This window comes from Oryzias latipes, chromosome 5, assembly GCF_053564925.1.
Source record: "Oryzias latipes strain Hd-rR chromosome 5, Olatipes_Hd-rR_3.1".
NCBI classification, from domain to species: domain Eukaryota; kingdom Metazoa; phylum Chordata; class Actinopteri; order Beloniformes; family Adrianichthyidae; genus Oryzias; species Oryzias latipes.
The window spans coordinates 29,049,701-29,326,981 of NC_136241.1; the positions used below are offsets into that span (position 1 = coordinate 29,049,701).

The window sequence follows — 277,281 nt, forward strand, 5'->3', positions numbered from 1 at the left end:
CGCAAAAAGGCATGACAAAGAGAAGCGCATTAAACATTTTAAAAGACACATTATGCTGCCATTTAGATGAATTCAAGAGCAGACATGGAGCACAGTCATTGATCTGCATCAGTTTGAAAGGGTTAAAAAGACATAATTAGGACCAGAGTAAAAGCAATTTTTTACAAATGGAGAAAACTTCAGACGGACCGAATCTTACAAATGTAAAAAAAAAACCTTGTTTCAAGATAAACCGTCTTATTTTCTGTCTTGCAACAAAAAATAATATTATCATAAACTTTTCTAAATTCAAAAATAAACTCGTTTAAGAAAATATGTTTTAGTTACAATAATTTTTTTCTGAAAATAAGAATTTTTTGTCAGACAATTTTTCCTTCCCCCACTGGCGGATTTATTTTTTGGGGGTTATTTGAAGAAATTTCTCATATTTAAAAAATTTTGACCTATTTTTAGTTCTTTGCAGTGCAATGACTCAAAGAACACAATGGACATTCATGTTTCAACTTTGACTTTTAATGACTTAGTTTTATTTTTGAGGTACGATGTTTTGGAATAAATATAGTCAAAAAGATGAAAGGCAGCAAACAAATGTTTAGTTATTTCCACAGATTTGTTGGGATCCAGTGATTCTGAAGTAGATGAAATTTTGTCAACTGCTTGTCATCAGAGGTCTAAAATTGTTTTGAATATTTTCTTTGAGTCATTTATTTTTGGCAGCTGATAAAGAGGTCTGTCTCTGAGCCGGGGATGCCTCTGCAGCTTTTGGAGCTGACTGTTCACATAGGAAGGTTGCATAAGAAAGTAAACATTGCAAACTACCGGTACACAGGAAATCTTATTGTTAATTTGCGTCTTTGGGCAGAAACTTTATTTGTCATCTTCTGAACCTGTCTAGTCCTGTTCCAGGTCATGGGGAGGCCGGAGCCTAACCAGCTTCTAGCCCGGCAACGACCGGGTACACCTTGGACAGCACAGGACCCGCAGAGACAGACAACCACACACTCACATTCGGGTTTTGAATCAACCTATGCAGCATGTTTTTTGGACTGTTAGAGGAAATTGGAGTTCCCTGAAAAAATCCATGCATGCACAAGGAGAACATGCAAACTCCACACAGAAAGAACCCAGCTGGGATTTGAACCATGGCCTTCTTGCTGTATGGCTTACCACGACACCACCCTAGACAAAAACATTTTCCACAAAAATCTGTCAGAAAGACTGTTGTTGTCTAGCGTAACAACCTCTGTAGTGGCTGGTTTTCCTTCTGCTGCAAACCAGTGTTTTTATTTTCTATTCAAAGTAAATGGAAAGGAAATGATCAGCCTCTTCTGGCATGGCTAACTGTTGCTGATAAGAAAAGTTAAAAACGTTGAATTGATAGAAATGAATCTCACACGTTTGTATTTCTGTTGCCTCACTGAAAGTTCTTTCCGAGTTATGAAAGCTTTTTTTTTGTAAAAGTACTTTACAGAATTAGATTGAAAGTTGTCCTTTTGAACCGAAACAAGCCAAAGACAAAAAAGGATTCTGAGGCTGAAAGATTAGAAATTCTGAACTTGTGATTCGTTCCAGAACTACTTTTGAAAACTGAGTTACTTCCATGATTTTAAATGGCAAAAAGCAGCTGGGAAGTTACTCAAAAATACTTGTATTTCTTTCAGGTTTCATGAAAGGTGACTTAAGAAAAGTAATATTTCTAATTCTGTTTAACTGCATGTATCAGATTTGAGAAAAAAATATATATTTAAAATACATTGCTAAATTCTGTGATTGTTGTTTTTGTAGTTCTTTCATCACATCTTTAACATTTTACTTGTAACCTTTTGTTTAATTTTTTTTTCTCAGTTAATTCCGCCATAAAGTAACCCAGAACAAAGTGCTTCCTTCATCTTTGGCCACAAAAAGAACAAACAAGCACGAGGGTTCACTATTGGACAAAGGCCTGCTTCTCCTTAAATAGATCCTTTATAAGCACGATGTTGGCCAACCACAAACTTCTCTTGCTGACAGTCTCGAAGCAAACGCTTGGCTGGTCCCCGGTTATTTAGTACAGGCTTAGTGCTTAACATGACTGAGACAGCCAAAGAATGACAGAATGGGTGTGTGAACCGGCAACCAGCTGCTCTAGTGTACAGTGGCCATTAAATCAGCTGGAAGGATAAGGAGCTTGGGTTTATATTGAGCAGAGGGCTTCTGAGAAACTTCAGGCAGGAATTATGACACAAGGGAGATGTTAACATGACACATTAGTGGGAGAATGACACACCCAATTCCAAGCAGGCGAGCTAGACTTCACCAAACACATGACACTGCTGCCAGTTCTTTGAGATTTAAACCTCCAGAGAAGCATAAGAAGAGCAGTAATGGCTGTTTTCATGTTGATTTCTTTAATCTCATTTCCCCATTTTATGAGTTCTTCAATGAATAGAATCTCTTCTCTCTGGGTTAAACCCTTAGGTTTCAAACCAGTGAAACCTTCTTTTTTTTTTTTTTTTTTTTTTTTTAATTTGCAGCGCTTTTCCCAAAAATCATAATGTCCTTTCAACCTCCACTCAGGCACATCTCTTCCCGGATGAAAGCGTGTTGCAGACAAAATATTTTCCCCGTGGACTAGACCCGCTTTCCAGGCTGGGCCAGAACACAGCGCTGGTGTCAGAGCAGGAGTTGACCCTTAATCAGCAAAACTTTGTCAACAGCGTTGCGCCACCATTGTCTTTCCTATAGATAGGTAGGCTGTGCTCTGAGGTCTGGGGGTTGTGGAAAGGGAAGAGGCTGTCAGAAGGGGGACAGAGAGTCTGCCTTAACCTCTGGCACTTGTGGGGGCACTACTGTGCACTAATGGACCCCTGTCATCATTACGGACAGAAACAGGAGGGCGCCTGCCAGCTGCATGACCCCCATAAAACAGAGCAGGAAATCCTTGCGGGGAATGAAAGGGAAAGACCTCCTCTCGTCTCCTCTCTTTTCTTCAGCTTCTTATTTATGCTGGCAAATTGCAGCGTCACACTTATGAAACCAGAGAAAATGGTGAGCATCCTCCAAAGGAAGACAAGCTGAGGTGTTGACGGAGCTGGAATGTATGGAAAGTGATTAGTCGTTTCAACAGCAGCGGTACAGGTCATTTACCCGTGTTAGGAAATCCAGTAAACTTGTTTTTTTTCACCTCTTGTTAACAAGCTCTGTCAGTTTTATGACTTTGTCGCACTAAGAGAAACCTGTATAATTATTACATGTATAGGATCACCCTTTGCTCTGTGACCAAAGTCCAGGGCCTGTAATGTGGTGGGACTTTGTCATGCTTCTGTCCCTGGAGTCTACTGAAACGTGACAAGCTCTTTATCACAGAAGCCTTCCTATCAGAACCCGGGAGTTCGAGCATAAACACGACGTCCCCAGGAAGTCGGGTTCCTTATTACTGTATGGTGAGAAGATAGCAAGCTTTATTGTAGATGTGGAGCTACACATTAATCCACTCTGCTGGAGTCTATCATGTGATTATATTAGTCACTACCAGTAGTATGGTCATAATTACCGTTGAGTGTGTCAGGATGTGGCAACATAAAAAAAGATTTAATAAAAATAAAAAAAACATTCAAACGTACGTTTCAATGTACAGATGTGTATAACCATGCATGAACAAACAAGCACGCATGAATGTCTGCACACGCCTGTGTGTCCATGGAGGCATCTGTGTGCGTGTTTGATGGCTGCATGATTCACAGTGTCACAACTTTGAGCAGAAACGACTGGACATCCTGAGCGGAAACCACAGCCATCGAAGCTGCATTTTCCTCCGACATCCACTCTCACAAAGAGTCACTTGACTGGACCCTCAGATAGGAAGTGAAAGAGGAAGCTCCTCGTCCATCCTGTCCTCCATCCCAATCTCTGCTCTGTGCTTCACGTGAAGCGGAGCTTCTAGACCGTCGCCCAGCATGACGCTGTGCGGTTGCAAAACAGCGGTGAAAGAACTGGCTGAGGCTGGAACTGGTTTACTGCTGAGGGTCAAATGTCTGGACAGTTGACACGCAGCCACACAGGATTAGTGAACCCCATTGATGTCAGTGCAGAATGCAGTGATTGATCAACTGTGTTTCTGCATAGCTGATAAAAAAAAATATCAAACATATCTTATCTGTGACAAAGCTGTGCAACCAGACAGCCAGGACGTATGAACAGCTGGGCCAGGAGATGGGCATGACATCCAAGAGACAAGTGCTCGTTTGGCCTGGCCTCCCCCCGTGGCTGCAGGCCTCTGGCTGTGTTCATTGGTGCCTGCAGCCTGGCAGCCTGCATTCCTCTGCTTCTCCCCACACAATGGCGAGCCTCTGCAGCATTCCTCTGTCTGTGTCGGCTGTCTGAGATGAAGCCAGGTCTGGGCGAACCCGGCACTCAGCTGCAAAGCTGGCACCATGCTTGCAGATGGCGGTTTTTACTGCAGAGACTAAAAGAGGGATAAATTGATTACACTTGACAAAGTTTAGAGTAAATGTGGGAAGCCATTACCACGTTTTCTACCTCATTTCATGTGCAAATTACTCCTGTTATGTGATTTTTTTTAAAGGCCTCAGCACGTCCACGTAAACAATTTTCACTGCTCTGAGTTCATCTCTTTCTGTTTTTTTTTTGTCTCACTTGTTCTGATGCCACAGCCATGCAGACACCTTTCCCTCCTGCTGACTCAGTACCCAGCCTCAGGCGCTATGGGCTCAGGGTGTTGGATAGCAGGGGGAAGGGAGGGAGGGGGGGCTGTGAGGCTCCCACATCAGGCGCTTTGGCCAATCACATGCAAGCGAAAAGAGCTGGCTAATCGTTTCTACGATGGCACACTGTCACACAGCACCACAAACCGCTCCGCTCGCCAACACTTCCACTGTATTATTCCACTGCTGCTTGGAAATCCACATGTGATGTAAGCAAGTGCGCAAATGCATGCAAAAAAAACAGAAGCTTCCAAAAAATGGCTTTTGTGCAGAATAGCTAGAAATGAAAGTGCACTTTACAATATGCAAATCGAGAGCATTTGCATTGATTTTGTCTCTTCAAAAATGCCACAATTTCATTATAAAGCTCTATTGATTTTTCTAAAACATCAAAGGATCTATACATTCAATGCATGTATTACAAACAGAGCTAACTCAAATAAAAACTAAATGAACTAAAGTGTGTAAAGCATGTTTTCTCTCATTTTGGGATGTTCTTTGCCAAACCGCTCCTGCTGCATCTATGATTTCGACCGTGGTCAAGGTATGGCGCACTCCCAGTGCACCAGGCGGGCCGTCATCAGGGGTTGGGCCTGCTGTCAGAAGGAAAGCGCTTTAGCACCTGTACTGCAACCTAAGATTTCCCTCAACAGACGGCGTAGGTCAGAGCTGTCGGGGGGGTCACACATGAAAAGAAGGGGCTGGTTTCCAGGCTGGATTGTGGGGCCACGAACACAAGCACCTGTCTGCTGAACACTCCCACAAAAGTGTCCCACCACATGTGGAAAAATGCTCTCTAAGATTTTTTCAGCGCCGCTGCAGAAGGCAATAAACTCAATTTACAATGTGACCACTTATCATGCATTATCATTCTGGCCTTGGAGCCATTACCGTCATCCAAATATTATTGTAGTCTTGAACTGGGAACGATCTGGGGTTTTGGAATTCTACTTGCTCCTATCAAGTGAGAAAAAATCCTGCAAAGCCAAGAAGCGTGGCGCTCTGAGCTGCTGCGGTGGTTGTTTTTCCCTTCCTCTGTTAATGAATGCAGAGGTGATCTGTTTGTCCGAGGAAGAGAGCAGAGGGGAAGCATGATTTCCACTGCATTTTATCTGCGCCCCACAGCCCCTGTCAGCGAGCTTTCTGTGCTTTCACATGCTGGGGTCCCACAGGAAACAACACTCCATGAAGGGCAAAGGTCAGGGAAAGACCATTCACCACTAAACTAATACACAGCTCCAGAACTGCTCCGAGCATCAAAAAAAGCAGAAAGTTGATGTCATTTTTGTATTTTTGTGAAATGAATTCATAGCGTTGCACCAATTTTGCATGATATGCAATGTATTTCATGCATTTTTCTTATTTGTTTTACGTGTTTTAAACCTATTGACTGCAACAATTGATTTAAAAAGATGGAAACAACAAGTTTAAAGTTCTTCTGCAGGGACAACAGCATGAGACATACTTTTAAAAAGTCACATTATGGTTTATTGAATCATCAATGAAAAACAAATTCGATTTTTAAAAGAATATCTGCCTTATTTGTATGATTGTAAAAGAGAAGCAAACAGTTAACATGTCTGTCCAGCAGAATCAGCTTCATACAAATGAAAGAAGTGAGATTTAAAAAAGTTTTGGCATAAAAAATGAATTTTTGTGTTTTTTAAAAAAAGGCAAAAATCATGAAAATGAAAATCAAGCATTGAACTGAAGCAGAGATTAAATGTATGTTAAGAAAAGCAAATATATTCTGATTTCAAGTATTTCTGTCAGCCAAAATACAGATATGCTATGACGGTATAAAATAAAAACATCTCATTCATACATGTCCTGCATGCATGTTTTGGGTTGCAATGATCCACTGAAAACTTGCTTTAACTATCATTTGAGTCTTTTCTCTGGATGATTTTTAAAAGAGGATGAAATCAACATGAATGGATCTTTGTGGAAAACAGCAAGCAGCTCATATTAAATACTCAGGAGAAGACGGGTTGTCACTGGTGGAGCCGGTTTCGTGGTAGCAGTTCGCCCCGGACAGTTTCTCACATTTGAGTTTGTATGCGTCCCTCTCTCGGACCAGCCTGCTGAGTTCGTGTTTCAGCTGCTCGACCTGTGACACCAGGCTGGTCTTTTCGTGCTCCAGGATGTGTTTCTGCTGCACCCGCTTGTAGCGGCAGGACTGTGCGTAACCTCTGTTTTTCAAGGTCCGCCGCTTCTGCTTCAGACGCATCACCTCGTCCTTGCTCAGGCCCCTCAGCAGCCGATTCAGCTCTCTGACGGACATGGACACCAGCTGGTCGTCTGAGAAGTGCATCTCGCTGGTGGATCGCCGGTGCGGTTGCTGGAGAGGGTGGTGCGCACCCACGACCTGCTGGGCCTCCGGCGACTGCGGGGACTCGCACCCGATTTCATCCTTGAGATATGTGTCCTGGCAGTGGCTGCTCGGGACGCCCTGCATGTCGGGGTGACCGGGGAGGCCCGCGTAGTGGTGGACAGGCTCGTTCAGGTGAGCGTAGCCCTCGTAGTCACCCTGGAAGGGCTGAGGGTGGTGGATGTGGGGCGCAGTGGGGTGCCCCTGCTGCGTCGCGTCAATGAGGGCCTCCATTGCGTCCTCGGGGGTCAGACCAAAAGCTTGGGGGTACATCTGATGAGGGTATCCGCCGTTGTTGTGCATCCAGAAGTGGTCGCCCCCGGGGGTGTTTCTCTGCTCGTGCGGGTTGATGTTTGGAGAGGAGGGCACCGAGTTGCACGGAGTGGTGCCAGGGGTGGAGGAGACGGAGTCTGGCCTTTGGAGCTGACTGCACGGCCCGACGAATGCGCGTTCCAGACTCTGCATCGTCTCCTTCTTCACGCCGAATTTCATCAAGTCAAAGTCGCCCACGAAATCCATGGGGATTTTTAGATGTGAAAGCGCCTCAGAGCTCATGAAACTGCAGCTGGCCTCGGCAGGGAGATCAGACAATTAATGCAATCACTCAGTTGCAAAAAAGAAAAAAAAAGTACTTTCCAACTTCGATTTGAGCTCAGATAAAAAAAAAAACCCTGAAGGTCTTCAGCCTCCCACCTCTTCAGACTGCGCAGTGGGATTCCTGGCTGCGCTGCTTACTCAGCTCCAGGAGCCACAAACTCAGACAGCCACGCTGGTAAACACAGGACGCACCTCTGCCCGCTCAGGAGAAACGGACTTTCTTCATAAAGCTTCTCCGGCGTGATGTCACGCCTGCCAGACTACACCTCCACGCTGCTCTCCAATGAAAACGCGCTGAAGAGGGCCATTTGCATAAAAGCTGCTCTTTCAAATTCAGAGTAGATTTCCATCTACAATACTTGCTCTTTAGTATTAAAACTCACATCAGAAAAACGGGATTTATAACTTTAAACTGCAGCACATAATTTAACCGTTGGTTGCTTTTTTTATGCTTCAATGTTTTTTTCTAGTAAAAAACTTTTAAAACTTTATGTTCAATAATGTTAGACGTATTCCTAACTACATAGGCCTAGTATATCTGATATATCTTTGTAATAATTTTGGAGTTATCATTCATTCATTAATTGTGACATTCGGCCTTAAATCAACGGAAGGGGCTGTAAATCAGTCATTCATTCAAACTGGGTTTTCGGCTCCGTGTCGCTGCTGAAACTGGTGAATACTGACATCAAGTGGACATAAGTGGAACTGCTGCTTTGCCAACGTTGGAGCCAGGAAACCAGCAGAGCTGCTACAGACAAACAAACAAATAAACAAAAAAGAGTATTGCAATTCTTTTAAGGTGCAGTCTACATTGTGGACCTGCAAAAGCCTTTGCATGGGGCACAGAATAATAAAAAAAATCACCTTGTAAAAATTATGAGAGAACATTAAACATTTCTTTCTAGTTGTGTTGCATTTATATCACGTTTTTGTCAGTATTTATCACAAAAAAGCTTTATCTGTGACTTGAGGGTATCTACCTTTCGATGCTAAATATAAATAATAATGTAAATGATAAAAAAATATTAATGTAAATCCAAGTGTAAAATGTAAATGTTACACGAAAAGTTATTTGTGAATAAACCTTGCATTTCTAAATCCTAAATAGAAATTTAAATGTTAAATATAAACGTTATAACTAAATGCAATCCTAAATATTAAATCTAAAAAATGAATATTTATCTAAATGTTAAGTTATACCTAAATGTAAATGCTATACATCTTATTTATTTAGAAATAATTTGTCAAATTAGTAATTGTATTTTTTATACTGAATTCCCTATCTATAACTAATCAGCAGTGGAGGTTTTAGGTATGGGCAGTTGCCCAGGGCACCAATTCAAAGGCGGCGCCGGCTCACTTGGAGCATAAAATTCTGTGCCACTATGGATTTCTATTATCTCTTTTCTTTCATGGAAACTATGAAACCAGCAAATCGGCGCCTCCTGCAGCTGCGCGCGCTGCCGGTCAGCCGACAGGAACGCATCACGCGGAGCTGCACGCGTTCCTTCAATTTTAGTCGTTTTGGGTGTCAAAACATGGAAATTTGTTCTCAATCAACCAGTTAAAAAGCAAATGCAACTTTAGAAAAAAAGCTGAAATAACCATCTCCTTTGACTACTTTTTTTTCAACAAAAGGAAATGATAACCATGTACCCTCTTGCAAAGGTTAAGCTGCAGTCAAATGTTTCTAATTATTAACCCTCATTGAACTGATCATCCACTAGATCCACATGTGTGTTGAAAAAAAAGACCTTTTAACAGTTTGCTGCATGTGACCTTTCAGGTCTTCCAAGAAAATCTCAATATGGAACAACATCAGCAATCTTCTAAGAGACGCATCTCTTGAAGTACACCAAATATTAATTCTATAATAACTTGAAGTTGGTTATACATCTCAGGGAAAGGTCAGGGCAAAATATTAAAGAAAGAGATCCTTTTTCATAAATGAGTGTGTTCTAGCAGATTAAACTGTGCAAATTCCTAAAGAAACAAAAAAAAAAGTTATCATGAAATTTAATCCAAGCATCCAAACGCACTCAAATGAAAATCGTGATTTTGGTGTTTTGAACATGTTCTTTTAGTATTTTTTCTCATGGTGTTGGACATATGTCAAAAAATTAAGAATAAAATCGCTTTACTGAGTATTCCTTTATTCAAATTGTTGTGAATCATGAGCTGCCGAAAAAATGCTGTTGTAGCAGTGACAAAAGCCACAAGCTCCCTGTTCCGCTTACTCAGACGCATCCACCTGCAGACAAATAGATCCACGTACGTTTTTGTTTTCCTTGTCTGAGCTGAAATCTGGCTCAAAACCGTTCGGCTGGGTATTTCTGATATTGCTCGCCCTTTTTGTTGCTCCTCTAATGTTAGGTTTGGGTTGTGAGGGGCTGTAAACTAACGAGAGAAGTCAGCGCAGGCTTACTCTGCACCAGTGGTCCACAACTCAGAGGTGAATCCCTGATGAACTCCTGCCTCGCTGCAGAAACTATGTCCTGGTAAACCACACAGGTTTTTTAATTTTTCCCAAAAAAAAAGAAAGAATCGTGAATAAAAGACCACTAGGAACACTTGTAACCCTTGTGCTATCCTAGGCACTTTAACATTGGGAGTTGGGTCATCTAGACCAACTAGACAGTGCTCTGAACCTTTTTTCTTCAATGATATGTGAACCTCACTGGTGTCCATGGATTACATGAAATCTTTCCACCTTTATCCACCTTTGTCATGGTAGGGAGAACACGTCAATGTAAGGGTGGGGTCATCTAAGATAGCACAAGGGTTAAAATAGATCAAACGATAATTGGAGTGGGACTTCAATGACTTCTGAATGAAGAACAAGTAGTTTGTTTGGAAGGGTTTCCAGATTAAAGCCTTTTTAGTCTAAAAATTATCTTTTAAAATATGAAAAGATGGCAAAATCTTAAAAGAATTATGCTCAAATGAACATCCCCATTTTCAATGAATTGTGGAAACGTTGTAAACAAGCCTGAACTGTTATGGTCATCCACGAAAGAATGAGTGCAGAATGCTGTGTCAACAACTAAAACAATAAGTTACTGGAAAGTCTGACTAATATTCACACAAATAATGGTCTCAAGGTGATCAAGAACAGTTCTGTTGAACTTTTGTTACATGTCAAAAGATTATTCCTAAACTGCCCCAAGCCGACTCTCAGCTGACACTTACTTTAGGTGAAAACTGACACCAAAACAAGACTAGAACAAATAGAAAATGCGGCACAAGAAACATTGTTAAAGTCAGGATTCATGTTGGAACACGGCTTTACATCGTCGGGCCTGTGCATGGCCAATCCAGATTAAATCAAGATTATATAAACACGGAGCCAGCGATGATGAACTGCACCTGCCCGTCGACTAACACAAAGCAGTGCACAGGTGGTTGCATCTGCACAGGTACATGGTGTGTGCTGTTAATTACAACATAACAGAAATCTAATACTGGCAGTGGCACGTTTTTCAGGTTTTCTGTTTTCAGTAACCACATCTTGACCTTTAAGATGTTACCTTTTCTAAACTCACAGAATGCCGATGCAGTGACCCATGACAGCACATTTTGTAAGCTTCAAAACCCAGATGATCCACTTTCTTCAGTCATGATACAGACAGTAAATAGGATGCAACTGATTCCAGAGGAGATAATATTTAAAGCTGATGTCAATAAACACAGCCTTCAAATTTTGAACTTGTTATCCACACAACCAAGAGGCAAACCTCCGTGCATCTCAGCTCCCACAGTGAAAACCCTCAGACTTTAGCGCTTTGGACATGCTGTCTTCACCTGATGTCGCATGTTACCCACCTGATGTTTTAGCTTTTCTTTCTGAGAGTATACACAACATCTCCTCACAGAAATGAGGTGCTCTGGTTCGTCTGTTTTGTAAACACAAAAGTACATAAGTACATAAGGAAAGAGAAACTTCACCTGCTCTTCAGTCGAGAGACAATCATGGAGCGCACATGCAGCATGAGGAGGAAGACCATGGCCAGACAGCACAAGGCTGAAGTCATGATTGCAGGAGAACAGCTCAGGTACGAGGAAACAGTCTGTGATTGAGAGGAAATCAGAGAGGCATTACTAACATGAACATCACCTTCAGGTTGAGACTCCATGATGGAAAACTGATAAAGGACCGCAGGTATCACCTTCGCACGTATCCTAATTGCTTTGTGGCTCAGGAGCTCATAGACTGGCTTGTCAGTCATAAGGAAGCCATGGATCGAGTCACAGCTGTCAGTCTGATGCAACATCTCATGGACAACGACATTATTCATCATGGTGAGGATGTAGCATCATCAAGGCAAGCCTTGAAAAGACACATTTCAGGACTTTGTTTTAAAAAAAAAATCCACCTTTTCTTAGTCTGTGATAAGAGGCCGGTGTTCAAGGATGCCAAACTCCTCTACCGTTTCCGAAAGGATGATGGGACATTTCCTTTCAATACAGAGGTGAAAATCTTCATGCGTGGACAGCAGCTGTATGAACAGTAAGAAATGCAACTTTTATCAGCTCAATCATAAAGTACAACCCTTTAACCCTTGTGCTATCTTAGATGACCCCACCCTCACATTTATGTGTTCTCCCAACCATTTAAAGGTGAATAAAGGTGGAAAGATTTCATGTAATCCATGGACACCAGTGAAGATCACAAATCATTGAAGAAAACAGGTTCCGCGCACTGTCTGGTGGGTCTAGATGACCCAACTCCCAATGTTAAAGTGCCAATGATAGCACAAGGGTTACAAACATTGAATGCATCCATACCAAATAACTTTAAGATACATAAGTTGAAGATAGATGGCAGTAGGTCAAGACCAACCACATCTTCTGTATTGTTGTCATTTTAAATTTTGTTCTTTGTCTCTAAAATGACAGAAATGTTTTTAAATGTCAAACCAAAGCAACAACACAAAGGCAGTTGGTGGCTGTTTGTAGTTGAATGAAATGATAAAGAAGTTTTATTTATTTATTTGTATATATTAATACTTAGTTTTTGCTTGAATAAACGTTTTTCTGTAAAACTTGTAAGACCAGGTGCTTTGAATTAAAGATTAAATTAGAGACCCACTCCAATGAAAATTGTGGGGCTTTTTTGAGTTTTTTTATACATGTCCTTGTGGCATTTTTCTGATGATGGAGGAAATTAAGATTAAAATTGGATTTCTGAGTCTTTATGTAATCTTTATTGAAATCGTGGAAAATCAGGAGCAGACAAAAAAACCCTGTTTTTTTTTTCTTTGTTCATTTAATAACAACAAGCTCCCTGCTCTGCTCCATTCTGATGCATTCACTTGCAGACAAATAGATCCATAAGCGTCTTTGCATTCCTGTATTCCTGGCTTCTGGATCAAAACTGTCCAGCTGGATAGCTCCAGTCTTGCTCGCCATTTTTGTTGCACCGCTAATGTTAGGTTGGGGTTGTGAGGGGGTGTAAGCTAGCCGAAGAGTGTGTAATAAAGGGATGAAGTCATAAATTGTAAGTGAGCACAGCATTATTCTGCGCCAGTGGTCCTGCCCACAACTCAGAGGTGAATTTCTGATGAACTCCTGCTGCTCTGCAGAAACTATGTCCTCGAAAAACAACAGGTTTTTGATTTTACCTAAAAAAGTATAATAGAATAAAAGCAAAATAATCATACTGAAAGAGCACTGGAATCGCTTTTAAAATTGAGAATTTAACAACTTGAGTCTCTAATATTTTTAACTATTTCAACAATTTCTGTGATATTGCGTATGGAAAAAGTCTAATAATCAGGGCTTTAAAGATAAAACGTTTAAAATAAGTTAATATTGATGTTAGTGTAAGGAAGTTTTTTTTAATCTAAAATACTAAAATCAAAAAGTCACTCGCAAAACGGAAAATTAAATGAAAGCAGCAGATAACAGCATCTCACCTGTCATTAGATACTTGAAGTGACTCTGCTCTTTTTTTGCAGCATTGTGTGCGACTGATGACATTTCCTTTCAGTCTTATAGCAGACAAAAACTCCATCATGATGCTGAGAGAGGAACATGGGGTTTCATTTCAACGCTGCTTTCCAGGCTACCTGTTCATTGACTGGCTACTTCAAAACGGGGAGGTGGAAAGTCGGTGTCAGGGTCTGGAATTGTGCCGTGCTCTGTTGGAGCATGGCATCATTCAGCATGGTGAACATGACAGACCTTTGTACTCAAACACAACCAATAGAAATGAGCTAACAGCCCCCTCTCAAGGTGTCCTCCTTTTGTCTTTTTGTTTCAAGTGACAAAGAAGCACGACTTCTTTGACAGTGGGCTACTCTATCAGTTCTGCATTAATTTTCGTCGACGCCGTCGCCTTTCTGAGTTGCTAAATGAAGGTAAACAAGATGAGGAGGGTACATCGACGTCTTCTCAGGAGGACAGTCCATTTATTCTGAAGAGAGGTCTACCGTCGGAGCACACAGCTTTTCAGTCAGGTATATTTCAATTCTGAGAGGTCTGTAAATATTTCCTTTGCTTCTGATTCTGATTTCTGCTCAATTTCTATCTCTAAACAAACTTCAGTATTGAAAAGAAAAGAGCTGAAACAGGTCACCGGCCCACGTCGAAGCAGCTTGAATGCCCTTCAGCTTCACAGTGCTGGTTTTCCTCCTTTTGAACAGCTGTCTACTGCTTCCTTAAGATGTAACCCTAAATCAGGCAGGCCAAGTGTTGCATTTTTAGGAATCATTTGTATACTTGTTTTTGGAAAAATGTTTACATTTTATTTTATTTTTTTTTCAGTCCTCAAAAGGCAAGTCACATGTGAAGAGTTATTGACTCCTGCTGCACCTTTTATCAAGAAAGTGTTAACAGTGAGTTTGGGTTTAACATCATCCATCCATCTATCCATCCATCCATCCATCCATCCATCCATCCATCCATCCATCCATCCATCCATCCATCCATCCATCCATCCATCCATCCATCTTCTTAACCCGCTGTATCCCTTTCGGGGTCACGAGATTGCTGGAGCTTGTCCCAGCTACTGCTGGGCAAAGGCAGGGTGCAGCCTGGACAGGTTGCGAGTCTCTCACATGGCACATGCACACCTAAAGATAATTTAGAGTGGTCAATCAACCTATGAAGCATGTTTTTGGACCATGGGAGGAAGCTGGAATGCCCAGAGAAAACCCACGCATGCACTGGAAGCACATGCAAAGTCCACACAGAAAGGTCCCAGCCGGGATTCAAACAAGGGCCTTCTTGCTCCGAGGCAAGAGCTCTAACAACATCCTCTTTATTAAATCAAAAGTAAACGCCCTAAGGTTGCAAAAAATAAAAGAAAAATGTCCTGGATTTATTGTAATGGCAAAAATAACACACAATTGAACTTAAATCCAACCTTTTCATCATTCATTGGGTTTATTAAGACATTGGCTCACCTTTTGCATCTTTGGGGGCGTTTTCACACCTGCCTCATCCGGTTCAGTTAGAACAGACAGAACAGACTGAATTTTTCATGTTAGTTCGGACTATGTGTGCCACTGAGAAAACATTCGTGTTAATTCTGGTCTGGACTAAACAAACAGATTTAGACCTGCTTGAAAAGTTAGTGTACCGTAGTTTGACACACTTTGGGGTGGAGCATCTCAGATTGATACCTCTGCTCCACAACTGCTATTAGCAACTCTATTAGCAAAAAGGGGAGATCCCAGATTCCAAAAACATCCAAGAGGAGGGGACCTGGAGGAACAGAACAAAAAAAAAGTCCAGAAAACAGTTTGGGTTCCGGCAGCCAGAAGTGAGGGGTGACATGGCATGGAATGGCAAAAACTCTCCTCCTGGGTCCAAGATGGTCAGGTCTTTTTGTCAGGAATTTGTGGTGGAGGACCCAAAATCCAGGAGACCAGGCATGGTGACAGAAAATAAAACATGAAGAAAACATCCTAAAAATCTAAGCACAGAATTCTCACAGGTCTCAACAGTATATCCCATGAACAGCTGCACAATGTCCTCCCCTACTGTCCTGAACCCAAATGGTTGGAGAAGTAGTCTGCCTGTCAGGTGCATGATTTTTGTACACATGGAAGTGAATGGAACATCTGATTTTACTATGTAAAAGGGTCGGGAAATACTTTGCATATATAAATATGTTGTTATTGGGTGTATGTACTGAAAATATGATCATTTTTCATCTCCCTGTGATTCCAGGTGATCGGGGACCCTCTTGGCTGGGGTTTTGTTGTCAGAGGTGCTGCGCCATGCTATGTGCAGGCTGTTGATCCTGGAAGCCCCGCAGCAGCAGCTGGAGTTAAGGTTAAAAAAATTAAAACTTTGTTCAAAATCACTCAATTTTCTTCTAAGTCTGTCAGACTTGAGAAATGAAAAAGCAGTCGTGATGCAGGCTCTGACATTGATTTTTCAGGTACGGCAGTTTGTGTGTCGGGTGAATGAAAAAACAGTTCTTTACCTGGATTATAAAACAGTTACCAGACTGGTGATGACTGGACCTCGAGTTGTTGTTCTGGAAGTTATGGAACCACTGGACTAAAAGCAACTCAATCTGAATAAATCCTGAATGTTGTTTTTTTGCAAATACGATAAAGATTAGAATATGTTGAAGTTAATCCTGATATAGAGTTCTTTTAGAAACAAAATTGCATGTACAACAGCAGCTAAAGCCAATGTCAAAGAAAAATAGGATTTCCTGTTTTTGAAAATGTTTACATTATTTTCCCAAGGTCTTTCTGAAGTATCGAGACATGTTTTGATCCAAATTACAAAAGGACGCAGTGAAAAATAGTACTTCATGTGAGCTACACAAGGTTAGATGTGTGGACTGGAAGGGGGTAAATAAAAATACAACAATACACAATGTTGTTATTTTCCCTTGTTACTTTTTGGACGTTTGGACACGAGCTGGAGCCTCTGCAAGTAAATAAAGTACCTGAGGTGTCTACTCTGCATTTAGTCAATTATTACTTTTTAGAATATCCTTTTTTAACACTGTATGCCCCAAGATGTGTGTTAATTAATTTAACTAAGCTATACAGAGGTGCACTGTGTACAGAGAATATTTGCAATGTTTTCCAATAAACTGGTCTTACACTACTTTGCATTTTCAACCATTGACCGGATCATCCTACTTCCTTGTCAGCATAGAGATTTGTCTTTGCATCTTTTTTTGTTTGTTTGTTTTTACATGTTTTTTAGTTCTTACAATGGCTAATTGCTGTTGCTGAGATATTTCCTAGAAGCTGTAATGACAGACGCCTGGACACTGGAAATATTTCCTGACTGCTTTTATTAAAAGGTGTGATGAGCCAAAGTTTACCAAAAGAATGTTTTCAACAGGTATGTATTTTTATAAATATGCAATTGCATCGATGTAAAAAAGAAATGTGAGAAGAATCAAAATCTAAAAGGATCTTAGTGAGATGGGTGGGATTTGTCAAAAAGGACATCTGATACCTCAGACTGTTAGTCAAAACTTTGCAAGTTGGCTACACAAATGTAAACTTCTAAACTGCTCAATATCTCACTGAAACGTGTTACATTTGGTAAAAAAAACACAGATGCAATGAAATATTACTTGTGTGAAAAGTTCTCACGACAATCCGTTGTTAGAGATATCAAATGGTAAACAGTGTCCAACTATCCACATAGGGAAAACAAAGAGTAATAAATGTAAACAACAAGGAAAATATGCAGTGGAAACTATACACAAGATAAAGAATAACGCATGTTATTTGGACTATTAGAAAGCTGGAGTGCCAGGAGAAACCCACACATGAACGGGGAGAACACACAAACTCCACACATAAATCTCAGCCAGGATTTCCAACCAAGGTTGTCTCTGCTGTGAGGCGAGAGCGCTAACCACCGATGCCAGCTTTACAGTCCATAGGCCAGTAGGCCAGGCCAATTTGGGTAATAATAACAGTGTGTATCCTCCCAAACATTACTTCATGTAAAATCAAATATTTATATAACATTTGATCTGTTGATTCCACTTCATAAAAGGAACAGCTATTTTAAACTTAAAGTTTGACAGGAAATTGTTTTTATCCTAAGGAAAATAAACATCGAAAAAATATATTCTAACTTGTTTGAAATGGAATTAAAGTCTGAATGAACTCTGTTTTAGTGAGTTAAGAAATAAGAATTTTTTAAACTTAATATTGTTCAACTTGGTTGTGGTTATGTAAATTTAGGATTTTTTTGAAAGATCATGTTGAAGACTTATTGTTACAGCTTTACTACTATTTCTGTTTATATTTGAAACAATCTAGAAAATCACCTTTGGCAAAAATGTGGAAATAGTCTATAAGATTTCCCATTTAATTTAATAAATGCACAATAAACCATGAATCTTTTCTTGATAAGTAATTTGATTTTCTGTGTAATTTAACAGCAATTACAAGGTTGTATGCAAACCAAAGCTTTGTTTGTACGTATATTATGTTACCAGTACAGTTGTACTTTCCAAGAAAAAAATAATTCTTGTAAAAGGGGGAAATCTGTTTTTTATTAAAATCAGATCAAGAAACCAAAGCATTTTTCTTCATGTGGAAGAAACCTAATTTTTAAAAAATATACACATATATTTGTTGTTTGAATCCCAGCAGTGATTTACAATGATAAAATCACTTCCGCCTCACATCAACCACTTCCGTCTTTGTGTACTCGCCATTTTGAATTGCGTGCTGTTCGCTACACTGGTCAGCTAACATGTTGGCCTGACCGCCAATAATAGAACTTCGAAATACGACCCAAGCAAGGGCAGCCTGCATTGGGATATTTTCAGGGGTTTTGGGTGTTTGTGAAACCGGCAACTCTCCTCCATAATCCGTTCCTCCAGGTGCTAACTTGTAAAAGAAAAAAAACAACAACCAGGAGGATGCCACAGAAACGAGCTTAGCTAGTTAGCCGAGCATCAGCACCGGCGGCAGTCAGAAGAGCAGCGGTTCATCATCACGTTTAGACTGGAAAAAAGTCATCTGTCCTCAATTGATGTTATGCCAGAGACTGTATCAAGCTAATCTGTTGACAAACTTTGAGGTGAGTGAAAAAGGTTTGATAACATAAACAAAGAAACAACAAAAACCTCCAGCTAATAAACCTAGCTTGCGGTATTGTGATGCAGATGTGAGCGGGTAAAGATGCTAATGCTACAACCATAACGCAGATAATTGTAAATAGTTGCATTCTTTTCTTTGATATCTGGTAATATAATAAATATGTCCCAGTGTTAAAGATATTACTCAATTATAGCATGAAAAGTAAAAACTTTAAATAATTAAAGTTTATTTTCACGTGTAAGTTATTGCAGAAGACTCTTCATCCAAACTAAGTATGGACTCACAATGAGGCGCAAAAGAAATTGCAAAGTTAAAGTACAGAGGAACACATTTCTAAATCAAGCGATGTAGGACAAAATTATAAATCACAATAATTGTCCATAAGCAGATGGGGATTTTTAAAATGAATAGGGAGCTGCTGAACTGTGCAGTTGGTTGCATTTTTTCTCTGGACTTGAGGTTGAGAAGCTCATTCCACCTCTGTGGGATCACTTAGCTTAAAAAGGTAGCTTGTGATCATTTGTGGCATGGTGCAGGACCACCTACTGGTGGCATAATTATAGTGGGCTGAAAATGATGCAGGCCAAAATAATGTTCTGGAAGGAAGATGCTGCTCAGTGAATCATAATGCAGGTAAGGTCTTTGAATCTGGGCTGCAGCATAAAGCTGATGCAGAGATCTTATGAGTGGTTTTTCCCCCCTGCTGGTTTAAAATATGACCTCCTGCCTTTTTAAAAAAAATCATTCTTTCAATTATTTGATTAAGTTGACAGTCTAGGTCCTTTTTGATTTTTCTACTCTACAATTTGCTTTATTAATCTCTCTCTCTATATATATTTATTTTCTTTTTGTGGTATCCATCTTTAGTGTAAAACCCCCAGCTTCTTCTTCTTTTTTCACAATAACCTGAAACTGTCCAAAAAAGCTCCATTCAGTGTATGGGTGTGACGATAACCTCATCACCGCACCACAGCACGTTTTTGTAATTTTTTTTAACATTCTGCATATGGTGCGTGATTGGAACTATAATAAGCACATTAAACACATTCATCTTTGATAATTTACTTTTTCTGCTAGTCCTGTGTTCAGACTTCGAGCCTCTCTTCACTTGCGCTGCGCACAGCTCTCACTCCCTCTACTTACACACACACGCACACACAAGTGCGGATTTTCATATGCACATACACATCCTCATTCTACAACAGAAGTTTCTGTCTCGCGAGGAAATACGACAAATTTACTATGTTCTAATTAATAATTTCCATAGTATTCATTTCCACTACAAGCTCCATGCGTTCTTGAGTGAGCGACGCGCACTGTCAGATTTCGATGAATATCCTTACATGTTTTGTTTCGGAACTATTTTGTGCAGCGCAAAGTTACGTGTCTATATAAACAAAGGCGGAGCCTCCTGCCCCGTGTTCTTCATGGGTGTCATGGCTTCATGGCTACCGGAAAGGTGACAAAGTGTCTGCTGTCTCGTTTATTACTGGGCAATATATAATATTCTGAGGAGATGTCTGTACCAGAGAGCACAGGTGAAGGCTCGCTTGCAGCTCAAGGGCGGTCCGCTGCAGAAGAATCAACACGCACCCCCAACACACTTGTGCGCGCTCTTACCTGCTACACGCACAGCGCTGACAGACATAGTCATTCTACAACACCTATATAGTTAGTTCATTAGTTAGATAGGTAGTACTTAGTTGTTGCTGTTATTTGTTAATAAAGAATACTGCGTTGTAAGTGTATTTAGTTCCGATGCGGGGGGGGGGGGCTGGTTCATCACCGTGGTGATCAAAAATCCCACACCGTCACAGCTCTAATTCAGTGTGACATTTTGTCAGTCTTTTTATTTCCAAAATCACAAAATTTGAGATCAAACTGTTTTTATATTTTATAACAAAAGAGCAAAGATGCAGAGGAAAAAAATAAGATGTTTAAATCCACAAAAAAAGTGAAGACGATGTCTATAGACAATGTGAAACATCTCTAAATAAAAAAAAATGACAAAGCTCCAATGAGCTATTACAAAGTTCTTGTAATCTTTGTTCTAAATGACTATTTCAAAGCTAAAAACCTTTTGAACTATTGATGTTAAATTTTGAACAAAAACAATGCTTTTGAATGAAAACATTTATTGCTGTGCCCTTGTAAACAACTGAGCTGATTGGCAAACTCATTGGTGGATTCAGGTACCACTGAGGGAGAAGTGGCCTTGTGGCAGAGTGTCCGCCCTAAGGCTGGAAGGTCGTGAGTTCAAACCCCAAAGACTCTAAAAATGGGACCAAGTGCCTCCCTGCTTGATTGGATTGGGGGGTTATACCACCAAATATTTCCCAAGTGTGTCTGTGTCTGCAGCTTACCGCTCCCCTAGAGGATGGGTCGAATGCAGAAAACAAATTTCACACACCTAAGTAAGTGTGTGACAGGTAATGGAACTTTAACTTAAGTAGGATGCTCATGATTAAATGCGCTTCGATATTCAATCATTTGTCATATTTCTATTGTAAAAGTAATTTTTTGGGAAGAAAGGTATAACTTTTCCCATAATTAGACATTTTTACTGAACAGTGAAACATTCATCAATTAACTATAAAATCTTAATAGTTTCGTCAAAGTTTGGTTTAGTCTAATTACTGTAATACATATAAATAGCAAACATGATTTAACATAGCATAACAGAGCACATATCTTCTTCTCTTACTCTAAAATAAAAGATTAGAGGTTGCCTGTTAAAACTAAAGAAATACATAAATTTAGACTGCAACAACTAATGGGATATGGGTTTTGCTAGAAGTTTCCTAAATCTAGCATAAAAACTCACTATATCTATAATACACATTTTATCACTAAAATTTACTATATCTGTTTCATTTCATTGCTTTATTATTGTATTTTGAAAATTGTAATGGATTTTTTAGCTTTTATTTTTATTTTTACATTATTTTTTTCCCAGAAAAAAGTTTCTGTTTATTTCTAGAATCTTGTTTTATTTTTATCTTTATTCTGAGAGTCATTATTTAAAAAAAAAATTTGATAGCAAGTTTGAGTCTGTGGTTCCCTTTTCTTTCAGGAGAAATGTACCAACTTCCAGTGAATAATCTCTCAAGAATCAGGAAAGCCAGGAAAAAGGTGAAAAAAACACTTGAGGACATTGGACTGCAGTTCTGCAAGGAGGCTGCAGAAGTAAGTTTGTTTTTCCTTTTTTTTTGTTTCAATCAGGGAGAAGAAAGTAGATATACATTGCTTTAACAGATGTAACATTAAATTATTTCCAATAACATTTAAAACATACCTGGAAGTAGAAAAAGTGGTCAGGCTTGGTTTACAAAAATCATAGACAATGTAACTTTAAAACAAATGTACAGTGTTCCCTCATTTATTCTGCCAATACATTCTGAGGATAACCTGTGATGAGGGTAAACTAGGATTACAGATGTTTAAAGGCTGTACAAACCCCTCACTACACTCTTTATACACTTTTCTCACACAGACATGAACATTTTCACACTTTTCTCTCTTGCTTAAACTCTGAGATCAAACCTTTGCAGATAAAATAAGTATTATTTAGTAGTATTTATAATAGGAAAACAAAAACCCACTCATGATTGAAGATTTATGTAAAAGTGGCGAAGTGAACACATTCCTTTACTGGAGACGTGGCTTGGATCAGACAGTTTGACAATGATATACAGCCAATCAGCAGTCAGTACACAGTGTGCTGTGAAAAAAAATAAATTGATCTAAAAAACTACGGAACAATAATCTGCAAGACCGCAAAAGGTGAACTGTGATGTAGCAATTGATCAAACCATTGCAAAATTTATTACATATTGTCAGTATCTGATGTATTTTTGCACCACTTTTTAGGAGTTTAAAGATTTTTGCCCAGATGAAGAAACTGTGAACAATGCCCTCTCTCTTGACATCTTCTCTTGGGATCCATCAAACTCTAAAACACAAGTAAGTTGTCCCTTTTTAATTTATTTAGTTTTTAAAAGTTTAACAACTTTAATGTTATTGTTTCTGAGTTAGTTCATTTTCTAAAACTTATTTTGTCCTCAATACTTTTCAGAAATACAGGTCAAAGACATTTTGCTGCTCGGAGTGCTCTTTTTCTTCAAAATTTTACTCGGGCTACAAGAACCACTTTCGCCATGTACACAGGAAACTCCTTGACAATGGCATCCTGCTTAGCTGTCCATACTGCGCATTCATTGCCAACAGAGGAACCCTGGAAACCCATGTTAAAATATTCCACGTACCCATTGCTGCCTCTCTGTCATATGGAAATCCACAACAAATATTGCCGGAAAGAAAAACAAATCCCGAAAGCAACTCAGTGGGACATGGAATGAAGAAAGTTATTTTCTACTGCAAGAAATGTTCATTACGGGATCCTCTCTATGATGCTGTCAGAAGGCACATCTACAGGGAACATTTCCAGCATGTTGTCTCCCCATACGTTAGCATGTCCCCAAAATCAAAAGTAAAAAATGGAGCCAGTTCTGCCAACAACATCCTCTTTTGTAAACGGTGTCAGTTCTGTGCACGTACCTATGAGGCATTAGTGCAGCATGTTTTAGATTACCATGAACACATTGGCTCACAAGTGACAACCATGATCGGACATGCCAGTGTTGTAGCCCCCGTCCTTTATCCTGCATCTGTAAACCACAAAACGTCTTCAGTCGTTGACAACAGTCAAACACTTCGATCTCAGCTAACAGTCCAACCCGCGGTTAGCTATCTTCAGCCTGCACAGTCTATAGTTAAAAACAAGACAACCCTGCCCATGATCGAGATGCGTGTGCCGACTACTGGCCATGGCACAGCTACAGAAAATGGTGCTGCTGGAGTGAACACTGCTCGAACGCAGAAGTGGAAAATATGTACCGTCTGCAATGAGCTGTTCCCGGAAAACCTGTACAGTGCTCACTTTGAGAGTGCACACAAGGCCAAGAAAGTGTGGGCTCTAGCCAAGTACATCATGAAAATCCACAACTTCACCAGCAAGTGTTTGCTTTGTAACCGGTATCTTCCCAGTGACACCCTGCTTAACCACATGCTTGTTCATGGGTTAACTTGTCCTCAGTGTCACACTGCCTTCAACAGTGTTGAGAAAATAATTGAGCACACCGCTCTGGCACACCCCGAAGAGTATGTCGGGCCCCCTGGTGCATCACCGCTAACTTTTGATCTCACCTTTAAACAGGGAAAATCTGGAAATATTCAACTCGCTGTCTTAACTTTTAACATGAAAGAGTCAACCAATGGTCAATATCAGGCTGCACCAATCCAGAAAAACATTTCAGTTCCCGTCAAACTACCCTCCACCAACATGATTGACAAGCCGAAAACGTTTGTTACGCTAATGCACAACAGCGATGTTGGAAAAACAGTTTGTCCACTGTGTTTCACAATCCTCAAAGGCCCAATCTCTGACGCCTTGGCCATGCATCTGAGGGAGAGGCACCAAGTTATCCAGACACTGCATCCTGTGGAACAAAAGATGACATACAAGTGCATTCATTGCTTAGGAGTTTATACTAGCAATATGGTAGCATCCACAATTACACTACATCTTGTGCAATGCAGAGCTGTTGGGAGGAACCAGGCAAACCAAGGTGTCAACTCTGCACTGACTGTTGGCTCATCAGTAGCTGGCACTCTTAAGAGACAGCAACCCATACAGGCCTCCACCAACTCCAAGAGGATGAAAGTGACCAATGTTCACACGTCAGACACGTGTCAAATGTCAGGCAATGCATCTCCTAAATCTGACGGCCTTGCTTTGGACCCTACAGGGTATAGGCACAAGACATCTAAGGTCAGAAGAGATTTCCTGACCACTTACTTCAACCGGAAACCTTATCCTTCTTCACAGGAAATGGATAAGCTGTCTACGAGCCTGTGGGTATGGAAGGCTGACATTGCCAATCACTTTGCTACCATGCAAAGGTTGTGCACAAGAAAGTGCAGGACCAGAAGGGTTTATGTCAGACTTGGCTTTGATATGAACATTGTAAAGAGATATAAACACAACCTCATTTTTGATAAAGGAAAGCTTGTTGGAATTTCAACCAGGTCACCCGGCTTCAGGCTAAGGACCTCCAACAATCAAAAATACAGGAGTTTTAAACCGGTCCCTGCCTTAAAGTCCTCTACATGCACAGAAACCATTTCCATTGACTCAGATACTGATCCAGAGACGGAAGATGCGCCTGGTGAGACTAAGAAAGCTGACACAGATGATGAAGATGTAGTGCTAGTGGACGAGCTGATGATGAAGGAGAAGACTACTTCTGTGGAGATGAACGTTCCCTCAAATGACATGGTAATCTCTCCACAAGATGAGAAAGAAAAGGAAAGTTATCTGCCAACTGAGATGGAAATCCCAAGCCCCTTGCAAGATGAAAAAGAAGTTCAAAGTCCTCCACAGGATGAGAAGGAAACTCCAAGTCCTCCGCAGGATGAGAAGGAAACTCCAAGTCCTCAGCAGGATGAGAAAGAAACTCCAAGTCCTCCGCAGGATGAGAAGGAATCTCCAAGTCCTCCGCAGGATGAGAAGGAATCTCCAAGTCCTCCGCAGGATGAGAGGGAAATTCCAAGTCCTCTACAGGATGAGAAAAAATTTCCATGTCCTCCGCAGGGTGAGAAGGAAATTTCAAGTCCTCCACAGGATGAAAAGGAAATTCCCAGTCCTCAGGATGAAAAGGAAATTCCAAGTCCTCCTCAGGATGAAAAGGAAATTCCAAGTCCTACTCAGGATGAAAAGGTAATTCCAAGTCCTCCTCAGGATGAGAAGGAAATTCCAAGTCCTCAGCAGGATGAGAAGGAAATTCCAAGTCCTCAGCAGGATGAGAAGGAAATTCCAAGTCCTCCACAAGATGAGAAGGAAATTCCAAGTCCTCAGCAGGATGAGAAGGAAATTCCAAGTCCTCAGCAGGATGAGAAGGAAATTCCAAGTCCTCAGCAGGATGAGAAAGACAGTGGAAATTCAAAGCCAAATGAGAGAGAAAGCCAAAGCCCTCTGCAAGACGAGGAAGAAATTGAGGAAAGCTCTCTCCAAGATGTCACAGAAAACGCTGGAGAAAAGGAGAGCGCTCTGCAAAATGGGGAAGAAAATGAAAGTTCACTGCAAGATGAGAAACCAAATTGGATCTCAATTCAAGGTGAGAAAAAAATTGCGAGACATGACGATGACAATGAAAGTTCTTTGCAAGGAAATAAAGAAAATGCTGGTGTGAGCCGCTTGTGTTCAACATAAAGCTGTTAGTTTTAGTGGAGTTTACATTTAAAACAAGAACTCCAATGACACCATAAAAACAAAATTGAAACTCTTACCTTTCTGAACGCATTCATTTAAGGGACTATGCTACATAATACCGTATTTCATGAAACATCATGTTAGTCGTTTTGTATATACTTATGTCATTGTTAGTTTCTTTGCATTTTGTATTTACTGGGTTTTGTCACATCTTTGTAATATTTTACTTGTTTACTTTTTTCCACTCAGCTAAGATGAATTTTGGTTATTCACTTTTAGAAAATGTAAAATATGTTAAAAGTGTATGTAAATGATTATATGATGTGTTATTAAAAGTTTTTTTGTTGTACCCTGTCTCTACCAAAGTATAATTTCCTAATTTAAGTTTTTAATTAAGAATCTTTATTCAGGAAAATCTAGTTTAAACAAAATTTGACTAGCTTTTATCAAGTAGGTAAGGACAATTCTTAACACTTAAGCTCAGCTTAATGATTGTGTTGGGTAATAAGGCAGTAGTGATCAGTTTTTACATTTTTCTTATAATCTTGGAATTTTATGGTATGCGTTCCTACAAGGATGAATTGGCTCCATGAACTGAACTTCGGCGTTAAGCTATGCTTACGTAGTTTTATGTTGGATAAATTTAAAAATCCCACTCCGATCATCTTTAGTGATATTTCCAAAGCATTCCCAGTAATTATGATAATGTTTTTTTTTTAATACACTAAAATAAAATTGAAAAAAATCTGCTTTTTGGGACAGTTTCTGCACGGTGGCAGTAGTTCATTAAAATTTTGCCTCAGGAAGTCGGCAGGAGCATTTGCAAGTTACAACCCCACCTTCCCTCCCAGGGAAAATAGTTTTTGGGCTGCCCAGCGTATTTTCTACGTCACAAGAAAAGTTCTTTTCACCTGACTCACAGCGATTTGCATAAAGATATTGCCGGGAATGTAATTTTATACTTAAATGTCTTCATATATGCTCTCCATAATCAGAAAAACGCTACAAGAACACGTTAAAAATAAGATTTTGCTCACATGTTTGTTCCCGTTTACAACTGTCACTCGACACTGAATGAAGAAAATAGGAGCAACCAGGTCGGAAATCCAGATTTGATGATTGGTGGAAAGCAGAAGAGGGCGGGACTTGTGTCTAATTCAGTTATTCGATTGGCTCTCTTCCAGTGTACGTCACTTTAGTGTCAAAGTAAGAGACTGTTACAAAAAATATATGTATTTCTGGGCTCTTGTTTAAATATTACCTGATCAGAATGCTCAGTCAACACAAAATAAATCCTAAAACTGCTGTAAGTATGATTTATTAAAGCAAAAACAACAACAAACAAACACTATAGCTGTGCTTTCGACGCGCTTACGCCGTTGTTGTGTTTCCTTAGCAGGTAGTTTAGCACGCGAGGCTAACAGGCTTGTATATAAAAATAAGGGTTAAAAAGTTGACACGTAGAGACATTTGTTTGATACTATACGCGTCGTAAGATTAATCTATTTAGCTAAGGTTGAAATGTGAATTGTTAGGTAAAGCGGGTGACTTCTTGCTATCATAGTTTTCGTTTCATTTTTGCTCTAACGTTTTGCAGACTAGCTAACCCTGGCTGTTAAGTTTGTTCCGATTGTTTAAACATTTATTTAGTAGTGCGAAAGTGAAAGCATATAATTAAGTTTAGCCATCAAAGTCAAATATGTTTTAGATTAGATAAAACTTTATTTAGCTTAATCATCTCACAATGGGGAAATTCTCTAAAGACCTGATGATTTTAACTGATGATTCATCAGTTTAAACTGATGATTCTCTAAAAACCTGTTCTAAACCTGATGCATAAGCTGCATAGAAGGATAAAGTCACTTTGCCTGCTGTGTGCTTGCAGGTTGCATAAAGAATCTCTGACGTGACAGATGACTAAGTGGAAGAAATCATGGCATCTGAGTAGGTTGGCTTCACACTGGAGGTTCAAGCTCACACAATGTCCCACTGTAACAGAGAGCTGGTCCGGTTCTATTTAGCCTATAAGATGTCATGCAGGGACTATCCTGTGTCCCTGCTGAAGCCCACAGACGATGGGGGAGAAACTGAAGAGGACCACTCCGATGCCCGGAATCGCAGGCTGGTCAGCAGTGAGGACGGCCGGCTGAGGAGGTCCTGTCCCTGTTGTGCTAGCATGGACGCCATCAAATCAACTCTCAAAGATTCGGCCGATGAGTTTGAACGTCGTTTCCATCAAGGTTTTAGTGATCTCTCCGTGCAGCTTCATATCACTCCAGACACGGCCTACCAAAACTTCAAAAGGGTGTTGGATGAGCTGTTCAAGGATGGGATCAACTGGGGGCGCGTTGTGGGTTTGTTTGTCTTTGGTGGTGCGCTGTGTGTCGAGTGTGTCGAGAGGAATATGGGTGAGCTGGTCTCCCGCATTGCTGAATGGATGACCCAGTACCTGGATGAGCAAATAAGTCCATGGATCCACAGTCATGGAGGATGGGTGAGTCTCTTCCTGACATAGTCATGATTTTTTAATGTTGGTCCAGGATCAAGTGGACGGTGTCTGTAAGTTTATGTTTTCATTGTTGAGTCCATATCTTCAGTTTTCTTGACATTCAAAGTTCTGTTTTATCCTGTTTGTTTTTTTGACAGAGTTAGTTAATTGCTGCATCTCTATAGTCATCTTTCATTCTGATCCTTTATATAACTTTAAAACTTTTAAAAAAAAGCAACATTTACTTATTGGAACTGTGGAGCTGTAAAAGAATTTCCTAAGTCCTGATTCTCCAGAAGCCACTTTAAGTCAAAAGTTAAGCATTTTGGCAGAAACCCAGTTTTCTGTTTTTTTATAGTTTCAAATCTGATTTACGTTCAGCAGAAAACATTCTTCCATCTATTTTTTTTGAAGAGGAAAAACCAACATCTTAGACATTTACATGGAGATTGTTTTTTTTTTTTTTTTTTAAAGTGAAGTGGATGGTGTTTGAAAACTCCCTGTCAAGTCTGTTTAAAGGGCCTATATTACGCTTTGTCGAAGCATTTTAGAGTAAACTATTTTCATATATAGGATCATATATTACCTTTGGCACACAAAATAAGAATTTCTTATTATTTTCAAGTTATTTTCTACCTGGAAGTGAGACGACTCATTTTTTGTGTGAGAAATTAACATTACAGTAACTTAAAAGCTCAAAAAGTTGAATTTGCTTGATATGAGCCCATTAAAGATTTACTAAGCATTTATAACATTTATGATAAAAACAAAGCTTAGACATCCTTTGGAAATAGCAGTGGAATTACAGTGATATAGTGATGGGATGATGATGCCTAAAGGAGTGTTAATTTCTCAACACTGTATTGACAAAGTGTTGATTCCTCTATAGTGACCCCTGCAGTAATTCTGAAACTGTTAAAGCCCCACTTGAATTAAAATGGGATCATGTCAACATGTTTTTGTAACATTTTTCTCATGATGGAGGATATATATATATATATATATTTTTTTAAACTGCAATTTTTGAGTATTTCTTTATTCAAAATGTTGTGAATCAGGAGAAGACAAAAAAAGCCTGTAGTTGTGACAGAAACTACAATCAGTAGGTCACAAGCTCCCTGCTCTGCTCCATTCTGATGCATCCGCTCGCCGTTTTTTTTAATCTTTTACTTTACACACAGAATAACAGTCTAAAAATGGATTCATTCATACATTTTAATAAGAAACAAAAGTTTTTGTAGTCTTTGTTTCAAAATGATTTCTCTTGGTAGGACTTCGTATGAAAGTGCAATAACCCTTGAATCCCTCATCTTCAACAGCAATGAGTGGTTGACAGTCTTTCGTGATCATCTTCACCGTGGCCTCATCCGTTGCTTGTTAGGAACTGCAAGTTAAAAAAAAATCTTTAGTTTAAAGCTTAATTTTTATTAATAATATTGCAAACACACACAAAGACTATTTTTGAACATGTCAAAGACTCCCATGAGGATTTTCATATTCTGTGCTGCCACATTGAGCTCTATAATGCCTCAGCATTGATGGATTGCTCTAGTTCAGTGTTTTTCAACCTTTTTTGAGCCACGGCACACTTTAACCTTGACAAAAATCCCGCGGCACACCAGCATCCCAAAAAAAAAAAAGAAGCAGAAACTCATAGTCTGTTTTGATTTACAGCCCCCCCCCCCCCCCCCCCCCCCCCCGGCAATCTGACGTGCATTTTTGTGATAATTGTGGCAGAAAAAGCAGGAAGTTGCAGATGTTTTTCTAAAAGATGTAATAAAAGTTAAGTTACATACAAGCTGTATGTTCGTTGTGTTTTCAAGACGCTGTCCCTTTAAGCCAATGCATCATGGGAGATGTAGTGTAAAAACTGCGAGAAAACGGCAGAAAGACTCGCGTCTCTGAGCTTCATGGTTTTGTTCACTTGTTACACGGTCTGATACCGGATTCTGTGGAAAGCTACACCGCTAAAGACGAGCTTTAGCTGGTGTTTTTGTCGGAACTGACTGAGTTATGAGCTAATTTGGAACAAGGAAGTGGAGACTTTAACCACTTCTGATTGGTCAGACTGATGACATGTGATTAAGCCTTCAAGAATGATTGGTGGAGTCGTGGAGACAGTAAAAGCTGCGGGACTTTTCCTTACACAGTTATAGCTGCAGCTATTTCGCGTCATTCTTATCAAAATGTCTTTAATAGAATCAAATAAACACAAAGAAAAAAGTATTTTATGATCGTTTATATTCCTAACTACTCAGTGTTTTATCAGGACCTGTTTGGATGAACAAAGAGCTGATTTCCTGGAGATGGGAAATGCTTTTAGATCAGTTAATGAGGGCAATTTTCCACGGCACACTTGACCATCTCCCACGGCACACTAGTGTGCCGCGGCACACTGGTTGAAAAACACTGCTCTAGTTGATGCTCTGTGGAGTTGACACTTCACTTAGGCCTACAATGAAATGACGTTCATTCATCTGAAAACAATTCAAACTTCTTACAGAAAAGAACAGACACGTGTTTCATTCAAAAAGTAAAAGTAAACAATGCCTTTCTAAAAGCGATACACACATCGATGCAGGGTTTCACTTTTGTGGGGTCGACACAATGCTGAAGCAGTGGTGGTGCCCGTCCCATCACTACAGTGATATATATTTGTTCCGCTAAAGCCACTGAAACTTTCTCCTCTCTTTGGGATTGCAGGATTGCTTTGCACGGCTGTATGGCCAGAACGGCGCTGCAGAAGCGAGGAGATTTCAAGAGACGCTGAAGAAGTGGATGCTGGTCACAGTGGCCCTTTTAACTGGACTGCTGCTGGGTGTGCTCATCACCAAGAAACGGTGACGGTGCTTCGTTGTGCTCGTCACTTCACGCCCGAGTTAAGCTAAAAGGCGAATGTTTACATTTTCAAACCTCTGCTGCTGCACTGACAGGCTTTTGGAAGGCTGCGTCACATCTAATTATGTTACAGCAAATAGTTTTATCTTTTTAATGCACAGCAGAGTGCATCATTTAGCAGAGTGTATTGTTTGGACTGGAAGCTCTTTAAATGAACCCGATAAGCTAAGAAACATTGACACATATCTTTTATTTCTTCATTAACAGACAACTATGTGTGGTCACACAGCTGACTCTTATTTTCATTTTGTATTGCAATGCTCCTAGTGTTACCTGTGCTGGAGATTAAGGCATGCTTCAAAAATAAATATATTTATGCTTTTTTGTTTTTTTTTTCTTATGTTTTGAAAGGAATCATATGGTCAAATGTATGTTATATTCCACGACTCCTCTTCCTTGAACTTCATAGTTTTTTTGTTTGAATTGCTCTGAGACTCTGGTGACTCTTACCTGGATAATTAATGCCCAGAAATTGTAAATACATTTTTATGGATTATGTCCATCTCTTTATGCACACTAATGCTTACCCAGTCAACATTATCAGCATGTTGCTTTTATAAAATGACCTAACATTAAACCTTATATAAATGAGAAAATATGTTTAAAAAATGTTTTTAAAAATGCCTACTTCATTTACAAATCTTTCTCTTTACTAAGTTTAATATTTGTGACTAAAACACAAAGCAAGTTCTAAATCTGTCACTATATTATGGAGCATAAGAATGTGCAGAACTCAATGAACAAATTACTGAGCAACCTAATCAAATGTCCTAAAAGTACAATCAAACTATAGGATAAGTAGAATCAAGATGGAATTGGACGTTATTGTTTTAAAAACATGCCCATTAGTCTACAAGTGTGAAGTATCTTAACCCTTGTGCTATCCTAGGCACTCTACCATTGGGAGTGGGGTCATCTAGACCCACTAGACAGTGCGCTGAACCTTTTTTCTTCAATGATTTGTGATCTTCACTGGTGTCCATGGATTACATGAAATCTTTCCACCTTTATCCACCTTTGTCATGGTAGGGAGAACACGTCAATGTAAGGGTGGGGTCATTTAAGATAACGCAAGGGTTAATTGTAAAAAAAAACAAGAATCAACACCTTTTAACCTTTTCATATTTTAAAAGATAATTTTTAGACTAAAAAGGCTTTAATCTGGAAACCCTTCCAAACAAACTACTTGTTCTTCATTCAGAAGTCATTGAAGTCCCACTCCAATTATCGTTTGATCTATTTTAACCCTTGTACTATCTTAGATGACCCCACCCTTACATTGACGTGTTCTCCCTACCATGACAAAGGTGAATAAAGGTGGAAAGATTTCATGTAATCCATGGACACCAGTGAAGATCACAAATCATTGAAGAAAAAAGGTTCAGCGCACTGTCTAGTGGGTCTAGATGACCCCACTCCCAACATTAAAGTGCCTAGGATAGCACAACAAATCAAAATTCTAAAACCAAAGCAAAATAACATGGTGGATTATATCCATATAACTTTGGAAACATTCAAATTTTCTTAAATGTTTGACAATGTGATGCATTTATCTCAACTTCAGCTCTTTATGGTTGTTTTTTTACAGTTTATAGTTTCCCAAAATGAATAAATTTAGGTTTTGTGTCTCATTTCCCTTGCTTGAAGTTCATATTCAATCCTTTTTTATGATAAAGTTTTAATTTGAATTAATATTTTTTAATACATTCTGTATAGATCTAACAAAAGAATCTTAATTATTCAATAAGAAACCAAAAAGTGAAATGTAGTAAAAAATAATCAGTTTCTGGGCTCAAGTATTCAATAAATATAACATTTATATATCTTTGTGGAAACACAAAAAGCTTTGTCATAAGAACTTTTTTATCCAAAAACTACTTTTGTCATCAAGTTCATCTGACATTAAATGACCAAAGAATGAAACAGAGAGAAGGATTTAAAGATCTTCCATGATATGGTGGGCATAGAAGCAAATGAAATGAAGTGACGCGACGTGACGTGATGAAAAACATGAAACGATAAGTTTTTCAGATGTGAATCAAAGAACAAAAATTCACATTTTTAAAATTCTACATCAACATTATTTCTAATTAAAAGAAAAAAAGTTTTCGTTCATCTTCTAAACCCGTTTTGTCCTTTTCGGGGTCACGGGGCTGCTAGAGCCTATTCCAGCCACTCAGAAAAAGAAGTTTTATTTAGATAAAAACCATTTCTATATAATTTTCCTTTAAACCATTGCCTCAAGATGAATCTCATGAATGCAAAAATAAAATATGTGGGAGGCTTCTAAGAAAATCTCTGAGTTTTTTAAGGTGATTCTGCAATCGACCAGGAGAGATTCGCACAATCCTTTTCAGATTTTAATGTCTATTTGACCTTGTTGGTTGTGCCGATACTAATTTCAATATTGGTCATTTTTTCCTTGTGGGATTAATAAATTATTTTTTTTTCCTAGTCAAATCCATTTTACCTGGTATTCTGGCTCAACTGCCCCATTCTTTGTCTTTAGCTGTTTTTAACTCCCATCAAATTTAACATTTCAGTGCAAACATCGCTGTGTGTTGTTTATTTCTTCACATTTCCAGTGCACCACATTATGAAGATCATGTTTTCATAGAATTTATACAGAAGATGCACATAAAGGTACACATAAAAGCAGTCTTGTGATGCTTGTTGAACGTGCCGTGAGCTGCCCTTTCAAATAAAGCTCTACTGTAAATGTGCATCAGCTGTGTGTTATCTCCTGACTGCAGTGTTTGGGGTTAAACATCCTGTGCACAGTGTTCGTTGGTACAGCAGTGTTGTGTTTTTACCGTGTGGGGGTGCTTATGTACCACAGAAGCGTTCCTTGAATCAACACCCATTTGAAACAAATTGTGTTGCTCTTTTTATACTTTGGCAGTTCAAACTTTTTTGATTCTCTGCTGTTCTATGATTTTCTGTTTGTCATTGTTGCAAGTCTTTCAGTTTAGTTTGTGTTTATTTACATTTTCAAAACAGCAAATTTCCATCTGAGTTAGTTTCCTGCACAAATATTAAAATCTATGACGGATCTGTCAGTCTGAGTGGAGGCAGTGAGACAGCATGAGAAAGCGAGCCCGCTAACGGATGGCCCTGTGAGTGAGCGGGAGCACGCCTGTGGTTGCTAATCTATCCCTGTCATTTGCTCCCATTTCCCCAGAGTAAAGCCGGCAGCTGCTGAAGATAAACAACAGATAGAGACAGTTGAGGAAAGAGTATAAATTATGGATGTCCATGTCAAGTGTTGCATTTGGCTCTGCACACGCCTTTGAGCTCATGATGAATGTTTCTCATCTTTCGTTGGTTTCAGGAGACGCCTGTTCTACATGGAATCAAGTGGAACTCTCTCTTGAGCTTCAAAGGAATCGGTTGGTTACCAGTGTTACAAATCAAAGTTTTGCGGACCAATTTTTGGTTCTCTGCAATGTGTGGGTGGTAGATGTTCACAAGAGCAGTGGTCTTTAAGATGCAGTCCCATGCAGTGAGGCGTGGACAGATCAGGAACAAAAACCACCCACGGCTGATGTAGGCGATCATTTATAGATTGAGCTTCAGTGAAGCGTTTTGCTGTGTATCCACAGACTGTGAAAAGTGACGGGCTCCTCTCAACAACAGCAGTTTAAGAACTGTCATTTACAAAACCTTCAGATGACCCCAGTGATAGGTGGGTTTGACATCTGAAGCACACGCTGTGGTCCTCTCCAGCTAACTGACAGGGAGTGTGAGAGTGGCGGTGCCTGCAGCAGGTGGATGCTTCAGGGCCTGTGGCCTCCTTGATAGCTTATCAGTCATCTGGCAGTCTTGAGTGAACGACCCCAGCCCTGCTACCCCACATTGAAACTGCACTGCACATTGACGCTTGCCTCTGTGCTGCGTTCTCAAACAAACTGTCCTTGATTACTCACGTCTTGTTTGGGTGCGTGTGTTTGTGTGTGTAACTTCAATGCTTCCTCTCTTTCCTCATAAATCTGTTGGAAATTTCATCACCACAGACTAATCTCCTGAGAAATGACTGCTAGTGGTGGCACAAGAAAACCCCACAGCAGTTATTTTAGAAGGACTTCTTCTACATATTTGATCACAGTGGCTCTACATGTCATTTTGCATCAGACAGATGATCTTTTTAGTACACTCGCTGTAATAGACGCACCTGCCCAGCTGCTCATTAACACAAAGTCATAATCAGTCAATCACATGGCAGCAACTCAATGCATTTCGGCATGTATCAATGGTCAAGACGGTCTGCTGCAGTTCAAACTGAGCATCAGAATGAGGAAGAAAGCTGATTGAAGAGACTGAACGTGGTATGGTTGTCGGTACCAGACGTGCTGGTCTGAGTATTTCAGAGACTGCTGATCTACGGGGATTTTCACCCACAACCATCTCTAGGGTTTACATAGAATGATCCGAAAAGAAAATATCCAGTGAGCGGCAGTTCTGTGGGCAGAAATGCTTTGTTGATGCCAGAGGTCAGAGGAGAATGGCCAGACTGGTTCCAGTTGATAGAAAGGCAATGGGAACTCAAATAACCTGTGGTTACAACTGATGTCTGCAGAAGAGCATCTCTGAACGCACAACACATCAAACCTAGAGGCAAATGGGCTACAAAAGCAGAAGACCACATCAGGTGGAACTCCTGTCAGCTAAGAACAGCAAACTGAAGCTACAATTCCCACTGACTCACCAAAACAGGACAATAGAAGATTGCCTGATCTGATGAGTCTCGATTTCTGCTGCCACATTAAAGATGGTAGGATCAGAATTTGGCATCAACAACATAAAAGCATAGATTCATCCTGCCTTGGATCAACAGTTCAGGCCACCACAGTCACCACATCTCAACCCAAGAGAGCAGCTTTGGGATGGTGGAACAGGAAATTGGCATCATGAATGTGCAGCCGACAAATCTTCAACAACTGCGGGATGCTGTCATGTCAATATGGACCAAACTCTCTGAGAAATGTTTCCAGTACCTTGTTGACTCTATGCTACCAAGGATTAACCCTTGTGCTATCTTAGATGACCCCACCCTTACATTGACGTGTTCTCCATAACACGACAAAGGCGGATAAAGGTGGAAAGATTTCATGTAATCCATGGACACCAGTGAAGATCACAAATCATTGAAGAAAAAAGGTTCAGCACACTGTCTGGTGGGTCTAGATGACCCAACTCCCAACGTTAAAGTGCCTAGGATAGCACAAGGGTTAAAGCAGTTCTGAAGGGAAAAGGGGGTCGAACCCAGTACTAGCAAGGTGGACCCAGTAAAGTGGTTTTTTTCATTCATTTTCCTAACCGTTTTTCCCTTTCGGGGTCACGGGGCTGCCGGAGCCTATCCCGGCCACTTGTGGGCGAAGGCAGGGGACAACCTGGACAGGTCGCTAGTCAGTCACAGAAAAGTGGTTTTATTTTTACTAAAAAGAAACAAACGGTTTTATTTGTCCCCAATACCATATATTCTTAAATACATTATGACGGAAGACTTGTGTGTTAATATTAAAGTGTTTTTTGCAAGTTTGTTGAGTATGAGATCTGCATGACCCCAGATAGAAAACAAATGGATGCAAACTTCCCTCCTTTTCATTTTTACAAATGAGTAAAAACCGCTGTGCCCTTAGATGGTCGGTCAGCAACCGGCAGAGCTGGTCTGCGTCTGAACCAGGTGGGAGGGAAACACTTTAGTTAAGTGTTTGTGACTTATTGTGTATTGGAGAATTTGCATGTCTGCTTTGCACAATTGCACCCTCAAAGTGAGGCACAAAGGCATCACTGTGCCTGAGCAGAGGACAACAGACGCGCCACACCGTGCTGCCATCAGGCCTCAGAGGATTCAAATCATTTAAAGCAAACACCTCCAACAGAAAATGTCAAACGTTTTATTATACTCTCTGGTTTCAGTGTGGCAGAATCAATTATGCAAATACATAACAGAGACCTGTCAAGCGTACAGACTAATTCATAGAAGAGGAATTCTTATAAAGACGAAGCCTTCAGATCACGTTAGAGTTTGCTTTTACAGCTAAAAGAATTCCATCACACGTTTGTCAAACCTGCCATCTTGGGTGGAAGAATTTTAAAACTTCACACAGAAATAAAAAGAAAAACTTGTGTTTTCTGATAAAATACAGTTATTTAAACAATTCACATGGTATTATTATGTACAAAAACACACTAATAAACAAGAAAGCATTTCCAAAAAACAGCAGAAGAGCAGATTTTTTTCTCGTCACACCAGCGTGGGCACCATGCCCGTGTTGAGGTGGTGCGGGTAGGGTAAGCTGCCGGAGGGGTGCAGCGGGGAGGGCGTTGGGATCAGGTGTGGTGCGTGGCCGTATGTGAGGAGAGTCCCGGGACCGAGGGAAAAGCTGCCCTCGTCCATAGAAGCTGCCTGACCCGCCTCGGAGTATGGGTCCAGAAGAGCGGCCTTCTTGCTCTTCTTATTTTTGTTGGAGACTTTTCTGTTGCGTGTTTGAATGCCTTCTTTCTTCATGGTAAGAGGCCTGTTCACCTAAATAAAGAGGGGATTGACAACTTAGAACATTTGACTTACCATAAAATCAAATCCAGGGCAACTATGGAGCCAACACTCACATTGTGCAGTTTGAAATAGAGTCCGCAGGCGTTGCAGACCGGCTCTCCGTTTGCATTTCGTCTCCACAGCGTTGTAGTACTAGTGTGGCAGTTGGCACACTGGGTTCCTGCACGCTTGCTGACAATCTGAAAATCATAAACGTTTTTAAACGCACTTCGCAGATCTAACATTACACAGAGGAGCCAGGAAGCTGTCGTTTCGTACCAGCCTCTTCTTGGGTCGAATCAAAGGCCTGTTCTGGCCGTTCATCTTGTGGTACAGTCCACAGGCATTGCACAGGTAGTGGCCTGTTCCGTCGCGCCGCCACAGGGGTGTAGCTGTGGCTCCACAGTTCACACACTCTCTGGCCTCTGATAAATGTCAGATGGACAATTGATTATTGATCTTTACAGGACTGATCACAGGCTGTAACATTTAAATCTGCACCAGACATACTTTTTTTTTTTTCAAAGAACTTTAAGAATGTTATGGAAATATGCCACAACAGAAAAATTACCACGTCTCCTGAGAAAGATATCTATAAAAAACAAACTGTTATGTGAAGAGAATTAATTATTCAGTTGGAATTAAGAGGTTTAATGATGGTTTACAGCCTCACCTGGAGTGGTTGCCCTCATCTTGTTGCGGAGTTTGGGAGAGTAGGAGGGGTTGATCCATGCTCCAGCGCCAGAGTAGAGAGCCGCAGAGCTGTAATCCTGTGGCCCACTCATGTAGGAGCTGTAGGGGCTCAGCATGTGTGGGTGTGATGATGGGGTGTACAGGCCTCCAGCGGCAGGCGTCAGGTTCAAGAAGCTGCTACTGCTGGCCCCCAACCCACCAAGCGGGCTCAAACGCTCCACCTTGAGGGCCTCCTGAAGCCGGGGACTCTCCCTCCCCTCCCTGCTCGGGGACGAGGTGGTGTAGGAAGGGGTGACCCCGGGGGTGTAGAGTGAAGTGGGGGTGTGTGAGTGCAGTTGGGTTTTGGAGAGGGGGCTGCTGCTCCAGGTGGACACGGTGGGGTTGTAGGGCGAGCTCAGGGAGTGGCTGGGCGGCCCGTCCAACAGCTGGAGATTGCTGAGGAGACCGGGAGAGAACACCTGTCGGACTTCGGAGGGAAGAACAACGGAGAAATGACTGATTTGAAGGGACTGCAGGTAGAATACAGTGAAAGCAGGTGATGACAGTCACCTGAGCTGTGTCTGTATGAGGACTGGGCTCGACTGTGGCTTTGGTTAGGAGAGAAGAAGGAGGGCAGGCCGGTGAAGTCAGAGTCCTGACTGGAGAAGAAGGCCTCCCCCTCTTCTGAAGGCAGCAGACCTGGATCGGAGGAGAAACTCGCCAGAGGATCAGAGCTGAGCAGAGAGGGGGACACCCAGTGGGACTGCTCCGAAGAGTCTTCCATGCCGGCAGCCTGAAGCACATGAAGGAAAATCCACATTACAGCGAGTTTCCCGCTTTCATGCACCCTGCACGCCGCTCATTTCTGTTAAGTCATGTCCAAATGTAAGGCTTTCACTTTCATTCAAGCACATCCTTTATTAACCAAGCACCCCACTTCACCTGTAAAACTTAAAACGATCAGGCCCAAGATCTCTTGACAGCAGGCTTTGTCAAACTTCCTTTTCTAGGATCCTCATTTGACTGTGGCTGAAAGTAAAAACTAAAAATAATGGCTCTATAAAAGTAGAGAAACAGCCAGTGACCAAACAGTCACTAAGTCACTTTATAGCCATGCCGTTTAGAGGAAAACTAAACTAAAAATGTGTCCCGGGGGACGCTGTGCACGGTAGTCAAGCTCCTGCAAACTGAGCCATGTGAACTGACGGATTCTAGCAAACTTCTCTGCAAGAGCTCACCATAATTGCTTCCACTTTTTTTTTCTTTCAAGAGCTTCTCAGAGATATGGTTTGAATGAATGACTCTTTAAAGAGCGTTTATATGAATTATAATGAAGGTGAAGGCCACTCTCAAAGTATCTTTGCAGAAAAGAGAAGAGGAAAGAAAGAAGGCTGATAACAACTGATAAAGTCTGAGAAAATCTGATAGACGGCATAATAACAATGCTAAATATATGTCCACCTCCTCTGATAGAACTCAAACCTAATCTCATCTGATTAATAGAAATCTGCAGAATGATAAATCCAATCTAGTTTATTTATAAAATTCATAAAGTGCATGTGTATAGCTGTCTCATAGCAGAACACAATCTAGAAACACAAAAAACATTATGAGTTTATAATCCCAAAATATTTTAGATTACTATCTGACAATTTAGACAAAATCTTTCCAAAGGGTCCAAATTTTCTCTACTGCATTCCAAAAAAACCCTGAACAAGTGAGAACAAATTACATCAAAGTGTTTTGGGTGTGAAATAAAAGGTGTGAAAACACAGCGGGGCGAGGACGGCGTGTCATGGATGGCTGGAGACTGCTCAGGCAATGCAAAAAACAACAATCTGCTTTTCTGACTCAAATCTGTGCAAAACATTTGGAACCAAACAAATTCTGTCTCAGCTATTTAACTGTGGGACAAAACAATGTATTATCAATTTTTTTTTAAAACGGAAATTTTGCTTAAGAAATTAACACAACTGGTGATGAGGGTGAGGAAGAAGGGCTGCAAGAAGAATCTCTTTCTAAGTCTTCATAAAGTTCTCCACGTAAAAAAAAAAAAGCCATCAGAATACTCACCAGTGAAAGATTTAAGTAACCACAATTAGCATAAATTACAATCCAAATGTGAAATAGAGTCCTGCAGAGTATAAGAGCAACCTGAGACCCAGAGGAGTTGGAGAGGTCACCTACCTGAGCAGAGGTCACAGAGCGGTGGGCTTCAGCAGTCAGATGCACGCGCAGCCGTGCGTAAGGTGACTCAGATCGACTGACTCCACCTCAGCCGAAGCTGATGGCTTTGAGAACAACTTCTCCAAGTACCAGCAAAGTTTATGGCTACGAAACAGCCCGTGGGAGGGGTTGGAGACTACTTTTTGAAAAGACACACCTCTCCGGCCCACTTAGAAAGAGCTTACGCTATGGCAGATGTCTTCACATCTACAAACACGAATAAAAAAGCAAATCACATTTTATCGTCTGAGTGCGAGTGACGGCTGTCTTATCAAATGTCTGTGAAGGCGTGCACAGGTCATCGTAAAATCTTAGTTCCTCTGGTCTTCCTTTATAGCTGCATGTGGAGAATGATAACATTTATGTCTCCCCGATGATTTAAAATCCCCTCAAAAGCAGATCAGAACCAAACCGCGGCTGTTATCAAACCTTTACAGGTCATTTAAAAATTCGTGATGCATTTCTTAATGGTTTCATGCATTAATTAGGACATCACACAGACGTCCCAGGTGACCAAGTTGGCACGTATGATGGAAGGGAATATTTTTGTCTGTTGATGAAATGTGCATATGCTTCCTGATAAGAACAAGCCCACATGGAAAAGAGTTTGACAGACATTTGAACAAAGCAAATATAAAATGCAAAGGCCCCATTTCTTTGTGGTCCACCAAAGCTTACAGTGGAACACAGTAATGCAAATCGCGAGAGGAGTTGCAATCATATGGGCAAGATATGGTCTGGACATGGCCCAGCAGTGCACAAGCCCGACTCTGTCCCCAATCATTTGATAGTCAAAGCAGCTCTCCAAATTTCCTCACTCTTTGTTCATGTACAGTTTTCAGGGAAATCAGGTGGGGGAAAGCAGTTAGGAGAAATTTGAGCCTGTTTTTTTTTAAAGCAACAATGTTCACTTTAAAAAACCCACAACAGTTAAAAGAAAACTTTCAGGTGACAGCAAATTGCAGATAACCTGCATCAGTTAGGTCAGATGCAAATCAAGGGGACAAACCACGGAAACTTGGCAGATGTGTGCAATTAAACCCACTTTTCCTATAAAGTAACACTTGTTTTTGCATTACATTTTTAGGAGCGGTTGAAGATCATCAGTGTCACCTCCACTAAACTTTATCACAAAGCAGTGAGTTGGAGTGAAATTTTCTCTTTCTAGTGAATCCTGAGATCTTTTTTTTTCTCTTATGTGGGGAAACTATTAAGTATTTTTACTCCTATTTTAGAGGTTTCATGTTTGTTTTGTGGATGTAAGCTGGTGATGACACGTGATGTTTTTTTAAGAAGATGAGAAGGAAGTCATGAAGACAATTTCTTTAATTAGCCGCTGACCCGCTCATCCATCCCATGTGTCTTGGATCATAGGAGTAAGCGGTTACGGTTAGGGTTGGTAGTAATCCTAAACCTTGTAAGTGAGGTGAGGAGATCATTTTCAACACTTTGGAAAATGCTCTGCCCTCTCTTTTGTCGTCTTTCAGAAAAAGTTTTGTCCAAATAGCAATCCGATCATCCGGGGAGGCTGAGTGCAGCCTGTGAGGGGATTGAGAGGAGTCAGAGTGGCACTTTGGACAGCTGGGCAGGGACGTGGCTCCTGAAGCTGTGTGAGTGCCTGCAATGCTCTGATAAGTGTTTATCAAGATGAAAGGCGGAGGCCAGGAATTGCAGGCCCGCCACTCTGTGCTACAGAAAAATGGACAGCGTGAGGGTCTTTGGGCCCCATAGCACCAGCCAAAGCGTACAAGCAAGACATACGCAAAAGGCTTATGTTAGGATCCTCTGAGCTGACCCGACTGGCTTTGAGAGACAGTCTGGAGGCTCCCTGATGAGTCCTGATGATGGACGGCTCTGCGTGTCACAGAGGACTCTGAAGACAGCCTTCAGTTCCCAAGAAACAGGCTTCTGCAAAGGCGGAGGCCTTATCTCTTCAACGCAGGGCTCCAGCAACAGCGTTATACCCAGGAGGGCTCTCACCCTCCCAACACATACACACATTAGACACACAAACAGTACTGAATGGTTTTACAGTTTTTTTCTATTTAAAAAAAAAATCTTACTGTATTTTTAATCCAAATCCTAATTTACCTATTCATGTGTTCTCACATAATAAGTAGCATTGATCTCTGTTTTTTTAGAACCATCAACTGTACGCCGATGACCCAGACAAGCAAGAACAATATGCACCCACTGGTGCAACATGACATCAAATACCTGCTCTATAATCCCTTTTATTCTCCATTATTCTTGTTAGTTGTTTTCTAATGTGCCTTTGCCTAAGTTTGATTTGTTGCAACTAAATAATTGTTTCATTTTCATGTGTTTCATTAAAATGATCAAAAGACATTTTTTGAAAAAAGAAAAAAAGATCAGCAGCTTTCTGACCTCTTTCCAAATGAAAAACATTTCTCCAACAATATCAATAAGTTAAGTATTAAACTTAAGTTCCTTAAACTTAAGTTCCTTCCTTAAGTTCCTTCTCATGTGGAGAAAATTTTCTTTTGGGACCTTTTGGAAAAAAAAAATTTGACTTAAAAAAGATGTATAGTTTAACAAATATTCTTTTGAACCTTTGAGGATATTTAAACATAGGATGTTTCTCAAAATTTGCAAACATTCATCATAACCTATCTTGCAAATGAGTGATGCTGCACAATCTTACAGAAACTACAGATTTTTCACTTCTTACAAAATATAATTTGAATAAAGTTTATGTTAGAAGTTAACATTTGTCGGATTTGGATTATATCAAATAAGAAGATAATCTGTTACAGATAAGTGCCAAAGTTTAGCATTGCTCAAGATTTTTCCCTTTAGTTTAGCATTTCTAAACATAAAAGATTAAAACCAGAGTTGACGGTGCGGCGTTGCAGCTAAAAATTGAAAACTTGAATAAAAAATAAAAAAAATAAAATAAAAAAAATACACAGAAAAAAGGTTTTTCTGTTCCCTAGAGGGAGATTTAGAAAACAAAAACAAACAAAAAAATGTCTTCATAATTTCTGATGTTTGTAGAACATAATATCAGTTCCACACATTGTGTTTAGGAAAAATGAAACAAAGTGTTGTTTGGTTGTTTATACTCTTAGAAAGTCTAAATTCATGTCTTTATTTTTTTTATTTATTGATTTATTTCAAGCATTGTAGTCAAAGCAATAAAGAATTTACACATGTTTATCAAACTCATTACAGAAATGATGAAATGCATAGATTAAAAGACAGAAAACAAAACAAGAATGTCACTTAAATCACATTTGCTTAATTAAATACTGTGATCATTTTTTCACTGTCTAATTGACTTAAGAGTTTCTCTCTGTGTTTGTTTCAATATTTTGTTGTGATAAAAATATATTGCATGACAACAATGAATCAGAGGACTCGCCCCTGAGTTGTCGCCACCTAGTGGATGTGATGATAACAACATGTCAGTTTTCTTAATGCCAAAATTAATCGGTTGTCAACGGGGGGGGGGGGGGGGGGGGGCTTAATTGTGTCGTAAAAAAAACATTTTTTTTAACCTAGTAAGCTGGTCAAATATAAAACAAGTAAACGATTTCATTTCTTAATTATTTAAGGTTTCTTTTTCGCTGTGTCCACACTGTTTGAACGCACGCGGAGCCAAAATCTACTTTAAAAAGTAACCGATCTAAATGGCCGGATTGTTGTGGTGTTTTTTTCAGAGGAGGTCCCTTCCCTGAGAACAAATCCCGCCTGTCAATCTGTTCCAGTGAAACATTGGCAGACCAAAGGAAAGCGGATTATTCTCAGCGGTACCTGAAGGCATCTTAAACTCTGGAAAGCCAGGTGAAGTTTGTTGGTGTCGACATGTCGGAGAAAACGGTTCCTCTGACGCTGAAAATTATCCTCATAGGAAACTCTGGGTAACTTTTAAACTCCACTTTCCTGTTTTTTCGGGGCTTTGACTGCAGCAGGTCGATGAACAGCTGTTTTGATTCCACAATGACCAAAATAGCTTCTGATGTTGAGGAGGACCTGGTCATGTTGTGTAGTTAACGTGTTGTCATTTGTCTGCTGCTCAGAGTGGGAAAGTCTTCCTTCATGAACAGATACGTCAATCACCGCTTCACTAACGCGTACCGGGCCACGGTGGGAACGGACTTCTTCAGTAAAAAAACCGTCCTGGATGGAGAGCCGGTCATCCTGCAGGTAACCCACGTGACCTCCTGCAGGTGTCAGAGCTGCTGAGGGGCCTGACAGCTTCCCCTTACTCCCTGTATGTGTGCGTGTCCGCGCGTGCATGTGTCAGATCTGGGACACAGCAGGCACAGAGAGGTTCCAGTCTTTGGGTACACCCCTGTACAGAGGGAGCCACTGCTGCTTGCTGGTGTTCGATGTCACTTCCTCTGCCAGCTTTGGGGCCCTGGATGCGTGGAGGAAGGAGTTTCTGGTCCAGGGGGAGCCCCTGGATCCATCTGATTTCCCTTTTATTGTCCTGGGCAACAAAACCGACCTGAGCGACCGAGAGGTCAGTCCGCCACAGACACACACAGCAGCTGTTTCAAAGGAAAAACTGAGCACCGTGAACGGCCTCTGTCTGTGCAGAAGAAGAGCCCTTCAACTTTCTGTTTTAATTATGATTGTCAACAGAACAGAAAACCAACACCAGCATGATGATCAGTAGTTAAACATAAACCGTCATGATGCCATGCACTGAGCGGCTGCAACATGCAGAGCAGGACTCTTGAACCATCCAACTTCCTTCTCTAACCCACAACCCAACTTTGCATGTTGTTGCATTTAATGTTCCTTGGAAATGAGCAACGAACTGACCTGCAGCTGCTATAAACACGTATTTCAGGATCCAGCTAGAAAATGTGCTTTTCCACCGTTGGATGCTTTTATTGTGTTCATGGTGCCTCCCTAAATAGCAGCAACTTTTGACATTTGTTGGCATTAATCCACTTTTTGTGAGGCACCGTTTATATAGTTGGATTTATTGTTTTTTATTACCCCTTTACCCCCTTATGCAATAAGGTTATAGGTGATTTGGAAATAAATTGCGTATACCTATATAGCTCTTTGCAGTCACAGTCCCATTCACTCATGCATCCACTATCTTATGGCGTCTCCGTTGGTTCATGCTGGCGCCAACCTGTAACCACAAGGAGCAATGTGGGGTTCAGTGCCTTCCCCGTGGGTGGGAATTGAACCCTGCATTCTTCCAATCAGAGCCGGTCTACCTCTTCACCACAGACACAACACAACTGAATTCCCTCACAACTCTCTGATCCCTAAAAGAGGATACAGTACGAGACTATCTAGTGTCCTGGATTATAATGCAATTTGGACAAAGACGCACTAATTTTTTATTTTTTTTAAACACCAACCATGACATCATCCATTTGCCGAAGTTAAAACCTAATGCATATAAACATAAAAAAAAGTGTTCTGAACTTGGATGAGTTATGAAAAACTAACTTAAATACTTTTTTTTTTTCAAATGACAGATGATTCAAACACAATGCATTGTGGTCTATATTTGCCAGCCTACTGAGTATTGATCATTGTAAAGGGTAATTAGACTGAGTGGCTCCTCCCCCCACTCATTCTCAACAGGAAGTACCTGCAGGCTCATTTCTGATTGGTGAGAGGGGTTGCCATAGCCCTTGTGCTATCTTAGATGACCCCACCCTTACATTGGCGTGTTCTCCCTACCATGACAAAGGTGGATAAAGGTGGAAAGATTTCATGTAATCCATGGACACCAGTGAAGATCACAAATCATTGAAGAAAAAAGGTTCAGAGCACTGTCTAGTGGGTCTAGATGACCCAACTCCCAATGAAAAAGTGCCACAAGGGTTACAAACTAAAACAGATTCGGACCAATCAGCACTTACTGCCGTTGTCTGGCTCCAACATGGCGGCGGCCGTATCATGAAAAAATGGCAACTTCATTTGGTTGGAGCCATTTTCTCACTCGTTTCAGTTCTCATATAGTCGATGCACTCCTCGTTTTTCACAAAGGCTTCTGGGAAACTTTTCGGGCAGGGAACGTGATGAGTAAATGATGGTGCTGATGCGTGCAGCGTCTTGTTGTCCACAGGTGTCGAGCAGGAAGGCCCAGCAGTGGTGTGAGGAGGTCGGAGCTGAGTACTTTGAAGGAAGCGCCAAAGCAGACGTGGACGTGGAGCCGCCTTTCAATAGAGCGGCTAAGCTCGCCCTCCAGCAGGTAAGTTAGTTGAAAGGACACAGAGTCTATGTTTAACATGTTTATTTTTTTTTGTTTGTTTTGTTTTGATGATAAAAGATACATTACTCCCTACAGTACAAAAAACACACATTGGAAAATACAGGACATTTCCAGATAACCTGCGAACAGCCGAGAAAAACTCGCGACACCTGCATGTGCTGAGGGGAGCACTCTTCCCAGTGATGGGGAGGGGTGGGGGGGGGGGGGGGGGTCAGAGACCTCGGCACCGCTGCTGATGCTCAATCAAACAAGGGGTGCCAAAATATTGTCCAAGTTAAGGTACTGTGGAAGGAAAGGACACAACTGTATACCACATGGAGAGAGAAATAAACTCAATTTTTTTTGAGAACCTTCAGCTTATGGTCTAACTTAAGGCATCACTACTAAAGTACACTGCTTTTGCATGCATGTCTAGTTTTGTTTAACAGACACACCGACACGCACAAACTTATGAATGCGTATGAAGAGAAAGTCTGTCTCCAGAAAGAAATCACAAACTGAACCTGAACCAGAAGAGGCCACTGCGTGCAAACCTCCGGCCTTGCTCTTCCAGGCTGTTACCATAACAACCGAGTCCACCTTTACAAAATCGATGTACACTCTAGAAACATCCTCCCTGTACAAATTTGGATTGCAAGTAACCTAGCAGTGATTTGAACTCCAACAAGTGAATCAGCTTGACAGAAGCAAAATTAAAACAATCAGGGAGACCATATATATATATTTATATATAATTCTTTTATAAGTAGACACAAAAGGCAATTAAAAGATGACCAACATGTAAAAACTGTTTGTTACAGGTGATTATATAAAAGGCAAAGATTTTTTTGTTGGTTTTTTGTTTTGTTTTGTTTTATTTATGCTATGAAGGAACTAATTTACAAGTGGGTACACTCCGGCTGTAAGCTTTCTTCCCAAGACATCCCCATTCAAAGACAAACGTGTTTACATGTCACAGTTAACTTGCACACCGTCTGAAATACAGAGCCTTGGAAGAAAAAAAAGTTAAAATTAAAATTTATTCAATGGATTCACATACATCAATAGGACAGGGAAGTAGGTCTACTAATGTTTGCCAAAAAAAAAAAGAAGAAAAAATTCGAAGTGACACCACATTCATGAGCATAAAAAGCGCAGGACAAGTGAACAGATGAGAAAGAGGAAAGGTGAAACGATCTGATGTCAACTTTCCTAGTAACCCTGGGAAATTCCTTGTTTGGCAAACGAGGCAACACAAGCTTGGAGTAGTAAACAAAGTCAAAACTTTTCTCTCCCCTAGGTCTACTTCAAAGTTCCCTTCAGTCCTATAACGTCTGCCAAGTCTACTAGAAACAAATACAAGTCAGTCTCTCTTTCTCCACCAACAAGAACATACGACCAACTGAATCAAGACTTTTAAAAATATAGTGGCAACCTTAAACACAGCCACCCAACTTTCCCACAAACACAAACTATGGGGATGAACAAGTTAAAAAAAAAAGGGGGGGGATGTTTCTTTTTAAAAATGCAAAGTACACATACACACAGGAAGAAAACAAAAAAAGAAAAAGCTTAAAAAAAATACAAAAATAAACTACACAAAAGATCTTCTGCATCCTTGCTTGCTATTGTTTTGGGAAAGTTTTTTTCTCTCTCTCTCCTACATGTGTGTGCTGCAAGTCTCTGTCCTAACAAAGTCACCTTTTCTCTGCAAGTTTCTTCCTCGGTTCTTTTGTCCGCTTTGTCGAGTCGGCAACCAGTCCATGTCTTGGGGTAAAAAGCGCACAGTGATGAGATTACCAGGAGACTAGAGTTCAGTACGATGGCTGTACAGACTTGGTTATTCATGAAGCAAATTTGTTTGGAGAAAAAAAAGAAGAAAAAAAAGATAAGGTAGGGCAAAATGGGATGTCCTTCTTTGTGGAGGACAAGTGCTTTGTTTGTTTCCATACCGATTTTTCCGCTTGTCTACAGCCATGCCCCCACAGGCGTTTTTTTTTTTCCGACACTGTACAACATTTGATGTAGTCTCTCTCTACATTCCCTCAGAATTCACAAAACACAGAAAGGAGAAAGTAACATATCGCTCAGGCTGGTTCCCAGTTTGTGAAAGATGTAAATGCTTCTCTATACTGCTGAACTACTTGAAACAAGCCAAAAATAGACATTAAAAGGATGAAAGGGGGGCGTGACTGAAATGGATAATGTGCTTCTAGGTTTGTGTTGCTCTAAAAATAGTACGACCAACAGAAGAAGGACACAAGGGTTTTATCTACAGAAGCATCTCAGATCGACTTTATCTCGTCTTCAAATGGTTGTCCCGCCTCCATTGCCGCTTTGATCTGAGACGTGGGGGGGGAGTGGAGCAGATGATGGGATTGGGGTAATGAAGGGGGTACGGGTCAGTTTTTTTCCTCATAAAAAAGACTTGGGTGGAAGGAGAAAAAACAAGAAGAAAAAAAAAAAACAAGACTGGGAGAGATCTCAGGGAAACCTCACTGGTCTGTCCTTGCTTTCTTTGGACCAGCAGTCTTGCTGCAGAAGGACATAAAACCACAATGAGTTTCGCAGGACTTGTTCAAAAATAAGAGGATTCATTTATGTAAATAAAAACACCTACGTATCAGGAGAGGTGCCTGGTCTTTTGGGGGCAGGTTTTGCTGAGGCAGCATCTTTCCCAGATTCTGGAAGACACAAAAATGGTCATTAAGGGCTCAGAGTGTTGTGTGTATTACTTTAAAAGTACGTGAAACTCCACGCTCACCCTGCAGCCATCGGACTTGAGTGGCAGGACCGTAGCCCTTCTCATTGCGAGCGGCGATGCGGAAGATGATGGCAGGCTTGGTGGTGTAGTCGATGTGAGCATTGGACAGGCTGGACGACTGCACCAAGCAAGAGGGGTTGGGTCCACAATACACGCGCATGAAGGCTAGCTGGGCTGGAGAGGAGGCCTTGGCCTCTGCCGTCTGGTTGCTCTGAATGGCCAGATACACTGAATACTCTATGATCTTTCCTGACGTGACTGAGGGGGGCTCCCAGGTCAGGTGGGCTCCATCTGGGCTCTGAGGAAAAGACCAACAGGCAACAATTGATATTTTCTCACACTCTGAGCAGCACCTATCAAATTCCTCATGTTTGTGTGTGTGTTTTTTTTAACCTTGCTGATTTTGATGGCGCAAGGTGCTCCTGGAAATCCTGGTAGACATGTCTTGAAAGCGGAAATCTCAGAGAACGATCCACGACCACACGCGTTGATTCCTGCCACACGGAACTTGTACGCCGTGCCGGGCTGCAGCTCCATTTTCTTCATTTGGCTGTAGTCTGGCACAATGCCGGAATCATCCTTTAAAGAAAGAAAAAAATGGGTCCAGAGTTTGATACATCTATGTATAGACTTTGTTTTCATTGTTTGAAATAAATTAATTCCAAATCCAAGATTGAACAGATCTGGTCTTGTCAGACACTCACATCTCCTTGAGAATCATCTGCTGGCACATAGAAGTGAGTGACGACCATATTTGTCACTTTTACAATCCCCACATCGAACCACTGGTTCTCCTTTTTCACGACAGGCTTTGCTGGAGTTGGCTGGGGGGCTTGCTTCTGTATGGATTCGATAAGATATACGTTTATCTTTAGCCTTCCTCACTGTGAACTCAACAGATGCTGGCAGAAAATGACTGACCTCTCCCTCAATTCCATTGGCGACCTCTGCCAGAGCGGCTGCTGCCTGAAGCTTGGCTGGACTTGCAACTGATGCTGACGGCGCAAATGTGCTTGATGGAGCGAGAGCTGTGCATGGGGGGAGAGATCACAAGTCGCTCGAATTTGTAAAACACCAACAACAAAATTAGATGAACTACTTTCTTTAAAAAAAAATTACAAATGATGGAAATCACAAACTATTTGATTTTAACATCTCCTTTGGAAATTGGCTTAAAAACAAAGTTCAACGAAATACAAGCTGTAAAAATGTTTTACTAAAATTTCAAACAAATTCGAATTAATTGATTAATCGCCCAGCCTTTGATGTGGGCAGTCTTACTCTCAGCAGTAGTACGTGGAAGCAGAGAGGCCACTGCACTGGTAACTGATGCTGCCATCTCATTGTGTCCGTTGCTCTCCACAGAGGGGTCATTGAGGCTGTCAGCTGGGGCGAGGCCTTCGGTAGGCAGGCTCGCGTCCACAGAGGCCTGCTGAGCTGCAGCCTGAGCCTCCTGCAGCTGCTGCTGCTGCTGGACTAGTGCTGCGAGCTCTTGTTGGGTAAGCATGATGGGGATGCTGGTTGGTTGCTGGTTATCTGCAGAAGAATCACTCTCGTCTGTAAACAAAACAAGAAAAAGGATGAACAATAATCAGCAAGATTTCGGTGGTTATTTAGACCAAACGACTTAGCTTTCAGGAAGTAAGAGCACATTCATGTATGGAAGACTCACTCATGACAGCTTGCTGAGCTGCTTGTAGAACAGCCTGAATGGCCAGGGCCTGGGCTTCTTCGGTGGCTGCAGCCTGAGCGGCGGCCTCTGCTGCAGCAGTCACAGCCAGTTCTTCATCCGACAGCCCCGTCACCATGAGCGTGGCTCCCTGGCCCTCAGACATCAGCTCTGAAGGCAGGTTCAAGCTGGTTGTTGCTGCAGTTTCGCCCTGGGAAAACACATTAAAAGTTAAGTGCCCAAAGGCAAAAAGCAAATGTTGTGACAACTTTGCAGGGCTTATTTACTTCTGCTTGTGTCTCCATGGCTACAGCTGCTTCCTCAGATGGGGCAGCTTCTGCTGATGCAGCTTCTTCTGTCTGCATGGGTTCCTCAGTGGAGCTGGTAGCGGTACTCACCCCCTCTGTGATTGAAGAAATTGACTGGACAAGACAAGGAATAGGGGAAATATACATTAAACTGGTATAAATAAACCATATGAGGCAGCAGACAGAGCGAGCTAATCATCTTTATTTAAACACTGCAGATTTGATTTCTTACAGGGACTGAAGGACCAGGAGCCGGGGTGGACTGGGTGACAGTAGTAATGGCTCTGCCCTGGGTGGTAGTGGCTGTGCCAGCTGCTGCCGTGGTAGAAGCTGCCTCTGTGCTGCTGGTGCCTTCTTCTCCCTCCACTGTCTGCTGGGCTTCTGATCAAACCCAATCATTTCATTCGTAGTTCACAAAACTGATTCCATTTAATTAGATAAACTGCTTGAAAATAGCACTAGAATGCCATTTAATAACACTAGAACTAGCTTTAAAAAAAAAAAAAAAAAAAAAGTCTAAAAGTAAACACTCCTCCTTTCAAGCATCACCCATATCAAAACAATCCTGAATACTAGGTTTTATTCAGTCTTTGTATCAGTGCTGAACCTAATGATCATCATCTACTTAAATAGAACCAGCCACATTTAAGTCCAGGAAGCTTAATTAAGTGCAAAATATTAAAACGGATTACCTGTGCCCTCGCCTGTCTCCATGCCGCAGGTGGCAGTGGTAGCAGTGTTGGTGGTTCCGGTGTCGTGTGTTTCACAGGGGGGATTGGAGCAGACCCTCTGGACCAGTCCTGCAGAGGTGTTGGTCTGGTCTTCTCCCATGCTGGATGTGGCTGTGGATGGAGTATTGGTCGTCCCCGTCTCGTGGGTCTCGCATGGCGGGTTGGAGCATGTGCTCTGAGTGTCGCTCTGTACGGTGCTGGTCTCCCCTGCGTTCATGTTGGAGGAAGCTTGGGTGGCTGTATCGGTGGTGCCCGTCACGTGGGTCTCACATGGCGGGTTGGAGCATGTGATCTTTGTGTCGCTCTGCACGGTGCTGGTCTCCCCTGCGTTCATGTTGGAGGAAGCTTGGGTGGCTGTATCGGTGGTGCCCGTCACGTGGGTCTCACATGGCGGGTTGGAGCATGTGATCTTTGTGTCGCTCTGTACGGTGCTGGTCTCCCCTGCGTTCATGTTGGAGGAAGCTTGGGTGGCTGTATCGGTGGTGCCCGTCGGGTGGGTCTCGTATGGTCGGTTGGAGTATGTGTTCAGGGAGTTGCTCTGCATGGTACTGGTCTCCCCGGCGTTTATGGTGGAAGAAGCTTGGGTAGCTGTATCTGTGGTGCCCGTCACTTGGTTCTCACATGGCGGGTTGGAGCACTTGCTCTTTGTGTCGCTTTGCACGGTGCTGGTCTCCCCTGCGTTCATGCTGGACGAAGCTTGGGTGGCTGTATCTGTGGTGCCCGTCGGGTGGGTCTCGTATGGTCGGTTGGAGCACACCTGCTGGACCCCTTCTATGTTTGATGTTGCTGTGGTGGCTGTATTAGTCGTGCCCGTCTCGTGGGTCTCACAGGGTGGGTTGGAACACGTGTTCTGGGACTTGCTCTGTACGGTGCTGGTCTCCCCGGCGTTCATGGTAGACGAAGCTTGGGTGGCTGTATCGGTGGTGCCCGTCACGTGGGTCTCACATGGCGGGTTGGAGCATGTTGTCTGTGTGTCGCTCTGCACTGTGCTGGTCTCGCCAGCATTCATGGTGGCGGAAGCTTGGGTGGCTGTATCAGTGGTGCCCGTCACGTGGGTCTCGCATGGTGGGTTGGAGCACACACGCAGCGAAGACATGTTTGAGGATGCGGTTGTAGCAGTGTTGGTGGTTCCGGTCTCGTGGGTCTCACAGGGAGGATTGGAACACACCTGTCCTCCAATAACAGCAGAAGACGTGGTGGCTGTGTTGGTCGTCCCAGTTTCGTGGGTTTCACATGGGGGGTTAGAGCAGACCAGGGTTACAGTCCCAGAACCCTCTCCAGCCGCAACCTCAGTGGAAGAGGGCTGCTCAGAGGTGGGTGAAGCCAGGATGGATACGGGTAGATCTTGAACTGGTTGGGCTTCCACCCCACTAGGAGTTGTTATCAGAGTCACTTGTGTTGGCTGGTTCTAAAAATTGTTGACCATAATGTTTAATCAACAAAGACCTCGTTGCAATAGTGCAATGTGCAAACCGTGATCAACACGGGTCTCTTACCTGCACTGTGATAGCAGAGGAGGGCAGGGTAGAAGTCAGACTCGTCTGTGCAGCCGAAACAGTTATGGCCGAGGGGCTGATAACCTGACTGGACAGAGTAGCGATGGTTCCCAGTGTGGTGATGGGGGTCCCCAAGGAAGCATTGGAACTGTCAACTGTGCCTCCAGCTAAGCTCGAGGACACAGTGCCGGTCACTGTCCCAAGAGTGGTGACTCCTAAAAGAAGAATTAGAAGATATGTACAAAATCTCTGAAAGAGATACCACAGTAAACAAAAGATGACTTAAAAACACATCAAAGTGACAGCTGTTCTTACCAGTAGTTCCTTTAACAACCAAAGTTGTGACAGTGGGCTTTACTGCAGACACAGTCACTGGAGTAACGAGCCGAACCCCACCTACTGTACTCATGGGCACGGTACGCAAAATAGTGCCAGGTTGTCCAGGAGCTCCCTTCAACACCACCTGAATACAACCATTTTGGATTTAGTCTTTTCAGATATGACAAACAGTTATACTGTTAAGAAATACGTGCAATAAAACAAACTATATTTACTTGAGTTAGTCCTTGCTGGCCGGCTGCAGTGGCGAGTTTGGGCACTGCAGTGATGATCTTACCAGGAGTTCCAGTGGTCATTACCTTTGTAGTAAGGATTGTTATTGGCGTTTTCATGCCTGCACTGCTTGTCACACCTGCAAAGATAAAAAGCAAGTGTCTTGATCTAATAACGGTTCAATTCTTTTTTTCTTTTTTTTTATAGCCCAAAATCACAACAACAGTCGTCTCGACTGTCGTTGTTACATGAACACAAAAGGATCATGAATACAAAGAGTTCAATAGGAAAATACTCAAATGAACTAACAAATTGACTAAGCTATACTGGCATCCCTGCCCTTAGACCCCCTTCGCGGTAAGGAAAAACTCCTAAAAAAACGGATTCCGGAAAAAACGAAGAAACCTCAGGGGCGCCCACATGAAGTAATTTCACAGACGCCCTGAAACTTCATTCTAACTATTGATAAACAGGCATAGTGCTCATATAAGTGTTTCACGGCAGCACAGAATTTTAAAACACCAACATTAGTATCAAGCACAGATGATAAAACATAAGTTCAGACCTGTGGCTCCAGGTTGGGTCATTATGGCAGACATGGGGATGGTCTTAATGATAGTGGTGCCCTGCTTTGTGGTGGTAGGAGAAACGCCACTGATGTTGAGGATTGTGGGCTTGTTTCCTGTGCCTCCTGCCTGTGAGGTTGTGATGATTGTTGTCGGCTTGCCATCTGCAGAGGTCACCAGCTTCAGAATGGTGCCAGCTGGGAGGGGGCCCTTTGTCTGCAAATATAGGCAGATGTGATGCAAACGCTTTCCTGTTGTTTTCTTTCTGAACCCCAGCAGCCAACTGACCTGTATGATCTGTGTGAGGGGGTTAGTGGAAGCCTGGCCTGTGACTGCGGACGTCTGCACCGGCTTGGTCTGTACCACAGACATCATCTTGCCGAGGTTGGAGATCTGCCAGCATAGAAAACAGACTTAAATTCATGAGACAACAAATAGCATTAGACAGCACAGGGAAGACAGTGGAACACTAAATTACTGGCATTATAAATCACTGTTGCCTATGTCTGATGTCACCGGGCGGTGGCAACAGAACAATATAAACATACAAAGCTGAGAACAGCCATAAAAGGAACCACGAGTCCAGTAAAAGCAACAAAGTCATTTTGATATCACATTATACCAAAACAATTCCCTTTTTCTCACCAAAGTGCCACTGCTGCCCATAGTGAGAGGGCTTTTAACCAGAGTGATAGTTTTGGTGACTCCTCCCACTACGGTGGTTACCACCTGGGCCTGCTGAGCCACCGTGACAGCGCCAGACTTGTGCACAGTGATGATGGGTCTGGTGGTGGTGGGAGAAGATGCAGCTGCTGTCCCCACTTGGGCTGCGGCAGTCTTCAACATCCGAGTGGCTGGGTTGCTCACCTACGTTCACAGCATTATTTTAAAAGCAGCGTGCACATAAAACTTTAAATAAGAACGTGTCAAAAAATGATGTTGTACCATCATTGGAGAAGCAACTTTCACCGTGGTGGTGCCAGGAGAAACAGCAACAGTTTTCAGAATGGTGGCACCTGCAGGAACATTGAGGACGGTTCCTGCAGAGGAGGGTGGGATCTTCTGTGTGGCAGCAGCAGCTGCAGCTAAAGCTGCCATGCCACTCATTTGAGGGCTGCTTCCAATGGGCTTGAAAACAAAAACACAACAGTTGAGATGTGTTAAAAATATAACTGAATCCAAGTCTTAAGTATGACTGATTGCGTAAAACAGTTCCTACCGATCCTTGCGTGGTTTGGGCAGGAACTACCATTCGAACACCTGCAGGAAGTGATGTCACAGTGACGGGGGATTTCCCTGGCTGGCTGGGGCGAACTGTGACAACTGATGCACCAGCTGCAGCCTGTTGAGCTGCAACTTTTAAAACAGCTGAGCAAAGAAGAAAAAAAAACAACAAATTTAGGTCTTTGAGCTGTGCTGCAGTTGCGGAGCTTCTTGATGTAAGAATGTAGTGGCAGTCAAAGGGATACCTGTCTGTGGTAAGCTTTGAGCAGAGGGCGCTGCAGCAGCTGGTGCAGGGCTCTTTGGAGAGTTAACCGGCTGCGTTGGAGTTGTGCTCATGGCTGGTGTGGCTGCTGCTGGAGTTGCAGGGATATCGTACTTCTGCAGCTGCAGCAAGTATGTGTCTGCTGTGGAGACTGCACCCCAGCTAACTTCCAGAGAGTTTGTGTTGGCACGAACTAACTGTACTCTGGCAGGGGCATGCGGCCGCTCTGGGATATGCAAGACACAAACTGTGAGTTTCGATTCACGCGACCTGATCAATCGCTTCGGGAACATCAGACCCACCTGTTTCCAGATACCACAGGTCTTTACAGCAGACTTGGTTGTTCCACGCTTTGCGGTAACCGTCACGTCCACTCCACACGTAAAGTCTGGAATTAATGGCCACAGCACAGTGACCAGCACGGGCCCTCGGGATGTTGTCTTCAAGGGTGTCCATCAAAACAGTTTCCCAACACATGGAGTCTGCAGAAACATTTATAAAAGGTTAAAGGATCCTCTTTTCTTTACACTCATCCTTGATGTGAATAGCATCTGAAATGTCGACAAACCGAGGTTTAGGCAGGCAAGAGTGTTGGTGCATTTCCACTCTTTCTCATGTGTGGCCACTTTGACATCATCCATTACCAAAGGAACCCACCCTCCAAAAACATACATCCTGCAGAGTAAAAACACAAATTAGCAGTAGGTTGGGTTTTTCTTAAGAGAATTTGAAGCAACTAAAAAGTTTATTTATGAGAGGTTTTGGATGTGTCCTGGTCATCTCACTTGTTTGTGATTGTGGTGGCAGAGTGAAGACTCCGTGGAAGAGGGGCCGTGCCACCTACTGCTGGCTTGTTCCATGTCAGGGTTTCTAGAAACATAGCATTAATACAGCATTGTATTACGTTAAAATTGTTTAAGCTTTTTCCTTCTTTTTTTGTTACCTGTGTAGAATTAAAGAAAAATGATTGATTCCTTAGTTTTGCAGAGGTTACTCCATTTTCACAGCAGCGTCTTACCAATATCAAGTGTCCACAGATCTCCAAGACGACAGCCACTCATCCCTCCATAGATTATCAAGCGAGATTTCCTACTAGTCTTTTCTGTGTATACCACTGCGGTGTGGCTCTCACGAGGAGGGGGCAAAACTCCATATGTGATTGGAATATCCCATCCAACAACACTGGATCCTGGACGAAGCTCAAGCGTGTACAAATCATTCAGGTATCTGAGAAAGAAAAGAAAAGAGTCTCAAAGAGCCACACCAAAAAGATTTGCCAGCAGATCCTGGTGAACTTTTTGAAATGTACTTTTTACCTGGGAATGTTATTTTTTGGATCTTCACTATCATTGGCCAGTCCACCAAATAGATAGCATTTGTTTCCAACCAGTGAAAAGCTATGACCAAGGCGAGGACAGGGGGGAGGGCCGTTCTTTGGATTTTTGGCTTTCAACTTTTTCCATTCCCATCTGCTGGCCTATGACAGAAACAGACCATAAAACATGTCAAAAGCATTCAATCGCACAACAAACAGTTTGTCAGACCTAAATCACATAAACTTTCCATGACGGTTACCTTTATTGTAGGGTTAGATGGACAACAATTGACAAGTCAACATATTTATAAAGATTAATGAAAGAGTTTCAGAAATATCATCTTTCAGGATCTTTTTTCCAAATTTATCAACTCAAAAAAAAAGACAACTCTCAGATGTAATTAGTTTAGCAGTGATATGAAACTCTTATGATCCAGTAGATTTCATGAATTTTACTTTACTACTAGGATTAAAATAAATCTGAATTAATGACCTTTGGTGCAGATTTAATTACAACTTAACCACAAACTACAAATCGTGCATCTATTTTAAAATTTTTAGTAGACAATCTTCATTGTATTCTTACAACAGCTATTAGGCAAGAACATATGCACTACTACAAGCAAAAATTACTTTGTGTTTAAAGTTTATTTAAATTTGTTCAAAGAAAAAAATGTTCACCCTAATGTAAATAGTACAATGCAATTAATTGTAATTATCATAAAAGCATTACCTGTAACTCGTAAAGGTCATTGCTGTACTTTCCATACTCCACCATCCCACCAAAAACCAGCAACCGTGTGCCATCACATACAAAACCATATGCAGCACAACCAGGGGGAATATCACCACGAACCGCTGGGATAAACCACTGGTTTGTTGCTAAAAATAAAAAGAAAGAAAATAATATAGTTCTTAATAATTGAGATTTTATTTTTACTGAAATTATATATAGATAAAAAAACAAAGTTTGAAATTACACAACTTGCATGTCTATTGGCAAATGTAAACAGACACAAAACATCCATTGAGTTAGTCGATCATTGGTTTACCGGTGGAAAACTGGGGCAGTCTATTTATCTAAAACCAACCAGCATCATCCATTTTTGTTAGCCCGCCTTTTTCATGCGTGAAGTAACACACTTTCTCCAGCAGAGGGAGCTTCTTTTTGAAGGAAAAACTACAGTGGATTCCTTGGCCTACCGAGGCCTACACAACAATCAATCGAATTCTTAATTATAATAGACCGAATAACTATAAATACATACTTGGGTTTCCGTTAAAATTAGTAAATACGACCAGAGGATTATCTATTTTGATGCATTATCGGTCATGTTGAAGTTACGAGCAGCTGCAGACTCACCGGTGTTGTATACATGTAGCTCATCCACAATTCCTTCGTTTCCACCGCCAAAAACAACCATAAGCTCTTTTATAGCAACAGCTCTGTGTCCGTGTCGGGGCCGGGGGACGGGACCAGACCATCCAAGGACCCGTTTCCATCGCGGTTGCAGGACCGACGCCGTGGTCCCAGACGCCGCTGAACCAGGGACAGACATAACTTCTACCGGGGGAAAAAAATATTTTAATTTCTTCGAGCCAAAAAAGCCTAACCAAAAACTAAAATTATGAAACCCCACTACATGTCGAAAATGAAAATCATTGTGCTCGCAGAGTAAAACTGCAGTGTTTTGCAGCTGGACAAAACAATTAGCAGTTTGGCTAACGTTGAAAAAATAAAATAAAAATGTATTTTCAAAAGTCTCTTTAAGTAAACTTTCATATTTTTTTCGAACAACTGTATTTAAACATCAATCTGATCTTCCGGTTTGATTTTAGGAAAAGTTGTTTGCAACCATTCAATTCGATCTATGGAAGCAGCCATCTTGCAGCCAAACAAACCGCCGCTAACACTGCTGCCCGTCCGAAAAATGGCGGAAGCGTATCAAAACTGGCGAAAATATACGACAACGAAGCCGGCGAACACTAAGAAAACTTCACCACACGAATATAAAATTTAACGGACAATAAATCGGCCCGGCAAGAAAAAAAGTACAAACCCGTAAAGAAGGTTTATTCTGATGTAAAAACCGTTAGCAAGCGTCGGCTGTTTTCATGCCTCTCTGGGAGTCGCCATATTGTAGCCAAAAGATTTAGCATTCTTTGCGAACGATTTAGCGCATTAATAGGCTTAAGAAAATGTAGGAAAAATAAGTAAACCGTTTGGTCTTTAAAAAAACCAACACAAATCAGTTTCAATCGAATTACTGACCTGAACAGCCCCAAGCACGGGTCAGAATGGTACATCCGAACGAGAGAATAACACTAGCCGTGCTCCGTTAACACTAGCGGCTAATGGTTCAACCTAATTTGCACTATGCTAACAACCGATAGCACAGCGGCCGGCATGCATTAAATACCTGCTGCAAAAAATGTTTTAAAACAATTCTTAAAACGAAATTAAGTTTTCCGTAACTATATCAACAAAGCGTTATTGTGTTTCATGCTTTCTGTGGAAGCAGCCATCTTTTCGACAATCGGCCTACTTCAACAGCTCCCACAAGAAAAATGGCCGGGGCGGTTTGCAACAAAACATAACAAACCAATGGAAAATTTGCGCGTATTTGAGCAGCTTACTTACTTCACCCAATGCAGCAAATGCAAAAACACAAGTATGTGCTGTTATCTTGCGACGTTAATCCAAATTCATTCGATTTGTGAAGAAGTATTTCCTCTCATGCCTGCCTGGACGCTGCCATCTTCTTGACAACCAGAGGCGGAGGAAAATGGAAGAGGTTCAGCGTCACCCAAAGTAAACATGGCGCTGTTAGCGCGCTTAATGTTGACGATTTAAGACAAATGTATGGACCATTCTGATATTATTCCTCCTTACGTCGAATCGTTTGTCTTCAGGGTAAGGAACATGCTTAAAAAAACGAAGAAAATATAAGTAATTAAAACTTATTGTGAGTTTTATCAAAATTTTTACAACTTGCGTTATAAAAGTAGGGTTATTGTCCCTTACTAAAGATGGCGACATCCGTGCAGAAACCTCTTTGAATTAATTTTAAGCAGTTTTCGTTTTTAACGCCTTACGGAAACAACCTAAAGATACTCATTCGTACACACAATTGGTGTAAGTGCATCGTTAATTTAGGTTGTAGTTTACATTTTTATATTTTAGTAGTGACACGCCCACCTAAACTCCTTAGTGCGCCTTCCACTGTATCTCATGGTGGAGCATAGGCGACAGTACATCATGTTTCAGACGCCGTCTCTCAGCTTGGCTCCGAGTCTAAACACAACAAACCGTTCATAACCTATAATGGGAATTAAATAATAAAGATGTCTCACAATAATACACGACTTTCATGTCAGTTCGTGAAGTAAAAACACAAATTTCATTCAAAAAGCTTTTATAATTTTTCTTAAAAGAAATACTTCTTAAAATAATGCTACTTTCCTCTTCTATTAAATATATATTTAGTTATTTTCTTTGGTAAAAGAACAACATCAATATTAAAATGCTAGTTATTATTTCAGAGCAAGAAGTTCATAAACAAATTGGCTCGACATGATTTACATGTGTGTCCTAATTCCAAAAACATTTTGGATTTAATTTTTAGATATTAGTTTATATAACTCAATAGATTTTAGTTTAATATTTTAAACATTTACTGCAAATCTGTACAACAATAATCAGTTTTTAATGTAAACAAAGTTCGAGAAATTAAAGTAAGTTGATTTTTCATATTATTTAACTTAATAATTTACCTTATTTTGACAACAACAACAATAATAATTATAATTTTTTAATTATGATTTAAAAAAAGAAGTTTCGCTAATATTTTTCTCGACATCATAAAATGCAAAAACTTATTTGACCGCTAGATGGCAGAATATAACACTTTTTGATGTTGAAGTTTTGAGTAAAAAGTCAGACAACAGCATTTTTTACCCAACGGATTTGGCTTTGGCAGTAGTAAAGGTTTTTTTTGTGCAACTGTAAAATATACGTATATAAAGTCCAATCTAAGTCTTCACCTTTAATCTAATAAATTTTCCATGTGCTTTTTTTGTGGCTGTCTGTCATCACAGTTGGGTGAGGGGCATCATTAAAGGTAGGCTTCTTTCCCCTTTTAATACCAGAGTAGCCCACAGACCTGAGTTCTGCATCTCTAATGCTATGACAAAACATATGTAAAAACATCAAGATAGAATCAATGTAACTTTTATTAAATAAAGTAACTGCAATTTCCTTTTTGTTTTGTGGTTTTGCTCACTTTTCAAGACAGAAGTAAAGGAGAAAGGGAAGAAATATCAAACATGTAATATTTTATGCTTCCTCCATGTCTCGATCAATTCTGGTCTCCAATAGTTTAAAACCAAATAATGAATCTTTCAGACAGCTTAAATGCTTAACAAAATCATTTTCAACTAGTAAATACAACAAAAATAGAATTGTTAAATTTTCCCTTACTACTCTTCCTACGCACGATAGAAGAAACGGATTAGTTGTCACATAAAAACAGATTTGGGACTCATTAGAGACGTCATTACAATAATGAATGGATAAATGGATAAGAAATTCTAAGAATAGGGCAAATTAGGGCAAACAACTTAAGTGGAGGTTGCCTTTGAAAAAGGAAGATACAAAGTCCTGGTTGTCTTTAGTTTAAATAATATCTTTATCTTAAATATTTCTTTGGGGTGGTCACAACAGCAAAAAATGCTAACTTTTACTCTTAGTAATGACACATTTAAAATAAATTTTTTTGTTTTATATCACACAAAATAAAATTCACTCATGTGCTTATTTACCAATAGAGTTGGGATAAAAGTAGTCACAAAACCCAATAAATACAGTATACACTCTTCTAATGCTTGTTACATAGACAGTAAGACGTTTACCTGGGTTTTTTGTTTAAAGTCAATCTAGTGCACATATTCCTGCAAATGTGTCTTAAATGAACTATGACCTTATTCCAGGAAAGCTAAAGAGAAAATCATGTTTACATGACGTCACGTTTCAATTTGAAATCAGGCATAAATATCAATATTATTAAATTATAGTTTGTTTCTTAAGACCTTAGAAAACAAAGGTCCTCAGTGTTTCAATTTTTAGGTCTTGCTTGTTAAGAAATCAGAAATACAAAAAAAATAAGGCAGAAAGAGCATGAATAAAATCGAAATAATTTAGAAGTAGCCAGTTTCTGTTAACCCCATGTTGTGATTAAATAATCGGCTTCTATTAAGGCTTTTATGAAAATAAATTTGATAAATATACCATATTTGGGAGCAATGTCTTGGTTTTCAGCAAGTTTTGGTCTCAGAATCGGCCTTAGGGAAAGAACTGTTGCTAACGCAGGAAAGAAAAACAAGGTAATTCTTTCTAAATTAACAAACTAATAGATTCATTTTAACACCTGTCAGGAGGAAATATCCCAGCAAAGGTGCTTGAGATCAGAATGTTAAAATAATAAAGTGCAACTTTGTTAAATTTACATCACATGTCAACAGATTTATCACCAAATATTAAACTTTTTTGAAAGGGTGTCAGTCAAAAGTTTCTTCTTATAAAACATTTATTGGGAGTACAGGCTAGAGTTGCATATGAACAGAATGACTACACATCTGGAGCAAAAAGCTGTCAAGCATGTCAAAAGGGGTGGAATTACATGAGCTTTCTTTTTGTCTTTAAATTGATCCTAAATTGTCTCGTTGTTCAGAAGAATTACCAGATGTGGTGTAAAAAAAGCAGAGAAGGATCTAACAATTTTAAACCGAAACAACCAGTTTGCAGAAGATAATCATGTGCTTCATAGTTGGGGAAGTATTCACCTACAAACCTGCACTGAAAGCTTGCAAAATGTGAGCTCCCCTCAACCATCACAGCAAATGGATCACGTTGGGATCGTGACAAAGTTGCACATGTGTGCCAGTGAGCGCAGTGGGGTGTTTGAATGGCCAGTGACGCTCAGACAAATAGCCTTATCTTCTCTGCTGCTCCGTGGACTCAGTAATTGTTAACACCCTGCTAAGAGTCTGAGGAACTGCTGGGAGAGCTGAGCTTTGTGAGCTTAAAGAGATCTTGATGTAAAACCACACAAGTGATACGGTTTAAGGATTAGGGCGACAGGATGTCTTGTGAGCAGGGATTTTCCCCCCTCCAGCTCCCAGTAAAGCGTCGGCCTGCTTGTGAGCACATGACCCTTCAGTGGGCTTTTGACCTTTCAAGCTGTTAAGCTTCAGGAAAAAAAATATTAGTAACTTCCTATTTGTGACTTTTTTTCCACAAGTTTAAATACAAGAACATGATAAAATGTAATTTTTCTGTTTTTGCCAAAACAGAAACACAAATTTTCCCATTTTTATTACATCTCTTTCAACTTTTCATTCTAATTTGAGCAAAAAAAATGTTGAATTTATAGTGAATGTGCAGAACTCTTACAAAAATAATGAAACCTATTTCTTTCCAGGAACCCTGCAGTCTTTTAACAAGATTATCAGACTTTCTCAGCCCCCTAATTTCAATGCTCTAAGGAGATTCAGATGACGTAAAAGAACTATTTCATTTGGCGTAATGGTTTTTGTGGCTGGGTTGCTAATGTGCATTTTTTGTCTAGTTCATAGAAAACAAATTTACCAGACCAAAAAAAAAAGATGTCTCATTCAATAAGTAGATTTCAATGCTGCAGAAATTGACCTGTTATGTGTGGTTGTCTACACATCCCCCAATGTAATCTCTCCATAATTCAGAAACTGACAAAATAGAGATAATCCACCTATCAACCAGCATGTTAATTCAGGGCAGACTGAGAGTGATTGGATTGTAATAGATTTGGATTAGTTTCAGAATAGTTTTTACTGGTTTAAAGGCGACCACCTTGACCTGTGGAGTTAAACCAACACGCATGTTCCACACTTGTATTCATTTTCTGTCTTGTGGTACAAAAAACCTTTTCACAACACAGAACAATCCCCAGCAGTTCCCCTGAGTGTTTGACTGAAAGAACAGACAAAATCATACAATAAGCACATCAAAAGCTTTACTGATGAAAGCGGACTGCTGGTTACAAAACTGAGAGGTGCGAGGAAATATTCTAAATTTGCCAAATGTTTGGACAGTCTAGAACAGGGGTCTATGACCTGTGATGCTTGAAGAGCCATTTGGTCTTGCTTCTTGCTGACTGTAACCCAGGAAGAGTCACAAGTCCCATTTCACTCTTTAGAAAAATACACTCTATGTTTTTGTGGCTAGAAGGCTTTTTATTCATAAATTGTATCTTCAAAATACTGACATCATTAAATTATAGTGGTATCATCCTATTCCATGTGTAACAGTTTAAACTTTTGACAGATGAACATTCATGTTCCTTTCAAAATAAAATACTCCCTGTGTCAAAAAAGGCAGGAGATTTACTTGAATTAAAAATTCAAGAAAGTCAAGTCAGACATGGTATTTTCTATCAAAATGAATTTGGCGCACCTCTTCTCTTTTTACCTATGAATATTATGAATATTGCCATGACAACAAAAGAGTAGAATAATACATTTTTAAATCTATACATTTACATGCAATTACATACATTATGAACATTGCATCTGAACAGCAATTAAACACTGCTGTGCAGCAGAAGATAAGGAAATGTGCTTTAAGATTATTCCAAATTATAAATCACTCTGACTATAGCTTAAATTGTTACCATAGTTTTGATATATCTGACATGTTAAAAATCTAAACAAAAATGATCAAACTTAAATAACTATAAACAAATTGACCAAAACTACAAACTCATTCAAATGATTAGCATCTCTCTTCAGAGCCAAAGAGTCAGACTGGAGGAATAAAAGAGCCACGTGTAGCTTCAGAGCCTTTTAGGCTCCACACCTCTAACCTATAGGTTAAGTATCACACCATCATCTCACGGCACACAAACCACTAAAATAACATCAGATAAACAAAACGATGCACTGCCAGACACAGAAAACAACATGGCAAACATATGTGACTGGGAATTTTGTAATAGTATCATAATCATTGTTATCATTTAATATAAAACAGGTTTAAATCAGGAAGCGACGCTGACACAGTAAAATGTGAAACCGCAACATCATCAAAATGTTACACCTTATTGGCAAGTCCAAAAAACCTGCTTTGTTGTATTTGATGTATTTCTGACATCTAAAAACCTGAACAGGTGTTCATCTAGCTGACTGGTGATGACGTAAATGAGAAACTAGAGGAGATGGGTTCTGCACATTGAAATGCATGTTAGGGAAGCAGCAATCATGTGAAAGTTGACGCGCTGCACAACTCTCCAGGTTTTTTGGACCTAGACGTTCTTCGATGACAGTGACAGAGCTCTGTGTGACAAAGGCTGAAGACTAAAGTGTTAGCAAAACGGATGAACCAGCAGAACAGATTAACCTGTACTCCAAGTGAGATTATCGAAGATACAGGAAACTAGATTAGGAAGCATTAAGTTACTGAGCTCTTCCCTTGGAAAATGAGATTACCTTGTTTATCACTAACATATAATATACAGTTTTCACAAAACTATCTGTTTTATTTGATAAAGACTATGGATTTTTCTTCAAGTCTGTTGTTTGATTCCACTATAGATTAGCTTTTACAAAAGTCTAGTGCAACACATTTGCAAACAAAAATTTTGATAAAATACTCTCAGGTGCTTGTTTTACATCTCAAATTTTCTTCTGATTGTTGCAGCTCTTAGAAAATTGATTAGCTTTGCGTTTGTATGTATGAAAGTGGTCCTTTTAAGAACTTCACACGCCTGAGAAATCGCATATTAAATAAAATAAAAAAAGTCCCCCCGAGGTTTTGCTTAGTCTTTTTTTTTAAACTGTGTTGTCAGAATTCCTTTAAGCCACTTTTTAAAGCAGTTTGATTGGACGCCACCAAAGCAGCATCCCAGCATTCAACACTGGACAGGTAACACTAAATGACTCAGATCAGTTAATAAGAAAAACCCAATTAATTAGCCAATTATCAAATCACTTTATCATAGGTTACAGGGAAGCTTTGGGACTCTTTATAAATGATGAGAGCTGGAGAAAGAGGGACAACTTGATCTTAGTAGAATTTATATATATTTCCAAAAAATCTTATTATTTGTTACAGTCAAGCAAAAAAGAAGAAAAAAACAAAATAAAATGAGGCTCATCAGTGGTGGGGAGCTGCCAGATGACTTCTGGATACCAATTCCTTTGGACACTAATAACTTATCATCACTTAGCCCTTTCCTTGTTCCTCAGGACCACTTGGGAAGTTCAGGGACTTTTTACGCAATGGCAGCCTTCATGTTCTTTCTGTTCGTGTTTGGCACTTCAATTAACAGCCTCACCATTGCATGCACCTTTCAAAACAAGAAGCTTCGATCCCACCTGAACTACATCCTGGTGAACCTATCTGTGGCTAATCTTCTTGTGTCTGGGGTGGGCTCCTCCACTGCCTTTTGCTCCTTCGCTTGCAGATATTTTGTTTTTGGATCGCTGGCATGTAAGATTGAAGGTTTCGCTGCAACACTTGGAGGTAAAGTTTCGACCAGATGACAACCAGCTTCATCAACCTACTCTTAGTGAAAGTTACTGTCCTGATGGGGTTGACTTGTCTTTGTGGTGTTTCAGGAATGGTGGGCCTGTGGTCTCTTGCTGTGATAGCCTTTGAAAGATGGCTGGTCATCTGCAAGCCACTTGGTAACTTTACTTTCAAGCCAGAACACGCGCTGGCTTGCTGCTTTGTTACCTGGGTGTGTGCTCTGGCAGCTGCAGCCCCTCCTCTGGCCGGATGGAGCAGGTAAACAGAATCAAAGAAGAACAGCAATAAAACAAAAGTTAATATATTTGTGGTGCTTCAGCTTCTCCGATGTTTGTGCAGGTACATCCCTGAAGGCCTGCAGTGCTCCTGTGGACCAGACTGGTACACAACAAACAACAAATACAACAATGAGTCCTATGTGATGTTTCTCTTCTGTTTCTGCTTCGCGGTTCCCTTCGCCACCATCGTCTTTTGCTACTCTCAGCTGCTAGTCACCCTGAAAATGGTAAAACTAATAATAAATAAATGAATGAAATAAATTTACCAAGAATTTCTCTTGGCAAACTAAAGTTGAAATACAGTAGTTCAAAGCTGTCACACAAACATATTCCGTTCCAACAGGCAGCCAAGGCCCAAGCAGAGTCTGCGTCCACCCAGAAAGCAGAGCGAGAGGTGACCAGGATGGTGGTTGTCATGGTGCTGGGCTTTCTGGTATGCTGGATGCCGTATGCCTCCTTTGCTCTTTGGGTTGTCAACAATCGCGGCCACTCCTTTGACCTGAGGCTGGCGACCATTCCATCCTGCCTTTCAAAGGCCTCCACTGTGTACAATCCAGTTATTTATGTCCTCCTAAACAAGCAGGTGAGCTTTCCTGAACTCAGAGTAAAGTTTGAAGATGTAGATCCTTTATATTTGTATGTGAGTATCTTCATCATCTGCTCTGACTATGGCAGCATCATCACCACATCCTTGTCTTTTAGGTTGACTTTGCTGAACTATTAGAACCTTTTGGATCCAACATTCTTTTAAAGACCCACTTTGAGGAATAATGGTATTTAATGTGTTTTTGACATGCTCCTCCTCTGCGTTCTGCATCCAGAATTCGGGGGGTAGTTGTTTGCTGACTGCATGCCGTGACATGAAGGTTGTGGGTGTAAGAGGTTGTAAGCTAGCGAGAGAGATGGATGTAAACGGATGGGTGATGGGACAATAATCTCAGACGTGAATTTCCAGTGATTTCTGATCTCTACAGAAACTATGTCCTAGGAAACGACACGGGTTTTTTGAGTTTGACTAAAAATGGCATAATCACAATTAAAAGACCACTGGGTACTCTTTTAGAATAGATCAAAGATGATCGGAGTGGGTCTATGAAGCTGCTTGCTCTCACACACAATTGTTTCAAAATTACATTAATATACACATCACGCAGAAATGGAACTGTCTGTTCTTCATTGTCATGTACATCTTCCTCTTTCAGTTCCGTTCCTGCATGTTGACGATGCTGGGAATGGGTGGAGGAGAAGAGGAGGACTCAACATCAGTGACTGAAGTCTCTAAAGTCGGACCAGCTTAGACCCTTAGTGATAACTCCTCTGCGGTAATTTACTGTAAATACATATAATTCTTAGCTCATGTTTTGATGTGTAAAAGATTAATGTGTTGTAATATAAACAATGCATCAAAATAAACCTGTGCAAAACAGTTTTGAATCTTTTCAGTATTCAGAGGAAACTTATTCGTTCAGTCGTTACTTTATTTTATGTCACATTCCAGTTTAAGTGGTGATATTAGGATGCCATGTTCCTAAAGTCTAATTAATTTGAATCCTTTAAGAGAAACCATTCTTCTTTTCCATATTTGTTTCAAACTTGGAATTTAAAGTTATTTTTTGGACAAAATTTTACCAGCAGTGTCTGATTTTCAAAACCAGTAATTCGCTTAACGTATTTTGCTTACTTGTACTTTTGCCAGTTTCATTTCCACAACTGTTTAAGCTATTCCATATTCTCACAAATGAAAGTGAATGGGGGTTAAAAGGAGGTAGAAATGGTTTTCTTGTGGCAATTCTTTAAGTGCTCAAACCTTTTTTTAGTAAAACTGGCCCCAATGAAGCCGCAGGATTAATCATATGTGGCGTTGTGTTCTTGCAAAATTAAGCAACAAAACCTGAAAAATCACATGTAACTGCAATCTTTATTTCCTTATACAGGGATAGTTTATAATCATAAATTGATCCTCAAACAATGTCATAGCACAACTGCTAATTTCCACCTGGAATCTCTGTTCAATGAACTTAATCAAACTTCTGTGCATCTAAAAAGCAAGACGATATAAAAGAAATCGTCCTTGTTAATAAAAACTAATTCTATGTATTTGCAATTCAACAGCATTAAATAAACTCAATGTAAAACTAAGTACTTGCGCATACATACATAAAGGTCTGGCACAAAGTGGTGACATGCAGCAAATCTGTAAAATCCACTTTGCTCACCTTGATGACACTAGCTTACAGTCTCCAAAGCTGTAAGGTTTTTTTTAAGTGGGAAGAAACTGACTAAGTCTGAAACCTAGAGACTAATCTCTGCATTAGCTAAGAGGTGGCATAAGTCATCATGGAGAAACATGTAATCCTCTCCGTCATCCAATTAAGTTGATCTGGAGTAATTGTTGAAGTTCCTATAAAAGCAGGTGCACATCAATACTAAGAGAGGCAAACCTCTGCAGTGAGGAGCATCAAATATTGTCCTAGTGTTCGTCATACGTGAAAACAAATTTTTGTTTTTTTTCACATAACATTTTTTTAAAGTCTCTTTTATTTGAGACAAAAGATGAGGGGAAATCGTCTTGTGGAGTTTCCAGATGACTTTTGGATCCCCATCCCTCTGGATACCAATAATGTCACTGCCCTAAGCCCGTTTCTGGTCCCCCAGGATCACTTGGGAAGCCCCACCATCTTTTATTCTATGTCAGCATTGATGTTTGTCTTGTTTGTGGCTGGCACGGCCATCAACCTCCTCACTATTGCGTGCACACTTCAGTACAAGAAGCTCCGGTCTCATCTAAACTACATCCTGGTCAACATGGCGGTGGCAAACCTCATTGTTGCTTCTACGGGTTCCTCCACCTGTTTCGTCTGCTTTGCCTTCAAATACATGGTTCTGGGTCCACTGGGCTGCAAGATTGAAGGCTTTACTGCAGCCCTTGGAGGCAAGTATGACTGTTCCTTTCTAGAGCCAAAAAAACAAATTCACCTACATTACTTAGAGTCATTAAATCATATATGTGCATGTGTGATTGATTTTTTTCAGGCATGGTGAGCCTCTGGTCTCTTGCTGTAATTGCATTTGAACGGTGGCTGGTTATCTGCAAGCCGCTTGGAAACTTTGTCTTCAAGTCTGAGCATGCTTTGCTGTGCTGTGCGTTGACTTGGGTTTGTGGATTGTGTGCTTCAGTTCCACCTCTGGTGGGATGGAGTAGGTGAGTAAACGAAACTCTCTTCTTTTAGCTGGGAAGTTGTGATTCCTTTGCTGCAATTTCCAGACGTTCCAGATGTTAAAAAGTGCAAGTCACATCAACAAACCACTCGCTGGTAAAAACAGTTTAAGGATCACAACAATCAAAAAAGCAAAACAAAATCTGAAAAAAAAATTACAGTTTAGAAATCAAAACCTAAAAACAATAAAAAATCAGAAAGAAATACAATTAAAAATAAATACAAAAGTATATCAAAACAATAAACGATAAGAAACCGGAAAAAGTAGGAATTATAGGATATCACTGATTGGATGATGACGTTTTTTTAATGCATCTTCAACATCCTTAAACTAATAAAGGCTTTATGATTAGTATGGAGCATTTCCAGTATCGCTTCATACTAAATAACTGCCAGTTGAAATGATGGACAAACATCATCATCCAGTCAACGATACCCCACATTACTTACCTGTTCTGGTTTTGTCTTCTGTTTCATTTTTTTTATATTTCACTTTGATTCCAGGAAATTACTTTTATTTTCCAAATATTTCATTTTTCTGTTGTTACATTAGAACTGTGATTTGGTTCAGGGCACAGGCTTGACCAGCACACTGGTGTGAATAATAAACTGTCTTTCTCTGCAGGTACATCCCAGAGGGCATGCAGTGTTCGTGTGGACCAGACTGGTACACAACCGGCAACAAGTTTAACAACGAGTCTTTTGTGATGTTCCTCTTTTGCTTCTGCTTTGCCGTCCCTTTCTCCATCATTGTCTTCTGTTATTCTCAGCTGCTTTTCACTCTGAAAATGGTAAGATGCATCTGAGCTGTAAACTGTATCGCAGCCAGCTTATGTGTCACAGTGGGGCTAATTCTGACTGGTTTCATTTAACAGGCAGCAAAGGCCCAGGCTGACTCCGCCTCCACTCAGAAGGCAGAGAAGGAGGTTACCAGGATGGTGGTCGTCATGGTTGTTGCTTTCCTGGTCTGCTATGTGCCCTACGCTTCCTTTGCCCTCTGGGTTATCAACAATCGCGGGCAGACATTTGACCTGAGACTTGCGACCATACCCTCCTGTGTGTCGAAGGCCTCCACAGTCTACAACCCCGTCATTTATGTCCTTCTCAACAAGCAGGTATAGGATTTTGGAAGATTTGTAGAGAACTTGCTGAGGAAGAAATAAACAGCATCTTTATGATGTGAGGCTGCAGCTTTCCTGGCTTTAAAGGAGCTTTTTTTTTTATCACCGATATTCCCTAAAGGTGATTCAACAAATGATTTATTCTCAGAGAGGAAACGATTGGCATGACTTTTTTTTTGTATTCTCTCTTTGAATTAGTCAAAATAATCAATTAGATCAATGTTCTTTAATATGAAAGACATAAGAAACCTTGTTAGGTTACGAATTAAAGATGTGAACGTGTGGCTAGCAGATCAGTGTGGGGTAAATGCCCCAGCAGGATGCACCCTGACCTCATTAACCACACGGTGGTGCCACTGAGTCCGACTCTTGACCCCATAGGCTCCAGCAGAGCTGCCAAGCATCCCCAGGTTGAATCTGTTGTTCTTCCTGTGAATGTGAAAACGGAATAAAGACAAGAGTATGGAAGGCGACAATATCAACTGATTTCTCTGTTTGCAATGTGGTTTTTTAATTGGATAAGCAAACACATTGTTCATGTTTTCTTTCAGTTCATCACCTGCTGTCATATTCCAAACTCAATCCCATCTTTTCTCTCTGAAAATACAACCTTTGCCTCACTACTACACCGAATGAAATACCCTTAAACATCTCATCTTTGTCTTCCAGTTCCGCTTGTGCATGAAGAAGATGCTGGGGATGAGTGCAGACGAAGATGAAGAGTCCTCAACCAGTCAATCAACCACTGAAGTCTCAAAAGTCGGCCCTTCCTAAATTCTTGTTTATTTCTGACTCATGCAAACAAAAATGTAAAAACGAAACATAGAAAAATAAATGTTTTTGTCATTATGACTAATGTGTTAATATTATTCATACAATTATAGATTGAAATAATAAATTAAACAAGTGGGTTGAAGGAAGTATTTATGTAACAAACGAAACTGCGAAGAAAATATAAAATTCATACCTTTCACTTCAAAGCTAAAACTATCAAATGACAGGTTGAACGTTGATTGAGGTTTCTTTAGGAGCGACTCTTGATTAGTTGCATCAAACTTCCCAAACTGGCATAAGAATGAAATCTACTGCAGGCAGAGGAAGACAATCACAGTCAATTTCCCATCAATAAGCTGAGCATGCAAGTCTTCGAGAGCTGTTACTGGTGTTAAGTGAACCCACAACCATAATGCAATTAGAAAAGGTGGCTGTGGTTCCCTTCACACCAGTGTAGCTTTCTACGGACAGTGTATGAGACAAGAATTCCACATGCAGATAAGGACAGAGATTGAACACACCAGACCTTTAGCCCCTGATCACTGTGGTCAGTCCCGTCGGCAGTCGGGAGCAAATCCGAGTTCTGCTAGTAGTGAACTTTTTCCAAGCATGAATAGTTCAGAACTAGCGGAATTCCAGACCTACTCTCGAAATATTTCAGCTTCACTCAGAAGAAGGGGTTAGGAAAAGCAAAACAGCAAAGGTACTTTAAGATTCGGACAGCTCTTTCATGTTGACAAAGTTAAAAGCTTCAATGAAAATGAGATAGAAGAAATATTTACAGATATCTTCAGATCCGTCCTGATCTTGATGTGAAGTCCTCATACCACATGGTGTTGCCATCATATCTGCAAACCGGCTCCCTGTGCAAGACACCGACCTGACAAAAAAGAAAAAAAAAAGAGTCAAAGGATTAAAATAAACCACTATAGCAGCTTCGATTAGGCCCAGCTTTCTCCTCAAGCGACCCTTCAGTCCGGAGAGATTAAAGTCTTACCGAGTGAGCATGCCAGAAGTAATTACTCCGTGTTAATGAGTTTTGCAGAGAAACCTGAGTTGTCCGCATAATCTACTTTGGTCTGGAAGAACGGGAGATTTTTTTCACTTGTGTTTCACTAGGTTAAACCAAAAGGTAAGAGGTTCAAAACTGTGCAAGGAATCTCTTATACAACTCACCTGCTGCACCCCAAGACTTCCCCAAGATACTCCAGGTCATTTTGTGTTTGCAAGTCCAGCTTTGCTTCACCCATAACCATGTCAAACCCTGAGAATCTAAACTGGGTTAGGGTTTGGAACAAACATTAAAATACACAAAGAAGTAAACACAGATTCAATTACAAATTCTACTACAAAAACATTTTTTTGGGTTATTTTCAGAAAAGGGAACAGTTTGATTTTATTGTATTAATTTTTAAGGCATTTTAGTTGTATATCTTACTGCTTTGTTCAATTTTATTATGTTCTTTTACTTCGTACAGAGATTAATTTTTTTAGTCGTGAAGAGCTAAAAAAATAAATTTACAGGTTTTAAAAAGAGCAATTAAAATGTGTTGGAGTTTGAAAAACTAGGAAAATTAGACCAAACAACATTGTACACAATGTGAAGTCTTGGAAAACATGAGAGGGAAACAAGTCTCCAAGGTGGCCATTCAGACTTAGCAAATGAAAAACAATAGTCTGACTAAAAACCTTCCAACAATTCCAACATCAGCTCAATGAAGGTATTCATACCACACAATTTTAAGAACTAAGAGAGGAATGCTGTGTGTCTCATGCAACTTCTTGGCAGAAAGGTTTGATCGCTCTGATGCTAAAACAAGTCATGCAATTCTGTAATTAAGAAAAAGATTAGCACTCGTTTTGTTGCTTTGCTGTGTTGTTAACTACATCTGATTTAAACATTAAACTTTAAAAAGGAACAAAGTGTGTTACATATTGTTTCCTTAGCTGCAGCAATCCTAATATTTTACTCTGATCATAAAGAAAGCAATGATTACTTCTAACGCTTTCCTGACTTTGGTCTACACCAGGGGTGTCAAACTCATTCAACCCGTGATCCAAAGTGGGCCGGATCAGTAACATAAAAACAAAAATCAGCTTTGTTATTTTGTTTTTTTTACTCAGTTTTCTTTTTCTTTTCTTTTTTTTGGGAAAAAATGCCTCAACCAACATGGTAGCCTAATCACTTATTATTACACATTCATTCACAGAGGCCAATGGATCTCAAATAAAATGTATTTCACTTAAAAAAAAATTGGTTTATTCAATTTTATACAGAGTGAATATTTTACATCTGACAATGAAGCAATCCTGATAATAAGCCCAAGAGGGGCAACAGAAAAAAATGAAACACCCTGCCTAAAATGTGAATGTGCAAATCAATGAAAGGTTAAATTAAATTAAACTTGCAACATTTGAGAACATCAGAATGTGGAGTTAACCTCCTTTCTCTCCTGAAACTTCACCTATCCATCAATATCAGGATTCAAATCTTGTGCAGAAACATTATTACATTATTGTCATTCAAGTGTGCAAAACACAATGAAATGTCCAAGAATCTTTTTCTGGTTTGCTGCCTGAATTTTGTGGCAACACCTGCCTTCTTCCTGACCTTTGATGGGACGCCACTAGTGACCAGACTGACGTCACGTGACCAGTTCACTTCAACATAGTCTGGCACAGTAACAAGAGAGCTGACTATGTCATCAAGAAACTCTGCTGTGACGGTCTCTTTAACACCTCTAATAAATATGCACAGCTGTATATATCTGTGATGTCGGTGCGTTCTTCAACAGCGACCAAAAATACAATAAATGACTGGATTCCTGGATCAAACACAGCTGTCCTTTTTTCAGTTGATTACTCTGGTGTATTTAAGGGTCTGGTTTTCAGGTCTTCAATGTCAGTGTCAACGTCTGCTTTGTCACCCTTTTCTATCTCCATGGGTTTTTCCATGTTTAAGTTTATTTATTAAATGTTTAAGTTTCTGCTTCCAAGTCAGGTCTTCTAAATTTTGGGTCCTTTAGCAGTATTTTGGTAGGTAAAAAAAAGTTAAGATATTTTAGAGTTGCAGCTCCTTGTTCTTTCAAGTTCATATGCAAGTTTTAACTTCGTTTTTACATTTACATGAAAAAGAACTTCTTGAAAGGTAAAGTTGCAAATACAAGAAGATTCACGATTGAAAATTTAGCATGAATTTGATAAACACCTTCTTATAGGTTTAACAAATGTGCAAACACCGTGTCCATAGAATTGTCCAGAAGTGTTTCAGGAACTGAAACTGTTCCTGATTTTATGCTTTCCAAGGAGACTGTATGAAGAACAGTACACAAATTCAAAAGTGCAGAAAGCACTTAAATATCATATTACAACTGTATCACATTTGGGGATCAAATCATTAGTCCAAATTTCACTGAACGCTAAAAATGCAGCAGTGGTTTGGAAAATGTTTTTTTTCCTCCATGTTGTATCTGCAGGCTTGTGCAGCCTGTATGTCCACAATGTCCTGTATGCCTGTAAACTATTAAAATGAAATTAATTTTGACTGTTGAAAGTTAACTGACAGCAAGGTTAAGGAGGTTAGAAGATTCAAGGTCAGAATTAAAAACAACAGAATTAGACACATATTCCAAAGCCGGAATGACCTAGTTTCTAAAGCAGGTCACAGGCTCAACCATTCCGTCCATCCATCCAATTGCTGTATCTGTTTCATCCTGTAGAGAGCTGCAGAAAAAGTCCATAAATGTCCACACAAGCAGCAGTTCAGATGTCCTTATGAGGTAAACTTGTGCTTTTCTGCATTTGAGCTGTGAAGGTTCATCTCAAGGTTGTGAGGTGGTTTCCACTTCAGCGGTGTCTCCATAGAGTTCAGGTGTTGGAAAACTATTAATAAATGAATTAAAATACCATCTAAAATAATTATCACCTGACCAAATATGCAAATGGAATGGCAAGGGAGAAAAAGCAAACATTGTTTTTAATATGAAAAAAAGTTAAGGACATGTAGCATTAGCAAAATGTATTATATGGATGTGATAATGCAATTATAATGGTGACGTGAGCTGCGGCTTTTAAGGAGGGTCAAAAAATCCCATGTTCTTGAGTAAATCTACTTTCCGGAGGGATTTAAATTGTCTTACTTGCCACTCATGTCAACAAGCACAAATGTCACGGTCACAGTGCTGCGGATCTCCTCTTGACCTCTAAATCTGCCGTAATACTCACCTTGTTCTCATGCTATCTCTGCTACACACACACTCATCAACACCTACCACCCAACACTGTTGTACGGACAGCTGATAACATTTAAAAATGTTTTGCAAAAATTGAACCACAACTGCTAGAACAGGCATGTTTTGGATAAAATGACAATCTACTGCAGGAAATAGATTTATTATTTAAAAAGATTTATTTCATGCATGAATATGTCATGTCAAACAAAGCTTGCCTCATATTACCCGTCTCTGTGGAAATCCACTCAATGTCTTAACCTCATTAGCTGATAGTTTTAATTACTGTTCAAAACGGATTTTTAGCCTGGAGTTTCACAGCCAAGTGGCATACCAGGGCTGTAATATGATTGTTAGTTAATCCTATCAGAGGTCACTGAAGCATAGGTATAAAAGCTAAAGTCAGGTGCAACACATTGGTCAGCCCAGGAGGTACACATCACATCTAACCCCAGGAGGTTACAGGTGACAAGAAACCCCGACAGCGGAGAGCCTCCTTGTGCGATCACAATGGCAGAGGAGTGGGGAAAACAGGTTTTTGCTGCGAGGCGACACAATGAAGACACAACAAGAGGCTCTGCTTTTACTTACACAAACAGCAATCACACCCGAGGTAAGGTATTGTCACTTTATTTTAGCAATATTTCAAATATTGATGTGTGACAACACGAATAAGAGACTGGCAGAAAAGTTGGTGAGATTCTAAGGGTTTAAACGTTCCTTTTATTTCCCAGATCCCTTTGAGGGTCCTAACTACCACATTGCTCCTCGATGGGTCTACAACGTTGCCACAGTTTGGATGTTTTTTGTGGTGGTTCTGTCCGTCTTCACCAACGGCCTGGTCTTGGTGGCCACAGCAAAGTTCAAGAAACTGCGCCACCCACTAAACTGGATTTTGGTCAATCTTGCCATAGCTGACCTGGGAGAGACGGTGTTTGCCAGCACCATTAGTGTGTGTAACCAGTTCTTTGGTTACTTCATTCTGGGACACCCCATGTGCGTGTTTGAGGGCTATGTGGTCTCCACTTGTGGTAAGCAGAAGCATGCTCTGTTGAGAGGATGGTTGGGGTTGTTTTGGTAACTGAAGGACACTTCACTGATCATCTTTCTTCACACAGGTATTGCTGCTCTTTGGTCTCTGACCATAATCTCCTGGGAAAGATGGGTAGTCGTGTGCAAACCTTTTGGAAATGTCAAGTTTGATGCCAAGTGGGCCATTGGTGGAATCGTCTTCTCCTGGGTCTGGTCTGCAGTTTGGTGTGCTCCTCCCGTCTTTGGATGGAGCAGGTAATCTGCTTTGCCATTTCTTTGATTTCTTCCCTATTATAAATGAGTCTTGAATCACTAGAATTGTTGGGTGAACTTTGACAAGCATCTCCTTTCATCAGGTACTGGCCTCATGGACTAAAAACCTCCTGTGGACCTGATGTGTTCAGTGGAAGCGATGACCCTGGAGTGCAGTCCTACATGATTGTTCTGATGATCACATGCTGCATCATTCCCCTGGCCATCATCATCCTGTGTTACCTTGCTGTCTGGCTGGCAATCCGAGCTGTAAGTTTGTAGGAGTGTTTACATTCAGATGAGATCGATGAAAACCCAACAGAATCTGACCTTTTGGATGTTTGGACTACAGGTTGCAATGCAGCAGAAGGAATCAGAGTCAACCCAGAAGGCTGAAAGAGAAGTGTCCAGGATGGTGGTGGTCATGATCGTTGCTTACTGTGTGTGCTGGGGACCCTACACCTTTTTCGCCTGCTTTGCTGCAGCCAACCCCGGATATGCCTTCCATCCTCTGGCTGCTGCCATGCCTGCCTATTTTGCAAAGAGCGCCACAATCTACAACCCCGTCATCTATGTCTTCATGAACAGACAGGTATGCACTGTGTGACTGCTGCAGAGGTAAATCAAACATACGAAGCACATGCTGTTGAATTAAAACCCTTTTTGTTTCTCTTTCAGTTCCGCACATGCATCATGCAGCTCTTTGGCAAACAGGTGGATGATGGTTCTGAAGTTTCTACATCAAAGACAGAGGTCTCCTCTGTGGCTCCTGCATAAACCTCTTTGTCCTCATTTTGGAAACAAACACTTTGACCTGTACAGTAAAAATGTTTTATTTTCTTTTTTTTCGTACAAATAGTTTTATGGCAAATGAAAAAGAAAAAAAAATCAACTTCAGAGAGGGAATGTATCATAATGCACGTGTTGATGAAAGATTGTTTTTTGAATTTATAGGAAAATAAAAAGCATTCTATACATTTTGCTTTGTTATGTCTTGTTTCTTTTTCTTTAAGAACACACCAAAAGATGGCAGCAATAAAAATCATGTCTTCAGACTGACCCTGTTTTAATAATTAATAGTTAATTAAACAAGAACACCATAACGCTGTATTCATTCAGGACAATCCAGGATTCGACTTAGTCTGGATTAATAAATCCACAAAGTAGTTGACCTCTAATTAGAGGATCTCACCTTACCTACCCATGTGCTGAAGTGTCATTGGGCAAGACCTCAAACTCTAAATTGGTTGATGTTGCCACCATATAAGGAACCTCCTTCAGTGTGTGAATGTGTGTGTGAATGTGTGAACAGGACATTGACTATAAAGTGCTTTGGGCCGTCAAGCATGGTAGAAAAGTTTTAACTAAATCTACGCCATTTACCATAATGCATCCATCTTCTTCCGCTCATCCGGGACAACCAAGGCAGCAGTCTAAGCAAAGATGCCAAGACTTCCCTCTTCCCAGCTACTTCCTCTAGCTCTTCTGAGGGGACCCCGAGACGTTCCCAGGCCAGCCGAGAGATGTAGTGTCCCTCCAGCGTGTCCTGGGTCTTCCCCGGGGCCTCCGCCCAGTGGGACATGCCTGAAACCCTTTCCCAAAGAGGTGTCCAGGAGGCATCCAGATCAGATGTCCAAGCCACCTCAACCGGTTCCTCTTGATGGAACCATGATACACATCTGATCCCAGTGACGTGATAAAAAATTGACAGAATAAAGAGCATACCATTTCTAAAGAGCTTTATTTATTTAGCAGGGGTTTGCTAAATTTACCTGAAAAGATCTGCAGAAGTGCCTTAATAACATGTAATAGTTACATCTGGACACTGCATTTCATTATTGCATTTAAAAAGCAAATAATAATTAATTAAAGTTGAAAACAACTAAGTGCATTTAAAAAAAAAGACTTCTATATGTATTTTACAGGTGAGACGTTTATTCCAAATCATTTATCTAATAATGAAACCTTTTAAAAACATTCTTTTTATTTCTACAAGTAATTCCAATTGATTTGCCAACAGTTTGAATGATCTTTAACAAAGTTTGTTGGAATTAAAAATCAAAGATTTCAAAGAATCTGAAGATATTTCTCCAAATTCAGAGTTCTGATATTTTTTAAAGAACATGAAGAAGAAGGAAACCAATTACACAAAATAAACGAACAAAAAAAGAAAGAAGGAAATGTTTTGAAATCAGAACAGTAGTGGTAGCTGGGATTGAAAAGTTTATCGAAAAGATGTAGGGAAACATCAGACGCTAAAAAGTGTGAATTTCCTCTCAGCAATAACAACATTTGTTGTTTTATGAGTTGGTAGCTTACAACCAAAGTCATCATAAATGTTTTTAAAAAGACGTTAAACATTTTCTATGATTTTAATAAATTTAAGGCCAAATTTTGTATAATTAGATACTTCAATAATAGTCTATACTGTGTTTTCCAAAACAGCCTTTAGTGTCAGCCCTGCCTGCTGACCACACGTGATGCTGAAGAGAAAAGTGTCTAATAACACGAATTGAACTGAATAAGGGAGACTGATTGAAAGCTGAGGTGCAAAAAAGAAGTTCTTGCTCCAACTGGAGTTCCTCATGATCCAGCAGCTTTTTTATTTTATTTTGCATTTTTTCATTTGATCAAAAACAGAAAATCCATCCGGTTTCAACATCTGTGGTGTGAAGTAAACTCAGGGTGTCCCATTTAATTATGAATAACAACAAAGCCAGAATCTGGATTTCTTTTGCAAAACAGCACACACTTTTTTCTTTTTAATAAATTATCAGCAATTACCCAAAGGAAATGTATTTTTATGTGTCTCCTTTGGACTCAATCACATCTAACCAGGAGAGGTAATACTTTATAACCACCAAGTTATGTTTGTGGTTCCTTTTTTTCCTCCTCAAGGGATCTAATTTACTTCAATCTTGGGGCAATATGCATTATAATTAGAGATTTGTGCTGATCAAATAGACAGAAACACTAGAAGAGCCAAAAAATAAAACAGCTTGGGACCAACTTTAGCTGATTTCAGCAGTTTCCTGTAATTTAACTGAGCATTTTGTGATAGTTTTTCGTGTACAGAGAACTTGCAAAGTAAAGTCTAATTCCAGTAGCCTTATAAGACCTGTGAGGATCAGTGTGTTAAATATTAAAAATGTCCTTTATACTTGAAATTTTTTTTTAAATGGAAATATAGAAACTTTTTAAACTTTTTGTAATAAACTTGAATGTATCTAATTTATTTCATTTACAGAATTGAACTTAGCAAGTAAGAAATATCCTGTCTGGCTTTGTTTCCGTCCTTGTAGCACCTGAACCCTTGAACTGGAAGAGTTGGATAAAACTTCTTGACCCAATTGGATCTAAACCAAAACACATGAACGGAAATAGCAAAGTGTTTTGAGTTTAGGACGGGAAAGGATGTAATGAAATCAAAGTCCTTTTACTGCATTTTGTTGAATGTATGCTGGAACTGTTGAACCAAAGATGAGAAATATATATATAACATATATATATTTAACGAGAAAATAGTTTCCTTTCCCTTCATTGTTTTATTGTTGTAAAATGCTGTCAGGTATCTGCGTGGGGTTTCAACTTTTTAGATTTTTTTTTTACTGTGCAGTTATACATCAGTTTGTTGTCTTGAGCCTCATCTGAGTGAAGTTCTTCTTTCCATCTGTCGACTACACGCTGTAACATTCAAAGGAAAAGGGACTTGTTAGACTGAAACTCAGACGAACCTGAAGTTACCTTGCTAAGCCGTTAATCTCTGAAAATGCAGGTTAGACGTGAAAAACTACATTAAAACAGGAACACAAATGTTTACAAGACACAGAAAAATCATGGAAAGGTTACAACTGAACAAACTCACAAACACAACATTTTTCAAGACCTTCATGAAATATAGCTGAGCTTTCAGATGTGTCTATAAGAAATGTAAACTGTTACGCTGTTGCTGTATGGGTTCACTTTGGAGAATATTACCAGCATGACTATGCTGAAAAAAGAAAGAGACAATGTCTGATTTCCAGCATTAAGGTTTTTTTTTATGAGCACCAATTACTTGTTGATTGCTATGCTTGGTGTGCTTCAATAAATCGACAAATCAACCCTGTACTGAGAACAAAAATTCAAAACTTCCTTGAGTTTGACATCACTAACAGATTCATGGGGAATGTTTATGTGTTCTTGCCAGCAATGATTCTGTTGGCATGAGAAACATTTTTTGTGCTTTTTAATAACCCAACAAAGCCTTGTGTCAGCCTCCACGGTAACAGCACTACTTAAGCTTGGTGAGCTTTTTGTGTTCAACCTCCAGAGGGAACTGTTCAGAAAGCAAGGAGGCGAAAACAGCACAACACTACTTTCTGTTGGTCGCTTTCTTTTAGCCCCTACTGTTAGCCAAGGTGAAGCTATTTGGACGTCAGAGTGACCTGGGAAAGGCTGCAGCTGTCGGAGCTGGTGACCCAAAATGCAGGAGACCAGGCTTGGTGACAGAAAATACAAGGTTTAATAAACAAACTGCAACATGACAAAACCATGGGCGCAACATAAAGGTGGCAAAGCAGGACAGAGCAGATGACCTGACAAGAAAAAAAACCTCAAAACCAGGCACTTAAATAGACTAAGGGCAATTAACTGAAATGAAGACAGTTGTGGATCATGATTAACTTGAAGCTGTAGTGACTGACAAAGGGCAACTAGGAGCATGGCCAAACTAAACCACAGGACCCTTACATCAACACTTTTTTTTCAAAATCCCAACTTGACTTTGATAACACAGTGCCTGGATGGCTTAGCTAGTTGACTGTAGCATGGGAAAACAGGGTTTGCTTTCCAGGGGTCGCGATTGGCTTCATCCAGTGTGGGTCCTTGGGCAAGACCCTTCATGTTATTGTCTAACTATGTAGCCACAAAAGAGGGCCTGGGTCTGGGTCCCCCCTGCGCCAGAGTGCCAAGGGAAAACCCGCACATGCACAGAAACAACATGCAAACTGCACACATAAAGGTCCCAACAAGGTTTGAACCAGAGCCTTGACTGCACCGCCACGCCGAAAACATTCAATTATTTTTACAAAGCCAGCCACCATCTGTCCTTTGGTGTTTGAATACCAAACTTACTCATCACTTCCCCATTTTACCTCACAAACATGTCTGTTAAAGCTCCTACACAACCATCTTCCTCCAGGAATTCTCTTATTCTTCTGCCTCACATGTAACCTATGAAGTATAACTACTGAAAGCATTTACCACCACACCTCCAGCTTCCAGTTTCACCCATATCACCCTATCTGACACTCTTTCTATGCCCAGAACATTTCCAGCAATCAAACTACTCTTCCAACATTTCTCCTTCCAGCCAAAAAGTAAAAACCCAACCATGGTACTTGGAGTGAACACAAAACTTTCTTTAATTAATTTTCATTGATAAAAGATATTGTTTTTTTGTTTTTTTTGCGTTTTCTCTCATTCGCTTTAGATGACAGTAAGCCTCCTCCATATTTTTTGTTACACTAGGGAATTAATTGGATTTGTGTAAACTGCCCTTCAAACTGGAACAGAAACTCCCATTCTCTAAAACCAGAATGTGTTCTCTCATCATGACACCCTAACCATATGCACAGTGACGTTAGCTGCAGGCTCAGAGGTGGGTCAAAAAGCCTGTGTTCTCGGGTGAATCTTCTTTCCGGACGGATTAGAGGTGTCTCACTTTTTCACTTGCCAACAAGTGTAATCGCAACAGCAACTGTGCTGCAGATCTTCTCTTGTCCTCTAAATCTGCCCTAATACCTGTCTCAGCAACATCAAATGTGTGAATTCACAGCATTGTTCACTTTTTCACAGTTTTCAAAACAGAACAGCAGATGATGGAAAGACTGAAAACGTCATCCACTTTGACACCATAATTTGGTTTTAAAGACTATTATAGTTTAAAAAGCATAAACCTGACACAGAAACAGGTTTAGTCAGAGGCCTTAAAGCTCACCTGCATAATAACTAAGCACACGGAAATCCACTCAGTGTCTTAACCTCATTAGCTGATAGTTTTAATTACTGTTCAAAATAAGTTTTTTGCTTCACCTTGAGGCTTCACAGCCAAGTTTCCCTATAAGAGATCACTGAAGCAAAGGTATAAAAGCTAAAGTCAGGTGCAACGCATTGGTCAGCCCAGGAGGTTACAGGTGACAAGAAACCCAGCCAGCGGAGAGCCTCCTTGTGCGATCACAATGGCAGAGCAGTGGGGAAAACAGGTTTTTGCTGCGAGGCGACAAAATGAAGACACAACAAGAGGCTCTGCTTTTACTTACACAAACAGCAATCACACTCGAGGTATGTTATCATCACTCCATCTTATTAATAATTCCATAAACAGGTTAAAGAAAAAGACTGGCAAAAAAGGATATATTTAATTATGCAGTTGTTAGTCAAAGCTCTGCAATTTTAATTCACTTTAAATTACAGTCTTTGAAAAAAAAGGAAGTACCTTTGATATAAGCAGCTGGAGGTTAGATTTAAACTTTCTTTTTGTTTCCCAGATCCCTTTGAGGGTCCTAACTACCACATTGCTCCGCGTTGGGTCTACAACCTTGCCACACTTTGGATGTTTTTTGTGGTGGTTCTGTCCGTCTTCACCAACGGCCTGGTCTTGGTGGCCACAGCAAAGTTCAAGAAACTGCGCCACCCACTAAACTGGATTTTGGTCAATCTTGCCATAGCTGACCTGGGAGAAACAGTGTTTGCCAGCACCATTAGTGTGTGCAACCAGTTCTTTGGTTACTTCATTCTGGGACACCCCATGTGCGTGTTTGAGGGCTATGTGGTCTCCACTTGTGGTAAGCAGAAGCATGCTCTGTTGAGAGGATGTTTGGTGTGTATGGTAACTGAAGGACACTTCACTGATCATCTTTCTTCACACAGGTATTGCTGCTCTTTGGTCTCTGACCATAATCTCCTGGGAAAGATGGGTAGTCGTGTGCAAACCTTTTGGAAATGTCAAGTTTGATGCCAAGTGGGCCATTGGTGGAATCGTCTTCTCCTGGGTCTGGTCTGCAGTTTGGTGTGCACCTCCCGTCTTTGGATGGAGCAGGTAATCTGCTTTTCATTTCTTTGATTTCTTCCCTATTATAAATGAGTCTTGAATCACTAGAATTGTTGGGTGAACTTTGACAAGCATCTCCTTTCATCAGGTACTGGCCTCATGGACTAAAAACCTCCTGTGGACCTGATGTGTTCAGTGGAAGCGATGACCCTGGAGTGCAGTCCTACATGATTGTTCTGATGATCACATGCTGCATCATTCCCCTGGCCATCATCATCCTGTGTTATCTTGCTGTCTGGCTGGCAATCCGTGCTGTAAGTTTGTAGGAGTGTTTACATTCAGATGAGATCGATGAAAAACCAACAGAATCTAACCTTTTGGATGTTTGGACTACAGGTTGCCATGCAGCAGAAGGAATCAGAGTCAACCCAGAAGGCTGAAAGAGAAGTGTCCAGGATGGTGGTGGTCATGATCGTTGCTTACTGTGTGTGCTGGGGACCCTACACCTTTTTCGCCTGCTTTGCTGCAGCCAACCCCGGATATGCCTTCCATCCTCTGGCTGCTGCCATGCCTGCCTATTTTGCAAAGAGCGCCACAATCTACAACCCCGTCATCTATGTCTTCATGAACAGACAGGTATGCACTGTGTGACTGCTGCAGAGGTAAATCAAACATACGAAGCACATGCTGTTGAATTAAAACCCTTTTTGTTTCTCTTTCAGTTCCGCACATGCATCATGCAGCTCTTTGGCAAACAGGTGGATGATGGTTCTGAAGTTTCTACATCAAAGACAGAGGTCTCCTCTGTGGCTCCTGCATAAACCTCTTTGTCCTCATTTTGGAAAAAGGCACTTTGACCTGTACAGTGAATATGCATTGGTTTATTATACTTTTTTTTGTAAAAATAGCTTTCTGTCAAATGTAAAAATGTGAAAAAATATTACACATAAAAAGAATGCATCAAAATGACTTACGATATCGTCTTTTTTTCTCTAATAATTTTTTATATGATGTAATAGTCTTGTAAAAGAAAAATAAGAAATGGGGAGAGTTTAAACTGCATCAGGTTAAGCTTCAGATCTTTCTATGACATGATGCACCATTTTTTAAAATCAGACATTTTTCTTCTCACATTTACAGAAATTATTTTTAAATGATTTGTGGCTAAACATTCAGTAAAACATGTTTTTAGTTTAGTTTACACTGCATAAGACTAAACATATATTTGTCACAAGACTGGAACAGAAGTAAGTCTGGCAATGTGATGTTTACTCAGCATTTTGAAATATTTGAGAAGTTTAAATGTTCAAAAATAATTCACAAAATATGTTAGTGGGCCTTCATGACAGTTATATTAACCATTGATGTTATAAATGTATTACTTTACACTAATTTCCTCTTGTTTTCACACAAATCGCTCCTGATAAGGAGCGATTTGGATATAACACTCAGACTGTCAAATAATTTCTATGGGGTTGAGTCATCTACTGAAATTAGGCCGCTGGAAACCAAAGTCTAATTGGCCCCAAAGTACGGATTAATTGTTTGCTGGTGCCTTTCTAATGCCTGGTCCGCCTGCAAAGGCGCCACGGCACAGTTCTCTGGAGTTTTTAAACATGGTGTCGTGCTGTGAGTGCATAATGGGATAGAGGCCGTTAAAGCCATGGGCACAGTTCTTTTGGTCTTGTAAAAACATAAACAAAGCTAAGAATATGGGAACATTTGTATTGAGACATTTTACATCCATAGGTAATAACTAAAGGCTCTATCCTATAGCCAAAGTTGAGTACCTGATGGAAATTTGGACCAATTCAGCAGCTGTTGGATAAAACATGCATATATGTTTCAAAAAATCATGGTGATATAAATTTTCATGGATTTAATCTGATGACTGATCAATATTGTCGGAAGATTTAACCTGCATGTTAGTGATTGGCATGTGGTGATGCAACTCGTGCTTGACAGAAGCAGTAACAAGTGACACCTGTGACGAGTCTGTATGAGCTGTGATTGAGCAATGGTGGTAAAAAAACTTTTTCAAAAGTGCTGGAATGCAGAACAACCAATTTCCCTCTCACCTTTTCAGCACTGTACGGAACTGTGGGTGTTCTGTGAACAAGAACATCAGCTTTTTCCCCATGAGCCCTACTCTGTCCAGCACGGTTTTGCTCTACAGTGAATAATGGCATTTCCATCCGTCCGTCCGTCTGTCCGTCCATCCATCCATTTTCTAACCCACTACATCCCTTTTGGGGTCAGTCACAGGGTTACTGGAGCATGTCCCAGCCACTGTTTGGCAAAGGCGTGGTTCACCCTGGACAGGTCACTAGCCTGTCGCAGGGCCACACACCCAGTCACACCTAGAGGCAATTTTGAGTCACCAATCGACCCATGGAGGCTGTTTTTGGACTGTAGAAGGAAGCTAGAGGGCCCGGAGAAAACCCACACATGCTCGGTGAGAACATGCAAACTCTACACAGAAAGATCCCAGACTGCATTTGAGTTAAAGCTGTGATTTGACATTTTCATATCAAACAGGTGAAATTTTAACACAGCTGTACCTTTTGCAACTATTTTAATAACCTTGTAATTTCTTAAACTGGCCATTTCAACTACTCATTATAGTGTTTCTAATTGGTAAATGATACAAAGACCATTATGTATGGATAAGAGGTCATTGAGGAACTTCGATTAGTTAGATGATTAAATAAGATGTTTAATTTTTTTACCTCTGACAGATGTGTAAAGAAAAGGATTTGTGGTGATAGATGTCAGGAAGAGAACATTTTGGGACTCAACTATCTAGTGTAGAAATCTTGCCTTCATGACCTATCATAAGCTGAGTAAACCATAACGTTTTTTAAGCCTGTTTGATCAAAAAATGTTAATATTAGTTTGTTTAAGAGGATCACTCTCTGAACTGTTTCCAAACAGAATAAAATGGTAGCAAATATAATAAATTCCAGGATGTGTCGACTATTTTACATAAAGAACCCTTGTTCTTCGAGGTAGTTTCCTGCGGAGCAGCCGGACTTGAAAGAAGCACCAGTGTGCTAGATTAAGCTAATGCACTTTGCTTAAGCTCTCCTGTGTCGCGTAAACTGCCAGTTCAGAGGGCTTACGGATTACGGAACAAATGTGCCAGACACAGATAGGTTAATTAATTTCATGGAATAACCTGAGAAGTTCCTTTAATCTCATTGGTTTTCATGAGGTGGGATGAGGGTGATCTTTAAGAGCTCTGGAGGCATATGCAATAATATTAAGTATGCTAACATTACAAATTTAGAGGAACCCTTTTTATTTAGTTAAAATCTAACTCAAGTGGTAAAAATTTTGAACATTTTGCAACATGCAGGTAAGAACAGAATTCACTGATCTGCAAATGTCAATAACCTGATTTAGAAGGCTCTAACTTTGAAGACTCAGAAAAGATTTGTTTTTCTAAGACTAAAACTTTAATTTAACAGTAAGATGTCTTAAGAAAATCAAACACACAAAAAGACAAAGAAAAAGCTAAAGGTTTCCATGACAAAAGCATTAGACACAACATCTGATGTTTAACATAATTTAGCTTAAAAGAACTGGCAAACAACTCTTTGCCTTGAAAAAAGGAGGCCAATGATCTTTCTTAGACTCTCAAGATCTTCCAACCCTGAGAAATTTGCCTTAAAAACTACCACATTCATCCTGCATTGACTCAAAACCCATTAAAATTCCCTTTAGAATCAGCATCAGAACCAGCTTTATTTGCCATGTATAGTGTATTAAACAAGGAAGTTAGCTTGGGTGACTTGTGCTCTGTGTGCAAACAAGGCAAGGTATGAATAGGTGCAGAAGGTAAAACAAAACAAAAAATACAAAATATGATGGAACACATAAAAGTAACCGTTATTCAGGTGTGGTGGTCAAGAGTTCATCAGAGTGACAGCTTGGGGCAAGCAGCGGACTTTGTGGTGGGGGATTTAAGTTCTGAAACGCCGCCCTGACGGGAGGAGGCTGAAAAGATTCTGTCCAGGATGTGAGGGATCTGTCGAGATTCTACCAGCCTGCTTCCTGATCCTGGGCCACTACAGGTCCTGAATGGAGGGACGGCTGGAACCAATAATCATCTCAGCAGATCTCTACAGTCTGTTCCTGTTGTGTCCGGCAAACAGACCATGATGGACCGGATATTGAAGTGTAGAAGAAGATAGTCAGCATCTCCTGAAGCACGTGGAACTACTTAAGTTGTCCCAGGAAGTACAACCTCTGCTGAGCCTTTTTAGTCCATTTATATCAGCTCTTTAACTTGTGTTTGCCCTGAATCTGTGAAATTCTTCAAGGTGTTCAAGGTGGGAAGCTGATCCTTGGTGGCACCAAAGATCAGCTTCCCCTTCTTGTTTGCTGTGGTGATAATCACAGATGAAGTCAGACAGGAATCCCTGTGAACCATAAAGTTTGCAGATCTGTAGTTAGAGTAAGGAGTCGAGGAGAAAGAGAGTGTAAGAAAGAGAAGAAGAAGCGTGTGCAAGCAGGTTGGAATGGATGGAGGAAGGTTGCAGGTGTGATGAATGACAAAAGAGTCAAAGCTCCCATGTAGTTGACTTGGAGACTCAAAAGAATGTATCCATTAGAGGAACAATAAATGGAGAGAAGCAGATTGAGATGGTTTGGACACATTGGGAGGAGTAACAGTGACCATGTTGGTAAGTAAGTTTGGAATTACCATAAAAGAAGGCTTGAGTAGAGAAAAAAGGAAGTTTAGGTGATGCAGTGAAGGGGGACATGAGGGTGGTTGCTTTGAGCAAGAAAAGACAAAAACAAAATGTCTAGGATCTTAACCTTTTTGGTTATTACCCAAAGTACCATGAATTGACAATTAAATTAAAAGGCTTTGGCTTTTGGCTCAACTCCTTTCTCACTACTATAAATTTAATAGGGTTAGTGACCGCATTCCTGCAGGTACTGCACCAGTCCCCCTCTGACTCTCTTAATCCACCATTTTCTCACTTGTGAAGTAGACTCCAAGCTAACTAAAGTTCTCCACTTTGGGCCAGGAAATTTACACCTACCGGGAGAGGGCAAATCATTTTTTTTTCTGTCGAGAACCTTGGCCTCCAACTCTGAGGTTCTAATACTTATTTCATTCACTTCACGCTCATGAAGACAAAAACATATAAGACAAAAACCTCATAAGAAAACTGTTCCAGACCTAGAGGGAAGGGATGTTACCCACTGGGGGCTGTGAGCAAATGAGCCATCTCTCACCATAGACAACTGCAAAGTGGAAGAGTCTAACCCTTCTTAAGGACTTGGGCTTTAGAGCCCGAATTGGACGTGGAGGTGAGGCCAACTTTCTCCAGCCGGTACCACGCAGCTCATGACCGCCACCCAAGTCTTGCCCTGTAAGTCTTGGGTGGCGGATATGAGCTAAAACTGTGTGATTCTTCATGTAGGAGGTGGCCCTGGATGGTGATCAACCCTAATCCACCAAAATCAACAAAATCATAAAAATTATTGCTTTCTTTTTCAATGCTGTTTAACAATTATTTTGTTTGTTTGAGGATTTTTTTGTACTAATTTTCTGACATGGTCAAGTTGTCGAACAATTTCTGCAACGTCTTTCTAGATTTGCACTCAAGATTGATTTTTTGCTAGGTAAAGAAGGTAATGGGCCATAGAAACAATAATATTTTTTGTTTGCCTTAAAATGATGAACATGAATCTCAGTTTTTTTTTTTTGATGATATAGAAAACCTAACTTTGGGACTTCCTTAGTGTTAGCAGCTGCACCAGCAATGATCTCTGAAGAAAAGGATTTAAACTCTTAGAAGGCTTCTTAGTAACAAAACAAAACAAAAAAAGATTCACAGCTTTTTTCCAGCACAATGGCTCAAAACAACTTCAAACTGGTACTCTCACTAAACCTTAACTTAATACTTGACTGACTTCCAAACAAACAATACTTTACAGTTGTCAATTATCCACAGAGCATTTATTAAAATCAATTTTAGTGTATAATACAAAGTTTCTCAACACCCCCACTTGTCCTATGGTTAAAATAACCCCAGCAAAAGAATATCACTTTAAATTACAAAGTTTGAAAGGAATCATTAATAGATTTGGCCCAAAGTTGCTATGAATGATTAAACAAAAATAAGTTTGGCAAAAACAATATAGTCTTTGCATATTTTGTGTGCCCAGGCCAAAAGTATATAAATTCAGAGGACACCTTTGTTCTATGATGACACATTTTTTGGAGGGAAAAAATGTTAATCTCAATATGCTGCAGTTTAATTTTAGCTTGTGTGTTATATGATGAGTGGACATACATTTGAAATGTTTTCTCTTTTACTGGTGGGATTTCTGAAGGCTTTTATTTTGACATTCAGGCGGATGTTGTAATTCACACTAACGCATGCGCGTTATGACCTTGTTCTCAAAACACGTGAGCTAGAATCATGTCTAAAGCAAGTATGTAGTTGTCTATTAGCTTAATATTTGTGGTTTATATGTGCTGTGGACGTGTGTAACTGGATTATATTTTTCTGTTTTGATTTTTCAGAACAAAAACGTGCCAAACGTCTAGGTTTCCTCGGAAATAAGGTTAGTTAAAAAACAAAGCTACTATTAGTAGCTCCAATGGTCGCTATTTAAAAACAAGTTTTTAAAAAGCGTTTTATTAAGTTGTTTTTGTCAAAAACTTACAAACTTACACTTTATCTCGAACAAAATTTGAAAATCATTATATTGACGAAGTATTCGCCATGTTTAAACAGCATCGTGTCATTTTACAAAATATTTTTTCTGTCTTATGTTCTAAAACATCTTGCATTATTATTAAGGTACAATCACTGCTCAAGTAAAGATGTCATACGACGTTTAGATGAGTATGAAAAACCAGGGTATGTAAAATGTTTCTGATATATTGTTTGTTATTGTCAGACGAAAGATGCACAGAAGGGCCATGGTCTAGGGGGGACAAGGACCTCAGCTGTTCAGCAAACAAAAGACTCCAGAAAGCCAGAGGAAGTCAGGAAACAAAGAGTGAGTATTTGTGTACAAGTTCATCAAGGATGCTGCGTGTCTAAGGCGTCATATATGTGGTACAAGTCTTTTTTTCCCCCCTATCTGGCCAAAACTTTAAGAAAGAATATGTTCTTTGTGTTCTGACTGGTAAAAGAAAGGCTGAAATTAATAAATGGAAGTTTTCCAACTGCAATTAGAATTATATTCAAATTCAACTTTATGTACAGAGCACTTTTCCTCTTACAGAACACTTCAAAGTGCTTTACATTAAATAAATAAATATTAGTAAAAAAACAGTAATTGCAATAAAAGCACCCCTGACACACATGCATATAATGCAAAAGCAGATAGAAAAAAACAGTCCATAAAATCAGATTAAAACATACTTAAAAGCCAAGGTTTGAATGGTGAACTACAGATACCATTTGATGACATTTGTCAGTCAGAAGCTATAAGAACAGTGATATTTGGGTAAATACTGAGCATCATTTCTTGAGAACTGAAGCTTTATACCCATTTGTCTCTAACCCTGCTCCTTGAGAGCTACTACCCTGCTTGTTATGTCACCTGGATCATGTGTGTGCTTTCCATCAGAAACTGGATTTACCTCATTCAGCTTGTCAGCAGTGACCAGAAGAGTTAGCTGGAAGGCTGATGTTATTTTCACCTATTTACATGTGACCAAGCATAAAAACTGATGGAAATTCATGTTGACCACACGTAATATGTGCAGTCAAAATGCACATTGCTGCATTGCCTGCACATATTTTAACCTTAAACCTAACCCTGTCTTAATTACGTGTAAATAGTCACTTTCTAGCTGGAAATCAAACATGGCCATTTTTCCTGATGAGCACAGTTGGGGACCTCAGGCTTAAAGAAAATCCCGGTCTTGAGCTCAAACGTACACAATACTCTCAGACTATGAGATAAAAACTGTACATCATTTAGTTGTTCAGATTGACAAGTTGAAAGGGTAAAGCCCAGTCCGATTCTGCAAGGCCAGTGTAAAGAGTTTTTGATTGCAAAAAACAAGGAACACTTCATTATTATCAAGAACATGAACTCTATCTCTGCAACACCTTAAGTTTCCGCCCCTTTCTGACAACTACTTGGCAAAACGCGATCCCATCTGCGCTGTTTTGTGAGCGGCTGGAACCTGTTCTTTTCACGTCTATTTACAGCAGAGATGCTTCCGATTGATGAGTGAGCCCTGAAGGTAACAGGTAAAAAAAAAAGTGGAGGCAGCTTCCTGATCTCTTAAAAGGAATTCAGGCCACTAACATGACACAGTCACCTGGAGAGCAGCAACTCAAGACACACAAACACAGAGCTGGGCTGGACAGTTACGAACACAGCAGTCTGTGGCCGGGTTACCACAACATTCATGTGCAGGCTTGCAGCAATAACTGCCATTCATACATAGGAATAAAAGGCAACTTCCTGTAACAGTAACATGGTCTTGGTTGACACAAGAAATCCAAAGAGAACAAAACTATTAAAGTTGTCAATAAGTTTCAATTGACTATATAAAACAGGAGTTGTTTTTTTCCTTTTCCATTTTTTTGTCAATGATACTCGTGTTCCTATATAACAACAATCCATTAGGAATAAACAAATGAACAAACTATCCATGGAGCAAAACCAGACCATCCATGTCCATCCAGACCTTTACTTCATTAAAAAAACGACTGCACCTCCTAAGAAAAGTAACCTATCCTCTTTTGTTATAGCTGAGGCTAGAAAGTTTGCTTTTCTTTGATTAAACCTGTTCACTTGCAAAAGAAAACCCAAAAAAAGAAAAACGTAAAATCTGAAAGTGACTGGTTTCTTATGTCATGTTTTCTCTCACCAGCTTCAGAATCTGCAGGAAAAGCAGAAGCTGTCAAGAGAACGTGAGATGATGAAGAGAAGAAACTTACAGAGCTTTCAGGAGGACATCCTGCTGAGGCAAAGAGAGTTTGAACAGAAGGTACAAGTCTGCTGGTAGCTGCTGATGATGTAACTGCGTACTGCAGTCTGTATGTAATAATAGTGTCTCTGCTCGCATTCACAGGAGACGGAGATGAGGAGTTTGGAGAAGCATGTAAATTTTGAAAATGAAAATTCAAGAAAAGCATATTACAGAGAGTTTAAAAAGGTACGTTTAGTCTGAACCTTACGTCAGTCTGTAAATGTTAAATTGCTGAATGGTCCTTCAGTCACTTATAACTCATTTTCATTTTTTTAAGGTTGTGGAAGCATCTGATGTGATTTTGGAGGTGCTGGATGCTCGTGACCCTCTGGGCTGCAGATGTCCTCAGGTGGAACAGGCAGTCATCCAGAGTGGAACCAACAAGAAGATAGTATTGGTGCTTAATAAAATAGGTAAGAAGGGAAGAAAAAAAGTAGCACAAAGTTCTGCTAATTTTGTTGAATCTTTCACCGTTTACTTTGATTATAGATTTGGTGTCAAAGGAAATTGTGGAGAAATGGATTAAGTATCTTCGGAATGAGTTTCCTACTGTGGCTTTTAAAGCGTCCACGCAGCAACAAGCAAAGAACCTGGTAAATTCTGAAAAAAATTATATTCTGGGTACTTTTTAAAATATAAAGCAGGGTTATTTGTGATGAACAAATAAGCATTTGGCATGGTCTTTGTGCAGAAACGCAGTAATGTGTCGGTGACCCAGGCCACCGCAGAGCTTCTCAGCACCAGTGCCTGTATTGGAGCGGACTGCCTGATGAGGTTACTTGGTAATTATTGTCGCAACCAGGACATCAAGACAGCCATCACTGTTGGTGTTGTGGGTAAGAACCTTGTTTTTTTTTTTTTTTTGTGAAAGTAGCCACAGAAGCTGCTGTTCATTGCAGAAACCAGTAGAGTTCCTACAGTCATGTGACTGCAGATAACACACAGAACATTCAAAATAATGTATACTGTAGAAAAAAGATGAGGAAACTTGCAAAAACACTTTTCTTGTTATTTTTTCAAAAAGGCAAAAGTACCAGATGTTTGACAAAATTAAAGACCCACAACAATAAAATGTTTTTAACATGTTCTAGTTCTTAGTATAACATTGCATTTCATTTCTAAGTATTTCTTTCATCAAATCATTGAGAATCAAGAGGAGACGAATAAATGCAATTTGAAAAAGAGTTTATCTGTGACATAGAAGCTACAATCGGCAGGTCACAAGCTCCCCGCTCTGCTTTATTCTGATGCATCAACGTGCACACGATTAGATAGATCCATGACCGTCATCGTTTTCCTCATCTGAGCTGGCATGTGGCTCAGAACTGTACGGCTGGATTGCTCCACTATTGCTCGACGTTTTTGTTGCACCCGTATTGTTATTTCGGCATTGTGAGGGGCTGTTAGCTAGCGGGAGAGAGTAAACAAAGGGATGATGGGAAATGGGGGGGGGGGGGGGGGGGGGGGGGCTTACTCCCGCCCACAACTCTGAGGCGAATTTCTAACGAACTACTGCCGCTCTGCAGAAACTATGTCCTAGAAAACAACATGTTTTTGGATTTGTAAAAACAGCATAATCCTAATTAAAAGAACTCTGGAAACACTTTAAAAATAGCTCAAAACATGATCGGAGTGGGACTTTAGTCTGACATCCGTAATTACTTTGTGAATACTTCTTAGTGTGGATTTCCCATTCTGCCTCACAGTTAACCTAATACCTTTCAGCTTTATTAACTTATCGAAGCATTCCCGGGGCTAGTTCTCATAATATAAGGAACCTACATCTTCCAACTAACCGGAAATGTTTTGTTCATCAATAGCAGTAATCTATTTAAATTTTGTATTCAATATGAGAAAACCTTTGTACAGATACACCAGTTACTTTTATTTACCCTAGCAGAGAACTATTAAGATGACAAACTGTCCATTTCTTTTCAGGTGAGCAAACCTACAAAATCGGCAAGGGATCAAGCACTTACTTCCTCCACTGTATCTGAGACACCCCATTATGTTGGTGCAGGAGCTTTAAAGAAATGTCTTCTCCTGTGCTCCCCAGGTTTTCCAAATGTGGGAAAGAGCAGTTTAATCAACAGCCTGAAACGAGCACGAGCATGTCACGTCGGCGCCACCCCGGGTGTAACAAAGTAAGTCTGCAAAACTGATCTTTACTAGCCCAGACTTCTGAATAAGGGACATTTTCAAAGTCGAAGCACACATTTCAATGATGATAGTCGTCTGCAGGTTTGTTTTAGGCTGATTTCAAACCACTTTAAAGAAGGAGGACATTTGTTGGCTCACACCTAATTAGACTGAAGCTAAGGATTCATTTGCCACCTGTCAATGAAAAGACCACACTCCTATTTCTGCTTAGTTTCTATCTAAAGACACCATTAAAACAAAGTTTCAGTCATGTTTTTAGCTAAAATCCAAAAGCCTGTGTCCATTTAAAGGCCTTTTCAGAGCAGCAGGAGCTCATTAGAAATTCATTTTTGGGTTGGGTTGTATGAGGGACTGTTGGCACAGAGGTTACACTAGCTAGTTTCCCAGCATGCCTTTGTTAACACTCTTCTGCTTGCGACAAGCGCCTCACAAGCCCAAGCTAACATTAGCGTAGCAAAAAAAACCAGAGAGTAATATCTGAGGTATCCAGCCGCGTACTTTAGAGCCAGATGGCAGCTCAGATGAGGAAAATGAAGACATGATTGCATCTATTTGTCTGCAAGTGGGTGATTTAGGATTGGAGTGGAGAAAGCTAAATCTTTGCCCGCACATGGGAGTACCTGCGTCATAAGTCCGAGCTTTTTAACACGTCCGGTTTGTTTTCCTGATCCAATGCGATTTGAACAAGGAAATACTCAGAAACGCAGTTTTTACCTTGAATTCCTTTATACATGTCCTCCATTATGATAAAAATGCTACAAGAACGTATTAAAAACCCCATTTTCGTTGGAGTGGCTCTTTAAAGGTCTGTTTCTTTTTGCCATCTATTGTTTTATTTCAGGTGCCTTCAAGAGGTACATTTGGACAAACACATTAAACTTCTCGACTGCCCCGGTATCGTCATGGCAACCTCAACAAGTGACGCGGTGATGATTCTCCGCAACTGTGTGAAGATTGAACAGCTGGTAGATCCTCTGCCGCCTGTTGAGGCCATCCTACGGCGATGCAACAAAGTCCAGGTAAAACGTGTCAACCGCCCAGCAGTCGGCACATTGCAGGTGAATCACAACCAGTAGGCTTGACGTCCCTCCTGTTGATCGCACAGATCATGGAGCATTACGGCGTTCCCGACTTTCAGACAGCTGCAGAGTTCTTGGCAATGCTCGCCAGGCGTCAAGGCAAATTAAGAAAAGGAGGTCTGCCAGACACAGACAAAGCAGCCAAGAGTGTGTTGATGGACTGGACAGGGTGGGTCAGAAGGATTAAAGTTTGAAAATGTATTTTTTTGACGACACTGGTTTTAGTGTTTTTATTTGCTTATGTTTTTGTAGGGGACGCATCACTTATTTCACACACCCTCCAGAGACACACACTCTCCCCACTCATGTCAGTGCTGAGATTGTAACAGAGATGGGAAAAGCTTTCAACTGGGATGAGCTGGAAAAGGGAAATCAGGAGGTTCTTGCAGGTAAATATCTGAAGTCGTGAAGTTGTACTTTTTCTTTTTACAGCACAGGTGTCTAACTCAGGCCATGAGGCCCAGTGTCCTACGTGTTCTCTAACCTGTCATTGATGCTCCTTATTGGTTAAATTCAGGTAATCAGTAGCAGATTGAGCAGGATTTCATAAAACCAGCAGGATGCCGGCACCAAAGGCTTGGGTCCTGACACCCTTGCTACATCATATTTGGGGTTGAAATGAGAAAAGTCAATTCTGAAACTCTAGATATATAAGCTGACTCTCAAAATTTGCAAGTTTTGTTTTGAGGCAAAAATGCTGAATCTATTTAATTTCCGAATGTGCGATTCCAATCAATTTATAATCCTGAACAATTTCATAAAATTCTGTTTTAAATTATTCTCCATTATTTTTATGTAAGCACTTTTTTTTCAGATTATGGTGTGTTGGGTGGGCAGAAACACTTTGTAATGGCGTATTATTTGTTTTGAGCCCACTTAAAACTATCTTTTTCAGCTTTGCAGTGGTCTCCATCTTGAGTCCTGATTGTGCTTGAAAATAATATCTCTTTTAACAAACAATCAGTGAATTATTCACAGTCGTCATGGATATTAAATCTAGAAATGGAGGTGAAAAAATGTTTCGGTACTAAATGGTAGGTTTTATTTTTTTAGTAAGGTTTCAAATATAACAAAACTAAAACACTTGAAGTAGTATTTATGTTATGTTTTTTCATGAAATAGAACTCCCTGCTTGAGATCACCTTGGTTTTTTCATATTTTTTAAGTCAGAACTTGGCCTTGTGGATGCTTTTTGTTCAAATTCAGAGTCGTCTTGCCCTGATGTCCAAATGGGCTTTTGTATGGAGTCCATTGGAATGACACAAGGTGATCACGAGGAGCCACACTTTGGTCTACAGATTGAAGGAGGCTCCGGGGCAGAGCCAACAGCAGAAGATAAAACTGAGTTTATGGAAGATGATCAAGATCCAGAAGTGAGAAATGGCATTTTCCTTTAACGTTTTATTACAAAAGCTGGTATGTTGTACTCGTTAAACGTTGCTTCTGCTTGTGTGATTATGTCATGCTTCCTATTAATAGTTTGGACCAATGACAGTGGAGTTCAAATCACAGAAGGTGAACCGTTTACCCGTGAGTGAAGCAGCTCCCCGGACTCCGAGTTTAGAGGACATTTTTGATATAGATCCTTTACAACAAGGCCACGCAATGCTGGCTGCCAACAAGAAGAGGAAAAAAAAGCAAAAAAGAGCCGGTTCGTATCTGTATGGTGCTAATATCCTGATACTGCACATCATTTCAATTATGGTTCGTTGAGACTATTTGGGATTTAGATTCTCTGTTGTTTAATTTTATTGAAAAGAAATACATTTCAATGCTTCGCACACATGTTCTGCCTTTTTATCAATCAGGAGTAAACTGAATATGTTAATGTGACTGAACTCCAAAAGCTTTTAAACATTTTAAACAGCAGTTCTTAAATTATGAAAACAAGTTTAAATGGAAAACATTTTAGACCGTTTTTGCTTTTGAAGGTTATAAAGAGATTTAAGAAATAATGAAAACCATAAATGTTTTGTTGGGATTTTTAAAGAGAAATATGTTCTTTAAGGAAGAAAAATAAACATTTTTCATTTGCACCGCTTCAATATTTTGCACCAAGACTCCTCCACCTGTAGGTGACAAAAATACGCTAGTAAACAGTAGAAAAAGAAGAATATATCAACCTCGGAGTAAAATGTCTGCATTTGATCTTGCACTTGTGTAGGTGTCTAATTCATATTTAAGCCTAAAAAATACATATATACATATTTCAATGTTATGGTTTTAAATAGATATTTGATATATAAATTGTTATTTTCCTCAATAATGTATAGTAAAAGCGAAAATAAAAGCTCAATAGACTAAGAAAGTTATTAAACTTTAGGTTAAGTTGTGTTCTGTGTGGAAAAACACTAACGCTGAAACTAAACGTGGATTTTTCCCTCCTTTTTTTACAGACAAAATTGCCACAAAGCTCTCCGATACTCTGACATCTGCCATGGATTTCTCATTTTCAGATCCCTGATTATTGTCTGAAAAAAACCTCAACAGGTTAAAGAGTTTATTAAAATAAACACCTATAAACCTTGTGTGTAATTCTGTCTTGCTTATTCTAAAGTTGCAGTCTAATTCAGAAAACCTTCTAATGTTTTTTTAAGTGTCTATGTCTTATAATGTTTGGCTCCGGGTCGTTACGGTCACCGCCATTGCTTTTGTTTTTAATTTTATTTTAAGATAAGCTAAAGATAGAATCTCTAAACAGTAAACAGATCTGGGCACACCAGTAACAAGTTGCGGGGGACGTACAGTTGATGACGTAATTGCGTAAGCTCTAACGTAAACATTACGGAGGCTAGCAGTTATCAAATCACTCGGCTATATTGAGAAATGGCAACGAAACTGGAGTTCTGTGGAGATTTATGGATCTGACGTTTAACAAGTTGATACGTATGGTGTGTATTTTACACAACTATGTCTATCAGGACCTTTTTGAATAATAAGCGCGGGCTTGATAGCCATGATTTAGCGGTGGTTGGTTCAACTTCCTTTTTTTGTTTTAAAATTATCTTGTACTTTTAGCGTGTTGCTCGAAAGCAGATCTCCCTTCAATATAAGCAATGCTGTCTTTTAGAACCGACTGTCTGCATTAGCTGTGACGATAATAGCATTTAATGTACTAAAATCTGCGTTTTACGCTGTCTTGTGTCGGCAAAGCGCGGGCCCGGCGTCGTTAGCACCACGGAGCTGTCAAAATGAACTGCTAGCAAAGTCATGACGCTAGCCCAAAAGCTCTCACGAAATGGAAATGACGAAAACAGCTGAAAAAGTTCCCGACGCCAGCCGTTACGTCTCTTAAGAGGGTCGATCCAAGAAAATTATAAAGTAAGGTAACTTGAGAAGCTAAACAACGACCATTCTGCGTTCAAGCTGGGGGTTTTCTTTACATAATCAGACAGGAATGCGTCTTCGCAGTTCGGAAAAAAAAAGCGCATAAACAACCGTGGTACCATCGTTTTGGACACTAGTCAGAAGGAATATGATGGTGATACTGTGATAAAGAAAATAATAGAGTCAAAAGCTGTTCTGTCGGGGGGTAAAGCTACCAAAACACGCAATATTGTGCAATCACGCTGTACGTTACGAACCAATACTGAACGCGGTAAAACGAAGTGAACCACATCAAAACACTATGATGTGTGGTAGATTCGGTTTTAGATTAGTCTTAAAAGATGGTTTACACAAGGACTAGGTCTATGATTTGGTGGCAAAAGATCCACGAGATGGTACTTTACTATTTTTTCTCTCTCAAAATGAATGTAAATATAGCCTTAGATTAATTTTTTAAAAATATGTTCTTAGATGATTTCTCTTAATCCAATTCAACTCAATTTTATGTATGTAACCCAATATTACAACAGAGTTGTCTCAACGGGTTTCATAGCAGTAATTGTGTAAAAACATTAAATCAGTCATAAAATACAATAGGTAATTCCTAAACTAAATTTAGATGTTGTTTTGTAGTGACAGTATCAAGAAACATGGAACACAAACTGGCACAACTGTATGGCAAGAATTTGTCAAAAGCAAGTTCCCGGAAGGCCAAACCTTTGATTCTGAAAACAGGAGTTTTGTTCTTCATAGCGGGGAATTTCCTCTCATTCTGGTTTAACAACAGAGAGAAACCACAAAGTGATAATCAAAGGGCCGAGGACAGCAAGTTATGATGGTGTTTATGTTTGTGTACATTTTTTTTTATTATTATTATTTTCTTAGAGAGAAACACAGCCAGCTCTGTAGACAAGCATCTACAACTACTTACCAGTAGAGGTGATCTGGACCAGACTAGATCAATATGACATATTGATAAAACAATCAGAAATACCTTTCTCTGTCAGCCAACGCTCAATCTCTAGATATACACACATATATAGTTAAAATCCTTTTTTATTATTATTATTTAAGTCATTTAGCAAAAAGAAAAGGAATGTTTCAAACCAAAGCATAATAGGGGTTTTAATCTAAAATCACAGATACTAAATTTCTACTCTGACATGCTATAAAAATAACTGGATGCCACTTTTCTAATTGTATTTCTGATCTATTTTATCTTCTATTTAAATGTAATTGCAGGCAACACATTTTGCCTTTTGAAACAGTTGATAGTTGCAGCACACCTAACATCTTTCTTTTCCCTCTCTCTTTCTTTTCCAGCTTCATCCCTAAGTCTCGATCGGCGTTCACCATGTCGTCTCGTGTTTTGCTGCGGCAGCAGCTCATGAGGGAGCAAGCTCAGGAGCAGGAGAGGCGCGAGGCCCAGCAGCAGGCCTCGGCCTCCCAGCTCCGCGCCTCAGAATCCACTCCAGCCATCTCTGTGTCCCTGCATCTAAATGCTGCTCGTCCCCCACCAGCACAAGTGCCTGTGGAGGTGCTTAAAGTAAGAGAGCTTTTAGCTGAATTCTCCTAGTAACAACAAATAGGAAACAGGGTAATAAATGCATTGAATATGCATCTTCACATTTATCTAAAATGTTTTGTCAAAAAGATCATTCCTAATGACAAGCACTGATTGCTCTTTTTTATTTGAAGAGTTAAGGTCATTCCTAAAAATGGATTCAGATGATAATTTTTGAGATTATTTAATCTGTTAAAATCAACATAGCAAGAGTAAAAGTTTCATGATTTTTATTCCACTACTAGCAATCACAGTTCACATCCAAGCAAAAGTGCAGTTTACTTTACTTACTTTAAGTATTTTGTTTACTGCAGGAGTTGCGAAGTGTTGAAAAAGTTAAGAAAACTACCTAAAACTATTTAAGAATTAGTGTGTTGGCCATAGTATTTGAAATTTGATGCTGACATCAAATACAATAGAAAATGAATCAATAATATATATTCAAAGCTAATACTTTGTACTGTGTTGTTTTGTTTTTCCCTCAGCTACTTCAAATGTGTATTTTTTGTTCATATGTTGTGGGTTTTTCTGTCTTTTTATGGACAGGTGCAAACCCACCTGGAGAACCCCACAAAGTACCACCTCAAGGAGGTACAGAGCCAGCAATTGAAGCAGTACCTCTCCACCACGTTGGGAAATAAGGCAATTACTCGGAGCCTTGGTGTGTCTCCTGTACCGCAGTCCAATTCTGCCCCTGAAGTTGCCCACGCAGCCAGCAGTGCCCCCAACAGTCCGATGGCACTGCTCAACATCGGATCCAACAAGGAGGAAGTACGGCTTACTCTCACTCTGTAAAAAGAAATGCTTCCACAGCAGATTACTAAACCGTTCATTTTTAAGAAGTTGAATGTCAAGTTCTCTACTCATTGTTTTGTGTGAATTACTTCATGTTGAAGCTGAAGCTCTCATTGTGATGATGCAGGTCTTCTGGTATCGCTCTTCTGTGGGTCTGTTGCCACAATAACATGTGAAATACTGCATCTGCAGTTGAACACTTGCTTTGCTTCTTTTGCTTTGATTTTTTCTCCTTTCCTACACTTTAAACCAGAATACCGACCAGTTTTCTATCTTTTGTGTTCCCCAGATTGACGATGTGATTGACGACATCATTAGCCTTGAATCCAGTTTTAATGACGACATCATTACATTTATTGACCCGGGCCTCCAGCTGCCCAGCACGGTATCTAGAACACTATTTATATTAACATAAATCCTTTTTTTCCCCCCTAGTGTTTGCTCTTTGAGTTCAGGGGGTAAATATTTTCTTTCTCTCTCGTAAAAGTCGCTCTCTTTTAATGTGTGGAATTCTGAAATGGTGTGGGTATTTGTGGCACCCGCACCTCACACTAGTGCAGCCTGGGCGGAGAAAAACTGTTGAACGGTACAAGATAAGAAGAAGCCAGCCGAAGTGGATAGTGCTCGTAAAAGGCGCAGCACAGTTCATAAGAAGGCTGACTTTCGCTGCAAGATAAACAATGGGGATCGTGGTGATGCTCTTGGAGGACAACAAAAAGGAACAAAATGGGGTTAATTTCATTATTTTTGCTGCAATTCCCTTTTTTTTCTCCTATGCTTTTGTTTGTCTAATGCCACAGAATGCTTCTGTTGTGCTGTTCGGTATCAGAGAAGGTGGATGGTTGGTGTTCATTACAAATATTGTGACATTTTGTTGCTGTTGCAGCTCCCCGGAAATCATCTGGAACTCTACCACAGCCCCGGTGTGGCAGCACCCACTCTCACCGTCAGCAATTCCTGTCCTGCCGATCTTCCAAAGATTAAAAGGGAAATGACAGGTACAGACCATTAATCAGGTGTCATTAAAGGGTCTATATCATGCTTTTCTTAAGCCTTTCAGAGTAAACTATCTCCATATTATAATATATTACCATTGGCACACTAAAGAATGAATTCTTCATGAAATACAAGTTATTTTCGCAGCTAATTTTCCTGCCCGGAAGTAAGTTGATGTAATCACTGAGGAACTGCCTTTCACTCCATGTGGGCGCCGCCCATTTCATGATGTCAACCTACATCGGGCCTCTGCAGTGCGTTTGCGTTTTGCCCACAAAAAAAAAAACCATCCGAACTTTTGCAAAGATGGATGTGCATTAGGGCTGTATGATATGAGGAAAACTCGTGATTTGCGATATCAGTGATAAATATTTTGATGACGACATGAACAAATAACAAAACAACCAAAAACATAATTTCTATTTTGCTGCAACAGTTTCATTTAAATAAGAGTCAACATAACTTAAATTATACTCCAAATGGCACTAGTCTACATAAAGAGGCGAACATCTAACATAAAAGGGGTCCATCTGATTGGTCAAATGCATTAAGGGATTTTGTTTGATTCAATAAAAAACTAAAGCTGCCATAAGAGTGTTTTAAGACATTTAAGGTAAACATTAATTGCAATTTTCTCATACAGCTTGTTATTGCGATAACGATAAATTTGCGATTTATTGTGCAGGACTAATGTGCATATTGTGCATATAAAATGAAAGCCCTCAGCTCAGATCACCGCTAGCTTCGCAGAGAAAGTAGGTGTGTGTGTTAGTCTGGGGGTGGAGCTGGCAGCGCAGACTTTTTCTGGAAGGGGCTGTTCCTCAGTATGTGACATCACAATTTAAGGACCCACTCGTGTTTGTGGAATTTGAGTGGCTGGTGTTCAGAGAGCAGGTTTTTAGAGGAATGCCCACAGTTAATGGATCAAAACACTGCTTCAGGGTTGTTTTTTGTGAGGAATTGACATTAAAATACACTTAAAATCTCAAAAGTTGATTTTGCAGCAAATAGGCCCTTTAAGTTTTTTATTTTTTTTTAAGAATTTGATATAATTTTGACATTTGTCCTGCAGATTCAGACACCAAAGCTATGTTGAAAGAAAGACAGAAGAAAGACAACCATAACCTCAGTAAGTTGGCATTCATAATCCTGTGATCTTTATTAAAGGCAGGTTTAAATATTTTGTTGTAGATGTGGTATAAGAAATATCCAGCTTCTGCGTATACAGTGTAGAATGAGGAGCAAATCCTCTTGAGGACATGTTTCTGGTCTGCAGTCAACTCCTTGTGTGTCCTTCTCTTCACATGTCGTCTGCGCTCGCTTCAGTTGAGAGGAGGCGAAGATTCAACATCAATGACCGCATCAAAGAGCTGGGTACTTTGATACCAAAGTCAAGTGACCCGTATGTTTTCACAGCATCAACATTTTTATTTCAATCATTTTTTTTTAAACTGACACTAATTTGAAAAAAAAAACCATTAATGATTGCTGTCATTCTTATGGTGATGCTCCAACAACGACAGAGAGATGCGCTGGAATAAAGGCACCATCCTGAAAGCCTCTGTGGACTACATCCGAAAGTTACAAAAGGAGCAGCAGAGAGCCAAGGATGTTGAAGTGCGACAGAAAAAGCTGGAGCAGGCCAACCACATCCTGATGTTGCGGATCCAGGTCAGTGGCTGTCCTGTCTGGATCTTATACACACAATCCATGTTTCTGTTAAAAAATGGAGATCTGAATTAATACATATAGGTGGGTCTGGTTCTGCTCAATCATTAACTTATAAATATATTTTCTATGCTTTGACTCAGAAATGGGATAGTTCAGATCAGTGTTTTTCAACCTTTTTTTGAGCTGAAGTGATTTTTTTTTGTGTGTGTTTTTTCTTGACAAAAATCCCATAGCAGCACACCAACAACTAAAAATGTAAAAAGAGAGAAACTCTGTACTGTGTATTGATGAACAGTTGTCCCAAATCTCACATGCATTTCATTGTAATAACTGAGGCACAAAAAGCTTGAAGTTCCGGCTGGTTCTCCTAAAAGTTGAACTAAATTAATTGTAAATGTACCCAGTTAGTTTATAACAATACAATTTCCTGTAACCTCAAAAAAAATAAATAGAAACAATAAAATATATTAATTTTATTTATTTGTTTATGCCAACAAATAAAGGACCTCAGATCACGTCTGTACATCGACTTAACATTGAAACTCGACGCCCAATGACGTGCGAATGGCGTCAGGTGTAAATTGCAGAAAGTACGTAAGCATAAAAGATGCTGACACTGTAACCCAATGCATCATGGGAGATGTAGTGCTAACAGTGCCACTGAAGTTGGACAGACTCATGTCTTTAAGTTTGATTATTTTATGCACTTTTTACACACAACAGATCCTGTGGGAAGTAACACCGCTAAACGCGATCTTGAGCTGCTATTTTTGTGAGAACTGAGAAACTTTGAGCCATTTTGGCACCAGGAAGAGAGGACATTAACCACGTCTGATGACGTGTTGCTCAAACCTCTAAGAATGATTGGTGAAGAGAGTTTTAAAAAAACAGCTTTCGGCTAAATCGCTGTACCAACATTCTCATCCAAATGTCTTTAATAGAATCAAATAAACACAAATACAGAAAATGTGTGATCTTTCATGTCCTAATAACTCAATCACAGCCCTTTTGGATGAACACAGAGTTGATCTCCTGGCAATGGTAAATGTTTTCAGATCAGTGAAAATGGAAAATTTCCCACGGAACCAGTGTGCCGTTGAAAAACACTGGTTCACATTATTAATGATTTGTCCAAACGAGATCTCCAACAAATTTGGACATCTGCTGGATTCTGTTGAAATGTTTTGACATCAGCCGGATATATAATGAACTAACAGACTGAAACAAACACAATCTACACGCTGTTAACTTTAATTCTACATCACGAATAACACAAAAGATGTTCAGATCAGCAGGAAGCCTCTTTTTTTCAGCCTGTTATTCATCATTAAGGTTTGTCAGATTCCCATAAACCTGTGATGATGCAGCTGGACAGAAGTATTGTGAAGCTTCTACACATAAATCTTAAAGTACTGAATATATCAGTGAACACACATACTGTAACGGATCACACCTGAAATCATTACAAGGAAAAGACACTGGAGAGAATGTTTGGGGATTTCTGCAGCAGGAATCCACTAAGAACTAGTAGGTGTGCTGTGTGTTGTTGGTAATCACTTCAGGCTGTTGACTTCTTAGTTTCTGTTTTCACATGTCTGGAAATGCATCATTTTTGTCAGCTTTGTGTGGGAGGCTCCACAAGAACTGCAGATGTCTGCGATCAGTCCAGCCTGAGCTGAATAAACACAAGCTGTGCGTGATCCAGAAAAGTAAACAAGACCACTCTGCGTCTGATGCTATGAGTCTTCTCATGTTTTGCAAAGTCATTGATAAATATCTGTCTGAGGGATTATAGAGACATTTGTTGGGGCTTGGGACTTCAGAGAAGCAAGGCAAGAATATTATCTCCAGTGGGATAAAAATGAGAATAAACTGTCACAGTCATGACAGAAAGGCTCATTTGGACTCAACCAGTTTATTAACTACAGCAAGTAAAGAACTCCAGATCGGACCTGACTTTGACGTTGATTCAACACTAAGAAAGAGATGCAGGAAAGAGTTTAAGATCTACTCTGATTAACGTTTTTGGTGTTTTTAACATGTTCTTGTGTCATTTTTCTGATGAAAGAGAACATTGTATAAAGAAAATAAGGCTCAAAACTGCATTTCTGAGCATTTATTTTATTCAAACAGATCTGAATACTATTTAAAAAAACAAAAAGGGCTGGACGGACCACAAGATCCCTGCTCTGCTCCGTGACGGGGAGGGAAGGGGTGGCTCCATGCCAGCAGTCCCACCCAAAAGTCAGAGGGGAAACTACTGCCGCTCTGTAGAAACTATACCAGAGAAAACAACACCGTTTCTTTCCCTTCTGGCTAAAAACAGAATAATCATAATTAAAAGATCAATAGGAACGCTTTGAAAATAAATCAAAAGATGATTGGAGCTTTATAGGAGAAGAGCACGACTGGCAGATATGGGACAAAAGAATCTTTTCTTATTTAAAAAAAACATCTGAGCTAACCCAAAGACTTTTGGACAAATATTCTATGGACTAGGTTACAAAAGAGAAACGTTGAGGGGTGGTGTCTCATTATATCTACAGTAAAGCTAAGGAAAAGCATTTTGGAGAAAAAAAACAACTTTTTGTTGCTGCTTTTTCAGCCTCAAAGTCTGGTGTGATGATCTGAGTTGTTTGGATGACAAGGATGCAGAAAAAAAAGCCCCAGAAGGGGCAACCATTTTCCCACTGAAGCACTATAATACGCACTGTCAGTCAGAGCCTTTCGAATCTTCTTCTCTTCTCAGGAGCTGGAGATGCAGGCCCGGCTCCATGGCCTCTCAACGCCCGCTGGCATTTCAGCAGATCTAAACTCTGACCCTTCCCTGCAGCCACAACCGGTTTCACAAAGCGGCCAGGCGCTGCCTCCAAACACAGGAGTCACAGCACATCAAAACCTCATGGGCCTCGCAGCCATTGGAGCCTCTATGCCAACCTCCTTCCTGTCCCCGCCCTCCTCCGACTCGCCTGCAGGAGTCACCATCAGCAGTCCTCTGGATCTCGGCAGCCTGACCTTTGCCGAGCTCGATGACACCTCAGCGACCGCGCTTTACCCCGACGTGGGTTTAGGAGACATTCTCATGGACGAGGGGTGCGCCCTGTCTCCTGACCGGGTGGACGAGTCACTGTTTTCCCCCTTGTCACCAGGTGCCTCTAAAACCAGCAGCCGCAGAAGCAGCCTTGACATGGACGAGGACTTATGATGCGCTCTGTGTGCTCAGAGAGTTGACAGCGACAGGAACATCAGGAAAGGCAGTCTGTCCTCCATAGCGTGAACCTCTGTACAGGACTGTAGCGCTGGACTTTCAAGTAGAAACTAAACTAATAAGATGAAATGAGTACTAACTTCCATTTTGGATCAAAACATAGTGAGTTCCTAATTTTCCTTTTGCCATACAGACCTAATTACTATTATTCCTACTTGGAACAGCTCAACTGATTATGTTTAAAGAAACAAACTTATTCAAATGGAATATTGTAAATTAAGTAGAAGCAGGATTAGACTTATACATTCTTAAAAAGTTTTAAGATCTATTAAAAAAAGAGGGATATATAAATGTTTGGCTTGAATTTATTAGATGCTTTTATTATTTGTATGGAAGAAAGCTGTGAGGTTACTTTTTAATAAGAATTAAGAATATTAGAATAACAAACTTATGCAGAGATGCCACGATGCGTCGTTTTTTTAATTTCTCAAGCCAACTGGAGTCAGGGGTTTTTTGCCGATTGCTTTCATCTGTGCTTCACCAGCAGCTATAGAAGGGATCGTAATAAAGTGAATTGGCATGTGAACACATTCACCACAAGTTGTAAATAAGAATTTTATATTTTCAGCAACTTCCTTGCACCTTACTTCGTGACAGTCTATGCATTTTATGAGAGCTTTTGTTTATTTTACTATAACGCAACAGAGCGCTGTGGTCCAGTTTTCATGTCATCAAGCTGACAAGTAGGGAAAATAAAAAAATTGCTGCTGCAGCTAGTGAGCCAAAGCAGAAATTCTTCAAGAGTAGCTACGAAAAAAAATAGCAAATCATTTCATTTTGAAATGCATTCTGTGGTGGAAAATGCAGAACAATGTTATACTTTTTTTTTTAAATATCTGATCATTTGATAATTGCTTTTTCATAACTAATATCTGTATTTGTCAGTGATCGTTTGTCTCATTTTATCTATCGCTGGATGATTTTTAACTGTCGTCATGTTTTATGATTGGTTTTTGATTTTTGATTAGATAGCTGACAATGCATAACTGTTGCATAAAGTATAAATTTGATATTGGACTCCTTGAAACCACTAGTCTCACCTCCCTTTTATAATATAATAATGACTATTTGAGTGGAAACTGCAATACAATCGTTCTATTAAATAAAGAGTTTAGTGTTTTGTTTTTTTGTCTGATGCTTTTAAAGGACCTTATGTACAGTAAATGGATGTGTTTTGCAAAAGCACATGCATAATTTTTATTGTTTTTTTTTAACACTGTACTTCTCTAAGAGGCAGATGATGATTATGTTGTTTTTACTCCCCCATTCAAAGCACCTATGGTCAGCTTTGTCTTGTTATATGCAAGGACTCTGTAAAGTGATAAGAGTGCTAACATCGACTGTTAATACATGTAGCACGCCTGTTCCCACTGACTGGCTTCCAGAAGACTCTATCAAATAAATGGTTTCTTGTCGCTTCATATTTGGTCGCGTTCTGTTAGTGGTACAGCATTTGAGAGATTTCCATCGCAAGGTCCAGGCACTCTGTGGCCTGAAGGCAGATGTTACATGGAGTGCACACCAAGCTGCGAATACCAGGACAGCCGCATAGGCTGAAGCTTTGGATGACGCCTTGGAGAGGCTGCAGGGCAGAGGGCTCACAGCCACACAGGAATGAAGAGAAGGACCAGATGCAGCCATTGCAGGCTCTGAATGTGGCCAGCAGACAGTCCAGTGGGCGGCAGAACAGGCAGGCCAGCAGGACCGCTGCACAAAGATCTTGCAAAGAAAACAAAGAAAGAAAGCGGAGTAATAAAACTAACATTTTAAGATGTAAAAGGAGGCAGCCTAAAAATAGGAAAAGAACACTAATCAAATGATCTGTCCATGCAGCAAGTCCTTTTTATTTAACACAAAATCTTATAATAAAATATAAAAATCTAGGAACAATGAGTTCCACACAGGATTTTAAAAGGGGAAGAATAAGCTTAAAATTTTAAGAATTACTTAAAACTGAATGGTTAACAGCCCAATGATGAGGATTTTTTGCTAGTTCTAATCAAATGTTTTGTATTTTTTTTTTTAATTTCAGCCTGATCATGGCTCATCTTAATTACAGTGACAATAAACTAGTCTAATAGGTAAAAAGGACTAATTTTAGAACAAAATATGAATGCAATAAGAATGCAATTTTTCTGCATTTTTTTATCTTAATAAATCTATATAATCTAAAACTAACACTTACATAAATCTACATTTTTGTTTCCAAAATAATGATAATAAATGGCATTCTAACTTTTCATCATTTATCGAACTTTAAAATACCACTTAAAATTGAACCTAAAATTACAGTGCAATTTGAGTGTTTATGAGTCTTAAGTCAAGTTTTTCTGTTGTCAAGAGTACCAAGCAAAAGTTTTTTGATTAATTTAATTGACAATTTCTTTAGATCATAGCTCTTAATGAGATGAAAACATCTCTATTGTGCTGATTTTGAGTAAAGCTTAGAAAAGCGTAGAGCACAAAGACGTTAAAACAACTTAAAACAAGATAAAAGCGCTTTGAAAAGTGCTTTACAAAAGAATACAGTTTGAAATATCAAATAGTGTGCAGTGTAGGAGAGGCAGTTTGCTCACCACTTCCATCTGCCTCTGTGCGAGTGGAGATGGTTCTCTGGCTGCCCTGATTCCTGATCACCGTGACTGACTGGCTGGCTTCAGGAATTGTGCAAATCTCTTCAGAGGACTGCAGCTGGACCTGCAGAGGCGTTGGCTCCTGTTCCACAAAACATGGGCTCCGGATGGATGCTGCTCCTCGCTTACTCTCATATGGCATGCCGTGGTCATCAGGGACTTTTCCTGCATCAAACATCAGAATCCATAAAGGTCGCAGCCATAAATCGGCCAAAAGACTGAGAATTGAGAGCAGCTTACTTCTTGTGTTCTGTGAAACAGAGGTGTCAGACAATTCAGTGTCCTCAGTAGAAAAGAGCTCTGACAAACTGTCCATTTCAGTCAAAGATCCTATAAAAAGTACAGGGATCAGCTGTTACTAAAAACAGAATGTCATCACCTTAAATTTTTAGACCTACCTGTCCGGCCTGTGAGGGAGTCTTCTCTGACAGTACACCTGGAGTCGTGTGACTCATGAAAATGTGGATTTGCCTCACTTAAACCATACTTTGTCTTATTTAAAACTGTGGAATTTTGTATTTTGTCCATCGTGGCATTTGGAGACGGCTTCTGCAAACATCTTTAAGAGAGTAAAAAATGATTCAAATGAAGTCAAATTAATTTGAAAGATAATCCACATTAAAATCAGTTAAAAAAAAGATTTTTGTGTAACTGAAATAGATGTAATGGACATGATGAAACCAAATACATCAAAGCAGGAACATCTATAGTTAAGGTCTCTCAGCTGTTTGTGGTGAGTGAGCATCTTTCAAATTGAAAGTTAATCAATTATTAATATGCATTTTAGACACATATATAATGTAGATAAAGGGCATGCACTGAGTTTCTGACAGTAACGTGAGCTTAATTATTTTGACATTTACAATTTGTGTCTTCAGGAAATGTATTTTCTAACTTTTTTTATTAGAGTCAAGATTTTTTTGAAGAATTGCTTTTGATCAGAATTTTGATAGTTTGCATTTCTAATCTTCAAAGCAAACACAAGCAACACACATTATCAAATTGTATTTAGTCTAAGCATTGTTGAGTAATAAGATTTACAGATTTTTGAATTTAGTTTGTAAAACAACTGCAACATTTTATTTAAGTTATATTTCTTAGAAATATTTTAAATGGAGAATTAACAAAATAACCCATCAGTCCAAAAAAACTATAGATTTTTAGTTTAAGAGAATAATTGTAAAAAAAAAATTGCACTTACTTTTTAAGTCATATTTTAGAAATAATCCGACATGCAGCCACAACAAAAAGAACATCATTTGATGAAGTCACCTGACAGACTGCATCACTCACTATGGTTCTATGCTTGACTATCTCACTCACTTTGTATGTGTTTATGCCAGGAGAGGGTGTGGAAAAACAGCAGTGGCTTCATTTAGTCAGGCTTTTTATTCAAGTTGGTGCAAGCACTTTTTCCTAAGAGAAATAGACAAACTAGATGAAAACCACTAACTCTGTAAATCAGACACAAAGGTTTGTTTGTATATTGTTTTATGCAGGTTCTGCAGAAACAGTAATACAGTACTATTAGGGATATTAGGGCTAGAGAGTTGAAGTGTGTTCAGGTCGCTGTTCCGGAGGTAAGTAGAAGGGCGGCAACTGCGCCTGTAAGGGGTCAAGGGCTTGGGTCAACTATATGATATGCATGTGCTTGATGGGCCATTAGACGTTTTCTTGAGGATAAAGGCTTAATAGGAGTACAAATACATATGCCTGAATTATTGCCACGGCAACCTCCAGGAGGGTTAATAAAAACAGTGAAACAGATGTTAGAGCGTCAACTGAGGGCATGATAGGAAAAAGAACAAAAGCTGCAGTTCCGATTAACTGAATCAGAAGATGACCTGCTGTTAAGTTTGCAGTAAGTCGAACTCCAAGAGCAAGGGCTCGAATAAAAAGGCTAATTGTCTCGATCACAATTAGGACGATAGGGTTTGAGAATGTTTTATTTCAAGTAGTTAGCTTAGTCAATACAAATATTTCCTCCTGAGAACCGAGGAAAAAACGTGTCTTACAATTTCTGTTTTTTGTGATTTCCTTTCTATTTGGGCCTAAATAAACACCTTACAATTTTAATTATTTAAAAATGTTTTTTATTTTAATTTCCCAACACGTCCACTGTAGAGGAAAACAGGACGATATTTCTGTGAAAATAGAAGTCAATATGTTAAATCAGTAAAAAGGAGCAGATTAAATCTTTAGAGTGATGTTCACCCAAAAAACATTAAATTTTGTTCTAAAACAAAAAAATTCAGCATCACTCTTTTGTTACTTATTGGACCATCTGCTACAGAGGAAGATCGACCGGTCAATTGAGAGCTTTGCTTATTGGCTCAGCTCTCTCCTCACCACAACGGACCGGAACAGCAACCACATAACTACGGACGCCGTTCCGTTCCACCTGTCAATCTCATGTTCCTGTCTTCCCATACTCATGGACAAGACTCAAAGATATTTAAACTTCTCCACCTGGGGCAGGGATACTCCACCCACCCAGAGATGGCAAACTACCTTTCTCTGGGTCGAGAACCATGGCCTCAGGTTTAGTGGTGCTGACCCTCACCCCAGCTGCTTCACACTCGGCCGCAAACCGCCCTAATGCACGCTGGAGGTCCCAGCTTGATGAAGCCAACAGGACAACATCATCTGCAAAGAGCAGAGATGAGTCCCTGTGATCCCCAAACCAGACCCCCTCCGGGCCCTGCCTGTGCCCTAGAAATTCTGTCCATAAAAACTATGAACAGAACCGGTGATAAAGGGCAGACCTGCCGAACTCCAACGTGCACCGGGAACAGGTTTGACTTACTGCCGGCTGTGCGAACCAAGCTCTTGCTCCGGTCATGCAGAGACCGGACAGCCCTAAGTAAGGCTCCCCGGACCCCATAATCCCATAGCACCCTCCACAGGATACGGGTGACGCGGTAGAACACCTTCTCCAAATCCACAAAACACATCTGGACTGAATGAGCGAACTCCCACAATCCCTCCAGCACCCTAGAGAAGGTGTAGAGCTATTATACTGTTCCACGACCAGGACGGAAACCAAACTGTTGTTCCTGGATCTGAGGTTTGACTATCGGATGGACTCTCTTCTCCAGTACTGTGGCCTAAAGACTTTCCCAGGGGAGGCTGAGGAGTGTAATTCCCCGGTAGTTGGTACACAACTAAATCAAAAACAGATCCTCAAAATCCTCAATGTACTGTGAAAAGTATGAGATTGGACTCCGGTATTCACAAACTTTGGCGTCATCTTGATAGGCAGGGCGCCCTGATGGACGTTTAAAAAAAACAAAAAAAATCAAGTTATATAAAAAATAACAGTTATTTTTTTCCAGAATCTCATCCTTTTTATCATCTGAAAGCTCCAAATCTGAATCTCTCTCAACTATCTGGTATAGAATCCTCTATGCTTCACTTTTTTCTCCTAAAATAATGTGCAGTCATTAAATACATTAAAATGGTCCCGGTGCCCTCTATAGTGGACATTCATTAAATGCCTGCTGTTTTAAAACTGAAAACATGAAACTTTTTTCAGATCTAAAAATATTGTTCCTAACATGTTTATGGACAAGAATATATACAATTATCATGGTAAAAAGAGGAATAGATACAGAATATTTGACTTGCCTTTCACCTTTCCATAAAATGAGGTAAATGGCATGGCAGTCATCTTTGTAGAGGTAAAACTTAAAGTTCCCAGCATGCAAACTCATCACATGACACATCAATGGAAAGCCCAGGATGTCCTCTACAGATTACAGCAGGATTTGGAAAGGTATCTCTTAATTCCTTAGAAATATACAGGTTAACAAAATGTCCATTATAGAGGACATGAATGACTGGGCTGGGTCTCAGGAGGATATGGGCAATCCACTTTGGGGGGAAAGGGGCTTGAAATTTTCAAATAATGACCAAAACGTCAAAAAACAAACAAACCGAAAGAACTATGCTGCCCATAAAAATACATTTATTTTCAGATCCCCGATAGGTGTCGTCGATTACAGTGGTGTCAGAGGAGTTGTTTATTTGCCACCACAGAAGAAGAACTGTGACCAATGAAATGTTGCGATTACTGAAGCGCACTTCCGATTTGTATCCTGCTCCGTTTAGCTGTAGCAAACAAGGCTTCGAACTATAGTTTCCAGCAGTACTTTATACTTTTCTACTGCCCTTTGGCAAAAGTTTTAACAATCCTGCAAGATGGTAAATATTTTACAAATTTTTTTTACTGTTTGAATTGTTGTTGTTTTTTTCAAAAATTGTGTTAAATGTATCTGGGCCCTGCTGTTGAAAATCGCCGTTACAAAAACATTCTCTGGCTGGTCTGGAGATCCCAGTTAAATTTAACATTTTCCCTAGGTGTGACATGCAGTTTCATAGGCATTCTGCCCCCCCCCCCCCCCCTTTTCTTTTTTATGTAGCTGTTTTGGTTTTAGAAAACTACTCAAAATATTTTTTCGAAACTACAGTTAGCTAGTTCCAGTAATGCTAGCTTTAACCGAGTAAGCTAACTATAACGTAGAGTGAAAAGTGAAAAATCGAACCGATTCTCTTGGTGAACATTTTGTGAAAGTCTTAGTTTAATTATTTCTTTATAAAGGAGGTTAAAAAAGATTTTTATTTCATTATAATACATATTATAATGGCAAAATATTAACATTAACAAACTTAAATATAACAAGAGATCTGCTTTAGTACACTTTTACAATGATTTTGTTTTCTATATTATAAGTGACTCAACTAACTTTACATAACGTGAGCATTCAATATATGTGCACGTTATGTTTTTTTTTAAGTGTTTATATTACCCTCTGGCTGTGCTCTTGTTCATATATTGTACATTGTTGTTGCGGTTTTAACAAAAACGTTATAGCTTAACTGAATCTTAATATTCATTGCACACATAAACATCTTCTTTCTCTTTCGGCTTTTCCCATCAGGGGTTGCCACAGCGAATAAACATAAACACACATAAACATAATGTCATATTAAATGTTTTTATTTGGATGAAAAGTATTTTTCTTAAACTTAGTAATATTTAAAATTTTGCGTAAATTTGTAGAATTTCTCATCCGATCAAGACATTTTTCATTTTGCAATCTGCAATAAAAAGAGAACAGTGTAGATTAAGGTTACATTTAGAAGGAAGCCCCCATTGCGCGGTATAAAAGGGTCTCTAACTCATTTCCATTACACTTGTCAATGATAATACAATGAATAACACAAGGACAGAAGTTATGTGCCATCATAAAAACACCCTGACATTCTAAGGACAGGGTTCTTAGACCTTTCATCATTGTTTTGATGAAAAGTACATCATTTCAAGATGGGACAATGTAGAGATTTGAGTGTTTTAAATGTACCTTTTTTTTGCTGTAACAGGACTTTTTTATCCTGTATTTCAGGACAGTGAAATGTCAGACTTTGAGCCTGCTCCTGGACCTGACTACAGTAGCATGGAAGGGGAGAATGCACCGCTTTACTGTATTTGTCGAAAACCCGATATTAACTGCTTCATGATGTGAGTTTATAACCACTCCAACTCTGTTGTCCACTTCTGTTAAAGAGTAAATGTAAATCAGTGCTCATGTTTTCCTTTTTGTGCTCACAGTGGTTGTGACAACTGCAATGAGTGGTTCCACGGACACTGCATCAGCATCACTGAGAAGATGGCTAAGGCAATCCAGGAGTGGTATTGCATGAGGTGCAGAGGTGAGGAAAATGATTCTTTTACAGGGAATTTTACCAGACAAACTTTATTTATACAGGGCTCGACATAGCCATTTGTCCGCTGGCCCGGTCCTGTTTTTCGAGCAGTGCGGACCACAAGACTTTACTTTTCACTTGTCCGCTCGGGCCACTAAAATATTTAACGGTTTTATATATTCTTCACCTTTTTCAATAAAGTAAATTTTGCGAAAACGTGTAGATTTACCTCGTCTTCATAATTTAGTTTTTCTGCTAGTCCTGTGTTCAGACTTCAAGGGTTTCTATGGGAAACCTTTGATCACTTCTCCTTCTCTCCCGCCTGCGCGCGCTCGGCTTTCACTGCCGAGCACCACGTGGCACGCGCTCACCTACTTTTTTTTTTCAAACTTTATTGAATGTAACAATTCAATACAAAACAATGTTAAACAGCAACAACGAAGACACAAGCCAGTGGGTTATTATTACATTTGATTATAAATCCGACACCGTCACTGAAGAGAGACTGAAGCATGTCAGAGATGTGGAAGACATGGCAGGAATAGATAGGAATATGTTGGATGGAGTAATGGGTATAATTAGTAGTATGGACAGCAAGATATTTAATGAATGCATTGAAGATGAAACTGTATCCACTAAGCTTTAAGCTGAATGTCAAAGAATCAAAGGCAACTCCAAATACCTGAATCTCAGACTCAAATGCAGTAGAATGTTAAACTGCTTAATTTAGTTTTTCTTTACAACACTGTAAGCAGTAAGTATTTCTAGTTAGCTGAATGATCTCAGTTAGACCTGCACAATATGAGGAAAACTCGCGATATGCGATATCAGAGATTAAAATTGCGATAACGATATAATTTGCGGTATATAAACAAACAGCAAAATAACCAAATAACCATTCCCAGTTTAAAAATTATACTCCAAATGACCCACGTTGACATAGGTTACAAACATCTAACATAACGGTGCTCCATCTGATTGGTCACTAATGTGAAGGCGTCCATCCGATTGGTCAAATGCATTAAGGGATTTATTTGATTCGTTAAATGGTTCAAGCTGCCATTAGATTGTTTTAACACATTTAAGGTTTATGATTTATTGCGATATTTGCCGTTAGAAGCAGCATGAAAACTTCTTAACTAGTGTTAACTACTACACTGCAGTGCTCTCTTCAAAACATCTGAAACAGACTAGAGCAGATTTAAGTTTGATATGGTCTATTTTCAGTCATTGAAAAGTGTAGAAATAAGTGATGTCACCAGAATGCACCAAATTGCACCATATTAAAAGTTTCCGGGGGGGCATGCCCCCAGACCCCCCTAAAGTTGCAAGCACCTGCGGAGCGGCGGGTCCCGCTATGCGCGGTGTCGGGCCAGTAACTTTCAGGCAGGGCCAGTAAGTTTCAAAAACTACTGGCCCTGTGGGCCAGTGCAAATTTCTGGGCTATGTCAACCCCTGTTATACATGTATTTTTCTCATATCCAGACAGAAACCCAACTTTGGAAGTAAAATATCGGTCAAAGAAGAATCGTGATAAGGATGCCGAGCTTGAAAGACAGTACAGTACCCCGAGCACTCCCGACTATAAAAGTGAAAAGCGGCGTGGATCTAAAGTAAGTACCAATTTTCTGAAGAATTATCAGTGTAAAAAAGTGAATAAACCCACAAAGTTTATAAAGACTCCTATGACTTATTGTGAACATCCAATTGTATTCAGTAGGATGTAAGCACTGGCCTTTACCTTATGTCACTCGGTTAAATTGTTTTACCAGGTGAAGCGTTCTGTGCGTATGTGCGGAGAATGTGAGCCCTGTAGAAGGACTGAAGACTGTGCTCAGTGCGACTTTTGCAAAGACATGAAGAAGTTTGGAGGCCCTAACAAAATAAGACAAAAGTGCAGGTTCCGGCAGTGCGAGGTTCGAGCAAGGGTACGTCACTTTACAACAGTTGTTTTTATTTTATTTTAATTTATTTTGATAAAAATAAAATAAAATAATTATGGAATTTTTCCCTGTGTTTAGAATATTCTTGATTGGACATATCAGTAGAATTTTGAATCTATACTGTAATTTTGCTGTTTTACTTTTCACAGAAAATGTTGCGAGTGAAGGATGAGGAGTTTTCTTTGCGTGAAAGAAGAGAGAATTCTCGCCACAGACGGAGACATTATTCAGATGACTATGACAGTGAAGTAGAGCTGTACCAGCAGTACAAGGCTGCTGGGATGGACGACAGCATGGTAAGTTGATACTCAAATCAACCTTTTTACTCTGGTAATCACAATACCAGGTTGCTCTTTGTGGTTGATTGAATACTCATCTTCTTGCAGGCATGGGCTACAGAGGATGACGATGAGCCGATTTTCAGTCCTGTTGTACGTAAGAAAGCTATAAAGGTGAAGCACGTCAAAAGAAGAGAAAAGAAGTTTGATAAAAAAGTAAGTTATTGCAACCTTCAATGTAGTTGAAGTTGTGCGTAATCGTCAAAATAAACACCTGTGGTTTCCTTTTAGAAAGAGTCCCGGCGTCACAAGCAGAAGCAAAAACACAAAGACAGAAACAGACACACTGACAGGGTGGATCTTCGGGACAGTGGAGGACTGCGTCAGTGTTTGGGTCCAAACTGTGTGAAAGGAGCGAGACAAAACTCAAAATACTGCTCTGAGGAATGTGGTATGAAGTTAGCAGCCAAGTAAGAACTCAGCCTTTCCACACTTTCGTAAAAACACAGTCACTAGAGCAATGTTGAAATGAAAACCTGGTTTACAGCATAAAATTGTCTCGAATTAGAAAAAAAGTCATATTCGGTCACAAAAGAAGCATTTTCAGTGTAATTTCAAATACTGGTAGATGGGATACAGTTCAAAACTCACCATAAAATCGCCGGGATTTTGTTTGAATTGAAGTATTTTAGTTTTAAATAAAATGAAAATGGTTATTGGATCAAACAATTTCACATAATTTTTGTGTTTGGTTCTTTTAAATATCAATTAGTTTGTTTAAAATTCTGGAAAATTATTACAAAACATCACTAAATTCTGTTTGTTGCAACAACAACAAAAGGGCAAGCACAATGATTTATAGTCTCATTTTTATTTTGAAAATCAGAACTACTTAATCTGGTGACTTTATATTAGTATTGAGTACAAACAAGTGAGTTAAACAAAAATGTATTCACAAGCAGGGGAGGGCTATATTTTCAAAAAGAAAACATGTGAAACCCAGAGCACTAAAATGTTTTCTGTTCATCTGTTTGTGGTGGTAAACCTCTTGCATCCTGAACTTTTGTTTTTTTAAATGGTTTTTGCTCACATAAGGGGACATTGGGTCATAGGAGGTCGAGCGGCTCAGAGTACGTGGTCATCGGGCGGATTAGAAGGAGCTTTACTTCACACTGGATTGGTTTATGTTTAGGGAAACTTGCTAGTTTTAAACTTCCTGTTATGTTTTATCAGGCTTAGTGCAACACCTCTATGCAATACTTTCTAAGTCAAAATATACAAATATTGTGTGTATGTTTGCTAACGTATATGTGGCAGAGTCTCTGCCCCGACAGTGGTGAGTTCAAATCCACGGTTGAGTCATATCAGGCTCTAAAAATGGGACCTAATGCCTCCCTGCTTGACCCTCAGCATTAGGCAGTGGGATTGGGGGGTAAAACCACCAAATGTGTTGTCAAGCGTACCCCCCAAAAAAAGGGGATGGGTCAAATGCAGAGAACAGATTTCACGCACCTTGGTATGTAAGAACCATTGGCCTTTTGACTGAAAGAAACGTAGTAAAAAATGTGTTTACAGACTTCTTTAAAATGCTTTGTTTTTCTTTTGTAACTTTAATGCAGAAATTGCAACTTACTTTTTATTTTGTTTGGCTCAAAAAAAGAGAAAAAAAAGCCCATGGAAAACTTTCTTGGTGTGAGTGAAATCTGTCCATTTGCAGCCGGATCTATGAGATCCTTCCTCAGCGCATCCAGCAGTGGCAGCAGAGTCCCTGCATCGCTGAAGAGCACGGAAAGAAGCAGCTGGAGCGCATCCGCAAGGAGCAGCAGAATGCCCGACTCCGCCTCACTGAGATGGAGCGCCGCTTCCACGAGCTGGAGGGCATCATCGCCAAGGCTAAGCAACAGGCTGTTCAGCAGGATGAGGAGGTGCTACAGTCAACCTTTGCAAATTCTGAGTTACCTGCTTATTAAAAGCTGCAGTAGAGTAGGAGCTGATGTTTGTTTTTTTTCCCTCCAAACTTCAGGTGAATGAAGGTGACGGCGAGGACACAGATCTGCAGATTTTCTGCGTCTCCTGCAGTCATCCTGTTAACCCAAAAGTGGCTCTAAGACACATGGAGAGATGTTACGCAAAGGTGATACTTCTTTTTATTCTTTTCTCTCTGTGAACCCTAATCGAGGAGTAAAACATAGATGAAAGCTATTTATAGTCTTTAAGCCGTTCCTTAACTGTCCCAACAGTACGAGAGTCAGACGTCGTTTGGTTCTATGTATCCCACAAGAATAGAGGGGTAAGAGCAACACATTACTTTAACCGTTCAATTATGGTCTTGGGTGTTCCACTGCTTTTTTTAGTCATGGTTTGATTTCCTTTTAGTGCAACCAGGCTCTTCTGTGATGTGTACAACCCCCAGAGTAAGACCTACTGCAAAAGGCTTCAGGTTTTGTGCCCAGAACATTCCAGAGATCCCAAGGTTAGTGACTCATTCTGCAAAAAAAAAAAAATAATAATATCATAAAAACTTCTTACATAATTTCTGCTGATCTGTGTGGCTTTTGTTTGATGTGTAGATACCAGTAGATGAAGTGTGTGGATGCCCGCTGGTGAAGAATGTCTTTGAGCTGACAGGAGACTATTGTAGAGTTTCCAAAAGGAAATGCAACAAACACTACAATTGGGAAAAACTGCGGAGAGCTGAGGTGGACCTGGAGCGAGTCAGGGTGGTAAGTCACTGACTGCGACATTTGCTTTGTAAGGGATAACGGCAGACAAAGTGCGTTCATTTCTGATGATGCACACTTTGAAGGTCATCATCCCGCTTATACCATGGTCACAACAGAAATAAATATTCAATCAGTTTTTAGTACTTTATTCTTGTTACTTTTTTTTGGTTTAGATCGTCCCCCCCCCCCCCCCCCCCCCACACACACACACAAAAAAGCGGACTATTTGTCACGTGGTCATGTTACCATGACAACGTTTCGAGCTGGCACCGACCTCGACTGCCACGGCAAAGGAAAGCGATGTGATTTTACAGTGATAAAGGACATTTAAGATATGTGACAGGAACTTCCTTTTTTAGGCTGCATCATCCCTGTGGATTATTAATTTTAATACACGCCCAGCAGCCAATCAGAATTGAGTATCCACCCAGACCATGGTATAATTATAAATAACTGGTTGCATTTCTTATGCAGTCTCGTTTAAACCAGGTGCATTTGCTGAATAATAACTGATCTTTTCATTTGCAGTGGTACAAACTGGATGAGCTTTTTGAACAGGAGAGAAACGTCAGGACTGCGATGACCAACAGAGCTGGCCTTTTGGCTCTGATGTTACACCAAACTATTCAACACGACCCTGTGACCACTGATCTCCGTAGCAACAAGGACAGATAATCAGCCTTCTACTTGAGTTCCATTTATTGCAGATTTTGTTAAATGTCAAAGCAATGATGCAAATGTATAGATTGACTACTCATACTTTGATATGTAATTTTCTAAGGATATATTAATGTGTTTGATAATTTATCTATTTTTTCCTCTTGGCTAATGCTCATCATAACACAGCTTTCTTTGTAATAAATAAGGAACCCCTTCAGTCTCATGGAGACTTCTGAGCTTGATGTGTAAGTTTCTAAAAATGGGAGCCGCATTGAGATGAAACTTTAGTACATTTTGTTAAACTAAGCTGCATTTTTTTTAAAAAACAATCTTCATACATACATGTTAGAAAAATAAATTCAGGATTTATCGAAGACTTTTTAAAATCTCTTAAAGAAGACCGATCCTCTTCTCGAACCTCTCAAGTGGATTCTCTAAAGAAGGATGTTTCTTTGATGACAATTTTGGAGACCCTTTAGCATCTTCTTCATGGCACAATAACTCTATAGTGTCAGTCAGCAGCATCTTCACATTCTTCCTACTACAGGTTAAACAACTCACGACTCAGACGAAAGTTAGAAGATATATTGGTATTAAGTTTAACTTTAGGAATAAAATATTTTTCTAGGCTTAATATGTCAATATGCACATTTTAAAATGAACCGCTTACAAGCTACAGTTAACAAAATAAATCTATTTTACTAGTTATAAGGCTGTTCTGGAAGTCTTTTTTTTTTTTTGAAAATGTATAATTTAAAACCCTCAAAGAGCAAATTCTATTTAGTTTATTTTAAAAAATTGGGTGAAATTGAATCAATTGTTGGTCATTTGGACAGTTTATAACCTAAATTAGAGATTTTTTTTTTAACACTGAATATTTTTTCATTAACTTAAACTCTTTAAGAATTCTGTCCCAAAGACCCGATGATGATGAACAGCGAGAGGATTATCAAAGATGTTTAAGCCATTAAAGATGCATCACTACTTTCTTTTCTCTTATTTGTTCATTAGCAAGATAGCTTCTCTTCAATTTAGTTGTTGATTAAAATAATTTCCGTCACCCTTTTTTCCAAATCTCTCAACTAAAACAACGTGAATAACCCAAACGTTAATAAAAACAGATTAACATTTGTTTCGGGGTATAACCCGAAAAAATATATTTGTCAACCGTTGGTACTGTGACGAATTCAGCAGGTTCGCGGAGGATTCGTCTTTATCGTTCGGCCATCTTTGATTCATTTAACTGTTTCCGGCGGAAATGCTAAATGCATGGTGGTGAACTAGCCTAGCCCGATCCAATGAATTGAAGGATAGCAGATAGTTACATATTGTGATGAGAGTGGCAAGCATCTGGGAGATATTTTTAAACAGGTGTGTGCTTACATCAAATTATCTTGTCACATATAAATGCAATGGCGCCAAAAATACAGCTGTCAGCCCATGAATATTTTCAGTATAAAAGCTCACCAAGGAGGGTTGCTAAAGCTAGCATCAAGATCTCGCTGTAGCCAGTGTTTTGCTTCGTATAAATGGCAGCTGCGGTTGTTTTTGTGCTGTTGAGCGTTTGCATTCTGAGTTAGTTGTAAGTGAGAATCCAAATTTGATCGGTTTTAGCACCATAGTAGTAGTTGTTGCTAATGTAATGCACGCTTGCTAACAATAGCTACATTTATATGCTAGCTAATAAATAAGCAGCGAATTTATGTTTTCTTCACGTTAGAATTATTGTGGCGCAGCTTTTAGATTTAATTTGTTAACTTCGGTTGAGAATTGTGTGTCACTCATTTACATACTCGTTTTTTCCTTTCGCTTTTCACCAGGAAGTACTACCTGACACCACCGTTTATCTGCCCTCTCAAACCCCAGAAACACAGATGTCAAGAAGAAGTGGTTGAGATGACATTCCTTTAGCCTCTGCAACTCCAGTGGGGAGGATCTTGGAATTGTCGGCAGGACATTACTCTGGACCCTATGCCCATACTGGAGCATCAATGAACGAGGAAAGGGCTCAGAACCAGGTCCCAGCCAGTGAGACTGTGGAGAAAGATGAGGGGGAAACCACCACAGAGAACATCAGCAAGCCTGAAGCAGAAAACCCTTCTGTGGAAGTCCCTGCTGTTACTGATGCCACTGAACAAAACCTCAGCTCAAGCCCCGTTTTTGTGGGAGAAACTGGAACAAGAGTCGAAGAGGAGACAAAAACGGTTGAGACTGAGCCACCAGTGGACTGGTTTGAGCCGCTCGAAGATGATGATGCCCATAGTTTTGGTGGCAATGATCCAGAGGAAGAGAGCTTGGCAGGAGAAAGTGAGAGGAGTGAGAGTGTTGCAGGCAGCGAGAAGATCAGGAAAAAGATGTTTCAGTAGGTTTAATATTACTACTGTTTTTGATTTCTAATTGTTTAAAATATTAATCATTGTCTTATTCCAAAGCTGAAAGAGAAGCGTGAAACTCCAATGTTTGTCATTGTAATGTAAACACAGCATAATGGGTTTCTATAGAATCCAGCAAAACTGCTCTTTCTCTGTCTTCTTTTTTTTGTTCCATTTGGTAAAAAAAAAAAAAAAAATGTATATTTTTAGGCTTCAAGCCCCTCGCCGTAGGCGAACGCATCCGGATGAGGGATGGGTGGAGTGGCCGGCACTCGGGGAGGGTTGGAAACGCAAAGAGGTTGTCCGACGCTCTGGCTCCAGCATTGGCCAGAAAGACGTTTACTACATGAGGTAGACACATTTTTTCCACTTGCACAAAGCTGTGTTTTAAAATGTTAGTTGTGAACTCGCTTCAAATCAGTCTTGTTAATCCCAGTATTTTTGAAGGCCCACATGTTTTGTTTTATTGTATATTTTGTAAATAGGAAGTCAGCAAAGTATAAACAAACTTTACAAAGAAACGTTGAAAAATGACTTGAGATGGAAAAACCTTTCTAGCCCCAGTCTGCTTTTAAATAATCTGTCCTCGTTTTCTTTTTTTTTTAAAAAGTTATTGGGGAAAAATATTAACAGGAAACTGGAATAATAATATAATAAAAAATTCAGCAAAATAAAACTAGAAAACTATCATATATGTTCTGATTTAAATGTATAGATACTCAACATTTGAGCTGCTGCAAAATTACCTCAAGACATTTTATAAAAGTATGGTGTCTGCAGATTTTTTTCTCTCTACAATTTGTCTAACCAGTTGATTTACCTTAAAATAAACATGTGAAGAAGAGCTGCCCTTATTGGAATGCTATACATTAGGAGACCTTTGTTTTATTTTTTGTTTTTATTCTTTAGTCCACGGGGAGATCGAGTAAGAAGCAGAGTAGAACTGGCCTCGGTGCTCCCAATTGACTTGACACATTTTGAATTCAAGACGGGCAAATTCTTCGAGGGAGAAGGGCAACCAATTAGAATCCGGAATAGAGTGAAAGTATTGTCCATGTTTCCTATTTGAACATTTTTTATGTTTTTGTGTTTTTTCAAGCTCTTAGTTTAACATTTTCTCTTGTCGCTTTAGAAGAAACCACGGGAGCGTTCCTCTTCAGAGTCGAGCTGGTTAGACAGGGAGGGGGCGGACACTCCTGACTCCTTTCACAGACTCACCCCGAGCACCATGCCTAAACAGCAGAACAGTTTTTTGCTCAACAGCTCCACAGGAATCTTAAAACAGAGTTCTCGCACTGACTTTGGGAGGACAGAGGATAAAATCCGACTCCCTTTCCCCACATCATCACGACCGCTTCCTTCAATAAAAGGAGAGTTTGGGTCTGAAGACAGCATTCTGTGAGTTTATCTTTTTTTTTTTTTGCAGTTGAACCTCGTTAGCATGTCTACTTAAAACATTTGGACTCAGAGCTGTTGGTTTTCCCTGCAGGGTCTGTGCCAAGTGTGGTATTTCCTTCACAGGTACATGGTATGACAAACAGAGGAAGAGGCCCTGCTGTCCCACCTGCTGGGGTGTGTTTTCTGTTCCAGTGTGCCTTTTTAAGAAAAAATATCTTCACATGAAATTGAACTGATATGTTTTGTTTTTTTTAAAATAACATGGTTTGTGACGGCACTTTGTTTTTGCTTGTTTTAAATCCCTGCAGCATCAAAGACAAAAGAGCATCCAATGATTCGTTTCAGGAAGGTAACTCATCACTGAACTTCTAAATTTACCATCATGGTCCAGTCATGGGACTGTCTTTAAAAGTAAACGCTTCATGGATTCTGGTTGCTCCTGTGTAGTGGATTCCCTGTGGTCAGTGTGTGGGCTGTCACAACACTATCAACTGTGGGCAGTGTGCTAACTGCAAGCATGGACTGCAGAGCCCCGAGTCCAGGAAGCGCATATGCAGGAAACGCAGATGCATTTGTCCTATTCGCAAGGTGAGCCTAGTATTCCACGTTACAGTTTAGATTTTTTTTTTTTGGATGTACCGGTAGTCAAATGTACGTTTTTTGTTTTTTTCTAGAGCCCAGCAAGGAGGAACGTCCAGCAGCCTTACATCACAGCTTCAGACATGTGTGACGACAGCTCCAGTTTCCAGGTAACCAAGCTGTCATCACTGAAGGCTTTACTTTGAAAAGCTGAATCTGATTTTTAATGCAAATCTTTCACTTTTGTAGAATGAAGTTGGAGATTCACAGGTAAATTTAAATTTTTTGTAATTTAGTGGTTTTCCATAACTTACTTATAGAAAAAAGTATGTTTTTTTTATTTTTTTTTCCATTCTCAGCACCCAAGTTTGAAAAGCAGCGACACAGAGAACCTCTCAATGAATGTGGACATTGATGACGATGACATGTCAACAGATGATGATGAAGATGTGAGTTTGTTTTTTTTCTTTTTTTTTCTAAATAAGCTGTCCTATTCACATACGTAAATAGTACAAGTCTAAAGTCTTAAAACTAATAAGTAAAATGATTATTATACTGTCACATATTGTCATTTTGTCCCCCAGCCTTTTGAGGGACAAAATAACAGTGGATATTTCTGCAAAAGGGTTGGAAAAAGAGCCATTTCTAAACTTGACATTGAACTTCTGAATAAAAGAAAAAAAGAATAATCAAATGAATATTGGTTACAAACTTCAAGCCTCGCATCTTTGACCTCTTGACTCCTATTGATGCAAATACGTCCAAACTTACCTTAACTTGGCATCTATTTGAAAGCAAAAACACAAGTGGCGTTGTTTTCCATGGCTGGAGATACATTTATGCATCAATGGGTAAAGGACAAGTCTCAAGTCGAAGCGAATGTGAGATTAAAGTGTGACTCAACTCCAAGTCTCAAGTCCAAGTCTCTATCTCTTGGCCATTCCCAACACTCAGTTTCCTTGGATTTTACAAAGATGTTGAAGAGCAAACACGCTTTCAATCGTTAACGGAGGATGACGTGTTTATTCAGACAGTTAAAGTGCACCAAAACCTGTCCACCTCTCTGCAGAAGAGTGCAGTAAAAGTAATCTGATTACTCACTTGTTCTGCCAGCAGCACATAAGGATTGGCTGTCAATCATTCTGTGCAGAGTTAAGAATATTAAAGTAGCCAGTATTATGCTCACTTTCATTTTTCAGAGTTTTCTAGTGTTCCTGAAGAACTTTGAATTGTTAAGTGGATTTATACAAAACTGACCCCAGAAACTCACTGCTTGCTCAGTATATTTATGTTCCTTTGCTCCTAAACTGTCAGTTCCGGTCATTAATGTTCAGATTTTATGGCATCATCCAATCACATCCCTTTAAAACAGCCAGTCTTAAGTTGACTTTATTTATTTATCCCACGATGGGGAAATTGTTCTCCGCATTTGACCCATTCCCTGGAGGAGCGTTGAGCTGCAAACGAGCCGCGCTTGGGAGACGACAGCTGGCTGGGGGGAGTGGGGATCGAACCGCCAACCCTTCGGTTGTTGGACGACCTGCTCTGAGCCACTTGCCGCCTCCTTAGAGGAGCTTTGAAATAAAATAAAACACGCCCTCAAGTGGAGAAGAAAGGAACAATGTTAAAGGAACAAAATTGCTCCTCTTAGGCAAAAAATACAAATTATACATATATTATTTGTAATACTTTATAAAAGTACTGTGCCAAACAAACTTCATTCAGATGTTTAAGTCATTTCCATTATAATAAGTGTATTAAATAATAAAATAAACATCCAGGCATGCAGACCTTTTCTTCCAGACATTTATGAAAGAATGGGTTTGCTTGCAGGTTTTTCTATAGTCTGCAGCTTTCTGCTCCAAACTTCATTTGGCCTTCAGATTAGCTCAGGAATAAAGAAGTTTCTGAAATGGGCTTTCATGACTGAGAAGCTGCATCCACAGTGGTCCCCAAGCATTGCAAAGGATTGATGCAGTGGTGTAAATCAGCCCAAACTAGCTCTCCAGCTAGCTGTCTGGTGGATGCTTCTGGGTTTTAGAAAAGCAACCGTTTCTGTAAATGTGTGAACTCTGTGTTGTTTGCAGTGGCACAGAAAGCGGAAGCGACGTTCCTGTGGCGAATGCAAGGCCTGCCTTTGCAGGAAAGACTGCGGCACATGCGATTTCTGCATCGACAAACCCAAGTTTGGAGGCAGCAACAAGAAGAGGCAAAAGTGCCGTCTACGGCAGTGTCAGCGGCAGGCGATGGTAAGAGTCCACCCATCTGGTTTCACTGACCACCCACGTTGAAGTTGCTGTTTGAAAATGTGCTGTCCTTATGCTTGACAGAGACATTTGTTGCCCTATCAGATGGGAATAGGTGAGTATGGATCAGACGGACCTTTGCTGGCGGGCCGCTCCAGACCTCACTACACGTACAGTCGGAAGTCCAACTTTAATTCATACAAGGGATCACAGAGTGGATTTGATTTGAGTGACAATGAGGACGAAGACAACAATTTACAACCTGTGAGTGTTCACCAACTTTCTTTGTTGATGTTGAGAACTTGAACTTCATGACATGATAGAATTCAATAATGATTTCTTTGCTTTGCTCTTGTTTAAATTCACAGAAGAGTTGGACCGTTGAGCCAGGCAAAGGGCCCAGACACTCGTTTGACATGAATATCAGAAACCCCCAGTTGTCTATGCAGGTCTGAAAGCAGCTTTTGGACTTTAACACTGTTTTCTATATCAGATTCTTAACTGGTTTTGCCTTTCTGCAGATAAACTTCTCAGATTTGGGATTGCAGAATGGACTTCCAGACAGAGTTCCTCATATCAGCAACCATAACTATGCTCAAACTGTAAGTTTCTCAGTGTTTCATCTTCATTAGGCACCAGTGAGTGTTAATAGAAACAAGTTCTGTTTCTATCATGTGTCGTAGTTCTCCAGGCTCATCAAAAGAATAAAGAAAAGGTGTGGATTTGTTTATTCTTTTACTGTAAAATTAAAATGGTGAACTATATACACATCATTTAGCTTCTCTTTTATGCTTAATTAGTGGTAAATGTCCACAGCTTTTTTTTTAATACGCTTTCTCTTATTTCAATTTACATTTTGAAAAATGAGTGACAATACTTCTCTTTTTAGAGAAATCTGCCCCCGTTCTTTTGTTTTTAAAATGAAATTCCCTTGCCGATGCTATTTGAAACACGTTTCTCACTAATTACAGTAAAATATGACGTCCGTCAACAACGCCGACTTTAACCTTTCACTGAAATGCCAGTAAACGCCTCATAGGTCTTCTGGGTGATTCTTTACCATGTCTTCTTGTGGTGTTCATCTTTTTTTTTCCAGGAGTCATTTTATGTTTAATAAAGTCAAATATTTATGATGCCTAAAATAGTTTTACCTTATCCTGTTTCAAAGCAGTTTAGTCCCCCCCCCCCCCCCCCCCCCCCCCTCAAAAAAATTAAATCAAGATATGAAAGATAAAAAAAAAAAGTTTTTACATAACAGATTTATTTTAATTTTTTTAGATTTACTTTTTAATTAATTATTCAATAATTTTTTTCAATAAATTTTACAATTTCGGGTCATCTCACACAACCTGAGCTGCAGTAATCATTCACATCTAGAGAAACGCCCCATTCTCATTAACGGTAATAATAAATCATAATGTTTAATGGTTATTTTTCATCACACAACATTTTAGGTAATAGCATATCACCTTTAAACCAGACAAACATGTGAACCACTGAGATTGCTATTATGGCAACTGACTGAAAATCCAAACCGACTATTATGAAGTTAGGATTAAACATTTATTGTATTGAACATTTCTTATGTTAGAAAGAAGGGAGCGGAGTGGCTGAAACTCAGCTCCTCATGGTGGTCTGATGGACAGACAAGTGAATAGATGAGGAGAATGTAAGTATGCGAGAGTGAGTAGAAAGGCAGAGGAGAGCTGAGAGATATGGAGAAGTGAGGTTGTAAATAGTCTTGAAAGTAAGCAGAAAAAATGCTGAAGTCAATTCATAACTTTACTGGGAGCTTTACAGTGGAGCTGCTGGAAACCTGAAGTTATGTGATGGATGGAGGAGATTTGGTTATGAATAAGCTTCCAAAAAGAGAGGAGTTTTAGTGGGGGGTAAGGAAAGCAGTGAATGTTGCATGGGTGAAAATATGCAGACCAGGGACTGTTACTCATCTGAAACTGAAAAGACAGACGTGTTCAAACGGCCACTTCCCATGAAATGTCCATGCAAATGCACATTTTGTGCTTCCATGTTCAAAACTCGTGTAGCTACGCAAGTTTTTACGAGGGCTCTGCGTGCAAAAAGCCTGACCACTGAATGCGCGTTAAAACTTGAGCCAGTTTGAACTTTGACCGGTCAGGTACTCGTATTTAGTGGTGCCTAGGACTGCATGATCTGAGGAAAACGCGTGATTTGCGATATTAGTGATCAATATTGGGATGATGATTATATAACTTGCAAAACATGAACAAATGGCAAAAACGACCAAACATAATGTCCATTTATCTGCAACAGTTTGATTTAAACAAGAGTCATTATACCTTAAATTAAAGCCGCAAGCGGCGTTGTATGGCCCGCAGACGCAACCCGCCTTCCACGCCCAACTCTACTCACAACGCCTACCTCACCGCCCTAACAGCCCACAAATTAAAAGCTAGTCAAGGCTGCATTTGCTAATTATGCTAACTATGCTAGCTATGCTAATGTGGCTTAAAGTGCTAGCATTGCGATCAGCATCATCAACTCTCTCAGAAAAACACATTGTTCAAAATGCTAATTATGCTAACTATGCTAGCTATGCTAATATGGATAAAAGTGCTAGCGTAGTAATCAGCATCATTAACTGACTCAGAAAAACACATTACCTAAAATGCTAATTATGCTAACTATGCTAGCTATGTTAATGTGGCTAAAAGTGCTAGCATAGCAAGCATCATCATCAACTGACTCAGAAAAACACATTCCTCCATTGGTGAGAGCTATACGTCATAAGTTAGTAAAAAAAACACTTTTTTAAAAATGGCGGCTTTTCTGTTGTTTTTATCTCCATAGCAACCATTTTATGTTTTGGTCCCCTCAGGAGGACGAACAGATTGACGTCAGTTTCGGACATATCGGTAAAAGTAAACTTTTTGTCGTCCTTAGCAACAGCGGTTTTATGCAAACCACGCCCACATTCCTTATATGTCCATATCCAGTTTTTTTCAATGTATGCAGTTTCAGGCATCATTGCATGCATTCAAATTTCACAGTAGTCCTTTGAAAAACATAGGAGTTATAACAGTGCGCCACTTTGCTAGCTCGCCACGCGCACGCCGTTTAAAATCTACAACTTCTAATTCCAACATTTTTTCCACAGTAGCTTGCCATTGATGCCCAACCTTGGTTATTGGTTTCGTTAGTCGATTCTCAAAAAAAAAGTTCCGAATTTTTTCGTTTTTGCAGAGTCGGCACATTTTTTTGCGACGGTTTTTTGCTTACCACGCCCACATTCCTTTATCGATCTTGTCGTGCGTAGCATCGTTTTGTTCAGCGCGGGCCAAGGAATCGCATATTTCCTCTTCACGACATTCCGATGAAAAATGTGAGAGCTAGCCAAGATGGCAACGGTTGCTAGCTCGCCACGCGCACGCCGTTCAAAATCTACAACTTCTAATTCCAACATTTTGTCCAGAGTAGCTGGCCGTTGGTGCCCGAAAAGTTACGAGACGATTGATGAAAATTCCAACGACGAGTTTTCGTTGGTATCTGGTGCTAAAGGTGCTTTTTTGAGAAAATTCCAGATGGCGGCCTTTTCCCAAGGTCAAAGGTCAACGACACTTCTGGGGTGTTTGTAGACTGGAGCTGGCAGCAAGTGTGTGCAATTGCGTGAAAATCGTTCAAACAAAAGTGTCTTTTCCCCATATTGTGGGAAAACACGAAAATCGCCAATTCTCAGAGTTCGCCACAAAATGGCCGCCAAGCCGTAGGTCGTGTGGCCGTCCCATAATGCTTTCAAAACATCTTTGGGATATCCACGACACGTGTGTCTTGGTTTGGCGGCCGTATTTTGAAGTACATTTGGTTCAGCCCCATACGCGATTTTCGGCCCATTCATTTTTTTGACGGGATCGCTGGCCGTGATGTCATCGTCTTCGGGGGGGTGACGTTGACTTTGTGGAAAATTCATTTGCAATTTATCCCAGGTGTGTGCACGTTTTGGTGACTTTTCGAGCATGCGGCGGGGGTCAAATTCTCGCTGAAAGGCGGCGAAGTCGTCGTTCCAACTGCGAAAACAATATGGTCCTTGCAGTCAGTGACTGCTGCTGCGGGCCATAATTATACTCCAAATGACCCTAGTCTACATGGGAGGCACACGCACTTTCTCCGCGGAGCTTTCTGTGATCGACAAACCGCTTTCCTTTTATGCACAATATGCACATCCATCTTTGCAAAAGTTTGAATGTTGTCCGGTTTGGGGGTGAAATTCAGACACGCTGCTGAGGCCGACTCTAGGTTGACGTAATGAAATGAGCGACACCCACAAGGAGCGAAAGGCGGAGCCTCAGAGATAGCACCATCTTAAATCTGGGTAGGAAATGAGCTCCGAAAATAACTCGTATTTCATTTTTAAAAAATAGTTTGTATCGATATAGGCCCTTTAACCTAAGTTGGAAAGAAAATCCCCTTTTTTTTATTTCATTTTTTTTTAGTCAACATTCATTTGGAACCAAAGAGGAGAACCTTAGTATGGAAGTTTTTCTGGAGCATAATTAAAAATAAAAGTCAATAGCAGAAATGCTTTATCTTTTTCAAAATGAAGCTGCATTTGTTGACTCAAAATTAAAAAGAAAAAGCAATCCGCCAAACTGCTTTTTCTTTTTCTTCTTCAACATCGCTTATTCTGTCACTTAATTAAAATGATAATGAAAATGGAAAACTGACATTTCATTTTCAAAAAGTTCTCCTGTAAATGTGTAGCAAAATTCAGTTAAATATCTAATTAATAAAATTAAAATGGATTTACAGAAATGCTTTTTCATTTTCACAATGTAAATGCACCAAATGACTCAAATAAAATTAAATGTCAGTCTTTTAAAATGCTTCTTCATTTTTCTTCTTTAACATCGCTCATTCTGTGACATAATTAAAGTGAAAATGCAAGGAGGGGATTGCATTTTTCGTTTTCAAATTCACCCCGCAAAAAGTGTAGCAAAACTCAATACCAGTCAGCATTTCAAGGGGGGGGTCAAATTAGACATTTCTGATTGAATTTTGCTACACATTTACTACTAATTATGCTCCAGAAAAGCTTCCAAACCTTAGTTCTATGACAGTAAAGTTTAAAAAAAAAACAATATTTATTTCTGCTGAGTAGTCCAGGGGAGAAAAAGGGGGAAGAGCTAGGTGTCATCCAAATAGCAGTGAAAATATTTGGTGCATGTACACAAAATATTGTTGAGGTAAACAAATTTTAAAGAAATGGGTCCCCAGAACTGCTCCCTGGGGAACACCTGAGGTAAAAGCAATAGGACTGGACTTGAAAAATGAAAATGTCGCCTGAGTGGCAGGATTTAAATGAGCCTGTTATGACAAGTGGTCTCAAAAACAGCTCTGATTAGGGAGGATGAGAATGGTAAGTAGTCCAGAACCAGCTGGCCTAGAGAGCAAAATGTTAGAATTTGAATCAAGGTGCTGATGAATCCATGAAATATTTGTCAAGAGACGTAAAATTACAAAATGCACTCCAGTAGATCAGGAGGTTGGGAGATTCTCTTGAACAGTGAAACAGTGACATGGAATTATTATTCTGATTTAGTTTGATCAATGCAGGCCTTGTATTGAAATATTGAGCACATTAACCTCCCATACCAGGCTATCCATCACATGATGGGCAGAGTATTGTGTGCTGCAATATCCTCACATTCCTTTTTTGCTACACCTTAGAATGAAATGGTCAGGAGTTTTACCAACATCTCTTGAAAAACAAAAGTGTCAGACATTTGATACCAAGCGCAAAGGTTGGCACCTCAGAATCTGCAGTGACTGGATGAAGCACCATGATGCTTCTTCTAAAGTCGATGCATGATGGCTGTAGCGCTTGGCATTCCTCCAAAATGTTATCTCTGGAATTTTTGTGTCAAAGTCTTTCCCAGCTGTTCATGGAGCCTCCCTTTGTTTCACTCTGGGTTCATGGCTGTCCAGATGTTCTGTGGCTCATCTAGACTTTTTGAACTAACGCTCATTCCTTTCTTCAAAGTCAGGATCAGACGGAGCCTTATAACGCTCCCCATCAGTGGTGTCGAAAGCAAGGCCTTTAGGGGTGCCGTTCTGCTTGATTTCTATATCACAATCCTACCTGCTGTTGATGACCTGGAGCAGGAGTGCACCTCTAATGAGAAGCTCTGTTGATGAGATTGTTTGTTTGGAGAAGAAGCAGGTCAGCGACCCCTAAGTCCTTGATTTGGATATCCCTGCTCTAGGGCATCATCAAAAGCTTTTCTCTCCTCTGAAATGAACTTTAAGGCCCTTTAAGAAGCAAATCTTCTGATAAGGAACCTCACTCATATTTATGAATAGGAGAGCAAGTTTTGTGGGAATGTGGGAGGAGGTTGTGTTAGTGTTTGGAGTTGGCAACAATGTTGATCCTTGTGTGGGAACTGCAGATTCAGAAACCCGTGTTCTGGTCCAGACTGGAGTTTGGCGCTCTGGATCTACATTTTCCTTACTTCTGTTTAGCTCCTGTCAATTTGATCCAAGCAACCTATACGTTTTTTCAAACTTTCTATTAAAAAATAATTAAATTAAAAAACATGTTTTATGATGTCTCATGTGTCTAACTACTCAGTCTGAAACCTGAGCTGAACTGAACTGAAATAAGAAGTGGTAAATGTTTTCACACCAATTAAGTGTACTGGTGTAAAAACACACTGCTTGAAAAACACTATATTATAAATATTTAGGGGATATACAAAAAGCTGTCTATCCTTTTTCCAAACCTGCTTAATCCCTCTTGGAGTCACAGGGTCGCTGAAGCCTAACCCAGCCACTATTGGGCGAAGGTGGGATACACCCTGGATAGTTCGTCTGTCCACCGCAGGGCAAAATGATCCCAGTTGGTTTGCAGATAACACCACCTCACTTAAAAGGAATAAATCGATTTATGTTTTTTTTTTTTCCCCCGATTTGAGCTCATGTTGCACATTGAACCGTTTTTTTACATAAGTAAAGGTGCCACATTTCTGAAATCTTGTAGAATTTAAGTTTCCGGCTAATGATGTCTGGGCACCTTCTTGTCTACAACCAGGTCCCCTCTCAAATGATGAGCCAAGTCCCCTTTCATTCAGTAAAGTGGGGTTGTAAAATATCCAGTTTATGCAGCTCCAAGTAAATGGTGTATACTTATATAGCGCTTTTCTACCTACAAGGCCCAAAGCGCTTTACAGTCACAGACCCATTCACCCAGTCACACACACATTCACACACACATTCACACACTGGTGGCGGCTCTGCTGCCAAACGCTGGCGCCATCCTCCCACTAGAGGCAAGGTGGGGTTCAGTGACTTGCCCAAGGACACATCGACTCATGGGCGATGGGTCCTTGGGCACGGGAATCGAACTTGCAATTTTACGATCGTGGGTCGACCGCCCTACCGCTGCACAGCAGCCGCCCCAAAAGTAGAGGCTCCAACCAACTCTAAGTAGAAAGTTCAGCCAAGAGGGACAGAAAACTGCTGTCAATGTGACACAGAACTGTTTTGACCTCCAAAAGTTTTCATCTCAATAATTAAAGATGCTGTAACCTACTAATGTAATAAAACTTTATTTTGAGGAAAAATGAACAAAAAAATCATAGGAAGGTGAAGAGACGTGCAAATGCAGAAAATCCTATAAATGTAAACACATTTCTTTCAATCAAGCAAATTTTGTTGCAACAAAGTCTGTTAGTTATTATTATTATTTTTAAAAAATGCCTTGAAAGTATAAGATAATTACACTTTTAAAGGAAAATATTGCATAAAAAATTGACTGCATTGCTTAATGCCATACTCTTTGATTTGTTTTTATGCTCTCTTCTTATTTTTCACCTGCTTCTCGTCTTCCTTTCATCTCGTTCTCGTCCAAGTTGCTCGATCAGATTAGAAACCTTCAAGACACAACAGCAAAGCTGTAACGCTGTTGTTTCTGTCTAGTCGCATGGCCAAAGCTTTCTAAACTTTGGTTTACAATTTTGTACATACAAAAATGTTCTAAGATGAATCACTTTTTCAGAAATAATATTTCTAATAAATTATTTAAATGTATTGAAAATTACCAAGACGTGAGAGCAAATTGTCACTTTCCAGGACTTCAAATGGTAAAAAGATTAAAAGCTGATTTAAAAAAAATATTTTTTTTTTGGAAAATGTTTGACATTTTTTAACAAATTTATCTGAAGCACATGCCGTCCAGATGTGGCCTCTGAGACAATAGATGAAGTTTGTAGCTGAAGGCAGCAGTGAAATGGTCTGTTTAGTTATGTGAGGTTTCAAATTGTAGCTTTAAAACTGTAAAAGTGAAACCGCCAGTGTGATGTGGTTCACATTTATGAGTCTCTGCTCATTACCTTGTTTAACCTCAGACATTCAAGATTTAAAGTCCTGTTTTTATGTTAAATAATCAACAGAAGGGTTGGATTTTCATTCCTTTCAGATCGTTATCAACCTTGAAGCCTTTCAAAAACACCTTTTGTTTCTCCATGAAAGAAAAAAAAAGGCAAAGAAACAATGTTGACATGTATTTTAATAGCAGATTGCCCAATTATCAAAAACGGCAGCACACTTTTTCAGACGTGAACCTTTTTTTTCACCACATCAACTCACAAAAGGCTGTTAGTGTAGGTATTTGCACATCTTGGCATGGTGTGTCCTTTAAACAAAAACAAAAGATATTGATCAAGTTCTAAAAGAAGCTCCCATCCTAAAAATGATTTGCTTTTTGGACATTTTACATGATTCAAAGCACGTTGCTCAAGAATTAAAAACAACAGGGATAAAAGTGAAAAATCCTTTTAAAGGGTCATAAAACGTCTCGACAGTGAAATGTAAAAGAACAAGGAGAAGCTCAAACTTTTTGCATGGTCCTGTAATTGTCTGCAGCTGATTTTCTTTATGAGGAGCATAATAAAAGGGAAGCGTGGAGCTAAATCAGTTTTGATCTTTAATTGCAAACTCGTGTTTGGGTGCAAAGCTCTTAGACGGTGTGTTGTTTTGCTTGTGCAGCTCTTATGCTCTAGTTGAATCTGGTATTTGAAAACACATTTGTCTCATATTTTTTTAAATCCTCTTGTTTTTTCAATTCAATTTTATTTATTTAGACAACAATGGGCTTCATACCGGTAATTGTATAGTAAACATGAAATCGTAAAGAACATGAAGTCATAGAATTTTACAGGTAAAACTAAACTACACAGACTAAGCTAAACTGGGCATCCCTGGCCTTAGACCCCCCTTCTCTATGGAAAAACTCCAAACAAAACCGGATTCCAGAAAAAGAAGAATTGAAGCGGGTTTACACAGACATTTCATTGTGTGGGTTGTGTGAATGTAGCTTCACCTTACTGAGGACTAGTTGGTGTTTTTACTGACATTTACAAGAAACCAACTTTTTCTTTTTCTTTTTTAATAAAAAAAAAAAAAATTAAAAAAACATTTGTTTTCAGAGTTATTCTACATGATGGAACAGTAGAATGGTGCGGCTGTCATCTCTTTGATCTTAGACTGCAACTTAGGAACTCTACGGTTTATTTCAATGACTGACATCTATATTTTTTTTACTTAATTTTTTTAGCTGATTTAGTTCAACTTATAAGTTCATGTTTTTTATGTAGCTCCCACAAACCCACTGGGATACAGAGATGTCACTCCCAAGAAAAGGTCAGCTTGAAGATGAGGATGATGAGGAGGAAGAAGAAGATGATGAGGAGGAGGAGGACGACGATGATGACGAGGAGGAAGAGTTGCCTATGGTAAGCGTCTGGCTAAAAGGTTTTGAAGACGACTCCGGAGCTCTCTTATTCATGTTTACGTTCCTTTCAGATCACACAGATTTTCAGTTTAGCTGAAAACTCCGGTGGGAGTGGAGCAGACTCGGAGAACCAGCTAGTCAAACTCCTGCACTCCCTGCGATCGTCTGTATTGCCAATATTATGGTACGCTATAATAGTAGAGGGCCCGCAGCTGCAGCTCATCCAGTGCTCGAGGCAGTCCAACATGGCCGACACCGTCGTGGTGATCGACCCCGGCTTCTGTTACCAGGTCACCGTCCAAAAGCAGCCTCTGCTCCCCACCCACCCGCTGTACGACAGCTTTCCGGCTCGCATGACCTCCGTGACTGAAGTGGTGAGCCTGCTGTTGGGTCTGGAGAAGTACACCGTGTGCCATGGAATCCCCTCTCGAGAAGCATTACCTCACAACGGCCCCGTCATTCTGGAGCGCGCATCAACCTGCGATTTCCTGGTAAAGAAGAATGAAGATGTGTGTGAGAACTGCAGATTTCTTTGTCGATTTTCAACTCAATGAGGTGTCACTACAGGTTTTTCCGGGGCAATCTTGTGCCATTTTTGTTTTTTCTAAGGAGCTTAAAGACATTTCACAGACTTACCTCACTGTTGATCTGAGGAACCACCAAAGGCATTCCAGGGGTTGTACGGATATACCCAGCCTTGTTTTGTTCCCGCCTTCCCCTTATTAATCTTCATGTAGGTAGTTTCTACGAGACAGCTTGATCTTTTTTCCAACCTGAAGATTGTCCCTTGTTCTCTGGTGACTCCCCAAACAAATTTTGTGGCTCTCAGTTTTTGTTTTGTAGCACTTAAATAAAGGTTAAGTCAACCCACTTGTGTTTTCACCAGCTGCATCGATCCAATCGGCTGTTTAAAACAAAGGGTAAAAACGATTAAGTTTAGACTTGTTGCTTATCAACGTCCTTTTCTTTTTTAATGCTGTTACTTGCCCAACTTTCTAAATTATTCAGCTGTTTTTTTTTTTTTTAAAGACAGTCAAATTTATAATATTAAAAATCCATAAATTAGCAGCTCTCAAAATTAAACATCTCATTGTAACCATTGCTGACAGTCCTATAAGAATAATGTGATATACTTGAAATACAAATGAATTGATAAAAGTGTAGCTGCTAGGTTAAAAGAAAAAAGATTCAATTGACTTGGTTTTTATATCCTTCTTTATTTAAACATCTATAAATAATTAATTCCCAGAGATGATAATCTGGGAGACACTAATCATTTTCTTGTGTTTCCTGCGACTGTCAGACTTCCCTAAATGTCAGAGTGGAGATGAGGGTTTTCCTGAATCTTCAAGTGAAAATGCTGTTCTAGTTAGAAGTATCACATCGATGCTACTTTTTGACTTCAATGTGTCACTATGACCCCCACCCACCTCCCTTTTTTGGGGAGGGGATGTCCATGGAGAAACTCAGTGATATTTCTTTTTATTGTGACATCTTGAGCAATATGCGTATAATCAGATTTTTTTAATTCTAATTTAAGTGTTTGTGTAAGGTTTAAGGGTAAAGCATTGTCATTTTTGGAATTAAAGCTTATTTGATGGTTTGGCTCAGTTTTCTATCGACCATTGTTGATTTAAAAACAAAACAAAACACGATCACAAAAACGTGATCAAATTCGGTGGCTGCAAACTCAGACTCTGAACCACTATTTATTAAAAGGCTCATATTCTTGTGTGATTGAAAATTCATTCACTTTGCTTCAAATAGTTTTTGGTTTTTAGTTATTCTTGGTTGCCCCCCCTCCTTTTTACGCAGCTGGATGATCAGTATAAAAAGCTGAATGTTGGACAGCGTTGACTCTGCAGACCACGCTTGGTGGGAGCTTTTGCTTTAACACAGACACCACCACCAAACAAATCAGCTACCAAAAAAATATTTGTCAGATTTAGATTCTGCGCAAATGTCCCAATTAAAAAGATGAGTGAATTTTGTAATGTTCATCTGTAAATGCAATTTGAGACCGAGTGGAAATTCAAAACTCCAGGAAATCCTACTGTATGATTTTTTTTCTTTTATTTTTTAGGAATTTGTACAATGGTGCAAAAAATAAGTATTTAGCTTCTACAAACAAGCAAGAATTTCTTTCTCTCACAGACCTGTTACTACTTCAAGAAGCTCTTCCATCCTCCACTTATTACCTGTAATCATGGCACCTCTTTATCTGCATGAGAGACACCTGTCCACACCCTTAAAGAGTTAGACCAAGACCTCTTCGCCATAACCAAGACCAAAGAGTTGGAACACCAGAGACAAGATTGTACACCACAACAAGACTGGGTGGACCAATGGACCAAAGCCAAGCAGCTTGGTGAGGAGAGATAAACTGTTTAAGCAATTACTAGAAAATGGAAGAAATATAAAATTACTGACCCTACACTTGGAGCTCCATACAAGATTTCACCTGGTGGGGTATGACTCGTCTTGAGACGGTGAAGAAACAGTTCAGAAATACATGAGGGAGCTGGTTAATGACCCAAAGAGAGCTGGGAGATCTGGAACACCATACCCACTGTGAACCACGGGGTGGAAACATCGTGGTTTTTGGCTGCTTTTCTGCGAAGGTGACAGGACACCTGATAAAGGAAAGTATGAACAGAGTTGGGGTCATGTATGGTGGCATTTCCATCCTTGAGAACATCGAGGATGAATCTTCCAGTGGGATATTTCAAGGTTCTCGAGTGACCAAGTCAGTTTCTGGACCTTCATCCAGTAGGAAACCTGTGGACAGAGTTGAAAGTCCACTTTGCTCCATGTGCAAAAACCATCACTGCTCTTAAGAAGATCTGCATGGAAGAATGGACCAAAACAGCAGCTACAGTGAATACAAACACACAACTGATCTCTGTCTTTGTCAGCCTGGATAGCAATACTTCTGTCTCTGACCAAATCTTTATTTTCTACACCATAATAAATTCTTTATAAATCATAAAATGTCATATCCCAGATTATTTTTTCACATTTTGTCTCTGTTTCTGCTAAGTGGCAGAACTTGCAGAATTTGATTTATTTTTTCCCACTGTTCTTCTGAATTTGGCTGTTGCTAACATAGATGAGAAAACAAAAATCCTTATTAACACAATTTGCTAACAGGGTAACTGAGTGGTTACAAGGAAAAACATGGTTACCAGAAAACTTTGTTTACTTGCAATACAATACTAACATTTTTTCCCCGTCATGTGGTCATGTGAATCTTCTCTCCTTTCATTCAGCTGCTAAGAAATGAGGCTGAATGACAGCAGCACTTCTTATGCAGATGTGCTCATTTAAAAGCTGATTTTCATGTTAAACCAGGTTTTTCCTAATCCTTTATCCTGGTTACTGAAAAGCAGGCTTCTTGTTTGCATGTTTTTTAAGGTGCTAAAGAAATGTGACTGACCTGGCTCTTTACCGAGGAAACAGACAGACAAAATGAGACTATTTTTTGCCACTTGTGATACAATTCTGCACTTCTGCTTCTAAACCTTGAAGTTTTTCTTTATTCTTGTGGTTTGAAAGCTCTATGGGGCAAAATGCATTTATTATAAACTACAAGTACACGTGTGTGGACAAATGCAGGCGTCTGGGGGTTGAACTGGAGAACAGACGAGACAAGAAGTGTTTTACTGTGTTTGGCATAGCAATAAAAGCTCAGAAGTTTTAAAAGATCATCTTTGTGATGACGTAACATTTCTGGTTAGTCTGTACAGCAGTTCAAACAATCTATGACTAAAGTTTACACTGGGATTTTACAGACGTTTTATTTGTTAAAGGAGGTCACAAAGAAAGCAGTGAAGCTCCAAGTTTGCAGAAGTCGTTGCGCTCTTGTCGTGGCACCACTTACTTCTTGGTAATTTACAACAACCTAAAATCAACACTGTAGATACTATAGATTGGATTTGTAGATGGAGAAAAGTACGGTCACATGACCTGTTGGTTTATATGGGGTGAGTTTAAAAAGACACCAAATACTCCCGTTAAACATATAACTGGCTCTCAATGGGTTAAAAAAAAGCTAGCCACAGTGATTACAACTGCAGCTGATCTGTTTTTGCTGGTGAACCGAAGCTCCACTCTTAACCCTCAATGTACCATTTTCATGTAATGTCCTCAACAGCTTTACATCATACACCCCTGCAACCTGTTTACTTTGAGAGACTGTGGGGCTAATCTTTATGTAAACTAGGCAGCTTAATGTTCTCCGAAGCCACATCATAAAGAAAAGGTTAATATGAACCTTGAAAGGGCAGAAAACTCATTGAGCAAAAGAAGTGTGTTGAGATAGACTTCTTTCTTTTGACTGATGGACTCTACTGGTTAATTTTGTTCTCTTGTTTATGATTTTGTTGATGTTTGACTCTTTTTGCTTGAGGTTTTTTGTCTGTAAAATATCTCATCTTAAATATTGAATATTTTTTATTCATAATCATAGTCTCTTAAGTGTATCCTGACATGCTAAGGATTTTTTTTGTGTGAATCTGAATTCCTGATAAAGCCCCTCCTATCTGCTTTTCCTTTTGTTCTTTTACTTGACCCTGTTAAAATGTCAAAGGTCAAAAACGTCAGGAGACAGAAACAATTTAAATGAAACAGAATTAGGAAATCTGTGCATCTCCAGAACTCAACACAACCTTTGTCACAGCTATACAAAATCCGAACCACTGTACCAATCACTGCACGTTTTGTACGTAGAGCCCAAAAACAGGCTTACAATCGTGCATACAGAAGCATGACTGTGAGATGTTTGAACGCGGAAGCCTGAAACGCGCATATGCAGAACGTGCGTTTGGATAGACCTTTTTATTAAAAGTGCTTGCTTGAACTCATGTTTTCGAGCACAGTGTGAGCGTAGCACAACATTTCACTTAGATGAAATTTAAAGAAAGATTACAATATATGAAGTTAATATGTATTTAAACTAGGCCTGTAACGATGAATCGATTTATTCAAACAGATCTGTCTGAAGCAAGTTGCTAATCGAATCAGCCTATAACTTTAAGAAACTGTTCCAAAAGAAAATGAATTGATTTGTAATCGATATTGGAAAATACCACTTCGATTGGGAAATGGTAGGTTTATTTTACTGTAATGTAAAAATGACAAAATGCATCACAGCAGACAACGCACACAAAAAAAAAAAAAAAATCAAGCCATCATTCCAGCCCAATGTGTAAAAACACTGAATTTTGCAAAAACCTGATCATACAGCGTGGTAGAATGTTCTAATAATGTTCCCTTTGGATTTTTTTTTATTTGAAAAACAACAGTAGACTGAACTTTATGAATCTAAAATGTGAAGGGATTTGAAATTAATTCTTGTTTACTTGTATGTTTGTAGACAAATTTAAATTGGACTTGATTATTTTACAAAAATAAAACTGTTCAGTATTCAGGTATTTCTCTCTGAATCACACTTAAGTTATGGATAAAGATTTCCTGAATCCATTTTAGGTCAGTAACTCGGATTGTTCAAAATGAACCAATATTGACTATCAAAATGCATCGTCAACCACTAATTATGATATGAATCAAATCATTGTTCAAATTAAGTGTTACACCACTAGTTTAAGTAAGGGTTAATGGCCTTCAAAGTGTGCATTGTCACTTTTTAACGCACGCCGTGGAAGCCTGAACCTTCCAACGCAAAAGCAGAGAACGGTTGCTTCCGCGAAGTGCGTTAAAAAGTGATAATGCATGCTTTGAAGGCCATTAACCCGCTTATACCATGGTCACTTACAAAATAAATAAATAATAACCAATTTTTAGTCCTTAATTCTTGTTTTTTTCCCAATTTGGATCGCTTTTCTCACAAAAAGCGGACTATAGTCCGCATCACGCCGCACCACCGCTGCAGTAAATATTTAGCGATATAAAGCGATATATATATGCTGATCTTTCCCGATGGGTTGAATAAAGCATCAATTCAGAGAGAAAGTTCACCTCTTACCGCTTGTTTTTGTCCAGATGATAAAGCAAAAGTTTTTTGTTAAAGAAGCCGGCACAGTGACACAAAACATTTAAGCTAGGTGACCAGAACTTCTTATTTCACCTTGCGGTCATCCTGTGGTATATCACTTTTTAATGTATACCCAGCAGCCAATCAGAATCGAGTATTCACCCAGACGATGGTATAAACTAAGATAAAAGAATACCCTACACAAGAAATATGGTCCATTTGATAAATAATAATTATTTTTTATTATAATTATTATAATATTTTTATTCTAAAAAAATATGTTACATATTTCTGTTAGGAATCATTAAAAGTCCATGTGTTTTTCTTTTATTTTTCTGTGGCACTCTTCTAATTCCATACAGGTGTCTTTTTTGACTTATCTCTCATGGTTACCATGCCGGTTTCAAAGTGATTGTCTGATCTAAAGGACCTTTTATCCTATGCGTGTGTGTGCGCGCGTTTTCTTCGTTAATGTCACTTATGCGCGTATTTCCGTGCAACCACTGGATGATCCTGGCGTGGATGGATTACGCGGCGCACATGCATGTCACATCTGGGAGGGGCGTCGCTGCCGTGACAGTGTTGAGTCAGCTGGCGGTGTAGATAGAGGCTCCTCGCTCGGTGAAAAAGGGGGACCTTTCTTCTGCTCAGATGCGCAGCGCCCCGACGCAGCGGAGGTCGTGAGGCTGCGTGTAAATTACAGTCGGGACGCGGAGCCGTTTTGTTCGTTCCTTTTCGTTTTGGAGTCCATCTGATCAACAAAACCTCTGTTTTCAAACGGATTTGCTGTCGTCGACTCGCGCAATGATTGTGTTTCTCAGCCTCGTCTTGTCGTAGAGGACCACGGAGACCTCGGAAGGCATCTGTCATGCTCGCCGGTAAGACGCTCAAAGATGTCCTTTGATCCAAACCGGGTGAATGTTCCTCCACCAACGCAGCGTTTCCAGCTGCCCGTCAACAGGCGTGTGTCTGTGGTGCCGACGAGGACACTATCCGGTCATGCATTTTGCTCACGTTTGTGACACACCTGCGAGTGCATCCGCTCATTAGCCCGGCGTGGACCGTCATGCTGTCCACGCTGGGACGCAGCACCGCCGTGAGCTCTCCAGAGGGGCTCGAACACGTTGGATGCTTGTCTGAAACAAGGCCGTGTGCCTGTGTCGCATGCGTAACAGAGGAGCGCATTGTTTGCGTGGCACCTTAATTAAAAAGGCTGAAAATGGCCGGACTGCAGATGCGTTTGGATTCAAACGGTGGTCCTCCAGGAGCAGGGAGACATGTGCGTCAAGCAGCCTCCCCGGGAGCACAACAACTTCTCCCTGTTGCTGCATTGTTATGGAGCCACAGCGGCGGAGATTCCGCGCCACTGCGCCGTGTCCCGTTGGTTCCACTGCTCCCACCCTCACACGTTCTTACGCAGCCTAGGAAATCCCAATTATTACCAGATTCCGGAACATGAGGGTCGTCAGGGGGCTGACGGAGCTAATTCCCAATGCTGGGCACTGTGAATGCCTTCAGGGTGATTCACTGCACCCCACATTTTAGTGTGTCTGGGAAACACCTTTCAGATTTTCCTTTAGACCCCAGCCTGTCTGTCTGAGATTAGTGACTTGCCTCTCTGATAAAACAAACCTTCAGTTTTAAAAAAAGATTCTATGCAGAAATTATAGGGAAACCTATAATTTGTTTTGTCACATTGTGACACAGCTGCTTATTTGAAACACACAATACAGACTTTCAAACATGCAATTAGACAAATGTCAGACTCATCAACCTCTAGGCCTATTCTAAAGCACTTGTCGGTACATTTGCACTGATCTAAAATGAAAATAAGCCCAGGGAATCAAGTCCCAGACCTTATCAAATGGCAGCCGCGCCAGACACAGGAAGCCAGAAGTCCTAGTCAGATCACAGAAGAGTCAGATCTGAGTATGTTGCTCATGTAACTACAGAGTTCAGTCTCTGGATAACAAAAACCTACAATTCTTTTCAAAAGCAACAAGAATATGACAAAACCCTTTCAACAGAAATCTTTCCAGGTGTTAAATGGCAAAGGGAAAGGATAATAATAATAATCCTTTCGGACACCACATTCCTTTCTTTATTACTTCCCCCTGCCTCAGCTTTGAGGATTCCAGGTGGATAGTGATCACCAGGTTTGCTTTGTTCCGCCCATGGTAGTTGTGTCAGATGTGTAAAGGTGAGTCTCAAGGCCAGGGAGGGGAAGAGGAGCCATACGATTGGTTCACCTGAGCTAAGCCACCTGGTAGTGTGCAGATAAGCACATTATAAAACCAGAGTTTCATGGATACCAAGTGCTCAAGAGAAGATTAAATTAACAGGAGGGGGTGGTATCTCCTGACCTTTCTCAAACGACCCTGGACAGTTATAGGGTTGTGGTTGACTCATCTGAATCCGCTCCATTGCTGAACACAAAGAATGAGGTCAGGAGGACAAACCGCAACCAAGGTGGGGAGTGTTTCTGTTTTACGCATCCGAGTCCACACTGGGAGCCACATGGCAGCGTTCGTCCAGGATGTGTCACAGCCAGCGTTATTTTTTTTTAACCTCCTGTGGAGCTGATGAGGAGCCCACTGGCAAGACAGGAGCCCTATAGCTGTAACCCTCGACTGGTTACCATGTGTTACCGTGTGTAGACTGTCAACAGCAGCAGCTGTGTCAACACCAACAGTCAATATGTGGGTGTCAGCCTCACCTGTGCAGTCAAGTGGAGGTGAGACTTTTGCTGCTTCTTTATGAGAAAACAAACAGCGCAGGAGATGTGAGCTTGGAGCAGCCAGAGCAACAGCTAAATAAATGCTGTTCACAGCAATGTCCTCTTTGTTGGACGTTCGTGTCCCATAAAAGCAGATAAACATGACTCTTGAGATCTCAGAGGAACTGTGTGTATAAAGTTATAAGCATACAGAGAATAAAAATGATGGTTTGGCCTGAGTGAATTATCTCCTCTGTAAATGTTTTGGTCTGACAACTTAAGGTTGAGGAAGAGGAGCATGCAGCTCCTTATTGTGAGGACGCAGGAATGAATCTACCATATAGTCTTTAGCCATTTGGACCTGAATATTAAGCTCTTCCTGATTTGCATTTGCACAGCAGCAGCTCCCTCTCAATGTACAGCTCATGTTTAATCAACACAGCCTCCTCACTGTTGTCTGCCTCCATCCTGAGCGGCACACACGCAGAGTTTGGGGTTTCCGGACCGCCGTGATCCTCTCTTTTGCTGAGGGTTTGGTGATGAAATGTTATCGTTTCATTGATGCTGGTCCAGATTTATCCGCTTTTCTCCTCTTCTTCCATCCTTCTTGGAAGCTATTTTCTGAAATTGGATACTTCTGGTGGGCACACAGGTGCACACCAGATGCTAAGCATGTCAGCGCCTGAATGCAACCTCTGATCCTGTCTGGTTTGTTCTTTGTTAGACACGGTTGAGATTGAGAGATGACCAGGAGTTGGTCCTCTGGTCAGTGTCTCTCCTAAACTGTGTCTTTATTACTAATAATGATTATGTAAAAAGCAACAGCACTTGGTTGCTTGAGATAAGATAAGTTGGTCAAGTAATCTCCTATAAAATGGCCTTTTAATGACAGATATTATTACATAATTCATGGTATGGATGTTTACAACAGCCCAAATATTGTTGTCCACTGCATTTGCTTGTAACCGTTATCTGCTTTTGAACACATTTCAAGGTTTTTTTTCCTTGGGTGGAAAAATAATAAATAATGTAATTAAGGGACCCAACCCTTAACTAAATTGGTGTAAAAATAGACTAAAAAAATATTGCATAGGTGTATGTAAGTGTTGTGGCTGCAGAAATTTAGGTATTTTATTAAATATTTAAAAGTCTGTTTGGCAAAAATCCTAAAAAGGATCATTTGTGGTGACATGGATACATTGACCTTTTAAATCACAAATCAAAGCAAGATTTCTTTGGAGGTACAGTAGTCACTACTGTGGCCTTGGCCACCCACCTTCTGGAAATGACCCTACCTCTGCACCCCCTCAGAAATCAGTGACTGATATTTCTATACAGATCTGCACTAATCAAAAGCTGTAAAAATGGTTATGGGGCACCAGATGGGAAACATTTAACCAACTCAACTGTCATGTAAATCAGCCAGGATGGTTGAATGAATCAATCTTAATACATAGTTAATGCAGTGTCTGTGCAAAATTAAAAAACATACAAACAGATTTATTCTCTTGAGTCAATATTAAACAAAAATGTGACAAAACAATTTTTTCATCCAGCAAATACAAGCTTGTCCTACAAGAGGACAACATGTGGCCTCCTCTGCAAATTCCATTGTGTTAAGGCTGTCTCACGCAGCTGCTATGTACTTTTTGCGCGTTATCGACGTATGAAATTTCAGTCTTTGGTGATACATGCGTGATATATGTATTTCATAAGTGTTCCTTGCATTTGTCATCCGTCGATGTGCGCAGATTTCCGTTGAGAGTTTCGACCGACTGGTCTGAACAAGAATTTGGTTTTGAGCTGTTCAAAACTTTTGGTCTGTTAGAATTAGACCGTTTATGCCCATTTTACGTAGTTTATGCAATTATTACACACATCTTATGCAATTGTGCGTGATTTTTAAATAATTACACAAATTTGTTGCTTTCCATGACTGTTCCCTGTATGTCTAACGGATTTTTCACGCATGTAGCACCGATGTAAAACTTTTTTAGCGCATTTAACATGTATCATGTTTAAAAACTGACACACAAATTATGGGTCAGATTTGGCTTTTTTGTTGATTTACGTGTTCTCTGCGTGGTTTATTCATACTACTTCTGTGGTTTCAATATGGTTCATTTGTGATACATCTGTGAAAATTTCATGTAAAAACCACAACTTTTCTCACTTTTTCCACATATAATCACGTATGACCAATTTACATCCGTGCAATATGCGCACAATGTACGTAGTGGCTTTGTGACATGGTATTCAGAAAACCATAAAAGCTCACTGAGCTAGCAGCTAAACAATCACAAGAAAGTTTAAATTCAGATTCATTGTTTCATCGAGGAACTTTAAATCCCAAGTTGAATTTGAGTTTTAGTTTTGAGACACAACTGAAGTTTGCTCCAAACTTCACATTCATTTGAGGTAGGGCTGCACGATATGAGGAAAACCTGCGATATGCGATATTAGTGATCAATGTTGCGATAACGATAAATTTGCGGTAAATAAACAAATAGAAAAATAAACAAAAACATCATTCCCATTTCATTGCAACAGTTTAAAAATTATACTCCAAATGACCCTCATCGACATGGGGGACAAACATCTAACATAATAGGCCTCCATCTGATTGGTCAACAATGGGAAGGAGTCCATCCGATTGGTCAACAATGGGAAGGAGTCCATCTGATTGGTCAAAGCATAAAGGGATTTATTTGATTCGTTAAATGCTTCAAGCTGCTAGAAGATTGTTTTAACACATTTTAGGTTTGCGATTTATTGGGATATTCGCCGTCTTTTGCGATATGCATATTGCAGAGCTGGATATTGCGATAACGATAAATTTGCGGTATATTGTGCAGGCCTAATTTGAGGTCTTTTAAGGGGAAAAAAAACATATTTTTGGCAGTTTTTCCTGGATTTCTATGGTTTTACACAAAACATCTTCAACAAATCCTGTTTAGAAACATTGATAGCAGTTTCCAACTGTATAAATGCAGCCTAATTGCTGTGGGGCGTATTCAGAAAGAACAAGTTTAATTACAGCAGCTGTTTATGAAGTTGTTTCTGGACAGTACTGTGAAATTTGTCTTTATATGTTGTTATTCCAAAGCTTTAAAGTCTGGGAAGAACTACAAAAGGCATCAAGGGTTGGAATTTTTGTCGTTAAAATGAACATTGTGTTTCTGTTAAATGAATCTTTTTGTCACCAGAGAGAGAAAACACCAAGCCCTCAAGCAAACGTTTACGGCTACAGAACAGAGCCATTCTTAAGAGGCACGGCAACCTTTTGGCTGCAGCTGCTCAGTGACGACTCTGACCAAATGACTCTGTCCATCCATTCCGAGGTTTTGCCAAAGTAAAAACATGCTCGACACCGGTCGGTTTGCTCCTCAGTGAAAACCCCTTTTGGATCATTAGATTACCTCAAAATCTGATCTTGGTAGACTGTTTGGTGTAACTGGATTTGTGTGGTGAGCTTTTGTCTGCGCAGCGCTTCTAAGTCTGCCACGTGTTTTTCTTGCAGAAGGCTCTTACATTTCTGTCAATGAAGGAGGTCAGGCATGCTGGGCTTTTTCACACATACTGACTCAGCTCCAGCACAAGAGCCAACCCAGCCGAAACATTTCAAAAATGTCTCTGCAGACAGTGTGCCTCGTTCTTCCCGGTGACTGTTGCGAACAGAGCTTGCGCACAGCTGCTTCAGTTGACTTGACGGATAAATGTCTCCTTCTGAAAGATGTGAAGCTGGCAGAAGCATCTCCTGGATTTGTGGGCTGAAAGGCACTTGATGATTAATCCATGTGGCAACGAGACAGGAGGATTCTTGTTTATGGCAGCAATTTGTGCACACCGATGAGTGGAGCCTTTTGGCAGAAAACACTGTCGCTATTTTAGGGTCTCTATTGAGAGTTTAGGAAAAGGCTGTTTATTTAACCTTTGCTTTGTGTTTTGGACTACTCCTTATATGGCAAACAGAAGAATTTTTCAAACTTCTTTTTTATTGAACTGTTTCAGATCTTTCTTCCAGTAAAGATGCCTCAATTATGCTAAGGTTCTTAAATGTACTGCCTCTCTGAACATGGAGGTTGTTCACAGCATCGTCCCACCATCCTGCCCCTGGCTCTGTTCCTCTACCTCTTTTTTTTCTTTGCTGTTGAGCTTTGAAACACGGACTACACACAGATTAAGTTCCCTCGTCTCTGTATCCGTGAATACATTATTAATACTACCTATGCAGCCTCATTTCTCTCCTCTTTGCAAATTAATTGGTTGCTAATTGGATTCAAGAGCTAATTTTAGGGCAAGACTTTCAGAACGCCTTATGTGCAATTAGTTATTTTATTTTTGTTCAGCTAATTTTCCCAGTGTTCTATAAAACAGATTAAAGGCTTTTTTTAATGGGAATCTATTCCTGGAGCGACAAAGCTGCCTTTCATGTATAATCTGACAGACTGAATGTCAGGAGTTATGAGAGTTTGTTCTGATATTTTATTTAAGGATTCATCTTTAGAGGAAGGAGGTTCAGTGGCTCCATCTGATGGTACAGCAGAACCGAGGAGTCAACTCAGCTTATCGAATAGAACCTTTAAGAAATGCCTCCATTTCTGCACATGACACAGAGCTACAAGGTCAAATAGGTTGAAATTTTTTTTCCCCGTACACTTTTGCGTAAGAATAGACATAATTTTATAGCAACAAAAACAATTTTAAAGCAAATAGCCACATTTATGGCTCAATATTTTAGAAAAAAAAAATGAACGTTAGTGTCATTGTAAATGTGGGTATTTCTAATTTTATTGATCACCATTTTTTTAGTTTTGTTGAAAAATTTCTTTCCCTTTTTGATAGTGTCAATTACTGTTGTTATACTTCAGTTCATTCCAAACATTCCAGATCACTGTGATCTTATTCAGTCAGGATAATTCATAAAGCAAGACTCTCTTAACTTTTAAGTGACCTCCACAAGTGACCAACATCAATATATATTTTTTAGATTAATCTCTGTATTGAGCAAGTAAAGGGGGGTTATGGAGAGGAAAACTCCTTTTTAATGGAAGATTAGGAAGAAACCTCAGACATAACCAAATTTACCTTGGTGGAACTCTGCCAGTAATTCCACATAACTGGATCATATGCAGCCCAAAGGTCTTCTGATTGCATCCATGGGTTTGAGGACTCCTGGTGGGTAGTTGCAGTATGGATGGTAAAACACAGTCTTGTCTGACACTCTCTCTATATCTCTCTAAACAAAAATGTAACAACAAAAAAGCAGCTGCTGTATCAAGGAACACTGCAGTTGTGATGATGCTCTGATTGTTTTGTCTTTTTTTAAAAAAATCTGGATTTGAGTGACTTGAAGTAAATCTCAGACCTTGTGACAATGACTTTTGTGCATCTCTTTTTCTAGATGTTCAAGGCTGCCAGGATGGCAAGCTGTCGGCTGACAGGATTGCAGCTCTGCAGGAGAGAAAACGGGCCCTGGAGGCTCTCCTCAGCTCCAGAGTTGGAGAGCTCAAACAAGTCTGTTTGCAGGAAGCAGTGAGTAGCTTTCGTTTTACATCTCAGAAATATGTAGGTCAGTGTGCATGCAAATCTCTTTTCCCAGTTGTATAAAAGACAGATATGGGTAATGATTCAAATGTATTGCAGTTTAATCCCTCTGTTTGCTCTAACTATATATTCCTGCTCTCTGTATGTGAGAAAGATGCAGATTTGAATCTTATAAAGGTTCTTTGACAAACTAAGTGATGCAAAAAGGCTTTCTGACAGCCTGTCAGTGCATGCTAATTAAGCCGCAACTGCCTGATGCATGTCTTTAACAGCAGTTTAGCATGTATCTGCATTTCTGCTGAATGCAGTGATTTACTCCATGCCTAATTTTTGATCCAGCAAATCTTTTGTTGTCAGTCTAACTTCTCTACTTAGTTATTACTCTGAATCATTCTACATCGTCACCCAGCTTCATTTCTTAAATTTTTATCGCAAAAGATAAAATTAGTTGGGAACGTTATAGCCATCCCAGTCCTGTGAATAAGGTTGTAATTGCAGAAGACTGATGAATGTCCCATACAGGAGCTAACTGGGAAGTTGCCACATGCTTTCCCTCTGGAGGCGGGAGAAACCCCCCCAGTGGTGCAGCGCCGAGCTGGACTTGTGCCCCGCACCAAGGTGGAGGTAGGTCAAAACCCTACAATCAACTGTGTTTACACAGCAGCTGTTCAGACGTGTGCAGTTATGGTCTGACGTGTGTCTCGGCTTCAGGACGACTTTGCCCAGAGAAGGCAGATGAAGGCCATCTTCACAGGTGCATTGTACAGCAGACACACAGAATCAGACAGAAACGGCCCCAACAGCAAAAGGACGGTGCATCGGGGGTGTCACACAGGTACACCGGGACTCAAAACATATGCTGCATCAATGAGGAAGAACAGCCACAGAGTGGTTTATGGATGTTTTCATGTGATTAACCAAAATGATGTCCCTGTGTTTGGTTTTAGAGGACACAGTGGTGTCAGAGAGTGCAAGCTCTATGTCGGATTCAACGTCCCATGACAACGGTAAGTCAACGTTATTGATAATATCTCCTAAAAATCCTCTCTGCTATTGTTAGACACTGTGTGTAGTCAAGTTCAAGGGTGAAAGGCTTTTTTTTTAAAGATGAAGTTAAAGTCTCATTAGTTGTCATACACTTGGGTGTGTGAAATTTGTTCTTCGCATTTGACCCCTCCCCTGGGTGAGTGGTGGTCTACAGACACAGCCCCGCCCAGGAACCATTTGGTGGTTTAACTCCCCAATCCAAGCCCATAATGCTGAGTGCTAAGCAGGGAGGCATTGGGTCCCACTTTTAGGCTGAATTCTTCCCCTACCCCTACGGCTTCTCCCTACCCCTACATTTAGCCCCCCAAACAGAGAGTTTTCGAAAAATATTGTTAAAACAAAAAGTCATTACTTTCATTTCCATGTAAACTTCTGTGCTTCAGAGCACACCCACGAGAAGAAATGTGTTTCTATTCCACAGCACAGTGCAATGCTTTCCCATTCAAATAACTAATTTCGACACCCCTATCCCTCCAAATGCCCCTACAATTGGAGGGATAGGGAGAAGCTGGAGGGGTAGGGGAAAAATTTGGATTCCAGTTTCAGGGCAGACACCCTACCACAAGACCACTGAGTTTTTTTAAATCAGGGTTTTTGTACAAAAACTGATAAAACCACATTGGCAACAGAAGAAATTCTGTTTTAGTTTCCAGATGATCTACGAGGGTAAGTTTCAGCCAAAATGCAGGTAAAAACCAACCAATAGCGACCAACAGGTGAGCAGGAAAAGTTCAAGTCTTCTGCAGAAGCTCACATAAGTGTTTGGTACCTGTAGGTTCATTCTTCTGTCCACTTCATACCGAAGTAGCTCAATGGTTTGGTATGATCAAACCCCAGCTCAAAGCTATGGGTTTGATAGCTGTGTTCGTTCAGAGTGCCAGACTTCTCCCTGTTAGAGCCCCCCCCCCCCCCCCCCCCCCCCCGCCCCATTCCTGAACGCCTTGTGGGGGTGCAAGACATTGTGCTCATCACCTATCAGTAGATCTTAAACCCTTCTGTGTGTCATAATAGTCTTGAGAAGATGGGAGGCTGGAACTGGGTCATGCAACAGAACAATGATTATGTGGATAAAAGAGAATAGAATCAAATCTTTATAGTGATCTGGTCAAAGATTGCACCTCAGCCTGGTGGAAATAGTACGATATGCCCTTAAAGGAGCTGCACATAAGTGGATAAATGCTTAATAAAAGAAAGTCGTGCAGAAAATGACAACTTCAAGTGATTACTGATGATCTTTTGAGTCCCTGGGCTCACATTTAGATGAAAAGTAAAGCGTATTTACTTGAACACAGGATCATTCATGCATAATTCTGTCATTCTGTCATAATACAGTTGCAATAAGCTTAATTAAAGTTTATTCCGTTATTACAAATGGGGATTATCTATTTAAATGGCACAGGTTGGAGTGAACAGGCTCAATAAAAAGTCTTGTTTGTGTTTCATCTTCTTTAAAGAGTCATCGCCCAGCGTGGCTGCTGACCAGCGCTCCCTGTCTCAACCACGACTCACTGCGGGCAGCCCCGACCACAGAATCAGCAGGAAACTGTCTCCAGTTGAGATTTACTACGAGATGAGGACTCGCCGCAACTCTGTGACAAGCTCTGTTAGGTACTCCAGTCAAAGCAACGGCAGCTCCAGCCTGCTTCTTTTCCAAGATCACATGTAGACATTTTGGCTGAAAAATTTTCTGGGTTGCCTTCTACAGCCCGACTCACTCGTTACCTAGAAGTGCTTCAAACGTTGAAGGTAGAAGTGTTCCAGCCACGCCTCTGTTGGCCCGGACGGCTCCTGTCAGTGTTCACGCCAGGTAATCCGTGATGCAGAACAGCTGTGTCTCCCTGGGATTTCTATAGCATGTGGTTTTAAATATATTGTCCATCACATTTTGAGTAGAAGCACAATCTCCAGAAAAATCTACGTTTGAGCCCTTTGTGTCAAGACCTAAGTTTTAATCAGGTATACTAATTTAGCTTTGCTTGTTTTAGCTGTTAAAAAGCAACATTTTCTCATGAACAGTTTCATGGTCTCCATGTTTATAGTTGTGGACAATAACATAACTGCTGTGAAACAATCAGAGATTAAGGATTTATTGCTCAGATCTAATCCTCATCCTGGCTGTAGCCCTTGGGTGGTAGAATCATTGTCTATTTCTGCAGCAGGGTCTAATTCTCTGAGCTCTCCTGTGTATCCAGTCCCATTCTCATTGTTGGATCATGAACCTTAACTAGCAGTTCTTTACAATGTTGTTCTGGTTTTTTTATTTTGGTGAAAAATACCAGTCACTGGGATTCTCTGGAGTTCCAAAGTGTGGTTTCCCATGCCTCTTCTTTTTAGATGGATGCATGTCAGTGACTTTGTCTCTCATGTATTCTTGAATTTCCTCTTTTAACTTATTTGTCGGAAAGCTTTTAGTTTAAGAGACTTCCTATTTCCTGACAATGATCAGGTCTGAATTTGGCAAATATAAATAAATATCTTACAGTTGATCACAGCTCAGTCAGGATTTACCAGGGGGCAGCCTTTTTTACCCAGGCACCTACCTTGATTTTAAAACAGGAAAAATGTAAACAATGTTCTACACTAAATAATCGTTTATTTTTATACTCATTATGTTTGGTATCATGAAATTATAATAAATATGTCAAACAGAAAAAAGTGATGCTTTTCACAGAAACCTTATTTTTTTTAAAGAACCACTCTGATGAAAATGGTGTTTTTAACATGTTCTTGTAGCATTTTTCTGAGGATGGAGGAAACATTGAGAAAATTAAGCTTGAAATTGCCTTTAAGCATTTCTTTATTTAAATCGTTAATCAGGCACCATAGGAAATGGCTTGTAGGTACAACTTAAAACCTACAACAGCAATCCTCAAACTTGCTGCTCCGCTCCATTCTGATGCATCCACTTGTAGACGACTAGATCTTTGTTTTTCTCTTGTCTGAGCTGGCATCTGGCTCTAAACTGTACGGCTGGATAGCTCCAGTGTTGCTCGCCATTTTTGTTTCACCGGTAATTGTTAGGTTGGGGTTGTGAGGGGCTAAAAGGTAGCAGCAGAAAGTGTAAACAAAGGGACGATGGGAAGTAGAGGTAGGCTTACTTCGCACCAACAATCCTGCCCACAACTCTGAGGTGAATTTCTAATAAACTACAGCTCTGAAGAAACTGTTCTGAAAAACGAAGTTTTTTTTAATTTTGGCAAAAAATAATAATAATTAAAAGACCTCTGGGAACGCTTTTACATCAAATCAAAGATGATCGGAGTGGGACTTTAAAAATTATTGCTTAGGTTAATTTCATTCGTTGTTCTTAAGGCAGGATCTTGCTTCATGTTTGTGCTTCATTTTGCCACAGGTCAGATGCATCAGGTGGTAACGGCTTAAAGCAGTGGTCCGGCAGCCTGGATGTCCCATACATGATTCCACTGGCTCAGGAAGGCTCGCCGTCTGATCGCCGCAGCTGCCCATATAGCTCCCGTGCAAGGCGCAGCAACAGCTCTGAGGCTCTGCTGGACAGGTCCAGCCTCCCAGATGACCCCCCACCCAGGAATGGAATGCCACACAGGGGGGGGCCATACAAGAGCTCGGAGACCCTGACCGATGGCAAACTTCGCCAGATTCACTTGGGCAGCCCAGAGAGACACGCCGACAGCTCAGCAGATAAGGTTACAATGCGGCTGTCGGTGGGTGGCAGAGGGGCCAGCGGGGGCTACAATGAGCTTCTCATGGATTACATCTGGGGGAAACAGCAGAGGATGCAGCATCACCTGTACCAATCCACAGGCAGAATCTGGCAGGACATGTCCTCCCCTCGCTCCTCCACTGCAGCGGTGCCTTCTCATGCTAACGGATTTTCCCATTCCCAGGTGCATCTTCCCAGTGCTGTGCCTCCATACAGTCCAATGGTTCTCAGGGGGTCAGAGGCGGAGCTACGCAGGGTCAAAGTCACTAGAACCAAATCTTGTGGACCTTTTATTCCTTTGCAACAACATGCCCAGGATGGCATCCTGTTATCAGCTTATGAGCCCTCCATTCCTGCCACCGGGACCACTATGTCCTCCGTCCCAAACCCCCACCCTTATCAGACTGAGCTGTCTGGGCCCTCCTTCAGTCGTAGACATACACAGTTTTCGCTTCAAACTCCAGAAGATTCAACAAGAAGTCTGCATAAAGCTCTGGCTCTGGAGGGACTCAGGGACTGGTACCTTAGGAATGCTCTCGGCTACCCCTCTGCTGCCTCCAAGGGACACGAAGCGGGCATCTCTCGGCTCTCCCACCCTCACCCTCTTGTGCACCAGGCGCATTCCCTTCAAGGCGAACCGGCTAACCTGCAAAAGGCTCAGATACCCCAGTCAGCCAGCTTCCATGGTCATCCACTGCATGGGCGGTAAGTGCTTTCACAAAACTAAATCATTATAAAAGTGAACACAATTCTCAGACTTGAGAAGAAGGCCTGAAAGAACAACTCCATAATTGCATCAAAGGCTTGGAATTGTTACAGTAAAGTTCTCCTGGTTTTGCACGAAAAGCATAAAAACGTAAAATTTTGAGGTATGAGGCATTGAAAGAGAAAATAAGCATTTGTAAAAACAAAAGAATTTCTCATAAATTCAAATGTCTCAGCATTACAATTTTCTTGGGGCCAAATTAGAGAAGCCTTTTAAGTACAGACACAGAAGATTGAACACGCCCTTCACATTCTCTGACTGCTTTTGGGAGCACTCATGACAAATGCCTGCAGCCTCTGATAAACACATTTTTTTATTTTAAAAATGCACCCATGACATACCATCAACATATTTTACATGTTAGGTTTTATTTGGAACTGTGTGGAGCGCTCAGCATGAGAACACTGTTCATGCACACCAATAGATATGAAAACACTGAGAATTTGTAGTAAAGACAATAGTGTGGTTGAAAGTGATCAAAATTTGTGTGCAACAACCAAATTCAACTAAAATTATTTTTGTACACACTACCAATGTGTGGATCAATATTTACAGCTATTCTAGGACAGATTAATTTTGTTTACTTCTAATAGGAGTTTAATGTATTAAAGCAGCAACAAGTAGATGTTCCTGTGTCTGCATATATGACTAAATATGCATCTCAAAACTACTTGTCATCTCTTCTTTTTTTTGAAGTTTTAGCAATTTTATTTTGAAAGACCCACTCCAATCATCTTTCGATCTACCGTGAAAGCGTTCCCATCAGTCTTTTAGTTATGATTTTGCAGTATTTAGATAAAATAAAAATCAAACTTTTCCATTTTCTAGTTTCTGCAGAGCGGCAGGAGTTCAACAGAAATCTGCCTCTGAGTTGCGAGCGGGACTGTTGGCACGGAGCAACCCCGCCCCCTTCCCCTCCCCATTGCAATGCGTAGCAGGGAGCTCATCGTCACAACATGAAAACAATTAAACAATTTAAAAAATGAAATGCAATTTTAAGCTTAATTTTCTTATCAGATGTCCTCCATAATCAGAGAAATTGTCACAAGAACATGTTAGAAAAACCAAAAACATGATTTTCATTGAAGTGGATCTCTAACATCTTATTGGGTTGTTGACGAAGGTGAAAATTGCTTGCTAATCTGGGATTTCCCATAAATATGACGAGATTGTGTTAGTAAAATGTACAAATGCTTTTCCATTGTAGGTTTTACATCAGTGTTCTACTGCAGGAGGATTCTGCTACGATTTCTAGCAAGTTAAAAGTAAAACATCTCTTGAACAGAATTCTGTTTTTCTTCATCTCACTTTTATGTGAATGGCTTTTAAATCTGTCCCCCAAATCCATGCGCTTGTATTCTTTAAAATGACTTATCCAAAGTTCTGACTTTAGTATCTGTCTACAAATTTCGAAGATCTAACAAATAAAAGTCATAAAAGTGTTTTTTTTCTTCTATTTTAAATACTACGTTTCTCTAAGCTTTTCCTGTTGACCTTTTCTGTCAGAGAATTGTTTTCTTGTAAAGTCCATGATGCCATCTTATGTTTCTCCCCAACAGGTCAGTGGAGTTTTCTCTCTTCCAGGAGACTCCAGATCCACAAATGCAAGCTGCGACCCCAAAGGAGCCGAGCGCTGACCCTGGGACGCTGGTCTGAAGCAGCAGAATCCAAACCCCAAACTGTGTTTTGAGCAAAAACCCTCTCGCCTCATGTAGACCTGCATTCTGGTACAAACACTCAAGCTGACACAATGTGACCTCAACTGCAAACAAACCTCAGCAGAAGCAAACCAGATTACACGGCGGACTGTTTCCTGTGTTGCAGATGAGCCTTTAAATTCACGTTTTCATGTGGAGGCTGAGCGACGGCTTCTTTTACCGGTGTGGTCATGCTGTACGTCATTTATAAATACCTGTATTCCAACAAAGAGCAAGGTCCCTCCTAATAATGCTGAAATATCTACTAAGATATAATTTTCTACTGAATATATACAAGAACTCTAAATGAATATTTTGTATAGACTGAAATAAGAAAAACAGTTATATCAAAGAGGTAATATATTGCTCATAAGCATATGGTATTACATCATTGAATGTGTTAAGTAACAAAAACCCAGTGCTCATCTCAACGTTTTATTTTCCTCACTGATCCAATCCAGCAGGCCAGTGACTGTAGCGCAGAGATGTTCGGACAGGAGTGCCTCATCGTTTTCATGTCGAGACCGAACATTTACTGTTAAGTGCTAGCATCGGGCTTTCGAGGGTTTTCATGAAAAACAGCTCCACGATGTCACTCAAATAGGGTAATGATGTCATACTGTTATTTATGTTGGTTTCCACATTCAGCAGAGGGCTGAAGGATCAGTGTAGCTTTCTCTGTGCAGACTTGGTGAGAATGAAGAGTTCCGGTGCGAGAAAACCTTCGGAATGTAGCGAGACACGACTGTACGACAACAAACGGGCTGAATTGAGTGGAATAGGTGTGTCACGCAGAGCACTTTATGAACATCCTAAGCCTTAATTCCCTATGACATTGTCCCCAAGTGAGACACCTGGCAAGAAAAGGGTTTTAGACAGGGTTTATAATGGGGCAAATTTGACGTTTTTTTTTTCAGCATCTGCTGAAGTGTTTGCTTGTAAATAGAATGGGTTGTTCTGGTGACTTTGAAACTTTTCTTTCAATGCTAACAAAGTTGTTATTCAAACTAACCACATATCTCTGTGTCAACCGTTTCACCCCAACCGAGCACCACAAGCTGTTTATGTGAAGAGAACAGAACCTCTGCAGTATTGAGTGACGGTGTGAGCAGGTCTCAGACCAGTACATCTTAATAAAAATTACAGATTCCCTTCAGTTTTAATGATTTATTTGTATTGTGTGTTTGTTTTTTTTTATGTTTCAGCATTTTATAATCCGTTTCAGTAGCATTATAAAAAGACGAGACAAAGAAGAAACGGAAAATACTTGTTTTTTGTAATACCATATTTTGTAGATCTTTTGTTGGCATTTTTATATTCAGACTGGTTTGAATGTAATAATTTATACATGTATTTTTTTTTAACATTACCTGTGTTCCTCTGCAGTTTGACGCGTTCATGTTTTTTCCCCCGTTTTTGGATCAGCAGAGCTCCTCTCATCTTGTAATTTGAAATCAAAGACCAAACTGCTGTGCACTTGGGGTTAGAAAGATATTTTTCATACTACGTACTCTGTAAGTTTAAAATAAAGGATATAAATTTAGCTCTAATGCAAATGTATTCAAACTATATTTATGAACTTATAACATTTTGTAGCCATCTACTGTAGCTCTTTACTGTCATCTGCAGATGTACGTTTAGATGTGTGATGTGTTCTTTGATTACCTTTTAAAAAAAATTCAAGTGCAGCTGTTTTATATTTTCTTTGTTTCGTTATATTCAGGCTGTTGACCTTCAACAGAGCTGCCATCTACTGTATGTATGCGATTGTGCATTAATTCTACTAAATAAACTTTCATGTTGGGGAAAAAGTGTATTCTGCACTTCAAATACCCTGATTTTATTAAATATTTATTTTGCTTTTTTAATGCTTAAAACTAAAAAATCAAACTGTTGAGTTCTGGGGCTTCACATACATTTTTTAACGTTTTAATTCAGATAAAAAAAGGTTTTCATAATTTCCATAGGAAAGATAAAAACATCAAAAAGATATAAATAATTCAAATAAAAGCATGTCTTTCAATTGTCTACTCAAATAGGACACATTTTTAAACTGCATTTTTAATTTGCTCTAAAAACGACATTTCAATTTACTCTTTTTAATTGCATTTTCTAATAATTTAAAATGTTTTAGATTTAATTTGTCATCGTGTCAGTATTCAAATGTTATTACAAAAAGTCTCCAAGCTAAACATTGTTTTAATTAATGTCATCAGTCTTTCTCCCTTAAAATGCAAACTGATATGCAACCTGTCAGTCGTTTCATCCTGGCAGTTCCTGCAGGCCTGCATGTGACCCCTTGAGGATCCGCGTTCAGGTCTTCTAAACGGAGGTGCAGTTACGGAAATCAGCCAGCAGGTGTCTCCCTTGTCTCTGTGTTCTTCCTCTCTCTGATTCAAACATTAAAATGTTCATCTCTTCTTCCAAATAATATCCGCAGTCTCAAAGGTAGTTTTAAGGCACTAAGCAACATATTTTTATAATCCATGTTTTCTTTTTTAAATATTGCATTTATAATTTCATGCAAATCAGCTTAATTTAAGATATTTTTGTAATTTCTCTTTGTTGAACTTTAATTGTTGGATCAATATTTGTTTTTGATATATTTTCCCAAATTTCACTACAATACTAGAGGTATGGTAGAATTAATGGGTCGAAAGTAAAGCACCTCTATGTTGACCCATTCTGCAGGCTGCAGCCAGGGCTTACTCCTTCACTGCGGTGAATCAGTAAATCAGAATTAGAGTTGAGCGCCTCTCAGTGGTCATTTGAGGAACGACAGTGTTTGGCTCTCTTGCCCTTAAAGTTTTCGGGTGGAGGTGTGGCGTCGTTCTGGTTTTAACTTCAGTTTTTTTCAACAGTTTGTGGTTTTTCTTGGTCTGTCGTGTTGGAGCGAAGCTGTGCGGAACACGCAGTCTGGTAAGCAACACTCCCTTTTGTACGTAAAAACCTTAATTGCTGAGCAGTTTTAAACCGCAGCTGCACATGTAGGATATAATGACACGTGCTGACGTCAGGTTATGGACTTCTAAGTGAACAGTTTTTATTCTTTGCAGAAAAAAAGAGAAAAATATCAAAATGACCATTTATATAATGTAGTTTAATAAGGGCTGTCATTGGATTTAATTAGATTTTTTTCTCTAATTAAAATACAAATTTATTTTTTTCTAGTACAACGGATCTGTAATTGTTTATTTTATCTTCTAAATAATTTATCAAGTTAATGCTGAAAATTGTGTTTGTTTTTTTCCTTCAATGCATTTATTAATCTTATTTACCAAAAAATTTAATGCAAGTCATAAAATAACAGTTACATAATTCTTTTAGAATAGACCCATGAATAAACTTTATATGAACTCTATCATTAAAAACATGATGTAGTCAAATAAATACTTTGGGGTAGGCATTTTAAACGACTTTTGACTGAAATAAAATAGATTTTTTACATTTAAAAAGGGGATTGTAACTTTTCATTGCATTTAATTTTCCGACATGAAAATAATTTGAATTCTCGTATTTATGTTAAATGTACTTTTCATGTGTTGATACTGTTTGTCCATTTAGTCTAAGATCAAAATATACAAACTAGAATTATAAAAATAGTTTTAATAAAAATGGGGGAAACTATTTCAGTAAAATTGAATTTAGCATAATTCAAGCCAATTATCTGCAAAATTAGAGTTCAATCAACAATTCTGCCATCACTTTAAAATAATTATCAGGTACCTTCTTTTGTGTAAATAGATTTTTTAAATAGTTACTTGATCATTTTTCAAACTTTTGGGAAAGTTGAGAAATACTATTTCAGATTCAGTGCAAGTTATGAGAACTTTTTGGATTTGAGACACCATAGTGACAAAAGAACTTCTGGTTCATCATGTTTGAAACAGCAGCTTGAACGGTTCACACAAACTGCCAACTGTGTCTGCAGCTTCTGTGAGCAGCTATTTCTGTTGACATGCCATTACCTTTTCCAAAAATAAGCACACGGGTCCCTGCTCCTTTTTAAAATGTCATTGCAAACAACTTGTGGCAACAACAGCAGTAGTCATTTCATTCAGTTTTAATAAGGGAAATGTACGGAGCCTGTGCGTGACCTGACATGGGTAAAAAAAAATTAATTAATCTGTTCCCACAAATTAATAATTTTATCCCACAAATTATTATTTCGTTCCCACGAAATAATAGTTCACGTGATAAGTCATTGATAAACATGAATTTGAGCAAAACTTGGATTTACAACAGACTGCATGTTCCTAAATGTTTACTTTCACATTTCTGTCTGTGTGTGTCTCATTACATTGCATGGAAGAAACTGAGGATGTTTAGAGATCGGATTTAATTATTTTAAAAAGCTCTACAAAAGCATCAGTACTCATGTCTCCATGTCTGGATTCATTCACAGCCCGGTACGCACTTCGTCCTGCCGCAAAAGCCGCTTTCCGCCGCTACATCCATGTCTCTGTGACCCACATTGATTCAAGAGGGGAAAAATAAAAACAAGAATCAAACTAGGGGATATATTTCCATTAACCTTAGCGAAGTGATTGCTACTCCAGGCGGCTGGCTGTCGCCCACTGGAGTTGGATAGCAGCGGAGCACGCTATGCCGGGCAGCGGATCTTGTTGGCTTGTCATGAAGACATCCGGGCATTATTTCGTGAAAACAAATTATTTTGTGGGAACTAATTATTATTTTTTATACGATGTCAGGTTGCGGGCTTCGTTGAATGCACTAACACGAAGGAAAATAAAGTTTGAAATGTGTTTCTTTTCAACGTTCTTTTGTAGCTCTCTCCCGGGGTATTGCAATTCATCCTTAACTGCTCTGCAGCGCAAACATGGCGTCGTCTTACGCCGCTGTTATCGCAGGACTTCTGACAACAAATTTATCAAACCCACCCATCAACCCTCACCCCCGATACGCAGAGAAATCCCAGATTTCTAAACCTAGCAAAAAGCTCAACTGCCCTCCAGCTTCCCACGATCGTCCTGATCCACCTCGGCCTGAGATTTGCTTTGAAGAGCAACAGGAGAATCCTGCAGACTATGGCGTTGGTAGGCAAAATGACATAAAACCTTTGAAATAAAATTAAAATACAATGACTAATATCTTCTCTTTGGTCTTTCTCAATAACATTACAGGCGGTTATTACCCTGTAGAGATTGGGGAAGTGTTTGCCAACCGATACCAAGTACAACAAAAGTTGGGATGGGGTCACTTTTCCACTGTATGGCTCTGCTGGGATGTGATGTGAGTACAACCTTCAAAGTTCTCAAGATAGCATAACTGAAAAGGAAACTTCTAAAAAGGATGGGAACTGAAAGCCATAATTGTCTGCATGCAGGACGAAGGGTTTTGTGGCTCTGAAGGTGGTGAAGAGTGCTCCAACGTTCACAGAGACCGCACTGGATGAGATCAAACTTCTGAAATGTGTCAGTGCGGACTTGGGGCCGGTTTTCTCTAAAATAATATATTGACAGATAGTTGTCTGAAGCAATTGCAAATATGTTTTTCCAATCTAAAGTGTGTGATAATTTGGGGGTTTTACACATTTACAGTCCCATGTCTATGGAGTTTAAATTTAATAAGTCATGATAAAAATTTTATTGAAAAAAAACTGTTGATTACTGTTTGAAAGTTTGCCCAAAGCAAATGCAGTCATTTTATTTTCAAGATGAGATTAATGGGGTCAAAGCAGCACGAGTTTTTTAGAGTGAATGAAAAACCAGATTGTGAATTAAAAGAAGAAAATCAAAAAAAACTCAAGGAAATGCAGAAAATAGGAATGACAAAACTGTATATTAAAAATAAATATTTCATCATTAAAAGAAATGATGAAAAATAAATAAATTTGAAACTCGAAGGAAAAGGAACTATAAATCTAAAACAGCTACCAAGAGAAAAATGTTAATTTGTAAAAGCTGATTTTTTGTAGTTTCAACTTTTTTTTTAACCATTTCTATCACTCTTCACTTTTAGTCTTTAAATAACAGTTTAATTCAGACTTTTCTTTTTTTTTTTGTGTGGGGCCTATTTTGATGTGGAGGTGGGGCTTTGAGCTCATTGGCTACCAGGACATGATTGACATCCCAAGGAGGGATGACAGTGAGGGTCCAATTAGCCAAAGAATACATCAGAAGACTCATCAGTAAATTTTTCTCAAAAAAAATAAAAAAAAATAAAAAAATAAGATAATTTAAAAACTGGGCGCTTAAGAAGATAACAAAAACAGAATTAAGTTAGACAACAAACTTAACCAACTGAATAGACCACTCATTACTGGAGTGGAAATGACGTCCCCATAACCTCTATCACCCAATGTCAATCATGTCCAGGTAGCCACAGTGGGCTAAAAGCCCCACCCCCACACAAAATAAGGCTAAACACTCATTCATCTTCTAAACCGTTTATTCCCTTTTGGGGTCACGGGGCTGCCGCAGCCTATCCAGGCCACTTGTGGGCGAAGGCGGGGGACACCCTGAACAGGTCAGCAGTCTGTGGCAGGGCTACAATCACACACCCATGAACTTTCACATTCACACCTAGGGCCAATTTAGAGTAACCAATTAACCCATTAAGCATGTTTTTGGATGGTGGGAGGAAGCCGGAGTTCCCTGAGTAAAACCACGCATGCACAGGGAGAACATGCAAACACTAACATGCAAAGGCTAAACCCTGAAAAATCTGAATTGAAACTGAGAACAGAAAGCGAAGGTAGAGAAATGAAGAAACAAAAGTCTGGAATACAAAAAAAGCATGTGCTGATAGCAAACATTTTTCATTTGGTAAGAGTTTTAAGTTTATAGTTATTTTTCCATTCAAGTTCAAAATGTCCTAATTTTTAGATTTCCATATTTCTATTAAAGTTTAGAATGTGTACTTTCGGGTTTAAAACTGTTTTTGAATTTTAAAGTTTTTTTTTTTTTTACAATCTGGTGTTCCATTTACTATAAAGTCCCACTCTGATCATATTTGGATCTGTTATATGATCATTCCCAGTGGGTTTCTGATCATGATTAGGCTGTTTTTAGCCAAAATCAAAAACCTGTGGTGTTTTCTAGGGCAGTTTCTGCAGAGCTGCAGGAGTTCATCAGAAATTGAGTTGTGGGTGGGACAGATGGCACGGAGTAAATCATTTCCCATCATCTCTTTGTTTACACTCTCTCCCACTGGCTCACAGCCCCCCACACTGCCAACATAACATCAGCGGTGCAACAAAAGGGGCAAGCAATATCAGAGCTACCCAGCCGTACAGTTTTGAGCCAGATTCCAGCTCACACGAGGAAAACAAAGACGCTAATGGACCTATTTGTCTGCAAGTGGATGCATCAGAGTGGAGCGAAGCGGCAAGCTTGTGTCCCACCAACTGTAGCATCTGCGTCATAGCGTCAGGCTTTTTCCAACAGCATTTTCTTTTGTCTGTTCCTGATTCAGAACTATTTAAATAAATACTCAGAAACACAGTTTGAATATTAATTTTCTTTATACAAGTCCTCTGTCATGTGAAAAATGTCTCAAGAACAATTTAAAAACACCAAGCATAGGATTTTCATTGGAGTGGATCTTCAAACTGATTCTGGTTTGACCCCATAAAGATCCATCAAATCATAGTTTTGCAGCAGAAACATAGTAGTTTGTCCTCGTGGTTATGGAGTTGCATGCTTTTCTTTATGTTGTGATGTTCTCTGTATGTGACCTCCAGGTGAGGGACAGTGACCCCAAAGATTCAAACCGTGACAGAGTCGTGCGCCTCGTGGATGATTTCAGGATCAATGGATCAACCGGAGAGCGTTTCCTTTACACACACAATCCACCTTAACTGCCGCATGACTTTGTAAAAGCTACTCAATCAATGAAAATGTGCCGGAAAACCCTCAACCCTGAAATGATTTCCTTAACTGCTCCCAGATGTTTGCATGGTTCTAGAGGTTCTGGGGGACCAGCTGCTGCGGTGGATCATCAAATCAAATTACACCGGCCTTCCTCTGGCCTGCGTTAAGAGCATCCTCAGACAGGTGTTGTGAAGCTGTGACTGTCTACAATAATGTAAATGTGGGACACACCCTCAGTGATGCAATGCAGTTTTCATTGCAGGTTTTGCAGGGTTTGGACTACTTGCATACGAAATGCAAGATTATCCACACAGACATCAAGCCAGAAAACATTCTTTTAAGAGCGGATGATGCTTTTATTGAGAAGCTTGCACCCAAAGCCCATTTGTGGAAGCCGCCAGTGTCTCCTTCTCACACCAACTCAGGTTAGTAATGAGAGAATTTCATTTTTAATTTTTTACAACTAGGAGCCTTTTAACTATTATTGTTTTCCTGTTTTGCCAGTGGATAGAGCTTCCAGAAAAAAGCAGGTGTGCAACTTCAAATCTGTTTGTCTTGTTGTATCAAGATGCTTGAGTTTTTCTTTAAATGAATGCTATTAAAAAACGAGATTTTCTGCTATTTTATCTAAGAGTTTTTTCAACTTAGTGGGGAAGCTGTCGGGGGTTTTCCACGTTTTTGGAGAGTGGGTAAGATGAATGTTGTTTTGCTTACATGCAGACCGCTTTAGTGCAGCTTTGCCACACCTGCAGATTAGAGCATGACACGCTGGATTAATCCAGGCTGCAAAATACCTGTGAGTGTTGTGTCACTTAACATACCAACAAAGACTACTGACAACACTTTTATAATAGACCAAAAGTTGATCAGAGTGGGAATGTTAGGAACTTTTCCAGGAACTTTTACTGTCATACCAGCTCACATTGATATTTTTGTGGTACAAAATTAAGACTAATCCTGGTTCAATAGCATAAAAAACAGCAACAGAATCGAATAAGTGTAAGATAAGATGCATACAAAAATAAAATAAAAATAAAGCTGTGCTTGACCTGTGTGCATGTTTGTGCATTCCTGGTTGCATTCAGTGTGTGGAAATAAAGTGAAGAGCAGATTCCCTTACATAGGAACATTTCTTTGTATCTGGTTTTTGTCAGCTGAAGTTGTTTAGGTTACCACAACTACATTCACTATGTTTGTTTCTTTGACACGCCATTCCATAATGACTAATAGCCAAACTGCAGGATGGGCCACAGAGCTGAAGTCTAAATAAGGTTATCTTTTGCAGTCAGCAGTCAGATTTATAAACACAACTCAGAGCTCCCTTCACTAGCATGATTTGCTGCACGTTGAAGATCGACACAAAGAGCATAATGTACTGCGGCACTTTTAGCTTTTTATGTTCAGTGTTTACAACTCATCCCTCCCTACAGCCCGGTAAGGTACTCAGGAATTCAGACAGGCAGTCGGCGGGTAAAACCAGAAAATGTCGAAGCCGGAAGACTCCGTCGAATCACACGTCTTCCTTTTCTGATGCCACCGCTCCATCAAGCGTGCACAGCCCCACCAGTCAGTCAAAGCTCACAGGGGACAACATGAAGACGAGGAGGCAAACGTTACTGTTTGAAGAAGGACCTGACAGTGAATCACAAAGGCACAGGGTCTGCTCGTCGATGAGCCATGTCACAGATGCTACAGTCTTTGAATCCAGATTACAGGAGTTAAATCCCACTCCTCTGCCTTCATCATACCCAGATAAAGGTCAGTCCTCCTTTGAGTGGAAAAGCTTTTTTTCTGTTCAACTAAAAAAGAAGGGTGCTTTTAAATTCAATCTAATAAATATTACAACAATGATCCTCTGGGGGCCCTGCCAGACTGGTGAACTCTTCAGGGTGTCCCCTGCCTTTGCCCACAAGTGGCCGGGATAGGCCCCGGCAGCCCCTTGACCCCGAAAGGGATAAAACTCCGGGGCATGTTCAAAGCTTTCCAAATATTTTTGTATCTATCCTCTGACTTTTACCTTTCAACAACAATTTTTCTGAGTTGCTTAAAGTGTTCTTCTATCCTCATGGTGAAATGGTAGCCAGGAATACCGCTCCACCAGTATCTGGAGCCTTCATAGACTTGGGACACAACCACACCTCTCAGATGATCATCATTTCACTAATTGTGAAACTTCTGGCACCAAATTTGATGGACTTCTATTGAATTAGACCGTTTAATTTAAAAGGGGGAGAATAACTATGCAAACAGTTTTATTTCATTTCATATTTTTGTTTCATTGACATTGCTTTGTAGAATGCTTTGACATTGAAGGTTTTTTTTCTAGTAAATTTCTGTGTGAGGAAAGACAAATTTTATTGACCATGAGTGATTTTAAAAGCAACAAAATGGACACATATCCAAGAGGTAAATCCTTTTCAAGGCACTGTACTATTGAAAGTATTTCTTTGATGATTGTATATCTAGTTTTTCATTTTACGGTCAAATTTTATAGGAACATCTTTGCTTTCTGATTCAATATGTGAACTATAATGACTACTGTGCATTTATGTGTTTCAGACGCGATTGACCCTGATGTAGATTTACTGAAAGCTAAGAGCGCAGAGAAAATTCTTATTAAGATTGCTGACCTGGGCAATGCCTGCTGGGTGGTGAGTCATTTTCAAGTATTGTTCAGTTTTTTTAAGAAGTTTTTTTTATAAAGCACCTGTTCGCAACTGAGGTCTCAAAGTGTTGTGAAAAAAGCATCAAATAAAGCTCCAATATTCATTTAAACAGGACTATCCTACACTTTGAAATGCTAATTTATTGTCATCGTTAAATCAGCCTCTGCATGAATCAGATGGCATCAATTGCAATAAATGGTTCCCTTAAGTGTTTACACCCGAATAATCTTATGGCAGCTTGAAGTATTTAATGAATCACATAGACCATTTGACCAATCTTCATGTTGTTGTTGACCAATCAAAATGAACCCTTTTATGTTAGATGTAGGCATACTATGCAGGCGAGGATCATTTGGAGTATATTTTAAGTTATGTTGACTTTTATTTGAAAAAGACTTGTAATGAAATGGAAATGTTTTACTTGTTTGCTATTATTTTCAAGTCAATTCACCATTGCACTATTGATCACTAATATTAAAAGTTTTTCTCATATGTTGCAGCTCTAATAGGAATTTATTGTGCCATAAAGTTATCCTGAGATTACCTTTCATAGGGGTTTTCAGTGTAACTCATGTAAGCAAACAAAGGGAAGGAAACAAAGGAGAAAAATTTCCTCTGATAAAAGATTAGGAAGAAACCATCAGCATAATCAGACTCGGGTCGATCATCTGCCCTGACCGTTTCTAGAAAATATTTGCATTGAAAACATCGCTGTAGCTCTAAGATCAAGATTCTCTTCTCTTGTGGTGTTTTTTTTTTTTTAGATTAAAATGTACAGCTCTAACTAGGACAAGCCAAATATAACAAACTTTATTAGTTTACTACAAATCAAGTAGATTTTGCACAGTCATACCACTACACATGTATTGTTTAACATCAAAGAAAATAACAATAAAACTCATTTTAAGAGATGTGGAACTGGTTTAAACATTTTTGACCTTTTTGTTTAATTTTGTCATTTTCAAGCTTCCATTTCATCTTGAGACTTTTTGTTCAACTCTGATTAGTAATAATAATAGTTTATTTAAAAGAGGACAATGCAATTTAAAAAAAAAACAAAAAAACATGTGATTTAGCCTGGTTAAAAAAGCCAAAATTAGCCAATGGCTAGTTTTCATCTGTGGTCCTCTGGTCATTATGTAAAAAAGCATAAATACAAACACAATAAAATACAAAATACATATACAAACACTTGCTATGCAAATGGATAAAATCACAACTTGTAAATAAAACAACATTTAGGAAATTAAAACTACACAGCCCCCAAAACAGACTTATCTCTTAGCTATGAGAGTTGGCAAGCCACAAATTCCACTTTTTGTGAAGACCTTTAATGTTGCTATCTATTATTAAGGCTTGCCGTGACATTTGCTCGGGCGACTTTTTTGAAATTTTTAAAGCCACATTTGTTAGTTTAGAGTAGCCTGAAAAGGTTTTAGTTTGTTTGGAGAATTCTACACTCAGCTCAAAATCTGTGTACTATATCACATTAAATATGAAAGACAAAAACTGCCAACACTCAAAGCTACAGTCAAATGTTTTGTCCAAACAGTTTTCTGCAAATAATGAGTTAAAAAACAGGAAAAAAACAATCAAAATGCTCTTAACGTGCAGTCATGTAAATTTTATTTTACACATTGACAGCACCTTACAGAGTTCAAGCATGAAGTCATGTTTGTCTCAGAATGTTTTTTTTTCCTCCTTGTTGCCATCTTACATTATGTCTTAAAGCCTCAGATAAATCCAGGAGGACTGTTTTCAAAACAGCCTTTTAAATTGGAGGTTTTTCTTGCTTACAGCACAAACACTTCACTGAAGACATCCAAACATGTCAGTACCGCTCTGTAGAAGTCCTGATTGGTGCAGGCTACGACACGCCAGCCGACATCTGGAGCACCGCCTGCATGGTGAGCAGAGCTCCTGCGTTTGACTCCATCATAATCAGCATGCTGTGATTTCTGCTTTTCTGTCGTGTTCAGGCTTTTGAACTGGCCACTGGAGACTTTTTGTTTGACCCTCAATCTGGAGTTCGATTCACCCGTGAGGAAGGTTTGTTTTCCCCTCATCATTGCTTTGCTCTGAACTGACAGAAATATAATAAAGCATATGACTCTGTTGTCTAAGATCACATTGCTCACATCATCGAGCTGCTGGGACCTCTCCCATCCCAGTTTGTGCAGTCCGGGAGACATTCGAAACAATATTTCAACCGTAAAGGTAAAGTTTAGATCCGATGACCAGGATCAATGCTATTTTTGCTTGACTTTTATTGCATTTTTCTGACCTCTAATCTGCATCTTCAACACAATTCGAACTCCTTCAGGACAACTACGGCACATCTCTAAGCTAAAACCGTGGAGCCTGCTGGAGATCCTGTTGGATAAATATGAGTGGAGACGAGAAGAAGGTGTTCAGTTCGCCTCCTTTCTGCTGCCCATGTTGGAGCTTCTGCCACAGAAAAGAGCCACAGCTTCACAGTGTCTGAAACACCCATGGCTGACCTCCTCATTCTGATTGATGCAAGCACGGTGGGGAAAAAAACTTTGATCAGGAAGGCCTGAATTTGGGGTATCATATCCCTCAGAACCCCCAAAATGCAGAAACTCATATCAGTTCATCCATCCAGATATCTATCTTCTCCTTTTATCTGTTTGATTTGTCTTATAAGTTCAACGTTGAAGGCTCTTCCTGACTCCAGCCTCTGCATTTACTTGGGACTGGCACAAGCAGGACAATGATTTGTGCCATATTGAGGCCTTATGTATCTTTTTTTTCCCCTCATTTTTAATGTCTGTTAGTCCATCTTCTCTCCCTCCATCCTTGTGTTTTTTTTGCCTAAAATTTTTTTTGTTTTATACTTCTTTTTGGTTAATTTTTATTTCTTTAGTTAATTGTGGATTTTTGTAGGCCATCACATTTGGGTGGACATTGCCCCCCCCCCCCCCCCCCCCCCATGACTATCCGGCCTTGTGATCAGGACTGCATCGTGACTATTGTTATTTCAGTGCATGTACATTACAAAACCTGTATAGAAAAATATCTGATAGTAAAGTAGGAGAGTAACAATTAATCGACTCAATGGATGAATTGATTTATATTCCTATGATCCAATCAGATCAATCTGTCTGAGGCAAGTTGTTAATCGAATCAATCTATAAAATCCTTTCAAAATGAAATAAATGGAATATATCAATAATGGAAAATGTCATTTGGATTGAAACATGGTAGGTTTATTTTCTATCATTTAAAAACGATCAAGTGCCATCGCAGCAGACAACACACGTATGATGGCAGCCAAAAATATTGATCAAAGCTTCATTACAGTCCAATGTGTGGAAACACTGAATTTTGCAGAGATGTGACCAGACAGTAATATTCTAATAATATTCTTTTTGTATTATTTTGATGTGGAAAAACAACAGTTGGCTGAACTTAATGGAACTAAAATGTGAATGGATTTTCCATTAATTCCTTTTTACCTGTTTAATTTACACTTAATTATCTTGCAAGATGTCCAAGGAATATCAGTATCCAGGTATTTATCTCTGAGTCTCACTGGTTGAAGTTTTGGCTAAAGATGTCCTAGATCAGTGAATGGCATTGTTCAAAACTGAACAAAAACAACTGAATCGTAACAGCAAACTATGATATGAATGGAATCATTAAAGTTTACAGTTACACCCCGATATTAAAGTTCTGTGTGTTCAGTAGACTGAATAGACAAGTGTGCAGAGCAGAACAGATGCATCCTGACAGCTCCAGTGACGGCATGAATGCTCTCTGTCTTCCCAAAGGGGAAGAAGGCAAAACAGATCAGGCGTCCATAGAAAAATGTATAACCTTTTGATTTTTCTGTTTTTTTTTCTGAAATGAAAGTGTTAAAGTAACCTGTTTAGATGGAAAATAATACATATTAAACACCCCCCCCCCCCCCCCCCCCCGCCTTTTCATCCCAGTAAAGCCGTAGTGAAAAGCTCCTCTGTTGCAGTGGGTGGGTGGGTGTCTGTGTCCCCCGTGCTGCAGCAGATTGTTGTGTTGCACATTCCGTGCATGCTCGCATTGACGGCTGCATTGAGTAGGGGGTTGGAAGAGAGAGGAGGGAGGAGTTAGGTTCACGTCAACGGTGGCTTGGCGCTCCGGTTTTCTTCCCGCTGCGACAAAAGGTGAGAGGAGAAAACGGGAACCCCACCCTCCTATTGCCTACAAGTAAGTCCTGTTATGTTTCAATAAGAAGCATTTATTTTTAGGGAGGAAAACGTCTTTTATTATCTATTGTATGTAAATATTCTGACATGTATTTCTCTTAATCTTGGAACTTTATAATGCACACGTGGGAGAAATTATTTCGTAAAGTTGCGCAATTGGCTTTTGGGGGTATTTTGCGGAAACTGGACTTCTTTTTAGTCTTTTTTTTATTTCTTTCTTTTCTATTAGTCGTTGACATTATGTAAAGCGGATTCGGGTGAATGGCCACATGTGAGCCCAAACTGTTAAAAAGACGGAACCGTGCGCGTTTTTGTTCCCAGCATTTCCCGTGCATGGCACTGTCTGTGCTGCGTTCAGGGAACGCCAAAGTAAAGGTCAAAGTCTCGGCGGCCAGCCTTTGGTGACACAGCTCCTAACCCCCAGCCAGTTGCCATGCAACTAAAACTCCAAATCAAAAGGGATTACTTCAACCACCACGGGTCTTTCACAGTTGCATTATTTTCTGCAGAGAGGGGTCTTTTCCAGGCAGCCCTGCTGCTTTCTCACAGTTGGAGCTTATTTAGGATTCAAGCTGTGCTCCTTGCTCTTTTTTATCTGGCCGGAGATAAAAAAAAAACAGTCTTTTCAAGAAGTTGGCTGGAGATAATAATAAAGGTGTCCACATGTTGACCTGCATGAACCTACAGTGAAAACGTGGCAGCAGCAGCTGGAAATAAAGACAGATACTGTAGAGGCTGCATGGTAAACACCCATCCAATGCAGTCATAAGGAGGCATTTACCTAATGAAGACGGTTGTGCGTGGAAGAGGATCCCACATATGGGCAGCCATGGTGCAGAGGTAGAGCAGTCGCAGATCGCAGGTTTGATTCTGCTCTGCACGCTGATGTGTTGAAGTTTCCTTGAGCAAGACATTGAACCTTACAGTGCTTTCAGTGGTTGTAGGTTGGCACCAGTGTTTGGCAGCAGGGTCACCATCAGTGTGTGAATGTATTGGTGAATGGGACTGTAAAGGCTTTTGGTCCTTTTAAGAAGTAAAGCACTATATAAATATACGCCATTTACCATTTAAAACCCCACCAGTCATGTGAACTAGTAAGTGAACCTTTATATAGGATCGATCTAGATTAGCAACCACCTGTGCTGTTGAACAACTGGGTTCTGTTGGAAACTAGGCTAAATGGTAAATGGATCAGGAATAAATCCATCAGAAGGATGACAGCTCATGTTAGAACGTTCGGATTATAAGGTGGTTTATGCATCTCAAGGGGTGTGACAGCGTTGGTAAAAAGATGCTGAGGTTGGAGGTACCAGGAACAAGGCCTGAGGATGCAGAGGAGAGGGCTAGATGGAGACGGGTGATTCACTGGCGACTCCTAAAGTGAGCTGCTGATGGATAATAGAGAAGACGGTGAATACCCATCTCATTAAAATGACACAACGGAGAGGCTGAATGAGGGGGGAGCTTTTGATCTATCATGCACCATTGTTGTGTACGGTTCTTTCATCTGAGTCCTTCGTGGATGTTGTGGTTGCAGGATGTTGCTGACTCTTCTATACAGTTGCACTGGTGGAGCAGCTGTCCTGTACGCTCTGTACAGATGGATCATCCCCTTCATTGTGCAGTATCACGCTGGACTGGCGCTCATCTGGCACGACAAGTTTGTGGAGGGAATGCTGGACATGCTGACCCGAAGCACTCGTCCTCAGGTCTGCCTTATATCTACAATCGTTGTCAAAGAATTATTTTACGTTCAATGCATGTGAGAAAAAAACAGTAGGTAAAAAAGATGGATAAAGAAATGTTCAAGCTGCACGCTCCAGCTGAACCGGGCCTCAGGAAATACCTGACCTGTCTGCTGCTGTGTTACCCTGCACAGCAGTTGGATTCTCACATGTCTCCCAAAACACTGTTTGTTTCCAAAGCAAATACAAAAGCTACATAGATTTTGGGTTTCCTAGAGTTTTTGACACAAAAGCCACCTTTAGATGATGACAACCCTGTGGTGAGACAGAAAAATGTTATCCTTTTAATGACTTTTCTAGGCTTCATTACAGACAATACTTTGCTTTTCTTGTGTGCGATACTTGTTCATAAACTGGCAATTTACAGTCAAGACTGTGAGGGTTTTTGGAGTTAAACTTTATCCACATTACATCTTTGCTATTTGCCATGTTTGAATGATCATTTTAAAAAACTTCAGTCATGGCTGTCAGTCATCAACCAGGATAGAGATATGAGACAGAACAGGTCTGGTCATTTCTTAAAGAGTGTCATTCAGAGTTTGCTGCTTAATAAAATGTATCGTAAAGAAATTAGATCTTAATTTTATCAGTGTAGTTTGACTAGAAAGCAACTTTTGAGAACAGACTTTACAGTAGTCATGGGGTTGTTAGGATTGTATCACCTTCTCATTTAGTTTTCAACTATACTTGTTGGATGTATTGATGGCAGCAAATAGCAGCACTTAGGTGTTTTTTTTTAACAGCTTTTATGGTTATGCAAGTGATTCTCATCTATTTTACCTTTTAAAACTAGTACCAGAGTTATTGATTCCTGTTCACTTTCAGGCGTTACTATAATACGTTTAAAATGTGAAAAACAGATTCTTTTTTTCACTTTAGCTCAGCGTCTGTCTGACCTGAGCCTGGGCTGCAGTCCTAACATCTTGTTTCTTGCATTAGAGAAGTATTATGAAATCACTACAGGAAGTTGCAGTTTAAAAATGATTTCAAGGCCCTGATCTGTGTGTCATAAAACTAAACAGAACATGATGCGTCTTTGTGTTAAACCAGGTCATGCCCCTTACCAGTCAAGGATGTGGTTGTTCACTTTCAGACTTTGCTCCAGCCTGTATCACAAAATTGCAAAACACCTTCTCTGACCATTTATATACTCAAAAACAAAAAATATTTTTAGATCCTTCCTATTGTCCATCTTTTGTGAATGGATACTGCATGTACTGCATGCACCTTTTCTTGTCAGCGCCTACCAGATGGGGAGCTGGGTGGTCCTTGCCTCTGCTCTGTCCTGGACCCTTACAGAGTTGGCCTCTGACCTGCCTGGAGTATTTAGCAAGGACCTTTTAACCCTTTTGGGGTTGGGGTCACAGGGGATGGATATCCCTCGATTTGCTCCTCCCTGGGGGTATTATTGTGGGACATTGTACATTTTTAATAAGCACTTACTTGAGCCCCCGCCCACCTTTACATCGGTACAGACATATGTAAATGTGCAGGTTTGATGTGTTTGACAGGTTTGTATTTGCACCTATATGTGCTTGCGAGTCATTCTCAGTATGTTTGGGTCTGTATAGATGTGTATTAAGGTTTCCGCCGTCAATAGTTATTTACTTTTTGAGCTCGTGTAGATGTTTGTGCACAAAAATAAAAACCCGTTGGAAAATACTTGTTAAGATTGACATTTATTTGGCCAAGACAAGAAAAAATACTTTAATGTTTTTTTATGGATCTGTCACTTAAGTAGGATCTGAAATTTTTGATCAAAGTTTTGCAGAATTTCTTGTAAGTTCTATGTCTAGTAGGAGCACACGGCCTATTAAAGACCTCATTGACTGTTTTACTGTATGGCAGTGCTGCTCTCGACGTGTCCGATCTGATCTCAGAAACCATGCAGGGCTGTGTCTGGTTAGTCCTTGGTTGATAGACAGCCTAGGACTACTAGGTGCTGTAAAGGTACTGCTGCAACCACACAGAGGAGCTCTCCAGTGTTTCTGTGTGGTGCCCCCAAGTCCAGGTAAAAGGAGAGGATTGGCTCAGGAACGTCACTTATGGGTGATTTACTGTGGCAACATCTGAAGGGAGTAGCCAGAAAAAAGATGGTTTTACTATTTTTTTTATGACACATTAAAGGTTACAAACCACCAATAGAATAGAATAGAACAGAAAATAGATTAGAATAGAACAGAAAATAGATTAGAATGCACGTCATTTCTTTTAAATAAATGATAAAATATGTTAACTGCAAAACATTCAATTTAGTAACGATTCCATGTCTCAGCATTTATATTTAACAATATTTCTTTCTTCTTAGGTTTTAAAGTTATACGCTGGAGAAAAAAAATGATTTAGTCAACCACCAATTGTGCAAGTTCTCCCACTTAAAAAAAGATGAGAGAAGCCTGTAATTTTCATCATAGGTACACCTCAAGTATGAGAGACAAAATGAGAGAAAAAAATCCAGAAAATCACTGTCTGATTTTTAAAGAGTTAATTTGTAAACTATGGTAAAGAAGTATTTGGTCACCTAAAAACAAGCAAGATTTCTGGCTCTCACAGACATGTAACTTCTTCTGTAAGAGGATCTTCTGCCTCCACTTGTTACCTGTATTTATGGCACCTCTTTGAACTCGTTATCAATATAAAAGACACCTGTCCACAACCTCAAACATTCACACTCCAAACACCACTATGACCAAGACCTAAGAGCTGTCTAAGGACACCAGAAACATAACTGTTGACCTGCACCAGGCTGGGAAGACTGAATCTGCAAAAGCTTAGTGTGAAGATATGAATGGTGGGAGCAATTATTACGAAATGGAAGACATACAAGGACAACCAATCTGTGTAAAGGAAAGAATAAATGGGGCCATGTATCATCATATTTTGAGTGAAAACCTACTTCCATTAGCAAGGGCCTTGAAGATTACATGTGGCTGGGTCTCTCAGCATGACAACGATCCCAAACACCTTGCCTGGGTAATGAAGGAGTGGCTTCGTAAGGAGCATTTCTAGGTCTTTGAGTGGCCTAGCCTGTCTCCAGATCTCCCCCCCTTAGAAAATCTCTGGAGACAGTTCAAAGTCTGTGTTGCCCAGTGACAGCCCCCCAAAAAAATCACTGCTCTAGAGGAGATCTGCATGGAGAAATGGGCCAAAATACCAGCAACTGTTTGGGAAAACCTTGTGAAGGCTAACGGAAAACGTTTACAGGCCTCTCATCTTTTTTAAGGGAGAGAACTGACATAATTGGTGGCTGACTTAATACTTTTTTGCCCCACTGTGATGAAATACTTTTGAGGTTATAAAACTGGCATGTTTTACTGATAAATAATAACAAACTATATTTAGTTTTTGACATTTTTAACTTAACATTGTTTCACTGAAGCAAACCATAAGGGATCCAACTTTCATTGCTTACTGTCAGTTGACCCTTCCAAAGGTTAACAACAACCAGCCTGTTGTCTGGGTTTCTAAATTGACTAAGACTGGACTTTAACATTTACATTCTTGATTGAATCTGCTATAGGGAATCTATATGTCTTTTTTGCCCCAACATTGAACATAAATATTTTATTTTTTTCCTGGTCGAAAAAAAAAAAGAGTCTTCAGCTTTGAATTAGTAGAAACAGAGTCAAACTGATTTCTTCTTTCTAACAAGCTTTTTTCAGTTATAACAGGTTCCCGTTCAATTAAAAGCTCAAAAGAGACCAGTCGTTATCTAAAGGAATGTTTTTACTCTCAGTTCTGGTCACGAGTGATTTTAAATTGATGATTTGCCTTTTTTCAAAGCAGTCAGTGATCCTGTCTTCCTGTCTTCAGCGGCTTCTGGCTGCAGTACAGAAAAACGCCACTAGAGGGGACCCTCGCAGCGTGGTTAGAGCTATTGATCAGTTCTGCAGGCATAAGGAATGGGCCATGAATGTGGGGGATGAAAAAGGTACTGACTCGTTGATAGCATTTTCTCTGCATGAACATGCTTTCACCTGATGAAGCTGTCTTTTTTTGCACCTGCAGGCTGCATTCTGGACTCTGTAGTGTCTGAGGCAAACCCCACTTATGTGTTGGAGTTGGGGACCTACTGTGGCTACTCCACAGTGCGCATTGCCAGCCTGCTGTCACCAAACAGCAAGCTTATAACTGTTGAGTTTAATCCAGAATATGCTAAAATAGCTCGGCAGGTTATTGCATGGGCAGGGCTGCAGGATAAGGTAAATATAGTCTTTAGGAAAGAAGTTATGAACGTGTTATGTAGGGATAAAAGGGCTGTAACTGTAATTGTCTCAATGTGCTCTTTTTTTATCAGATTCATTTAGTTGAAGGAGCTTCTGGAGACTTGATCCCCAAAATGCAAGAGATGTTTGGGGTGAAAACATTCGACTTGGTTTTCTTGGACCACTGGAAAGATCGCTATCTTCCTGACACAAAGCTGATGGAGGTGAGTTGGTTACAGATTGAACCCCTGTTTTTTTTTTTTAATGCTCACACAGCTTTCCTAAACTTTTCAGAAGTGTGGCCTCCTGAGGAAAGGCAGCATCTTGCTGGCAGACAACGTCATCTGCCCGGGAACTCCAGATTACCTCGAGTACATTCGAAACAGCCCTCAGTATGAAAGCCAGTACTTCAAATCTCACCTGGAGTACACTAAAGTAGAGGACGGCTTGGAGAAATCTGTCTTTTTGGGTTGAAGGTGATTTTTCTAATAGCTTCAAATAATAATAATAAAAAGACTTAGTTTAAGGCAAACCTGTTAACTGTTTTTATTCCAAAAAATGATGTGCTCAGATGATGACGGTGATCGTTCGTCATTCAAGCTTATAAATGAAGGATGAGCGGCAAGCCGATCTGAGAGCTGCGTTTAACGTCACGCAGGAAATCGGATACTTTTAGCTGGTGTGTTACAGAATTCTGTTTTGTTTGTTGATTTTCTCCGCCATTGTGTCCGTGTTGACGGGATTGTAAGAGTGAGTTTGGTGTGTTTATGGTGGAGGGAGGGAAGAATTAAATAGCTGCTTCTCTAATCTCTCAAAGTGACAGAGCGGAGTCGTTCAGCATTTGCTTCAGCTGTATTAAAAAAAAAAAAAAGAGGACGGGCTGGTCCACCTTTCTTCACAGACGCCTGCATGATAATCCCAATCTGAGGCCATTAGTGCGCTGAGAGAGCGAGCAAGGGTTCACCAGAGAGAGGCAGACCCGGGGAGGGAGGGGACAGATGAGAAGGAGCCACAGAGAGGGAGAGCTTTTAAGGGATTTGACAGTGATTTGTGGAATCTCACTGCTGTAATGTTTCTCTTCTCCCTGGATCTGCCACAAAACCCAGAGAGCCCAAAGCCCTTTCTTTGCATTTTGTCTTTAGACATCAGACTTTTCTTTATCTTTTGCACAAAACCATTGTTTGTACAGAGTTCAGCTTATTTCCGATACTGGACAGGAGACTCTCTGGGATGACTGAAGATTTACTTTCACTTGAAAAAAAAAAGAGCTTGACCTCAGATAAATGCAGACCTTCAGGACAATGATTGGGGACGCACTTACAGGAGCTCCTGAGACGAGGGGGTGAAAACCAGAGCCATCCATGAAGAATGGGCAGGTAAGACTTCAAACAGGTTGGCTTTAAAGGGATCACGTCTGCAACAGTTGTGCAGCTTTTGTTCTCTCTCATTTTCTGTCCTTAACAAAATAACAGCCTTTCAAAGATGAGGCATGAATTTTAACAAAGTGAAAATTGAACAGGAAATATTTTTGCCGTTTATTACATATTTTCCAACAGCTGGATGGAAACCTGGACTTATAAGTGGTTCTGTCTGCAGATAATATTAACCCGCTCCAGCTTTTGGAGCATGAAGTACTGCGACAGTTTACGTGATGTTTTTTGTTTTGCAAAATTAATAGTGTTTTCCATCCCCTGCTCTCAGCTCGGCATGGTAAAAGCTTCCAGCGTTCACCCTGTCTCATCCCTGCAAGATGTCTGAAAACTCCTTTTTTTGGGGGGGGGATTTGTCAGATATTTTTCCGGCAGCCTTGGCTTTATAAGTTAGCCAAAAACACATAAAAGCTGCAATTTTTTAAACTTTTTCAAATTTTATTGAAAACAATTGAAAAAAATTGTCTCAAAATGCTTCGCCAAAAAAGTAAAATCTTTTACATTTTTATAGCCAAATTTCTTGCAAAAATGTACAATTGTTATAATCTGAGTAAGCCCAAATAATTCCAATATTGTAATAATTGTATCTTAATGATATTTGTGAATAAACAAGTGATGAACAGATTTAATTTAGGAGTTTGGAGTGTAATTGCTGAGTAAAAAGATGATGACTGCAGAGAGGCAAACTTCTTCCAAAAAAATGCAAAGCAAGGCACCTCAAATGTGAGTATGGCTACCTGCCTGCAGTTATTGGTTGGAATCTGAGAGGAAAGACGACACACTGGAACATCTGCTACCAGAAAAAAAAAACAAAAAAAAAAAAAACGTGCAAGTTACTGCCTTAAAAAAATACATTTACAGTCATGGATGACAAAGAAATCTACATGTCTAAAGTAAGAACATGAAGACAAAGCTGTTTGAGATGTAAACCTATAGCAGCTCAATTAATGACAGAAAATGTTTTTAAAAAGTCCTTCTGGACTGTGATTAAGTTGAATATCCAATAGGCTTTCTCAATTAGGAATTAAACTGGGTGGAATTTATTTTTTGTAATTTGTATAATTAGAAAAACACAATGAATACATAAAAAACTGTTCTCTTAAAAGTTTATTTTAGAAATGAGAAAGCTTCTTGAATAGAGTGTTCAACTAATAACTGAGTCGAGGTGTACTTTAAAAAAGAAAATGTTTGTGCTTTGGAACCATTCTGATTGAATGAACGAGAGTCTTTACAGAAAACCGCCACTGATGGTTTGGCAGAGTCACAAGACTGACCTCCACAGTTTGTTTTTTCAAAAAGGAAGATTTTAAGTCCAGCATAAAAATGTGTTTAAATAGCTGAAGGCACTGGCTTCCCTTTTTAGTCATTGCTTTTTTCTCTCAAAGTTCTTAGTGCTGTAGGGTCACGGGGATGCAGGCCGGGGCCAACCACCTACTGTGGGGTGACAGTTCCTCAATCCACTGCAGGGCACTTTCCTCTTTAGTTTTAGACATTTTATGAATATATTTATAAAATTCCTCTCACTGGAAAATATGGAACTAGGAGTTCATTTATATAAGATGGAGCTCTTTCATGTCATGTTAATAAAAAAAGTTTGAAATGTATTACGCTTTAAACACAGAACCAATGAAGAGAAGATAAAATGTGTAAAATAGGATTGTTTTTTAACCAGTTTTCTTTAGAACTTTGTCAGCAGTATTGTAGTTGAACCTGATAGAATGTAAGTAATCTAATCTTGAGGTAACAGATGCACAAGCTATTATCTGCATTACCTGCAGAGAGAAGCATCCATCCATCCATCCATCCATCCATCCATCCATCCATCCATCCATCCATCCATCCATCCATCCATCCATTTTCTTGGTCCTGGCTACTGTTTGGCAAAGGCGGCGTACACCCTGGTCTGGCGCAGGGCGCACAATCACTCATGCATGCACACCTAGGTACACTTTAGAGTAATCTATGAAGCATGTCTGTGGACTTTGGGAGGAGGCTGGAGTGCCTGGAGTTCCAGTTCTCCGGCTCTGGAATAGCCTTATTCAGATTTGGTGAGAAATTGCTCAGATTTAAAAGTATAAAGGTCATCTAAACCTTTATATTTTTAAGACGTGCTTGGTGACATTCACCAAGTAATAGATGGTTGTAGCTCAGTATGAACAGAAGCAAAAAAACACAACAGCAAACATAACGACCTTTTTGAACACAACAAAATCCAACCTTACATCTCAAATAAAATGATGGTCATAACATTAATTTTTAAGGTGGGCGGAGTCAACTCTAATCCATATTGCTGCCACTTAAGTCTTTTTTTTGGCCACAGATTTCTTTTATCACAGAATGCTCACAAACTGCTGCTACCTAAGTCATGTTAAAATAACTTTTAGATTAAAAAACAAAACATGAAAGAGTCTAAATTCTGGTGTTTTCTGCTATCTTACTGCAGTAAAAAGGAGGGAGAATGCACCACAGCTCAGCTGGGATAAATTGTTCACACATACAAAATACTTTAAAAACCTATACATTTGAGCTATTTTTAACATAACTCCACGTTTATTCAGAATTATAAGAACACAAGCTATAGTGCAGAATTGACACACATCTAAACTCCTACTGTTTTTTGTATAACCATGAATGTGTTCTGCTGCCTCTAAATATTTAAAGAGACGACGTTTCAGGGATTTTGAGGACAAAAAAACAGTAACAAAGGAAAGGCAAAGCATTCCTCCGGCTTTTAAATGGGAACATTTGGAGTTTAACATCTGCAAATATTGTATAACTTAAGCACAGACACAGAAAACAACAAAAAGGAAGTTGTGTTAGCAGCCTGTCTCTGCTTTTTCAGGTGTCAAAGGTAGAGGCAGTGGCCTGGAGATGGCAGAATCTCTGCTGGACATCATCATGTCACCAGAGGCGCTTTCTTGCCCTTTATCCCTCAGGCTCGGTGTGCCATTGATATACCGGTCATGGCTTCAGCTCGTCTGGGTTCTTTTAGTTGGCATCAGTTCTGTCTCCGAAGCCCAACAGGGCATCCAGCCTCAGTCCATCAAAATTGAAGGAGACATCACCCTGGGCGGGCTCTTCCCCGTTCACTCTCGAGGGCCTGCTGGGGTTCCTTGTGGCGAGATCAAGAGAGAAAAGGGGATCCACAGACTGGAGGCCATGCTGTACGCCCTGGACCAGATCAACAGTGACCCCGACCTGCTGCCCAACATCACTCTTGGTGCCAGGATCCTAGACACCTGCTCCAGGGACACCTACGCCCTGGAGCAGTCACTCACCTTTGTCCAAGCCCTCATTCAGAAGGACAACTCAGACGTGCGCTGCTCAAACGGAGAGCCCCCCATCATCCCCAAGCCTGAGAGGGTAGTCGGAGTGATCGGGGCGTCAGGGAGCTCCGTATCCATTATGGTCGCCAATGTTCTCCGGCTCTTTGCGGTAAGACTTTTATCAGTGACCAGGCAAAAATATGTATGAACCCCCTGAAGAAAGCTGACAGAGAAACAAAAGAGAGGATCTGAGGATAAAGATATTGGCTATTCTGATGGCTTAGTGTTATGGAACATATGCCCTGAGATCAAGCTAAAGAATTTAAAATTAGAAAACAATGGTTTAAACATTTGAGATGATTGTTTTTAGTTAAGACTTTGCCTTGCTCGCCTGCCTTAATTATTAATATATCATACCTTTAAATGTTTGTCATAAAAACCCATTGAGGGACTTTATTCATCATCCTGCTGCTCATCTGCTGCTGAGGAACAATGACACGTGTGGATCTATTCTCATCAATGGCCTCCGCAGGCTAAGCCGCATCATGTGTTTGGTTTATTTTGTTCAATTCACTGCTCTCTGAGAAGGATTGGAAATTACACTCGTGTACACCACAGCAATGATTGCTAATTCCTTCCAACTTGTCCGACCAAATCTGGAAACTTGATAGTTCAAAATGAAACTTTTTCAAATGTGACTTGTTGCAATGCTCCTTTGGTGAGTTAAGAATCAAGAAGAGGCAGCTTGCAAACAAGGCAGATGTTAACTACAGAATTATGCATCACAGCCTCCACTAAGCTCCTCTCAGCAGTTTGGAGACCGGGGCTGAAAATAGAGCATCAGGACGGCAGGATGATGTCGCTTCTGGGATAAGAGAAACTTATGACCTGGGGAGGGTAGATTTAGCTAAATGACGTTCTTGCTCCCATCGTCCATATGTGCATTTCCCTTAACTGCAGATTGCCTCATGTGCGCTATACATTGAGAATTTTGCTCTCAGTTTGGTGACAGGTTTCAGCATTTCGGACATCGAACATTTGTCATCTTATTAGTGTATTTGCCGTCAAAACCTCCATCTAAATGGGAGTTTGGTGCAAATCGCAAATGAAACTACAACAGCTCAGTTCAGGCGAACTGTCAAGAACAGCACTGTTTTTGATACAGCTCCTTGATTTTTGCAGATTGCGGGATTAATTTAGAAGATTATGCATTGTTCTTTACAAGTTTGTGTGCAAACGTTTGCATCTCCAACAGTGGACTCCTTCCAGTTGCTAGCACCTGCCGTAAGAAATAAAGTTGATGACAGGGACGCAATTTTCAGCTACATGTGGCCACCAGAATGAAAAATATTGTATGGCTTACAGCTGAGAACTGCTAACCTTTTTCTAGTCTCTCGATCTCTGTCTCCTCTGTGCTTAACATAATTTGCTTAAAACCCCTATAATCCTTCCAGATAATCTGTGAAATGGTTCTCGCTCCTCTCTCCTTCTCCCTTTTCCACCCCTTGTGTTTACCTTAACCTCATCATCCCCTGGAGAGGGCTGATGTTAAGCCACACTGGGGCACTGGTATTGGCAGGTTCAGAATAGAGACATAACTGTGTCATTAAAAAAGTAGCACATTAGTAAATTAATATCCTCGTCCTTTTTTACTCCAAACAAAAGCTTTTACAGAGGAAGTTTGTTCTGTCTGTGTTTCTCTGTTCAGGAGGTGAAGGCGCTCTGTGAGTAAGTGGTGCATCATCTTTAGACATGCCTCACTGCCTCTGCTTGTCAGTCCTTTCACCTTCTGATTTACGTATTGGCCTAATAATCAGTGGCATTCTTGTTTTCGACCCCCTCCGTCACCGCTGACCCTTTCGCTTCCTCAGATCCCACAGATCAGCTACGCCTCGACTGCCCCGGAGCTCAGCGACAACAGCCGCTATGAGTTCTTCTCCAGAGTGGTTCCTCCCGACTCCTACCAGGCCCAGGCCATGGTGGACATCGTCAAAGCCATGGGCTGGAACTATGTCTCCACTCTGGCCTCAGAGGGAAACTACGGCGAGAGCGGCGTGGACGCCTTTCTGCAGATATCCAGAGAAGCAGGTTGGACTAATGTAAATTCACTGCAGCAACAATGAGGGATTACTCATCAAGCTGTACCGTTCCTGCTCATTAAAAGGCTGAAATGGGAATGAGCAATCCTTTAATACTCAAAGATCAAAGGGAAAATCATCATATAGGTTTAAAAGCTTCAGTGATGTGACTACAGTTCTGATTAAATGTCACTGAAACTAATACATCTGTGACTGCCAACACAGGTACATTTTGCAGACATGTGTGGTCTCCAGTCATGAAGCCTAATGAGGTGAACGGTCCCAAAACCACAGTTGGATTAAAGGAAAAGGCCCAGATTTAGTTTAACCTTTTAAGACCCGAGCTAATATTTGAGCATTCCAGCCGTACAGTTTTGGGCCAGATATCAGCTCAGACGAGGAAAACGAAGATGTACATGATGAATCTAATCTATCTAATCTGCAAGTGGATGCACCAGAATGGAGCAGAGCAAGAAGCTTTGGCTTGCCAACTGTAGCACTTCACTGCTACAGGCTTTTTCAAATGTAATTTTTTTATCTGCTCCTAATTTTCAATGATTTTAAGAAAAAATAAAAATGCAGAAATGCAATTTTACTAATTAATTATTAATTTTCATTAAATATGTCCTCTATCTTGAGAAAAATGCTATAAGAACATGATAAAACATCAACAACACAACTTTCATTGGAGTGGGTCTTTAAGATGTTGATTTGACTTTTTAGCATACTTGACAAAATTGAATGAATTTTTTTCACAAGACAAAGAGAAAAGTATTTTCCGAATTAAGTTATTACCTTTAACAGTCAAAACCTTATGCCTTAAGCCTTATGCAAAAAAACAATTACCTTCTTTCAGTTCTTGCTGTGCTGTTGTCAACCAAGTTTAATGCAAAACAATTTTAAATTTTACTTGCCACAACCACCCACATCTGATATCCATATACAATAAAACACAAAAGAAACAGCTTGACAAAGTAAACACCCAGAAAAATCTGAAACAAACAAAACACCCTGCTGCAAATTTAGGAAATTCAAAAACAGATGTCTCCTTTCTGGAGCTTTGAAACATTTTATGAATGGATCAAACAAACCAAAAACAAAGAAGTCTCCTAACATCACACTGACCAAGTATTTCACAGAAAGCCTTTTCATTCATCAATCGAGTTTTAGGATTTTTATCTAAAGTTTTTATGATGATTTTCACAGGTTTTTCATCCAAAACTCTTCTTTCCTGTCGAACCAAGCTGCTAAAATGTGTATGTTTTTGGATCTGAATGGGCTTGGTTTGAAACATTTTGGAAGAATGGAAAAATCTGGAGGAGTGAAAAGGTTACTCAACCAAATTGCCATTCTATCGGCAGAACGTGCAGAACCTCAGCAGTTGTTCCAAAGTTTTTAACAAAGTTACAGTTGTGCTCATGAGTTCAACTGCAAAACTGCCACCGCAGGTGTAGTGATTTCTGACAAAAACAAAACAAAACAAATCATGCAAGCCTGTGTTCAGTGCTGCGGCACAAACATTTGCATGCCAGTTTAAGACCTACAACAGTGCATCTGCTGAACAATGACATGTTAGCACGAGTCTCAGATCCCTTCATGGAACTCCACACTCTTAGTTTTAAATTTTTAATCATCACATTACACAGTCCAGGACCTTCCAATGTGCAGCAAAGCTTTTAGTCACGACACGCCACAGAATGTGTCTTTCGATTGCTGAGCAGAGATAATTAACTCTCTGTTTTAGATTACAATGACCTAACACCACCATGGATGATGCAAACTTATTTGCCATGTTTTGCCAAAGGGGGACTATGCATTGCCCAGTCTATTAGGATCCCCAGAGAACCCAGGCCAGGAGAGTTTGAGAAGGTCATCAAGAGACTCATGGAAACTTCCAACGCTCGTGGGGTCATCATCTTCGCCAACGAGGATGACATCAAGTGAGTGGACTTTCCTGTGACTGAAATTTGAAAATAGAAATCTGGAAATCCGTTTTGTTTGATCTCAGTTGATACTCAGTCAGCGTGGTGACCAGCTCATGTCATTACAGACGGGTGTTGCAAGCTGCAAAAAAGGCCAACCTGACTGGACACTTCCTGTTTGTGGGATCTGACAGCTGGGGGGCCAAAAGCTCCCCCATTGAAAACCAGGAAGAGGTTGCTGAGGGAGCTGTCACTATTCTGCCTAAAAGAGCCTCTATTGATGGTAGGAGTGTGAACTGAATTTAAGATTTGGCTACAATTCCTCAGAGATGCATGTTGGATGTAAGACAGGTAGATCTTGTGATGCTTTTGCCTTTGAAAGAATCTTTTTCTAAATTTTAGCTTTTGATGTTTTTATTTCTCCCACACACAAAAAAAAAAAACATAAAACAAATCACAAACGCTTCAGGATTCGACCAGTACTTCACTTCCAGATCACTGGAAAACAACAGGAGAAACATCTGGTTTGCTGAATTCTGGGAGGATGACTTCAAGTGCAAACTAACTCGCCCTGGCATAAAGTATGACCCTGGCAGGAGAAAGTGTACAGGTGAGAAAGCTGCATTCCTTAAAATGACCTGACTGTGGTCCCACCTTTTAATCGTGTCCGTGTGTGATGTTTTTGTGGCAGGCGAGGAAAGAATCAGTCGGGATTCTCAGTACGAACAGGAAGGAAAAGTGCAGTTTGTGATCGACGCGGTGTATGCCATGGCCCACGCCTTGCACAACATGCACCTGGATCTCTGTCCCAGCTCTACAGGCGTCTGCGAGAAGATGGACCCCGTAGAGGGACGCATGCTCCTCCAGTACATTCACTCTGTAAACTTTAACGGTGAGGTTCAACTGCCCTTTAGTCTTTATTCATCTTTAAGATGCATCATTTCTTCTTACAAAGGCAGCTTTGAAGAAAGAGGGAAAAAAAAGAGGCTGAGATTTTTGTCACTGCATATGTTTTGGTTGAAAAAAAGGAAGTGCAGGCAGTTTAAAGATGTAAGCTTTGAGATGTTTTTGCTAATGTACCAAGCGGTGGAAAACAGCACATTTTTTTGAAAGCACGACCCCTCCCTCAGGCTGCCCCCTTGCCTTTCTCCAAATACAACACTCCAGCTTTTCATCCCCATCTTGCAGAAAAAAGTCACCGTTCGGAAAAAGAAAAAGAAAGTGTTCCATGAAAGCATCCCCTTTACCGCTCTCCTCTTGCTGGACCTTGTATGGAAGACAGTTTTTTGATAGAGTGCCTGCAGGGTCCTGAGAGGAACATTCAATCATGTTAGTGCTATAGAGCAGAGTGCACTGAAAGACCTGAGCCTTCACTAAAGAGCATCCTGCACTCAGCTTTCACATGACTGCACAAGACTGAAGTAAGCAATACAGGCTGCATTCAACAGTGTGTGGGTGCTCTCTGAGAGCTCAGACGGCTTGAATTCCTCGTTTCTTCTGTCTCAATTTTCGTTTGTTAGCTGCTGGTTAAGAATTTCTCTCCACTAAACAGGCAGCGCAGGAACTGGAGTGATGTTCAACGAAAATGGAGACGCTCCTGGTCGCTATGACATCTTCCAGTACCAAATGTCCAACATCAGCAACCCTGGCTACAAAGTCATCGGCCAATGGACAAACCATCTTCGACTCAATGTAAATATTCACATCATGAGAAATCTTTTCTTCCCTGCTTAGTTAAAAAAAAACTGATTATAGGGGCAAAAATCTCTCAAAAGGAAATATTTCTTGGTTTCTTTTCTGCAGTTGAGGTTTTCAAAAACACAAGTCAAATGAGAAATCGGAAAAGAACACCAATTCTATCCATGCAGCAAATCATTTTTACTTAACAAGATTTTTTGTAATAAGATTTCAAAATCTGGATGCAAGGATTTCCACACAATCATTCAGAAAGGGAAAAATAAGCTAAAAAAGTTTTGTATAGAATTACTTAAAATTAAATGCAATACAGTCAAATAATAAGTATCTTTTTGCTAGTTCTAAGGAAATAGTTTGTATTTTTTATGTACATAGTTGTAATACATTTTGGTTTACAGTGACAAAACTTAGTGTAACTAATGGAAATGACTAATTTTAGAACAAAATATGAAGAAAATAAGACTATCATGTTATTATATGGGTCATCTTATTAAATCCTCATGACATCTAAAACCATTAAAACTATTATTCTTAGAACATAAACCGAAATGTGTCTTTCTACAACAATGACAAGGAATGACAGCCAAACTTGTCAACATTTTTGAACTTTAAAATGACATATTCAAAATTTAACCAACACTTTCAGTTCCTTTTTTAGTTTTTTAGTCCTAAATAAAGTTTTTTATTATTATTTATTATTATTGTTATTAACATTAATATATCTCCTCAGAGTATTAGAAAGGAGAAATATTACATAAAGTCCTATTTGATAATATTATTGTTCTGATTTTGTAATTCAACCCCTTTTAAACATCCTTTTTTATGATGTGTATCAAAGTGCAGTGCTGCTTTTTACATACATTCTCTTTCAGTAAATAATTATTCAGGTTGATAGGGAAGATGTGGTACACTTTGGTTGCCAGGTTGGGAGCTAAAAGATGTAAACCACAAACCTGTTGTTTGAATAGTTTTGAATAGTTTTTTGTTGGTCTTTCTAACTCATAAATACAAAAATGAGAACAGCGTCAGACAGATTCAAAACACTTAGGATGACTTTGCCATTTTGGGAGAACATCTGTTGTCCAGGTTTTTTACACCATTAAAAATCACTTGCGTAAGTACTTGTGATTCACACAAGAACACTGCTTCACACAGACCCTGCTTGTGGTTTGTCCTTGCAGCCCATCCATGTAGGAGCTTTAGGTCATTACAACACAGTCAGATGATGTTTGCATATTTGGACCATTTCCAGGTGGAAGAAATGCAGTGGTCAGGAGGGGAACGGAAGATCCCAGAGTCAGTGTGCAGCTTCCCGTGTGAGCCCGGGGAGAGGAAGAAGATGGTGAAGGGGGTTCCCTGCTGCTGGCACTGTGAGCTCTGTGATGGCTACCAGTACCAACTGGATGAATTCACCTGTGACATGTGCCCGTTTGACATGAGACCCCTAAAGAACCGCACAGGATGCAGGCCAACACCCATCATCAAACTGGAGTGGAGTTCTCCTTGGGCCATCATCCCCGTCTTCCTAGCCATCCTGGGCATCTTTGCCACAACAGGAGTCATCGGCACCTTTATCCGCTTCAACGACACCCCCATCGTTCGGGCCTCCGGAAGAGAGCTCAGCTATGTGTTGTTGACAGGCATCTTCCTCATCTACCTCATCACCTTCCTCATGATTGCAGAGCCCAGCGTAGCGGTGTGCGCCTTCCGCAGGCTGCTGTTAGGACTTGGCATGTGCATCAGCTACTCTGCCATGCTCACCAAGACAAACCGGATCTACCGGATCTTTGAACAGGGCAAGAAGTCAGTCACACCCCCCAAGTTCATCAGCCCCACCTCTCAGCTGATCATCACCTTCATACTCATCTCAGTTCAGGTATTTTTAGGGATTCCTGCATCACCTTCTTCAAACACTTCCAAATGTAGCCTAAAGCTGCTTCCTCTGCAGGTACTGGGAGTGTTCGTCTGGTTCGGTGTGGTGCCTCCTCACACTAACATCGACTATGAGGAGCTGAAACCTCCAAACCCAGAGTTTGCCCGCGGAATCCTCAAGTGCGACATGTCCGACCTGTCCCTCATATATTGTCTGAGCTACAGTATCCTGCTGATGGTCACATGCACTGTGTACGCTATAAAGAGCAGAGGAGTTCCCGAGACCTTCAATGAAGCTAAGCCCATCGGCTTCACCATGTACACCACCTGCATCATCTGGCTCGCCTTTGTGCCCATCTTCTTTGGCACTTCACAATCCACAGAGAAGGTAAGAAATCAATCCAGTATTTCTGCTGGCTGCTCTGCTATCTACTTCACTTTAAGGAGATAAGGGCGGAAATCCTAGAAACCTTTAAAGTCGGACTCTGATCCTCTTTGTAGCTATAGTAAAAGTATTCCCAGCTGTATTTTTATTACGATGATGCCTGTTTTAGCCAAAAGCCTGTATCCTTTTTTTTCTAGGACATAGTTCCCACAGAGTGGTAGCAGGATATTAGAAATTCACCTCTGAGTTGTGGGCAGAACTGTAGGTACAGAGTAAGAACACCCCCCCATTTCCCATCATCCATCGGTTTACATGCTCTCCCGCTCCTTTTAGCCCCTTACAACCTCAACATGACAATACCCGTGCAACAAAAATAGTGAGCAATACTGGAGCTTTCCAGCTGTATAGTTCTGAGCCACATGTCAGCGTGGATGAGGAAAGTGAAGCTGTATCTTTTTGTCTGCAATGGATGCATCAGAATGGAGCAGGGATCTTGTGGCCAGCAGACAGACTGCAGCACCGACGTCAAAAATACGCTCTATTTCAAATAGCATTTTATTATCTGCTACTGATTCACAGCTATTTGAATGAAGAAATACTAAGAAAATTAATTTTAAGGTTATTTTTCTTTGTATATGTCCCCATCATCAGAAAAATGCCACAAGAACATGTTAAAAACACCAAAAACACAAGTGTTATTGCAGTGGATCTTTTAAAAAAGGCCAATCCCTCAAGATTTGAGCCACGCATGCACAGTACTGTGGTTGAAGACCCATTTAGATAAAAATTGTGTTTTTAACATGTTTTTGTGGCATTTTTCTGTTGATGGAGGACATATTTAAGATGTATTTTACTACTTCATTCTAATTATTGTGAATCGGGAGCAGACGAAAAAAATGCTATTTGAAATAGAGCATATTTGTGACGTAGGTGCTACAGTCTGCAGGCCACAACCTCCCCACTCCAGGTGGGGGAAAGGGAGGGCGGGGTTGCTCTGCACCCACAGTCCCCGTCCACAACTCACAGGTAAATTTCTAACACACTTCTGAAGCTCTGCAGAAACTATGTCCTAGAAAACAGAACAGGGTTTTTTGTTTTGGCTAAAAACAGCATAATCATAGTTAAAAGACCATTGGGAACGCTTTACAACACATCAAAAGATAATCTTTGGGAACACAAATGACAGGACCACGATTGAGTCCACAGACATACCAATATGGGACTCTCTCTGCACGAGAAAAATAGGACTTGCTCAGATTATATTGATTATATTACTGTGGCAGAAATGTGAACAAGTGTTCTGAAAAAGTCTAGTTTACGAAGAGACAAAACTACATACAATATGTGCAGCTGATTTTTGACATGGAGGCAATAAAATACTTCATGATGGCAAAAGCCAACAATTACTAATACTTTTATTGCAAAGAAATGCTTTGCTGCTTTTATAACACAGGAGATTTATGTCAAACTGTTTCTCCACTTCTGTTAAATATTTTACCTTTTTAGATTTTAAACGTAAAAACGTTTTCATGTTTAAAAAAATCCCATTAATTTAATTTTTTTTTTCATTACAGTACAATATAACATTTAATTTTTTTTAGCATCAGGTTGACTTTTGTATTTAGGCTTCATCCCATCATTAAAGTAGGATGGAAAAAACTGGTTGGCATATAGGTGATTCTTTGATAAAGCCTTTTTTGTCCCACTTTCTATGTCTGAACAACAAACACCAACAAATACCAACAAAAATACCAACAACAAAAAGTTTAACTATCTGCAAACTAATACAAATATTATGAACCTGCCTTTTATTAAGAAAGCCTGTTTGTCGTTTTAACACCAGTTTTTAAGCTTTAAAAAAAAAAAAATTGAAGAAAGTGTCTGTTTTCATAGATGAATTTTATTTAGTAATAACAGTGTTTTTATGAGTTTGGTTAAATTGCAATGTTGAATTAAATGACAAACTCTACTGTGTTCTTTCCTCTTTACCATCTAGATCTTTTTTTATTCCAGAGTCCATTAAATAGTAAAATAAATCAAATTATGAAAGCCACACTAAGCTAGGCAAACACAGAGTGAGGAAAGAAATCCCACAGATGTGAAAAGTGGGTTTGCTGCCTGTCAAATCACATTTTGCTCCTGCGCTACTCTGAGCACATCCTGCCTCACTGTACTCAGAGTTTCTCTTGGCTTGTGGGCTGTTTCTTCTGTCACAAAGTAGGGGGCTGCAAGGGCAATATATGAAAAATACAGATAAGCTTTGACTAATACAGAGCTGCTTTATGATTCAGTCGGGCTGAAACAATTAAAGCCTGGGGTGCTTTTAAAGTCTTTTTTAACCTTCTGGAATGGAAATGGAGGAGGAGAGAAAGAAGGTCAGATGAGCTCACGGGCAAAAGGAAGCCCTCAAAGACCAATTATGGTTATCCCATTTCATTAATGATCACTTAGAGAAATAGCTCAATAGAAGCAGTGAATTTTGTGTGGCTTGTGAAAGTGCTGTTACGTCCCAGTGTTGTGCAGGAGGAGCTCTACCTGTGAGGTGCATCATTGGGTCACATGGCTGCACGCACTTCCAAATCGCCTGCTTTTGCAGACGTGAGGCTCATGACCCATCCTTCGTGATGCCAACATATTCCAGCCGCGTGTTCTGCTGCGTTCTGCAGCCGAGTGATGTTAGTAACTTATTTATAACATCAATGTCTTATTTATAGCACGTGCAGCCTCGTGTAGTTTCTGATAATTGTTGCACTAAGAGAAACGCCAGTGAAGAGGGGTGGTCGAGTTCCATAAATAGAGTCTCCTCTGACTGTCAGAGGATGAATCATTAATCAGGTCTGTGTGTTTGGACCGAGGGCTTCATAACCCGACTCTGTTCTGGTGCAGATGTTCATCCAGACCACCACCCTGACGGTGTCCATGAGCTTGAGCGCCACTGTGTCCCTGGGCATGCTTTACATCCCCAAGGTGTACGTGATCATCTTCCACCCAGAGCAGAACGTCCAGAAGAGGAAGCGCAGCTTCAAGGCGGTGGTTACGGCGGCCACCGTGTCCACGCGCCTCTCCCAGAAGTCCAACGACAAACAGAACGGAGAGTCCAAGATGGAGCCAGACAGGTCTCAGTGATCAGGAAACATGGCTCCAACTCTTTGTATTTACCTGATCAGTTTATTGACTTTTAAATGATGCACTAAAACATCAGCAATGTTGATGCTGATGGAGGTTTTTTTCCCCCCACTTTAACTCTTCTGGATGCACACATAAAGCTGACCGAAGAACCAAACAGGCTGGAAATGAACAGCCTCGGTGCTGAGGAAAAATTCTGTTCACCAGCATAAAAACCACTGCATGGATTCTATGTTTTATGTAACTATGAATGCGTTAAGTATTGTTTCTACTGGGTGTTGTGACTTCTCGTTGCACAGGAAAGTAGTTGCTCTTCAAACACAAGGTTCAACAGGAGGCACTTGCAATCCCCAGCCACTTGTCACTAATGTGGAAAACAATGTTTGGCATTTCCCCTTATTGTCAGAGGGTCAGTTTGTATGGCTAGTACATGCCAAACGTCGGGCTGCTTTTATCTTCATGCATGGGAGCTTTTTATTTTTGTGCCATTCTTGTTTTGGAAATATTAAAATGAGTCTGATAACCAAAAAGGAAGAAACAAATTCTATCAGCTTATTATCAGCTGTATGTTTTACTTGATTATTTTTACAAAACTCAGGTTTCACCAATTTGTTTGAGTTCACAGTCTATATAAAAAAAAAAATCTTTACTGCCCTCTAGAGGACAGATTAGCTTAGTGAGTTCTGTAAACTGGACACAAACCTTAATAAAAAAAACATTTTATTATTTGACTGGCTTATAACTGACAGAACAGTTAAAAGAAAAAGTACAAAGTCGTGTGGGTTAGTTAACATTAAGCAGGTAATGATTCATTGTTGATGACATAATTTAAAGAAAATATGCTAAAGAATTATGCAAGTAGGTTTTAACTAATAAAACACAAACTTTCACAAAACTATGAAACAAAGATCTAACCCAGACGCTTGTCGAGTCAGTTTCTGCAGCTAAACATACATAAAGACATAAAAAAAAAGGATGCTCGTCTGATTCGGCAATTTCACCTGAAAGGAAGCATTTATCGCATAGAGCGAAGGAGACTTTCTTATAAGTTAAAGGGGAAAGGTGGCACAACGGTTGCAAAACCAACTCTGTGAACCAAAGCGACAGTCATGCATCTTTGAAGGCTTCCAGCAACTGTGAGGATTTACTCCAGGAAGCTGTCCAGAGTCAGGCAGGGGGTCATCTTTGGAGTGGGGCGGCTCACCTTTTTCCTCTTGGCCTTATTTAGTGGTCGAATCTCCGATAGCACAGACTGGAAGGAAGGAACTGGTTAAGGAATTTTTTTGCTGATGCATTTTAAATGATCACATTATCAGACTTCCTGCCACTCATAACACCGTAAACCATTTTATAAAAAAATAAGAAAAGGCTGAACTTCATCAGTAAGTATGAAAATATTTGTATAATCAGTTTTTTTCCCATGCAAACCTTCAATCAATCATTAGTTCCCAGACTAAACACTTAATCCTTCATTTGTGAGTAATAACGATCATGTTTGGTTACATAACTGGCTCAACACTTCCAGTTATCCACATATGTTTAACTTGTAAAGAGAAAACTTCAAAGTGGTTTAATAAAACTAGAACCGTGTTTTGACTTTTTTTCTGCTTTCTTATGTTTATTTAAAAATCAGGATACCCATATTTAACAAAAAACTAATTGAATATAATGTGCAAAAGCGGGGATACATATCCTTTGTTTACAGGAAATGTATGTTATATTACCACAATTTCTCTTTTGGAGGCATTTCAATTTGCACAGAACTTCTGTTACATTTCAGCTTCATATTATGAGGAAAGGTACCGACACACTTCTGTCAAACCTTTGGTTCTTTAGACCTAAATTATCCCCAAGAGGGAAACTCAAAGGTTTTCAGTCAGAGTGGGCGTGGTCTCTGTTCATTTATATTTTGAAGTAGGGGACTTTAAAATAAACGATAAAATATTTCTCTGCACTCTGGTTTATAGTTTGCACTTTTTCTACAATGATGCTCTTTAAACCGGTTATAAATGTAGGACAACAAAAATGATGTATATTTTAATATAAATGTATTATAATCAAATTATAAATTCTTCCAAATGTTTTTTATCGCATTTAGCATGAATCGTTAAAAAATAAATGCCCATTTTATATTTAATTTTTACATTTTCAACATTTTTTTGTGTTATTTTTAAGTTTATAGATTGAAGAATCTCTGCTTGGTCTGCTTGTTAAAACAGATTTTGCTGAAACGTGAAGTTGAAATTATTTTATCCTTTTTTGAGCAGAGATGTTAAAAACAGCTTGTTTTAAGGTTTCTGAGTTTTAGAATGTGTAGAAAACAAACTAACATTTTGACAGCATGAGCACTTTAAAACCACTTGAAACCAAAACTCTGATAATTCAACAAGAAACAAACTGGAAACAGTGAGAAGTGCAGAAGCTCAAGTCGAATTCAGATTCATGCTTAACGAGTTAAGTGGAGGTTTAAGGGGAAAAAGTGTAAAACTTGAGAACTGCTTCACTAAAAAAGCTCAAACAAATCTCTGAACCTCCTACAGAGAATAAAACACTAACATAAAAATGTCCCTTTACTGTTCATAGACGCTGTAAATCAGAAGCCAACTTCAGTGTTGTGAACTTTTCAGTGCATCAATGTTGTTTTCACAAAGATGCAGGAATTGTGTTGTCAAGTTGATTGAGATTAGTGTGCTTTTGCCGTGCTTGAGGCATCAAATTGATGCTGTTTTTGAGTCGTCAGACTGACTGATGAGTTTTTTTATTGCTTCTGCAGATCATGTCAAATACAAATGCTGGACTTTTGTATTTTGCAGCCTCCTGAGCTCTCTCAGTCCAGAAGAACCATTTTTAGAGGTTAAAACTTGAAATATGCAGCAGCTTGAATGCAAACAAGTGGATCAGTTAAAATTCTCACACTTCAGAACCGAAACAAAAACAAGCCTGGATCATTCAAAGCACAAATACGAACACATATTTGAAGAGGAAAGGATACAGGCTGGAAGAATTTAGTTCTGCCACCGAGTCCATCATAACCCGTTCTGACCTGAAACAAACCAAAACATTTTTTCCCACCAACAATAACATAAGAAACCTGAATTTAGCAATATTTTGTACGTACTGCTCCTGGTTTCTGATGAGGGTCCAACATGCTACCAAAGGTCTTCTTTCGGAAAAGCAGGGAGTTCCTTAGGAACGGATCCATGGCTGGATCTTCATCACAAGTCTGAAGAAGACTCATATATATATCAGTGTAAAATTCACAATAAAGTAAAGAATGTTTAAATCTGTAACAGACTAGGATGGATCACCTTGCTCTTTGCTGCAGATTTATTGTAGGGTCTGGCAAAAGAAGTTCTGTGAAAAAAAGCATTTTCAAACCCTTTAGGTTCCTGAATCAGGAAAGGTGAAGCATTTTCCCTCAGAATAACTCACAAAGGTGGGTCAAGACTCATCCTCTTTGCTGTAACCTGCTTTGACCTCTTGACCATGTGCTCTGGGGTGCTGATGTCATAGGTAATGTTGAGATCCACGTCATCTCCATCGGGCGGCTGGTGGAAGCGAGGCTCCTTTAGATTCACTGGAGCTGGACTGAGGCGCAGGAACAATAAATGTTCATGCCAAGCAGCGATGTTTTTTTCAACAAAGCTGAAGAAGGACACACCTCTCAAAGACCAGCCTGCTGAGGGTTTCATTTGTCCTGGTGGGGGTGCTCAGGGTCTTCTGCAGAAAGTCCACTTTTTTCTTCAGACTCTGTGCAGAAGGAAAACTCAAATCAAAGCTGAAAGACTCTGATGTTTAGGAAAGCAGACGTCTTTGCTGATTTTTCCTTACAGAAATCTCTTTGTCGGCATTTGCCAGATCTGCCTGCAAAGATGTTACATCTTCCTTGGTCTGATGTAACTCCAGTGAAGTTTTCTGCAGCTAAAAATGACATAAAAACAAATAGACCAAAAGAAGCGCATATAATGTGACAGATTATATAAGAAATGTAATCTGCTGAACCTTGTTGTTAGAGGAGAGCACTTCTCTCTTCAGTTTCTCACACATGTCATTGGAAGACTTTAGGCTCCCTTTAAGGTTATCATACTCCCTGTAAAGGAAATCCAAAAGAATGTAATTATAAATATTTTACAGATATTAACTAGAGGAGATACTGAAACCCATTTCTCAACATTTCATGTCTCTTGTCAGATGAGTCTTTATGTAAATTCCTCAGGTAATAATATTTTACCACCATTAGAGACCAAAGGGGCTTTAATACCAACTTTAAAAACATATTTATTTTTTTACAATTTAAAAGCACAATGTAGCTATAAGGTTATTGACAAAAGAATTGAAATAAAATAAACAGTTGCAACGTCAAAACCAGTTTGGGCTTCAGCCAAATTAGCTCCCGACAACCAAAACCTTTCTTTATTTTTAAAAACAGGGAATGTGATACCGTTTTTTTTCTCATTAAGTTTTTTTAGCTTCATAAAAATTTTAAAGCTGATAAAAGAAGATGACATTTAGGGTTACTTTGTTGCTCCACAGTGAAAGTATTTTCTCTATGGAGGCCAGTGTAAATGTGTCGCATGCATTTCTGTTCAGCTTCATCTACTGTTAAACTGAGCTGATATCAAAGCAGCAAAACACGCAGCAGTTCTAACAAATGCTAATGTGATGGTTTTTTTAAAAAATGTTAAGGAAATTTAAGCAAGTACCAAGCAAAAGAAATCCCTCCAGCGCTTACTTTTTCAAAGAGATGCAATAAATGGAGAGCTGCTCCACTGCTGACTGGCTGACGCCCATGTCGGTGATCATGGACTCCACCTCTGCCCTCTGGCCCTGCAACAACACATCCAAGCTGGAAACACAGGAAATAAATCACTTTGCTGCACTTTTGCACAAAAATACATAAAAATAAAGTAAAATCTATGCTGAGGATTATGAAAATCACTTATCAGCCTAAATTATCTACCAACTTTTATTAAGATCAATGATCATTTTTGTAAACAGTGTTTATTAGGACTTTTCACACAAACTAAATTAGATGTTTCACAAGGTCAATCCCAGTGCCATCAAACCAAAAGTACCGATGTTCAGTTTTGCACATAAAAGATCTGCCTAGATTAAAAAAAAAAAAACAGGATCAAATCAATTATTAAGTGATAAAATTAATTAAAGCCACAGTAGTTGCAACGTGTTTCTGAAAATCTGACTGATGCTCCACTGAAATCTTTATTTGGCCTAAACTCACTTCTGTTTCCCACAAGAGAGGATACACACATTTTAGAATTAAAAATAAAACGTCATATGTTTTACATGTTTAAAACAAAAGCATCATTTTATTTAAATAGGAACTATCAAATAAAGAAAAATGTAAAAGATATACTGGTAATCAGGATTTAAATTACTACTTCAAAAAGCAAAAAAACACAACAAAGTCATAAATGATTCTTTGGTTTATTGTTTATGTCCATATCTTTGTTGCTGCTCTCCTATATTTAACAGTTTTTTGAGAATGTTTTGTGAGTACCATTGTTAATATTTTTTTTACTTATTTTTGCCATGTTATTAATCGCCTACATTTGTTTTTAAAAGTGGTCGAACTCATTGATCTACAGATACCTCTCAAAGGTTTTTAACTTGGTTCTCAGCCTCCGGGCCTCCTCCTTTGCAGCCTGAACTTCATTTTGCTGCATTTCCATATACGTCATCTGTTTCTGTTAGAGACCAAAACATCCCATCACAGTTACAGATCGAATCAGTGCGTGGCCATGAGATAAAACAGCTGAGATGAATACTTACTTTGAGAGCTGAACACAGCATATCCTTATCCCGGATCTCTTTCCGCATGTTGTCCAGGTCTCGTTTCTGCCTGTCCACGGTGTCTTTTAAGATGTCCATCGCTTTTTGTTTGTCCCGCCAGTCTTGCTCTACAAAAATGATCAAACAGATCACAAACCACCCCGTAGCCGTCCAGGCTTTTCTGGATCAGGGTCACCTGGTTTATTACCTTTGGAGCTTAGAAGGGCTCTCACTCGACCAAGTTCATTCTGCAAGGAGAAAAAAAAAGCATATTCCTTCAGATAGATTCCTTTTCATATGACTTGATGATATAGACGCAGCAGGAATCAGGTTTTTTTTTTTGGGGGGGGGGGCTACAGTTTGATACCTCAAGGCTCTCTGGGTCTAATGTGCTCTCTTCCTCTCCACCAATGTTAAAGAACAGCTTGCAGATGATGTGTCTGGTGCTGACCTAAACATATAAATCAAGACAATTGACATGCATTTTTTTCTGATTGGAAAGCAATCAGTGATGTACGGGGCTTTAAATGTACCTGTTTCCTGCACTGTGGACAGGTTTTCGTGGGCGCCGTCTGAAACCACTTAAGAACACTGCAGAGAGAGAAGGAGAGAAGCAGGGATATAGTTTCAAATCATTAACTTTATAACAGTTGCTGTTTATAAACAACCGGTTATGAAGTTACCATTCATAATGGAAAGTGTGTCCGCAGTGAATGGCGGCGACATCTCTGGAGTGATCGAAGAGATCCGAGCAAATTGTGCAAGATGCTCGTATAGGCATCCTGTCAACTAGGCACACGCTGACTTTAAGCTAACAATAAAGATCTGCATTCGGGTAAACAAATCCTTAAACAGAGCATTACACTCTTATTCACACTTCAACTACGTGTGATCATGAGGTTCCGTCTTTTGAGAACTGCAATTTGTGAAACTGGTCAGCAAAATAATAAGGCTAAAAGCTAAGCTAACAAACTAGCTGTTAGCCTTATCAAAAGGCTTAAAACTCACCGAACGGAGATTTTAAATTACTTTGTAACTCTGTTTGATTTCACCAAAAACTACCAATCCTATCCATCATACTTCATTTGGACTGCATCAACACGTAGGCGAGTTGGGATAACTAATACAAACAAATCTTCATTAATTGTCTTGTCTGTTTCCTCCATTGACTGTTTCCCCGCTGGAGATTCAAGCACAAGCCACGCCTCCACGTGGTGCGTTCAACTGCAATTGTATACTCAGAAATTCCTATTTCGACTTGGCACAATTAAAATAAGCCTGTCATTTGAATACATATTTTTATGTAATGTAAAAATTAAACATTCGTTTTAAAATTCATTTTCCGTAATCAAAAATTGAACTTAATTTCTACTCAGAACACATTACTTCCCAAGATAAGCAATGTAATCAAATAATAATCACTGCAAAGAGAAATAACGCTTATATGTTTAGTCAAAAATATTTTAACTGGCTGGGCTTGAACTAAAACCACAATGCACTGCGGTTATTCACCGTGGAAACGATATAAACCATCGCAATATGTTTTTGGGGTCTTAATATATATTTACTTCATTGACAACGTTTTACTTTCAGACATGCAAGTTCTAACAATCCAGACGCCAACTGCCGTCGCAAGTGCTTCGCTGTAAACTTCATTTCCCACAATTCCTACTTCCGCAATTTTGCTCGAAACGGTGCAAACCGGATGAAGTGGTCGCTTGGTCTAGTTAGCCTCAGCAAAAGTCACAAGGGAGCTTCGGGACAAACGTATCAGCAGTGGAAATGAAAGGTATGACGGTGGAAAAAGTTATCAGAAATTCTAAAGTAAATGAAACGATTAATTTAAACCACAGCCAGCAGGCTACCGCTGACTGTCTCTTGCTAAACTTAGCAAGAATCCGTGATTAAAACTTTGCTTTAGCTAATTTAGTATAGCTCTAAACTTTTATATTTACAAGGGATATATAATATTTTGAAGATATTTAAAATAACGTGAGTTAATTTCGTACATGTTGTTTAGAACATTAGTTTAAATTGAGCCCCCCCCGCAGTTTTACTGCAGAAATCAAAATAGGTGTGTGTCAGTGCGCACGCGCGTTTCTCATCAAAGCAATCTCACAAAACTGCTGACCTTTGGTCACACATCTCAGCGTGTTTTTCCTACCAGGAGCGTGGCTCTGCCCTAAGTAGCCGTGATGGATGGGGGCACCCAAGGAGCAGCAGCTGCTGCTTGGGAGAATGGAACACTGGCAGCTGTGGATCGCCTCCAGTCAGACAGGGCGGACAGTCCCACACCAGGACTGGTGGAAGGAACTGAACCAGGTAAGCAGGCACGTGATCTCCTCTGTACACAACTAATCCATGGGATAGTTGAACCAAAACATGCCTCAAAACCTTAACTTGTAAATTAAGCTCCAAATTGCAGTTCTTGAGTATTTGTTTATTTGAATTGTTGTAAATCAGTAGCAGATGAGAAAATGACATTTGAAAAAGATCATATTTGTTACGTAGAAAACACGCTGAAATCGCCACAAGCTCCATGCTTCTCTGCTCCATTCCAAGCATCCAAATTGTAGATGTCTAGATCCTTGTATGTCTTAGAGGCTGTAAGCTAGAGAGAGAATAAACAAAGGCATGATGGTAAATAAGTAGAGGATTACTCTGTGCCAACAGTCCTGCCTGCAACGAGTTTCTGATCAACTATTGCAGAAATTATGTCCGAGAAATAACAGTTTTTTTTTTTAAATTTTGCCTAAAAACAGCATAATTATAACTAAAAGACCACTGGGAACACTCTTAGAATAGATCAAAAGATGATTGGAGTGAGACTTTAACGTTATGGCGACCTCAGGAAAAGCACAACAATTATGTTTTTATGTATTATCAATTAAGTTATTTTCTTTATTACATCAGGTATTCAAGTATGAACAAAAAACAAACAACAACAGGAAAGTCCACAGGAATGCAATTAATAAAATTACTTTGAATAGTGAAAATCTATCTGGAACCCCTGTTTGAAAAGGAAGCTAAAAAAAAAGTTTAAGAACTCAAGTGCAAGCTCCAGAAACGAAAACTAAGAGGTGTATCGTTAGCAACGAGGAAGACCACAGGCTGAAAGTGAGAAGATCAGATAAATTGAACATTTTCTTCTATAGATTCTATTCAAAAGCAACCATAGCATCCTCAAGCCAAATAGACCTCCATTCCCCCCATAATTCATAGCATCGCTTCAGTTGTCTCATTTTCCACCTCGACCATGGATCTTTTTTAGTGTTAATCTTGATATGATCTATTTCTAACAACATCATAGGGTATTGGTGTCTCCTCCTTTATCTTGTTTATAAGTAGTAGTCTGAGGCAACTGGAGACACTGAACAAACAAGGCTGCATGTCAAGAGGGTGTTAATCCCAGAGCTCTGAAAGCCTTTGCTGGTAGGATTCTGCAGCGCCTCTTAGACTCAAGCCTGACCCAGATCATTTCAATGCTATGGAAGCCTATACTAATTGTTTAAGCAATTCAAACCATGTGACCCCAACGTCTAGAGTCTGTATAGGACTGTGAAACCAGTTTCCTGTGGTCTTTTAAGGAAGTGCAGCATTTGATGTGTCTTAGTTTGTGATGGGACTAAAAGGTAGGGGGTTGGTTTTCCTGTAACCTTTGTTGGTTTTAGTGTGAACACAAAAGAACAAAGTTTAAATCTACTTCATAATTGTTATATTTGATAATGAAAAATGCAAAATTAATCATTTTGCTTATGTACAAAATGTTAAGTACCAAAAATGAATTCATTTTAATTAAATGGCATAAAATACTTTTTGAGGTAGACCTAAATGATGGGTCAAAGGTTTAATGGTTAAGGATGAAGACTGATTGGTTATTTTGGTCTTCTAGGTGCTGGTCAGAGAAGTGCCATGTTCGTTCACGCGCAGTCCTTCGAGGATCTGAGCACCGAGGTTGAAGACAGGGAAGCTCAGCTGGGCAAATCGGAAGGGTGCGATGCCGAAGAATTCAATGTGCTGGTTGGGGAGAAACCTGCCCAAGAACCACGTAATAACTTCTCATCGGACAACAAGACAAAAGAGGAAGACATCTCCAGTGAGGCATGGCGCAGCCACAAAAAACACATTTTTGTGTTAAGTGAAGCTGGAAAGCCCATTTACACTCGCTATGGAACTGAGGAGGCTCTGTCTAGCACCATGGGGGTGATGATGGCTCTGGTGTCCTTTGTGGAGGCTGAGAAGAACATAATTCGCTCTATCCATGCAGGTCTGCGTGTATTTTCGTTGTGATTTGCCTGAAAACCTAAAAGTGTGTTTTATAAACGGTGTCCCTCATGTTTGTTGTAGATGGCTGTAAGGTGGTTTTTCTCACGAAGAGTCCTCTGGTCCTGGTGGGAGTCTCTAAGACCTGTCAGTCGGACAAAGAGCTGCTGCGGGAGCTGCATTATATTTATTACCAGATTGTCAGCCTGCTGACCCTCACCCAGCTCAACCACATTTTTCAGAACAAGCAGAACTATGACTTGCGCCGCCTGCTAGCCGGCTCCGAGTACCTCACAGACAACCTGCTGTTCCGTCTAGAGCGTGACCCAAGCTTGCTGCTCAGCGCCGTGACCTGTTTGCCTCTGGCCAGCTCCTTTAGGGATGTCGTTTCGTCAGGTCTGCAGGCAGCCAAAGCCAAAAACCTGGTGTTTTCCATCCTGCTGGCCGGTGACCGTCTGGTAACTCTAGTGAGGAAGAAGGACCAGTTCTTGCACCACATAGACTTGCACCTGGTCTTTAACCTGGTTGGGTCCTCCTCGTCGTTTCGAGAGGGCGAGGGCTGGACGCCGATTTGCCTTCCCAAATTCAACACTGCTGGCTTTTTTCACGCTCACATTTCTTACCTGCAGCCTGGATCTGAGCTCTGTCTCATCCTGGTTTCCACCGATAGGGAGGATTTTTTCAACATGTCTGAGTGCAAGCAGCGGTTCATGGAGAGGTTGAGCAAGCGCAGCGCATTCCAGGCCCTGAAGGAGGCGCTGAAGTGTCCCAGCTACTCCGTGGCTCAGGTTGGGATCCCAGAGCTCAGGCACTTCTTGTATAAATCAAAGAGCTCTGGGCTCTACACCAGGTAAGGGTCTCTGCATGAGTCATAGACTATGTCTGAATTCACTCACTACTCCTCAGTTAGTGCACTATATAGGGCTTGGAAGTCTTTGCAAAAAACAGTGTGCATTGATGCTCTCTATATTTGTCCGTATTGACCACAATGAATTGTGTTTAAATAATACGTTTTCATCATTAGAACACAGTAGATTCATTAACAGTCTTTGTGAAATGTTAATTTTATGTTTTTACTTTGGCAAATGGGTGAAGTTATATTTGGCATTTAAAAGAAAAGTATTGAGAATTTGTCCTACTTACATTAAAATCAAGGAGAATGGATCGTCCTGCAGTATATAGTCTTTTGGGGAATGATGGAGCAGTGAGGGAATTCAGACACAGCCATGAAGTCCCATTTTCTTCTAAACTTCAACATCGCTATTTATTTATTTTTACATCCATTTGTCATGGTACTTCTGTTCTCTTTGTATTTGATCTCAAATCAGATTTTCTGAAGGTGAAGTGATCAATTTAGTTTCATCAAGTTACTTTTGCTATGAGAAAACTTCTTTTCTGTGATTGTTTTTGCGGCACTTCAAATTTGGCCAAAAGTTGCAGCTGGTTGTGGTGGAATCCATTTATAGTGTGATGAGGCATCCTAGTGCTACGGCTGTCATAAACTACAAATGAGTGAATGACCTCTGTCATCATCTCAATGAAACCCATGCTTTTACTAAAATGTCTTTTTTTAACTTCAAGTTAAACACAAAATCAAGTAATGTTTAGATTATATTATTGTCTTCAACTCCTTAGACTATTTTAATACTAAATAGAGCAAATAAACTCTGGTGGTTAAACACAAAAGAATTCCTGCATGTTTAATTTCTCATGCAGTTTTATTACCCTGACTTTATAATACGTGGTTTAACATCAGCAGAGAGAAAGTTTATTATTTTTCAGGTGTGTAACTCACCCTTTTTTCTACTGCTAATCCTACAAATGTGTGTTTCTCAAAAATTCAGCAAAAAAGGAAAATGTTCAACTTTTTGTTTCAGGTTTTTGTTTTTTAGTTTTTACCAATCCAGGTGTAATTTTAATTTTTATCATGTAGGTTTTATTACGTTTGTATAATTAAACCAGGCGGCTCACATAAACAAAACTGATGTAAAAACAAACAAAAGCTTCTACTTTTCTTCTTTCAGTCCAGAATTCCCTACAGTGTACCAGACTGATGGAGAGCAGGAGAGACTGATGAGGTTGTACCAGGACCTTCACAGCGCTCTGCACCATCCAACCAGACCTCTTCGCACTTTCTACCGCTGTGGTGAAACCGAAAACATGCTGGCTCTGGTAAGACCTGGAAGCTTCTGGGATGAGATGCTTGAAAAAGTTGGCTTTAGTTTCAAAAGAACAATTTAAACAACTGTTATTTTAATGTAAAGAAAAGGCCTTTTGTCATGGATTCATAATGGGATCTTGTAATCCTTCCATTCATATTGGACTGATGTTTTGCGCTGTGCTGCAGTCATCAATAATGATATTTACAGGATGATCAGACTGTCTGTGTTTCTCCTCTTTCTGGGTTTGCAGGTGACCAGCGGCTTTGAGCTCTACCTCTGCTTCAGTCCGCTGGCCACCAAGGCCATGGCGGTCGCTGCAGTCAACAAGCTGCTGAAGTGGATCAGGAAAGAGGAAGATCGCCTCTTCATCCTGACTCCCCTTACATATTGAGACCAGAAGGTTCATGCAAAAATCCCAGAAGCCCCTGCTCTGGTATAAATGCAAGCTTACTGAGCTCCGCATCCCTTTATTCCTGCTAATTATCTCTGATCTCTGAGGGGAACTGAAGCAGCATTTTAGCTGGATATATTTTTATAACTTTTAATTTCTGTCATCCCAGGAGGAGCTCCTCAAAAACATTTGGCATTTCCATTCTGTTCAAGTTCTTAATAAAAAGGAGAATTTCTTTTATTTTAAATGCTATGAATTTAACTCTTAGATATTTAATGAAGGATCCATGAGAACAAGCACGCTGACGCTGCTGTGGATTGTAGTTTGTTGTTTTGATCTGCGGGGATCGGCCACGTTCCTGCCGTCTTATTGTGATTCGAAGAAACTTTGTCACTTTAACTCTATTTTCTCCTCTCCCCCAAAGGGCGCTCCATTAAGCAGACGTGAATATGTTTGTATTAGTTTTGTCATAGACTAATTCTAATGTAACTTCTTTATTTTCATGGTCAGTTGCATTTCTGAACATAAACCACAAAGTGACGCTTTTCTGTGTTTTCTCAAAATGTCACTGTGCTTCCTCTGGATTCTGCTTGTACTTTCAGGAATTCAGTGTTACTACATCTGCCTTCACATTTCATGCCTTAACTAACCGGTATCAAGCTGATATGAAGATTTATGGCAGCTATTCTGCAAAATAATTAAGTATAAATAAAAAAAGATCCAACTGATCTTGTGCAATGTCTGAGTGAAGTAATTCTTCAGGCTAAGAGGGCACATCAGGAAGAGCTGCACTCACAAACATGTGCTACCAAAACTTTTTTTTGGGGTATATTCTGTTTTCCTTGTGCAAATGAAACTTTTTTTGCAGACATTTTTAGCTTTTTGACTAGAAGAATATGGAAGACCAGAATTTTTTTTTATATATATACTTATATTATATATACACACACACAAAATGCAGGTTAATTCAATTCAGTTTTATTTATATAGCCTAATATTACAATTAATGCATCCTATTACAAATAAAAAAATACCCCCAAAAAGCTCACAAAGTAACAACTTTGATTAACATTTAAAATTAAATCTTAATGCAGAGATGTATAAATCCCTTCAGTTTCATCACAGAAACAGTTGGGAACAAAGGAAACGGTCATATTGGAAGTCCTTTACATATGTCATGTCTCTGCTCTCAATTTGAAGTGATTTGTGCTTTATTTATCTCTCTATTTTTTTTTACATTTTTTTATTTAACAAATCTGGTAAGAAAAACCCAAAATTTAGTTAAATTTTTGCCTGTTTTTTTTTTTTTTTTTTACCTTTCTACAATAGTTCAGTTTCGTCTCTTTATCAAATTTATCAACATTTTCAAAAAAATGTATTTGCCCATAAACTTATTTGAAATATTACAACATCTTTTGATTCTACGTCCAAACTGAAGCAGGAGTTTGTGCAAGAATCATGTATTGCTAACAATTAATTGACTCAAAGGACTCCTGGTAAAAATTGCTGCCAATTTCTAACTAGTTGTACGTTTTCTCGAGTCATTGACACACTAGCCTTTTGGCCTGAGTAAATCATTGCTCATCTGACAATTTTCTCCTGAAATCGCAATGCATCGCTGTGACCTTTTTAGAAAAAAAAGTTTTTAATTGAAATGTAAAAAATTGTGATCGACATATTGTCTATGTCAGTGTGATAGAGAAAAAAACCTACATACATTATAAAAAATCTTGCTTTAGAAAGTTAAAAAAATGAATTTCCTTTATATTTAATTTGTAGATTTTTATAGTTTTAATTTTATTTTGTGTAGATTTTTAAAGTTATTTTTCTCACATTTTATCATTTTTTTCCTTTCCATTATATTAAAAAACAGTTTTAAGGGCATTTTTGTTCCTCCATATAAAGTCAATGTGTCGGTTAGGGGAGGGGCTAAGAGCAGTGACTCAAGCCCACAGCACAGATTCGTCTCTGCAGAAACTCCCAGACTTCAACATGTAAACCAGAGATCATTTCATGAGAGGAAGAGAAGGAGCACGGCTGAAAGTTGTTGAAGATATCATCCAGGTAAGTTTGAACTGATTGATCTATGTATTTTCTTTCAGGAATATTGCAATGCAAGCCTTAAAATTATTTTTAAATCTGTAAACTTTTATTAAGTTGTTTACCTGATTAGACTACTGTCACTCAGCTGCTTGAGAGGTGTGACGTGTTTTATAATACACACAAATTAATATATAGAGGAAAATTATTTTCAAGTGTAATTTTTTTTAGGTTTCTTGAATTCGGACTATAATAGGATAGACTATTAAACTTCATCTGGACATTTAACAAAAGTTACGCTCCACCAGAATGATAAAATACAATGCTCAAGTGCTTTGATTATTTGAATTTATCACAAATTATTTTGATCATTGTGATACAAAAATACAGATCACTCAGAGTCCACTCTACATCCTGAATCTGATCAGTTTGTCTTCAGAGTCTCATCATTCTGTTATGTCTCTGTGAATCCCAGTGGAAATCGCTGCAATAATCAATAAAATGTGTTTCTTTGGAGCAACAAGCACCATGGGACCTATTGCTGTTAGTAATATTCTGTTATTACAGTCTTCTTAGAGCACAGTGTGCAGCTGCTAAGTGCATCCCGGCCATTAAGTGGAGCAATGACTGGAAACAAATGTTCAACCTTTATTAACCATAACCATGAATCAAGTCGATTACTCCTTTCAATATGTGCACCCATGTCCTGGGGTTTAGGTGATGTGGAACATGTTAAAATGTAACACAGTATATGAAGCATCCTATGAATTATTAATGTACGCATCCCTGATTCTAAACTTATCCCTTTTTATTTTGTTTTTTGAGCACAAACAACAATATTCTCAAAATAGCCTTGCCAAAAATAATTTGAATTGGGATGGAAGCTAAAATAAAAAAAGTCTGTCTCACCTGGAAAGTTTGAAAAGGTACACGATGTCTTATAACCATTAGTCCATGCACATCTTTCCCCTCTAAAAGGCACGTAGTGTCTGTGACAGGAATGCAAAGTAGAGAGGCCGGGTCTCTTGAATACAGCCTTACTGTAATGTGTCTGGTTAATGATCCATCCAGCAGTGCCTGCTGAGGAGAAGGCTTAAACAGGGCTGTGGTGCAGGTATTAGCCAAGATGGGCAATGAAAACATTAAGCTAAATTTGGTAGATTTAAGTTAAGCAACAGTCATTAACTTGTCCTCATTGGTTCTAATGAGTCATTCAAAATTTTGTAAAATTACACCAACATTAGCTCTGTATGGCTTCTGTTTGTTAGTGCAGCTCACACCCATATTATTAGGCTTATCAAATGCAAGTCACATTTTAAGTTTTTATTTGTTGGTGGGAAAACAAAACCTTCCTGAAGCTTTGAGGAAAAAACAACCACCCAATTGCTAAATCATGACTGGATTAGGATTAAACATTTATTGGCAGTTGAGCTCAGTTTCACTTTACCAAACCTGGTACCTGTCAGACCTGTTGATGCAAGAAATCACTGCAACAGAAGCTGTCTGACAAAGGGGAGCCTGACGTCGAATCTATGAAATAAATGAATCCTGTTGACTTTCAATAACATTTAAGAACAGAAAAAAAGAATATTGCTTTATATCTGTCAGAAAGGAAGGATTATTACAAAGATTGGGATTCCGGGAAATCCAGAGCAATTAAAAAATTGATTTGTTCCCCAATTTGACACAAACCCAGAAATATCACATTTTGTAGTTACTTGAAACACCACTGGAGGCCGATTGCAAAAGGAAGAAGTTGACTCCCCATGTTAAAAGCCAGATTTTGCACCAAAAATAAATAGATGTACCATCTGATTTCAAAGATCTTCTGTTTGTTGGTTTAATTTTTTAAAATACAGCAACTATAAGTTCAAATTTATTCAGGGGGGATATTTTGATGGGTGGACCCAACAAACTTTACTTGACTTGACTTTATCCAGCCCAATCTCTTATTTTGATACAATTTTGGGGTGTAGGGGGGGTAAAGAGTGATCAACATCACAGTTCCACTTCAGGCTTCATTTTTGTCATTCAAAATCCTATCAGGGAATTTAGAAATAGCTGTTAAGTACGCACGTCTATGGATTTGACAACATCTCTTAATTTTTTAAAATTATCCTTGAAAACAGGGGAGAGACCAGGTAACTTTTACTAATCTTAACAATGTACATTTTTAAAATCTTTTTGACAATAGTACATTTATTTATTTGTTTGATGTTTGTTTACTTTGTCTTGTTCGGCAGCTGAACAAACAGAAGAGTTGAGGGCTTCTTATGTAGGGCCGATAAAACTGTGGCAATAGGCATTATGTAACTTGGAACATACTGTGTATATTTGTATACACCCTTTTGTATTTTAGGCTAAACTATATCTAAGTGACATCTGTGTGTTTTTCTTGACAGTGGGCCATTAAATAAAAATTAAGACATCTAATTGTGGTCATACCAACCTGTAGCCTTTAACAATTTGGAACTATTTTAAATGTCAGATTAATGCATGTTTAAATGGAAAAGTTTTAAAAATTTCAACTGGACAATATTTCTGGTTTGAAGACATTTCGCTGAAACATCTCCACACCAGGAACCAGACATTTTGTCCAGTTGAAATTTTTAGAACTTTTCATTTCATCATGACCTGGATGTCTGAGAATCTACACCAACTGAATGCATGGTTGTTCTTTAGAAGTCTTTCTCTCGAAGCTGAACAGTTTGTATTAATATTTTTGTGCAAAACCAGATACTCAGTTTCCAATTTTTTTTTAAATTCTTCTTTTAAAGATATCCCAAAATATAGGATTGTGATAATAATTCTTGGACTTGTCATACTTTGTTTTTAGTTATTCCAGTATCAGTGGCAGTTGAAAAGGATGCGTCTGCTGCAGCACCACAACTGGAGGTAACCCAAGCCGTCTGTGCCGTCTTTCTCCTTCACAACCCAAAGTGGAGATGGTCCACTGGAAGGCACGATGGGAGTCATTCATCTGGCTCCAAACTTTGTTGACTTTTGCCCTTTCAAACTGTCCTTCACTGGCCCCCAGTCCTGTGAACTTCTCAGTTGTCTACACCATGCCCTTCTTTCAGGCAAAGGGTCCCATCCAGAACATTGTCAACAACTCGTTTTACCAGGAGGTCTATGTGGCTTCTCAGAATGTGATCGAAGCAATCAACGGGAGCTTGGAGAAAGTCTGGGAGCTCCAAACTGGGCCGGCTGGAAGCCCAGAGTGTCAAATATGTGAATTATGCGACATTGAAAAGGATTACAATTTTGTAGAGAACACTAACAACCAAGTGCTGCTGTTGGATACTTTCTTCATGTACTTATATTCTTGTGGAAGTTCTCAATTTGGTGTGTGCTATTTCCACCAGCTCAACTCTAACGGAGAGCCACCTTCTCGTACGAAGTGTTTGTATCGAAAGGACTCTAACTCTGCTGCTTACTGTCCTGATTGTGTGGCCAGCCCTTTTGGGACCAAGGTCTCCATGGTGGAAGAAGGTCACACTGTCTACTTCTTTGTTGCAGCTTCAGTCAATGACAGTGTGACCCAGCGTTATGGAAGAAAATCCATTTCTGTACGCAGGCCACTGGCCACAGAGGACGGTTTTTACCGTGATGTACGAGGACTAACTGTGCTTCCCAGCCTCCGTAGGGTCTACCACATCGAGTATGTCTACAGCTTCTTCACTCAGGAGTTTGTCTACTTCCTCTCAGTCCAGAGAGAGAGTCCGGATCAAGACTTTTCCCCTTTTCAAACCCGTTTGGGACGGCTCCCTCGGAGTGAATGGGAGATGAAGAGATACCGAGAATTGATCCTGGAGTGTCGCTTTGAGCCAAAGCGCAGGCGGAGGAACATACCTGGAGAACCCTATAAGGATATTGTCTACAATGTGGTCCAAGCGGCCTATTTTGGAAAAGCAGGGAGGGAGCTGGCTGAGGAGTTAGGAGCAGAAGAGGATGAAGACATCCTCTATGGCGTGTTTGCGGTCACAGACGACAGCGGGGTCACAGAGGATGACTCCGCTTTGTGCGCCTTTCCCATGGACAATGTCAATAAAGCAATTTCTGACGGGGTGGATGACTGCTGTGAGTCTGGGCCAGAGCAGCTCTCCAGAGGACTTTGCCATTTCCAGATTTGTGAGAGCTGTCCTCATGAGGTGAGTCTATGACTTCACAATCAGCAGATCTGTTTTAGACAAGTCCAGGCAGGTCAGGAAAGAACAGTAATGTGTTTTTCTGTATCAGATTTATGGAGGAATGGTAGAGAGGAAATGACATGTAAATAAAATTAAATATAACCAATCATCTCGCAACAGGTTTACAGTTCACTTAAAAAAATCAAAGGTTGTTCCTCACACTTTTGTGTTCTGAGGTGTTTTGATACCATTGGATTTGGGAGATCGCAGCCTTTTCTGATAAGTTGTGAAAAAATACAGAGAGGACAAACAAAGTCATGTTACTGAGTTTTAGTTGTGCTCGAATGAAACCACATTCAAAAGAATCATTGAGAGAAATTCACAATATTTGGTGGCAGCGCGGTCTCTGCATGTGATGAATGATGTTTTATGGAATATTACAGTTGTGAGAATTTGATGGCCTTTAGAAATGAAAGGTGAAAGTCTGTCTGATTTACCTTTTGACGTGACCTAGATACAGTGCATGTAACAAAACAAACCACACTCAGTCACACAAATATTTCTGAAGCATTTGTGATCAATTAAAGCCTTTAAACCTGTGTTTGAGGTAGCTTAATAAAACACAAGTTTGTTTTGAAACTCTGCATTCAATTAATAAAGAAAACCCTAAAAGATATCAAATTTACTGAATCACTAGCATGGGTTAGTTGAATAAAAAAAAGTGAAGTCTTTGTACAGGCACTGGTGAGCTTTATATATATATATATGTATATATATATATTAAAGTAAAAAGGAACAATAAATGGAAAAAGCAAGTACACCAGTGCAGTGGTCAGCACTGCTGATTCACCACTAGAAGACACGGCTTGGAATCCCATTTAGTCCTTTGTGAAGTTTGTGAGTTTTACCTATGCATGTTTTTCCCGAGGATCTTCTGGCTCTATTTTACAAACAGAAATCGTGTTTCATTAGTTGATTGGTGGCCCTTACATCCACGGTGTGCCCTCGCTTTGCCAGTGAAAGCATAAATAGTCTCTAGGGATCAATTTAATTGATCAGAAAAAATGAAACTGTAAATTGTGGATCGATATGTGAAAATAACTTTTATTTTACAAGTTGTTGTTAAAAGAGAGAAATACAGACATTTGTTTAGAGAAATTTTACACTTTTTTTGTTGTAAATGTCAGTCAAAACAGACTAAATGTTCTTTTAAGGTAAATTACCAGATCCCATAAATATTGTATATATTTTTCATGTTTTGTACTTCACACCAACTCCATCCAGTGAATGGAAAGAATACTAAATGGGTTGTGGTTAGCTCTATGCCAGTAAATGCAAAGAGTTTCCACTCTCACAAATGATGAAATGTCCGATAGTAACAACCACCTGGATCTTTCTGGTCTGTTGGCTTCTCTCTTTATGGATCACTGAAATAAACCATTTGCCTTCATCATACCCTTATACTTTCTCTGCATCTTCCTAATTCACACCAACCATTTTCATAATCTTCTTTCAATTCAATTCAATTCAATTTTATTTGTATAGCCCAAAATCACAACAACAGTCGTCTCGATGGGCTTCGAAGTAAAACATGAAATCAAAAGGATCACGAATACAAAGAGTTCAATAGAAAAATACTAAAATGAACTAACAAACTGACTAAGCTATACTGGCATCCCTGCCCTTAGACCCCCCTTCGCGGTAAGGAACAACCCCCAAAAAAACCGGATTCCGGAAAAAACGAAGAAACCTCAGGGGTGCCCACATGAAGGAGGGATCCTCCCCCAGGACGGACAGGCGATTTACCAGAACTCTTAGAGAAGAATTAACTTATCTAAATCTACAACTACATATATAAAAGTCCAGCAGACGAGCTTCATCATAAATCTCGTTTTTGGTCTTCTTCCTTCCTGGTAGCTCTAACCTCGGCATCCTTTTACCAACATCATCACTGTCCGTCTTCTAAACATGTCCAAACCACCTCAATCTGCTTCCCTGCAATTATCTACGCAACATTTAACAGGATCTGTTCCTTTAATGTATTCTGTCCTGATCCTATTTTAAACCTCTAAGGATTTAACATTTTCCAATAAAGCACAAGACAATTTATTAACAAAATTATGCATCCCTGGTTTAAGCTAAATATGGATTTTTGAAATACCAGGTGAAGATGAAAAAAAACCCCAGCCAATTCATCCATTGAAGGCAAATGAAAGTATAACATAAAAACACTCAATGTGACATCCTCCCAGCCTGAGAAATTTGAGACTGAACCCCAAAACTGGGCGTCAGGTTAACATTTTTTACCTCATCCATGTTTGAAGTTGTTGAAATGTTTTTCTAAATTTTGATTGCTGGATTTTTTGTTAGTCTTGTTTTTTTTTTTCCATCCTTAATTTATGCTGAGTCCATTTAGGGTCCTGGGAGATCCCTTTAGCCTATTCTAATCACTTCAGATCAAAGTGGTGTATATCCTCCTAGACAGTTTGCCAGTCCATCACAGGCCATACACACTCTCACACCAAAGGGGCAATTTAGAATCATAAATTAACCTACAGGCCATATTTTTGATTGTGTGAAGAAACCAGGGTTCCAGGGTGATCAAGGCACAAGGCATTACATTTGATGCTTTTATTAGAGGTTTAATGTAAAAAGTTTTTTGCAGTCAAGAAGACACATGAGGTTCACCTTGAGTTGTTTCTATCCTGCTCCATGTCTTGGCTATTCCACCAGTGGTGGTTCAGACCATCATCTGTCATGACCTCTTAATTCTACAATATCACATCATAGCAGATCTGGTGTGCCAGGACTCTGCAACACCTCCTGTCTGACAACCTCACAAGAAAACATCTGTGGCCTCTTTTATCTGTAAATTTGCTGGGGATTCACCTAGTCGAAAGTAACAGTTCCCTAGCTGAATGTGCTCAAAGGCTCAATGAAACAGTAACACACTTAAGTTCAGTGCCACGCATATTACCAGTCTCATTTGGCATTAACATAGTAACACTCTCAAATTACCATCACACTATTTAGGGATGATCAAGCTCAATGTTGCATTTTCTGAGTATTTCTTTATTTAAATTATCACAAGCTCCTTGCTCAGCTCCATTCTGATACATCCATTTGCAGACAAATAGATACATCTACATCATCTTTTTCCTCGTCTGAGCTTGCATCTCACTCAGAACTGTACAACTGGATAGCTCCAATATTGCTTGTCATTTTTGTTGCACCGGTACATCTCAGAGGCAAATTTCTTATGAACTCTTGCTGCTCTGCAGAACTTATGTCCTTGAAAACGTTGCAGTTTTTTTTTTTTTTTTTTTGGCCAAAAGCGACAATCACAATTAAAATTAGGGATTGGGCTGGAAAAAGTATAGTAAAGTTTGTTGGGTCAACCCACCTGCCTGCCAAAAGTCCCCCTGAACAATCCTAATTAAAAGACCACTAGGTCTAGAATGGTTTAAAAATAGCTTCTAAGATGATTGGAGTGGGTATTTAATTAAAGGTTCCAGAAATACAGCTCAACCAACGGGACACTGAAGTCACACTGTAACTGAAACCAAGTGATAGGTGCATAGCAACCATGGAGTTTTTTTATGTGCCTGGTTGAAGGACATGGGCAAACAATTCTGACTCCATCTAACTCCACACAGTAACATAGATCAAGACCCTAAAGGGGCATAGCAGGTGTGTGAAGGCTGCTTTGAAGCTTAAATCTTACACAAAAAAACCCCCAAATGAGTTAGGTGTTTAGATAATACATGTTAAATACATGCAGATTTTGTTAAAAACCAGTGAAAACGTTTATAATGGGACACATTTTCTTTCATTGTGAGGGTGTGGGTATTTTTTACGGCTCTTTTAATTTACATGACTCAATTCTATCTGTCTTTCTGAAGAGCATGGAGAACAATGCCACATGCAGAGACCATCCCACCATGGTCTCCAAACCCTACTACAGAGTGGACCTATTCAATAGAAAGATGACAAATGTCCTACTTACTTCCCTCCTGGTCACAACTATAGACAGCAAGACCGTTGCACACATTGGCACTTCAACTGGACGTCTTCTACAGGTATGCAGGTCCATCCATAAGAACTCTTCTGTTTCCTCAGTGAACTTTGTTGACACCACATCAGCCTTTCATTTTTTGATCTGTCTTGGCAGCTGGTACTGACGAGATCCAGCCCTGTCATTTTTGCCAATTATTCTTTGGTGGAGAGTCAGAAGGTTTCATCCATCGCTGCTGTGTACTCTTCAGAGTATCTACTTTTTGTGGTTGGAGACAAGGTCCAGTCCCGCTCTTTTTACAGTCTGGTTTCATTTAGAGCAGCTCTCTGTGTTTCTTTCATTTATGATTGGGTCAGATTAATAAGAAATGGTGTTTGCTGCTCAGATGATCCAAGTACCTCAGAGAGGGCCCGGGTGCCAACACTTCATGACCTGTGCTATGTGCCTGACGGCTCCAAAGTTCATGGGCTGTGGATGGTGCTCTGGGGTGTGTTCATGGAGAAGTGAGTGTCAAAGTCGATGGAGGAACGAATCCTGTCCACCAGTAATTACGGGGGTGAGATTAGTTCAATAAAACCCTTCTGTGCAACTCATAGAAATAATGAGCGTGAATCCAGACAGTACTTTGTTATTTTTATTGATGTAGTTCTCTCCACGCACTGCTGCCCCTGATGGTCAAACAGAGCTGACCGTATGTGGGAGGGAGTTCCAATCCCCCTTAAGACCTGCCATCACCTCCAGAACCCACCAGATCCGACTGGGGCAAACTGCCTGCACTGTGAACTCTTTGAAAAGCAACAGCACACAGTGAGTCCCACCGCAGGCTCTCTTCTATTCAAACTAACTGCTGACATAATACAGATTTGGAAAGTCCACTTAGTAAAAAAAATAAACTGAGTGGTATTTTTTTCTTCAGTTGAACGTTGGTTCACCAAAAGTTTTCATAACTAATCACATGTTTTTCAGCCTATTTTAATTTTTCTGATAATCTTTTGAGCTATTTTAAAGTGTTCCCATTGTTGTTTAAAAAAAAATAAATGATTAAGACATTTATAGCCAAAAAACCTGTGTTGTTTTCTAAAATTTCTGCATCAGAAATACAAATTAGTATGAGGAAAATGATGACGTTCATAGATCTACTTTTTTCCAATTTCTTTTTTTTCGTCTGCCCCTGATTCACAAAACTTTGAATGAAGAGATACTCAGAAATGTACGGAGCCCGTGTCCTGACATTAAGATATAAAAATATATCTTGTTCCCACAGATTAATATCTTGTTCCCACAGGTTATTATGTCGTTCGCACGAAATACTATTCCGTTCCCACAAGATACTATTCCGTTCCCACAAGATACTATTGCGTTCCCTCAAAATACTATTCCGTTCCCTCGAAATGATTAACTCGTGCGAACGCAATAATTATGTCGTTGCTTCTGTGCTTTTTAAAATAAATAAATCTGTTCTCTAAACATCCTCCGTGTCTTCAATGCAATGTAATGAGACACACACAGACAGAAATGTGAAGGTATCTGCTGTAAATCTATGATGTAAATTAATAACAAGAAATGATCGGCTAGTCAGTTAGCATGTAGCCTAATAGCCTTTGAATGTAAAGATACTGACTGCTAAAGTTAATAAAAGACAAGTCCTGAATATTATTATTCCTATTCGACCCTAAACTACAATATCAGCTGTCTGACAACAGACCAGCCAGTTGCCCAAATGCCGGCATACATGATCAGAGAGCTCTGCGGCGGAGCTAGTAGTAGCCTAGCAGGAGCTATCGTTTGACAAAGCAGCCTAGTTATCATAAATCTTTTGATATTTTTCTTATATTCATTGAGACGGTAATAAAGTGATCATTTTTGTTTTTCATGTTCCTTTTTTGAACGAATATGGGTCACAGAGACACGGAAGTTACCGCTGAAAGCGGCTTTTGCCGGCGTACAGAGAGCATATCCGCGTGAATGACTTATGACGTGAATAATTATTGCGTTCGAACGGATTAATTATTGCGTTCGAACGACATAATTATTGCATTTGCACGAGTTAATCATTTCGAGGGAACGGAATAGTATTTTGAGGGAACGCAATAGTATCTTGTGGGAACGGAATAGTATCTTGTGGGAACGGAATAGTATTTCGTGCGAACGACATAATAACCTGTGGGAACAAGATATTAATCTGTGGGAACAAGATATATTTTTATATCTTAATGTCTGGACACGGGCTCCGTAGAAATGTAATTTTGAGATTAAGTTTCGTAATATGTGTCTTCCATCATCAGGAAAATGATACAAAAACATGTTAAAAACACCAAAAACAGGATTTTCATCAGCGTGGGTCTTTATAACTTTTGTAAACATATAGCATAAATCAGATATATTAGGAGACAAATGAGTTGCCATTCACTTTATTAGACAATTTGTTTATTTAGCCACACAGAGTAACTCTTATGTTGATATCTTATTTAAAATTTAGAAAATTTATCTGCTTCAGCAAAAAAAGATTAAGTCTGTCAGCTTTATTCTTCATACGTTTCTGCAATATGTCTAAATATTCTAGTTTACTGTATAAATAAAAAATACGTCTAGGAGTGTTGGAAAAACTTTACAACCTATGGATATGATGATTTATGTTTAATATTTATTTTTATTTGGTGTTTTCTTCTGCTGCTTTTTAGCTTAGTGTGTAAAATCCGCTCTGGAACCACCAACTTATTCAAACCAGTCAACATCATGGTGGAAGTGCACGAGGACAGGATGGAGAGCCATTATTCCATTGATGGGAAGGCAGAAATACCAGGGTTTACATTTGTGGTAATGTTTTGAAAACCTGTCCTTGACAGCTCCACAACTTTTTCTAATGTTTCCTTTTTTAAGTCTTAAAACTGTTTCCCTGTAGATTCCAAACATCACAAAAATCAAGCCCAACTATGGGCCTCGCATTGGTGGAACCCTTATAACAGTGACTGGACCTCACTTGGATGCTGGAAAGACCAGAAGAGTCACACTCAACGATGTTCCGTGCCCTATACAAAGGTTGACTAATATGCTTCCTTGTGGTTTTATTTCACACACATTAAGACTTGTTCATACTTGTTTGAATTCCTATCCTGTCTTGGAGATAAAAAACTGACTCAGTTACTGGAAAATGCATACTGTGTGCTGCATAAAAATCCATAAAAATGAGAAGCCTCTGGATTTCATGAGTTTCCCTTTTATTTCTCTGCAGGGTGACAGAGTCTAAAGGGAATATTTCATCCATCATCTGTTTGTCTCAGGCTATGTCAGAGGTGCGGGACGTCCCTCTGAGTGTTTTCATTGACAAGTCCCGTGTTCACACAACCAAAGTGTTTTATTACAAAGAAAACCCAAACATTACAGCCGTGCTGCCTGATTGCAGCTTTCACAGGTAGGAGACCAGTTTCTTTGTCATATTATTCAAGCACAGGGTAACACAACGCTTGGTGCATTTATCTGGCAACAGCAACATTTACAGGGTTTTCCATGCATGCTTTGATAGCCTAATTTACATGCCGCAGACTCACAGGCGTGTGATCGCGGAAGAAGGTGCATGCACTTCATACCTCCACCCATCTCCAGTAAATCTGTTTGCCTCTTAGGGAAAAATATTTTCAAAAGGATTTTGAGTTAAACTGGTGCCTTGAGAAAATTATAACCCAAATGATGTCTGATTAAGCATTGTTTTTTAAGAAAAAAGGATCTATTTAACTCTTTCTATCTTCACCTTTTTTATGCCTGGCAGTGGTGCTGGACTGCAGGCACCAGATTGTATTTGCAATTCTTCTTTCATACCCATATGAATCTTGGGCATAGTTGACGACTGCCCCCCCAAAATTATGACAACACAGTGGGTGAAACTATTTAAGAAAATGCCAAAATCTTTAATGGGGCTCGAAAAAAAGTTTAAAATCCACTAACAAAACCAAAACACGCGTCAGAGATATTGAAAGGAAGTTTTAAGTTACTATGGGATGCTCACAGAACCTGTGGCTTGGCGGCCACATTTGAGCAAAGTGTTAAATTGGGTTATTTTTTATATATTTGCACAATATAAGGGGGAAAAATTGTTTGAGCAAAAAATAAAGAGGAAACCCAATGTGGAGGACTAGTTCAGATGAATCAATGTCTCTTTGGGGTGTCGATAAGAACCCGCTGAAGCCTGAAAAACGCACAGGTGAGCATAATCATTTGTTTTCAGAATATGTGTGCATGGTCTTAAAGTAAAGAAATAACACTACTTAGGATGAAGCTAGAATAAATAATAAAATAAAGTAAACTAATTTACATGCCTCCAAAAATAAATGAAAGCACAAATGAAGGGCAAAGCATAAAGTCATTTACGTAGATGGAAACTATAACAGTAAACTTCACTGCTGTTGCTTTACAGATTATGAACTCTATAACAACATTTTTCAACATTATGCACATGATATGCGAGCAAATCATGCTTCATAGGTTGAATGGTCACTCAAAGGTGCTAATGTGAGTGTGCATGGGTGTGCGATTTGTGTGGCTCTGCGACAGACTGGCGTCCTGTCCAGGATGTATTCCCTGCCTTTGCCCACGAGTGGCTGGGATACGCTCCGGTAACCCCGTGACCCTGAAAGGGATAAAACGGGTTTAGAAGATTAATGAATGAATGAATGAATGAATGAATGAATGAATGAATGAATGAATGAATGAATGAATGAATATGCAACCACTGCCCTTCTGCAGGTATGATATAAACATTAACATGTATAACCAAAACACTTATTATATCCAATTAACATTGCTCATCATTTATATTAGGTTTCAGTGGTTAAATAAACATGAAACACAAGTTACCACATTAACTATCTGAAAACCACCAGAAAGGGAATTTCACAGAAAACATAAACTTATGGTTCGTCATGGGGGGGGTATTCTTCCGCGCAGCTATATGGTCCCGTTTAGATTATTTGTCTTTACAACAAGCAATCTTCACAAAATTTCACACTCACAGCGTCAGGATAAGTCTACAATCACAGCTGAAATTTGGTTGACCTATGATCTTGGGAGAAGGCCGCCATCTTTAATTTTCCAAAAAAATCCTGTTTAGCACCTTTTTACAAATTTAAACACCTCCTAGAGTTGTGTGGTTTAATAGTTTGTAAATTCTGAACAGCGCTAGCATGGCGAGCTTGCAAAAAAGGTATTCCTTGTTGCTAACACATATTTTACTAGAATTTTGAGAAATTGTAATACATGAATCAAGTCGAACATAACAATATGAAAAATAATATGACCATAATAGGAATGTGGGCGTAGTTAATGAAATAATGCTGTTGCCCAAGAAATACAAAAACATACTTTTGCTGATTCTTCTAAACATTACTCAGACCTGTTCGTCACCCTCAGGAGACCAAAAAGAAAGGGTTGCTATTGATATAAAATCAACAGAAATCCGCCTTTTAAAAACAAAAGTGAATGAATGAATGGATAAATGTACTTTTCACATGCAGCTCTGACAAGGGTGGCAGGGGTGGAGGGAGAGAGAAAGAGAGAGGGCTGTGCAGCAGCCGCTCAGCTGTTAAATGCAAGTCAAAGGGGGCAGCGAGGGCGGAGGTGGGAAGTCATCCAACGCCGTTCATGGCTTTAATTTTGAATTAAAGCTTGTTTTTCCGGTGGCTTTGGAAGAAACAGTAAAAATGGAATGTCTGTGTTTGTATGAGCTGCAAACCTAAAATGCTAACAGAAGTTCATGAATAAAGCTTTTGTGAATGTGGGGATGAAGCAGCAAACGCTTTTATTGTGTTGTGTTTCTGTTTGTGACATTACAGAGGCTCAAAAATTGTCATTGAAGGGAAAAACTTGGATTCCGTTTATCGCACCGTCATTCGCTTTAAGCCCAGTGAAAGCCACTTGAAGCCGGTCACAGCGGTATAACACACTTTATAAATGTATCTGCTTGCACAAAGAATTTATTCTCCTTCAAGATAACATTTCAAACTTTATTTTCTGACAATGCAATGCTGTTTTGTTGTAGGAGTGCATAGGCAAGTCCCAGAGAAATAGAATGGAATGCATTACTCCTGTGTTCCAAAGGGACGAGACAGAAAAGGGGGAACTTTCTTTTGATATGGATGGAGCAGTGGGCCTTTGGAAGAAGGAGTTTTCCTATCACCCCTCTGGCGAGCCCATACCTTTTGAAACAGAAGAGCATGTTCTGAGTTTGTACCCAGGGTTTGATGAAGTGTCACTACATGTAAGTCATATGCTTTCATTTTTGTGGAGATGTAAGAAGATTTATTGACTGTGTCGGAGAGTAAAACAATAAACGTATTGGCGGTAAATATTTGTTTACAAAACAAATTACTAGTATCTGCATTCTGCTACAATTACATTTTAAAATTGGATTTAGAATGCTTTTACTTTGATAAAATCGAGATTTTACATACTAATACTGTTTTCTTTATATCTGAATCAATTTACAAAGTTTATCACAAAATTTACCATGCAGGGGAATGATGACTCACTATAACAAATGTGCAGCACTGTGTGTGTGTGTGTAAGGCCACAAAATTTTCATTAAGCACTAAACCAGGAGACAGGGCTATAGTTTTTCTCTCAGCAGCTCCAAGCAAACACATCCAAAATGATTTCCTAATATGGGACGTGTTTTGGGGATTACCGTATTTCATGAGGAAATAAGGGAATTTCCAGATTTAACATATTCAAACTAAACTGCTCCTGGATAGTTCTGCAGAATAAAAATGTATCTTCCGTGAAATTACACACAGTCTCCATCCTCTTTTAAAAAATGTTCTGTAAAGAATTGGTGCAGGTCTTTCATCAGCTGGAGCACAACAAATTGTGGAAGTCTCTGAGTGAAAGCATTTATTAGTGGGAATTAAATAAGATGTTCAATCTGAACTAAAACCCAATTAATGATGGTCTCATAAAGCGACCTCACACAAACTTAGGGCATCAAATTAAGACGCCTGAGCTGTACATATACTGTAGGTAACACATCTCTTTTAGCCTAACACGCAAATAGTTTGAAATTAAGTTTCAAAGTACACAACTTTTTTCTGATTTAGACCTTGTGTCACGGTGAGGGGGCTCGAGAGCAGGTAGGACCCAGATGCAAAGACGGGAGGCAAACGGTTCCAAGGTTAGAGGGTTTATTAAACAAACAAAAGGCGCTGCAGAGCAGGAATCAAAACAAAACTAAGCGTACTGTGGGGTGGCGAGGAACATGGAACATGGCATGAAGGGACGAAGACACATGAAGACGTTAATGGACCAGCACAAGAGGAAGGGAGAGACGAGACTTAAATACAGACAGGGCAGACAAGACACAGGTGAACACGATCAGGGCAGATGGGGACCAGGAAGTAAAACTCAGGAACATGACCAAACAGAACACCTTTCAAAATAAAACAGGAAACAGAACCAAACATAACAGAACAAGAAATAAAACAAAAACCAAGACAAAACAACCCCAAACCATGACACCTTGGACATGAAAGAAAACCTTTCTGCAAAATCATCTGTACAATTAATAAAAATAAAACTAGAAGCACCAATAGTCTGTTTTTTTCTCCAGCCAAAGGCTCAGCCACTGCTACAACTATGCATAAAAAAGTATCTAGCAGTATATTGGATTTTCAAAATAAAAGGGAAAATTTAATTTGTTTGCTTTTTTTACTAAAACCAAAAAGGAAAAAAAAAGTTTCTCGTTTTTCCAGGTTTTAATCTAGTGGTCCAATGTTGTATGGATGTTTTAAAATCTTATGACAGACATGTGCGCAGTGCTTTTTAAGGCTTTCTAAACTTTTCAAAACTTCCCAAACCCCTTTTTACTCAGCATAAAAAGCTGAACCTGGTGAGCTCCTGTATGACCATCATCATGACAGTAGCAGATGTGGATTGCAATGCTAAAGTCCTAGACAACGAGATCACCTGCAGGATCCCCAAAAACATGTCCATCCCCAGTGAGGGGCTGCCGGTGAAGGTGGGTAATAAATGATTGTTTGTTCAAAGGACTGTTGTATGACCAGTGGTCACCATGAACCATTCCTATGTCATTATGGTAAGCAGCTCCCCGTCAAGGGGCTGTCACAGAAAAATGATTGTGGATGATGTTCCCAAAATGATTCTGATGTCAAACAACCAACTTACTCCACAGCCCAGGAGGACTCACAAACCACATCTACACAAATCCAGTATTTAAGCCTTTACAGCAGATGTATCAGTTTCTGCTGCTGTTGGATTAAATAGTATTTCAGTTAAATTCAATATAGGAATAATTGGCAAGTCACAAATGTTTTCAAATTGGCAGCTCAACCCTATATAACCTTTTGTGAGTTTCTTTTTGTTAGTGTCTTTGAAAAATTCTCACTGTGCTGACCTCCAGATATCGATCAACGGTGAGGTTTATGATGTCGGCGTTGTGGTGAGGGTCAGCAACCACTACATAGTGGGAATAGTTCTGGGGATCCTGGTGGCTCTGGTGGCCGGAGCTGTGCTGGCTTTTGTTGTCATGAAACATTTGAGAAAGAAGAAGAAAGGTGAGCCCCCCACCACCTTCACTCTTTAGTGTGGACTTTGAATGTGTGTGTTTAACAACTCCTGCCCTGGAATTTTGGATGAAGTTTTTCAACTGAAACATCTCTGGTTGTGTATCGGAAATACATGTGCTCGTCCTTCTCTTTTGGGCTGATGATTAGTGAAAGTTGTGAAATGTTTTTCAGCCTCCATGGTGGAGGCACGTTTGGCCCTTGGTTCTATCCGCTCGGGTGCAAATGCTATGGATCTGTCACCAGTGGGAGACTACAGAAGAGGTGACTGCATAACTAAACACACATGTTCATGCTGCTTAAGGGTCATTTGCGGTATAAACCTGTGTTTTTGCTTTTAACCAGTAATCTCCCAAAGTCCTTCTACCCCTCTGGTGGGTTCAGTGGCGTTCCAAAGTCTGTCGTACTCTGCGAGTGGCATAGATCCGGTCCTCACTCCCCTCATGCCAACAGAGAAGATCTCCATCTCCAGCTTTAGGCCTGAGCTGCTGCAGGAGGTAAAAGATGTTCTCATCCCTGCTGAGACGCTTGTTGTGCAGCATCATCGGATAATAGGGAAGGGTAAGAAAAATCCAGCCGAAAAAAACCTAAACAAAAACCTTAACTGTGTTTTGATGAAACTTTTTGCGTCTGATTTGACCGCTTTCACCACAGGCCATTTTGGAACTGTCTATCATGGCTACCTCTCGGACTCCTCCAGCAGGGAAATCCACTGTGCTGTTAAGTCTTTGAATAGTTAAGTCTGCTTTTCGGGTGGGGGTTAATATGTTTTAAGCAAGCATTATCTTTGAAAAGCACAGACTCCATGTCTTCACTAATTTTCTCAGAACTTTAACTTTACTGTGTGACAACAGGAATAACAGACGTTGAAGAGGTGGAGCAGTTCTTAAAGGAGGGCATCATAATGAAGGGTTTCCACCACACCAATGTGCTTTCTTTGCTGGGCATCCTCTTGCCACAGGAAGGGCTGCCCCTGGTGGTCTTGCCATACATGAAACATGGGGATCTGCGCCACTTTATACGCTGCGAGAAGAGGGTGCGACAGCAGCATTAAAACACTACACTCTACTGATTTTAGAACATGTTATTAACTACCTGCTGATACTGATAAGTTTGTTGGGCTTTTTTAGAATCCCACTGTGAAGGATCTCATTGGCTTTGGACTCCAGGTTGCTAAGGGTATGGAGTACTTGGCGCAGAAAAAGTTTGTGCACAGAGATCTTGCAGCACGGAATTGCATGTGAGTCACCAAAAAGCATGAGATTCTGAATGTCTTTTACCTCTTTAGGATTTCATTTTCTGTCTGATTTAACCTGAACTGAACCCTTTTGCCCTGTAGCCAGAGAAGCATAACAGTTTGGAAGTCAGTTGTAATCACACCAAGTATGAAACTTGTATGGCACACTTTACAAGAGCAAAGTACTCAACTTTGTGCTTTTAAACTCAAATGTCAAATTTCTGTCAAAATGAAAAACACAATTTCCCCACCAAAAACATTACTGACAACTTAGCCAAAAGAAAAGAGCAAACACTAGTTTATTATTGTCAAATGTAAGGAGAAACAATCTTGTTCAGAGAATAGAAGAACATGGCAGAAAAAAGGAATAAATTAAATATTCTCAACATGCATGACATTGCAGCTATATTATAACACACAACAAAACTGTGCATTTTTCCTCACACTTTGACTGCCATCTAAACTTATTCATTTGCACTAACATCTAGAATGGTTAAGTCCAGGTCTGTTACTTAAATGCAGCTGGATAGCTCTATTGGTTAAGTCCAGGACTGCCACACTGGCAAAGAAATCTCTCCCAAACCAGCTACACGAATCAGTGAAAGCTGATGTGCTCTGGCGACACCTGAAGGAGTATACCATAAGTTGAACAACAATCACTTCAATGGTCACAGAAAAAGCAGTTTTTAAAGGAAACTTTTGTGGAATAATGTGAATTCTGTTGTCATCATCTCAGTTCTTCTGTCCTCAGGCTGGATGAATCCTACACTGTGAAAGTAGCAGATTTTGGGATGGCCAGAGATGTTTTTGATAAGGAATACTATAGTATTCAAGACCACAGAAAGGCTAAATTACCTGTTAAGTGGATGGCCATTGAGAGTCTGCAGACACAGAAGTTCACTTCTAAATCAGATGTGGTGAGCATGTCCAGTTCAGGTACTCAGAGCTACATGAATTTAATAATCTAAATGTGTACATTTGTGTTGTTGCAGTGGTCTTTTGGGGTGCTGATGTGGGAGATGCTAACTAGAGGAGCCAGCCCATACCCAGATGTGGATCCATATGATATAACACATTACCTAATGAAGGGCAGGAGGCTTCCTCAGCCGCAGTACTGCCCTGACCCATTGTAAGTAGAAAAGTCACAGCAGTGAAGGTCCAGGAATAATAAAGAAAATGACACAAAGTTTACATTTATGGTAACGTGCTGTTTGAATGGTCTCTCAGTAGAGCAAACTGTCCGCTTCTTGCTCCTCAAGCGTGGTTATGCAGTGTCTTGTCAGAGTTAATGTTTGTGCCTGCAGCAGTTACTCAGTGACTAAAACATGAGTAGGAAGTACATCAAACATTTGTTAAAAATGGCTTTGACCAGTGTAGAAGACTTGTTTTCTTTGTTGTGAAAAAGCTGTTCACAGTTTCCCATTGTTTGTTTTGTGGTGTGCAGTGGAAAGATGAACCAATGACATAAACTGTTTATAATGTTGTTTTTTTTGTAGATTGGAATTGTTTTAACCATTAGATAATACAGACCAAAAAAAATAAAATAAAAAAATCCAACATTTAATGATTAGGGTTTAATGATTAGGGCCTGAGGAGTAAAGTCTTTTGGTTGGTTTGCCGGAAACCAACGACCAAGTTGTGTAAGGTCTGGAATAAAGTTGTGCTCATACTTCACTGAGCTGGAACTGCTCCTAACTTTAGTTGGAGGCAGCAACTTTGGAAAAATAAAATGAGCAACAGATTTGAACCCAAAACACAAGGTGAGTAGGTATTGCACAGTTTTTGGACGAGTTCATGAGCAAAAATAAAACTTAGATTCACATAAAATCAAATCAATTTTTCTTTATAAGCACTTTTCATACTTCATAATACAAAATGCTGTACAAACAAATAAATAAAAACAAAACAAATAGAAAAATTTAAAAATAAAGCCCCCCTCCACTTTTCCCCCAGACCCACACACAACCTTTGCACACAGCCCTTTATTTATTTATTTATTTACGTTTTTTATTGTTTTACACTTGCCCTCTCTTCAGAGCATTGTCAAAACACCTGGAGACACAAAGGTGCAACATCCCCATATTTAAAAATACTCATAAGCAGTCCAGCCTCAGGACTACCTTCCCTGCATTTTTAGACTATATCTATCTGGGCTGTGAGTTAGTGAAAACCTGCAAATGGCATTTATTTGTAAGTGACTTTCCAACATGCGTTTACAGGCTTACACCGAGTTTCAGCTTTCTTGAATCTGCCCCACTGGCTCACTTTACTGCTTTTGTCCTTTTTATAATTCACTTTCTTTTTATAATACACTTTTTTCAGGTCCTGAAGCTACAAACAGCACAACCACATTACAGTTCCATCACTACAGTATACTCAACTGTTGCCATGAGGATTTCTTTTTAAAATGCAGCCTCGGTTTAAATCTAGGTGCAACAGGAGCCTCACTTTCCAACAAAAATGTGTTTTTGTCTTATTGGACCAAAGTAGATTTGCCTAAAAGTCTTTAGAAAAGTACTGTTGTGTTTGTCAAAAGGAGGACGAGTCTCACGTTCAGCAGTCTCAAATTCTCACATAAATCCCTTTGTGTCCAGCCTTGACAGTTAATGTGCATCATCACTGTAAAGGTCTCCAGAACTTTCCTACTATCCTTGTGGAATCTTACAAGGAAGTTGGTTATAAATCATCTTATTAAGGAATCAAGATCTTCTAAATAAAAAACAAAAAACAATTACTTCCTAATTTCTGAGATGGACAAAAAGCCATTGGATTCAATTGCACTTGTGGGAAATTTTAACCACAGAGCATAATAAAACCCTTTTCTTAGTTATTTGTTGTGAAATGATAGCACAGTCGATATTTCATCCTTAGAGTTGATCTCTTCTCTTTTGTAGGTATAAAATCATGCTCCAGTGCTGGGACCCTGATTCAGAGCTCAGACCGAGTTTCTCCACTCTGGTGGTGGCCGTCTCGACCATTCTTTCAGGCCTGGAGGGAGAACATTACATCAGCCTGAATGTCACCTATGTGAACTTGGACCAGCCACGTCCGTACCCTGCCCTCACCGAGTCTGCAGACGAGTACGACTCTTCAGACTCTGGAGGCTCAGTCTCTTCCTGATGCCCCTTCCTAGTCTCTTAACTTTAAACTTACTGTGGTACTTACATTTGAAGCATGTAAGAACTATTCCATGCTAGAAAAATATATCTTTCACCCCTTATGATATTGATTGGCATGACTGTTGAGTGCATGTTTGTCTGTGGCTGGGATTTAGCTGAGCCACAGTGGAAAGAATTCGAAAAATGTTATTTAAATGGCTACATAAAAATAAATGTTCTGACCTCTGAACCAAGAACTGCCTCTAAGAGACAAATGCCCCTGTAGGATTTAAAAAAAGCAAGAAATAAAACCCCTGCTTAAATAATTGTCAGCCAAAGTGCAGCAGAGGTCATCGGAGTCTTAAATGCCAACACTTCACCATGTTGGGAGAGTTTTTCTGATCTTTGCATATTAACAGCAGCACAGGGAACAAACCAGGTTATGTGTTCGAGGTTTATGTTAGACATAAACTTATGTTAAGTTGGCTACCTCAGAGCAAAGGCGGGGTAAATTCTGGACACTTTTCCAGTCCATCGCAGGACCACACATTCACATTTACTCCCAAGGGAAACGTTAGTCATCAATTAACCTGTGAAACATGCCTGCACTGTGGGAAGTGCTCAGAGTTCATACAAATTGTATGCAGAAAGGAACAAGCTTACATCAGGTTTTAGGTTCAGATTTGTGTGTTAGATTTTGTGTACACTGGCCACCAGCTTCTCTTTAAAATGTCAAGATTTCTGTTACAGAATGGTGTTGTCTGACTGTTACTTAGGTTTGTGGTTCTACATTGTAGTGAGAGTGAATAGAAGCTTATTTCTGTCTGAACAACGGTCTGGACCTGCAGTTTGAGCATCTAAGCCAATGTAAAGAGTTCATATTTTGACCTTCAGGAGAACCTCTGTTTAACAACTTGAGAAAAAATAAATTAGAAAAATGGAACATAAAAAGATCTCAGAAAATGTATGTATGAAGTAAAATGAGATGTTAAAGAAGTAACATCTAATCTTGTTGTATCCATTTATACCAGCATTAAATTTTGTGTTGGTTAAACAAGTCTTTTTTCTCATCAATCATGATCTATTTTTCCTTTTTTTTAATCATTTAATCATTGTAGGCCATTTATTGTGCCTCTAGGCCTTCAGTAATCTATTTTTTTGTACTGTCTACATAAACACACCTCACAACACAATAAACATGAAGAAGGAGAGAATCAGAGTTTAACATGATCCAAACAAACACCATCATAGAGCAAGAAACTAGTTTTTAGATTTAATGCAATCTAATACCGCTAAACCTGTGTTGGATGTCACTTCTGTATGCAAAGTCTGCACAGATGTCTAACACAAAAAATAAAGTACATGAGCATTCCTTTTGAGTTTTCTTTAGGAAACAGTCCTCCATTATAGATGCAGACGTGCTAAACTCTGATAGCTGCATTGCTGCTCCGAGGTAAAACTTCTGCTATCCTTCAGAGTGAAAAAGGACCTTCACCAGCTTTCCAATCACGGTAAAACAAGATTAAAGGCATAAAAATAGATACCAATTGTCTACGATACAAAAACCAAGGCAGATTGTTAAATGGTTAAAGATAATATAGATGTTTTGCAGATTTCCTCTCATGTTTCCATTGATTACCTTTTTGAGAACCTACAGTTTTTTTTCCTTTTGTACTGAGCTCATACTTGTTGTTCAACCAACTCCCCACAAGAGGTCAGTATGCTATTACAGGTTCAAATTAGCTTCCACTGCAGCAGGTTATCACTTTTGAGGTCTTTAAAATCACAGTAACCCATGACTCATCTTGGAAAAAATGAAATTTGAAAATTTGAAAGCAGTCTTTCTTTAATATAAATAAATGGTATGGACAGCAAACCCTCTTTCCTTGTGGACTCTTACAATTATAGCTACATTTACTTGACATCTTTTTTATTTTGGTCTGAAATCCATCAACTTTGATCTTAAAGGAGCATCAACAAAACTTATAACCCAGAAAGAAATGGTCACCATGAACAAGGTTTTGGGCCATATGCTGAAGTCCTTGACCAAAAATCATGTAGAGCATATAGGCGGACCTGAGCTTGTTTGTGCATTTGCACTCAATTTGCTGAAATCCCCTCGTTTACTCCTCCTCCTGCTTCTGTTGGAACTTGCTCCTTACTGTGGTTTCTGTTTTTCTGCTACAACAAAAATCTGAGAAAGCGAACATGTCTAAACCACGTGATCGCCTTAAGCCTGCTGTGTTTTCTTTTCCCCTATAAGTTCTTAATGAACTTTCTCATAGTGAAACCAGGACCACACTACATTTTCAAGAAAGTGTTTTAAAGTCCTGAGACTCTGATTAATTTATTATTTGATAGCACTTTTGCATTTGCAGTGAACAAAAAAATTAAATCATGTTTGTGAAAAGTATGTAAGTTTTTCTGTTCCATCCGATTCTGAATATTTTAAATCCTTACATTTTATTTTTTATCAAGGTTTAAAAAAATTCCGAAAGAAAATGCGAAGGTTTTAAAATTTCAGAAAGAAGATTCAAGGGTTGAAAAAATTTTGAATCTGATAGAACAGATAACTTCCACAGTAAAGCCTGCTTTTTGTAGAGCTGAGTTCGCATTTTTGTTAAATCCAGATATTATAAGTGTTGATTAAAAAAAAACAAAAAACTTCTGACTGAAAAAAAACAACAACAAAAAGATCTTAAAAAGAAACGCTGCATACCAGTAATTATTTCACCAAAAACATTGAAATGTGACTTGCTGGTCTTAGACTGCTTTTCTAATGCAACTAAGACCATCTAGTTTTTACAATGAACTGAAATGTTTGGAATAATTTGCATAATAATAATAGCTTTGTTTAATGTTTCTTTTAGTGTCAAGCCTTAAGGCAATATTGGATGTGATTTTTATGCTTTTAAACAAATTAAATATAAATGGAACAGTCAAACATAATGGTGTTTATGTGACTGTTTGCTACTAGAAACAAAGCAAAAAATCTCCAATAGCAATAGTTCAACAAGAGTGTTGTTGAATCATCATAGATTTATCTTTCCTTGTTTCACAATATCAACTAAAGAATCAATTCTATCTCAAATGGAGTTTTTGGGTTTTTTGGGGCACATTCTAAAAAAAAACAATTCTAACATTCATGGAGCAAAAAAAGTTAAATTACATCTTATTCTAATACGGAATTTTTCTATTCTCTCAAAAAACATCTTAGTGTGACCTAATATGGCAAAATAGGACTTTATTGATTCCGCAGGGGAACGTCCTGTCTTATACCAGCAGTAAAGCATAAATTATGTATAATGGATCTAGTCAAAATATTGAAAATAAATCAAAGTCAAGCTTTCACACGCACATGTTTATTATGATTGCTCAATGACACCAGCAGAGAAACCAACTAGATATTTCCTGGTGATTCATGAATAAATGTCTGTAATATTGAACAATATGAGCAACAAGTAAATCCCACCTCCATATTTGCAAAGAGCATTGAGCTGACACATATGGCTAGGACATTTACATCCCATCGAGGGACAGAGATGGAACTTAATTGAGGCCTTTTTCCATAATACCAAAGTGTAAAGATAGGGCATTCTGGGCAAGGAAGTACTGAATATTTTCTGTATATTTTATTTTCAAGATTGAAATCGTATTTTTTTAAATGTAAATGTAATAATATTTTTAATTTCTCAGATGTTAGTTGAAGTGCTGTGAGATGATTTAATCCATTGCAGCTCACCTATTTTAAGGAAGTAACCTTGAAGGCTTTTGGAACGGCCCTACTTGTTGTCCTGTCTCTATGGGGGTCGTAGGGACATTCGCCTTCTTCTCACCACTTTCACTGTTGCTGCAATATACATTGTGTCCGCTCTGAGGACACTGCCAGGTTGCCTATTGCCCATCTTTCCTCCTGGACTAATTTGGTTTGGTTTAGATTTTTGTTTCCACAATCTGTCTTCAGTGTTTGGATTCTAAACCCTCCATTTCTGACACCTACAGCAGTTATAGAAGCTTCCTTATTTCTCAACCCATCTTTTCTTTAAATTAGATCCAAATGGAAGAATTCTCCACAGTGCAAGCAAGTTAAATGTAAAGATGTATATTACAAAATGTGGTTTGGAAAATAAAGACACACAGTGGTCAAACTACTATGGCATGGGAAAAAATGCAGACTACTTAAATAGAGTTTTCTGCAGATTAATTACAACATTCAGCCTACTGCAGTAAGCTGAAGCATGCCTTCTACAAACAAAAGCTCCATCAATATTCCTCTCTAGACATTTTCGTTTCCTCTGAGAAAACCCAGCTGAGCTTCAAGCTGCACAACACTCTGAAAGATTCCAGGAGCTGCTCACACTTTGCTGTTCACTGCCTCCCCATTATCTCCCCAGCCTTCCCATGCTTCAGTATGGTTTGTTGTGTCATTAACATAACAATGTGTCTCACAGAGAACGGCCTTTACCGGGACAATAGTCAGGTAGGTGCGACAGGAGGCAGAGCGCTCTCATAATAAGCTTTTATGAAAGTATTGTATTCCTTCCAAACGAGTACCAAAGAGTTTTGTCTCGGATGCTAATTTGTGCATGCGGGCTGCACAGCGTGATAACATGGTTGGACAGTAGGCCTATGCCTACATATAAAGTTTTATATATTTGAACATTATTTACTGTGAGACTGTTTATTCAGGCAGACAACAGCTTCCTCTGTAAATGGTAATTTATCAGTGAAATCAGACGACAATTTCACTTTTATTTGTTTTAAACCCACTAGGGGTTGATGGGCTTGTTGACAGTCATCAATAGGCGGATTGCTTGGTTTAATGTAGAAGCCTTCACCTGTATATAAGTGTGGCCTCATTATTATTATGATAGCTGGGTGGACTTGGTGGGAATGGGTGGAGAATGATAACAAATAACAAACATGCTCCAGGTTTGGTTTGCTTTACTACATTCTCAGATGTGAGTCAAAGACTGAAGTAAACAAACTTTCCGAATATTTAGTTCCAAAAACCTCTCAATTGGGGCAATATTGCCCTGCCAAGAGAAGCAAAAGGCTAAAATAAAGCATAAAGTCTCTGGGCCTCCTCACTACACCACATTTACTTTGTGAATTTTGCTGGACATTTTTTCCTTGTAATGCATAGCATCTGTTACATTACTTCTGTTTCCTTAACTCACCCGGACGTAAAATAAGACCACAGCTCTCAGGGACCAGGGTTAGTTAGCAGGTTTGGTCCTCAGTTCAAGTGAGCTTTCACACTTGTCAAAAAAAGACAATCCCAATCTAATGAATTGTGGCAGGAAACAGAGCTGCTTGTGTGATTTAAGCCTCAATCCCACCAGGTATGTATGTCACAGTGGCACAAGGGTGACGCCCACAGTGTAGATCAGGGGTGGGCAATTCCAGGCCTCGAGGGCCGGTGTGTCTGCATGATTTCCAGATAGTCTTGCCCTACTCATGGCTGATTACCTGGTTCAGGTGTGTCCAGCCAATTAGAACATGCCAGAGCAGGGTATGCTGGAAAACATGCAGGAATGCGGCCCTCAGTGCCCACCTCTGGTGTAGATTATGTAAGCCTTTTGTGTTCGTGCAGAAAGAGGAAGCCTTTTTATCCAATTTTATCCCTAATTCTATCTCACACGCAAGCCTGACCTGCATTTGAGATGTTTTTTTTTTGCAAATGATTGTAAAAGAACAACTTTCAAATCACCTGAAAACAAATTTTATTTTCAGGTGATAGTTTAATTTCACAAACTGGATTTTTAAACAGATATATATTTGGTTTTAGTCATTGTTTGAAGCCCTGTAGCTAAAAGAAAAAGCTTAACATGACTTGTCTTTGTAACATTTTCATTGGATGAGTTGCTCTCAAAATAAAAATTGTTCAGAAAAGGAATTTCTGCATGGTTTCCTCGTCTGTCTTTCTGAATCTATCATTGTTTCCCACGCAATCCTCCTCTTTTCTAGAGCAGCAAGGGCAGCTTCCCATCAAAGTGGGTTGTAGTGCCTCATTTCCTCTTTTTAGATCTTGCAGGTGGACAGGCTAGCGAAAGAGATAGAGTATTGGGCGCTACCTAAGTAATAACGGGTGTAAAAACCAGGTCCAAGGTTGTGTGTGGATGAGGTGTTGCAAAAAACAAAGCATCAAAAGTGTACTACGCAGATTGATAGCAGTATTTATCATGTTGTAGAAATTTATCATAAAGCGTGAAATATCTGTTTGTATTCTGCAAACATTGGAAAATTCTAAAACAGAAATGGTACGCTCCATTAACACGTTTTGTGATGATTAACATGATCACTGATATATTTCATTAAATACACATAACATTAAAGTCCAGTATGTTATGGCAGTGGGTTGGGTCAGGAAAGGCATCTGTTGTAGAACTGAAGCCAAATCCCACGTGCTACTCGCTGTGGTGACCCCTGAAGGGAAACACTGAAAGGAAAAACAAACATTACAAATCCAGTTTCCGAGGTATTCTGTGATTTCTATCGAGGTGATGTCTGACAGCTGGACCTGGATCTATTTGATTTTGTGAAGTAAGCTTGACAGCTTGAGTTTCAATGTTATTTCTCGCATCCATTTGAACTACAGGGGCTGCTGCAAAAGTGAATTATTCAGAGCACTGGGATGAAGTTGTAGTCACAGGTGGAGCTGGATGATCACAAGTTTTTGCATCCAGTATTTGATGCACATGTTGTCGGCAGAGTAATCTAGCCACACCTCCTCGGGCTTCTTTTTCACCCTTTAGAGTCCTATGGGTGGCATTAGAGATTATTGGTCCAGTTAATCTATGTCCATGTGTGCTCTCCATTGCGGCATGTACAATTTTTCGTGTGTAAACAGGACATTGCCCATTTTCTGCTGCAGAGGTTTTTCTTTCATCCTCCTTGCTTTTGTCGCTTGTTTGGATGAGATTGGGCATTGTCCATTAGCAGGAGGATTATATATGGCTCCATATATGTGCCAAACTCGGTTGTTTAAAAAAAAAAAACTTTGGAATTTCTGTGCAGTAAATTGGATCCAAAACCATCTAAAAGCAGGCCACTTGAAATGAGCATCTATATACAGCAAGAGAATACATTTGGTCTGTGAAAAGTCCAGAAATGTCTGCTGTGTTGACATTGAGTAGCAGGCCGCTTTCAATGTGTGCTGCTTTGGGGTTCAGCTTTTTACACAGTTTTCAATGTTCTCATCCAATTTATTGGTGGTTAGGGATAAGTTTATAGACAAAACATTTTCAATCACCATACCAAATTTAGATCTTTTTAACTTCCGAATAGGAAGGTTGTTCTGTATCTCATCAATGCTCCATGTTTGTCCAATGCTTTGGGCGTAACTTCCACATACAGTTTGTTTATTACCCATGACGTCTAGCGACCATTACATTAAAGAAAAAAAGATTGACGTTGTTTGTAGTTGGATCAGTTTTGGATTGATTTATCTTCACACCATAAGGAAAGTGAGTCCATTTGGAAGCAAACCAAGACCACCTCTTTAAGTGGGGCTTAGTCCACTTGTTAGGCCCTGACCAGAGTTGAAACAAGTGTATTCATACTTGCACACTTGGTCTGGACTAACTTGGAAGCCTTCTACTGTTTATTGTAATCCAATCTAGTGAGGCAGGTGTGAATATGATCTTAAAATGTGGAAATTTGTCTTTAGTCTTTGTGCAAAATCCCTGACAGGACTGATACTGTGTCCACTCTAGTGGTGTCACATCATCCGTAGTCTGTTCCAAGATGTGCAATTCATGGCATGTCCCTTAATCTTGGAAGTAATTTTGGTCTGTTTCATTAACTTTGTAAATCTCTTAGCTTGCATGGAAATACCTCAGTGACCTCCCGGTGAAGATATTTGAATGAATTATGCATACATGGGGTCATCTGTTCCATAGGAGTTCTGCATATATTAATATCCTTGATAATGCATGCACCGCCTATCTGAGCTAGCTCTGCAATTTGCTCTCCTGTCAGGATATATATTGCAACAGCGATGGTGAGAGGACCAAACAAAAAACAGCGACAGTCTATACGGTTTCAAGTTAGAAAGTGAAGCTGTCTTCTCATCAATCTTAACACACAGCAACATTTCTTTAATGTAGTAAGACTGTTTTTGTGTCCTCTGGTGTTCAGTATTTAATTGCATTTCAATAAACATCTACAATCTAAGATTATTTTTTACAGCAAAGGTAACAAGTTGATAGTCAGCCAACTGTGCTCCCTCACCATAATCAATAACCGTCAGTGAGTGTTACTTCTAGAGACAGCAGCCTGACGGAATTTTATACAGGTGTGTTATGGCAACACCATGCTGACACTCTCACATCAGCATCCATTTTTCATCATGGTATGTAGACTTAGTCCTGCTTGTCAAGTGCCTCAGCCTCCCGTCAGAGTGTGGGTTTTGTGGGCAGGGATAAGAGCTCTCACTGCTGCTGTGTGGAAATAGATGTTCTGGCACAACTGCCTACCTATGTTGGACCATCTGTGGAGTGGCAGCACTGGTTGACTATTATGTAAGGGATTCACACCACGTGTCTCCTCTTTCCCAAATTATGCAAACAAGAATAAACATGTTTACTTTTCTATCTGGCACTGATTCTGTTTTGGCTTTTTGCACTATGCTCTAAAAGAGTTGCACATGGCTAGGGTTGGATGAATCTACTTTTTGATTCCTGTGGCAAAGATAAATATACAAGTTTAGGCTCATCATCTTATCTGGCTTTTTTTTTTTTTTTTACCTCCAGATCATTCTTAGCAAAGATGACGTACTCCATTCCATCCACACCATGATTAACATCACAACTTCAACTCACAATCTATAAACCTGGCATTCCCTGTTAAGACAAGGTCCAAAACTACAGTTTGTGTCACATCCAGGCATGTCATTCAAGCTTTATGCAGTCCTTCCCACTTCTATTATGATGAGGGCCCACATATTCAACTGGAGCGTTTGCAGCGACTCTTTGAGTTGCAGACCATTACTAAGCCAGATGTGCCCAAGACTGGTACTCAAGACTCTTGGAGTAAAATCGGGAGCAGTTGCTACAAAAAACACAAAGAATCCAAGTAAAAAAGCCGCAGGATGAAGCATGAGTGAGAAGTGGCTGACTGGAACCCAGGATGATACAGACAACAGATGACTGGGATGGATTATTCTGCAGCAGTGTTGGGGAGTATGTGTGTCATGAAAAATCAAACAGCTTTTTTCTCTGCTTAAACCAGGTGGTTTTTATCCCGGCATCCCGGTTTAATCTGAGTTTTTATCATTTCCAGGCTGGTTCCTTAGTATTGTTATTCCATTGTTCTTCTTGGAGTTTTTCAGAACCCCTATAAGGGGGTCGTCCGTTGTTTATTGATACCCCCCGGTTTATGATATAAACAAATACAATGTAGGCAGAGCAGCAAAAAACAAACAAACTCAGCCATAAATAACAAATAACAAAGGCTGTATGATTTTGTAGAATAATTTATTTGAAAAATTGTTTTGTTTGAAAAATTTCAATGGCATCTTATCAATTGCAAAATGCTGGGGATAAAAGCTAAAGACAAAAGAACGTTGGGCAGAAAATCAGTTTTAAAAAACATATATAATTTGATGAATGAATTTGATTCTATAAATCTTATAAAATGACGTTCAAATTTTGCACCCAGATGTATTTTGGTCTCCTTATTTATTCTATTAACAGAAATGCAGAGTTCTAACTTAGTATAATGTTGTTGGCCTAACAGCAGAATTTCGTAGTTTTTAATTTTTCCAACTTCCATCCAACTGAATCTCTTTCGAGGGTAACAGAGTTCCTGCAGCCAACGCAGCTACTGTCGGGCAAAGGTGGAGTACACCCTGAACAGGTCGCCACACTGCTCCTAGGGTGCAGTTTTTTGGGAAAAACTTGTTTATTTTACACATCCAAAAAACAAGCACAAGTTCCTTATTTGCTTGATATTGATTGTGATTGAATCTGACTTATTTAAACATAGCATCCACTGCGTCTTCGTTGTGTCGTGTTGTGAAGGTTGTATTTTGCAGAACCTTTCCAGTTTCTATTCTGCAAACTGATACATGGAGGGACTTCCGCACACTTCAATTTTACCTCTGCTGTACCCTTAATAAAGGACTCTGAAGTGTCTCCCAAGCATCAATTTTCCAGGATAATTTTCTCTGTTCATGAGAGGCTCTCAGATCAGCCCGTATAACAAAGAGGCTACTCAAAAACAACAAGGGATGAGTGCCATCTTTAGCCCACACAAAATATAAAAGAAGAGGATGATGGTGGTGGTGTAATCAAAATCGCTTTGATAAAGACGCTAATGGAGTAATACATTAGATACAGATATACCTGAACTTATTATGGACACAGTTGAAGCTGGTCAGAGCTTCAGGACCGGCAGGTCTGTGTTTGATCATGAATAGCTTCTGTGAATATGTTTTTAAAGGGTGTGGGGGTTGTTAAAGTGATGATGACGATGATGCTTCATGCATTGTTTGTCAAGAAAATTGGGATTAAAAAAAAAAGAAAAAAAAGAAAATTGGGATTATTATCAAAAACCTTTTTTCTCCTTTTTGTTCTAGTTCAACGCCGCGGTGGTGGACTGACTCTAAACACAAGTTAAGAATCGAGTTATGGTGTACAATAAAAAGATCAAATAAAACACAATTGGGGTGGGATTTTATAAATTCACTTTTCCCTTCACTCCCTTTCAGACAATTAATCAAAAAACACAAGCATAATGTTCGTTCTTTTTTGTTTTTGTTTTGAGTGCTTCAAATAAACCACTTTTTATTCACATTTCATTTAAGAAGGCAACTCTTTACCATTATTTGTTTATTGAATAGATGTAATGCAGGGGCCACTGTACTGCCCTTGCAGTTTCTTATAAGTGAAATGATAAATGGTGTATACTTGTATAACACTTTTCAACCTTGCTGTTAAGTTCAAAGTGCTTTACAGTCACAGCTGTGCTGCAGAGTCCCTATTATATGTGAATCTGTGTGTGCATGGGTGAATGGAACTGTTAATGTAAAGCGCTTTGGACCTTCACGGAAGGTAGAAAATCACCAGGTGCAAAGTGAGGTTCACAAAGTCTGTTTTGTTTTTCACCTTTAATTGGGTTAAAAACTCCAGCTTTAGTGTACCTGCAGTTTTCTTCTTCATCTGTTTCAACAGGTTGAACCTGAGAGGAACAGCTGCTGGTAAGTAGACATCCTGAACGAGAAATATCGTGTGTCAGTAATCAGAAGAGAAAGCAGAATGATGATCAGGGTCCAAAGCTGGAACAATTGTATGCAGGCAGCCTGAGGACATGGCAAGATAATGCCAAACTTGAATAAAAGACCTACCTGGCAAAGTCTCAGTCTGAAGCAGATCATTAAATACTGGGCAAACCAGGTGAAGGCAATGAAGCTTGGACCCAGGCCTGAGGTCGTAAAACAGATGTGCAAAATACATCTGAGGAGACACTTTCCCTTACTGTAGCTCAAGGAAAGGGGGTCGATACTTGTACATCATCTAGAATAGTAACAAATCAGTGGCTGATACTAAGCCTGCAACTGCCTTCAAAGCTTGCCTCAGACGATGATGTTCTTGGAACAAAGGTATTCAGCTGCTGGAAAAACTGTTAGACTGTGGTTGAAACTCCGACAAAAGATGGACAGTGTGCCCGAGCAGCTGGCAGAAGTCCACCAAAATGTGATTAAATAAGCATCAAAAACAACGTTCTGATGCTTTTCATGGAACCAGAGACACACTCGAGGAGTCTGTTAGCTGTCTCCCTGCCAGTAAGGAGTGTAATCAAAGGGATTAAAAGTTCTGTTCCAGAAAAATGATTAGCTATTGCAATTATCACTGATATACCCTCAAATACAAGCAAACAGATTAAAAAATGGACCCAAACGCATCTAGAAACAAGCTAAATTCTTAGTATTCTTAAAAAAATCTGTTGAATGCGTTGGCATGAGGTGCAGTCTAGGCCCTTAGGTAATCAGAGGAATTCTCCTAGCAGGTGGAGTCTACAAAAATAAAATCTTTACCGTTTAGTTTAGTTGACTCGTTAGCATGTTGTTTATGCTATGCTTGTTTTAATAATTGTTCATATGTTGCATAATACACTAGATACTACTAATTCAATTCCTCCGATGTTTAATGAAGCTAAATACAGTTATTTTAGTGAAGAGTGCAAATAATCAGTATATTACTATTTATACAGCTTTCCTTCCAAGATAAAATGTCCGTTATTTGTTCTTCATTTTTGTTAAATACATTGCTCCCAAAAGTGCGACTCATACATGTTTTTTTTTTCTTACTTAATATGCCTTTTGTTAAATGTTAAAATTAGATGTTAAAATTACATTTACTTCACAAGCAAGATCTTTAAGAAGGTCTGTGACAAAGTAGAAAAAAACAATAAATAAATAAAGCCATTCCATTATTTATTTTAAAATGAAAAAAAATAAACACTCTTTTTATGTGGTAGTATTTTTTTTATTCATTTGCATTAAATGAATAAAACTCATTCATTAAATATGTAAATAAATTACTACTTAACCATTGAATATATTTATTAAATTAAAATAATATATAAAATAATAATTTGATTACATTTAGTATAAATAATTAACATGACATGCATTTAATTTGTGGTTTTCTGGTTGCAGCTGGCGTCATGAAATAATTAAAACGGTCAAACAAGCATTTTTGTGTTAGTGGGCGGAGCTTACTCTGATCCAGAAATAAAGTTTTGTTCTTAATTTTAGAGCCTCACTACATGGGCCACAAACAGCAAACGCCCCTGCTTACTTTTCTTCCCTTTTTATAACAATAAAAAATATACCCATTCTCATAAACTGACGACAACAGTCTTCTGAGTACACTTTAGCATTTTTCTCTATTTTTCTTGGCTATTTCATCATCCAACAAGGTTTATGCAGCCTTTCCATTAGACATGCGATTTCCCTGCAGTTCACTATGTCAGTGCACCCCAAACACAGAGCACATGCTGATCCTTATCTATTATTTACAACATTTCTCCCTCTAAGCAAAGCAATCAAAAATAATTCTGACCCGCTTTAATAAAATTAAAAAAATTCAACAAACAGACTGCATGACTGTATCCGACCAGAACTGGAACTGTTTGTACTCTATTTCTAACCAGTTCTGCAGCAGGGTGCAAGTAAAAGCCCGAGTTATCTCTATTGAACCGAATTCTGGCATTCCTTCTGGCATCCTACATGTTCTCATTGTGATAGCTGTGGTTACCTTGGCAACAAGCTCACCACAATAAGAGCATCTTAGAAACAAACAAACCGTGCTGTGCAGTGGAGGCTGGGGCTGTGTGATACATTTATGTAATCAAGGACATATACTGTACTCAGCCTATGATCTTGAGCATCACCATGGCAACACCTTTACTTGTTCTACTGTCTAAACCCATTGCTCGTATCTTTAGCCATCTTGCTTAGAATCAGGTTACTCTTATGGTAAGATGTTACAATGCAAGCATGCAGCCCATACAAGCAAGACCTCAGGGCAGGTATGGGGCAAACGGCTACATTTCCATACAGAAGAGAGCAGATGTTCCACCACATGGCAGCTGTTGGCTTTAGTTGTTAACAAAATACTTGAGGGGAGATTTTGAAGCCATTATCACAACTGAAAAGTGACACTCATTTGAACATTCTGGTTTGCTTTCATATCCCATTTGCTTCTGCTTTCATTCTTGGTGGCATTTTTTAACACACTTTTGAGTGAAGCTGCCTTTGTATTTTTTCCTGTCAGCTGTGACAGGCCAGAAGGCTGTTCTACTTTATATATAAACGTCAGCTCCAGCAACCTAGACATGTGCTGCATGGCTGCTTCGTTAGGGCCCATCACACCGTGACAGCTGCACAGATGCTAGCATGTGTGCCCTGTTAACAAGAGAGGGAGCTAGCTCTGGACGAACTGCTTTTCACTGTGAACGCCGGGAACAGCAGTCCCTCCCCTGTAGTTCAACAGATTCCTGTTATCTTTTCAAATCATAAAGGACTAAAAATCGAAAACATTTTTTAATGGCAGATATTTTTGAACATATTTATGTGCGACCAAGCACAAAAACGGATAGAAATTCATGGAAATTCATGTTGGCCTCATGTAATATGTGCAAAAGTCACTAGAAGTCAATAAAAAGTCAATAAGTGACCAAAAGTCAATAAAAAGTCACTTTCATATTAAATAAAATATCAACAATTTTGAATTGACCACTCTAACTGAAACACTGTGATGTTGAAAACAAACATTTTTGGATCTTATTACACCATTGACACTAAAGTCACATTCCAAGTTGGTGAAACAGGCTAGGGAGCATTTGTATGCACAAAATTTATAAGAATAAAAGCTAGAAAGTGTTGAGAAAGTGTTGCAAAACAGTTTGCAGAGGTTACCATCGCATAACGCATGGTCAGCAGTCTAACCAATCAGAGAGCAGATCGCCTCATTGAAGCAGCTGATTTGTTTTTCCTTCTCTTTAAGCCTCCAAAGCATCTCACAAAAGCTAAATAAATGTAAACAATTTAGCAAATGCAAATGTAAATACACAAACCTGCTTTCACTCACATGAAATCACTTGACAAAATGCATGAATTTCAAGAATTTTAATGTCATTTTCTCCTTCAGTTTTTTGTTCTCTTTGTCAATGTCATGGCAGCTGCTCATTATGACAATTTCTGAATTTTGCTCATTAAGACTTTTTGCCAGATGGTTAATTTGAGCTTATTTTATCGGCTTCATACAGCAGAGATGCAAAACCATCACACTAAATGATCACTTGGCCATTTTATTTTACAATTTCAGAAAAAGTTATTGGATGGCATTTAATTAGACTTTTACTGAGTATGTTTTTGCAGCCCCTTTACAAAATCCAATAAATTTCTGGCACAGCCTACATGGAATATGTTTGGCTCTTCAGTTTTAACAAGCGGTGAGAATCCAAAGTCCATGTGAGCACATGTCCTTAAACTAAAAAGGAGGCAGAAATGACTACTAATAGTATTTATAGTAAGTACATCATAATTATAGTACGTTATAAATAAGGCTGTTTTACCAGACTAACAAAAGGCAACAGACGTCTTTTGGAAATAGAAATTGACTTGGACGGCATGTCTTTGACTTGGACGGATTTAGCTTTTATAAATAGTTTCATATATCTCCAACTGAGTGCAGGAAACATTGGAACCTGAACAGAAACACTAGCTCTCTGTGGTGAAAATCCAAAAACAGTTAACACTTTCTGAGGCAAAAGTAAAATGTTAACTCTCCAAATATGTGCTTTACCAAAATCTAGCAAAAATTAAAGGAACTTTTGAGCTTAAGAAGAAGGAAAAAGATACATATTAATTAGAAACGTCTATCAGCTTTGTGAGTATGTAAACTACTTTACATGGAACATGACATGATATTTAATGACCCACTCCAATCATCTTTTGATCCATTTTCAAAGTGTTCCCAGTGGTTGACAATTATGATTATGCAGATTTTAGCCAAAATCAGAAAAACCTGTTGTTTTTGTGGACATAGTTTCTTCAGAGCAAGTGGTTTGTTAGAAATTCACCTTTCAAATGTGGGTGGAACTTTTGGCGCAGGGCAATTCCGCCCCCCTCCCCCTCCTTTTTCCGAAGGCTCTCTGTTTACACACTCTCCTGCTAGCTTACAACCCCTCACATCCCAATCTAACGTCAAAAATGCAACATAAATGGCGAGCAATACTGGAGCTATCCTGCCGTACAGTTTTGAGCCAGATCGGAGAAGGAAAACCAACTTAAACAGGATCTATTTGTCTGCAAGTGGATGCGTCAGAATGGAGTGGAGCAGGGAGCTTGTGGCCATCCCAGCATATTTTCTACGTCACAAATAAGCTCTTTAAAATGCATTTTTTTTCTGTTCTTGATTGACATGGATTTGAATAAAGAAATACTCAGAAATGAAGTTTTAAACTTATATTTCTTTAAATGTCTCCTCCATGATGAGAAGAATGCCACAAGAACATGTTAAAAATACAAAAATTTTATTTGGAGTAGGTTTTTAAAAAGGACTAGACACAAAACAATGAAATCTCTGGGTTTTCTACATAATAGTCAATCTCAAAATTTAAGTTTTCCTCATGATACTCACAACAAAGAACTTTAAAGGATGGAGATCTGACTTACACCACAGTTTGATATAAAATATGTTCTCTTTTATCATTTATCTTTGCTTCATTCTGAAGCACATTTTAGTTTCCTCGTCCACTCTTGATGATTGACAGCAAGTTTATTGTGGGAGGAAAAAGGTGAGAGTCTTTGAATGAAGGTATCACCCGAGCTGGAACGTTGAGTCCAACAGATCTGGAGGAAGATGTACATGACACAAGAGCCAGAAGAGTACAGCTGGAGAGTCTGTCCATCCTGCTGTGCTGTTAAATAAGCGACATTCATCAGCAGATACTGTGAAAACATCTCAGGCAGCTTGAAGTAAATGTCACCTGAATAAGATTAGAGAGAAGGGATTTGAAATAGTCACGAGGAGCGCATTTGCTCCGAGCTGTTTTCTTTTATGTATTTAGTGTCAAAAGTGTGAAATCCTTTCATTTTATTTTGTCCTGTCCAGATTTGTTGTATTCTGAGGACATAATATTGAGTCCTAACATTCTTTCAGTTTTGCCAATTATTGGACTGAATTGGCTTTTTAAAATCATGGTTAAAGAAGACTTATCATGAAGTGAAAATTGGAGTATTAAAACTGAAGTTTCATTTCTTATATAAAGGCAAAAAACAAAACCAAGCAATTCCAAAATAGCAATAAAACAAGCAATAGTAAAAAGATCATGATGATATGTTTTTATTTTTAAGGAAAAGGACAGTTTTCAGCTGACAGAAGTGTGTTTTAGGATTAAATAAGCTAAGAACCCCTCAGAAGTGGTACGTTTTAAAGAGAATCACAACAGTGTAGCCAAGTGGCTACTATGATAAGACAACAAGGACTTATGTTGTCTACATGGTCAACTCCAAAACTGTACATACGATTTTTGTGGCTTTTATTAGAAAACAATATCAACAAAAACCAACTAAAGTCAAAATAAAAGCATTGTTATTACTGTTTTTAAAAAAAAAAAGTCTTAAATAAATGTTTAAAATGTTGATCTGTCTAAACGATTCTTCCTCCTCATGGATAATGCCCACACTCCTGAATGAAGCATCAGGGATTGAAGTTGCACCAAAACCAAAATTTGCCTTAAAGTCCCACTCCGATCATCTTTTGATCTGTTGTAAAAGCTTTCCCAGATGTACTTAAATTATGCTTAGGCCAAGATCTAAAAATGTGTGTTGTTTTTTAAGGTTTCTGCAGAGCGGCAGGAGTTTAGCCCACACTCATTTCCCATTGTTTACACGCTATTCCGCCAGCTTACAGCCCATCACAACCCCCACCCTAACGTTACTGCTGGAAAAAAGGTGTAGAGTAATATTGGAGCTTTCCAGCTATACAGTTTTAAGCAAAAATGCCAGCTCAGATGAGGAAAACTAAGGCATACATTGATGTCTTTGTCTGAAAGTGGATGGATTGGAATGAAGCAGAGCAGGGAGCTAGTGGCCCGCCCAGAATATTTTCTACATCACAAATCCTTTTTGAAACGACATGTTTTTGTCGGCTCCTGATTTACAACAATGTGAATGAAGAAATATGCAAAAATGCAATTACAAGCTAATTTTTCTGTCTTAATGTCCTCCATTATTTAAAAAATGCCACAAAAATCTGTTAAAAACACCAAAAACGTATTTTGATTCATAACATCCTTTTGTTCTCTTTGGTTTCCTGCTTTTGCTTTGTCATGCTTGAGCTTTGTTGCTTTCATTGTTCTTAAGTGAACATATTAATAAAGTTCCTGCCCTGAGCCTCTTTTGCATTTGGGTCTTTATATACCAACTTTTGCTGACAGTTGCTTTGAAGCAGCAGCAGATGTGTAGTAAAGGTATCTGAGCTCTGTCTACATTCCCAAGCAGTCCATTCATGCTCAATCCCAGGGGTGTACAATTCCCTTCCAATTTGAACGTAACACCATTACAGAACCAAAAGGGGTGCAACCCCTGCAGATCAAAACATTTGGTGTGCAAAGCGAGAGATGGAAGACCTGCTTATTTCATAAAGTTATTGATGATTGAACATAATGTTAGCGAGCAGCGAGCAGCAGTCAGAGTTCGTCCCAAGTACTGTATTTTTTTTTATATATATATGTCCTCCATCATAAAAAAAAATGCCACAAGAACATGTTAAAAACACCAAAAACATCATTTTCATCGGAGTCAAAGACATGAAAAATGCTGAGGACCTTCAGGGTCTTCTGAAAAACCCCTGCAAGAATGTAGACAAATCACAGAGGTCTGACTTTGTCAGGGGAAGCTCGGGCTATTTTCCCTGCACATCTTCAGTTGGCAGGGATTTGTTTTGCTGTCCTCCTCCACAGCTTGCTCCAAGTTGTAATTATTATACAAGTTTCCTACTCAGCGATTGATGAGCTTTACCTTTTCATTAGTTTTGCAGATGAGTACCAATTTTAAAGGCAGATTCGTAATCACAGAGGCCTCTCAGGGAAGGACCACTTTGCTTTTAAGATTAGTTGTTGCTGTTGCTTGGCTTCTTGAGGTCAGACGGCTTGGTAAAGTTAGAGTAACTCTAATTGTGGCTACCTTTTAAGTAAATTGTTGCTTAATTCTGCTTTGGGTGAAAATTGGGAACTCACACAAAAAGTGACTTTTTCTGGTCATCATCTTCATCCCTCATTTGACCATGCCTCTTTTCATCCATCAGGTGTAACTATGACTCCCACTGTCTTCTACAATAACTGTCAGTGCAGCTTGAAAAACACTCTTTATAGTTTCATATAAATCCAAACCGCTCTTCTGAGGGACATTTTAAAATATTGCCAGTGAGCTAGCTTCAAGCGAAGCTTTTCGAAAACATTTTTGATGTGTCTAATAGCTGCTGCTCTATGTGTTGATTAAACATCCCATTTTGTTTTTTAGCTTTGTTTCACTTTCATTGTAATTACACCCTGGTTCTTTTAAAGAGCAGAAAAATGAAACATTTTGTCTCACTGTTGCTGATTTTTTTGTTACTGTAACCAATTAAACTTGGATTTTTTTTAAGTTAACAGTTTGGCACACCTTTTTATTATAAAACTGTCAGGATTTACTGTGAGAAGTTGGAACCGTATCGGACCTGCAATCAGCAGTCAGTTGCTGGTTCAATGCCAGATCTGGCTCCAGTCCAGAAGTAAAACTTTGGCCAGATCAAGAGGATAATTACTTTGCTGTGTCAGAATGATGGAAGCCACACAAGAAGAAAATGAGGCAAAAAGAATGATCCTTATCCCATTAGATTGGTCAGATAGCACATGGTCACTGTATAGACTAAGGATACATGGCATTGAATAAAACGAGACAAGTATTTCTATTTTCTATTTCTATTGTAACATGAGAATCATGAGCAAGTACAAGTTTATAAAAACCCTGAATAAAACAAGATGGCTGATGGCTGAATTTTTTTTTCCAATAAACTTTATTGCACATTTTTCAATTTACAGAAATTCACATTCACTTGCAGGGTGATGGCTGAATAGTGCATGTTAGATAGTGATTGCTCTAAGTTCAATAAATGCATCATTCAAAGCCTAAAAAGCTTTTTTTGTTCTAATAATTTTTAAAAAATTCTTTTTGGAGGATCTTTTCTCACAGCCGTCTGGGGCTGCACGGTGGTGAAGTGGTTAGCAACATTGCCTACCAGGGAGAGTGCCTTGGCTCATTTGCATGTTCGCCTCATTCATGTTTGGGGTTTCTGTGGGCAATCCGGCATCCTCCTATAGTCCAAAAACATGCTTCAAAGGTGTCCCGGGGTGTGTGTATAGGAGTGCATGCGCTGGCCACAGACCAGGGACCTGTCCAGGGTGTACTCTGCCCCTGCCCAACCTCAGCCAGGACAGGCTCCAGCAATGCAGTGACCCCAAAAGGGATATAGTAGGTTAAGAAAATGGATGGATGGTTGGACTTTTTAAGTGCCTGACTATTAACAATTTTTCCTTCAGAGTTCTTTTTCTCTGCTTCTTCTCACAACTATGACAACTAATTGTGTTGTCATGACAGCCTGGGCTTGCTTGTAAGGAGGAAGGAAAGAAAAAAAAATCCCACTATTTTCTGCAAGCAGATGTTCTCGTGTGACTTTTGGCAGCATGAAGGCAGTCTGTTTTTCGAGTCAATGAAGAGCCTCTAGTCTTCTTGGAAAGAAAAAAAAACTTACAGACAATCTGCCTACAAGCAGACATCAACTACATCTCACCACCTACCAGCTCCTCGTAATGCAGACACTGTGTGGGGTGCTGCGAGCAGTGTTGGAGCTCGAGAGGCTTAATTCAAGTCTCATCTCCCTGCTGCATGGATTGTTCCAGCCTCTGTTCATCTGAGCATCCTGTTTCACCCACCACTTTCTTGTTGGACTTAATTTGTTTTCATCTGTGATGCTGGCTCACATCAACTTCCAGCTAAGGAACTGATGCTGAGTTAAAAACTGAGTTGCAGTTTTTAAGGTGTTTAAAGATATCAAACATTACTTTTTGAACATTAAGCAGAATTTAACAAAGGAGGGGTGGAAGATTTTGCCACAAAAGAAAGAAAAGTAGTATAAACTTACAATGCTGGCACTTTTTTTTACATTACATTTTTGGATATTTATGTAAATAAATCAAACCAACAAACAAAGATTAATATTACACAGAATAAATAATTAAATCTATATGTTGTTCATTATATTCCTTAAAACCCTTTTGCAAAATAGCTCTGGCATCTTAGATTAACTGCCGGTTGTGTCAACTTTGGGAGAACAACAGCATTCAAGGCTCTGCGTTAACCACTCATGTCTGTGTCAAGTGTGGAGGAATTTTGAGCCATTCCCTTTCGAAGATTTGTTTGAATCTCTGTGAGGATTTCACAGCACAGAGCAGCTGTAAAAGGCTGTCAAGCAGCATCTAAATCACATTTAAACTGATATTTTTGACTGACTTGAAATTCTAAAACTTTCACTTATTTTCTTGATTAAATAGTCTACAACTCATTTTATCAAACCAACACCCCGCCTCCACACACAAACATACTCACACACACATACATATTTTACTGGAGGGCTAAAATATTGTTAATTTTTATGTTTTCTGCATAAATGTTTAATATTTTGTGCACAATAGCTAAACCTCACTGATACACTGATAATATTTTATAAAAAAAACGTTTTTTTTGTACATCTAGATGTAATCTAATAAAGGTAATTACCCTTTAAAAGTGTGCACATTGCCTCAAAGTAGAAGTAGATGCAAGAAAGCATGAAACAATAATGGAACTTCCTGTTAGTCTGGAAATTTTGCTTCATGTAGGAGGGTTTTGCATCCAGAGTAGGAAGAATTTTGCTGCTGACGCACATTGGAGCTCTCCAAGGTCCTGGAAAGTATTGGGGAGTGGGGGTTCTGTCTGTCAAAAATAACTGCTGTCAGTGTTTATGCCCCAAGTCCAAAACATCCTTAGGTTTACCACAGGCACACATGAACATTTACACCTGAAGACAACACTGTATGTGGTTGACAGCCGTCAAGAATTTTGATCTTTGCATAATTCGACTGCATGATTAAAAACAATGAAATTAGAGGGGAAATTAATGCATAAACAAGGAGGCAGCAGTAAAAATAAGTTTTACTTCTGAAGGTCAAGGATGAATCCATGCAGTTTCTTGCAGACAGACAAAACCACGCTCTGTATCATTTAGAATGAAACAAGTTTAATTCAATCTGAGGGATAAATAATAATTGAAAATAATAAAGATATATTTTAGTTTGCAGAACCTTTCAAAACACCACAAGATACTGCACAAAATTACACTGTCAGGACAAATGTAAACACATAATCCCAAATGAATAACATCGAAACGGGATGGGCCGTCTTGAACACATGTATTTTGTGTTGTGTGGGAGATTGACTGAAACCTCTGCTCCATGAAAACCTGAGGCAGACAGAGGGCACAGAGAACTGAAAGGAGGACAAGGAGAATGGATGGAAATGGTAATTTGGAGGTCAGGAGAGGAAAGGAGAGAGGTGACGCATGACCATGAAAGCCTAGAGAAGGTGTGCGATTGTCCTAAAGAACGGTCAGAATGTGGTGAGAAGAGTGAGTTTTAATGCAAGCGCCAGAGTTCTGGACCTTTTGCAGCTTATGGAGGATGTTTTGGGAAAAACCATAGGGAGGAAAGTTGCTGTACAGCAGAAGTATGGGGAGCAAGAGAGGGACAAAGATGGTCAACAAGGATAAGAATGGAGAAGAATCACCATTCTATTGCTTTAAGACGATCGTTGGTAATTTTTCTCAGGGCGGTTTTAGTGCTGTGGTGAGGACAAAAGCCACACTATATTTTTTTGTAACACTTAGTTTTGGTCAGGTGGGAGAAGAATTGAGATACAAGAACTGTTTCAAGTATTTAAAAAAAAAAAACCAAGGTAAGTTAGAGAAGAACTGAGGTTATTGGAATCAGTGGGATTTGAACCAGAATTTCTTTAATTTTGGAACTGCTGTGTTGAAGAGGGTGGATATAAGTCCAGTGGGGAGTAAGGCATGAATGATGGATGATATTAAGAAGAGTAGCTGTAGGATGCAGGATTTGACCAAGACTGTGGGGAGAGGGGGTCAAGCTGTTATGCAGAAAGGTTTGATTTGCGGATACTTATAGAGTTTGGAAGCTGAAACTGTTGGGTGGTCAAAGAAGTTATGATGCTGAGAAGGGTATAGACACAGAGCCTTTTAATGGTTTTTTTCTCACTGAAAAAGCACTCAATTTTTACCCAAAAGAACAGAAGTGAGCTAGATGACACACATGTATTATTTAACACTGACTAAAAAAATGTGTTAATGTTGCCTTTTTAGGAATTAATGTGATCAGAGAAAAAAAACAGAATTCAGTTTGGACGATGGAATCCTTGTAAGAAGAGGGGCGTGCTGCTTTTTACATTTCTTTATAAATAATGAGACCAGTTTTTTCAAGCAGACGTTCAGGATAAAGTTTTCACACAGCAAAGTTCAGAGGTAAACCAAGGGGCAGAATGGGAAAACAAAATCTGAAATCAAGATTTCAGAGGAGAATCAGGAATCAAACTTTAACCAAGTTTGTAACCCTTGTGCTATCCTAGGCACTTTAACATTGGGAATTGGGTCATCTAGACAGTGCACTGAACCTTTTTTCTTCAATGATTTGTGAACCTCACTGGTGTCCATGGATTACTTGAAATCTTTCCACCTTTATCCACCTTTGTCATGGTAGGGAGAACACGTAAATGTAAGGGTGGGGTCATAGGATAGCACAAGGGATAAAGGGCAGATCATTAGGGGAGGATCAAGAGTCTGGGATAGAAATATTCGCAATCCGGGAGAAGAAGGTATGATTATTGATCTTCCTAATATCTTAAAATGAAACACAAGGGAGTTTAAAGATAGACTGGGTAAGAGAGAGTCTGCCTAGTTCTGCTTTCTTTCACCTACAGAGAGTGATTTGCAAGCTCAGATTCTGCAAATTCAAACTGTAACATCTCATCAGGCGTGACTGTTTGATCACAGGTCGGTCAATCAACTGCTACTGTAGTTTTATTACAGTCAATACCGCCACATCAGTGATTAATTTATTGATTTTTTTCAAGGTGGCTTAAAAATATTTCATGCTCTCTCCAACCCCTTCCTACAGTAGATCTAACAATGACCCGATAAAAGAAAAAAAACAGCCATCTCTATTGAATCAACTTCATTGCCATTGCAACATATTTTGTCTGCAACATTTCTAGTGGTCTTCCTGGGATGAGTATCATTTCTGTGTCTAGTGGCTTTTTCAGGCATCATTGGAGAATAAAGTGAACTTTGATGTAACTTGTTTAGCACATTTCTTTCATATTTCAACCTCTTCAGCCCAGTCAGATCTTTTTATGGTTTCATTTTATTCAGCAAAAATGTTTTCATTCCTTTAAAAAATCTTCTTTTTACATCTATGTGCTTTTTTTTCTTTAAAGAAACTGAAATAATTTCTTTATGTAATCTTTTAATTTGGTGTTCTTTACTTTAGCTAAGTCTTGTTTTACCATTTGTGCAGGAAGACAACAAACACTCAGATACCAAACATCTGTCCCAGGAAAGCAATTTCTCCTTCTTGGAAGGCATGTGCTGTTTGTTATGGTTTTAAACTTGAAAGCACTGATCTTTGTCTCATGATGAATTTTAATGTTTACCTCAAAACTGCTTTTTGCTTCATGTTTCTGAACGTTTGGCACATACTATAAATACAGATTTTTACAGTCTCTACTTTAGCTGAATCATTCCTTAATTGACTGTTGTTTTCTCGTCTTGTCTTTTTAGATGGTGTTACAGGTGGACATTAAGGTTCTTGTTGCCATGCTCCCACGTGTGTCTTTGGTTTGTTCTTTAATCCTGATTATCTGCTTGTGTGCATTTGTTAAACACTGACATATTTACCACAGTGCTGTCACAGTCTTTTTCTTAATGGTGTAATTGTTGAGTCAGTTGTATAAATTGTTTTTCAGAAAGTCTTTTATTCTCACCACCAAGACCAGTGGCGGAGGGGCTGAACTGTCTTAAGAATAAGAAGGTTTGATTTTTTTAACCAGAGGACACAAAACAAAACAACGTCATCAGGGTCATGATATGAACAAAGCAATCCTGTATACTTCATGGACCTTAATATAGACTCGGGCGTAGAGCCAGGAGTCAGAGAGCTGAGTGAGTTGATGTTTTATCATGCTGGTGCCTGTGTGGTTTGGGACAAAAATAGATGGAAAACAACAGAGAGCAACAGAAGGAGAAATGCACCGGATCCTGGATGTTTAGTCAAACCATTGCCAGAAAAGCGTTTTTCTTCAATAAAAAAGAAAATCAAGTATAGGATCCAGACTGAAGATTTCTTGTAATGGAATATTATGATAAAGACTGCTAATATTTGCATTGACTTCAATAACAGTCACAGTGTCTAAAGTTTGTGGCATTTCTATAAAGTAGCCAGTGCTTACGGAGCCCGTGTCCTGACATTAAGATATAAAAATATATCTTGTTCCCACAGATTAATATCTTGTTCCCACAGATTTTTATCTCGTTCGCACGAAATACTATTCCGTTCCCACAAGTTACTATTACGTTCTCACAAGATACTATTGCGTTCCCTCAAAATACTATTCCGTTCCCTCGAAATGATTAACTCGTGCGAACGCAATAATTATGTCGTTCGAACGCAATAATTATTCACGTCATAAGTCATTCACGCGGATATGCTCTCTGTACGCCGGCAAAAGCCGCTTTCAGCGGTAACTTCCGTGTCTCTGTGACCCATATTCGTTCAAAAAAGGAACATGAAAAACAAAAATGATCACTTTATTACCGTCTCAATGAATATAAGAAAAATATCAAAAGATTTATGATAACTAGGCTGCTTTGTCATACAATAGCTCCTGCTAGGCTACTTCTAGCTCCGCCGCAAGGAAATGTGCATGTGTTGGGGCCGCGCGCCCCATGTGTGTGTGTGTGCAAGCGATAGAGAATAGGGGGGGGGCAGTGTGTGCGCGCATTCATGTTGTGTGTTACGGAGGAAAGATGACGCTAATAAAAGAAGGTTTCCCCCAGAATAAATGCTATGGACTCTTTATTAACCCGTTCTGGAGAATCTAAGGGTCAGAACAGGGAGGAGGAGGAGGATCGCCTCGGGTCCCCTGCGCTTCTGAGCACGGTCGGAAGGGGAGAAAGAAAAAAAAGTCATCGCGGGAAAGGTTCTACACCACGCTCTGCCATTTATCTGGAAATTTTTTCAAAAACCGCCCAGTTGCGATAAGAGCCCTGGAGTTTGGCCTGAAAAGAGCGATCACCCCAAATATTAATCCAATCGGGGATCTCGCTTCCCTTCCACTGACTGATCTCAGCAGCATCGTCCACCATGGTTGATGTTTACATTCTCGTTCCCGCCTACTTCAACGCAAAATGATGACGTTTGTTGCGTGTCGATGACGTACAGTTCGGAATCAAGTCGCCTGGCCGGTCAGACGGCGGTCGCAATTGAAAAGAACGGCTACAATTCGGAATCAGGACGGCAAACCCACGGGGCCTGGGTCGCAATTGAAAAGATCGGATCTGTGTCATTCAGACTGTCATGAAAAGATCGGAATTGGGCCGCTTAGGGGCAAAAAATTCGGAATTGGGTCGTTTCAGCCTGCAGTGTGAACGTAGCCTTTGATGTATGCCGGCATTTGGGCAACTGGCTGGTCGGTTGTCAGACAGCTGATATTGTAGTTTAGGGTCGAATAGGAATAATAATATTCAGGACCTGTCTTTTCTTAACTTTAGCAGTCAGTTGCTTTACATTCGAAGGCTATTAGGCTACATGCTAACTGACTAGCCGATCATATCCTGTTATTAATTTACGTCATAGATTTACAGCAGATACCTTCACATTTCTGTCTGTGTGTGTCTCATTACATTGCATTGAAGACACGGAGGATGTTTAGAGAACAGATTTATTTATTTTAAAAAGCACAAAAGCATCCATCGTATTCACGTTCATTCACATGATGATGATCTGGTGCGCCCTCAGTCATCTTGCTGCAAAAGCCGCTTCCTGCCGCTACTTCCGTGTCTCTGTGAGCATTCAATAGGGGTAAAAATAAAAGCAAGAATGGTCGATCTGTTATTTTCTCGATGAAAATCTGAAAAATATCATATTAAGCTGGCTGCTTCGCCTAATGCACTTACCTTTAGCTCGTAGCATAACAACAATAGCGCTACGTCACGTTTCCCAGCGTGCTTTGCTGCCTATCATTGGTCTTGTTGTTACACCTTGGTCACAGGGACACGGTGATTGGCCAATGATTAATAATAAGTGCTTAATAAATAAGCTGAATTTTTTTCACCAGGAGTTTAGAATTTAAGAAGCAAAATTTCCTCTAAATTAAACCTTAAAGTCTTGTTGCTCTGAAGAACAGGAAACTTGCAACAGGAGGACCAAGAAGAATGAGAAAACAAACAATATGTAAAGCTGTTTACTTCTTATTTGTGTTTGTTTTTTCCTGGTAAGGGTCTCTTTTTGGCTATGTCATTGTTGTCGTGGCTGAACGTTGCAGAGGTGCTGACATGGCTGCAGACAACATGGTGCCCAGACAATCTTAGCCAGAAAATGAAATTCCACACATTTTTTAGAATTGTATCACTTTTTATTAAAACTTTTTAATGTGAATAAACAGTTTAGTGTGGAACATGAACTGAAATGAAATGGGAATTATTTTATTCCTTTAAGAAATCAATATTAACAAAGGTATTCCGATTTGTAAAACTTAACCCTTTTCCACCGGAGCTTTGGCTCCAGTGTTTACATTCCTTCGACTAGGGTAACTTTTCTAAAAGTGTCCGGGCGCCATCTTGTTGTCCCCAGCCAGGTCCTCCTGAAATTATCGCTTAAAACACCCCAAACACGTGAACAGAAATGCCAAAATGACATACTGTCACGTTGACTGGACGTAATGAAAAGTCGAAGACGGACGTTTCCAAATCTGAAGCTTTTAATTTCATCTTAAATGGTTGCTGTCTGCTGCAAACATGCCAGACACAGCACAATGTGGAAGACTTGCCCTGACGCCGTCTCTTCATTCGATTTCCGCTCGCACACACTCTCACGACACTTCTTTATATTCACTTGCTCCTCCGGCCCCACCCACACTCTTCCAATCACATTCATCTAACTGACTGACTAATCGCCTAACACTATGGATAGCAACACCGAACAGATTAACACAGCTTCATGTCAGTCGCTACAGTACTTTCAAGCTAGACATCACTGACAAGTACTTCTATCTGTTGTTCTGCAATGCAACCTTTGAGTTTTTTGCTTTTTTCCAATTATAATTTTGGTAAGAATAAGTAATAAATACTGAATATGTTTGACATACTTTGGTAAAAAAAAAAAAACTAAGAATGAAACCTTTTTTAAATGGCTCTTCTATGTTGCTTTTCAGATTTTTAAGATATGATTTATGACCACAAATAGACATCAGGAAAAATGTGAAGCAACCATCTGTTTAAGTAAACTAGCTAATTACCAGTTTACATGTCAAAACAACAGCGCAAGAGTTGCTAAAAGGACTGCTGTAGTCTTTCCTCACAGATCTGCTCCAGGAGATAATTACTTTCAATTATGCGGTTAGAAGGTAAAATGAGAGCATCAGTGCGTTATGGAAACTCTGAGAGGTAGTGAGTATGACACCCTGCAAAAAAAACAAACAAAAATAGATAAAGCCAAGAATTGTAAAATGTTGCCTGGTTCTGTTTGAAAAAAGAAAGTCCAAATACTATAATCAATATCAACGCAGTTGTCTGAAGGTTTACTGCATTGTTTTGCTGAACATTTCATCTTTTGCTCTTGGCAGACTTGCATGTTTCTTATTTTTCTAGCAGATTTCTCCATCTGCCAGATTCTGCCTTTAAGGCTTTCTGTGTTCAGCAGGAAGAAAGACCTGCAGTGTCTCACTGAGACCTTTGGCTGGAGGGAGTTTCAAGTCATACTGTACTGTTTCTGACAAGCATCATTCCATAGGATGGAAACATTGATTGATGCACAGCAGATGAGACAAAATCTCTCCCAAATTTCATGGATTTCAATCAGATTTCTAATAAGGTTGGATGTATGCTGACAGTCTATCCACAAAGCAATATAGGAAGGTTCTATCTGTGCATATGTGATGGTCACCTGCTGTGTCCCAAGAACATAAAATCCTTGCTGGATGGTTCTTTATGCCTCACCTCCATTCTTTGCTGTGAGGATTAAGAAGCTAATAAAAGTTTATTGACAGACTGGCTGCATTTCACCTCAGCATGTCTGAATCTTATTGGAAGACCAGCATTTACAGTTTATCAGAGGAATGCTGGCAAGATGAGTGATGTGCACTCCTCTAGAAATTCAATTTGAACTCTTCTAAGGAATACAATACCGGATTCGTGCCTCTTTCTTTCTCACGGCCTCGACTTGTCTTGAAGAAAGGATTGACAGTAAAGTTTTCTGAATCGACCTCGGAGGGATTTGTTTAGAAAACAGGATTAAGGCTTTTATTCGATGCTTTATCTTTGGTGCAATTTGTTCTTGCATTCGTTTAACTAAAGGCCATCTTGAAGTTGCTTGAGCATAAAAAATGCATTGCCTGACAGTGTCAGTGCTTCTCTTTGCATCCGACGAGCATAGCTTAAAATGTGTTTTAAGTGTTTGCTTGTTTCTGAACTTGCAACACATTTCTATAGTTTGGTACCATGGGATGCTATGGATAAGAAGCAGTGGTAGAGCAAGTGTAGAAAATCTTCCTCTGCGTGTAGAAATCATTTATGGAGGATGAATAAAATCACCACTTCCTCTCCACAAAAATGCAACAGATCAGTCATACCAGACATGTGATAGTTGCACACTGGGATAGTGTGGAGCGTGGGAGTTCCTACATCATCTCAATGTGACTGATCCAGTTCTCATCTGCGACATGACACATACTTCCTTCCTTTAGAATATTTATGATTTTTCCTGGAAGTTGAAAAAGGCAAAATTACCTAATTTCTCAGCATTGACAGCAAAAGTGAGAACAGGACAGACGCAGCACTCCAACGTCACTGTGAGCATCAAAGGTAAGCTGTGAAGCAGGATAAAAAGCTTAAGGGCTTTTCTCCATGCAGCCACTTCTGTTAATTGCAAAATTATTTTCCCCAAATTTCTGCCATTTCTTCTCAAACAAACATTTAGGAAAATTCCATCAAGAACACATTTTCCCCCAGTGTCTCCTGTAGGCTTTAAACTGGAAATCTATTCAAGAAGATTGGCCTCACATGAAACAATGTTCTGCAAAAATCTCAGTGATAAAGTTTCACTGGCTCACTAAGTGAACCTAAATCCTACTTTCTAGAGGCCATTAAATTACCAACAGACTATAATTTCGTTTCTACTTTACCTCTGAGTGTTTGGGAACTATCTGTTTTTCACAACCTCAGTATGCCTAGCGTCTGTCCTGTGCAAAGTCTGAGATAATGAGAGGAAAACAAAGGTGGATGTGAATTTAAAAAAAGGAACTATTAGAAGCATTTTCCTAAAAATACATCAACAAAAATGATAAATTGCTTTTAAAATACTTATCAAGGAAGATATTGTTTTTTGGTGTTTTTAACATGTTCTTGTGGCATTTTTTTTAATGATGGAGGACATATATAAAGAAAGTTAGGCTTAAAACTGCATTACTGAGGATTTCTATATGAACTGTTGTGAATCATGAGCAGACAAAAAATGTCCTTTTAAAAAGTGCATTTTTGTGTGATGTAGAAGATATGCTGGGTGGGCCACAAGCTCCCAGCTTCACTCCATTCTAATGCATCAGCTTATAGACAAATACATCCACGCATGTCTTCATTGTCCTCGTTTGAGCTGACAGCTGGCTCAAAACTGCTCGCCACTTTTATTGCATTTGTAATGTTTGGTTGGGGTATGAGGTGCGGTGTTGTTTCAAGCCTCCAGTTCGCCCACAACTCAGAACCAAACTTCTGACAAACTCCTTCCGTTCTGCAGAAACTATGTCCTAGAAAAACGACACAGGGTTTTGGATTTTGGCTAAAAACAGCATGTTGTTGTTCACCTTTCTGCATATCACTTTCTCTGATCTGCACAGGTGGTTTGGCCAAGATTTTTATTTAAAAGACCACTGCAAAAAAACTACTGGCTGTAGAACAGTGGATCTCTCATTTTGACATAAAAGCAACACGTAAAGGATCCTGTCTCATCTTTAGCAAGCTTGTGTATGAGTGTGTTGAACTGATAATTCAGCTGACATACCTGTCAAAAATGAATGTTTCTGCCGGTTTATCCGTTAAATTGAGTGGGTTTTACAAAGTACGCACATTGTTTAACAGATAATGCTGTGAAACTAAGTTTAAAATACAAAAATGACATTTTCCACAAAGGTGAAAATGTTGCCTTTTGGCTGCAGTGTTTTTTATTATGAGCTTTTGCAAAAAGTAGTCGATTTCAGTGTACTGCAGGTATATTTTGTCTAGGCTAAAAGTGAGGTAGTATATTTGAAGTTTAATATTGATACAGCCGATACGACTTAAAATTTAGTCTGAAAAGTTAGTACACTCCACAGTCATGGTCCATGGTATACTGGCTGTCCTTTTACTTATACTCAAGTATATTTAGTAAAATAACCTTCAAATGTTTGCTAAGGGAAGGGAAGAAGAAAAGACAGAGAACAGATAAATGTACAAAAACAGATAAATAACAAAAAAAAAAAGCTACAATTAAAGATCAGTTTTTACAAAGTGCGGTATGTAACTGTAAAGGGATTGCAAGTCTACAGTTTTGACGCTGCTGCAGGTTTAACTTTTGACTCACAACTAGTTAAGGATAAGGCCCGTGACCCTTCCATTCTGTCCGCCTGTCAGCTTTAGTGTTCCCGACTTCCCTTAACTCTCTCTAAAGAAATATGTTGCAATGTCGCGAATGTTTTTGAATCATGATGGTGCAGATGAAACACAAATCTCTCCTGCTGCCCTCATGGGCATGTTCAGATGATTTGTTGCTACTGCTATTGCAGCAGCTCGTCCTCAGTAGGGTCAAACTACCCTTACTGGTTCTGGTGACAGTTTTTTTCTGTTAGAATCATTTGCCTCCACTGTTACCCCATTAAGAAAAGACTCATATGAAAAAATACATTTGGATGCATCTTATTGGGTTTTTGACCTAAATGAAAAAAAAAAATAGATTGACTATAAAACGCTTCAAGATTTCTTGTTTGTTGTCAATTGATGCTGTATTGACTAAACAAGAAAAATGGCTGAAGGTTTCAAAGGAACAACATGGAACCAAACTATAATCAGATTGGGCGAAGAGGCAGCTGGATGTTTGCAGGAATCCACTGCATTTTCAATTGACATTTACAAGCTGTTTTCACCCACATTATCCTCCCACCTCCCCACCCACCCACTGCCACTGGCTGTTGCACACACACACACACACACACACACACACACACACACACACACACACACACACAACAACAGCACCCCCCCTGCCCCCTTTGCTGATAGCACTGTTCTGTCTTCTCTCTCTACTAAAATTCATTGTGTAAAAGGCAATGGCAGTTTAAAAAAGAGGTCATGAAGTTCAAACTGCTTCACTAAAAGAGAGCCAGATGATTCAGAGTTCCTGCAAACGTCATACTAATTTCTCTGCAGTGGCAAATTTAACTGTTGAACAGGAAATTTAGTATAGAGCAAAGAAAATGACTTTGTAAAATTCAACTTAGATAACTTCATCAATCTGATCAAGCCACTTGGATGAATGATGAAATGTTTCAAGAAGGAAGACTTTAAGTCCAAATGCCATGACTCAACTTCAAGACAATGTCAACTTGATGAATAACAACCTTCATCAACATCTGTACATTAATCAAAAATCAGAGTAGTTGCATTTTGGTAGCATTGAAGGTTTCCTTTTAACCAGTTTAACAGCTTTAAATTTATTAATGAGTATATTATAAAACCTTGGTAACCAGCTCCAGAATAGAAAGAAAAGATGAATGGATGGCATAGCTGTATAGATGCAGCATATATCAACTTGAAAACTCAAATTCTCATAATAACACTAATGATCTGATCTGATCTGATCCATCCACTCATCCAGGACTTGGTCCAAGGGGCAGCAGTCTAAGCAAAGTTGCCCTAACTCCCCTTTCCCTGGCCACTTCCTCCAGCTCCTCTGGGCCTCTGGCCTGTGGGACATGCCCGGAAGACCTGGACCCAGTGCAGAGCAGTGGCTCTACTCCGAGCTCTCTCCGGGTGACCAAGCTTATCATCCCATCTCTAAGGGAGCACCCAGCCACCCTAAGGAGGAAGCTAATTTCGGCCATCTGTATTCGGGACCTCGTTCTTTTTGTCATGACCCAGAACTCTTGACCATAGGTGAGCATTGGAAATTTGCTTTCTGGCTCAGCTCTCTCTTCACATCAACAGACTGGTACACTTAACAGCAGACACCACACCAATCCTCCTGTCAATCTCACAGTCTGACCTCAAACTCCTCCACCTGGGGCAAGAGCACTCCACCCACCTAGACAGGGTAAACTACCTCTCTGGGTCTCTTAAAGAATTACAGGGGCTCTCATAGTCCTTGTGTAAGTCACAGGGTCAAGCTTTCATATTTTCTGAGGTATAATGGTTGGAAAGTTCTGGAAGTAATCGTGGGTTGTTATTAGGCCTGCACAATAAATGGTAAAGATATTGTTATCCACAACATCAAGCTGTGCAATATGAATATGGTAAAAGTCTGCGAAAATTACGATATAGGGTAACCTTAAATGTGCTAAAACAATCTTATGGCAGCTTGAAGTATTTAACTAATCAAATAAATCCCTTTACGCATTTGACCAATCGAATGGAGCACTTTTATGTTAAATGCTCTCCTCCTATGTGGACGAGGGTTTTTTGGGGTTTAATTTAAAGTATATTGACTCTTTTACTATTGGTTCATGTATTGCAAGTTATATCTTCATTGCAACATTGATCACTAATATCGCAAATCGCATGTTTTCCTCATATTGTGCACCCCTAGTTGTAATAGTAAGTGCGTAGACCTGCAAGACTTGAATGGTGTTACTTTTATTTACCTGCAAGAGCCATTGTCTTCAACAATTGTCTGGTGGTGGTCATACTGAGGTGTCTCCTTCTTCTCTTGAGGGCCAGGACCAGGACTATCTGGGTAGCATTAATTTGAAGCAATACAGCAATATGAAGTGCAGTTGGTGCTCTCCATTGCAGCTAACAGGCAATATAAGAAAACACTCAGAACAAAATGTAAACTGCATTAAGTGTTCACAATGTTTACATATCTAAATTGTTGATGAAAAGCCTCAAATATCCTGGTCAACAATTTTACTAGATTTATTACTGCTAAGCAGCTTTTTTGTAAGGAATTCCTGACTTGTAGGACTCACCCAGGTATGTCTGTGGATAACACGCAAACGTTTGCATTTTACACCTTTTCAGTGTCTGATGCAGAATGCAAAAAAAAAAAAAGATTTGCTTCTGCTACCCTTTATAATATTGTTTATAATATTGAACTGGAATATGACTGTTTTCTTTTTCAACTAAGTAAGAAATTTAGCAAAATTATTATGAATTTCACAATGGTGAATAACTCAGACCTGTAATTTTTTGGTGCCGCTACATTAAAAGAGAAGCCAGTTAACGCATGTACTGTTCTCCTCTTTGAGCGAGCTCTATCTCTGTAAAACAGTGTTTTTGCAACTTAAAGTTGGAATACTGGGAGATTTGTTGACTGTAAAATGGAAAGAGACATTTTCCTGCAGGACTTTGCAATGAAAGAAATTTTGGTTGTGAAGTACACTCTCATGTTTTGAGCTTGTTAGTACACTCAAGTGCCTCATTTACCGGTTTTGCTGCAGTGAGAACCAGAATTAGAGCTGAAGCAGCAAAGCTGTGTGTCTCTTATGCTAAAGAGGAGCTGAAACTACACAAAGCTAAGATGTTCTGATGGTCACAGTCAAAACAAAGTCCATTAAAGCGGATTTCTTTGAAAACAATTTGTTGCAAAGAGCAGTTTGTTTCTCAACAGTTTTTAATCAATCTAGGCAGAAAGCTGATAAATGTTCATGCTGCTACAATGAATGTGTAGCATATTAGCAATTTGTATCTAAAATATCACCTATTTTTGATCTTATATTTGATCTGCCAATCCGAGATGGTGAAGAAGGTAGTCAACCATTAAACAATGGGCAATTTAACGGGTCTATACTCTATATCATGCTTTTCTTAAGCCTTTCAGAGTAACTATATCCACATGTATGATCATTACCTTTGGTACACAAAAGAACAATCTGTTAATTAAATATGAATTAGTTTTGTGAGCTCTTTTCATAGCCGAAAGTAAGACGACTTGATCTCAGAAGCACCGCCTTTCACTCCTGTGGGTGCCGCCCATTTCATGACGTCATCCTGGAGGTGACCTCAGCAGCGTGTCTGCGTTTCACCCACAAAAACAAAAAACATCCGAAAATGCATATTGTCCAAATAAAAGCAAACGGATCACCGCTTGTTCGGTGTGTTAGCCAGGGGGGTTGGTGCTGGCAGTGTAGACTCTTCCTGTAAGAGGCTATTTATCATTCAGTTCTCCATGTCTCTGTTTTGTTTTGTGCAGTGCGATTCATGTGTTGTCCCTCTTTCCCACTGCTCTCCAGGGGAGCGGGAGTGATTCCAGATTCCAGTCGGCCCATTTGTGCTCCTGTCGTCTGCAGTGGACCTCGCCTATGGCCCGTCTCGTGCCCCCAGCTGCCCCCCAGTTCAATTTGAATGAAGCCCATCTGCTACACTATTCAAACATGTAGTTGTAGAGCTAGATAAGCTGATTCTTCTTTAGCCCGTTGAGAAAACTGTGTTGTAATTTTGGGCTACATAAATAAAACCAAATTGAATTTAAAATTTAGGCTGAGTGAATTCTTCTACTAAATTATTTTAATCCAGGGGAAAGGTCAGACATAATTAATATGGCTTGGAAGGGACAGAGGGAAAACAGATGGAAATGAGGGTGTGAAAGAAGGGTTAACAGAAATCTGTCTGTCTTAAGGATGGGAAAAGAACGAGTATTGACCTTTCCGCAGAAGAGGGAATGGGAATTGGACTTTGGTTTCAGAGCATCTTTAGTTTCAGTGTGAGTGGTATGTGCATCATTTGGGTAGTGAACCTTATCTGGTGAGAGGTCAGGTTGCCTGTTACAAATGCAGCAGAGGACAATGTTTGTTACCATCTTTTTAAAAGTAACACTAAGGGTCAAGTTTATGGAAAAAAGTGAGAAATATTTTAATCTGATTAATAAAGATCACCCAGGGTTAGTTTGCTTAGTTGACGTTGCAGAACAGCAAAGACAGGAAAGTTCCATTTGATGTTTTCTATTGCGGGTCTCCAAGATGACAAACTGGTTCCAATGTTTCAAACGTCATGTTGGACAAAAGAGCAAACTAGTTACTGCAGCATTTTTGACTGAGTACCGCTACTTGGTTTTTGTCAGTTATGTTGAAGTAGTTGAAGTGCTCTTAAATGCCAGGCACTTCCGCTGCAGCACAATGAGCCTATAGAACCATGTCTAATGGCTTGGGGTCACTTAAGGGTGGAGGGCGAGATCATGTAGATTTCAATCTACAGAAGGCTCATGATTTGCGGTGGAGGAAATATTGGATAATTAAATTACATTCATTGGAGACTATTGTTGTAGGGAACAGGTCAGGTGGATAGGGTTGGGGTTAACATTAAACTAAAACAGAAAATGAGACCAAACAACACTTGATATTACATTGGAAAGAAAACAATTTCACAAATAAGATTAACATAAATGCTTGACAACCTAACAGAGCAAATAAACATTTAAATCAGTTTACTGTTTCTCGCCCATTAACTTGGTTTGGTGGTGTCTGCTCAAATGCTTGGCTGATGTGTATAGGGCCGTGCTTTCTGGGTTCCCTCTTCTGGTCTCCCAGCTGGTCTCTGTTTCTGCTGCAACAACTGTGCACCCTTTTTGTCAAAAGCTTTATAGGGTGAGTTTGGTTGCATGAATGGATGCACACAGGCACTGCAAAGACCCACAGGTTCACTTCTGTTTAATAAAACAAAGGAAAAAATTGAAATGCAAAAATGCATCTGCATCATCAAATGTTGAATATTGTGCTCATCAAATGTTGAATATTGTGCGTTTTAAAGCCATTTTCCTTTTTAAAGTTTTGAAGATGATGTACGTTCTTGTCAAACCTTTGTCATTTTCAGTAGTTTGTGAAAGAGAAAATGACACTTACAGTATTTCCCCGTTAATGCTAAATGCCATAAAGATTTTTCTAAAATTGCAGTTTCAAACTTGTCCATTAAAAACTTCTAATGCTACGTTCACACGGGCTTCAGCAATGAAGAGTCTATTCAAATGCGCACATATGTGAGTATTTGGATTCTGCGTTCAAAAATCTTATGTTCATACATCGCTAGCACATTTTTGGGTCCGTTTTCAGGCTCTGGGTACAGGGCCTGGGACGCACGTTGAAAGTTACATCAGTTAAACTTTGACCAGTCAGGGACTCAGATTTGGTAACCAACGTCCGTTTTACTTCACAGAAGTGCCAACCGTTGGAAAAGTGATAATGGAGGAGAAATTTAAGAATTGCTGTTTGTGCCTGGCAAAAATTATATGATGCCAAGTCTTTCATTTTATTGAAAAAGAGGTGCCCTTTGTGTGCCTGTAGTCACTGAGGCGAAAACCTGGCAGTAAATCCTCTCTGAAACAGAGGAATGATTCTGTATATGTTTATATAAAAAGTAAAATTCAATTTGTTTTTACACTTTATTATTTACTTCGTACACAACATGATATTTCTATTGTCTGTTAAAGACTTTTCCCCCTTTTATTTTTTGCACAGCTGCCAAGCAGAAAAAAACCCACCTAGATTGTATGCCACACAAACATTTTAGGTTGTATAAGCTAAATGTTGCTTACCAGTTTATTCTTTAACTTATAAGTAAATGGAAGAACCAAATAATAAATATATAGATTTTAAAAAAAAAACAGGCACATTTTTTTCAATTACTTATTTTCTTGCCCTGTCACTATGCTCCCTACCTTGAGCTTGAAATAAACTCATCAGAAAAAAACATTTGAGCATGGGTCATTTAAACAAAACATATAGCTAATAATTTTGCAGGCCCAAATTATAACCACACTGTTGCCAACACAGCCCCCCTCTCCCCTTCAGAGCAAAATTTCAGAGCACATCTTTTTTCTCTATCATGTATTTGCAATAAATAAATTCAGTATTCCTTTTATTCCAAACAGAACTGCTCTGCCTGAGCCGTGCACTGCAATTGCAGCCATTGCTCCGAACTGGCTTGGCTTTCCAAGAAAAGATGACGACAGAATTTTACCCTGATAATACTGGTTTATTGATCCCAGTGAACACTGCTTTTATGATCTGGCTGCCTGCAAAAAAATATGCCCAGTACTCCTCTTGGCCTTATGGGTATAGCACGTAACAGTGAGAGCATAATTGCATTGCAGCTCCCCTTTCATTTGTTAGAAAGGAGCTTCAAAGAATAAGATCTGTGAGTTCAATAATTTGAAGAACTAAAATTGATGTTTCCTCCTTATTTTCTGAATAGATTTAAAAAATTAAAAAATGTTTGCTAGGACAACAATGCACAACTTTCTTATCGCAGAGTTATAAAATGAAAATTATACCTGAATTAAAAAATTAAAAGTAAGTAAGTAAATAAGTAAGTAACCTTTTTATTTCAGACAAGTGAAAAACAAGTGTAGAATAACAACATAAGACAAGAACAAGACAAAAATTATATAAAAGAACAAAATTATATAAACAGCACAAGTCCAAAAGGGAGTGAGAAGAAGAATAATCTTATAAACTCTTACCCCCTTTACCTTAAGTCATTACTTTCCAAACTAAACCCAGCACACCCACCATCAAAGTCCAGTGCCCTGCTTCGGTTACAGCTGCACATGTAATTCTTATTTCCAAAACACACACGAATGAATAACAAAACGTATTTTCTAAGTATGCAGATTTACAAATGCTGATGTTCTGTATTGTTTTGTATTTGTACATATTTATCAATGATCATATTTCTGTATTTATACTTAAATTCTTTCATGTTTGGACATTGTTTCAAGCATTTACTGGTTCTGTTTCACAACTTCATTCCACAAATTGAAACACAAAATCGTATTTTATTTGTACGTGTACACTAAACAGAAACACGGAAACCTTTTTTTCTACTGCAGAATAATAAGTAAGGAATTGCTTTTGAGGTGTGTGACTTTGATGTAAAAATCGGAGCAGAGATTAACTTTTCAGATGAACTCTTCAGAAGTGGCACCGCAGTGCACTCCCTCCATGGTTTCTCACATGAGCTTCCTCTTGAGAAGGCTTGTTTTTCCGAATCTGTTCTGTAGTAAATTGCTGCCAAAAAGCCCATTCATTCATGGATGGCTACCAAAAGCATTGGGAAGTGGCGATTACATCAGTTTTCTGGCATGTTCCAGCTTTGCAGAGCAACAACATTTGTTACTCGACAGGCATTTAAAGAGCTTGTTGTGGCGCTAAATCTAGTCTATAAAATCATTTTTTTACTCCATCATGTCCTCAATGTGTTCAGAGACACAGAAAAATAACCTCTTCAATCGCTCGTTGCTATAGCAACTCCAGCTTCAGCTCAGTAATGCTACAAGGCCACAGAGCCTGTTATGTTATGAGACTTTTTCTCAGAACTAGTGCAGTTTGTTTGAGACCCAAAGTACTAGCTGTGTTTATAAAGAGAAGAAATAGAGACATGAGTAGGGATGGAAGAAAAAACATTTTAAGTTAAAAAGTCACCAGCATTCCAGCTTCGCTGAGGTGAAGCTCTATTATTCAATTAGTTTTCAACAAAACCAAAAAAAAGAGCTTTAAATTAAAAACACGTTTTTTTCTTGTTTTTTTTTAACACATTTTTGTGGCTTTTTCTCATGATGGAGGACATTTATTAAGAACATTTGGATTCAAATTGCATTTCGCAGTACTTCTTTATTCAAATTGAATCGCTTAGTTCAAAAGGAGCCAAAGTCCAATCGTTTGTTTTTCCAGGAAATAATTTTAATTGCATAGCTTAAAGTGAGGCTACACCAAATGATTAATACTTTACCCAGATTTAGCACCAGTTCATAGCTTACGAATGCTATAATCTGAAGCACCTCACTTTTATAATTTCAGAGGACTAGCAAACTAAAGTCTCTGGACTTGGGCCCTTCTTGAATTAAACAGGGGCGCTGCCATATTTGTTAGTGCTGCAATCTATGGGATAAAGCAAAACCCATGCAAGAGAGGCCCAAGTCCAGGAATTTTGCACTTAATGCATTTTAAATGTCAAGCATAGTCATTACATTACAACGGACTTGGGACCTTTTTTGCACATAATCAGATGGCTTTTCCATTGGAGAACATAGGACATATACTATTTCTATTTAGAAAAATTGGTGACTTGGGCCCCTTTTGAACTAACCAATTCAATTGTTGTGAGTCAGGAGCAAATGAAAAAAAGATGCGGTAGGTAAAATCCTGTTGCTGTGACAGAAGTGCTACATTAGATGGGCCACACAAGCTCCCTGCTCGCTCCATTTGGATGAACCACTTGCAGACAAATGGATCAGAGCACGTCTTTGTTTTCCACATTTATGTTGGTATCTGGATCAAAACTGTACGGCTGCAATTTTTGGTGCATTGCTAATTTTAGGTTTGGATTGGGATCTAAGCTGGCGGGAGATGATGAAAAAACAAAGGGATGATGGAAAATGAGGGCAGATTTACTCTGTGTTAACAGTCCCGCCCACAGCTTGGAGGCGAATGTCCAATGAACTCCTGCCGCTCTGCAGAAACTATGTCCGAAAAAAAACCCCATTTTTTAAATGTGGGTACCTTCAATTAAGCAACAAGGTTCATTGATTGTATTTTTGAAGCAATTCATGTCTAACTAGTTTTTTGACGGTGATTAGGTTTGCTCCATTGTTGTTTTAATTCCTTGAATTGAGAGATATTTTTGTTTTGTTTGTTTTTTCTGAATTTTGGCAATGGAAAAATCTCATATTCTACTAAACTATAATTACTTTATCTTTTTAAAATTTTCTTTATATATTATGTGGCAGATGGTTCTGATGTGCTTTTTGCATTGATTTTAAGATATTTTGGTCAACTAAATCTTTAAATGTTATCATTTTTAATTAACTGAAAATCGATTGGATGGATCACTTTAATTACTGCCAGAGACAAGTCTTATTGCCATTTTTTGTCGAATAAAAATCGAACTTAAGTAAGTAAAATCAGTTGAAAGTTAGAGAAGTTTAAGCACAGAGACTTTGAATTTTCAATAGACGCCGCCCGTTGATACGTTTTGATCTGATTTTGATCAAATACTTTGATTACAGAAACAAAATCTCTTTTAACAGTTGGGTTGGAATCAAATACAAGAGACAAGAGGATTATTCACAAGATGATAGTATTGATGCTACTTAGAGAGAACTAAGGCAGAATCCAAATTCTTTCCCTACTCCGGCAGCTTTGTCTTCAAATTGGTACGTTACTACCACTTGATGACGTCATCAATCATCGCCCACATTGGCGCGTAGCTGTCAGTGCTCAGAAAATAAATAATCACGTTTGTTTTATTACTTTAAAAAGTCATGCAAAAAGAAAAAGTCAGTACATACATTTAAATGTAAACTTCTGTGCTTTAGAGCACACCCATGTAAAGAGATGCGATTCTCCTCCGTGCCAAAGCGCAACACAGATAATCCTCTTGTTAGAGGGACACCTTACTATAAGTCCCTACAGCTTCTCCTTGAAAAAAAAGCGTTTGGACACCACAACAGCTTTAAATGCCCCTACAATTGGAGGGGAAGGGGAAGAATTCAGATCCGGCCTAGAAGAGGTGCAGAGATGTAGAAACTTCAGAGGAATAAAGCAGATGAGTCACACAAAAAGAGTTGTGAAAGCGACACTAAGGTCAGAAAACAACATTTGTGAGTAACAGTATTCCAAAAATATTTGCAATATTTGCTTTAAGGAAAACAAAGACAACAGACAAACAATCGTAGAAAGTATAAAGTGAGCAATTCATCAAAAGTCAAGCATTTTATATTATTTAGCCAGTCAGACTAGCAAATGAGCCAAAAATTGGACAGGACAAAAAAAGGAAGTGATACAACACGCTTTACCCTAAACACATTTTTATAAAACAAGTCCATGTTGCCATGTTTTTCTGAGTGAGGTTGCTTTGCTGAGTTTTTTATTTATTTTTGTCTGCAGCCATAGGGTTTGTTGTAGCTTTGATTTCATCATAACAAAAATGTAGGGCACTGTACAGTATCTGTCACATTGAGAGAAAACCATCTGCTCACCAAGTACACTCGATGTTTCTCCCTCTGTGAGCATTAGGCCTTGTTAGTCTCAGATTTTTTTGTACACCGTGTCTTTCTCGTCATGCTTGACTTGTAATATGTGTGGACAGAAACGCCCTTGAGGTTTTTTTTTTACAAGGATGCTTTAGAGTGCAATTTCCTACTTTACAGCCACATGCTTAAGCTGGATGTTTAAAGAGCTGTATTACACAATACAATCATGGAACCATTAAAAATGCATTTGCTTGCTATTTGACTGCAACACATTTCTGCATTTAAAGTAAAAAATACTTATTAGGTCAACATACTTCCAAAAAAAGGATCATCCTCACCCTGTTCTCTACCTATCTTATAATTCCAAGACCATAACATGTTACACAAGAGGACAGGGATTTTGCATGTGTATATAATGCAGTGGAAAAAAATTGTTAATTCTGATCTGATCTGAACTGATCTGCCCTCTGTTATATGCACAAATAAATATTGTGATTATGTTTTGGTTCTTTTTGATTAATCTCAAACAAGGAGTTGAGACTGATGGACAGTTTTGATCAAACTGCTCCATATGCTTGTATCACATTTAGCTCTTATATTGTTGTCTTTTTTTTTTGACAGAAATCAATTCATTTCAATTCAATTTTATTTTTATAGCCCGATATCTAACACAGTATCTCAACGGGCTTCACATCCGTAATTCTACAAAACATAAAAATCAGTTAGAAATACAAAAGCTGATTGCTAAACTAAACTAAAAACAAAGGTTTGCTGTAAGTAATTTTGATTTTTTTCAATTTTTATCTTTATTTTTCTCCCTATGCATTTAACTCACTCAAAACTTGTAAAATGATTAGAAATGTTTCATTGTGGTTTTTTTTTGCTTTTTGTTTCAATAATTGTTCCTGTTATTCTGGAGCTACAGCTATGCAAAAAAATATTATATTGGCAAGTCCACCCATATGTTACGTGTGATCTGCATAAAGACTTTTCAAGATTTCTGAGGAATTTATGGACATATTTTCAAAATCAGGTATTTTAAAATTATCTTGGCAGCCCTTTATTGAAGTAACATTAAAACACCTAAAGTTTGTGTTTCACTGGTCATAGCTGATGTTTTTTAAAGGCAGAACTTATCATTTGTCATTCATTCTGAGAGAAACTCAACTGAGAAGCGATGGGTGTAACCCTTGTGCTATCCTAGGCACTTTAACATTGGGAGTTGGGTCATCTAGACCCACTAGACCAGGGGTGGCCAACCCTGGTCCTCAAGAGCCTCAACCCTGCCTGTTTTCCAGCTCTCCCTGGACTGCTTGATGATGATAACCTAAATCAGGTGTGTTCAGTCAATTAGGATGTGAAATCACTTGAGTCAGCTAATCAACAGCAAGCTGGTGAGGGAGAGCTAGAAAACCGGCAGGGTTGAGGCTCTTGAGGACCAGGGTAAGCCACCCCTGCACTAGACAGTGCGCTGAACCTTTTTTCTTCAATGATTTGTGATCTTCACTGGTGTCCATGGATTACATGAAATCTTTCCACCTTTATCCACCTTTGTCATGGTAGGGGGGGTCATCTAAGATAGCACAAGGTTTTTAACATGTTCAAAACCTCCATGAAGTCACATTTTTTACTGAGACAAACAAACAGACAGAATATAACTTGAGTCACATTAACCTTTTTTTGATGTAAGGAAACAAAAAAATTTATATTTTACAAAAAGTCAAATCCATTGAGATAAGGGTTGTATCTGCGTTTTAGGTAATATGATTTTGGTGGAAGTTTAAGTAGAACTGTGCAAGACCTATCTATTTTCCTAACCTGCTGGATCCCTTTCATGCTCACAGGGCTGCCAGAGCCCAACCTGGCTACCGGTGGGCAAGGGTGGGGTACACCCTGGACTGGTCTGCAGCAGCGCCACACAGCCATATCAACAATGAAGCATGTCTTTGGACTGTGCCTGGAAAAAAACGCACACATGAGGAGAACATCCAAACTTCACACAGAAAGGGGTTCGAGCCATGGAGGGCCATTTCGCTGTGTGGTGGGAGCGCCAACCACTGCACTACTATGCAGCTTGCTGCTATGTGGAAGGAAATAAAAGAAAAATACTTATT

The 277,281-nt window shown here is 39.5% G+C and overlaps 23 protein-coding genes across 44 annotated transcripts; 18 read left to right on the plus strand and 5 right to left on the minus strand.

Annotated features, from left to right (window-relative positions):
* Positions 1–6,168: 6,168 nt before the first annotated feature.
* On the minus strand, positions 6,169–7,875 carry mafbb (v-maf avian musculoaponeurotic fibrosarcoma oncogene homolog Bb). Its single transcript, XM_004069090.4, has one exon. The coding sequence runs from the start codon at positions 7,627–7,629 to the stop codon at positions 6,667–6,669; it is 963 nt and encodes a 320-aa protein (XP_004069138.1). The 5' UTR covers positions 7,630–7,875; the 3' UTR covers positions 6,169–6,666.
* A 3,668-nt stretch (positions 7,876–11,543) lies between these two features.
* On the plus strand, positions 11,544–16,763 carry LOC101165050 (DEP domain-containing mTOR-interacting protein). The gene is made up of 8 exons (XM_078948114.1): positions 11,544–11,726; positions 11,795–11,973; positions 12,058–12,181; positions 13,664–13,842; positions 13,938–14,132; positions 14,221–14,510; positions 15,850–15,954; positions 16,064–16,763. The coding sequence occupies exons 1-8, from the start codon at positions 11,644–11,646 to the stop codon at positions 16,187–16,189; spliced, it is 1,281 nt and encodes a 426-aa protein (XP_078804240.1). The 5' UTR covers positions 11,544–11,643; the 3' UTR covers positions 16,190–16,763.
* A 1,509-nt stretch (positions 16,764–18,272) lies between these two features.
* Positions 18,273–26,338, plus strand: adnpa (activity-dependent neuroprotector homeobox a). 2 transcript variants are annotated; one of them, XM_023955158.2, is made up of 4 exons: positions 18,273–18,699; positions 21,793–21,905; positions 22,590–22,682; positions 22,795–26,338. In XM_023955158.2, the coding sequence occupies exons 2-4, from the start codon at positions 21,798–21,800 to the stop codon at positions 25,987–25,989; spliced, it is 3,396 nt and encodes a 1,131-aa protein (XP_023810926.1). In that variant the 5' UTR covers positions 18,273–18,699; positions 21,793–21,797; the 3' UTR covers positions 25,990–26,338. The 2 variants fall into 2 exon arrangements, with proteins under 2 accessions (XP_023810926.1, XP_078803712.1); XM_078947586.1 differs by having other exon boundaries at positions 18,307–18,699; positions 21,796–21,905.
* An 829-nt stretch (positions 26,339–27,167) lies between these two features.
* LOC101165300 (bcl-2-like protein 1) lies at positions 27,168–31,698 on the plus strand. Of its 2 annotated transcripts, XM_011475412.4 has the most exons (4): positions 27,168–27,295; positions 27,875–27,933; positions 28,011–28,483; positions 31,181–31,698. In XM_011475412.4, exons 2-4 carry the CDS (start codon positions 27,903–27,905, stop codon positions 31,319–31,321), a joined length of 645 nt encoding a protein of 214 aa, XP_011473714.1. In that variant the 5' UTR covers positions 27,168–27,295; positions 27,875–27,902; the 3' UTR covers positions 31,322–31,698. The 2 variants fall into 2 exon arrangements, with proteins under 2 accessions (XP_011473714.1, XP_011473713.1); XM_011475411.3 differs by having other exon boundaries at positions 27,204–27,295; positions 27,875–28,483.
* Positions 31,699–37,254: 5,556 nt separating this feature from the next.
* On the minus strand, positions 37,255–40,886 carry gata1a (GATA binding protein 1a). The gene is given in 6 exon segments (NM_001104885.2): positions 37,255–37,904; positions 37,988–38,113; positions 38,193–38,338; positions 38,587–39,072; positions 39,156–39,378; positions 40,773–40,886. Coding segments are annotated over 5 exon segments (1,254 nt in total). The 5' UTR covers positions 39,370–39,378; positions 40,773–40,886; the 3' UTR covers positions 37,255–37,622.
* A 3,597-nt stretch (positions 40,887–44,483) lies between these two features.
* On the plus strand, positions 44,484–49,006 carry LOC101165549 (ras-related protein rab7). Of its 2 annotated transcripts, none has more exons than XM_020703467.3 (5): positions 44,484–44,618; positions 44,855–44,981; positions 45,082–45,300; positions 46,879–47,004; positions 47,101–49,006. In XM_020703467.3, exons 2-5 carry the CDS (start codon positions 44,874–44,876, stop codon positions 47,185–47,187), a joined length of 540 nt encoding a protein of 179 aa, XP_020559126.1. In that variant the 5' UTR covers positions 44,484–44,618; positions 44,855–44,873; the 3' UTR covers positions 47,188–49,006. The 2 variants fall into 2 exon arrangements, with proteins under 2 accessions (XP_020559126.1, XP_020559125.1); XM_020703466.3 differs by having other exon boundaries at positions 44,499–44,695.
* On the minus strand, positions 47,032–60,675 carry hcfc1a (host cell factor C1a). 5 transcript variants are annotated; one of them, XM_078947589.1, is made up of 28 exons: positions 60,533–60,675; positions 59,255–59,455; positions 58,625–58,773; positions 57,893–58,053; positions 57,595–57,803; positions 57,362–57,446; positions 57,145–57,251; positions 56,879–57,058; positions 56,560–56,802; positions 56,310–56,458; positions 56,036–56,218; positions 55,736–55,957; positions 55,379–55,483; positions 55,090–55,306; positions 54,527–54,663; positions 54,288–54,435; positions 53,973–54,187; positions 52,438–53,884; positions 51,978–52,123; positions 51,725–51,859; positions 51,441–51,648; positions 51,050–51,325; positions 50,690–50,796; positions 50,473–50,607; positions 50,162–50,347; positions 49,769–50,066; positions 49,625–49,688; positions 47,032–49,539 (listed from the first exon to the last, which is right to left on the minus strand). In XM_078947589.1, exons 2-28 carry the CDS (start codon positions 59,448–59,450, stop codon positions 49,500–49,502), a joined length of 5,748 nt encoding a protein of 1,915 aa, XP_078803715.1. In that variant the 5' UTR covers positions 59,451–59,455; positions 60,533–60,675; the 3' UTR covers positions 47,032–49,499. The 5 variants fall into 5 exon arrangements, with proteins under 5 accessions (XP_078803715.1, XP_011473718.1, XP_078803716.1 ...); XM_011475416.3 differs by having other exon boundaries at positions 51,978–52,126; XM_078947590.1 differs by lacking the exon at positions 60,533–60,675 and adding an exon at positions 60,164–60,460.
* Positions 60,669–69,157, plus strand: opn1sw2 (opsin 1 (cone pigments), short-wave-sensitive 2). 3 transcript variants are annotated; one of them, XM_020703465.3, is made up of 7 exons: positions 60,669–60,805; positions 61,990–62,012; positions 67,171–67,447; positions 67,543–67,711; positions 67,793–67,958; positions 68,075–68,314; positions 68,934–69,157. In XM_020703465.3, exons 3-7 carry the CDS (start codon positions 67,204–67,206, stop codon positions 69,027–69,029), a joined length of 915 nt encoding a protein of 304 aa, XP_020559124.1. In that variant the 5' UTR covers positions 60,669–60,805; positions 61,990–62,012; positions 67,171–67,203; the 3' UTR covers positions 69,030–69,157. The 3 variants fall into 3 exon arrangements, with proteins under 3 accessions (XP_020559124.1, XP_004069275.1, XP_011473717.1); XM_011475415.4 differs by lacking the exons at positions 60,669–60,805; positions 61,990–62,012 and adding an exon at positions 68,434–68,504 and having other exon boundaries at positions 66,634–67,447; XM_004069227.5 differs by lacking the exons at positions 60,669–60,805; positions 61,990–62,012 and having other exon boundaries at positions 66,323–67,447.
* Positions 69,158–70,176: 1,019 nt separating this feature from the next.
* Positions 70,177–72,921, plus strand: kfh-b (KFH-B protein). The gene is given in 5 exon segments (NM_001104654.1): positions 70,177–70,663; positions 70,765–70,933; positions 71,575–71,740; positions 71,825–72,064; positions 72,740–72,921. Coding segments are annotated over 5 exon segments (1,059 nt in total). The 5' UTR covers positions 70,177–70,284; the 3' UTR covers positions 72,845–72,921.
* A 4,561-nt stretch (positions 72,922–77,482) lies between these two features.
* On the plus strand, positions 77,483–79,334 carry opn1lw1 (opsin 1 (cone pigments), long-wave-sensitive, 1). Its single transcript, XM_004069094.5, has 6 exons — positions 77,483–77,686; positions 77,808–78,104; positions 78,192–78,360; positions 78,462–78,627; positions 78,710–78,949; positions 79,036–79,334. The coding sequence occupies exons 1-6, from the start codon at positions 77,584–77,586 to the stop codon at positions 79,132–79,134; spliced, it is 1,074 nt and encodes a 357-aa protein (XP_004069142.1). The 5' UTR covers positions 77,483–77,583; the 3' UTR covers positions 79,135–79,334.
* A 5,188-nt stretch (positions 79,335–84,522) lies between these two features.
* kfh-r (KFH-R protein) lies at positions 84,523–86,358 on the plus strand. Its single transcript, NM_001104694.1, is given in 6 exon segments — positions 84,523–84,681; positions 84,888–85,184; positions 85,270–85,438; positions 85,539–85,704; positions 85,787–86,026; positions 86,113–86,358. Coding segments are annotated over 6 exon segments (1,074 nt in total). The 5' UTR covers positions 84,523–84,578; the 3' UTR covers positions 86,212–86,358.
* A 5,379-nt stretch (positions 86,359–91,737) lies between these two features.
* Positions 91,738–100,129, plus strand: gnl3l (G protein nucleolar 3 like). The gene is made up of 15 exons (XM_004069095.5): positions 91,738–91,846; positions 91,938–91,978; positions 92,318–92,419; positions 94,257–94,373; positions 94,458–94,541; positions 94,633–94,768; positions 94,845–94,948; positions 95,047–95,191; positions 96,412–96,499; positions 97,357–97,534; positions 97,621–97,763; positions 97,847–97,983; positions 98,801–98,967; positions 99,074–99,245; positions 99,991–100,129. Exons 1-15 carry the CDS (start codon positions 91,834–91,836, stop codon positions 100,056–100,058), a joined length of 1,695 nt encoding a protein of 564 aa, XP_004069143.1. The 5' UTR covers positions 91,738–91,833; the 3' UTR covers positions 100,059–100,129.
* Positions 100,130–100,304: 175 nt separating this feature from the next.
* tfe3b (transcription factor binding to IGHM enhancer 3b) lies at positions 100,305–110,636 on the plus strand. Of its 2 annotated transcripts, none has more exons than XM_004069096.5 (9): positions 100,305–100,485; positions 102,245–102,467; positions 103,032–103,256; positions 103,570–103,665; positions 104,167–104,278; positions 105,349–105,405; positions 105,603–105,678; positions 105,800–105,947; positions 108,697–110,636. In XM_004069096.5, exons 2-9 carry the CDS (start codon positions 102,276–102,278, stop codon positions 109,150–109,152), a joined length of 1,362 nt encoding a protein of 453 aa, XP_004069144.1. In that variant the 5' UTR covers positions 100,305–100,485; positions 102,245–102,275; the 3' UTR covers positions 109,153–110,636. The 2 variants fall into 2 exon arrangements, with proteins under 2 accessions (XP_004069144.1, XP_020559128.1); XM_020703469.3 differs by having other exon boundaries at positions 100,482–100,915.
* Positions 110,509–113,173, minus strand: LOC105354156 (uncharacterized). Its single transcript, XM_023955159.2, has 5 exons — positions 113,050–113,173; positions 112,247–112,407; positions 112,089–112,178; positions 111,792–112,013; positions 110,509–110,934 (listed from the first exon to the last, which is right to left on the minus strand). Exons 2-5 carry the CDS (start codon positions 112,374–112,376, stop codon positions 110,654–110,656), a joined length of 723 nt encoding a protein of 240 aa, XP_023810927.1. The 5' UTR covers positions 112,377–112,407; positions 113,050–113,173; the 3' UTR covers positions 110,509–110,653.
* Positions 113,174–115,896: 2,723 nt separating this feature from the next.
* Positions 115,897–123,385, plus strand: cxxc1b (CXXC finger protein 1b). Of its 2 annotated transcripts, none has more exons than XM_023955162.2 (14): positions 115,897–116,051; positions 117,254–117,369; positions 117,460–117,560; positions 119,040–119,167; positions 119,327–119,482; positions 119,647–119,793; positions 119,884–119,991; positions 120,067–120,245; positions 121,493–121,700; positions 121,799–121,909; positions 122,016–122,065; positions 122,152–122,248; positions 122,346–122,498; positions 123,027–123,385. In XM_023955162.2, the coding sequence occupies exons 1-14, from the start codon at positions 116,049–116,051 to the stop codon at positions 123,171–123,173; spliced, it is 1,704 nt and encodes a 567-aa protein (XP_023810930.1). In that variant the 5' UTR covers positions 115,897–116,048; the 3' UTR covers positions 123,174–123,385. The 2 variants fall into 2 exon arrangements, with proteins under 2 accessions (XP_023810930.1, XP_023810929.1); XM_023955161.2 differs by having other exon boundaries at positions 115,899–116,051; positions 119,318–119,482.
* Positions 123,386–124,348: 963 nt separating this feature from the next.
* On the plus strand, positions 124,349–141,126 carry mbd1b (methyl-CpG binding domain protein 1b). 7 transcript variants are annotated; one of them, XM_011475420.4, is made up of 18 exons: positions 124,349–124,529; positions 124,979–125,520; positions 125,741–125,881; positions 126,440–126,575; positions 126,663–126,928; positions 127,020–127,102; positions 127,237–127,277; positions 127,376–127,516; positions 127,603–127,677; positions 127,757–127,777; positions 127,867–127,956; positions 129,595–129,756; positions 129,838–130,017; positions 130,122–130,202; positions 130,275–130,355; positions 139,380–139,517; positions 139,588–139,700; positions 139,807–141,126. In XM_011475420.4, exons 2-18 carry the CDS (start codon positions 125,150–125,152, stop codon positions 139,871–139,873), a joined length of 2,187 nt encoding a protein of 728 aa, XP_011473722.1. In that variant the 5' UTR covers positions 124,349–124,529; positions 124,979–125,149; the 3' UTR covers positions 139,874–141,126. The 7 variants fall into 7 exon arrangements, with proteins under 7 accessions (XP_011473722.1, XP_004069277.1, XP_011473721.1 ...); XM_078947593.1 differs by lacking the exon at positions 124,349–124,529 and adding an exon at positions 124,584–124,740 and having other exon boundaries at positions 126,666–126,928; XM_004069229.5 differs by having other exon boundaries at positions 139,588–141,126.
* A 4,740-nt stretch (positions 141,127–145,866) lies between these two features.
* Positions 145,867–162,771, plus strand: ccdc120b (coiled-coil domain containing 120b). Its single transcript, XM_004069230.5, has 9 exons — positions 145,867–146,386; positions 153,629–153,759; positions 154,294–154,395; positions 154,483–154,606; positions 154,719–154,778; positions 156,273–156,426; positions 156,524–156,625; positions 158,171–159,202; positions 160,823–162,771. Exons 1-9 carry the CDS (start codon positions 146,377–146,379, stop codon positions 160,917–160,919), a joined length of 1,812 nt encoding a protein of 603 aa, XP_004069278.1. The 5' UTR covers positions 145,867–146,376; the 3' UTR covers positions 160,920–162,771.
* A 23-nt stretch (positions 162,772–162,794) lies between these two features.
* Positions 162,795–174,664, plus strand: LOC101159187 (SRSF protein kinase 3). 2 transcript variants are annotated; one of them, XM_020703471.3, is made up of 15 exons: positions 162,795–163,879; positions 165,751–166,017; positions 166,105–166,213; positions 166,308–166,395; positions 168,666–168,753; positions 168,872–168,978; positions 169,046–169,220; positions 169,300–169,325; positions 169,428–169,484; positions 170,226–170,553; positions 171,355–171,446; positions 173,261–173,368; positions 173,441–173,510; positions 173,586–173,678; positions 173,785–174,664. In XM_020703471.3, the coding sequence occupies exons 2-15, from the start codon at positions 165,801–165,803 to the stop codon at positions 173,973–173,975; spliced, it is 1,749 nt and encodes a 582-aa protein (XP_020559130.1). In that variant the 5' UTR covers positions 162,795–163,879; positions 165,751–165,800; the 3' UTR covers positions 173,976–174,664. The 2 variants fall into 2 exon arrangements, with proteins under 2 accessions (XP_020559130.1, XP_078803720.1); XM_078947594.1 differs by having other exon boundaries at positions 169,058–169,220.
* A 763-nt stretch (positions 174,665–175,427) lies between these two features.
* On the plus strand, positions 175,428–182,148 carry comtb (catechol-O-methyltransferase b). 3 transcript variants are annotated; one of them, XM_004069097.4, is made up of 6 exons: positions 175,428–175,667; positions 177,204–177,375; positions 181,225–181,342; positions 181,420–181,613; positions 181,709–181,840; positions 181,911–182,148. In XM_004069097.4, the coding sequence occupies exons 2-6, from the start codon at positions 177,205–177,207 to the stop codon at positions 182,088–182,090; spliced, it is 795 nt and encodes a 264-aa protein (XP_004069145.1). In that variant the 5' UTR covers positions 175,428–175,667; position 177,204; the 3' UTR covers positions 182,091–182,148. The 3 variants fall into 3 exon arrangements, with proteins under 3 accessions (XP_004069145.1, XP_078803723.1, XP_078803722.1); XM_078947597.1 differs by having other exon boundaries at positions 175,562–175,624; XM_078947596.1 differs by having other exon boundaries at positions 175,579–175,667; positions 177,198–177,375.
* A 480-nt stretch (positions 182,149–182,628) lies between these two features.
* On the plus strand, positions 182,629–198,979 carry grm6b (glutamate receptor, metabotropic 6b). Its single transcript, XM_011475423.4, has 11 exons — positions 182,629–182,992; positions 185,889–186,481; positions 188,184–188,400; positions 190,195–190,330; positions 190,441–190,595; positions 190,782–190,922; positions 191,004–191,204; positions 191,865–192,004; positions 193,260–193,883; positions 193,956–194,267; positions 197,151–198,979. The coding sequence occupies exons 2-11, from the start codon at positions 185,918–185,920 to the stop codon at positions 197,388–197,390; spliced, it is 2,730 nt and encodes a 909-aa protein (XP_011473725.1). The 5' UTR covers positions 182,629–182,992; positions 185,889–185,917; the 3' UTR covers positions 197,391–198,979.
* traip (TRAF-interacting protein) lies at positions 198,094–204,401 on the minus strand. The gene is made up of 15 exons (XM_004069098.5): positions 203,864–204,401; positions 203,714–203,771; positions 203,548–203,631; positions 203,389–203,428; positions 203,181–203,308; positions 203,001–203,095; positions 202,123–202,236; positions 201,393–201,480; positions 201,222–201,311; positions 201,052–201,140; positions 200,823–200,978; positions 200,699–200,744; positions 200,509–200,613; positions 200,383–200,433; positions 198,094–198,642 (listed from the first exon to the last, which is right to left on the minus strand). Exons 1-15 carry the CDS (start codon positions 203,959–203,961, stop codon positions 198,535–198,537), a joined length of 1,350 nt encoding a protein of 449 aa, XP_004069146.1. The 5' UTR covers positions 203,962–204,401; the 3' UTR covers positions 198,094–198,534.
* A 269-nt stretch (positions 204,402–204,670) lies between these two features.
* mon1a (MON1 secretory trafficking family member A) lies at positions 204,671–210,724 on the plus strand. 2 transcript variants are annotated; one of them, XM_004069100.5, is made up of 6 exons: positions 204,671–204,969; positions 205,348–205,502; positions 207,073–207,447; positions 207,528–208,293; positions 209,468–209,615; positions 209,856–210,724. In XM_004069100.5, the coding sequence occupies exons 2-6, from the start codon at positions 205,376–205,378 to the stop codon at positions 209,994–209,996; spliced, it is 1,557 nt and encodes a 518-aa protein (XP_004069148.1). In that variant the 5' UTR covers positions 204,671–204,969; positions 205,348–205,375; the 3' UTR covers positions 209,997–210,724. The 2 variants fall into 2 exon arrangements, with proteins under 2 accessions (XP_004069148.1, XP_078803721.1); XM_078947595.1 differs by having other exon boundaries at positions 204,736–204,969; positions 205,348–205,510.
* Positions 210,725–211,852: 1,128 nt separating this feature from the next.
* Positions 211,853–234,012, plus strand: mst1rb (macrophage stimulating 1 receptor b). The gene is made up of 21 exons (XM_004069233.4): positions 211,853–212,060; positions 214,873–216,187; positions 220,069–220,245; positions 220,338–220,460; positions 220,567–220,737; positions 220,828–220,988; positions 222,863–222,998; positions 223,084–223,220; positions 223,414–223,593; positions 226,007–226,106; positions 226,213–226,431; positions 228,037–228,183; positions 228,586–228,739; positions 228,923–229,012; positions 229,094–229,309; positions 229,403–229,483; positions 229,603–229,784; positions 229,879–229,988; positions 230,737–230,902; positions 230,978–231,114; positions 232,880–234,012. Exons 2-21 carry the CDS (start codon positions 214,982–214,984, stop codon positions 233,103–233,105), a joined length of 4,119 nt encoding a protein of 1,372 aa, XP_004069281.1. The 5' UTR covers positions 211,853–212,060; positions 214,873–214,981; the 3' UTR covers positions 233,106–234,012.
* Positions 234,013–277,281: the final 43,269 nt, after the last annotated feature.

Bases quoted from the DNA above. Each gene is read 5' to 3' on its own strand.
- mafbb (XM_004069090.4), bottom strand. From the start codon at position 7,629: ATGAGCTCTGAGGCGCTTTCACATCTAAAAATCCCCATGGATTTCGTG.
- LOC101165050 (XM_078948114.1), top strand. From the start codon at position 11,644: ATGGAGCGCACATGCAGCATGAGGAGGAAGACCATGGCCAGACAGCAC. The intron at 12,182-13,663 runs GTAAGAAATGCA...ATTTCCTTTCAG, and splicing joins GGACAGCAGCTGTATGAACA to TCTTATAGCAGACAAAAACT. The intron at 13,843-13,937 runs GTGAACATGACA...TTTTGTTTCAAG, and splicing joins GCATGGCATCATTCAGCATG to TGACAAAGAAGCACGACTTC.
- adnpa (XM_023955158.2), top strand. From the start codon at position 21,798: ATGTACCAACTTCCAGTGAATAATCTCTCAAGAATCAGGAAAGCCAGG. The intron at 21,906-22,589 runs GTAAGTTTGTTT...ACCACTTTTTAG, and splicing joins TCTGCAAGGAGGCTGCAGAA to GAGTTTAAAGATTTTTGCCC. The intron at 22,683-22,794 runs GTAAGTTGTCCC...AATACTTTTCAG, and splicing joins CATCAAACTCTAAAACACAA to AAATACAGGTCAAAGACATT.
- LOC101165300 (XM_011475411.3), top strand. From the start codon at position 27,971: ATGTCCCACTGTAACAGAGAGCTGGTCCGGTTCTATTTAGCCTATAAG. The intron at 28,484-31,180 runs GTGAGTCTCTTC...TTGGGATTGCAG, and splicing joins TCCACAGTCATGGAGGATGG to GATTGCTTTGCACGGCTGTA.
- LOC101165549 (XM_020703466.3), top strand. From the start codon at position 44,640: ATGTCGGAGAAAACGGTTCCTCTGACGCTGAAAATTATCCTCATAGGA. The intron at 44,696-44,854 runs GTAACTTTTAAA...TCTGCTGCTCAG, and splicing joins ATCCTCATAGGAAACTCTGG to AGTGGGAAAGTCTTCCTTCA. The intron at 47,005-47,100 runs GTAAGTTAGTTG...TACTCCCTACAG, and splicing joins CTAAGCTCGCCCTCCAGCAG to TACAAAAAACACACATTGGA.
- hcfc1a (XM_011475416.3), bottom strand. From the start codon at position 59,450: ATGTCTGTCCCTGGTTCAGCGGCGTCTGGGACCACGGCGTCGGTCCTG. The intron at 50,797-51,049 runs GTAAGACTGCCC...CCCCATGCACAG, and splicing joins TCCACGTACTACTGCTGAGA to CTCTCGCTCCATCAAGCACA. The intron at 50,067-50,161 runs GTTAAAAAAAAC...TCTTTTCCTCAG, and splicing joins GCGCCATCAAAATCAGCAAG to AGCCCAGATGGAGCCCACCT.
- opn1sw2 (XM_004069227.5), top strand. From the start codon at position 67,069: ATGAGGCTCATCAGTGGTGGGGAGCTGCCAGATGACTTCTGGATACCA. The intron at 67,712-67,792 runs GTAAACAGAATC...ATGTTTGTGCAG, and splicing joins CCTCTGGCCGGATGGAGCAG to GTACATCCCTGAAGGCCTGC. The intron at 68,315-68,933 runs GTGAGCTTTCCT...TTCCTCTTTCAG, and splicing joins ATGTCCTCCTAAACAAGCAG to TTCCGTTCCTGCATGTTGAC.
- opn1lw1 (XM_004069094.5), top strand. From the start codon at position 77,584: ATGGCAGAGGAGTGGGGAAAACAGGTTTTTGCTGCGAGGCGACACAAT. The intron at 77,687-77,807 runs GTAAGGTATTGT...TTTATTTCCCAG, and splicing joins AAACAGCAATCACACCCGAG to ATCCCTTTGAGGGTCCTAAC. The intron at 78,361-78,461 runs GTAATCTGCTTT...TCCTTTCATCAG, and splicing joins CCCGTCTTTGGATGGAGCAG to GTACTGGCCTCATGGACTAA.
- gnl3l (XM_004069095.5), top strand. The intron at 94,949-95,046 runs GTAAATTCTGAA...GTCTTTGTGCAG, and splicing joins AGCAACAAGCAAAGAACCTG to AAACGCAGTAATGTGTCGGT. The intron at 99,246-99,990 runs GTTCGTATCTGT...CTTTTTTTACAG, and splicing joins AAAAAAGCAAAAAAGAGCCG to ACAAAATTGCCACAAAGCTC.
- tfe3b (XM_004069096.5), top strand. From the start codon at position 102,276: ATGTCGTCTCGTGTTTTGCTGCGGCAGCAGCTCATGAGGGAGCAAGCT. The intron at 102,468-103,031 runs GTAAGAGAGCTT...TTTTATGGACAG, and splicing joins TGCCTGTGGAGGTGCTTAAA to GTGCAAACCCACCTGGAGAA. The intron at 104,279-105,348 runs GTACAGACCATT...TTTGTCCTGCAG, and splicing joins GATTAAAAGGGAAATGACAG to ATTCAGACACCAAAGCTATG.
- LOC105354156 (XM_023955159.2), bottom strand. From the start codon at position 112,376: ATGGACAAAATACAAAATTCCACAGTTTTAAATAAGACAAAGTATGGT. The intron at 112,179-112,246 runs GTAGGTCTAAAA...TACTTTTTATAG, and splicing joins CTCCCTCACAGGCCGGACAG to GATCTTTGACTGAAATGGAC. The intron at 110,935-111,791 runs GTGAGCAAACTG...TTTCTTTGCAAG, and splicing joins CACAGAGGCAGATGGAAGTG to ATCTTTGTGCAGCGGTCCTG.
- cxxc1b (XM_023955161.2), top strand. The intron at 122,066-122,151 runs GTAAGAGCAACA...ATTTCCTTTTAG, and splicing joins TATCCCACAAGAATAGAGGG to TGCAACCAGGCTCTTCTGTG. The intron at 122,499-123,026 runs GTAAGTCACTGA...TTTCATTTGCAG, and splicing joins ACCTGGAGCGAGTCAGGGTG to TGGTACAAACTGGATGAGCT.
- mbd1b (XM_004069229.5), top strand. From the start codon at position 125,150: ATGAACGAGGAAAGGGCTCAGAACCAGGTCCCAGCCAGTGAGACTGTG. The intron at 127,278-127,375 runs GTAACTCATCAC...GCTCCTGTGTAG, and splicing joins CAATGATTCGTTTCAGGAAG to TGGATTCCCTGTGGTCAGTG. The intron at 127,778-127,866 runs GTAAATTTAAAT...TTCCATTCTCAG, and splicing joins ATGAAGTTGGAGATTCACAG to CACCCAAGTTTGAAAAGCAG.
- ccdc120b (XM_004069230.5), top strand. The intron at 154,779-156,272 runs GTAAGTCAACGT...TCTTCTTTAAAG, and splicing joins TTCAACGTCCCATGACAACG to AGTCATCGCCCAGCGTGGCT. The intron at 159,203-160,822 runs GTAAGTGCTTTC...TCTCCCCAACAG, and splicing joins GGTCATCCACTGCATGGGCG to GTCAGTGGAGTTTTCTCTCT.
- LOC101159187 (XM_020703471.3), top strand. From the start codon at position 165,801: ATGGCGTCGTCTTACGCCGCTGTTATCGCAGGACTTCTGACAACAAAT. The intron at 166,018-166,104 runs GTAGGCAAAATG...ATAACATTACAG, and splicing joins TCCTGCAGACTATGGCGTTG to GCGGTTATTACCCTGTAGAG. The intron at 173,369-173,440 runs GTGAGCAGAGCT...TGTCGTGTTCAG, and splicing joins TCTGGAGCACCGCCTGCATG to GCTTTTGAACTGGCCACTGG.
- comtb (XM_004069097.4), top strand. From the start codon at position 177,205: ATGTTGCTGACTCTTCTATACAGTTGCACTGGTGGAGCAGCTGTCCTG. The intron at 181,614-181,708 runs GTAAATATAGTC...TTTTTTTATCAG, and splicing joins GGGCAGGGCTGCAGGATAAG to ATTCATTTAGTTGAAGGAGC. The intron at 181,841-181,910 runs GTGAGTTGGTTA...TAAACTTTTCAG, and splicing joins CTGACACAAAGCTGATGGAG to AAGTGTGGCCTCCTGAGGAA.
- grm6b (XM_011475423.4), top strand. From the start codon at position 185,918: ATGGCAGAATCTCTGCTGGACATCATCATGTCACCAGAGGCGCTTTCT. The intron at 186,482-188,183 runs GTAAGACTTTTA...TCGCTTCCTCAG, and splicing joins ATGTTCTCCGGCTCTTTGCG to ATCCCACAGATCAGCTACGC. The intron at 190,331-190,440 runs GTGAGTGGACTT...ATGTCATTACAG, and splicing joins GCCAACGAGGATGACATCAA to ACGGGTGTTGCAAGCTGCAA.
- traip (XM_004069098.5), bottom strand. From the start codon at position 203,961: ATGCCTATACGAGCATCTTGCACAATTTGCTCGGATCTCTTCGATCAC. The intron at 201,141-201,221 runs GTAAGGAAAAAT...CCTTCTGCACAG, and splicing joins ATGCCGACAAAGAGATTTCT to AGTCTGAAGAAAAAAGTGGA. The intron at 200,745-200,822 runs GTGAGTTATTCT...TTTTTTTCACAG, and splicing joins ATGAGTCTTGACCCACCTTT to AACTTCTTTTGCCAGACCCT.
- mon1a (XM_004069100.5), top strand. From the start codon at position 205,376: ATGGATGGGGGCACCCAAGGAGCAGCAGCTGCTGCTTGGGAGAATGGA. The intron at 207,448-207,527 runs GTCTGCGTGTAT...TGTTTGTTGTAG, and splicing joins AATTCGCTCTATCCATGCAG to ATGGCTGTAAGGTGGTTTTT. The intron at 209,616-209,855 runs GTAAGACCTGGA...CTGGGTTTGCAG, and splicing joins CCGAAAACATGCTGGCTCTG to GTGACCAGCGGCTTTGAGCT.
- mst1rb (XM_004069233.4), top strand. From the start codon at position 214,982: ATGGTCCACTGGAAGGCACGATGGGAGTCATTCATCTGGCTCCAAACT. The intron at 220,989-222,862 runs GTGAGTCCCACC...GCTGCTTTTTAG, and splicing joins TTGAAAAGCAACAGCACACA to CTTAGTGTGTAAAATCCGCT. The intron at 228,740-228,922 runs GTGAGCCCCCCA...AATGTTTTTCAG, and splicing joins TTTGAGAAAGAAGAAGAAAG to CCTCCATGGTGGAGGCACGT.